The 279,353-nt window shown below is 46.3% G+C and overlaps 83 non-coding genes and 12 pseudogenes across 83 annotated transcripts; all 95 read left to right on the forward strand.

Annotated features, from left to right (window-relative positions):
- The first annotated feature begins 1,188 nt into the window (after positions 1-1,188).
- LOC141212670 (U2 spliceosomal RNA) lies at positions 1,189-1,379 on the forward strand. Its single transcript, XR_012282370.1, has one exon. It is a non-coding gene; the product is annotated as a U2 spliceosomal RNA (small nuclear RNA).
- Positions 1,380-2,494: 1,115 nt separating this feature from the next.
- On the forward strand, positions 2,495-2,685 carry LOC141212682 (U2 spliceosomal RNA). The gene has a single exon (XR_012282381.1). It is a non-coding gene; the product is annotated as a U2 spliceosomal RNA (small nuclear RNA).
- A 1,116-nt stretch (positions 2,686-3,801) lies between these two features.
- Positions 3,802-3,992, forward strand: LOC141212694 (U2 spliceosomal RNA). The gene has a single exon (XR_012282392.1). It is a non-coding gene; the product is annotated as a U2 spliceosomal RNA (small nuclear RNA).
- A 1,115-nt stretch (positions 3,993-5,107) lies between these two features.
- LOC141212606 (U2 spliceosomal RNA) lies at positions 5,108-5,298 on the forward strand. Its single transcript, XR_012282321.1, has one exon. It is a non-coding gene; the product is annotated as a U2 spliceosomal RNA (small nuclear RNA).
- A 1,115-nt stretch (positions 5,299-6,413) lies between these two features.
- On the forward strand, positions 6,414-6,604 carry LOC141212617 (U2 spliceosomal RNA). The gene has a single exon (XR_012282332.1). It is a non-coding gene; the product is annotated as a U2 spliceosomal RNA (small nuclear RNA).
- A 1,115-nt stretch (positions 6,605-7,719) lies between these two features.
- On the forward strand, positions 7,720-7,910 carry LOC141212629 (U2 spliceosomal RNA). The gene has a single exon (XR_012282343.1). It is a non-coding gene; the product is annotated as a U2 spliceosomal RNA (small nuclear RNA).
- Positions 7,911-9,025: 1,115 nt separating this feature from the next.
- Positions 9,026-9,216, forward strand: LOC141212623 (U2 spliceosomal RNA). Its single transcript, XR_012282338.1, has one exon. It is a non-coding gene; the product is annotated as a U2 spliceosomal RNA (small nuclear RNA).
- A 1,115-nt stretch (positions 9,217-10,331) lies between these two features.
- Positions 10,332-10,522, forward strand: LOC141212640 (U2 spliceosomal RNA). The gene has a single exon (XR_012282350.1). It is a non-coding gene; the product is annotated as a U2 spliceosomal RNA (small nuclear RNA).
- Positions 10,523-11,637: 1,115 nt separating this feature from the next.
- LOC141212621 (U2 spliceosomal RNA) lies at positions 11,638-11,828 on the forward strand. Its single transcript, XR_012282336.1, has one exon. It is a non-coding gene; the product is annotated as a U2 spliceosomal RNA (small nuclear RNA).
- A 1,115-nt stretch (positions 11,829-12,943) lies between these two features.
- Positions 12,944-13,134, forward strand: LOC141212652 (U2 spliceosomal RNA). The gene has a single exon (XR_012282353.1). It is a non-coding gene; the product is annotated as a U2 spliceosomal RNA (small nuclear RNA).
- A 1,115-nt stretch (positions 13,135-14,249) lies between these two features.
- LOC141212654 (U2 spliceosomal RNA) lies at positions 14,250-14,440 on the forward strand. Its single transcript, XR_012282354.1, has one exon. It is a non-coding gene; the product is annotated as a U2 spliceosomal RNA (small nuclear RNA).
- A 1,115-nt stretch (positions 14,441-15,555) lies between these two features.
- LOC141212655 (U2 spliceosomal RNA) lies at positions 15,556-15,746 on the forward strand. The gene has a single exon (XR_012282355.1). It is a non-coding gene; the product is annotated as a U2 spliceosomal RNA (small nuclear RNA).
- Positions 15,747-16,861: 1,115 nt separating this feature from the next.
- On the forward strand, positions 16,862-17,052 carry LOC141212615 (U2 spliceosomal RNA). Its single transcript, XR_012282330.1, has one exon. It is a non-coding gene; the product is annotated as a U2 spliceosomal RNA (small nuclear RNA).
- A 1,115-nt stretch (positions 17,053-18,167) lies between these two features.
- On the forward strand, positions 18,168-18,358 carry LOC141212656 (U2 spliceosomal RNA). The gene has a single exon (XR_012282356.1). It is a non-coding gene; the product is annotated as a U2 spliceosomal RNA (small nuclear RNA).
- Positions 18,359-19,473: 1,115 nt separating this feature from the next.
- LOC141212657 (U2 spliceosomal RNA) lies at positions 19,474-19,664 on the forward strand. Its single transcript, XR_012282357.1, has one exon. It is a non-coding gene; the product is annotated as a U2 spliceosomal RNA (small nuclear RNA).
- Positions 19,665-20,779: 1,115 nt separating this feature from the next.
- LOC141212616 (U2 spliceosomal RNA) lies at positions 20,780-20,970 on the forward strand. The gene has a single exon (XR_012282331.1). It is a non-coding gene; the product is annotated as a U2 spliceosomal RNA (small nuclear RNA).
- Positions 20,971-22,085: 1,115 nt separating this feature from the next.
- On the forward strand, positions 22,086-22,276 carry LOC141212658 (U2 spliceosomal RNA). Its single transcript, XR_012282358.1, has one exon. It is a non-coding gene; the product is annotated as a U2 spliceosomal RNA (small nuclear RNA).
- A 1,114-nt stretch (positions 22,277-23,390) lies between these two features.
- On the forward strand, positions 23,391-23,581 carry LOC141212610 (U2 spliceosomal RNA). Its single transcript, XR_012282325.1, has one exon. It is a non-coding gene; the product is annotated as a U2 spliceosomal RNA (small nuclear RNA).
- Positions 23,582-24,696: 1,115 nt separating this feature from the next.
- Positions 24,697-24,887, forward strand: LOC141212660 (U2 spliceosomal RNA). The gene has a single exon (XR_012282360.1). It is a non-coding gene; the product is annotated as a U2 spliceosomal RNA (small nuclear RNA).
- Positions 24,888-26,001: 1,114 nt separating this feature from the next.
- On the forward strand, positions 26,002-26,192 carry LOC141212611 (U2 spliceosomal RNA). Its single transcript, XR_012282326.1, has one exon. It is a non-coding gene; the product is annotated as a U2 spliceosomal RNA (small nuclear RNA).
- Positions 26,193-27,307: 1,115 nt separating this feature from the next.
- On the forward strand, positions 27,308-27,498 carry LOC141212661 (U2 spliceosomal RNA). The gene has a single exon (XR_012282361.1). It is a non-coding gene; the product is annotated as a U2 spliceosomal RNA (small nuclear RNA).
- A 1,114-nt stretch (positions 27,499-28,612) lies between these two features.
- LOC141212612 (U2 spliceosomal RNA) lies at positions 28,613-28,803 on the forward strand. The gene has a single exon (XR_012282327.1). It is a non-coding gene; the product is annotated as a U2 spliceosomal RNA (small nuclear RNA).
- Positions 28,804-29,918: 1,115 nt separating this feature from the next.
- Positions 29,919-30,109, forward strand: LOC141212662 (U2 spliceosomal RNA). Its single transcript, XR_012282362.1, has one exon. It is a non-coding gene; the product is annotated as a U2 spliceosomal RNA (small nuclear RNA).
- Positions 30,110-31,224: 1,115 nt separating this feature from the next.
- On the forward strand, positions 31,225-31,415 carry LOC141212663 (U2 spliceosomal RNA). Its single transcript, XR_012282363.1, has one exon. It is a non-coding gene; the product is annotated as a U2 spliceosomal RNA (small nuclear RNA).
- A 1,115-nt stretch (positions 31,416-32,530) lies between these two features.
- Positions 32,531-32,721, forward strand: LOC141212664 (U2 spliceosomal RNA). Its single transcript, XR_012282364.1, has one exon. It is a non-coding gene; the product is annotated as a U2 spliceosomal RNA (small nuclear RNA).
- A 1,115-nt stretch (positions 32,722-33,836) lies between these two features.
- Positions 33,837-34,027, forward strand: LOC141212665 (U2 spliceosomal RNA). The gene has a single exon (XR_012282365.1). It is a non-coding gene; the product is annotated as a U2 spliceosomal RNA (small nuclear RNA).
- A 1,115-nt stretch (positions 34,028-35,142) lies between these two features.
- LOC141212666 (U2 spliceosomal RNA) lies at positions 35,143-35,333 on the forward strand. The gene has a single exon (XR_012282366.1). It is a non-coding gene; the product is annotated as a U2 spliceosomal RNA (small nuclear RNA).
- Positions 35,334-36,448: 1,115 nt separating this feature from the next.
- Positions 36,449-36,639, forward strand: LOC141212667 (U2 spliceosomal RNA). The gene has a single exon (XR_012282367.1). It is a non-coding gene; the product is annotated as a U2 spliceosomal RNA (small nuclear RNA).
- A 1,109-nt stretch (positions 36,640-37,748) lies between these two features.
- On the forward strand, positions 37,749-37,939 carry LOC141212668 (U2 spliceosomal RNA). Its single transcript, XR_012282368.1, has one exon. It is a non-coding gene; the product is annotated as a U2 spliceosomal RNA (small nuclear RNA).
- Positions 37,940-39,051: 1,112 nt separating this feature from the next.
- On the forward strand, positions 39,052-39,242 carry LOC141212669 (U2 spliceosomal RNA). The gene has a single exon (XR_012282369.1). It is a non-coding gene; the product is annotated as a U2 spliceosomal RNA (small nuclear RNA).
- Positions 39,243-40,351: 1,109 nt separating this feature from the next.
- Positions 40,352-40,542, forward strand: LOC141212671 (U2 spliceosomal RNA). Its single transcript, XR_012282371.1, has one exon. It is a non-coding gene; the product is annotated as a U2 spliceosomal RNA (small nuclear RNA).
- Positions 40,543-41,651: 1,109 nt separating this feature from the next.
- Positions 41,652-41,842, forward strand: LOC141212672 (U2 spliceosomal RNA). The gene has a single exon (XR_012282372.1). It is a non-coding gene; the product is annotated as a U2 spliceosomal RNA (small nuclear RNA).
- Positions 41,843-42,957: 1,115 nt separating this feature from the next.
- Positions 42,958-43,148, forward strand: LOC141212673 (U2 spliceosomal RNA). Its single transcript, XR_012282373.1, has one exon. It is a non-coding gene; the product is annotated as a U2 spliceosomal RNA (small nuclear RNA).
- Positions 43,149-44,263: 1,115 nt separating this feature from the next.
- Positions 44,264-44,379, forward strand: LOC141212644 (U2 spliceosomal RNA; annotated as a pseudogene).
- Positions 44,380-44,903: 524 nt separating this feature from the next.
- Positions 44,904-45,085, forward strand: LOC141212626 (U2 spliceosomal RNA). The gene has a single exon (XR_012282340.1). It is a non-coding gene; the product is annotated as a U2 spliceosomal RNA (small nuclear RNA).
- Positions 45,086-46,200: 1,115 nt separating this feature from the next.
- LOC141212674 (U2 spliceosomal RNA) lies at positions 46,201-46,391 on the forward strand. Its single transcript, XR_012282374.1, has one exon. It is a non-coding gene; the product is annotated as a U2 spliceosomal RNA (small nuclear RNA).
- A 1,109-nt stretch (positions 46,392-47,500) lies between these two features.
- On the forward strand, positions 47,501-47,691 carry LOC141212675 (U2 spliceosomal RNA). Its single transcript, XR_012282375.1, has one exon. It is a non-coding gene; the product is annotated as a U2 spliceosomal RNA (small nuclear RNA).
- A 1,112-nt stretch (positions 47,692-48,803) lies between these two features.
- Positions 48,804-48,994, forward strand: LOC141212676 (U2 spliceosomal RNA). Its single transcript, XR_012282376.1, has one exon. It is a non-coding gene; the product is annotated as a U2 spliceosomal RNA (small nuclear RNA).
- Positions 48,995-50,109: 1,115 nt separating this feature from the next.
- LOC141212678 (U2 spliceosomal RNA) lies at positions 50,110-50,300 on the forward strand. Its single transcript, XR_012282377.1, has one exon. It is a non-coding gene; the product is annotated as a U2 spliceosomal RNA (small nuclear RNA).
- Positions 50,301-51,415: 1,115 nt separating this feature from the next.
- LOC141212679 (U2 spliceosomal RNA) lies at positions 51,416-51,606 on the forward strand. Its single transcript, XR_012282378.1, has one exon. It is a non-coding gene; the product is annotated as a U2 spliceosomal RNA (small nuclear RNA).
- A 1,115-nt stretch (positions 51,607-52,721) lies between these two features.
- On the forward strand, positions 52,722-52,837 carry LOC141212645 (U2 spliceosomal RNA; annotated as a pseudogene).
- A 524-nt stretch (positions 52,838-53,361) lies between these two features.
- LOC141212624 (U2 spliceosomal RNA) lies at positions 53,362-53,547 on the forward strand. Its single transcript, XR_012282339.1, has one exon. It is a non-coding gene; the product is annotated as a U2 spliceosomal RNA (small nuclear RNA).
- Positions 53,548-54,662: 1,115 nt separating this feature from the next.
- LOC141212648 (U2 spliceosomal RNA) lies at positions 54,663-54,754 on the forward strand (annotated as a pseudogene).
- A 791-nt stretch (positions 54,755-55,545) lies between these two features.
- LOC141212639 (U2 spliceosomal RNA) lies at positions 55,546-55,729 on the forward strand. The gene has a single exon (XR_012282349.1). It is a non-coding gene; the product is annotated as a U2 spliceosomal RNA (small nuclear RNA).
- Positions 55,730-56,844: 1,115 nt separating this feature from the next.
- LOC141212653 (U2 spliceosomal RNA) lies at positions 56,845-56,936 on the forward strand (annotated as a pseudogene).
- A 796-nt stretch (positions 56,937-57,732) lies between these two features.
- On the forward strand, positions 57,733-57,924 carry LOC141212641 (U2 spliceosomal RNA). Its single transcript, XR_012282351.1, has one exon. It is a non-coding gene; the product is annotated as a U2 spliceosomal RNA (small nuclear RNA).
- Positions 57,925-59,039: 1,115 nt separating this feature from the next.
- On the forward strand, positions 59,040-59,230 carry LOC141212680 (U2 spliceosomal RNA). Its single transcript, XR_012282379.1, has one exon. It is a non-coding gene; the product is annotated as a U2 spliceosomal RNA (small nuclear RNA).
- A 1,112-nt stretch (positions 59,231-60,342) lies between these two features.
- On the forward strand, positions 60,343-60,533 carry LOC141212681 (U2 spliceosomal RNA). Its single transcript, XR_012282380.1, has one exon. It is a non-coding gene; the product is annotated as a U2 spliceosomal RNA (small nuclear RNA).
- Positions 60,534-61,647: 1,114 nt separating this feature from the next.
- Positions 61,648-61,838, forward strand: LOC141212684 (U2 spliceosomal RNA). Its single transcript, XR_012282382.1, has one exon. It is a non-coding gene; the product is annotated as a U2 spliceosomal RNA (small nuclear RNA).
- Positions 61,839-62,953: 1,115 nt separating this feature from the next.
- Positions 62,954-63,144, forward strand: LOC141212685 (U2 spliceosomal RNA). Its single transcript, XR_012282383.1, has one exon. It is a non-coding gene; the product is annotated as a U2 spliceosomal RNA (small nuclear RNA).
- A 1,115-nt stretch (positions 63,145-64,259) lies between these two features.
- LOC141212613 (U2 spliceosomal RNA) lies at positions 64,260-64,450 on the forward strand. The gene has a single exon (XR_012282328.1). It is a non-coding gene; the product is annotated as a U2 spliceosomal RNA (small nuclear RNA).
- Positions 64,451-65,565: 1,115 nt separating this feature from the next.
- On the forward strand, positions 65,566-65,756 carry LOC141212686 (U2 spliceosomal RNA). Its single transcript, XR_012282384.1, has one exon. It is a non-coding gene; the product is annotated as a U2 spliceosomal RNA (small nuclear RNA).
- Positions 65,757-66,871: 1,115 nt separating this feature from the next.
- On the forward strand, positions 66,872-67,062 carry LOC141212618 (U2 spliceosomal RNA). Its single transcript, XR_012282333.1, has one exon. It is a non-coding gene; the product is annotated as a U2 spliceosomal RNA (small nuclear RNA).
- Positions 67,063-73,195: 6,133 nt separating this feature from the next.
- On the forward strand, positions 73,196-73,395 carry LOC141212642 (U2 spliceosomal RNA). Its single transcript, XR_012282352.1, has one exon. It is a non-coding gene; the product is annotated as a U2 spliceosomal RNA (small nuclear RNA).
- A 1,115-nt stretch (positions 73,396-74,510) lies between these two features.
- On the forward strand, positions 74,511-74,701 carry LOC141212687 (U2 spliceosomal RNA). Its single transcript, XR_012282385.1, has one exon. It is a non-coding gene; the product is annotated as a U2 spliceosomal RNA (small nuclear RNA).
- Positions 74,702-75,816: 1,115 nt separating this feature from the next.
- Positions 75,817-76,007, forward strand: LOC141212688 (U2 spliceosomal RNA). The gene has a single exon (XR_012282386.1). It is a non-coding gene; the product is annotated as a U2 spliceosomal RNA (small nuclear RNA).
- Positions 76,008-77,122: 1,115 nt separating this feature from the next.
- LOC141212619 (U2 spliceosomal RNA) lies at positions 77,123-77,313 on the forward strand. Its single transcript, XR_012282334.1, has one exon. It is a non-coding gene; the product is annotated as a U2 spliceosomal RNA (small nuclear RNA).
- Positions 77,314-78,428: 1,115 nt separating this feature from the next.
- Positions 78,429-78,619, forward strand: LOC141212689 (U2 spliceosomal RNA). Its single transcript, XR_012282387.1, has one exon. It is a non-coding gene; the product is annotated as a U2 spliceosomal RNA (small nuclear RNA).
- A 1,115-nt stretch (positions 78,620-79,734) lies between these two features.
- Positions 79,735-79,925, forward strand: LOC141212690 (U2 spliceosomal RNA). Its single transcript, XR_012282388.1, has one exon. It is a non-coding gene; the product is annotated as a U2 spliceosomal RNA (small nuclear RNA).
- A 1,115-nt stretch (positions 79,926-81,040) lies between these two features.
- Positions 81,041-81,231, forward strand: LOC141212691 (U2 spliceosomal RNA). The gene has a single exon (XR_012282389.1). It is a non-coding gene; the product is annotated as a U2 spliceosomal RNA (small nuclear RNA).
- A 1,115-nt stretch (positions 81,232-82,346) lies between these two features.
- LOC141212692 (U2 spliceosomal RNA) lies at positions 82,347-82,537 on the forward strand. Its single transcript, XR_012282390.1, has one exon. It is a non-coding gene; the product is annotated as a U2 spliceosomal RNA (small nuclear RNA).
- A 1,118-nt stretch (positions 82,538-83,655) lies between these two features.
- On the forward strand, positions 83,656-83,846 carry LOC141212693 (U2 spliceosomal RNA). The gene has a single exon (XR_012282391.1). It is a non-coding gene; the product is annotated as a U2 spliceosomal RNA (small nuclear RNA).
- A 1,115-nt stretch (positions 83,847-84,961) lies between these two features.
- On the forward strand, positions 84,962-85,152 carry LOC141212659 (U2 spliceosomal RNA). The gene has a single exon (XR_012282359.1). It is a non-coding gene; the product is annotated as a U2 spliceosomal RNA (small nuclear RNA).
- A 1,115-nt stretch (positions 85,153-86,267) lies between these two features.
- On the forward strand, positions 86,268-86,458 carry LOC141212695 (U2 spliceosomal RNA). Its single transcript, XR_012282393.1, has one exon. It is a non-coding gene; the product is annotated as a U2 spliceosomal RNA (small nuclear RNA).
- Positions 86,459-87,567: 1,109 nt separating this feature from the next.
- LOC141212622 (U2 spliceosomal RNA) lies at positions 87,568-87,758 on the forward strand. Its single transcript, XR_012282337.1, has one exon. It is a non-coding gene; the product is annotated as a U2 spliceosomal RNA (small nuclear RNA).
- A 1,115-nt stretch (positions 87,759-88,873) lies between these two features.
- Positions 88,874-88,965, forward strand: LOC141212649 (U2 spliceosomal RNA; annotated as a pseudogene).
- Positions 88,966-89,752: 787 nt separating this feature from the next.
- Positions 89,753-89,943, forward strand: LOC141212633 (U2 spliceosomal RNA). Its single transcript, XR_012282345.1, has one exon. It is a non-coding gene; the product is annotated as a U2 spliceosomal RNA (small nuclear RNA).
- Positions 89,944-96,118: 6,175 nt separating this feature from the next.
- Positions 96,119-96,308, forward strand: LOC141212627 (U2 spliceosomal RNA). Its single transcript, XR_012282341.1, has one exon. It is a non-coding gene; the product is annotated as a U2 spliceosomal RNA (small nuclear RNA).
- Positions 96,309-102,483: 6,175 nt separating this feature from the next.
- On the forward strand, positions 102,484-102,673 carry LOC141212628 (U2 spliceosomal RNA). The gene has a single exon (XR_012282342.1). It is a non-coding gene; the product is annotated as a U2 spliceosomal RNA (small nuclear RNA).
- Positions 102,674-103,788: 1,115 nt separating this feature from the next.
- Positions 103,789-103,880, forward strand: LOC141212650 (U2 spliceosomal RNA; annotated as a pseudogene).
- Positions 103,881-104,671: 791 nt separating this feature from the next.
- LOC141212631 (U2 spliceosomal RNA) lies at positions 104,672-104,857 on the forward strand. The gene has a single exon (XR_012282344.1). It is a non-coding gene; the product is annotated as a U2 spliceosomal RNA (small nuclear RNA).
- A 1,115-nt stretch (positions 104,858-105,972) lies between these two features.
- LOC141212614 (U2 spliceosomal RNA) lies at positions 105,973-106,163 on the forward strand. The gene has a single exon (XR_012282329.1). It is a non-coding gene; the product is annotated as a U2 spliceosomal RNA (small nuclear RNA).
- A 1,115-nt stretch (positions 106,164-107,278) lies between these two features.
- Positions 107,279-107,469, forward strand: LOC141212696 (U2 spliceosomal RNA). Its single transcript, XR_012282394.1, has one exon. It is a non-coding gene; the product is annotated as a U2 spliceosomal RNA (small nuclear RNA).
- A 1,115-nt stretch (positions 107,470-108,584) lies between these two features.
- LOC141212697 (U2 spliceosomal RNA) lies at positions 108,585-108,775 on the forward strand. The gene has a single exon (XR_012282395.1). It is a non-coding gene; the product is annotated as a U2 spliceosomal RNA (small nuclear RNA).
- Positions 108,776-109,890: 1,115 nt separating this feature from the next.
- Positions 109,891-110,081, forward strand: LOC141212698 (U2 spliceosomal RNA). The gene has a single exon (XR_012282396.1). It is a non-coding gene; the product is annotated as a U2 spliceosomal RNA (small nuclear RNA).
- A 1,115-nt stretch (positions 110,082-111,196) lies between these two features.
- On the forward strand, positions 111,197-111,387 carry LOC141212699 (U2 spliceosomal RNA). The gene has a single exon (XR_012282397.1). It is a non-coding gene; the product is annotated as a U2 spliceosomal RNA (small nuclear RNA).
- A 6,106-nt stretch (positions 111,388-117,493) lies between these two features.
- LOC141212632 (U2 spliceosomal RNA) lies at positions 117,494-117,698 on the forward strand (annotated as a pseudogene).
- Positions 117,699-123,801: 6,103 nt separating this feature from the next.
- On the forward strand, positions 123,802-123,990 carry LOC141212635 (U2 spliceosomal RNA). Its single transcript, XR_012282347.1, has one exon. It is a non-coding gene; the product is annotated as a U2 spliceosomal RNA (small nuclear RNA).
- A 1,115-nt stretch (positions 123,991-125,105) lies between these two features.
- On the forward strand, positions 125,106-125,296 carry LOC141212601 (U2 spliceosomal RNA). Its single transcript, XR_012282316.1, has one exon. It is a non-coding gene; the product is annotated as a U2 spliceosomal RNA (small nuclear RNA).
- A 1,115-nt stretch (positions 125,297-126,411) lies between these two features.
- Positions 126,412-126,602, forward strand: LOC141212602 (U2 spliceosomal RNA). The gene has a single exon (XR_012282317.1). It is a non-coding gene; the product is annotated as a U2 spliceosomal RNA (small nuclear RNA).
- Positions 126,603-127,717: 1,115 nt separating this feature from the next.
- On the forward strand, positions 127,718-127,908 carry LOC141212603 (U2 spliceosomal RNA). Its single transcript, XR_012282318.1, has one exon. It is a non-coding gene; the product is annotated as a U2 spliceosomal RNA (small nuclear RNA).
- Positions 127,909-129,023: 1,115 nt separating this feature from the next.
- Positions 129,024-129,214, forward strand: LOC141212604 (U2 spliceosomal RNA). The gene has a single exon (XR_012282319.1). It is a non-coding gene; the product is annotated as a U2 spliceosomal RNA (small nuclear RNA).
- Positions 129,215-130,329: 1,115 nt separating this feature from the next.
- LOC141212600 (U2 spliceosomal RNA) lies at positions 130,330-130,520 on the forward strand. The gene has a single exon (XR_012282315.1). It is a non-coding gene; the product is annotated as a U2 spliceosomal RNA (small nuclear RNA).
- Positions 130,521-131,635: 1,115 nt separating this feature from the next.
- LOC141212605 (U2 spliceosomal RNA) lies at positions 131,636-131,826 on the forward strand. Its single transcript, XR_012282320.1, has one exon. It is a non-coding gene; the product is annotated as a U2 spliceosomal RNA (small nuclear RNA).
- A 1,115-nt stretch (positions 131,827-132,941) lies between these two features.
- On the forward strand, positions 132,942-133,132 carry LOC141212607 (U2 spliceosomal RNA). Its single transcript, XR_012282322.1, has one exon. It is a non-coding gene; the product is annotated as a U2 spliceosomal RNA (small nuclear RNA).
- Positions 133,133-139,202: 6,070 nt separating this feature from the next.
- LOC141212636 (U2 spliceosomal RNA) lies at positions 139,203-139,398 on the forward strand. Its single transcript, XR_012282348.1, has one exon. It is a non-coding gene; the product is annotated as a U2 spliceosomal RNA (small nuclear RNA).
- A 1,115-nt stretch (positions 139,399-140,513) lies between these two features.
- LOC141212608 (U2 spliceosomal RNA) lies at positions 140,514-140,704 on the forward strand. The gene has a single exon (XR_012282323.1). It is a non-coding gene; the product is annotated as a U2 spliceosomal RNA (small nuclear RNA).
- Positions 140,705-141,819: 1,115 nt separating this feature from the next.
- Positions 141,820-142,010, forward strand: LOC141212609 (U2 spliceosomal RNA). The gene has a single exon (XR_012282324.1). It is a non-coding gene; the product is annotated as a U2 spliceosomal RNA (small nuclear RNA).
- A 6,798-nt stretch (positions 142,011-148,808) lies between these two features.
- On the forward strand, positions 148,809-148,981 carry LOC141212630 (U2 spliceosomal RNA; annotated as a pseudogene).
- Positions 148,982-150,096: 1,115 nt separating this feature from the next.
- Positions 150,097-150,287, forward strand: LOC141212620 (U2 spliceosomal RNA). The gene has a single exon (XR_012282335.1). It is a non-coding gene; the product is annotated as a U2 spliceosomal RNA (small nuclear RNA).
- A 1,115-nt stretch (positions 150,288-151,402) lies between these two features.
- LOC141212646 (U2 spliceosomal RNA) lies at positions 151,403-151,494 on the forward strand (annotated as a pseudogene).
- Positions 151,495-152,254: 760 nt separating this feature from the next.
- Positions 152,255-152,480, forward strand: LOC141212637 (U2 spliceosomal RNA; annotated as a pseudogene).
- A 1,115-nt stretch (positions 152,481-153,595) lies between these two features.
- LOC141212647 (U2 spliceosomal RNA) lies at positions 153,596-153,687 on the forward strand (annotated as a pseudogene).
- A 760-nt stretch (positions 153,688-154,447) lies between these two features.
- On the forward strand, positions 154,448-154,673 carry LOC141212638 (U2 spliceosomal RNA; annotated as a pseudogene).
- A 1,115-nt stretch (positions 154,674-155,788) lies between these two features.
- Positions 155,789-155,980, forward strand: LOC141212634 (U2 spliceosomal RNA). The gene has a single exon (XR_012282346.1). It is a non-coding gene; the product is annotated as a U2 spliceosomal RNA (small nuclear RNA).
- Positions 155,981-279,353: the final 123,373 nt, after the last annotated feature.

A 279,353-nucleotide genomic window follows, 5' to 3' on the forward strand; every position in this document is an offset into this window, starting at 1 on the left:
AAAAAGAGCTTGCTCTGTCCACTCCACGCATTGACCTGGTATTGCAGTATCTCCAGGACCGGTGCACCCCTTCTTTAATGCAGTTTCTAAAATCAGAAAGAATTGAATTCAATGTTTTTTGTTCATTTTGCTTGTTTGTCGGATTTTGGGATGGACTCTTTGGCTTTGCTTTTCTTCTCCTCATTGGATTTTTCATGTTCAAAGTTGCAGAAGCCAGATTACAAGCTCATTTTGGTTCAACTTCAGCAACTGTGCATTGCATTGCCATGTAATGTGATGCAATGCTATCTTTCTAGCTCTCCCTTTTTACTTCCTTTTGGATAAACAGACATATTAGGCAAGCATTTTGGAGCTTTCACCTAAATAACTACAGGTGGTGAGATAAGCTGCACAATATAATTGACCTTTCAGTATATTGTTGCACACACACCATCTATTTAGCAAATGCCCTTGTTATCAACAGCAGCCTTTTAAACTCACCTGAGCTAACAGGTATGTGCGCTGGTTACTCTGCTGCGCTTAAAATTTCTTTTTTGGTTTGCTACAATGCCTTTTCTGAAACGTTGTCTCCCTCTGCTGGAACACTGACTTCTTTCATTTAATGCCTGCAGACTATAAAAGAGAACCCAACCCAAAAAGTTTGGTTGATTAGTCTGTGGCATTCTGTTAAACTGTTGCTTATGGCGGTCTCTGTGAGCTTCTCAGCGACATTCAGCCAGCCAGGTATCCTGCCTGCAGTAGATGGAATGTGGCAATGGAACGCTGGCTGCGCGTGTCATAATAGGCTCTGAGCCTTTATATACCTGTGCACAGCAGCAGCCACCTTCAGTCTGCTGCTGGACAGCCAGCAGCAGCAGCAGCAGGAGAGGTATGTAATCAGGAGCCCTCCTGCTAAGGGTAGACAGCTGCTCGTTCCACCCCACCCCCCCGCCTTAATTGGTTCTCCTCCCTTCCAACGGTGTTGAGGCGGGTGGGAACAGCAGGGGGTGAAGGTGCTGTGTTTAAAGAGGTGGAGTTATGCAGATCTAAAACGCGTGGATTGCAGCAGCAGCAAGCCGAAAAGTGCAGGCATGTAAGGGATCTAGAGGTTGACAACATGTCTTCTTAACGGGAGTCCAGGAGCTCATCTCCACAAATGGACTTTTCAGGATCCTTGGGTGGCTCCGTAGTTTGAAACCAATTCTGGTTATCGCTTCTCGGCCTTTTGGCTAAGATCAAGTGTAGTATCTGTTCTTATCAGTTTAATATCTGATACGTCCCCTATCTGGGGACCATATATTAAATGGATTTTTAGAACAGGGAGATGGAAAAAGAGCTTGCTCTGTCCACTCCACGCATTGACCTGGTATTGCAGTATCTCCAGGACCGGTGCACCCCTTCTTTAATGCAGTTTCTAAAATCAGAAAGAATTGAATTCAATGTTTTTTGTTCATTTTGCTTGTTTGTCGGATTTTGGGATGGACTCTTTGGCTTTGCTTTTCTTCTCCTCATTGGATTTTTCATGTTCAAAGTTGCAGAAGCCAGATTACAAGCTCATTTTGGTTCAACTTCAGCAACTGTGCATTGCATTGCCATGTAATGTGATGCAATGCTATCTTTCTAGCTCTCCCTTTTTACTTCCTTTTGGATAAACAGACATATTAGGCAAGCATTTTGGAGCTTTCACCTAAATAACTACAGGTGGTGAGATAAGCTGCACAATATAATTGACCTTTCAGTATATTGTTGCACACACACCATCTATTTAGCAAATGCCCTTGTTATCAACAGCAGCCTTTTAAACTCACCTGAGCTAACAGGTATGTGCGCTGGTTACTCTGCTGCGCTTAAAATTTCTTTTTTGGTTTGCTACAATGCCTTTTCTGAAACGTTGTCTCCCTCTGCTGGAACACTGACTTCTTTCATTTAATGCCTGCAGACTATAAAAGAGAACCCAACCCAAAAAGTTTGGTTGATTAGTCTGTGGCATTCTGTTAAACTGTTGCTTATGGCGGTCTCTGTGAGCTTCTCAGCGACATTCAGCCAGCCAGGTATCCTGCCTGCAGTAGATGGAATGTGGCAATGGAACGCTGGCTGCGCGTGTCATAATAGGCTCTGAGCCTTTATATACCTGTGCACAGCAGCAGCCACCTTCAGTCTGCTGCTGGACAGCCAGCAGCAGCAGCAGCAGGAGAGGTATGTAATCAGGAGCCCTCCTGCTAAGGGTAGACAGCTGCTCGTTCCACCCCACCCCCCGCCTTAATTGGTTCTCCTCCCTTCCAACGGTGTTGAGGCGGGTGGGAACAGCAGGGGGTGAAGGTGCTGTGTTTAAAGAGGTGGAGTTATGCAGATCTAAAACGCGTGGATTGCAGCAGCAGCAAGCCGAAAAGTGCAGGCATGTAAGGGATCTAGAGGTTGACAACATGTCTTCTTAACGGGAGTCCAGGAGCTCATCTCCACAAATGAACTTTTCAGGATCCTTGGGTGGCTCCGTAGTTTGAAACCAATTCTGGTTATCGCTTCTCGGCCTTTTGGCTAAGATCAAGTGTAGTATCTGTTCTTATCAGTTTAATATCTGATACGTCCCCTATCTGGGGACCATATATTAAATGGATTTTTAGAACAGGGAGATGGAAAAAGAGCTTGCTCTGTCCACTCCACGCATTGACCTGGTATTGCAGTATCTCCAGGACCGGTGCACCCCTTCTTTAATGCAGTTTCTAAAATCAGAAAGAATTGAATTCAATGTTTTTTGTTCATTTTGCTTGTTTGTCGGATTTTGGGATGGACTCTTTGGCTTTGCTTTTCTTCTCCTCATTGGATTTTTCATGTTCAAAGTTGCAGAAGCCAGATTACAAGCTCATTTTGGTTCAACTTCAGCAACTGTGCATTGCATTGCCATGTAATGTGATGCAATGCTATCTTTCTAGCTCTCCCTTTTTACTTCCTTTTGGATAAACAGACATATTAGGCAAGCATTTTGGAGCTTTCACCTAAATAACTACAGGTGGTGAGATAAGCTGCACAATATAATTGACCTTTCAGTATATTGTTGCACACACACCATCTATTTAGCAAATGCCCTTGTTATCAACAGCAGCCTTTTAAACTCACCTGAGCTAACAGGTATGTGCGCTGGTTACTCTGCTGCGCTTAAAATTTCTTTTTTGGTTTGCTACAATGCCTTTTCTGAAACGTTGTCTCCCTCTGCTGGAACACTGACTTCTTTCATTTAATGCCTGCAGACTATAAAAGAGAACCCAACCCAAAAAGTTTGGTTGATTAGTCTGTGGCATTCTGTTAAACTGTTGCTTATGGCGGTCTCTGTGAGCTTCTCAGCGACATTCAGCCAGCCAGGTATCCTGCCTGCAGTAGATGGAATGTGGCAATGGAACGCTGGCTGCGCGTGTCATAATAGGCTCTGAGCCTTTATATACCTGTGCACAGCAGCAGCCACCTTCAGTCTGCTGCTGGACAGCCAGCAGCAGCAGCAGCAGGAGAGGTATGTAATCAGGAGCCCTCCTGCTAAGGGTAGACAGCTGCTCGTTCCACCCCACCCCCCCGCCTTAATTGGTTCTCCTCCCTTCCAACGGTGTTGAGGCGGGTGGGAACAGCAGGGGGTGAAGGTGCTGTGTTTAAAGAGGTGGAGTTATGCAGATCTAAAACGCGTGGATTGCAGCAGCAGCAAGCCGAAAAGTGCAGGCATGTAAGGGATCTAGAGGTTGACAACATGTCTTCTTAACGGGAGTCCAGGAGCTCATCTCCACAAATGGACTTTTCAGGATCCTTGGGTGGCTCCGTAGTTTGAAACCAATTCTGGTTATCGCTTCTCGGCCTTTTGGCTAAGATCAAGTGTAGTATCTGTTCTTATCAGTTTAATATCTGATACGTCCCCTATCTGGGGACCATATATTAAATGGATTTTTAGAACAGGGAGATGGAAAAAGAGCTTGCTCTGTCCACTCCACGCATTGACCTGGTATTGCAGTATCTCCAGGACCGGTGCACCCCTTCTTTAATGCAGTTTCTAAAATCAGAAAGAATTGAATTCAATGTTTTTTGTTCATTTTGCTTGTTTGTCGGATTTTGGGATGGACTCTTTGGCTTTGCTTTTCTTCTCCTCATTGGATTTTTCATGTTCAAAGTTGCAGAAGCCAGATTACAAGCTCATTTTGGTTCAACTTCAGCAACTGTGCATTGCATTGCCATGTAATGTGATGCAATGCTATCTTTCTAGCTCTCCCTTTTTACTTCCTTTTGGATAAACAGACATATTAGGCAAGCATTTTGGAGCTTTCACCTAAATAACTACAGGTGGTGAGATAAGCTGCACAATATAATTGACCTTTCAGTATATTGTTGCACACACACCATCTATTTAGCAAATGCCCTTGTTATCAACAGCAGCCTTTTAAACTCACCTGAGCTAACAGGTATGTGCGCTGGTTACTCTGCTGCGCTTAAAATTTCTTTTTTGGTTTGCTACAATGCCTTTTCTGAAACGTTGTCTCCCTCTGCTGGAACACTGACTTCTTTCATTTAATGCCTGCAGACTATAAAAGAGAACCCAACCCAAAAAGTTTGGTTGATTAGTCTGTGGCATTCTGTTAAACTGTTGCTTATGGCGGTCTCTGTGAGCTTCTCAGCGACATTCAGCCAGCCAGGTATCCTGCCTGCAGTAGATGGAATGTGGCAATGGAACGCTGGCTGCGCGTGTCATAATAGGCTCTGAGCCTTTATATACCTGTGCACAGCAGCAGCCACCTTCAGTCTGCTGCTGGACAGCCAGCAGCAGCAGCAGCAGGAGAGGTATGTAATCAGGAGCCCTCCTGCTAAGGGTAGACAGCTGCTCGTTCCACCCCACCCCCCGCCTTAATTGGTTCTCCTCCCTTCCAACGGTGTTGAGGCGGGTGGGAACAGCAGGGGGTGAAGGTGCTGTGTTTAAAGAGGTGGAGTTATGCAGATCTAAAACGCGTGGATTGCAGCAGCAGCAAGCCGAAAAGTGCAGGCATGTAAGGGATCTAGAGGTTGACAACATGTCTTCTTAACGGGAGTCCAGGAGCTCATCTCCACAAATGAACTTTTCAGGATCCTTGGGTGGCTCCGTAGTTTGAAACCAATTCTGGTTATCGCTTCTCGGCCTTTTGGCTAAGATCAAGTGTAGTATCTGTTCTTATCAGTTTAATATCTGATACGTCCCCTATCTGGGGACCATATATTAAATGGATTTTTAGAACAGGGAGATGGAAAAAGAGCTTGCTCTGTCCACTCCACGCATTGACCTGGTATTGCAGTATCTCCAGGACCGGTGCACCCCTTCTTTAATGCAGTTTCTAAAATCAGAAAGAATTGAATTCAATGTTTTTTGTTCATTTTGCTTGTTTGTCGGATTTTGGGATGGACTCTTTGGCTTTGCTTTTCTTCTCCTCATTGGATTTTTCATGTTCAAAGTTGCAGAAGCCAGATTACAAGCTCATTTTGGTTCAACTTCAGCAACTGTGCATTGCATTGCCATGTAATGTGATGCAATGCTATCTTTCTAGCTCTCCCTTTTTACTTCCTTTTGGATAAACAGACATATTAGGCAAGCATTTTGGAGCTTTCACCTAAATAACTACAGGTGGTGAGATAAGCTGCACAATATAATTGACCTTTCAGTATATTGTTGCACACACACCATCTATTTAGCAAATGCCCTTGTTATCAACAGCAGCCTTTTAAACTCACCTGAGCTAACAGGTATGTGCGCTGGTTACTCTGCTGCGCTTAAAATTTCTTTTTTGGTTTGCTACAATGCCTTTTCTGAAACGTTGTCTCCCTCTGCTGGAACACTGACTTCTTTCATTTAATGCCTGCAGACTATAAAAGAGAACCCAACCCAAAAAGTTTGGTTGATTAGTCTGTGGCATTCTGTTAAACTGTTGCTTATGGCGGTCTCTGTGAGCTTCTCAGCGACATTCAGCCAGCCAGGTATCCTGCCTGCAGTAGATGGAATGTGGCAATGGAACGCTGGCTGCGCGTGTCATAATAGGCTCTGAGCCTTTATATACCTGTGCACAGCAGCAGCCACCTTCAGTCTGCTGCTGGACAGCCAGCAGCAGCAGCAGCAGGAGAGGTATGTAATCAGGAGCCCTCCTGCTAAGGGTAGACAGCTGCTCGTTCCACCCCACCCCCCGCCTTAATTGGTTCTCCTCCCTTCCAACGGTGTTGAGGCGGGTGGGAACAGCAGGGGGTGAAGGTGCTGTGTTTAAAGAGGTGGAGTTATGCAGATCTAAAACGCGTGGATTGCAGCAGCAGCAAGCCGAAAAGTGCAGGCATGTAAGGGATCTAGAGGTTGACAACATGTCTTCTTAACGGGAGTCCAGGAGCTCATCTCCACAAATGGACTTTTCAGGATCCTTGGGTGGCTCCGTAGTTTGAAACCAATTCTGGTTATCGCTTCTCGGCCTTTTGGCTAAGATCAAGTGTAGTATCTGTTCTTATCAGTTTAATATCTGATACGTCCCCTATCTGGGGACCATATATTAAATGGATTTTTAGAACAGGGAGATGGAAAAAGAGCTTGCTCTGTCCACTCCACGCATTGACCTGGTATTGCAGTATCTCCAGGACCGGTGCACCCCTTCTTTAATGCAGTTTCTAAAATCAGAAAGAATTGAATTCAATGTTTTTTGTTCATTTTGCTTGTTTGTCGGATTTTGGGATGGACTCTTTGGCTTTGCTTTTCTTCTCCTCATTGGATTTTTCATGTTCAAAGTTGCAGAAGCCAGATTACAAGCTCATTTTGGTTCAACTTCAGCAACTGTGCATTGCATTGCCATGTAATGTGATGCAATGCTATCTTTCTAGCTCTCCCTTTTTACTTCCTTTTGGATAAACAGACATATTAGGCAAGCATTTTGGAGCTTTCACCTAAATAACTACAGGTGGTGAGATAAGCTGCACAATATAATTGACCTTTCAGTATATTGTTGCACACACACCATCTATTTAGCAAATGCCCTTGTTATCAACAGCAGCCTTTTAAACTCACCTGAGCTAACAGGTATGTGCGCTGGTTACTCTGCTGCGCTTAAAATTTCTTTTTTGGTTTGCTACAATGCCTTTTCTGAAACGTTGTCTCCCTCTGCTGGAACACTGACTTCTTTCATTTAATGCCTGCAGACTATAAAAGAGAACCCAACCCAAAAAGTTTGGTTGATTAGTCTGTGGCATTCTGTTAAACTGTTGCTTATGGCGGTCTCTGTGAGCTTCTCAGCGACATTCAGCCAGCCAGGTATCCTGCCTGCAGTAGATGGAATGTGGCAATGGAACGCTGGCTGCGCGTGTCATAATAGGCTCTGAGCCTTTATATACCTGTGCACAGCAGCAGCCACCTTCAGTCTGCTGCTGGACAGCCAGCAGCAGCAGCAGCAGGAGAGGTATGTAATCAGGAGCCCTCCTGCTAAGGGTAGACAGCTGCTCGTTCCACCCCACCCCCCGCCTTAATTGGTTCTCCTCCCTTCCAACGGTGTTGAGGCGGGTGGGAACAGCAGGGGGTGAAGGTGCTGTGTTTAAAGAGGTGGAGTTATGCAGATCTAAAATGCGTGGATTGCAGTAGCAGCAAGCCGAAAAGTGCAGGCATGTAAGGGATCTAGAGGTTGACAACATGTCTTCTTAACGGGAGTCCAGGAGCTCATCTCCACAAATGAACTTTTCAGGATCCTTGGGTGGCTCCGTAGTTTGAAACCAATTCTGGTTATCGCTTCTCGGCCTTTTGGCTAAGATCAAGTGTAGTATCTGTTCTTATCAGTTTAATATCTGATACGTCCCCTATCTGGGGACCATATATTAAATGGATTTTTAGAACAGGGAGATGGAAAAAGAGCTTGCTCTGTCCACTCCACGCATTGACCTGGTATTGCAGTATCTCCAGGACCGGTGCACCCCTTCTTTAATGCAGTTTCTAAAATCAGAAAGAATTGAATTCAATGTTTTTTGTTCATTTTGCTTGTTTGTCGGATTTTGGGATGGACTCTTTGGCTTTGCTTTTCTTCTCCTCATTGGATTTTTCATGTTCAAAGTTGCAGAAGCCAGATTACAAGCTCATTTTGGTTCAACTTCAGCAACTGTGCATTGCATTGCCATGTAATGTGATGCAATGCTATCTTTCTAGCTCTCCCTTTTTACTTCCTTTTGGATAAACAGACATATTAGGCAAGCATTTTGGAGCTTTCACCTAAATAACTACAGGTGGTGAGATAAGCTGCACAATATAATTGACCTTTCAGTATATTGTTGCACACACACCATCTATTTAGCAAATGCCCTTGTTATCAACAGCAGCCTTTTAAACTCACCTGAGCTAACAGGTATGTGCGCTGGTTACTCTGCTGCGCTTAAAATTTCTTTTTTGGTTTGCTACAATGCCTTTTCTGAAACGTTGTCTCCCTCTGCTGGAACACTGACTTCTTTCATTTAATGCCTGCAGACTATAAAAGAGAACCCAACCCAAAAAGTTTGGTTGATTAGTCTGTGGCATTCTGTTAAACTGTTGCTTATGGCGGTCTCTGTGAGCTTCTCAGCGACATTCAGCCAGCCAGGTATCCTGCCTGCAGTAGATGGAATGTGGCAATGGAACGCTGGCTGCGCGTGTCATAATAGGCTCTGAGCCTTTATATACCTGTGCACAGCAGCAGCCACCTTCAGTCTGCTGCTGGACAGCCAGCAGCAGCAGCAGCAGGAGAGGTATGTAATCAGGAGCCCTCCTGCTAAGGGTAGACAGCTGCTCGTTCCACCCCACCCCCCGCCTTAATTGGTTCTCCTCCCTTCCAACGGTGTTGAGGCGGGTGGGAACAGCAGGGGGTGAAGGTGCTGTGTTTAAAGAGGTGGAGTTATGCAGATCTAAAACGCGTGGATTGCAGCAGCAGCAAGCCGAAAAGTGCAGGCATGTAAGGGATCTAGAGGTTGACAACATGTCTTCTTAACGGGAGTCCAGAAGCTCATCTCCACAAATGAACTTTTCAGGATCCTTGGGTGGCTCCGTAGTTTGAAACCAATTCTGGTTATCGCTTCTCGGCCTTTTGGTTAAGATCAAGTGTAGTATCTGTTCTTATCAGTTTAATATCTGATACGTCCCCTATCTGGGGACCATATATTAAATGGATTTTTAGAACAGGGAGATGGAAAAAGAGCTTGCTCTGTCCACTCCACGCATTGACCTGGTATTGCAGTATCTCCAGGACCGGTGAACCCCTTCTTTAATGCAGTTTCTAAAATCAGAAAGAATTGAATTCAATGTTTTTTGTTCATTTTGCTTGTTTGTCGGATTTTGGGATGGACTCTTTGGCTTTGCTTTTCTTCTCCTCATTGGATTTTTCATGTTCAAAGTTGCAGAAGCCAGATTACAAGCTCATTTTGGTTCAACTTCAGCAACTGTGCATTGCATTGCCATGTAATGTGATGCAATGCTATCTTTCTAGCTCTCCCTTTTTACTTCCTTTTGGATAAACAGACATATTAGGCAAGCATTTTGGAGCTTTCACCTAAATAACTACAGGTGGTGAGATAAGCTGCACAATATAATTGACCTTTCAGTATATTGTTGCACACACACCATCTATTTAGCAAATGCCCTTGTTATCAACAGCAGCCTTTTAAACTCACCTGAGCTAACAGGTATGTGCGCTGGTTACTCTGCTGCGCTTAAAATTTCTTTTTTGGTTTGCTACAATGCCTTTTCTGAAACGTTGTCTCCCTCTGCTGGAACACTGACTTCTTTCATTTAATGCCTGCAGACTATAAAAGAGAACCCAACCCAAAAAGTTTGGTTGATTAGTCTGTGGCATTCTGTTAAACTGTTGCTTATGGCGGTCTCTGTGAGCTTCTCAGCGACATTCAGCCAGCCAGGTATCCTGCCTGCAGTAGATGGAATGTGGCAATGGAACGCTGGCTGCGCGTGTCATAATAGGCTCTGAGCCTTTATATACCTGTGCACAGCAGCAGCCACCTTCAGTCTGCTGCTGGACAGCCAGCAGCAGCAGCAGCAGGAGAGGTATGTAATCAGGAGCCCTCCTGCTAAGGGTAGACAGCTGCTCGTTCCACCCCACCCCCCGCCTTAATTGGTTCTCCTCCCTTCCAACGGTGTTGAGGCGGGTGGGAACAGCAGGGGGTGAAGTTGCTGTGTTTAAAGAGGTGGAGTTATGCAGATCTAAAACGCGTGGATTGCAGCAGCAGCAAGCCGAAAAGTGCAGGCATGTAAGGGATCTAGAGGTTGACAACATGTCTTCTTAACGGGAGTCCAGGAGCTCATCTCCACAAATGGACTTTTCAGGATCCTTGGGTGGCTCCGTAGTTTGAAACCAATTCTGGTTATCGCTTCTCGGCCTTTTGGCTAAGATCAAGTGTAGTATCTGTTCTTATCAGTTTAATATCTGATACGTCCCCTATCTGGGGACCATATATTAAATGGATTTTTAGAACAGGGAGATGGAAAAAGAGCTTGCTCTGTCCACTCCACGCATTGACCTGGTATTGCAGTATCTCCAGGACCGGTGCACCCCTTCTTTAATGCAGTTTCTAAAATCAGAAAGAATTGAATTCAATGTTTTTTGTTCATTTTGCTTGTTTGTCGGATTTTGGGATGGACTCTTTGGCTTTGCTTTTCTTCTCCTCATTGGATTTTTCATGTTCAAAGTTGCAGAAGCCAGATTACAAGCTCATTTTGGTTCAACTTCAGCAACTGTGCATTGCATTGCCATGTAATGTGATGCAATGCTATCTTTCTAGCTCTCCCTTTTTACTTCCTTTTGGATAAACAGACATATTAGGCAAGCATTTTGGAGCTTTCACCTAAATAACTACAGGTGGTGAGATAAGCTGCACAATATAATTGACCTTTCAGTATATTGTTGCACACACACCATCTATTTAGCAAATGCCCTTGTTATCAACAGCAGCCTTTTAAACTCACCTGAGCTAACAGGTATGTGCGCTGGTTACTCTGCTGCGCTTAAAATTTCTTTTTTGGTTTGCTACAATGCCTTTTCTGAAACGTTGTCTCCCTCTGCTGGAACACTGACTTCTTTCATTTAATGCCTGCAGACTATAAAAGAGAACCCAACCCAAAAAGTTTGGTTGATTAGTCTGTGGCATTCTGTTAAACTGTTGCTTATGGCGGTCTCTGTGAGCTTCTCAGCGACATTCAGCCAGCCAGGTATCCTGCCTGCAGTAGATGGAATGTGGCAATGGAACGCTGGCTGCGCGTGTCATAATAGGCTCTGAGCCTTTATATACCTGTGCACAGCAGCAGCCACCTTCAGTCTGCTGCTGGACAGCCAGCAGCAGCAGCAGCAGGAGAGGTATGTAATCAGGAGCCCTCCTGCTAAGGGTAGACAGCTGCTCGTTCCACCCCACCCCCCGCCTTAATTGGTTCTCCTCCCTTCCAACGGTGTTGAGGCGGGTGGGAACAGCAGGGGGTGAAGGTGCTGTGTTTAAAGAGGTGGAGTTATGCAGATCTAAAACGCGTGGATTGCAGCAGCAGCAAGCCGAAAAGTGCAGGCATGTAAGGGATCTAGAGGTTGACAACATGTCTTCTTAACGGGAGTCCAGAAGCTCATCTCCACAAATGAACTTTTCAGGATCCTTGGGTGGCTCCGTAGTTTGAAACCAATTCTGGTTATCGCTTCTCGGCCTTTTGGTTAAGATCAAGTGTAGTATCTGTTCTTATCAGTTTAATATCTGATACGTCCCCTATCTGGGGACCATATATTAAATGGATTTTTAGAACAGGGAGATGGAAAAAGAGCTTGCTCTGTCCACTCCACGCATTGACCTGGTATTGCAGTATCTCCAGGACCGGTGCACCCCTTCTTTAATGCAGTTTCTAAAATCAGAAAGAATTGAATTCAATGTTTTTTGTTCATTTTGCTTGTTTGTCGGATTTTGGGATGGACTCTTTGGCTTTGCTTTTCTTCTCCTCATTGGATTTTTCATGTTCAAAGTTGCAGAAGCCAGATTACAAGCTCATTTTGGTTCAACTTCAGCAACTGTGCATTGCATTGCCATGTAATGTGATGCAATGCTATCTTTCTAGCTCTCCCTTTTTACTTCCTTTTGGATAAACAGACATATTAGGCAAGCATTTTGGAGCTTTCACCTAAATAACTACAGGTGGTGAGATAAGCTGCACAATATAATTGACCTTTCAGTATATTGTTGCACACACACCATCTATTTAGCAAATGCCCTTGTTATCAACAGCAGCCTTTTAAACTCACCTGAGCTAACAGGTATGTGCGCTGGTTACTCTGCTGCGCTTAAAATTTCTTTTTTGGTTTGCTACAATGCCTTTTCTGAAACGCTGTCTCCCTCTGCTGGAACACTGACTTCTTTCATTTAATGCCTGCAGACTATAAAAGAGAACCCAACCCAAAAAGTTTGGTTGATTAGTCTGTGGCATTCTGTTAAACTGTTGCTTATGGCGGTCTCTGTGAGCTTCTCAGCGACATTCAGCCAGCCAGGTATCCTGCCTGCAGTAGATGGAATGTGGCAATGGAACGCTGGCTGCGCGTGTCATAATAGGCTCTGAGCCTTTATATACCTGTGCACAGCAGCAGCCACCTTCAGTCTGCTGCTGGACAGCCAGCAGCAGCAGCAGCAGGAGAGGTATGTAATCAGGAGCCCTCCTGCTAAGGGTAGACAGCTGCTCGTTCCACCCCACCCCCCGCCTTAATTGGTTCTCCTCCCTTCCAACGGTGTTGAGGCGGGTGGGAACAGCAGGGGGTGAAGTTGCTGTGTTTAAAGAGGTGGAGTTATGCAGATCTAAAACGCGTGGATTGCAGCAGCAGCAAGCCGAAAAGTGCAGGCATGTAAGGGATCTAGAGGTTGACAACATGTCTTCTTAACGGGAGTCCAGGAGCTCATCTCCACAAATGGACTTTTCAGGATCCTTGGGTGGCTCCGTAGTTTGAAACCAATTCTGGTTATCGCTTCTCGGCCTTTTGGCTAAGATCAAGTGTAGTATCTGTTCTTATCAGTTTAATATCTGATACGTCCCCTATCTGGGGACCATATATTAAATGGATTTTTAGAACAGGGAGATGGAAAAAGAGCTTGCTCTGTCCACTCCACGCATTGACCTGGTATTGCAGTATCTCCAGGACCGGTGCACCCCTTCTTTAATGCAGTTTCTAAAATCAGAAAGAATTGAATTCAATGTTTTTTGTTCATTTTGCTTGTTTGTCGGATTTTGGGATTGACTCTTTGGCTTTGCTTTTCTTCTCCTCATTGGATTTTTCATGTTCAAAGTTGCAGAAGCCAGATTACAAGCTCATTTTGGTTCAACTTCAGCAACTGTGCATTGCATTGCCATGTAATGTGATGCAATGCTATCTTTCTAGCTCTCCCTTTTTACTTCCTTTTGGATAAACAGACATATTAGGCAAGCATTTTGGAGCTTTCACCTAAATAACTACAGGTGGTGAGATAAGCTGCACAATATAATTGACCTTTCAGTATATTGTTGCACACACACCATCTATTTAGCAAATGCCCTTGTTATCAACAGCAGCCTTTTAAACTCACCTGAGCTAACAGGTATGTGCGCTGGTTACTCTGCTGCGCTTAAAATTTCTTTTTTGGTTTGCTACAATGCCTTTTCTGAAACGTTGTCTCCCTCTGCTGGAACACTGACTTCTTTCATTTAATGCCTGCAGACTATAAAAGAGAACCCAACCCAAAAAGTTTGGTTGATTAGTCTGTGGCATTCTGTTAAACTGTTGCTTATGGCGGTCTCTGTGAGCTTCTCAGCGACATTCAGCCAGCCAGGTATCCTGCCTGCAGTAGATGGAATGTGGCAATGGAACGCTGGCTGCGCGTGTCATAATAGGCTCTGAGCCTTTATATACCTGTGCACAGCAGCAGCCACCTTCAGTCTGCTGCTGGACAGCCAGCAGCAGCAGCAGCAGGAGAGGTATGTAATCAGGAGCCCTCCTGCTAAGGGTAGACAGCTGCTCGTTCCACCCCACCCCCCGCCTTAATTGGTTCTCCTCCCTTCCAACGGTGTTGAGGCGGGTGGGAACAGCAGGGGGTGAAGTTGCTGTGTTTAAAGAGGTGGAGTTATGCAGATCTAAAACGCGTGGATTGCAGCAGCAGCAAGCCGAAAAGTGCAGGCATGTAAGGGATCTAGAGGTTGACAACATGTCTTCTTAACGGGAGTCCAGGAGCTCATCTCCACAAATGGACTTTTCAGGATCCTTGGGTGGCTCCGTAGTTTGAAACCAATTCTGGTTATCGCTTCTCGGCCTTTTGGCTAAGATCAAGTGTAGTATCTGTTCTTATCAGTTTAATATCTGATACGTCCCCTATCTGGGGACCATATATTAAATGGATTTTTAGAACAGGGAGATGGAAAAAGAGCTTGCTCTGTCCACTCCACGCATTGACCTGGTATTGCAGTATCTCCAGGACCGGTGCACCCCTTCTTTAATGCAGTTTCTAAAATCAGAAAGAATTGAATTCAATGTTTTTTGTTCATTTTGCTTGTTTGTCGGATTTTGGGATTGACTCTTTGGCTTTGCTTTTCTTCTCCTCATTGGATTTTTCATGTTCAAAGTTGCAGAAGCCAGATTACAAGCTCATTTTGGTTCAACTTCAGCAACTGTGCATTGCATTGCCATGTAATGTGATGCAATGCTATCTTTCTAGCTCTCCCTTTTTACTTCCTTTTGGATAAACAGACATATTAGGCAAGCATTATGGAGCTTTCACCTAAATAACTACAGGTGGTGAGATAAGCTGCACAATATAATTGACCTTTCAGTATATTGTTGCACACACACCATCTATTTAGCAAATGCCCTTGTTATCAACAGCAGCCTTTTAAACTCACCTGAGCTAACAGGTATGTGCGCTGGTTACTCTGCTGCGCTTAAAATTTCTTTTTTGGTTTGCTACAATGCCTTTTCTGAAACGTTGTCTCCCTCTGCTGGAACACTGACTTCTTTCATTTAATGCCTGCAGACTATAAAAGAGAACCCAACCCAAAAAGTTTGGTTGATTAGTCTGTGGCATTCTGTTAAACTGTTGCTTATGGCGGTCTCTGTGAGCTTCTCAGCGACATTCAGCCAGCCAGGTATCCTGCCTGCAGTAGATGGAATGTGGCAATGGAACGCTGGCTGCGCGTGTCATAATAGGCTCTGAGCCTTTATATACCTGTGCACAGCAGCAGCCACCTTCAGTCTGCTGCTGGACAGCCAGCAGCAGCAACAGCAGGAGAGGTATGTAATCAGGAGCCCTCCTGCTAAGGGTAGACAGCTGCTCGTTCCACCCCACCCCCCGCCTTAATTGGTTCTCCTCCCTTCCAACGGTGTTGAGGCGGGTGGGAACAGCAGGGGGTGAAGGTGCTGTGTTTAAAGAGGTGGAGTTATGCAGATCTAAAATGCGTGGATTGCAGCAGCAGCAAGCCGAAAAGTGCAGGCATGTAAGGGATCTAGAGGTTGACAACATGTCTTCTTAACGGGAGTCCAGGAGCTCATCTCCACAAATGGACTTTTCAGGATCCTTGGGTGGCTCCGTAGTTTGAAACCAATTCTGGTTATCGCTTCTCGGCCTTTTGGCTAAGATCAAGTGTAGTATCTGTTCTTATCAGTTTAATATCTGATACGTCCCCTATCTGGGGACCATATATTAAATGGATTTTTAGAACAGGGAGATGGAAAAAGAGCTTGCTCTGTCCACTCCACGCATTGACCTGGTATTGCAGTATCTCCAGGACCGGTGCACCCCTTCTTTAATGCAGTTTCTAAAATCAGAAAGAATTGAATTCAATGTTTTTTGTTCATTTTGCTTGTTTGTCGGATTTTGGGATTGACTCTTTGGCTTTGCTTTTCTTCTCCTCATTGGATTTTTCATGTTCAAAGTTGCAGAAGCCAGATTACAAGCTCATTTTGGTTCAACTTCAGCAACTGTGCATTGCATTGCCATGTAATGTGATGCAATGCTATCTTTCTAGCTCTCCCTTTTTACTTCCTTTTGGATAAACAGACATATTAGGCAAGCATTTTGGAGCTTTCACCTAAATAACTACAGGTGGTGAGATAAGCTGCACAATATAATTGACCTTTCAGTATATTGTTGCACACACACCATCTATTTAGCAAATGCCCTTGTTATCAACAGCAGCCTTTTAAACTCACCTGAGCTAACAGGTATGTGCGCTGGTTACTCTGCTGCGCTTAAAATTTCTTTTTTGGTTTGCTACAATGCCTTTTCTGAAACGTTGTCTCCCTCTGCTGGAACACTGACTTCTTTCATTTAATGCCTGCAGACTATAAAAGAGAACCCAACCCAAAAAGTTTGGTTGATTAGTCTGTGGCATTCTGTTAAACTGTTGCTTATGGCGGTCTCTGTGAGCTTCTCAGCGACATTCAGCCAGCCAGGTATCCTGCCTGCAGTAGATGGAATGTGGCAATGGAACGCTGGCTGCGCGTGTCATAATAGGCTCTGAGCCTTTATATACCTGTGCACAGCAGCAGCCACCTTCAGTCTGCTGCTGGACAGCCAGCAGCAGCAGCAGCAGGAGAGGTATGTAATCAGGAGCTCTCCTGCTAAGGGTAGACAGCTGCTCGTTCCACCCCACCCCCCGCCTTAATTGGTTCTCCTCCCTTCCAACGGTGTTGAGGCGGGTGGGAACAGCAGGGGGTGAAGGTGCTGTGTTTAAAGAGGTGGAGTTATGCAGATCTAAAACGCGTGGATTGCAGCAGCAGCAAGCCGAAAAGTGCAGGCATGTAAGGGATCTAGAGGTTGACAACATGTCTTCTTAACGGGAGTCCAGGAGCTCATCTCCACAAATGGACTTTTCAGGATCCTTGGGTGGCTCCGTAGTTTGAAACCAATTCTGGTTATCGCTTCTCGGCCTTTTGGCTAAGATCAAGTGTAGTATCTGTTCTTATCAGTTTAATATCTGATACGTCCCCTATCTGGGGACCATATATTAAATGGATTTTTAGAACAGGGAGATGGAAAAAGAGCTTGCTCTGTCCACTCCACGCATTGACCTGGTATTGCAGTATCCCCAGGACCGGTGCACCCCTTCTTTAATGCAGTTTCTAAAATCAGAAAGAATTGAATTCAATGTTTTTTGTTCATTTTGCTTGTTTGTCGGATTTTGGGATGGACTCTTTGGCTTTGCTTTTCTTCTCCTCATTGGATTTTTCATGTTCAAAGTTGCAGAAGCCAGATTACAAGCTCATTTTGGTTCAACTTCAGCAACTGTGCATTGCATTGCCATGTAATGTGATGCAATGCTATCTTTCTAGCTCTCCCTTTTTACTTCCTTTTGGATAAACAGACATATTAGGCAAGCATTTTGGAGCTTTCACCTAAATAACTACAGGTGGTGAGATAAGCTGCACAATATAATTGACCTTTCAGTATATTGTTGCACACACACCATCTATTTAGCAAATGCCCTTGTTATCAACAGCAGCCTTTTAAACTCACCTGAGCTAACAGGTATGTGCGCTGGTTACTCTGCTGCGCTTAAAATTTCTTTTTTGGTTTGCTACAATGCCTTTTCTGAAACGTTGTCTCCTTCTGCTGGAACACTGACTTCTTTCATTTAATGCCTGCAGACTATAAAAGAGAACCCAACCCAAAAAGTTTGGTTGATTAGTCTGTGGCATTCTGTTAAACTGTTGCTTATGGCGGTCTCTGTGAGCTTCTCAGCGACATTCAGCCAGCCAGGTATCCTGCCTGCAGTAGATGGAATGTGGCAATGGAACGCTGGCTGCGCGTGTCATAATAGGCTCTGAGCCTTTATATACCTGTGCACAGCAGCAGCCACCTTCAGTCTGCTGCTGGACAGCCAGCAGCAGCAGCAGCAGGAGAGGTATGTAATCAGGAGCCCTCCTGCTAAGGGTAGACAGCTGCTCGTTCCACCCCACCCCCCGCCTTAATTGGTTCTCCTCCCTTCCAACGGTGTTGAGGCGGGTGGGAACAGCAGGGGGTGAAGGTGCTGTGTTTAAAGAGGTGGAGTTATGCAGATCTAAAACGCGTGGATTGCAGCAGCAGCAAGCCGAAAAGTGCAGGCATGTAAGGGATCTAGAGGTTGACAACATGTCTTCTTAACGGGAGTCCAGGAGCTCATCTCCACAAATGGACTTTTCAGGATCCTTGGGTGGCTCCGTAGTTTGAAACCAATTCTGGTTATCGCTTCTCGGCCTTTTGGCTAAGATCAAGTGTAGTATCTGTTCTTATCAGTTTAATATCTGATACGTCCCCTATCTGGGGACCATATATTAAATGGATTTTTAGAACAGGGAGATGGAAAAAGAGCTTGCTCTGTCCACTCCACGCATTGACCTGGTATTGCAGTATCTCCAGGACCGGTGCACCCCTTCTTTAATGCAGTTTCTAAAATCAGAAAGAATTGAATTCAATGTTTTTTGTTCATTTTGCTTGTTTGTCGGATTTTGGGATGGACTCTTTGGCTTTGCTTTTCTTCTCCTCATTGGATTTTTCATGTTCAAAGTTGCAGAAGCCAGATTACAAGCTCATTTTGGTTCAACTTCAGCAACTGTGCATTGCATTGCCATGTAATGTGATGCAATGCTATCTTTCTAGCTCTCCCTTTTTACTTCCTTTTGGATAAACAGACATATTAGGCAAGCATTTTGGAGCTTTCACCTAAATAACTACAGGTGGTGAGATAAGCTGCACAATATAATTGACCTTTCAGTATATTGTTGCACACACACCATCTATTTAGCAAATGCCCTTGTTATCAACAGCAGCCTTTTAAACTCACCTGAGCTAACAGCTATGTGCGCTGGTTACTCTGCTGCGCTTAAAATTTCTTTTTTGGTTTGCTACAATGCCTTTTCTGAAACGTTGTCTCCCTCTGCTGGAACACTGACTTCTTTCATTTAATGCCTGCAGACTATAAAAGAGAACCCAACCCAAAAAGTTTGGTTGATTAGTCTGTGGCATTCTGTTAAACTGTTGCTTATGGCGGTCTCTGTGAGCTTCTCAGCGACATTCAGCCAGCCAGGTATCCTGCCTGCAGTAGATGGAATGTGGCAATGGAACGCTGGCTGCGCGTGTCATAATAGGCTCTGAGCCTTTATATACCTGTGCACAGCAGCAGCCACCTTCAGTCTGCTGCTGGACAGCCAGCAGCAGCAGCAGCAGGAGAGGTATGTAATCAGGAGCCCTCCTGCTAAGGGTAGACAGCTGCTCGTTCCACCCCACCCCCCGCCTTAATTGGTTCTCCTCCCTTCCAACGGTGTTGAGGCGGGTGGGAACAGCAGGGGGTGAAGGTGCTGTGTTTAAAGAGGTGGAGTTATGCAGATCTAAAACGCGTGGATTGCAGCAGCAGCAAGCCGAAAAGTGCAGGCATGTAAGGGATCTAGAGGTTGACAACATGTCTTCTTAACGGGAGTCCAGGAGCTCACCTCCACAAATGAACTTTTCAGGATCCTTGGGTGGCTCCGTAGTTTGAAACCAATTCTGGTTATCGCTTCTCGGCCTTTTGGCTAAGATCAAGTGTAGTATCTGTTCTTATCAGTTTAATATCTGATACGTCCCCTATCTGGGGACCATATATTAAATGGATTTTTAGAACAGGGAGATGGAAAAAGAGCTTGCTCTGTCCACTCCACGCATTGACCTGGTATTGCAGTATCTCCAGGACCGGTGCACCCCTTCTTTAATGCAGTTTCTAAAATCAGAAAGAATTGAATTCAATGTTTTTTGTTCATTTTGCTTGTTTGTCGGATTTTGGGATGGACTCTTTGGCTTTGCTTTTCTTCTCCTCATTGGATTTTTCATGTTCAAAGTTGCAGAAGCCAGATTACAAGCTCATTTTGGTTCAACTTCAGCAACTGTGCATTGCATTGCCATGTAATGTGATGCAATGCTATCTTTCTAGCTCTCCCTTTTTACTTCCTTTTGGATAAACAGACATATTAGGCAAGCATTTTGGAGCTTTCACCTAAATAACTACAGGTGGTGAGATAAGCTGCACAATATAATTGACCTTTCAGTATATTGTTGCACACACACCATCTATTTAGCAAATGCCCTTGTTATCAACAGCAGCCTTTTAAACTCACCTGAGCTAACAGGTATGTGCGCTGGTTACTCTGCTGCGCTTAAAATTTCTTTTTTGGTTTGCTACAATGCCTTTTCTGAAACGTTGTCTCCCTCTGCTGGAACACTGACTTCTTTCATTTAATGCCTGCAGACTATAAAAGAGAACCCAACCCAAAAAGTTTGGTTGATTAGTCTGTGGCATTCTGTTAAACTGTTTCTTATGGCGGTCTCTGTGAGCTTCTCAGCGACATTCAGCCAGCCAGGTATCCTGCCTGCAGTAGATGGAATGTGGCAATGGAACGCTGGCTGCGCGTGTCATAATAGGCTCTGAGCCTTTATATACCTGTGCACAGCAGCAGCCACCTTCAGTCTGCTGCTGGACAGCCAGCAGCAGCAGCAGCAGGAGAGGTATGTAATCAGGAGCTCTCCTGCTAAGGGTAGACAGCTGCTCGTTCCACCCCACCCCCCGCCTTAATTGGTTCTCCTCCCTTCCAACGGTGTTGAGGCGGGTGGGAACAGCAGGGGGTGAAGGTGCTGTGTTTAAAGAGGTGGAGTTATGCAGATCTAAAACGCGTGGATTGCAGCAGCAGCAAGCCGAAAAGTGCAGGCATGTAAGGGATCTAGAGGTTGACAACATGTCTTCTTAACGGGAGTCCAGGAGCTCATCTCCACAAATGGACTTTTCAGGATCCTTGGGTGGCTCCGTAGTTTGAAACCAATTCTGGTTATCGCTTCTCGGCCTTTTGGCTAAGATCAAGTGTAGTATCTGTTCTTATCAGTTTAATATCTGATACGTCCCCTATCTGGGGACCATATATTAAATGGATTTTTAGAACAGGGAGATGGAAAAAGAGCTTGCTCTGTCCACTCCACGCATTGACCTGGTATTGCAGTATCCCCAGGACCGGTGCACCCCTTCTTTAATGCAGTTTCTAAAATCAGAAAGAATTGAATTCAATGTTTTTTGTTCATTTTGCTTGTTTGTCGGATTTTGGGATGGACTCTTTGGCTTTGCTTTTCTTCTCCTCATTGGATTTTTCATGTTCAAAGTTGCAGAAGCCAGATTACAAGCTCATTTTGGTTCAACTTCAGCAACTGTGCATTGCATTGCCATGTAATGTGATGCAATGCTATCTTTCTAGCTCTCCCTTTTTACTTCCTTTTGGATAAACAGACATATTAGGCAAGCATTTTGGAGCTTTCACCTAAATAACTACAGGTGGTGAGATAAGCTGCACAATATAATTGACCTTTCAGTATATTGTTGCACACACACCATCTATTTAGCAAATGCCCTTGTTATCAACAGCAGCCTTTTAAACTCACCTGAGCTAACAGGTATGTGCGCTGGTTACTCTGCTGCGCTTAAAATTTCTTTTTTGGTTTGCTACAATGCCTTTTCTGAAACGTTGTCTCCTTCTGCTGGAACACTGACTTCTTTCATTTAATGCCTGCAGACTATAAAAGAGAACCCAACCCAAAAAGTTTGGTTGATTAGCCTGTGGCATTCTGTTAAACTGTTGCTTATGGCGGTCTCTGTGAGCTTCTCAGCGACATTCAGCCAGCCAGGTATCCTGCCTGCAGTAGATGGAATGTGGCAATGGAACGCTGGCTGCGCGTGTCATAATAGGCTCTGAGCCTTTATATACCTGTGCACAGCAGCAGCCACCTTCAGTCTGCTGCTGGACAGCCAGCAGCAGCAGCAGCAGGAGAGGTATGTAATCAGGAGCCCTCCTGCTAAGGGTAGACAGCTGCTCGTTCCACCCCACCCCCCGCCTTAATTGGTTCTCCTCCCTTCCAACGGTGTTGAGGCGGGTGGGAACAGCAGGGGGTGAAGGTGCTGTGTTTAAAGAGGTGGAGTTATGCAGATCTAAAACGCGTGGATTGCAGCAGCAGCAAGCCGAAAAGTGCAGGCATGTAAGGGATCTAGAGGTTGACAACATGTCTTCTTAACGGGAGTCCAGGAGCTCATCTCCACAAATGGACTTTTCAGGATCCTTGGGTGGCTCCGTAGTTTGAAACCAATTCTGGTTATCGCTTCTCGGCCTTTTGGCTAAGATCAAGTGTAGTATCTGTTCTTATCAGTTTAATATCTGATACGTCCCCTATCTGGGGACCATATATTAAATGGATTTTTAGAACAGGGAGATGGAAAAAGAGCTTGCTCTGTCCACTCCACGCATTGACCTGGTATTGCAGTATCTCCAGGACCGGTGCACCCCTTCTTTAATGCAGTTTCTAAAATCAGAAAGAATTGAATTCAATGTTTTTTGTTCATTTTGCTTGTTTGTCGGATTTTGGGATGGACTCTTTGGCTTTGCTTTTCTTCTCCTCATTGGATTTTTCATGTTCAAAGTTGCAGAAGCCAGATTACAAGCTCATTTTGGTTCAACTTCAGCAACTGTGCATTGCATTGCCATGTAATGTGATGCAATGCTATCTTTCTAGCTCTCCCTTTTTACTTCCTTTTGGATAAACAGACATATTAGGCAAGCATTTTGGAGCTTTCACCTAAATAACTACAGGTGGTGAGATAAGCTGCACAATATAATTGACCTTTCAGTATATTGTTGCACACACACCATCTATTTAGCAAATGCCCTTGTTATCAACAGCAGCCTTTTAAACTCACCTGAGCTAACAGCTATGTGCGCTGGTTACTCTGCTGCGCTTAAAATTTCTTTTTTGGTTTGCTACAATGCCTTTTCTGAAACGTTGTCTCCCTCTGCTGGAACACTGACTTCTTTCATTTAATGCCTGCAGACTATAAAAGAGAACCCAACCCAAAAAGTTTGGTTGATTAGTCTGTGGCATTCTGTTAAACTGTTGCTTATGGCGGTCTCTGTGAGCTTCTCAGCGACATTCAGCCAGCCAGGTATCCTGCCTGCAGTAGATGGAATGTGGCAATGGAACGCTGGCTGCGCATGTCATAATAGGCTCTGAGCCTTTATATACCTGTGCACAGCAGCAGCCACCTTCAGTCTGCTGCTGGACAGCCAGCAGCAGCAGCAGCAGGAGAGGTATGTAATCAGGAGCCCTCCTGCTAAGGGTAGACAGCTGCTCGTTCCACCCCACCCCCCGCCTTAATTGGTTCTCCTCCCTTCCAACGGTGTTGAGGCGGGTGGGAACAGCAGGGGGTGAAGGTGCTGTGTTTAAAGAGGTGGAGTTATGCAGATCTAAAACGCGTGGATTGCAGCAGCAGCAAGCCGAAAAGTGCAGGCATGTAAGGGATCTAGAGGTTGACAACATGTCTTCTTAACGGGAGTCCAGAGCTCACCTCCACAAATGAACTTTTCAGGATCCTTGGGTGGCTCCGTAGTTTGAAACCAATTCTGGTTATCGCTTCTCGGCCTTTTGGCTAAGATCAAGTGTAGTATCTGTTCTTATCAGTTTAATATCTGATACGTCCTCTATCTGGGGACCATATATTAAATGGATTTTTAGAACAGGGAGATGGAAAAAGAGCTTGCTCTGTCCACTCCACGCATTGACCTGGTATTGCAGTATCTCCAGGACCGGTGCACCCCTTCTTTAATGCAGTTTCTAAAATCAGAAAGAATTGAATTCAATGTTTTTTGTTCATTTTGCTTGTTTGTCGGATTTTGGGATGGACTCTTTGGCTTTGCTTTTCTTCTCCTCATTGGATTTTTCATGTTCAAAGTTGCAGAAGCCAGATTACAAGCTCATTTTGGTTCAACTTCAGCAACTGTGCATTGCATTGCCATGTAATGTGATGCAATGCTATCTTTCTAGCTCTCCCTTTTTACTTCCTTTTGGATAAACAGACATATTAGGCAAGCATTTTGGAGCTTTCACCTAAATAACTACAGGTGGTGAGATAAGCTGCACAATATAATTGACCTTTCAGTATATTGTTGCACACACACCATCTATTTAGCAAATGCCCTTGTTATCAACAGCAGCCTTTTAAACTCACCTGAGCTAACAGGTATGTGCGCTGGTTACTCTGCTGCGCTTAAAATTTCTTTTTTGGTTTGCTACAATGCCTTTTCTGAAACGTTGTCTCCCTCTGCTGGAACACTGACTTCTTTCATTTAATGCCTGCAGACTATAAAAGAGAACCCAACCCAAAAAGTTTGGTTGATTAGTCTGTGGCATTCTGTTAAACTGTTGCTTATGGCGGTCTCTGTGAGCTTCTCAGCGACATTCAGCCAGCCAGGTATCCTGCCTGCAGTAGATGGAATGTGGCAATGGAACGCTGGCTGCGCGTGTCATAATAGGCTCTGAGCCTTTATATACCTGTGCACAGCAGCAGCCACCTTAAGTCTGCTGCTGGACAGCCAGCAGCAGCAGCAGCAGGAGAGGTATGTAATCAGGAGCCCTCCTGCTAAGGGTAGACAGCTGCTCGTTCCACCCCACCCCCCGCCTTAATTGGTTCTCCTCCCTTCCAACGGTGTTGAGGCGGGTGGGAACAGCAGGGGGTGAAGGTGCTGTGTTTAAAGAGGTGGAGTTATGCAGATCTAAAACGCGTGGATTGCAGCAGCAGCAAGCCGAAAAGTGCAGGCATGTAAGGGATCTAGAGGTTGACAACATGTCTTCTTAACGGGAGTCCAGGAGCTCATCTCCACAAATGGACTTTTCAGGATCCTTGGGTGGCTCCGTAGTTTGAAACCAATTCTGGTTATCGCTTCTCGGCCTTTTGGCTAAGATCAAGTGTAGTATCTGTTCTTATCAGTTTAATATCTGATACGTCCCCTATCTGGGGACCATATATTAAATGGATTTTTAGAACAGGGAGATGGAAAAAGAGCTTGCTCTGTCCACTCCACGCATTGACCTGGTATTGCAGTATCTCCAGGACCGGTGCACCCCTTCTTTAATGCAGTTTCTAAAATCAGAAAGAATTGAATTCAATGTTTTTTGTTCATTTTGCTTGTTTGTCGGATTTTGGGATGGACTCTTTGGCTTTGCTTTTCTTCTCCTCATTGGATTTTTCATGTTCAAAGTTGCAGAAGCCAGATTACAAGCTCATTTTGGTTCAACTTCAGCAACTGTGCATTGCATTGCCATGTAATGTGATGCAATGCTATCTTTCTAGCTCTCCCTTTTTACTTCCTTTTGGATAAACAGACATATTAGGCAAGCATTTTGGAGCTTTCACCTAAATAACTACAGGTGGTGAGATAAGCTGCACAATATAATTGACCTTTCAGTATATTGTTGCACACACACCATCTATTTAGCAAATGCCCTTGTTATCAACAGCAGCCTTTTAAACTCACCTGAGCTAACAGCTATGTGCGCTGGTTACTCTGCTGCGCTTAAAATTTCTTTTTTGGTTTGCTACAATGCCTTTTCTGAAACGTTGTCTCCCTCTGCTGGAACACTGACTTCTTTCATTTAATGCCTGCAGACTATAAAAGAGAACCCAACCCAAAAAGTTTGGTTGATTAGTCTGTGGCATTCTGTTAAACTGTTGCTTATGGCGGTCTCTGTGAGCTTCTCAGCGACATTCAGCCAGCCAGGTATCCTGCCTGCAGTAGATGGAATGTGGCAATGGAACGCTGGCTGCGCATGTCATAATAGGCTCTGAGCCTTTATATACCTGTGCACAGCAGCAGCCACCTTCAGTCTGCTGCTGGACAGCCAGCAGCAGCAGCAGCAGGAGAGGTATGTAATCAGGAGCCCTCCTGCTAAGGGTAGACAGCTGCTCGTTCCACCCCACCCCCCGCCTTAATTGGTTCTCCTCCCTTCCAACGGTGTTGAGGCGGGTGGGAACAGCAGGGGGTGAAGGTGCTGTGTTTAAAGAGGTGGAGTTATGCAGATCTAAAACGCGTGGATTGCAGCAGCAGCAAGCCGAAAAGTGCAGGCATGTAAGGGATCTAGAGGTTGACAACATGTCTTCTTAACGGGAGTCCAGAGCTCACCTCCACAAATGAACTTTTCAGGATCCTTGGGTGGCTCCGTAGTTTGAAACCAATTCTGGTTATCGCTTCTCGGCCTTTTGGCTAAGATCAAGTGTAGTATCTGTTCTTATCAGTTTAATATCTGATACGTCCTCTATCTGGGGACCATATATTAAATGGATTTTTAGAACAGGGAGATGGAAAAAGAGCTTGCTCTGTCCACTCCACGCATTGACCTGGTATTGCAGTATCTCCAGGACCGGTGCACCCCTTCTTTAATGCAGTTTCTAAAATCAGAAAGAATTGAATTCAATGTTTTTTGTTCATTTTGCTTGTTTGTCGGATTTTGGGATGGACTCTTTGGCTTTGCTTTTCTTCTCCTCATTGGATTTTTCATGTTCAAAGTTGCAGAAGCCAGATTACAAGCTCATTTTGGTTCAACTTCAGCAACTGTGCATTGCATTGCCATGTAATGTGATGCAATGCTATCTTTCTAGCTCTCCCTTTTTACTTCCTTTTGGATAAACAGACATATTAGGCAAGCATTTTGGAGCTTTCACCTAAATAACTACAGGTGGTGAGATAAGCTGCACAATATAATTGACCTTTCAGTATATTGTTGCACACACACCATCTATTTAGCAAATGCCCTTGTTATCAACAGCAGCCTTTTAAACTCACCTGAGCTAACAGGTATGTGCGCTGGTTACTCTGCTGCGCTTAAAATTTCTTTTTTGGTTTGCTACAATGCCTTTTCTGAAACGTTGTCTCCCTCTGCTGGAACACTGACTTCTTTCATTTAATGCCTGCAGACTATAAAAGAGAACCCAACCCAAAAAGTTTGGTTGATTAGTCTGTGGCATTCTGTTAAACTGTTGCTTATGGCGGTCTCTGTGAGCTTCTCAGCGACATTCAGCCAGCCAGGTATCCTGCCTGCAGTAGATGGAATGTGGCAATGGAACGCTGGCTGCGCGTGTCATAATAGGCTCTGAGCCTTTATATACCTGTGCACAGCAGCAGCCACCTTCAGTCTGCTGCTGGACAGCCAGCAGCAGCAGCAGCAGTAGAGGTATGTAATCAGGAGCCCTCCTGCTAAGGGTAGACAGCTGCTCGTTCCACCCCACCCCCCGCCTTAATTGGTTCTCCTCCTTTCCAACGGTGTTGAGGCGGGTGCGAACAGCAGGGGGTGAAGGTGCTGTGTTTAAAGAGGTGGAGTTATGCAGATCTAAAACGCGTGGATTGCAGCAGCAGCAAGCCGAAAAGTGCAGGCATGTAAGGGATCTAGAGGTTGACAACATGTCTTCTTAACGGGAGTCCAGGAGCTCATCTCCACAAATGGACTTTTCAGGATCCTTGGGTGGCTCCGTAGTTTGAAACCAATTCTGGTTATCGCTTCTCGGCCTTTTGGCTAAGATCAAGTGTAGTATCTGTTCTTATCAGTTTAATATCTGATACGTCCCCTATCTGGGGACCATATATTAAATGGATTTTTAGAACAGGGAGATGGAAAAAGAGCTTGCTCTGTCCACTCCACGCATTGACCTGGTATTGCAGTATCTCCAGGACCGGTGCACCCCTTCTTTAATGCAGTTTCTAAAATCAGAAAGAATTGAATTCAATGTTTTTTGTTCATTTTGCTTGTTTGTCGGATTTTGGGATGGACTCTTTGGCTTTGCTTTTCTTCTCCTCATTGGATTTTTCATGTTCAAAGTTGCAGAAGCCAGATTACAAGCTCATTTTGGTTCAACTTCAGCAACTGTGCATTGCATTGCCATGTAATGTGATGCAATGCTATCTTTCTAGCTCTCCCTTTTTACTTCCTTTTGGATAAACAGACATATTAGGCAAGCATTTTGGAGCTTTCACCTAAATAACTACAGGTGGTGAGATAAGCTGCACAATATAATTGACCTTTCAGTATATTGTTGCACACACACCATCTATTTAGCAAATGCCCTTGTTATCAACAGCAGCCTTTTAAACTCACCTGAGCTAACAGCTATGTGCGCTGGTTACTCTGCTGCGCTTAAAATTTCTTTTTTGGTTTGCTACAATGCCTTTTCTGAAACGTTGTCTCCCTCTGCTGGAACACTGACTTCTTTCATTTAATGCCTGCAGACTATAAAAGAGAACCCAACCCAAAAAGTTTGGTTGATTAGTCTGTGGCATTCTGTTAAACTGTTGCTTATGGCGGTCTCTGTGAGCTTCTCAGCGACATTCAGCCAGCCAGGTATCCTGCCTGCAGTAGATGGAATGTGGCAATGGAACGCTGGCTGCGCGTGTCATAATAGGCTCTGAGCCTTTATATACCTGTGCACAGCAGCAGCCACCTTCAGTCTGCTGCTGGACAGCCAGCAGCAGCAGCAGCAGGAGAGGTATGTAATCAGGAGCCCTCCTGCTAAGGGTAGACAGCTGCTCGTTCCACCCCACCCCCCGCCTTAATTGGTTCTCCTCCCTTCCAACGGTGTTGAGGCGGGTGGGAACAGCAGGGGGTGAAGGTGCTGTGTTTAAAGAGGTGGAGTTATGCAGATCTAAAACGCGTGGATTGCAGCAGCAGCAAGCCGAAAAGTGCAGGCATGTAAGGGATCTAGAGGTTGACAACATGTCTTCTTAACGGGAGTCCAGAGCTCACCTCCACAAATGAACTTTTCAGGATCCTTGGGTGGCTCCGTAGTTTGAAACCAATTCTGGTTATCGCTTCTCGGCCTTTTGGCTAAGATCAAGTGTAGTATCTGTTCTTATCAGTTTAATATCTGATACGTCCTCTATCTGGGGACCATATATTAAATGGATTTTTAGAACAGGGAGATGGAAAAAGAGCTTGCTCTGTCCACTCCACGCATTGACCTGGTATTGCAGTATCTCCAGGACCGGTGCACCCCTTCTTTAATGCAGTTTCTAAAATCAGAAAGAATTGAATTCAATGTTTTTTGTTCATTTTGCTTGTTTGTCGGATTTTGGGATGGACTCTTTGGCTTTGCTTTTCTTCTCCTCATTGGATTTTTCATGTTCAAAGTTGCAGAAGCCAGATTACAAGCTCATTTTGGTTCAACTTCAGCAACTGTGCATTGCATTGCCATGTAATGTGATGCAATGCTATCTTTCTAGCTCTCCCTTTTTACTTCCTTTTGGATAAACAGACATATTAGGCAAGCATTTTGGAGCTTTCACCTAAATAACTACAGGTGGTGAGATAAGCTGCACAATATAATTGACCTTTCAGTATATTGTTGCACACACACCATCTATTTAGCAAATGCCCTTGTTATCAACAGCAGCCTTTTAAACTCACCTGAGCTAACAGGTATGTGCGCTGGTTACTCTGCTGCGCTTAAAATTTCTTTTTTGGTTTGCTACAATGCCTTTTCTGAAACGTTGTCTCCCTCTGCTGGAACACTGACTTCTTTCATTTAATGCCTGCAGACTATAAAAGAGAACCCAACCCAAAAAGTTTGGTTGATTAGTCTGTGGCATTCTGTTAAACTGTTGCTTATGGCGGTCTCTGTGAGCTTCTCAGCGACATTCAGCCAGCCAGGTATCCTGCCTGCAGTAGATGGAATGTGGCAATGGAACGCTGGCTGCGCGTGTCATAATAGGCTCTGAGCCTTTATATACCTGTGCACAGCAGCAGCCACCTTCAGTCTGCTGCTGGACAGCCAGCAGCAGCAGCAGCAGTAGAGGTATGTAATCAGGAGCCCTCCTGCTAAGGGTAGACAGCTGCTCGTTCCACCCCACCCCCCGCCTTAATTGGTTCTCCTCCTTTCCAACGGTGTTGAGGCGGGTGCGAACAGCAGGGGGTGAAGGTGCTGTGTTTAAAGAGGTGGAGTTATGCAGATCTAAAACGCGTGGATTGCAGCAGCAGCAAGCCGAAAAGTGCAGGCATGTAAGGGATCTAGAGGTTGACAACATGTCTTCTTAACGGGAGTCCAGGAGCTCATCTCCACAAATGGACTTTTCAGGATCCTTGGGTGGCTCCGTAGTTTGAAACCAATTCTGGTTATCGCTTCTCGGCCTTTTGGCTAAGATCAAGTGTAGTATCTGTTCTTATCAGTTTAATATCTGATACGTCCCCTATCTGGGGACCATATATTAAATGGATTTTTAGAACAGGGAGATGGAAAAAGAGCTTGCTCTGTCCACTCCACGCATTGACCTGGTATTGCAGTATCTCCAGGACCGGTGCACCCCTTCTTTAATGCAGTTTCTAAAATCAGAAAGAATTGAATTCAATGTTTTTTGTTCATTTTGCTTGTTTGTCGGATTTTGGGATGGACTCTTTGGCTTTGCTTTTCTTCTCCTCATTGGATTTTTCATGTTCAAAGTTGCAGAAGCCAGATTACAAGCTCATTTTGGTTCAACTTCAGCAACTGTGCATTGCATTGCCATGTAATGTGATGCAATGCTATCTTTCTAGCTCTCCCTTTTTACTTCCTTTTGGATAAACAGACATACTAGGCAAGCATTTTGGAGCTTTCACCTAAATAACTACAGGTGGTGAGATAAGCTGCACAATATAATTGACCTTTCAGTATATTGTTGCACACACACCATCTATTTAGCAAATGCCCTTGTTATCAACAGCAGCCTTTTAAACTCACCTGAGCTAACAGGTATGTGCGCTGGTTACTCTGCTGCGCTTAAAATTTCTTTTTTGGTTTGCTACAATGCCTTTTCTGAAACGTTGTCTCCCTCTGCTGGAACACTGACTTCTTTCATTTAATGCCTGCAGACTATAAAAGAGAACCCAACCCAAAAAGTTTGGTTGATTAGTCTGTGGCATTCTGTTAAACTGTTGCTTATGGCGGTCTCTGTGAGCTTCTCAGCGACATTCAGCCAGCCAGGTATCCTGCCTGCAGTAGATGGAATGTGGCAATGGAACGCTGGCTGCGCGTGTCATAATAGGCTCTGAGCCTTTATATACCTGTGCACAGCAGCAGCCACCTTCAGTCTGCTGCTGGACAGCCAGCAGCAGCAGCAGCAGGAGAGGTATGTAATCAGGAGCCCTCCTGCTAAGGGTAGACAGCTGCTCGTTCCACCCCACCCCCCGCCTTAATTGGTTCTCCTCCCTTCCAACGGTGTTGAGGCGGGTGGGAACAGCAGGGGGTGAAGGTGCTGTGTTTAAAGAGGTGGAGTTATGCAGATCTAAAACGCGTGGATTGCAGCAGCAGCAAGCCGAAAAGTGCAGGCATGTAAGGGATCTAGAGGTTGACAACATGTCTTCTTAACGGGAGTCCAGGAGCTCATCTCCACAAATGGACTTTTCAGGATCCTTGGGTGGCTCCGTAGTTTGAAACCAATTCTGGTTATCGCTTCTCGGCCTTTTGGCTAAGATCAAGTGTAGTATCTGTTCTTATCAGTTTAATATCTGATACGTCCCCTATCTGGGGACCATATATTAAATGGATTTTTAGAACAGGGAGATGGAAAAAGAGCTTGCTCTGTCCACTCCACGCATTGACCTGGTATTGCAGTATCTCCAGGACCGGTGCACCCCTTCTTTAATGCAGTTTCTAAAATCAGAAAGAATTGAATTCAATGTTTTTTGTTCATTTTGCTTGTTTGTCGGATTTTGGGATGGACTCTTTGGCTTTGCTTTTCTTCTCCTCATTGGATTTTTCATGTTCAAAGTTGCAGAAGCCAGATTACAAGCTCATTTTGGTTCAACTTCAGCAACTGTGCATTGCATTGCCATGTAATGTGATGCAATGCTATCTTTCTAGCTCTCCCTTTTTACTTCCTTTTGGATAAACAGACATATTAGGCAAGCATTTTGGAGCTTTCACCTAAATAACTACAGGTGGTGAGATAAGCTGCACAATATAATTGACCTTTCAGTATATTGTTGCACACACACCATCTATTTAGCAAATGCCCTTGTTATCAACAGCAGCCTTTTAAACTCACCTGAGCTAACAGGTATGTGCGCTGGTTACTCTGCTGCGCTTAAAATTTCTTTTTTGGTTTGCTACAATGCCTTTCCTGAAACGTTGTCTCCCTCTGCTGGAACACTGACTTCTTTCATTTAATGCCTGCAGACTATAAAAGAGAACCCAACCCAAAAAGTTTGGTTGATTAGTCTGTGGCATTCTGTTAAACTGTTGCTTATGGCGGTCTCTGTGAGCTTCTCAGCGACATTCAGCCAGCCAGGTATCCTGCCTGCAGTAGATGGAATGTGGCAATGGAACGCTGGCTGCGCGTGTCATAATAGGCTCTGAGCCTTTATATACCTGTGCACAGCAGCAGCCACCTTCAGTCTGCTGCTGGACAGCCAGCAGCAGCAGCAGCAGGAGAGGTATGTAATCAGGAGCCCTCCTGCTAAGGGTAGACAGCTGCTCGTTCCACCCCACCCCCCGCCTTAATTGGTTCTCCTCCCTTCCAACGGTGTTGAGGCGGGTGGGAACAGCAGGGGGTGAAGGTGCTGTGTTTAAAGAGGTGGAGTTATGCAGATCTAAAACGCGTGGATTGCAGCAGCAGCAAGCCGAAAAGTGCAGGCATGTAAGGGATCTAGAGGTTGACAACATGTCTTCTTAACGGGAGTCCAGGAGCTCATCTCCACAAATGGACTTTTCAGGATCCTTGGGTGGCTCCGTAGTTTGAAACCAATTCTGGTTATCGCTTCTCGGCCTTTTGGCTAAGATCAAGTGTAGTATCTGTTCTTATCAGTTTAATATCTGATACGTCCCCTATCTGGGGACCATATATTAAATGGATTTTTAGAACAGGGAGATGGAAAAAGAGCTTGCTCTGTCCACTCCACGCATTGACCTGGTATTGCAGTATCTCCAGGACCGGTGCACCCCTTCTTTAATGCAGTTTCTAAAATCAGAAAGAATTGAATTCAATGTTTTTTGTTCATTTTGCTTGTTTGTCGGATTTTGGGATGGACTCTTTGGCTTTGCTTTTCTTCTCCTCATTGGATTTTTCATGTTCAAAGTTGCAGAAGCCAGATTACAAGCTCATTTTGGTTCAACTTCAGCAACTGTGCATTGCATTGCCATGTAATGTGATGCAATGCTATCTTTCTAGCTCTCCCTTTTTACTTCCTTTTGGATAAACAGACATATTAGGCAAACATTTTGGAGCTTTCACCTAAATAACTACAGGTGGTGAGATAAGCTGCACAATATAATTGACCTTTCAGTATATTGTTGCACACACACCATCTATTTAGCAAATGCCCTTGTTATCAACAGCAGCCTTTTAAACTCACCTGAGCTAACAGGTATGTGCGCTGGTTACTCTGCTGCGCTTAAAATTTCTTTTTTGGTTTGCTACAATGCCTTTTCTGAAACGTTGTCTCCCTCTGCTGGAACACTGACTTCTTTCATTTAATGCCTGCAGACTATAAAAGAGAACCCAACCCAAAAAGTTTGGTTGATTAGTCTGTGGCATTCTGTTAAACTGTTGCTTATGGCGGTCTCTGTGAGCTTCTCAGCGACATTCAGCCAGCCAGGTATCCTGCCTGCAGTAGATGGAATGTGGCAATGGAACGCTGGCTGCGCGTGTCATAATAGGCTCTGAGCCTTTATATACCTGTGCACAGCAGCAGCCACCTTCAGTCTGCTGCTGGACAGCCAGCAGCAGCAGCAGCAGGAGAGGTATGTAATCAGGAGCCCTCCTGCTAAGGGTAGACAGCTGCTCGTTCCACCCCACCCCCCGCCTTAATTGGTTCTCCTCCCTTCCAACGGTGTTGAGGCGGGTGGGAACAGCAGGGGGTGAAGGTGCTGTGTTTAAAGAGGTGGAGTTATGCAGATCTAAAACGCGTGGATTGCAGCAGCAGCAAGCCGAAAAGTGCAGGCATGTAAGGGATCTAGAGGTTGACAACATGTCTTCTTAACGGGAGTCCAGGAGCTCATCTCCACAAATGGACTTTTCAGGATCCTTGGGTGGCTCCGTAGTTTGAAACCAATTCTGGTTATCGCTTCTCGGCCTTTTGGCTAAGATCAAGTGTAGTATCTGTTCTTATCAGTTTAATATCTGATACGTCCCCTATCTGGGGACCATATATTAAATGGATTTTTAGAACAGGGAGATGGAAAAAGAGCTTGCTCTGTCCACTCCACGCATTGACCTGGTATTGCAGTATCTCCAGGACCGGTGCACCCCTTCTTTAATGCAGTTTCTAAAATCAGAAAGAATTGAATTCAATGTTTTTTGTTCATTTTGCTTGTTTGTCGGATTTTGGGATGGACTCTTTGGCTTTGCTTTTCTTCTCCTCATTGGATTTTTCATGTTCAAAGTTGCAGAAGCCAGATTACAAGCTCATTTTGGTTCAACTTCAGCAACTGTGCATTGCATTGCCATGTAATGTGATGCAATGCTATCTTTCTAGCTCTCCCTTTTTACTTCCTTTTGGATAAACAGACATATTAGGCAAGCATTTTGGAGCTTTCACCTAAATAACTACAGGTGGTGAGATAAGCTGCACAATATAATTGACCTTTCAGTATATTGTTGCACACACACCATCTATTTAGCAAATGCCCTTGTTATCAACAGCAGCCTTTTAAACTCACCTGAGCTAACAGGTATGTGCGCTGGTTACTCTGCTGCGCTTAAAATTTCTTTTTTGGTTTGCTACAATGCCTTTTCTGAAACGTTGTCTCCCTCTGCTGGAACACTGACTTCTTTCATTTAATGCCTGCAGACTATAAAAGAGAACCCAACCCAAAAAGTTTGGTTGATTAGTCTGTGGCATTCTGTTAAACTGTTGCTTATGGCGGTCTCTGTGAGCTTCTCAGCGACATTCAGCCAGCCAGGTATCCTGCCTGCAGTAGATGGAATGTGGCAATGGAACGCTGGCTGCGCGTGTCATAATAGGCTCTGAGCCTTTATATACCTGTGCACAGCAGCAGCCACCTTCAGTCTGCTGCTGGACAGCCAGCAGCAGCAGCAGCAGGAGAGGTATGTAATCAGGAGCCCTCCTGCTAAGGGTAGACAGCTGCTCGTTCCACCCCACCCCCCGCCTTAATTGGTTCTCCTCCCTTCCAACGGTGTTGAGGCGGGTGGGAACAGCAGGGGGTGAAGGTGCTGTGTTTAAAGAGGTGAAGTTATGCAGATCTAAAACGCGTGGATTGCAGCAGCAGCAAGCCGAAAAGTGCAGGCATGTAAGGGATCTAGAGGTTGACAACATGTCTTCTTAACGGGAGTCCAGGAGCTCATCTCCACAAATGGACTTTTCAGGATCCTTGGGTGGCTCCGTAGTTTGAAACCAATTCTGGTTATCGCTTCTCGGCCTTTTGGCTAAGATCAAGTGTAGTATCTGTTCTTATCAGTTTAATATCTGATACGTCCCCTATCTGGGGACCATATATTAAATGGATTTTTAGAACAGGGAGATGGAAAAAGAGCTTGCTCTGTCCACTCCACGCATTGACCTGGTATTGCAGTATCTCCAGGACCGGTGCACCCCTTCTTTAATGCAGTTTCTAAAATCAGAAAGAATTGAATTCAATGTTTTTTGTTCATTTTGCTTGTTTGTCGGATTTTGGGATGGACTCTTTGGCTTTGCTTTTCTTCTCCTCATTGGATTTTTCATGTTCAAAGTTGCAGAAGCCAGATTACAAGCTCATTTTGGTTCAACTTCAGCAACTGTGCATTGCATTGCCATGTAATGTGATGCAATGCTATCTTTCTAGCTCTCCCTTTTTACTTCCTTTTGGATAAACAGACATATTAGGCAAGCATTTTGGAGCTTTCACCTAAATAACTACAGGTGGTGAGATAAGCTGCACAATATAATTGACCTTTCAGTATATTGTTGCACACACACCATCTATTTAGCAAATGCCCTTGTTATCAACAGCAGCCTTTTAAACTCACCTGAGCTAACAGGTATGTGCGCTGGTTACTCTGCTGCGCTTAAAATTTCTTTTTTGGTTTGCTACAATGCCTTTTCTGAAACGTTGTCTCCCTCTGCTGGAACACTGACTTCTTTCATTTAATGCCTGCAGACTATAAAAGAGAACCCAACCCAAAAAGTTTGGTTGATTAGTCTGTGGCATTCTGTTAAACTGTTGCTTATGGCGGTCTCTGTGAGCTTCTCAGCGACATTCAGCCAGCCAGGTATCCTGCCTGCAGTAGATGGAATGTGGCAATGGAACGCTGGCTGCGCGTGTCATAATAGGCTCTAAGCCTTTATATACCTGTGCACAGCAGCAGCCACCTTCAGTCTGCTGCTGGACAGCCAGCAGCAGCAGCAGCAGGAGAGGTATGTAATCAGGAGCCCTCCTGCTAAGGGTAGACAGCTGCTCGTTCCACCCCACCCCCCGCCTTAATTGGTTCTCCTCCCTTCCAACGGTGTTGAGGCAGGTGGGAACAGCAGGGGGTGAAGGTGCTGTGTTTAAAGAGGTGGAGTTATGCAGATCTAAAACGCGTGGATTGCAGCAGCAGCAAGCCGAAAAGTGCAGGCATGTAAGGGATCTAGAGGTTGACAACATGTCTTCTTAACGGGAGTCCAGGAGCTCATCTCCACAAATGGACTTTTCAGGATCCTTGGGTGGCTCCGTAGTTTGAAACCAATTCTGGTTATCGCTTCTCGGCCTTTTGGCTAAGATCAAGTGTAGTATCTGTTCTTATCAGTTTAATATCTGATACGTCCCCTATCTGGGGACCATATATTAAATGGATTTTTAGAACAGGGAGATGGAAAAAGAGCTTGCTCTGTCCACTCCACGCATTGACCTGGTATTGCAGTATCTCCAGGACCGGTGCACCCCTTCTTTAATGCAGTTTCTAAAATCAGAAAGAATTGAATTCAATGTTTTTTGTTCATTTTGCTTGTTTGTCGGATTTTGGGATGGACTCTTTGGCTTTGCTTTTCTTCTCCTCATTGGATTTTTCATGTTCAAAGTTGCAGAAGCCAGATTACAAGCTCATTTTGGTTCAACTTCAGCAACTGTGCATTGCATTGCCATGTAATGTGATGCAATGCTATCTTTCTAGCTCTCCCTTTTTACTTCCTTTTGGATAAACAGACATATTAGGCAAGCATTTTGGAGCTTTCACCTAAATAACTACAGGTGGTGAGATAAGCTGCACAATATAATTGACCTTTCAGTATATTGTTGCACACACACCATCTATTTAGCAAATGCCCTTGTTATCAACAGCAGCCTTTTAAACTCACCTGAGCTAACAGGTATGTGCGCTGGTTACTCTGCTGCGCTTAAAATTTCTTTTTTGGTTTGCTACAATGCCTTTTCTGAAACGTTGTCTCCCTCTGCTGGAACACTGACTTCTTTCATTTAATGCCTGCAGACTATAAAAGAGAACCCAACCCAAAAAGTTTGGTTGATTAGTCTGTGGCATTCTGTTAAACTGTTGCTTATGGCGGTCTCTGTGAGCTTCTCAGCGACATTCAGCCAGCCAGGTATCCTGCCTGCAGTAGATGGAATGTGGCAATGGAACGCTGGCTGCGCGTGTCATAATAGGCTCTGAGCCTTTATATACCTGTGCACAGCAGCAGCCACCTTCAGTCTGCTGCTGGACAGCCAGCAGCAGCAGGAGAGGTATGTAATCAGGAGCCCTCCTGCTAAGGGTAGACAGCTGCTCGTTCCACCCCATCCCCCGCCTTAATTGGTTCTCCTCCCTTCCAACGGTGTTGAGGCGGGTGGGAACAGCAGGGGGTGAAGGTGCTGTGTTTAAAGAGGTGGAGTTATGCAGATCTAAAACGCGTGGATTGCAGCAGCAGCAAGCCGAAAAGTGCAGGCATGTAAGGGATCTAGAGGTTGACAACATGTCTTCTTAACGGGAGTCCAGGAGCTCATCTCCACAAATGGACTTTTCAGGATCCTTGGGTGGCTCCGTAGTTTGAAACCAATTCTGGTTATCGCTTCTCGGCCTTTTGGCTAAGATCAAGTGTAGTATCTGTTCTTATCAGTTTAATATCTGATACGTCCCCTATCTGGGGACCATATATTAAATGGATTTTTAGAACAGGGAGATGGAAAAAGAGCTTGCTCTGTCCACTCCACGCATTGACCTGGTATTGCAGTATCTCCAGGACCGGTGCACCCCTTCTTTAATGCAGTTTCTAAAATCAGAAAGAATTGAATTCAATGTTTTTTGTTCATTTTGCTTGTTTGTCGGATTTTGGGATGGACTCTTTGGCTTTGCTTTTCTTCTCCTCATTGGATTTTTCATGTTCAAAGTTGCAGAAGCCAGATTACAAGCTCATTTTGGTTCAACTTCAGCAACTGTGCATTGCATTGCCATGTAATGTGATGCAATGCTATCTTTCTAGCTCTCCCTTTTTACTTCCTTTTGGATAAACAGACATATTAGGCAAGCATTTTGGAGCTTTCACCTAAATAACTACAGGTGGTGAGATAAGCTGCACAATATAATTGACCTTTCAGTATATTGTTGCACACACACCATCTATTTAGCAAATGCCCTTGTTATCAACAGCAGCCTTTTAAACTCACCTGAGCTAACAGGTATGTGCGCTGGTTACTCTGCTGCGCTTAAAATTTCTTTTTTGGTTTGCTACAATGCCTTTTCTGAAACGTTGTCTCCTTCTGCTGGAACACTGACTTCTTTCATTTAATGCCTGCAGACTATAAAAGAGAACCCAACCCAAAAAGTTTGGTTGATTAGTCTGTGGCATTCTGTTAAACTGTTGCTTATGGCGGTCTCTGTGAGCTTCTCAGCGACATTCAGCCAGCCAGGTATCCTGCCTGCAGTAGATGGAATGTGGCAATGGAACGCTGGCTGCGCGTGTCATAATAGGCTCTGAGCCTTTATATACCTGTGCACAGCAGCAGCCACCTTCAGTCTGCTGCTGGACAGCCAGCAGCAGCAGCAGGAGAGGTATGTAATCAGGAGCCCTCCTGCTAAGGGTAGACAGCTGCTCGTTCCACCCCACCCCCCGCCTTAATTGGTTCTCCTCCCTTCCAACGGTGTTGAGGCGGGTGGGAACAGCAGGGGGTGAAGGTGCTGTGTTTAAAGAGGTGGAGTTATGCAGATCTAAAACGCGTGGATTGCAGCAGCAGCAAGCCGAAAAGTGCAGGCATGTAAGGGATCTAGAGGTTGACAACATGTCTTCTTAACGGGAGTCCAGGAGCTCATCTCCACAAATGGACTTTTCAGGATCCTTGGGTGGCTCCGTAGTTTGAAACCAATTCTGGTTATCGCTTCTCGGCCTTTTGGCTAAGATCAAGTGTAGTATCTGTTCTTATCAGTTTAATATCTGATACGTCCCCTATCTGGGGACCATATATTAAATGGATTTTTAGAACAGGGAGATGGAAAAAGAGCTTGCTCTGTCCACTCCACGCATTGACCTGGTATTGCAGTATCTCCAGGACCGGTGCACCCCTTCTTTAATGCAGTTTCTAAAATCAGAAAGAATTGAATTCAATGTTTTTTGTTCATTTTGCTTGTTTGTCGGATTTTGGGATGGACTCTTTGGCTTTGCTTTTCTTCTCCTCATTGGATTTTTCATGTTCAAAGTTGCAGAAGCCAGATTACAAGCTCATTTTGGTTCAACTTCAGCAACTGTGCATTGCATTGCCATGTAATGTGATGCAATGCTATCTTTCTAGCTCTCCCTTTTTACTTCCTTTTGGATAAACAGACATATTAGGCAAGCATTTTGGAGCTTTCACCTAAATAACTACAGGTGGTGAGATAAGCTGCACAATATAATTGACCTTTCAGTATATTGTTGCACACACACCATCTATTTAGCAAATGCCCTTGTTATCAACAGCAGCCTTTTAAACTCACCTGAGCTAACAGGTATGTGCGCTGGTTACTCTGCTGCGCTTAAAATTTCTTTTTTGGTTTGCTACAATGCCTTTTCTGAAACGTTGTCTCCCTCTGCTGGAACACTGACTTCTTTCATTTAATGCCTGCAGACTATAAAAGAGAACCCAACCCAAAAAGTTTGGTTGATTAGTCTGTGGCATTCTGTTAAACTGTTGCTTATGGCGGTCTCTGTGAGCTTCTCAGCGACATTCAGCCAGCCAGGTATCCTGCCTGCAGTAGATGGAATGTGGCAATGGAACGCTGGCTGCGCGTGTCATAATAGGCTCTGAGCCTTTATATACCTGTGCACAGCAGCAGCCACCTTCAGTCTGCTGCTGGACAGCCAGCAGCAGCAGGAGAGGTATGTAATCAGGAGCCCTCCTGCTAAGGGTAGACAGCTGCTCGTTCCACCCCACCCCCCGCCTTAATTGGTTCTCCTCCCTTCCAACGGTGTTGAGGCGGGTGGGAACAGCAGGGGGTGAAGGTGCTGTGTTTAAAGAGGTGGAGTTATGCAGATCTAAAACGCGTGGATTGCAGCAGCAGCAAGCCGAAAAGTGCAGGCATGTAAGGGATCTAGAGGTTGACAACATGTCTTCTTAACGGGAGTCCAGGAGCTCACCTCCACAAATGAACTTTTCAGGATCCTTGGGTGGCTCCGTAGTTTGAAACCAATTCTGGTTATCGCTTCTCGGCCTTTTGGCTAAGATCAAGTGTAGTATCTGTTCTTATCAGTTTAATATCTGATACGTCCCCTATCTGGGGACCATATATTAAATGGATTTTTAGAACAGGGAGATGGAAAAAGAGCTTGCTCTGTCCACTCCACGCATTGACCTGGTATTGCAGTATCTCCAGGACCGGTGCACCCCTTCTTTAATGCAGTTTCTAAAATCAGAAAGAATTGAATTCAATGTTTTTTGTTCATTTTGCTTGTTTGTCGGATTTTGGGATGGACTCTTTGGCTTTGCTTTTCTTCTCCTCATTGGATTTTTCATGTTCAAAGTTGCAGAAGCCAGATTACAAGCTCATTTTGGTTCAACTTCAGCAACTGTGCATTGCATTGCCATGTAATGTGATGCAATGCTATCTTTCTAGCTCTCCCTTTTTACTTCCTTTTGGATAAACAGACATATTAGGCAAGCATTTTGGAGCTTTCACCTAAATAACTACAGGTGGTGAGATAAGCTGCACAATATAATTGACCTTTCAGTATATTGTTGCACACACACCATCTATTTAGCAAATGCCCTTGTTATCAACAGCAGCCTTTTAAACTCACCTGAGCTAACAGGTATGTGCGCTGGTTACTCTGCTGCGCTTAAAATTTCTTTTTTGGTTTGCTACAATGCCTTTTCTGAAACGTTGTCTCCCTCTGCTGGAACACTGACTTCTTTCATTTAATGCCTGCAGACTATAAAAGAGAACCCAACCCAAAAAGTTTGGTTGATTAGTCTGTGGCATTCTGTTAAACTGTTGCTTATGGCGGTCTCTGTGAGCTTCTCAGCGACATTCAGCCAGCCAGGTATCCTGCCTGCAGTAGATGGAATGTGGCAATGGAACGCTGGCTGCGCGTGTCATAATAGGCTCTGAGCCTTTATATACCTGTGCACAGCAGCAGCCACCTTCAGTCTGCTGCTGGACAGCCAGCAGCAGCAGTAGAGGTATGTAATCAGGAGCCCTCCTGCTAAGGGTAGACAGCTGCTCGTTCCACCCCACCCCCCGCCTTAATTGGTTCTCCTCCTTTCCAACGGTGTTGAGGCGGGTGCGAACAGCAGGGGGTGAAGGTGCTGTGTTTAAAGAGGTGGAGTTATGCAGATCTAAAACGCGTGGATTGCAGCAGCAGCAAGCCGAAAAGTGCAGGCATGTAAGGGATCTAGAGGTTGACAACATGTCTTCTTAACGGGAGTCCAGGAGCTCATCTCCACAAATGGACTTTTCAGGATCCTTGGGTGGCTCCGTAGTTTGAAACCAATTCTGGTTATCGCTTCTCGGCCTTTTGGCTAAGATCAAGTGTAGTATCTGTTCTTATCAGTTTAATATCTGATACGTCCCCTATCTGGGGACCATATATTAAATGGATTTTTAGAACAGGGAGATGGAAAAAGAGCTTGCTCTGTCCACTCCACGCATTGACCTGGTATTGCAGTATCTCCAGGACCGGTGCACCCCTTCTTTAATGCAGTTTCTAAAATCAGAAAGAATTGAATTCAATGTTTTTTGTTCATTTTGCTTGTTTGTCGGATTTTGGGATGGACTCTTTGGCTTTGCTTTTCTTCTCCTCATTGGATTTTTCATGTTCAAAGTTGCAGAAGCCAGATTACAAGCTCATTTTGGTTCAACTTCAGCAACTGTGCATTGCATTGCCATGTAATGTGATGCAATGCTATCTTTCTAGCTCTCCCTTTTTACTTCCTTTTGGATAAACAGACATATTAGGCAAGCATTTTGGAGCTTTCACCTAAATAACTACAGGTGGTGAGATAAGCTGCACAATATAATTGACCTTTCAGTATATTGTTGCACACACACCATCTATTTAGCAAATGCCCTTGTTATCAACAGCAGCCTTTTAAACTCACCTGAGCTAACAGGTATGTGCGCTGGTTACTCTGCTGCGCTTAAAATTTCTTTTTTGGTTTGCTACAATGCCTTTTCTGAAACGTTGTCTCCCTCTGCTGGAACACTGACTTCTTTCATTTAATGCCTGCAGACTATAAAAGAGAACCCAACCCAAAAAGTTTGGTTGATTAGTCTGTGGCATTCTGTTAAACTGTTTCTTATGGCGGTCTCTGTGAGCTTCTCAGCGACATTCAGCCAGCCAGGTATCCTGCCTGCAGTAGATGGAATGTGGCAATGGAACGCTGGCTGCGCGTGTCATAATAGGCTCTGAGCCTTTATATACCTGTGCACAGCAGCAGCCACCTTCAGTCTGCTGCTGGACAGCCAGCAGCAGCAGCAGCAGGAGAGGTATGTAATCAGGAGCCCTCCTGCTAAGGGTAGACAGCTGCTCGTTCCACCCCACCCCCCGCCTTAATTGGTTCTCCTCCCTTCCAACGGTGTTGAGGCGGGTGGGAACAGCAGGGGGTGAAGGTGCTGTGTTTAAAGAGGTGGAGTTATGCAGATCTAAAACGCGTGGATTGCAGCAGCAGCAAGCCAAAAAGTGCAGGCATGTAAGGGATCTAGAGGTTGACAACATGTCTTCTTAACGGGAGTCCAGGAGCTCATCTCCACAAATGGACTTTTCAGGATCCTTGGGTGGCTCCGTAGTTTGAAACCAATTCTGGTTATCGCTTCTCGGCCTTTTGGCTAAGATCAAGTGTAGTATCTGTTCTTATCAGTTTAATATCTGATACGTCCCCTATCTGGGGACCATATATTAAATGGATTTTTAGAACAGGGAGATGGAAAAAGAGCTTGCTCTGTCCACTCCACGCATTGACCTGGTATTGCAGTATCTCCAGGACCGGTGCACCCCTTCTTTAATGCAGTTTCTAAAATCAGAAAGAATTGAATTCAATGTTTTTTGTTCATTTTGCTTGTTTGTCGGATTTTGGGATGGACTCTTTGGCTTTGCTTTTCTTCTCCTCATTGGATTTTTCATGTTCAAAGTTGCAGAAGCCAGATTACAAGCTCATTTTGGTTCAACTTCAGCAACTGTGCATTGCATTGCCATGTAATGTGATGCAATGCTATCTTTCTAGCTCTCCCTTTTTACTTCCTTTTGGATAAACAGACATATTAGGCAAGCATTTTGGAGCTTTCACCTAAATAACTACAGGTGGTGAGATAAGCTGCACAATATAATTGACCTTTCAGTATATTGTTGCACACACACCATCTATTTAGCAAATGCCCTTGTTATCAACAGCAGCCTTTTAAACTCACCTGAGCTAACAGGTATGTGCGCTGGTTACTCTGCTGCGCTTAAAATTTCTTTTTTGGTTTGCTACAATGCCTTTTCTGAAACGTTGTCTCCCTCTGCTGGAACACTGACTTCTTTCATTTAATGCCTGCAGACTATAAAAGAGAACCCAACCCAAAAAGTTTGGTTGATTAGTCTGTGGCATTCTGTTAAACTGTTGCTTATGGCGGTCTCTGTGAGCTTCTCAGCGACATTCAGCCAGCCAGGTATCCTGCCTGCAGTAGATGGAATGTGGCAATGGAACGCTGGCTGCGCGTGTCATAATAGGCTCTGAGCCTTTATATACCTGTGCACAGCAGCAGCCACCTTCAGTCTGCTGCTGGACAGCCAGCAGCAGCAGCAGCAGGAGAGGTATGTAATCAGGAGCCCTCCTGCAAAGGGTAGACAGCTGCTCGTTCCACCCCACCCCCCGCCTTAATTGGTTCTCCTCCCTTCCAACGGTGTTGAGGCGGGTGGGAACAGCAGGGGGTGAAGGTGCTGTGTTTAAAGAGGTGGAGTTATGCAGATCTAAAACGCGTGGATTGCAGCAGCAGCAAGCCGAAAAGTGCAGGCATGTAAGGGATCTAGAGGTTGACAACATGTCTTCTTAACGGGAGTCCAGGAGCTCATCTCCACAAATGGACTTTTCAGGATCCTTGGGTGGCTCCGTAGTTTGAAACCAATTCTGGTTATCGCTTCTCGGCCTTTTGGCTAAGATCAAGTGTAGTATCTTTTGAAAAGGCAGTTTTGTCCTTGGGCTGCCCTAGTAAATTGATGCATATTACACACTGGTTTGGTGCACTTGTTAGTACGCCAGGTGGCTCATAGAGTTATCTGATGGAAAACATGGCCCTCCAGGATCGAAGTCACTAGGCTGGGTAAGTGTGAGGGCTTTGGAGCAATGTGCCCCAGGAGTAGGCGCCCTGGTGGGAGTCCAAGCTTACTGGGACTGGGAACCCCGGAAAGACTTGGCTTCGTAGCACGCCGCACCTTTGCCAATCATACTTTCTGAGCAACCCCCCCTATTCCTGGCCTCCGGGCTAGGAAGGGGAATTTTTATAAACCCGGTCGGAGGTCCGGTCAGCTTTGGGCTGAGAAACCAACACAGGCTCCAGCTCCACTAGGGTGGCAGCCTAGATGGAAGCTGGGAGCACGAAAACGGCTCTTCTCCGGCTTCGGCTAGGGAGAGCATCGGAGATCCCTGACCCTCGCTGTGGCCTTCTGGCTCGGAGGGATGGGGATGGTTTATTGGGGACCCTCTCCTCCGGGAAGGGTCCACATGAATCCTCGCCTCGTGCGCTGTTTTGGTGTGACTTCGGTCACATTTTTCAGTGCCTTGGATGCAGCTTCAATCAAAAAATCTGTTCTTATCAGTTTAATATCTGATACGTCCCCTATCTGGGGACCATATATTAAATGGATTTTTAGAACAGGGAGATGGAAAAAGAGCTTGCTCTGTCCACTCCACGCATTGACCTGGTATTGCAGTATCTCCAGGACCGGTGCACCCCTTCTTTAATGCAGTTTCTAAAATCAGAAAGAATTGAATTCAATGTTTTTTGTTCATTTTGCTTGTTTGTCGGATTTTGGGATGGACTCTTTGGCTTTGCTTTTCTTCTCCTCATTGGATTTTTCATGTTCAAAGTTGCAGAAGCCAGATTACAAGCTCATTTTGGTTCAACTTCAGCAACTGTGCATTGCATTGCCATGTAATGTGATGCAATGCTATCTTTCTAGCTCTCCCTTTTTACTTCCTTTTGGATAAACAGACATGTTAGGCAAGTATTTTGGAGCTTTCACCTAAATAACTACAGGTGGTGAGATAAGCTGCACAATATAATTGACCTTTCAGTATATTGTTGCACACACACCATCTATTTAGCAAATGCCCTTGTTATCAACAGCAGCCTTTTAAACTCACCTGAGCTAACAGGTATGTGCGCTGGTTACTCTGCTGCGCTTAAAATTTCTTTTTTGGTTTGCTACAATGCCTTTTCTGAAACGTTGTCTCCCTCTGCTGGAACACTGACTTCTTTCATTTAATGCCTGCAGACTATAAAAGAGAACCCAACCCAAAAAGTTTGGTTGATTAGTCTGTGGCATTCTGTTAAACTGTTGCTTATGGCGGTCTCTGTGAGCTTCTCAGCGACATTCAGCCAGCCAGGTATCCTGCCTGCAGTAGATGGAATGTGGCAATGGAACGCTGGCTGCGCGTGTCATAATAGGCTCTGAGCCTTTATATACCTGTGCACAGCAGCAGCCACCTTCAGTCTGCTGCTGGACAGCCAGCAGCAGCAGCAGCAGGAGAGGTATGTAATCAGGAGCCCTCCTGCTAAGGGTAGACAGCTGCTCGTTCCACCCCACCCCCCGCCTTAATTGGTTCTCCTCCCTTCCAACGGTGTTGAGGCGGGTGGGAACAGCAGGGGGTGAAGGTGCTGTGTTTAAAGAGGTGGAGTTATGCAGATCTAAAACGCGTGGATTGCAGCAGCAGCAAGCCGAAAAGTGCAGGCATGTAAGGGATCTAGACGTTGACAACATGTCTTCTTAACGGGAGTCCAGGAGCTCATCTCCACAAATGGACTTTTCAGGATACTTGGGTGGCTCCGTAGTTTGAAACCAATTCTGGTTATCGCTTCTCGGCCTTTTGGCTAAGATCAAGTGTAGTATCTGTTCTTATCAGTTTAATATCTGATACGTCCCCTATCTGGGGACCATATATTAAATGGATTTTTAGAACAGGGAGATGGAAAAAGAGCTTGCTCTGTCCACTCCACGCATTGACCTGGTATTGCAGTATCTCCAGGACCGGTGCACCCCTTCTTTAATGCAGTTTCTAAAATCAGAAAGAATTGAATTCAATGTTTTTTGTTCATTTTGCTTGTTTGTCGGATTTTGGGATGGACTCTTTGGCTTTGCTTTTCTTCTCCTCATTGGATTTTTCATGTTCAAAGTTGCAGAAGCCAGATTACAAGCTCATTTTGGTTCAACTTCAGCAACTGTGCATTGCATTGCCATGTAATGTGATGCAATGCTATCTTTCTAGCTCTCCCTTTTTACTTCCTTTTGGATAAACAGACATATTAGGCAAGTATTTTGGAGCTTTCACCTAAATAACTACAGGTGGTGAGATAAGCTGCACAATATAATTGACCTTTCAGTATATTGTTGCACACACACCATCTATTTAGCAAATGCCCTTGTTATCAACAGCAGCCTTTTAAACTCACCTGAGCTAACAGGTATGTGCGCTGGTTACTCTGCTGCGCTTAAAATTTCTTTTTTGGTTTGCTACAATGCCTTTTCTGAAACGTTGTCTCCCTCTGCTGGAACACTGACTTCTTTCATTTAATGCCTGCAGACTATAAAAGAGAACCCAACCCAAAAAGTTTGGTTGATTAGTCTGTGGCATTCTGTTAAACTGTTGCTTATGGCGGTCTCTGTGAGCTTCTCAGCGACATTCAGCCAGCCAGGTATCCTGCCTGCAGTAGATGGAATGTGGCAATGGAACGCTGGCTGCGCGTGTCATAATAGGCTCTGAGCCTTTATATACCTGTGCACAGCAGCAGCCACCTTCAGTCTGCTGCTGGACAGCCAGCAGCAGCAGGAGAGGTATGTAATCAGGAGCCCTCCTGCTAAGGGTAGACAGCTGCTCGTTCCACCCCACCCCCCGCCTTAATTGGTTCTCCTCCCTTCCAACGGTGTTGAGGCGGGTGGGAACAGCAGGGGGTGAAGGTGCTGTGTTTAAAGAGGTGGAGTTATGCAGATCTAAAACGCGTGGATTGCAGCAGCAGCAAGCCGAAAAGTGCAGGCATGTAAGGGATCTAGAGGTTGACAACATGTCTTCTTAACGGGAGTCCAGGAGCTCATCTCCACAAATGGACTTTTCAGGATCCTTGGGTGGCTCCGTAGTTTGAAACCAATTCTGGTTATCGCTTCTCGGCCTTTTGGCTAAGATCAAGTGTAGTATCTGTTCTTATCAGTTTAATATCTGATACGTCCCCTATCTGGGGACCATATATTAAATGGATTTTTAGAACAGGGAGATGGAAAAAGAGCTTGCTCTGTCCACTCCACGCATTGACCTGGTATTGCAGTATCTCCAGGACCGGTGCACCCCTTCTTTAATGCAGTTTCTAAAATCAGAAAGAATTGAATTCAATGTTTTTTGTTCATTTTGCTTGTTTGTCGGATTTTGGGATGGACTCTTTGGCTTTGCTTTTCTTCTCCTCATTGGATTTTTCATGTTCAAAGTTGCAGAAGCCAGATTACAAGCTCATTTTGGTTCAACTTCAGCAACTGTGCATTGCATTGCCATGTAATGTGATGCAATGCTATCTTTCTAGCTCTCCCTTTTTACTTCCTTTTGGATAAACAGACATATTAGGCAAGCATTTTGGAGCTTTCACCTAAATAACTACAGGTGGTGAGATAAGCTGCACAATATAATTGACCTTTCAGTATATTGTTGCACACACACCATCTATTTAGCAAATGCCCTTGTTATCAACAGCAGCCTTTTAAACTCACCTGAGCTAACAGGTATGTGCGCTGGTTACTCTGCTGCGCTTAAAATTTCTTTTTTGGTTTGCTACAATGCCTTTTCTGAAACGTTGTCTCCCTCTGCTGGAACACTGACTTCTTTCATTTAATGCCTGCAGACTATAAAAGAGAACCCAACCCAAAAAGTTTGGTTGATTAGTCTGTGGCATTCTGTTAAACTGTTGCTTATGGCGGTCTCTGTGAGCTTCTCAGCGACATTCAGCCAGCCAGGTATCCTGCCTGCAGTAGATGGAATGTGGCAATGGAACGCTGGCTGCGCGTGTCATAATAGGCTCTGAGCCTTTATATACCTGTGCACAGCAGCAGCCACCTTCAGTCTGCTGCTGGACAGCCAGCAGCAGCAGCAGGAGAGGTATGTAATCAGGAGCCCTCCTGCTAAGGGTAGACAGCTGCTCGTTCCACCCCACCCCCCGCCTTAATTGGTTCTCCTCCCTTCCAACGGTGTTGAGGCGGGTGGGAACAGCAGGGGGTGAAGGTGCTGTGTTTAAAGAGGTGGAGTTATGCAGATCTAAAACGCGTGGATTGCAGCAGCAGCAAGCCGAAAAGTGCAGGCATGTAAGGGATCTAGAGGTTGACAACATGTCTTCTTAACGGGAGTCCAGGAGCTCATCTCCACAAATGGACTTTTCAGGATCCTTGGGTGGCTCCGTAGTTTGAAACCAATTCTGGTTATCGCTTCTCGGCCTTTTGGCTAAGATCAAGTGTAGTATCTGTTCTTATCAGTTTAATATCTGATACGTCCCCTATCTGGGGACCATATATTAAATGGATTTTTAGAACAGGGAGATGGAAAAAGAGCTTGCTCTGTCCACTCCACGCATTGACCTGGTATTGCAGTATCTCCAGGACCGGTGCACCCCTTCTTTAATGCAGTTTCTAAAATCAGAAAGAATTGAATTCAATGTTTTTTGTTCATTTTGCTTGTTTGTCGGATTTTGGGATGGACTCTTTGGCTTTGCTTTTCTTCTCCTCATTGGATTTTTCATGTTCAAAGTTGCAGAAGCCAGATTACAAGCTCATTTTGGTTCAACTTCAGCAACTGTGCATTGCATTGCCATGTAATGTGATGCAATGCTATCTTTCTAGCTCTCCCTTTTTACTTCCTTTTGGATAAACAGACATATTAGGCAAGCATTTTGGAGCTTTCACCTAAATAACTACAGGTGGTGAGATAAGCTGCACAATATAATTGACCTTTCAGTATATTGTTGCACACACACCATCTATTTAGCAAATGCCCTTGTTATCAACAGCAGCCTTTTAAACTCACCTGAGCTAACAGGTATGTGCGCTGGTTACTCTGCTGCGCTTAAAATTTCTTTTTTGGTTTGCTACAATGCCTTTTCTGAAACGTTGTCTCCTTCTGCTGGAACACTGACTTCTTTCATTTAATGCCTGCAGACTATAAAAGAGAACCCAACCCAAAAAGTTTGGTTGATTAGTCTGTGGCATTCTGTTAAACTGTTGCTTATGGCGGTCTCTGTGAGCTTCTCAGCGACATTCAGCCAGCCAGGTATCCTGCCTGCAGTAGATGGAATGTGGCAATGGAACGCTGGCTGCGCGTGTCATAATAGGCTCTGAGCCTTTATATACCTGTGCACAGCAGCAGCCACCTTCAGTCTGCTGCTGGACAGCCAGCAGCAGCAGCAGCAGGAGAGGTATGTAATCAGGAGCCCTCCTGCTAAGGGTAGACAGCTGCTCGTTCCACCCCACCCCCCGCCTTAATTGGTTCTCCTCCCTTCCAACGGTGTTGAGGCGGGTGGGAACAGCAGGGGGTGAAGGTGCTGTGTTTAAAGAGGTGGAGTTATGCAGATCTAAAACGCGTGGATTGCAGCAGCAGCAAGCCGAAAAGTGCAGGCATGTAAGGGATCTAGAGGTTGACAACATGTCTTCTTAACGGGAGTCCAGGAGCTCATCTCCACAAATGGACTTTTCAGGATCCTTGGGTGGCTCCGTAGTTTGAAACCAATTCTGGTTATCGCTTCTCGGCCTTTTGGCTAAGATCAAGTGTAGTATCTGTTCTTATCAGTTTAATATCTGATACGTCCCCTATCTGGGGACCATATATTAAATGGATTTTTAGAACAGGGAGATGGAAAAAGAGCTTGCTCTGTCCACTCCACGCATTGACCTGGTATTGCAGTATCTCCAGGACCGGTGCACCCCTTCTTTAATGCAGTTTCTAAAATCAGAAAGAATTGAATTCAATGTTTTTTGTTCATTTTGCTTGTTTGTCGGATTTTGGGATGGACTCTTTGGCTTTGCTTTTCTTCTCCTCATTGGATTTTTCATGTTCAAAGTTGCAGAAGCCAGATTACAAGCTCATTTTGGTTCAACTTCAGCAACTGTGCATTGCATTGCCATGTAATGTGATGCAATGCTATCTTTCTAGCTCTCCCTTTTTACTTCCTTTTGGATAAACAGACATATTAGGCAAGCATTTTGGAGCTTTCACCTAAATAACTACAGGTGGTGAGATAAGCTGCACAATATAATTGACCTTTCAGTATATTGTTGCACACACACCATCTATTTAGCAAATGCCCTTGTTATCAACAGCAGCCTTTTAAACTCACCTGAGCTAACAGGTATGTGCGCTGGTTACTCTGCTGCGCTTAAAATTTCTTTTTTGGTTTGCTACAATGCCTTTTCTGAAACGTTGTCTCCTTCTGCTGGAACACTGACTTCTTTCATTTAATGCCTGCAGACTATAAAAGAGAACCCAACCCAAAAAGTTTGGTTGATTAGTCTGTGGCATTCTGTTAAACTGTTGCTTATGGCGGTCTCTGTGAGCTTCTCAGCGACATTCAGCCAGCCAGGTATCCTGCCTGCAGTAGATGGAATGTGGCAATGGAACGCTGGCTGCGCGTGTCATAATAGGCTCTGAGCCTTTATATACCTGTGCACAGCAGCAGCCACCTTCAGTCTGCTGCTGGACAGCCAGCAGCAGCAGCAGCAGGAGAGGTATGTAATCAGGAGCCCTCCTGCTAAGGGTAGACAGCTGCTCGTTCCACCCCACCCCCCGCCTTAATTGGTTCTCCTCCCTTCCAACGGTGTTGAGGCGGGTGGGAACAGCAGGGGGTGAAGGTGCTGTGTTTAAAGAGGTGGAGTTATGCAGATCTAAAACGCGTGGATTGCAGCAGCAGCAAGCCGAAAAGTGCAGGCATGTAAGGGATCTAGAGGTTGACAACATGTCTTCTTAACGGGAGTCCAGGAGCTCATCTCCACAAATGGACTTTTCAGGATCCTTGGGTGGCTCCGTAGTTTGAAACCAATTCTGGTTATCGCTTCTCGGCCTTTTGGCTAAGATCAAGTGTAGTATCTGTTCTTATCAGTTTAATATCTGATACGTCCCCTATCTGGGGACCATATATTAAATGGATTTTTAGAACAGGGAGATGGAAAAAGAGCTTGCTCTGTCCACTCCACGCATTGACCTGGTATTGCAGTATCTCCAGGACCGGTGCACCCCTTCTTTAATGCAGTTTCTAAAATCAGAAAGAATTGAATTCAATGTTTTTTGTTCATTTTGCTTGTTTGTCGGATTTTGGGATGGACTCTTTGGCTTTGCTTTTCTTCTCCTCATTGGATTTTTCATGTTCAAAGTTGCAGAAGCCAGATTACAAGCTCATTTTGGTTCAACTTCAGCAACTGTGCATTGCATTGCCATGTAATGTGATGCAATGCTATCTTTCTAGCTCTCCCTTTTTACTTCCTTTTGGATAAACAGACATATTAGGCAAGCATTTTGGAGCTTTCACCTAAATAACTACAGGTGGTGAGATAAGCTGCACAATATAATTGACCTTTCAGTATATTGTTGCACACACACCATCTATTTAGCAAATGCCCTTGTTATCAACAGCAGCCTTTTAAACTCACCTGAGCTAACAGGTATGTGCGCTGGTTACTCTGCTGCGCTTAAAATTTCTTTTTTGGTTTGCTACAATGCCTTTTCTGAAACGTTGTCTCCTTCTGCTGGAACACTGACTTCTTTCATTTAATGCCTGCAGACTATAAAAGAGAACCCAACCCAAAAAGTTTGGTTGATTAGTCTGTGGCATTCTGTTAAACTGTTGCTTATGGCGGTCTCTGTGAGCTTCTCAGCGACATTCAGCCAGCCAGGTATCCTGCCTGCAGTAGATGGAATGTGGCAATGGAACGCTGGCTGCGCGTGTCATAATAGGCTCTGAGCCTTTATATACCTGTGCACAGCAGCAGCCACCTTCAGTCTGCTGCTGGACAGCCAGCAGCAGCAGCAGCAGGAGAGGTATGTAATCAGGAGCCCTCCTGCTAAGGGTAGACAGCTGCTCGTTCCACCCCACCCCCCGCCTTAATTGGTTCTCCTCCCTTCCAACGGTGTTGAGGCGGGTGGGAACAGCAGGGGGTGAAGGTGCTGTGTTTAAAGAGGTGGAGTTATGCAGATCTAAAACGCGTGGATTGCAGCAGCAGCAAGCCGAAAAGTGCAGGCATGTAAGGGATCTAGAGGTTGACAACATGTCTTCTTAACGGGAGTCCAGGAGCTCATCTCCACAAATGGACTTTTCAGGATCCTTGGGTGGCTCCGTAGTTTGAAACCAATTCTGGTTATCGCTTCTCGGCCTTTTGGCTAAGATCAAGTGTAGTATCTTTTGAAAAGGCAGTTTTGTCCTTGGGCTGCCCTAGTAAATTGATGCATATTACACACTGGTTTGGTGCACTTGTTAGTACGCCAGGTGGCTCATAGAGTTATCTGATGGAAAACATGGCCCTCCAGGATCGAAGTCACTAGGCTGGGTAAGTGTGAGGGCTTTGGAGCAATGTGCCCCAGGAGTAGGCGCCCTGGTGGGAGTCCAAGCTTACTGGGACTGGGAACCCCAGAAAGACTTGGCTTCGTTGCACGCCGCACCTTTGCCAATCATACTTTCTGAGCAACCCCCCCTATTCCTGGCCTCCGGGCTAGGAAGGGGAATTTTTATAAACCCGGTCGGAGGTCCGGTCAGCTTTGGGCTGAGAAACCAACACAGGCTACAGCTCCACTAGGGTGGCAGCCTAGATGGAAGCTGGGAGCACGAAAACGGCTCTTCTCCGGCTTCGGCTAGGGAGAGCATCGGAGATCCCTGACCCTCGCTGTGGCCTTCTGGCTCGGAGGGATGGGGATGGTTTATTGGGGACCCTCTCCTCCGGGAAGGGTCCACATGAATCCTCGCCTCGTGCGCTGTTTTGGTGTGACTTCGGTCACATTTTTCAGTGCCTTGGATGCAGCTTCAATCAAAAAAAAAATCTGTTCTTATCAGTTTAATATCTGATACGTCCCCTATCTGGGGACCATATATTAAATGGATTTTTAGAACAGGGAGATGGAAAAAGAGCTTGCTCTGTCCACTCCACGCATTGACCTGGTATTGCAGTATCTCCAGGACCGGTGCACCCCTTCTTTAATGCAGTTTCTAAAATCAGAAAGAATTGAATTCAATGTTTTTTGTTCATTTTGCTTGTTTGTCGGATTTTGGGATGGACTCTTTGGCTTTGCTTTTCTTCTCCTCATTGGATTTTTCATGTTCAAAGTTGCAGAAGCCAGATTACAAGCTCATTTTGGTTCAACTTCAGCAACTGTGCATTGCATTGCCATGTAATGTGATGCAATGCTATCTTTCTAGCTCTCCCTTTTTACTTCCTTTTGGATAAACAGACATATTAGGCAAGCATTTTGGAGCTTTCACCTAAATAACTACAGGTGGTGAGATAAGCTGCACAATATAATTGACCTTTCAGTATATTGTTGCACACACACCATCTATTTAGCAAATGCCCTTGTTATCAACAGCAGCCTTTTAAACTCACCTGAGCTAACAGGTATGTGCGCTGGTTACTCTGCTGCGCTTAAAATTTCTTTTTTGGTTTGCTACAATGCCTTTTCTGAAACGTTGTCTCCTTCTGCTGGAACACTGACTTCTTTCATTTAATGCCTGCAGACTATAAAAGAGAACCCAACCCAAAAAGTTTGGTTGATTAGTCTGTGGCATTCTGTTAAACTGTTGCTTATGGTGGTCTCTGTGAGCTTCTCAGCGACATTCAGCCAGCCAGGTATCCTGCCTGCAGTAGATGGAATGTGGCAATGGAACGCTGGCTGCGCGTGTCATAATAGGCTCTGAGCCTTTATATACCTGTGCACAGCAGCAGCCACCTTCAGTCTGCTGCTGGACAGCCAGCAGCAGCAGCAGCAGGAGAGGTATGTAATCAGGAGCCCTCCTGCTAAGGGTAGACAGCTGCTCGTTCCACCCCACCCCCCGCCTTAATTGGTTCTCCTCCCTTCCAACGGTGTTGAGGCGGGTGGGAACAGCAGGGGGTGAAGGTGCTGTGTTTAAAGAGGTGGAGTTATGCAGATCTAAAACGCGTGGATTGCAGCAGCAGCAAGCCGAAAAGTGCAGGCATGTAAGGGATCTAGAGGTTGACAACATGTCTTCTTAACGGGAGTCCAGGAGCTCATCTCCACAAATGGACTTTTCAGGATCCTTGGGTGGCTCCGTAGTTTGAAACCAATTCTGGTTATCGCTTCTCGGCCTTTTGGCTAAGATCAAGTGTAGTATCTTTCGAAAAGGCGGTTTTGGATGTTGGCCGCCCTAGTAGATTGATACATTATGCACACTGGGGTTTAGGCGCTTGTTAGTACGCCAGGTGGCTAATATAGTCATCTGGTGGAAAGCATGGCCTCCCAGGATCGACGCCATTGGGCCGGGGAAGATCGAAAGCCCGAAGTGTGAAGTGCCCCAGGAGTGGTGACCCTGGGGTGCCTTAACTCACTGGGATTGGGAACCCCACTTGAGTTTATGGCACATTTGCACTAGCACTTCAATATTTCTTTCTTCACACACACCCTTATTCCGGGCCTTCTGGCCTTAGGATGGGGAATTTTTCAATTCCCGGTCGAAGGTCCGGGCAGTATTATACTGTGAAACCTTCATTATTTATTTAATTTTTTTGTCACTGTGTGTCCACTTTTTCACGTGTGTCCACGTCCTTACTAGGATTTTGTCGGGATGCGGTTCCCTTACGGGTTCCTCTCTTGGCAGGTCTAGGGGGGGAGTGTGTGGCCATCAGGTTCCGCTCCCCCCTGAACCCCCCTGGCTCTCCTCTTTCGGGAGGAGAGCGTTGTTGGCTCCCCTCTTCCGGGAGGGGAGCACAGTCTTTGGCTCCAGTGCCTTGCTCGGGTGAGAACTCGGGCAGGTGCTGGGGGTAAGATTGGGTCGCCTCTGGCTTTGGCTGGAGGTGGCTATTTGTCCCTGTTCCTCGCTGTGGCCTTCTGGCTCGGAGGGACGGGGAATGGTTTGGGGGACCCTTCTCCTTTTGGAGAGGGTTTCAAGAAGACCAGCATCCTAGTGCACTTTTTTTGTGGCACTTGTCACTTTTTTTAAGCGCACTCGGGTTTTGTACACGAATTCGGGCTTTCGAAAAAAAAAAAAAATCTGTTCTTATCAGTTTAATATCTGATACGTCCCCTATCTGGGGACCATATATTAAATGGATTTTTAGAACAGGGAGATGGAAAAAGAGCTTGCTCTGTCCACTCCACGCATTGACCTGGTATTTCAGTATCTCCAGGACCGGTGCACCCCTTCTTTAATGCAGTTTCTAAAATCAGAAAGAATTGAATTCAATGTTTTTTGTTCATTTTGCTTGTTTGTCGGATTTTGGGATGGACTCTTTGGCTTTGCTTTTCTTCTCCTCATTGGATTTTTCATGTTCAAAGTTGCAGAAGCCAGATTACAAGCTCATTTTGGTTCAACTTCAGCAACTGTGCATTGCATTGCCATGTAATGTGATGCAATGCTATCTTTCTAGCTCTCCCTTTTTACTTCCTTTTGGATAAACAGACATATTAGGCAAGCATTTTGGAGCTTTCACCTAAATAACTACAGGTGGTGAGATAAGCTGCACAATATAATTGACCTTTCAGTATATTGTTGCACACACACCATCTATTTAGCAAATGCCCTTGTTATCAACAGCAGCCTTTTAAACTCACCTGAGCTAACAGGTATGTGCGCTGGTTACTCTGCTGCGCTTAAAATTTCTTTTTTGGTTTGCTACAATGCCTTTTCTGAAACGTTGTCTCCCTCTGCTGGAACACTGACTTCTTTCATTTAATGCCTGCAGACTATAAAAGAGAACCCAACCCAAAAAGTTTGGTTGATTAGTCTGTGGCATTCTGTTAAACTGTTGCTTATGGCGGTCTCTGTGAGCTTCTCAGCGACATTCAGCCAGCCAGGTATCCTGCCTGCAGTAGATGGAATGTGGCAATGGAACGCTGGCTGCGCGTGTCATAATAGGCTCTGAGCCTTTATATACCTGTGCACAGCAGCAGCCACCTTCAGTCTGCTGCTGGACAGCCAGCAGCAGCAGCAGCAGGAGAGGTATGTAATCAGGAGCCCTCCTGCTAAGGGTAGACAGCTGCTCGTTCCACCCCACCCCCCGCCTTAATTGGTTCTCCTCCCTTCCAACGGTGTTGAGGCGGGTGGGAACAGCAGGGGGTGAAGGTGCTGTGTTTAAAGAGGTGGAGTTATGCAGATCTAAAACGCGTGGATTGCAGCAGCAGCAAGCCGAAAAGTGCAGGCATGTAAGGGATCTAGAGGTTGACAACATGTCTTCTTAACGGGAGTCCAGGAGCTCATCTCCACAAATGGACTTTTCAGGATCCTTGGGTGGCTCCGTAGTTTGAAACCAATTCTGGTTATTGCTTCTCGGCCTTTTGGCTAAGATCAAGTGTAGTATCTTTCGAAAAGGTGGTTTTGGATGTTTGCCGCCCTAGTAGATTGATACATTATGCACACTGGGGTTTAGGCGCTTGTTAGTACGCCAGGTGGCTAATATAGTCATCTGGTGGAAAGCATGGCCCCCCAGGATCGACGCCATTGAGCCGGGGAAGATCGAAAGCCCGAAGTGTGAAGTGCCCCAGGAGTGGTGACCCTGGTGTGCCTTAACTCACTGGGATTGGGAACCCCACTTGAGTTTATGGCACATTTGCACTAGCACTTCAATATTTCTTTCTTCACACACACCCTTATTCCGGGCCTTCTGGCCTTAGGATGGGGAATTTTTCAATTCCCGGTCGAAGGTCCGGGCAGTATTATACTGTGAAACCTTCACTATTTATTTAATTTCTTTGTCACTGTGTGTCCACTTATTCACGTGTGTCACGTCCTGCTAGGATTTTGTCGGGATGCGGTTCCCTTACAGGTTCCTCTCTTGGCAGGTCTAGGGGGGGAGTGTGTGGCCATAAGGTTCCGCTCCCCCCTGAACACCCCTGGCTCTCCTCTTTCGGGAGGAGAGCGTTGTTGGCTCCCCTCTTCCGGGAGGGGAGCACAGTCTTTGGCTCCCAGTGCCTTGCTCGGGTGAGAACTCGGGCAGGTGCTGGGGGTAAGATTGGGTCGCCTCTGGCTCCGGCTGGAGGTGGCTATTTGTCCCTGTTCCTCGCTGTGGCCTTCTGGCTCGGAGGGACGGGGAATGGTTTGGGGGACCCTTCTCCTTTTGGAGAGGGTTTCAAGAAGACCAGCATCCTAGTGCACTTTTTTTGTGGCACTTGTCACTTTTTTAAGCGCACTCGGGTTTTGTACACGAATTCGGGCTTTCGAAAAAAAAAAGAAAGAAAAAAAAAAAAAATCTGTTCTTATCAGTTTAATATCTGATACGTCCCCTATCTGGGGACCATATATTAAATGGATTTTTAGAACAGGGAGATGGAAAAAGAGCTTGCTCTGTCCACTCCACGCATTGACCTGGTATTGCAGTATCTCCAGGACCGGTGCACCCTTTCTTTAATGCAGTTTCTAAAATCAGAAAGAATTGAATTCAATGTTTTTTGTTCATTTTGCTTGTTTGTCGGATTTTGGGATGGACTCTTTGGCTTTGCTTTTCTTCTCCTCATTGGATTTTTCATGTTCAAAGTTGCAGAAGCCAGATTACAAGCTCATTTTGGTTCAACTTCAGCAACTGTGCATTGCATTGCCATGTAATGTGATGCAATACTTTCTTTCTAGCTCTCCCTTTTTACTTCCTTTTGGATAAACAGACATATTAGGCAAGCATTTTGGAGCTTTCACCTAAATAACTACAGGTGGTGAGATAAGCTGCACAATATAATTGACCTTTCAGTATATTGTTGCACACACACCATCTATTTAGCAAATGCCCTTGTTATCAACAGCAGCCTTTTAAACTCACCTGAGCTAACAGGTATGTGCGCTGGTTACTCTGCTGCGCTTAAAATTTCTTTTTTGGTTTGCTACAATGCCTTTTCTGAAACGTTGTCTCCCTCTGCTGGAACACTGACTTCTTTCATTTAATGCCTGCAGACTATAAAAGAGAACCCAACCCAAAAAGTTTGGTTGATTAGTCTGTGGCATTCTGTTAAACTGTTGCTTATGGCGGTCTCTGTGAGCTTCTCAGCGACATTCAGCCAGCCAGGTATCCTGCCTGCAGTAGATGGAATGTGGCAATGGAACGCTGGCTGCACGTGTCATAATAGGCTCTGAGCCTTTATATACCTGTGCACAGCAGCAGCCACCTTCAGTCTGCTGCTGGACAGCCAGCAGCAGCAGCAGCAGGAGAGGTATGTAATCAGGAGCCCTCCTGCTAAGGGTAGACAGCTGCTCGTTCCACCCCACCCCCCGCCTTAATTGGTTCTCCTCCCTTCCAACGGTGTTGAGGCGGGTGGGAACAGCAGGGGGTGAAGGTGCTGTGTTTAAAGAGGTGGAGTTATGCAGATCTAAAACGCGTGGATTGCAGCAGCAGCAAGCCGAAAAGTGCAGGCATGTAAGGGATCTAGAGGTTGACAACATGTCTTCTTAACGGGAGTCCAGGAGCTCATCTCCACAAATGGACTTTTCAGGATCCTTGGGTGGCTCCGTAGTTTGAAACCAATTCTGGTTATCGCTTCTCGGCCTTTTGGCTAAGATCAAGTGTAGTATCTGTTCTTATCAGTTTAATATCTGATACGTCCCCTATCTGGGGACCATATATTAAATGGATTTTTAGAACAGGGAGATGGAAAAAGAGCTTGCTCTGTCCACTCCACGCATTGACCTGGTATTGCAGTATCTCCAGGACCGGTGCACCCCTTCTTTAATGCAGTTTCTATAATCAGAAAGAATTGAATTCAATGTTTTTTGTTCATTTTGCTTGTTTGTCGGATTTTGGGATGGACTCTTTGGCTTTGCTTTTCTTCTCCTCATTGGATTTTTCATGTTCAAAGTTGCAGAAGCCAGATTACAAGCTCATTTTGGTTCAACTTCAGCAACTGTGCATTGCATTGCCATGTAATGTGATGCAATGCTATCTTTCTAGCTCTCCCTTTTTACTTCCTTTTGGATAAACAGACATATTAGGCAAGCATTTTGGAGCTTTCACCTAAATAACTACAGGTGGTGAGATAAGCTGCACAATATAATTGACCTTTCAGTATATTGTTGCACACACACCATCTATTTAGCAAATGCCCTTGTTATCAACAGCAGCCTTTTAAACTCACCTGAGCTAACAGGTATGTGCGCTGGTTACTCTGCTGCGCTTAAAATTTCTTTTTTGGTTTGCTACAATGCCTTTTCTGAAACGTTGTCTCCTTCTGCTGGAACACTGACTTCTTTCATTTAATGCCTGCAGACTATAAAAGAGAACCCAACCCAAAAAGTTTGGTTGATTAGTCTGTGGCATTCTGTTAAACTGTTGCTTATGGCGGTCTCTGTGAGCTTCTCAGCGACATTCAGCCAGCCAGGTATCCTGCCTGCAGTAGATGGAATGTGGCAATGGAACGCTGGCTGCGCGTGTCATAATAGGCTCTGAGCCTTTATATACCTGTGCACAGCAGCAGCCACCTTCAGTCTGCTGCTGGACAGCCAGCAGCAGCAGCAGGAGAGGTATGTAATCAGGAGCCCTCCTGCTAAGGGTAGACAGCTGCTCGTTCCACCCCACCCCCCGCCTTAATTGGTTCTCCTCCCTTCCAACGGTGTTGAGGCGGGTGGGAACAGCAGGGGGTGAAGGTGCTGTGTTTAAAGAGGTGGAGTTATGCAGATCTAAAACGCGTGGATTGCAGCAGCAGCAAGCCGAAAAGTGCAGGCATGTAAGGGATCTAGAGGTTGACAACATGTCTTCTTAACGGGAGTCCAGGAGCTCATCTCCACAAATGGACTTTTCAGGATCCTTGGGTGGCTCCGTAGTTTGAAACCAATTCTGGTTATCGCTTCTCGGCCTTTTGGCTAAGATCAAGTGTAGTATCTGTTCTTATCAGTTTAATATCTGATACGTCCCCTATCTGGGGACCATATATTAAATGGATTTTTAGAACAGGGAGATGGAAAAAGAGCTTGCTCTGTCCACTCCACGCATTGACCTGGTATTGCAGTATCTCCAGGACCGGTGCACCCCTTCTTTAATGCAGTTTCTAAAATCAGAAAGAATTGAATTCAATGTTTTTTGTTCATTTTGCTTGTTTGTCGGATTTTGGGATGGACTCTTTGGCTTTGCTTTTCTTCTCCTCATTGGATTTTTCATGTTCAAAGTTGCAGAAGCCAGATTACAAGCTCATTTTGGTTCAACTTCAGCAACTGTGCATTGCATTGCCATGTAATGTGATGCAATGCTATCTTTCTAGCTCTCCCTTTTTACTTCCTTTTGGATAAACAGACATATTAGGCAAGCATTTTGGAGCTTTCACCTAAATAACTACAGGTGGTGAGATAAGCTGCACAATATAATTGACCTTTCAGTATATTGTTGCACACACACCATCTATTTAGCAAATGCCCTTGTTATCAACAGCAGCCTTTTAAACTCACCTGAGCTAACAGGTATGTGCGCTGGTTACTCTGCTGCGCTTAAAATTTCTTTTTTGGTTTGCTACAATGCCTTTTCTGAAACGTTGTCTCCCTCTGCTGGAACACTGACTTCTTTCATTTAATGCCTGCAGACTATAAAAGAGAACCCAACCCAAAAAGTTTGTTGATTAGTCTGTGGCATTCTGTTAAACTGTTGCTTATGGCGGTCTCTGTGAGCTTCTCAGCGACATTCAGCCAGCCAGGTATCCTGCCTGCAGTAGATGGAATGTGGCAATGGAACGCTGGCTGCGCGTGTCATAATAGGCTCTGAGCCTTTATATACCTGTGCACAGCAGCAGCCACCTTCAGTCTGCTGCTGGACAGCCAGCAGCAGCAGCAGCAGGAGAGGTATGTAATCAGGAGCCCTCCTGCTAAGGGTAGACAGCTGCTCGTTCCACCCCACCCCCCGCCTTAATTGGTTCTCCTCCCTTCCAACGGTGTTGAGGCGGGTGGGAACAGCAGGGGGTGAAGGTGCTGTGTTTAAAGAGGTGGAGTTATGCAGATCTAAAACGCGTGGATTGCAGCAGCAGCAAGCCGAAAAGTGCAGGCATGTAAGGGATCTAGAGGTTGACAACATGTCTTCTTAACGGGAGTCCAGGAGCTCATCTCCACAAATGGACTTTTCAGGATCCTTGGGTGGCTCCGTAGTTTGAAACCAATTCTGGTTATCGCTTCTCGGCCTTTTGGCTAAGATCAAGTGTAGTATCTGTTCTTATCAGTTTAATATCTGATACGTCCCCTATCTGGGGACCATATATTAAATGGATTTTTAGAACAGGGAGATGGAAAAAGAGCTTGCTCTGTCCACTCCACGCATTGACCTGGTATTGCAGTATCTCCAGGACCGGTGCACCCCTTCTTTAATGCAGTTTCTAAAATCAGAAAGAATTGAATTCAATGTTTTTTGTTCATTTTGCTTGTTTGTCGGATTTTGGGATGGACTCTTTGGCTTTGCTTTTCTTCTCCTCATTGGATTTTTCATGTTCAAAGTTGCAGAAGCCAGATTACAAGCTCATTTTGGTTCAACTTCAGCAACTGTGCATTGCATTGCCATGTAATGTGATGCAATGCTATCTTTCTAGCTCTCCCTTTTTACTTCCTTTTGGATAAACAGACATATTAGGCAAGCATTTTGGAGCTTTCACCTAAATAACTACAGGTGGTGAGATAAGCTGCACAATATAATTGACCTTTCAGTATATTGTTGCACACACACCATCTATTTAGCAAATGCCCTTGTTATCAACAGCAGCCTTTTAAACTCACCTGAGCTAACAGGTATGTGCGCTGGTTACTCTGCTGCGCTTAAAATTTCTTTTTTGGTTTGCTACAATGCCTTTTCTGAAACGTTGTCTCCCTCTGCTGGAACACTGACTTCTTTCATTTAATGCCTGCAGACTATAAAAGAGAACCCAACCCAAAAAGTTTGGTTGATTAGTCTGTGGCATTCTGTTAAACTGTTGCTTATGGCGGTCTCTGTGAGCTTCTCAGCGACATTCAGCCAGCCAGGTATCCTGCCTGCAGTAGATGGAATGTGGCAATGGAACGCTGGCTGCGCGTGTCATAATAGGCTCTGAGCCTTTATATACCTGTGCACAGCAGCAGCCACCTTCAGTCTGCTGCTGGACAGCCAGCAGCAGCAGCAGCAGGAGAGGTATGTAATCAGGAGCCCTCCTGCTAAGGGTAGACAGCTGCTCGTTCCACCCCACCCCCCGCCTTAATTGGTTCTCCTCCCTTCCAACGGTGTTGAGGCGGGTGGGAACAGCAGGGGGTGAAGGTGCTGTGTTTAAAGAGGTGGAGTTATGCAGATCTAAAACGCGTGGATTGCAGCAGCAGCAAGCCGAAAAGTGCAGGCATGTAAGGGATCTAGAGGTTGACAACATGTCTTCTTAACGGGAGTCCAGGAGCTCATCTCCACAAATGGACTTTTCAGGATCCTTGGGTGGCTCCGTAGTTTGAAACCAATTCTGGTTATCGCTTCTCGGCCTTTTGGCTAAGATCAAGTGTAGTATCTGTTCTTATCAGTTTAATATCTGATACGTCCCCTATCTGGGGACCATATATTAAATGGATTTTTAGAACAGGGAGATGGAAAAAGAGCTTGCTCTGTCCACTCCACGCATTGACCTGGTATTGCAGTATCTCCAGGACCGGTGCACCCCTTCTTTAATGCAGTTTCTAAAATCAGAAAGAATTGAATTCAATGTTTTTTGTTCATTTTGCTTGTTTGTCGGATTTTGGGATGGACTCTTTGGCTTTGCTTTTCTTCTCCTCATTGGATTTTTCATGTTCAAAGTTGCAGAAGCCAGATTACAAGCTCATTTTGGTTCAACTTCAGCAACTGTGCATTGCATTGCCATGTAATGTGATGCAATGCTATCTTTCTAGCTCTCCCTTTTTACTTCCTTTTGGATAAACAGACATATTAGGCAAGCATTTTGGAGCTTTCACCTAAATAACTACAGGTGGTGAGATAAGCTGCACAATATAATTGACCTTTCAGTATATTGTTGCACACACACCATCTATTTAGCAAATGCCCTTGTTATCAACAGCAGCCTTTTAAACTCACCTGAGCTAACAGGTATGTGCGCTGGTTACTCTGCTGCGCTTAAAATTTCTTTTTTGGTTTGCTACAATGCCTTTTCTGAAACGTTGTCTCCCTCTGCTGGAACACTGACTTCTTTCATTTAATGCCTGCAGACTATAAAAGAGAACCCAACCCAAAAAGTTTGGTTGATTAGTCTGTGGCATTCTGTTAAACTGTTGCTTATGGCGGTCTCTGTGAGCTTCTCAGCGACATTCAGCCAGCCAGGTATCCTGCCTGCAGTAGATGGAATGTGGCAATGGAACGCTGGCTGCGCGTGTCATAATAGGCTCTGAGCCTTTATATACCTGTGCACAGCAGCAGCCACCTTCAGTCTGCTGCTGGACAGCCAGCAGCAGCAGCAGCAGGAGAGGTATGTAATCAGGAGCCCTCCTGCTAAGGGTAGACAGCTGCTCGTTCCACCCCACCCCCCGCCTTAATTGGTTCTCCTCCCTTCCAACGGTGTTGAGGCGGGTGGGAACAGCAGGGGGTGAAGGTGCTGTGTTTAAAGAGGTGGAGTTATGCAGATCTAAAACGCGTGGATTGCAGCAGCAGCAAGCCGAAAAGTGCAGGCATGTAAGGGATCTAGAGGTTGACAACATGTCTTCTTAACGGGAGTCCAGGAGCTCATCTCCACAAATGGACTTTTCAGGATCCTTGGGTGGCTCCGTAGTTTGAAACCAATTCTGGTTATCGCTTCTCGGCCTTTTGGCTAAGATCAAGTGTAGTATCTGTTCTTATCAGTTTAATATCTGATACGTCCCCTATCTGGGGACCATATATTAAATGGATTTTTAGAACAGGGAGATGGAAAAAGAGCTTGCTCTGTCCACTCCATGCATTGACCTGGTATTGCAGTATCTCCAGGACTGGTGCACCCCTTCTTTAATGCAGTTTCTAAAATCAGAAAGAATTGAATTCAATGTTTTTTGTTCATTTTGCTTGTTTGTCGGATTTTGGGATGGACTCTTTGGCTTTGCTTTTCTTCTCCTCATTGGATTTTTCATGTTCAAAGTTGCAGAAGCCAGATTACAAGCTCATTTTGGTTCAACTTCAGCAACTGTGCATTGCATTGCCATGTAATGTGATGCAATGCTATCTTTCTAGCTCTCCCTTTTTACTTCCTTTTGGATAAACAGACATATTAGGCAAGCATTTTGGAGCTTTCACCTAAATAACTACAGGTGGTGAGATAAGCTGCACAATATAATTGACCTTTCAGTATATTGTTGCACACACACCATCTATTTAGCAAATGCCCTTGTTATCAACAGCAGCCTTTTAAACTCACCTGAGCTAACAGGTATGTGCGCTGGTTACTCTGCTGCGCTTAAAATTTCTTTTTTGGTTTGCTACAATGCCTTTTCTGAAACGTTGTCTCCTTCTGCTGGAACACTGACTTCTTTCATTTAATGCCTGCAGACTATAAAAGAGAACCCAACCCAAAAAGTTTGGTTGATTAGTCTGTGGCATTCTGTTAAACTGTTGCTTATGGCGGTCTCTGTGAGCTTCTCAGCGACATTCAGCCAGCCAGGTATCCTGCCTGCAGTAGATGGAATGTGGCAATGGAACGCTGGCTGCGCGTGTCATAATAGGCTCTGAGCCTTTATATACCTGTGCACAGCAGCAGCCACCTTCAGTCTGCTGCTGGACAGCCAGCAGCAGCAGCAGCAGGAGAGGTATGTAATCAGGAGCCCTCCTGCTAAGGGTAGACAGCTGCTCGTTCCACCCCACCCCCCGCCTTAATTGGTTCTCCTCCCTTCCAACGGTGTTGAGGCGGGTGGGAACAGCAGGGGGTGAAGGTGCTGTGTTTAAAGAGGTGGAGTTATGCAGATCTAAAACGCGTGGATTGCAGCAGCAGCAAGCCGAAAAGTGCAGGCATGTAAGGGATCTAGAGGTTGACAACATGTCTTTTTAACGGGAGTCCAGGAGCTCATCTCCACAAATGGACTTTTCAGGATCCTTGGGTGGCTCCGTAGTTTGAAACCAATTCTGGTTATCGCTTCTCGGCCTTTTGGCTAAGATCAAGTGTAGTATCTGTTCTTATCAGTTTAATATCTGATACGTCCCCTATCTGGGGACCATATATTAAATGGATTTTTAGAACAGGGAGATGGAAAAAGAGCTTGCTCTGTCCACTCCACGCATTGACCTGGTATTGCAGTATCTCCAGGACCGGTGCACCCCTTCTTTAATGCAGTTTCTAAAATCAGAAAGAATTGAATTCAATGTTTTTTGTTCATTTTGCTTGTTTGTCGGATTTTGGGATGGACTCTTTGGCTTTGCTTTTCTTCTCCTCATTGGATTTTTCATGTTCAAAGTTGCAGAAGCCAGATTACAAGCTCATTTTGGTTCAACTTCAGCAACTGTGCATTGCATTGCCATGTAATGTGATGCAATGCTATCTTTCTAGCTCTCCCTTTTTACTTCCTTTTGGATAAACAGACATATTAGGCAAGCATTTTGGAGCTTTCACCTAAATAACTACAGGTGGTGAGATAAGCTGCACAATATAATTGACCTTTCAGTATATTGTTGCACACACACCATCTATTTAGCAAATGCCCTTGTTATCAACAGCAGCCTTTTAAACTCACCTGAGCTAACAGGTATGTGCGCTGGTTACTCTGCTGCGCTTAAAATTTCTTTTTTGGTTTGCTACAATGCCTTTTCTGAAACGTTGTCTCCTTCTGCTGGAACACTGACTTCTTTCATTTAATGCCTGCAGACTATAAAAGAGAACCCAACCCAAAAAGTTTGGTTGATTAGTCTGTGGCATTCTGTTAAACTGTTGCTTATGGCGGTCTCTGTGAGCTTCTCAGCGACATTCAGCCAGCCAGGTATCCTGCCTGCAGTAGATGGAATGTGGCAATGGAACGCTGGCTGCGCGTGTCATAATAGGCTCTGAGCCTTTATATACCTGTGCACAGCAGCAGCCACCTTCAGTCTGCTGCTGGACAGCCAGCAGCAGCAGCAGCAGGAGAGGTATGTAATCAGGAGCCCTCCTGCTAAGGGTAGACAGCTGCTCGTTCCACCCCACCCCCCGCCTTAATTGGTTCTCCTCCCTTCCAACGGTGTTGAGGCGGGTGGGAACAGCAGGGGGTGAAGGTGCTGTGTTTAAAGAGGTGGAGTTATGCAGATCTAAAACGCGTGGATTGCAGCAGCAGCAAGCCGAAAAGTGCAGGCATGTAAGGGATCTAGAGGTTGACAACATGTCTTCTTAACGGGAGTCCAGGAGCTCATCTCCACAAATGGACTTTTCAGGATCCTTGGGTGGCTCCGTAGTTTGAAACCAATTCTGGTTATCGCTTCTCGGCCTTTTGGCTAAGATCAAGTGTAGTATCTGTTCTTATCAGTTTAATATCTGATACGTCCCCTATCTGGGGACCATATATTAAATGGATTTTTAGAACAGGGAGATGGAAAAAGAGCTTGCTCTGTCCACTCCACGCATTGACCTGGTATTGCAGTATCCCCAGGACCGGTGCACCCCTTCTTTAATGCAGTTTCTAAAATCAGAAAGAATTGAATTCAATGTTTTTTGTTCATTTTGCTTGTTTGTCGGATTTTGGGATGGACTCTTTGGCTTTGCTTTTCTTCTCCTCATTGGATTTTTCATGTTCAAAGTTGCAGAAGCCAGATTACAAGCTCATTTTGGTTCAACTTCAGCAACTGTGCATTGCATTGCCATGTAATGTGATGCAATGCTATCTTTCTAGCTCTCCCTTTTTACTTCCTTTTGGATAAACAGACATATTAGGCAAGCATTTTGGAGCTTTCACCTAAATAACTACAGGTGGTGAGATAAGCTGCACAATATAATTGACCTTTCAGTATATTGTTGCACACACACCATCTATTTAGCAAATGCCCTTGTTATCAACAGCAGCCTTTTAAACTCACCTGAGCTAACAGGTATGTGCGCTGGTTACTCTGCTGCGCTTAAAATTTCTTTTTTGGTTTGCTACAATGCCTTTTCTGAAACGTTGTCTCCTTCTGCTGGAACACTGACTTCTTTCATTTAATGCCTGCAGACTATAAAAGAGAACCCAACCCAAAAAGTTTGGTTGATTAGTCTGTGGCATTCTGTTAAACTGTTGCTTATGGCGGTCTCTGTGAGCTTCTCAGCGACATTCAGCCAGCCAGGTATCCTGCCTGCAGTAGATGGAATGTGGCAATGGAACGCTGGCTGCGCGTGTCATAATAGGCTCTGAGCCTTTATATACCTGTGCACAGCAGCAGCCACCTTCAGTCTGCTGCTGGACAGCCAGCAGCAGCAGCAGCAGGAGAGGTATGTAATCAGGAGCCCTCCTGCTAAGGGTAGACAGCTGCTCGTTCCACCCCACCCCCCGCCTTAATTGGTTCTCCTCCCTTCCAACGGTGTTGAGGCGGGTGGGAACAGCAGGGGGTGAAGGTGCTGTGTTTAAAGAGGTGGAGTTATGCAGATCTAAAACGCGTGGATTGCAGCAGCAGCAAGCCGAAAAGTGCAGGCATGTAAGGGATCTAGAGGTTGACAACATGTCTTCTTAACGGGAGTCCAGGAGCTCATCTCCACAAATGGACTTTTCAGGATCCTTGGGTGGCTCCGTAGTTTGAAACCAATTCTGGTTATCGCTTCTCGGCCTTTTGGCTAAGACCATTTGGTTGCAGCCTGATAGGTGCGAGTTCTCTGGAGGAATCCAGGCCTTTTTGCGAAAGGATTTGGCGATTTTCTGTGGTATTATACCGACAGGTTTTGAAGATGAACTTCGTGAAGAATACTATCCGAATTGGAGTGGATCCATCAGTTTCCGAGAGGAATAATGTGTCCTTCATCGTGGAGAAACTTTTGGAAGGAAAAGCTGGAGCAAAACGAGGCGACTTCTACAGCGTCAACGAGTTTCCTAAATCAGGTACATATGACGTGACTTTTGTAGAAGAAAATACCTGCCTTGATGTGTTTGAGTGGCTTCGGAGTCACACTGATGATCCTTTCTTGGAAGGGGTGTGGTTTGAACCCTTGTTTGGACTTCAAGAAAAGATTGTGTGGGTAACAGTTTATAACCCTTTTACTGAGCCAGCATTGCTTGAAGGCTTCCTTGCACGGTACTGTGATTATGTGCGTAAAGGGGAAAAGCAGTTTAATTCTTTAGGTATTTTCAACTGCAAATACAAGTTTCGGGTGAAACTGAAGAAGGATCCTGGAAGTGTGGGAGGCTTTAGACATCCTCCTGCGAATTTTTCTGTGGCGGGACATAGGGGCTTCCTTTACTATGTAGGGCAGCCTATGTATTGCAGGAAATGTTACTGCTTTGGACATGTGCAGGATGCATGTAAGAAAGGGCAATGTTGCCGTAACTGCAAAGAGGAGGGGCATGTGGCAAGTGCGTGCCCGAAGCCCAAGGCTTGTGACATGTGTGGAAGTGGTGAGCACATGTTTAAAGATTGCCCGCAGGGTGTGCCCAGGAAAACTGATAAGGAGAGGAAAAAGGAGGAGGAGGAGAGGAGGGTTTTGCAGCAGATAGAAAGAGAAACTGCTAGAATGGAGAGAGAGCAGAGGAGGCGGAGTGAAAGGTCTGCCCCTGAAACTGTGAGTCTGAGGCCTGCTTACCAGAAGGAGAAAAAGGCACCTAAAATGGAGAAGGAGCTTGTGAAAGAATTGAGGAGAATGGAGGGGCAGATGAATGCAGCGGGAGAAGGAAGGTGTCCGGATACGTTGGACTTTCAGGACGTTGTAGATGCTGCAGATTGTATGGAAACTGGGGAAGGGTCATCACACCCTTCAGATCCTGAGAATATTGAGGAGTACTTCTCCGATGAGGGTGGGGGGAGTAGAAAATGTCACAGGGAGGGTGGTGGGGCAAATGATGAAGAAGATATCAAGGCACCGCAGCGAAAAGTGGGTGCCAAGAAAGCAAGGTGGGGTGATGGTGATGCTGCTAGCGGCTCGGAAACGAGTTGCTCGGTTCAGATGGTGGAAGAAGATAGTGGGGGTGCTGGTTAAGGTTGCCTTGCAATATGCGTGATAATGCCTATTATAAGCTTTGACTTAAGTCAAAGGCTTTTTCTTGTGAGTGGAGTTTTTGTAGTGTTTTTGTAACTTTTCTGTTTTCGTTTTTTTTAGGAGGTTTAAAAAAGGAAAAAATGGGTTTTACTATAATTTCACAAAATGTGAGAGTGTTTAAAAATAAGGCCAGGAGGGCTGCAATTTTTGATTTTTTGGCTATGAAGAATGCATCGATTTTTTGTTTGCAAGAGTGTGGAGTGGTGGATGGGGTGAGAGGAGATGAATGGTCTCATGGAGCATCTGTGTGGTCGGGGAGTGCATGTAATAAAAATGATGGTGTGGGGATTTTAGTTAAAGGGAGGGAGGTGGTTTTGAGTGATTATGTGGTGATTGATGTGGGGAGGTGCATTTTAGCAAATTTTGAGTATAAAAATGTTAAATTTTGTGTTATTAATGTTTATGCGCCGGTGGAGAAAAATGACCGGAAAAAGTTATTTGAAAAAATTAAACTTTTTGTTCCGGGAAGAATGCCTGTGGTGATTGTGGGTGATATGAATTGTGATGTGGGGAGAGTGAATGTGGATGTGTCTGGGAAAACTTTGTTAGAGTTGGTTAGTGATTTTGATTTGCATGATATGCAAAGTGTATGTAAAGTGAGGCCTTTGTTAAATACCTTCTTTTCCGAAAGTGGAAGAATACAATCTAGATTGGATTACTGTTTTATTTCAAAAAATATGATTCCTGTTGACTATAAGCAGGAGAATGTTTTGTTTTCAGATCATGTGTGCATGTCGTGTGAGTTGGATGTGAATGTGAATGGGGTGTTTGGGAAAGGTTTGTGGAAGTTGAATGTTAAGTTATTGGAGTATGAGGAAGTAAGAAAGGAATATGCAAGACGGTATGAGGAGTGGTGTGAGTGTAAAAATGGTTTTGGGAATGTTTGTGGGTGGTGGGATTGGGTTAAAAAACAGACAAAAATTTTTTTCAAAAATTTGGGTTATAAGATGGCAGCAGTCAAGAGGAGACATTTTGTGAGTTTAAATGCACGTTTAAGTTTCTTGTATAAATTGAGGGAGGGAGGGATGGAGGTGGAGGAGGATATTTTACAAGTGAAAAAGGAGGTTCATGAGTTCTTGTTGGAAAAATGGAGGAGTATTGTCTTTAGAGCAAAAGTTGATAATTTGGAGTATGATGAAAAATGTTCACGTTTTTTTTTCAAGAAGGTTTTTGGGAAAAAGCAAAATATGTGTGTGTTGAATGGAGCAGATGGAAGCGAGGTGAGTGGAGAGGATATGTGTGAGGAAGTGGCAAAGTTTTATGAGGATTTGTATGCTGTAAAGTGGAGGGATGAGTGTTTGGAGAATGATGTTTTGAGTACGTTAGAGAGTAAATTGAATGAGGCGGAAAGAGAGAGGCTGATGGATGCTGTGACAAGTGATGAAGTATGGAAGGTTATGTGTAGTATGGCTTTGAATAAGACGCCGGGGGAGGATGGTCTTCCAGTAGAATCTTACCGCATGATGTGGGATGTGATTGGGAGTGATTTTGTGGATTTTTGTAAGTATATGTGGGAAAATATGGAGGTGGCAGGTAGTATGCGTGCAGGTATGGTTGTATTGATTCCGAAAAAGGGTGATTTGAAGAGTCTGAAAAACTGGAGGCCAATAACATTATTGAACTGTGATTATAAGATCTACGCAAAATTAATGGCAAATAGGATGCGTGATGTGATAGAGAGTGTGATTGGGGATGAGCAGTGTTGTGCAGTACCTGGGAGACGGATTCACGAGTGTGTGTGTATATTGAGAGATTGTCTATGGGATTGTATGAGCCGGAAGAAGAGTGTGTTTTTGTTGAGCCTGGATTTTGAAAAGGCGTATGATAGGTTGTCGCATGGTTTTTTGTTTAGAGTGTTGCTGAGAATGGGTTTTCCTGCTGATTTTGTTGGGAGAGTGAGAAGTCTATATACAGATATTTATAGTTGTGTTTTAATGAACGGTTATGTCGGTAGGAGAGTGAATGTGCATTCGGGCGTGAGGTAGGGGTGTCCGTTATCCCCTGTGGCTTTTATTTGTGCAATTGAACCTTTGTTGTGTATGTTGAGGAAGGATAAAGTGGTTCGAGGTGTGCAAGTGCCGGGAGGTGGAGGAAGAGAGTGGAAGGTGAGTGGTTATATGGATGACGTGTGTGTATTATGTGATTCTGAATGTTCGGTGAGGCGGGTGAAGTTGTTAGTGTCTATCTTTTGTGGTGCGTCTGCATTTAAAGTGAATTGGGAAAAGAGTGAGTGTAAGGTTTTTGGAAGTGGTATTTTGAGTAGAGATGTAGGTGTGAACGTAGTGAGTGGGCCCATTAAGGTTTTGGGAGTGAAGTTTTCAGAAAGATTGGATGTGAAAGAAAGTTGGGATGACGCGAAAGAGAAGGTTGAAAAGAAGTTATGTTTTTGGAAGTTGAGAAGCCTTACTTTCTTTGGAAAAATCTTAGTCATTAAAAGCGTGGTGTTGCCTATTTATTTATATGTTGCAGTTGTGTTTCCACCAGGTTATATGGTTTTGAGAGGATTGAATAGGATTTTGTTTGTTTTTTTGTGGAATTCTAAAATGGAGAGGGCGCGGAGGGAAGTGTTGGTGAAGCGTATGGAGAAAGGTGGTTTGGGTTTTCCAAATTTAGAAGTTTTTTTGGGTGTGAATATTGTGGTGTTTGTGCTGAAAGTGATTATGGGCGATGGAAAGTTTTCATGTATGTGTGGATATTTATTTGGGGCTTATTCTTTTCGTTTGAAGTGGAGAGAGAGGGATTTGCGGTGTCCGGTTGCTTTTGAGGTGCCCGTGTGGTATGTGTGGGTTTATAAGTTTTTGGTGAAGTATGAGTTGTGTGATGTGGATGTGAGGTTGTTGGGAAATAAGAAGGCTGTGTACAGGATGATTGAGTGTAGAGAAATGGAGAGTGGAATAAATTTGGTGAGAGGGTGTGATGTGCAAAAAGTATGGAAGAAGGTGCGGATGGGTGGTATGACAAATAAGCAGAGTGAGGTTGTGTGGCAGTCTTTGCATGGAGTGTTGCCAGTAAGAGAGTTTCAGAGGAATAGAGGTTTAGTGAGGAGTGAAACGTGTCCAAGAAAGGGCTGTGGTGGAAGGGAAAGTGTGTTGCATGTTTTTTGGAATTGCCAGTATGCTAGAGATGTGATTGGGAGAATGGGGCCTTTGTGTAAAGAATTGTGTGGTGTGAATTTGTTGTCCTTTGAGTTGTTTATGTTTGGTTTGGGAATATGTGATGGGACGAAGGAAAGAGTCTTGTGGTTGATGCTTGCGTGTATAAAGGAAGTGTTATGGGATGTGAGGAATGTGTATGTGTTTAAAAGGAAGGAAATTGCTGTAAAGGATAGTGTGAAGGTGATTATGGGGAAGATGTATGTGTGTTTCCTATGGGACAAAAAGAGGAGAGGGGAAGTGGATGCGGAGGGAATATGGAAAGTTAAAAAGTGGAGATATTTTGTAAATACTTCTTGATCTTGTTTTCTGTGTAAGGTTTAAAAAGAAGAAATAAAAATTTTCCGGTGATGATGGGAGCAGCATTTGTGTCGTTGAGATGATGCAGCTGTTTGGAAGGAAGTTCCTTTGGTCGTGACTATAGACCGTGGATTTCCCCATCTGAGGGAAAAAAAAAAAAAAAAAAAAAAAAAAAAAAAATCTGTTCTTATCAGTTTAATATCTGATACGTCCCCTATCTGGGGACCATATATTAAATGGATTTTTAGAACAGGGAGATGGAAAAAGAGCTTGCTCTGTCCACTCCAGGCATTGACCTGGTATTGCAGTATCTCCAGGACCGGTGCACCCCTTCTTTAATGCAGTTTCTAAAATCAGAAAGAATTGAATTCAATGTTTTTTGTTCATTTTGCTTGTTTGTCGGATTTTGGGATGGACTCTTTGGCTTTGCTTTTCTTCTCCTCATTGGATTTTTCATGTTCAAAGTTGCAGAAGCCAGATTACAAGCTCATTTTGGTTCAACTTCAGCAACTGTGCATTGCATTGCCATGTAATGTGATGCAATGCTATCTTTCTAGATCTCCCTTTTTACTTCCTTTTGGATAAACAGACATATTAGGCAAGCATTTTGGAGCTTTCACCTAAATAACTACAGGTGGTGAGATAAGCTGCACAATATAATTGACCTTTCAGTATATTGTTGCACACACACCATCTATTTAGCAAATGCCCTTGTTATCAACAGCAGCCTTTTAAACTCACCTGAGCTAACAGGTATGTGCGCTGGTTACTCTGCTGCGCTTAAAATTTCTTTTTTGGTTTGCTACAATGCCTTTTCTGAAACGTTGTCTCCTTCTGCTGGAACACTGACTTCTTTCATTTAATGCCTGCAGACTATAAAAGAGAACCCAACCCAAAAAGTTTGGTTGATTAGTCTGTGGCATTCTGTTAAACTGTTGCTTATGGCGGTCTCTGTGAGCTTCTCAGCGACATTCAGCCAGCCAGGTATCCTGCCTGCAGTAGATGGAATGTGGCAATGGAACGCTGGCTGCGCGTGTCATAATAGGCTCTGAGCCTTTATATACCTGTGCACAGCAGCAGCCACCTTCAGTCTGCTGCTGGACAGCCAGCAGCAGCAGCAGCAGGAGAGGTATGTAATCAGGAGCCCTCCTGCTAAGGGTAGACAGCTGCTCGTTCCACCCCACCCCCCGCCTTAATTGGTTCTCCTCCCTTCCAACGGTGTTGAGGCGGGTGGGAACAGCAGGGGGTGAAGGTGCTGTGTTTAAAGAGGTGGAGTTATGCAGATCTAAAACGCGTGGATTGCAGCAGCAGCAAGCCGAAAAGTGCAGGCATGTAAGGGATCTAGAGGTTGACAACATGTCTTCTTAACGGGAGTCCAGGAGCTCATCTCCACAAATGGACTTTTCAGGATCCTTGGGTGGCTCCGTAGTTTGAAACCAATTCTGGTTATCGCTTCTCGGCCTTTTGGCTAAGATCAAGTGTAGTATCTGTTCTTATCAGTTTAATATCTGATACGTCCCCTATCTGGGGACCATATATTAAATGGATTTTTAGAACAGGGAGATGGAAAAAGAGCTTGCTCTGTCCACTCCACGCATTGACCTGGTATTGCAGTATCTCCAGGACCGGTGCACCCCTTCTTTAATGCAGTTTCTAAAATCAGAAAGAATTGAATTCAATGTTTTTTGTTCATTTTGCTTGTTTGTCGGATTTTGGGATGGACTCTTTGGCTTTGCTTTTCTTCTCCTCATTGGATTTTTCATGTTCAAAGTTGCAGAAGCCAGATTACAAGCTCATTTTGGTTCAACTTCAGCAACTGTGCATTGCATTGCCATGTAATGTGATGCAATGCTATCTTTCTAGCTCTCCCTTTTTACTTCCTTTTGGATAAACAGACATATTAGGCAAGCATTTTGGAGCTTTCACCTAAATAACTACAGGTGGTGAGATAAGCTGCACAATATAATTGACCTTTCAGTATATTGTTGCACACACACCATCTATTTAGCAAATGCCCTTGTTATCAACAGCAGCCTTTTAAACTCACCTGAGCTAACAGGTATGTGCGCTGGTTACTCTGCTGCGCTTAAAATTTCTTTTTTGGTTTGCTACAATGCCTTTTCTGAAACGTTGTCTCCTTCTGCTGGAACACTGACTTCTTTCATTTAATGCCTGCAGACTATAAAAGAGAACCCAACCCAAAAAGTTTGGTTGATTAGTCTGTGGCATTCTGTTAAACTGTTGCTTATGGCGGTCTCTGTGAGCTTCTCAGCGACATTCAGCCAGCCAGGTATCCTGCCTGCAGTAGATGGAATGTGGCAATGGAACGCTGGCTGCGCGTGTCATAATAGGCTCTGAGCCTTTACATACCTGTGCACAGCAGCAGCCACCTTCAGTCTGCTGCTGGACAGCCAGCAGCAGCAGCAGCAGGAGAGGTATGTAATCAGGAGCCCTCCTGCTAAGGGTAGACAGCTGCTCGTTCCACCCCACCCCCCGCCTTAATTGGTTCTCCTCCCTTCCAACGGTGTTGAGGCGGGTGGGAACAGCAGGGGGTGAAGGTGCTGTGTTTAAAGAGGTGGAGTTATGCAGATCTAAAACGCGTGGATTGCAGCAGCAGCAAGCCGAAAAGTGCAGGCATGTAAGGGATCTAGAGGTTGACAACATGTCTTCTTAACGGGAGTCCAGGAGCTCATCTCCACAAATGGACTTTTCAGGATCCTTGGGTGGCTCCGTAGTTTGAAACCAATTCTGGTTATCGCTTCTCGGCCTTTTGGCTAAGATCAAGTGTAGTATCTGTTCTTATCAGTTTAATATCTGATACGTCCCCTATCTGGGGACCATATATTAAATGGATTTTTAGAACAGGGAGATGGAAAAAGAGCTTGCTCTGTCCACTCCACGCATTGACCTGGTATTGCAGTATCTCCAGGACCGGTGCACCCCTTCTTTAATGCAGTTTCTAAAATCAGAAAGAATTGAATTCAATGTTTTTTGTTCATTTTGCTTGTTTGTCGGATTTTGGGATGGACTCTTTGGCTTTGCTTTTCTTCTCCTCATTGGATTTTTCATGTTCAAAGTTGCAGAAGCCAGATTACAAGCTCATTTTGGTTCAACTTCAGCAACTGTGCATTGCATTGCCATGTAATGTGATGCAATGCTATCTTTCTAGCTCTCCCTTTTTACTTCCTTTTGGATAAACAGACATATTAGGCAAGCATTTTGGAGCTTTCACCTAAATAACTACAGGTGGTGAGATAAGCTGCACAATATAATTGACCTTTCAGTATATTGTTGCACACACACCATCTATTTAGCAAATGCCCTTGTTATCAACAGCAGCCTTTTAAACTCACCTGAGCTAACAGGTATGTGCGCTGGTTACTCTGCTGCGCTTAAAATTTCTTTTTTGGTTTGCTACAATGCCTTTTCTGAAACGTTGTCTCCTTCTGCTGGAACACTGACTTCTTTCATTTAATGCCTGCAGACTATAAAAGAGAACCCAACCCAAAAAGTTTGGTTGATTAGTCTGTGGCATTCTGTTAAACTGTTGCTTATGGCGGTCTCTGTGAGCTTCTCAGCGACATTCAGCCAGCCAGGTATCCTGCCTGCAGTAGATGGAATGTGGCAATGGAACGCTGGCTGCGCGTGTCATAATAGGCTCTGAGCCTTTACATACCTGTGCACAGCAGCAGCCACCTTCAGTCTGCTGCTGGACAGCCAGCAGCAGCAGCAGCAGGAGAGGTATGTAATCAGGAGCCCTCCTGCTAAGGGTAGACAGCTGCTCGTTCCACCCCACCCCCCGCCTTAATTGGTTCTCCTCCCTTCCAACGGTGTTGAGGCGGGTGGGAACAGCAGGGGGTGAAGGTGCTGTGTTTAAAGAGGTGGAGTTATGCAGATCTAAAACGCGTGGATTGCAGCAGCAGCAAGCCGAAAAGTGCAGGCATGTAAGGGATCTAGAGGTTGACAACATGTCTTCTTAACGGGAGTCCAGGAGCTCATCTCCACAAATGGACTTTTCAGGATCCTTGGGTGGCTCCGTAGTTTGAAACCAATTCTGGTTATCGCTTCTCGGCCTTTTGGCTAAGATCAAGTGTAGTATCTGTTCTTATCAGTTTAATATCTGATACGTCCCCTATCTGGGGACCATATATTAAATGGATTTTTAGAACAGGGAGATGGAAAAAGAGCTTGCTCTGTCCACTCCACGCATTGACCTGGTATTGCAGTATCCCCAGGACCGGTGCACCCCTTCTTTAATGCAGTTTCTAAAATCAGAAAGAATTGAATTCAATGTTTTTTGTTCATTTTGCTTGTTTGTCGGATTTTGGGATGGACTCTTTGGCTTTGCTTTTCTTCTCCTCATTGGATTTTTCATGTTCAAAGTTGCAGAAGCCAGATTACAAGCTCATTTTGGTTCAACTTCAGCAACTGTGCATTGCATGGCCATGTAATGTGATGCAATGCTATCTTTCTAGCTCTCCCTTTTTACTTCCTTTTGGATAAACAGACATATTAGGCAAGCATTTTGGAGCTTTCACCTAAATAACTACAGGTGGTGAGATAAGCTGCACAATATAATTGACCTTTCAGTATATTGTTGCACACACACCATCTATTTAGCAAATGCCCTTGTTATCAACAGCAGCCTTTTAAACTCACCTGAGCTAACAGGTATGTGCGCTGGTTACTCTGCTGCACTTAAAATTTCTTTTTTGGTTTGCTACAATGCCTTTTCTGAAACGTTGTCTCCTTCTGCTGGAACACTGACTTCTTTCATTTAATGCCTGCAGACTATAAAAGAGAACCCAACCCAAAAAGTTTGGTTGATTAGTCTGTGGCATTCTGTTAAACTGTTGCTTATGGCGGTCTCTGTGAGCTTCTCAGCGACATTCAGCCAGCCAGGTATCCTGCCTGCAGTAGATGGAATGTGGCAATGGAACGCTGGCTGCGCGTGTCATAATAGGCTCTGAGCCTTTATATACCTGTGCACAGCAGCAGCCACCTTCAGTCTGCTGCTGGACAGCCAGCAGCAGCAGCAGCAGGAGAGGTATGTAATCAGGAGCCCTCCTGCTAAGGGTAGACAGCTGCTCGTTCCACCCCACCCCCCGCCTTAATTGGTTCTCCTCCCTTCCAACGGTGTTGAGGCGGGTGGGAACAGCAGGGGGTGAAGGTGCTGTGTTTAAAGAGGTGGAGTTATGCAGATCTAAAACGCGTGGATTGCAGCAGCAGCAAGCCGAAAAGTGCAGGCATGTAAGGGATCTAGAGGTTGACAACATGTCTTCTTAACGGGAGTCCAGGAGCTCATCTCCACAAATGGACTTTTCAGGATCCTTGGGTGGCTCCGTAGTTTGAAACCAATTCTGGTTATCGCTTCTCGGCCTTTTGGCTAAGATCAAGTGTAGTATCTGTTCTTATCAGTTTAATATCTGATACGTCCCCTATCTGGGGACCATATATTAAATGGATTTTTAGAACAGGGAGATGGAAAAAGAGCTTGCTCTGTCCACTCCACGCATTGACCTGGTATTGCAGTATCTCCAGGACCGGTGCACCCCTTCTTTAATGCAGTTTCTAAAATCAGAAAGAATTGAATTCAATGTTTTTTGTTCATTTTGCTTGTTTGTCGGATTTTGGGATGGACTCTTTGGCTTTGCTTTTCTTCTCCTCATTGGATTTTTCATGTTCAAAGTTGCAGAAGCCAGATTACAAGCTCATTTTGGTTCAACTTCAGCAACTGTGCATTGCATTGCCATGTAATGTGATGCAATGCTATCTTTCTAGCTCTCCCTTTTTACTTCCTTTTGGATAAACAGACATATTAGGCAAGCATTTTGGAGCTTTCACCTAAATAACTACAGGTGGTGAGATAAGCTGCACAATATAATTGACCTTTCAGTATATTGTTGCACACACACCATCTATTTAGCAAATGCCCTTGTTATCAACAGCAGCCTTTTAAACTCACCTGAGCTAACAGGTATGTGCGCTGGTTACTCTGCTGCGCTTAAAATTTCTTTTTTGGTTTGCTACAATGCCTTTTCTGAAACGTTGTCTCCTTCTGCTGGAACACTGACTTCTTTCATTTAATGCCTGCAGACTATAAAAGAGAACCCAACCCAAAAAGTTTGGTTGATTAGTCTGTGGCATTCTGTTAAACTGTTGCTTATGGCGGTCTCTGTGAGCTTCTCAGCGACATTCAACCAGCCAGGTATCCTGCCTGCAGTAGATGGAATGTGGCAATGGAACGCTGGCTGCGCGTGTCATAATAGGCTCTGAGCCTTTATATACCTGTGCACAGCAGCAGCCACCTTCAGTCTGCTGCTGGACAGCCAGCAGCAGCAGCAGCAGGAGAGGTATGTAATCAGGAGCCCTCCTGCTAAGGGTAGACAGCTGCTCGTTCCACCCCACCCCCCGCCTTAATTGGTTCTCCTCCCTTCCAACGGTGTTGAGGCGGGTGGGAACAGCAGGGGGTGAAGGTGCTGTGTTTAAAGAGGTGGAGTTATGCAGATCTAAAACGCGTGGATTGCAGCAGCAGCAAGCCGAAAAGTGCAGGCATGTAAGGGATCTAGAGGTTGACAACATGTCTTCTTAACGGGAGTCCAGGAGCTCATCTCCACAAATGGACTTTTCAGGATCCTTGGGTGGCTCCGTAGTTTGAAACCAATTCTGGTTATCGCTTCTCGGCCTTTTGGCTAAGATCAAGTGTAGTATCTGTTCTTATCAGTTTAATATCTGATACGTCCCCTATCTGGGGACCATATATTAAATGGATTTTTAGAACAGGGAGATGGAAAAAGAGCTTGCTCTGTCCACTCCACGCATTGACCTGGTATTGCAGTATCTCCAGGACCGGTGCACCCCTTCTTTAATGCAGTTTCTAAAATCAGAAAGAATTGAATTCAATGTTTTTTGTTCATTTTGCTTGTTTGTCGGATTTTGGGATGGACTCTTTGGCTTTGCTTTTCTTCTCCTCATTGGATTTTTCATGTTCAAAGTTGCAGAAGCCAGATTACAAGCTCATTTTGGTTCAACTTCAGCAACTGTGCATTGCATTGCCATGTAATGTGATGCAATGCTATCTTTCTAGCTCTCCCTTTTTACTTCCTTTTGGATAAACAGACATATTAGGCAAGCATTTTGGAGCTTTCACCTAAATAACTACAGGTGGTGAGATAAGCTGCACAATATAATTGACCTTTCAGTATATTGTTGCACACACACCATCTATTTAGCAAATGCCCTTGTTATCAACAGCAGCCTTTTAAACTCACCTGAGCTAACAGGTATGTGCGCTGGTTACTCTGCTGCGCTTAAAATTTCTTTTTTGGTTTGCTACAATGCCTTTTCTGAAACGTTGTCTCCTTCTGCTGGAACACTGACTTCTTTCATTTAATGCCTGCAGACTATAAAAGAGAACCCAACCCAAAAAGTTTGGTTGATTAGTCTGTGGCATTCTGTTAAACTGTTGCTTATGGCGGTCTCTGTGAGCTTCTCAGCGACATTCAGCCAGCCAGGTATCCTGCCTGCAGTAGATGGAATGTGGCAATGGAACGCTGGCTGCGCGTGTCATAATAGGCTCTGAGCCTTTATATACCTGTGCACAGCAGCAGCCACCTTCAGTCTGCTGCTGGATAGCCAGCAGCAGCAGCAGCAGGAGAGGTATGTAATCAGGAGCCCTCCTGCTAAGGGTAGACAGCTGCTCGTTCCACCCCACCCCCCGCCTTAATTGGTTCTCCTCCCTTCCAACGGTGTTGAGGCGGGTGGGAACAGCAGGGGGTGAAGGTGCTGTGTTTAAAGAGGTGGAGTTATGCAGATCTAAAACGCGTGGATTGCAGCAGCAGCAAGCCGAAAAGTGCAGGCATGTAAGGGATCTAGAGGTTGACAACATGTCTTCTTAACGGGAGTCCAGGAGCTCATCTCCACAAATGGACTTTTCAGGATCCTTGGGTGGCTCCGTAGTTTGAAACCAATTCTGGTTATCGCTTCTCGGCCTTTTGGCTAAGATCAAGTGTAGTATCTGTTCTTATCAGTTTAATATCTGATACGTCCCCTATCTGGGGACCATATATTAAATGGATTTTTAGAACAGGGAGATGGAAAAAGAGCTTGCTCTGTCCACTCCACGCATTGACCTGGTATTGCAGTATCTCCAGGACCGGTGCACCCCTTCTTTAATGCAGTTTCTAAAATCAGAAAGAATTGAATTCAATGTTTTTTGTTCATTTTGCTTGTTTGTCGGATTTTGGGATGGACTCTTTGGCTTTGCTTTTCTTCTCCTCATTGGATTTTTCATGTTCAAAGTTGCAGAAGCCAGATTACAAGCTCATTTTGGTTCAACTTCAGCAACTGTGCATTGCATTGCCATGTAATGTGATGCAATGCTATCTTTCTAGCTCTCCCTTTTTACTTCCTTTTGGATAAACAGACATATTAGGCAAGCATTTTGGAGCTTTCACCTAAATAACTACAGGTGGTGAGATAAGCTGCACAATATAATTGACCTTTCAGTATATTGTTGCACACACACCATCTATTTAGCAAATGCCCTTGTTATCAACAGCAGCCTTTTAAACTCACCTGAGCTAACAGGTATGTGCGCTGGTTACTCTGCTGCGCTTAAAATTTCTTTTTTGGTTTGCTACAATGCCTTTTCTGAAACGTTGTCTCCTTCTGCTGGAACACTGACTTCTTTCATTTAATGCCTGCAGACTATAAAAGAGAACCCAACCCAAAAAGTTTGGTTGATTAGTCTGTGGCATTCTGTTAAACTGTTGCTTATGGCGGTCTCTGTGAGCTTCTCAGCGACATTCAGCCAGCCAGGTATCCTGCCTGCAGTAGATGGAATGTGGCAATGGAACGCTGGCTGCGCGTGTCATAATAGGCTCTGAGCCTTTATATACCTGTGCACAGCAGCAGCCACCTTCAGTCTGCTGCTGGACAGCCAGCAGCAGCAGCAGCAGGAGAGGTATGTAATCAGGAGCCCTCCTGCTAAGGGTAGACAGCTGCTCGTTCCACCCCACCCCCCGCCTTAATTGGTTCTCCTCCCTTCCAACGGTGTTGAGGCGGGTGGGAACAGCAGGGGGTGAAGGTGCTGTGTTTAAAGAGGTGGAGTTATGCAGATCTAAAACGCGTGGATTGCAGCAGCAGCAAGCCGAAAAGTGCAGGCATGTAAGGGATCTAGAGGTTGACAACATGTCTTCTTAACGGGAGTCCAGGAGCTCATCTCCACAAATGGACTTTTCAGGATCCTTGGGTGGCTCCGTAGTTTGAAACCAATTCTGGTTATCGCTTCTCGGCCTTTTGGCTAAGATCAAGTGTAGTATCTGTTCTTATCAGTTTAATATCTGATACGTCCCCTATCTGGGGACCATATATTAAATGGATTTTTAGAACAGGGAGATGGAAAAAGAGCTTGCTCTGTCCACTCCACGCATTGACCTGGTATTGCAGTATCTCCAGGACCGGTGCACCCCTTCTTTAATGCAGTTTCTAAAATCAGAAAGAATTGAATTCAATGTTTTTTGTTCATTTTGCTTGTTTGTCGGATTTTGGGATGGACTCTTTGGCTTTGCTTTTCTTCTCCTCATTGGATTTTTCATGTTCAAAGTTGCAGAAGCCAGATTACAAGCTCATTTTGGTTCAACTTCAGCAACTGTGCATTGCATTGCCATGTAATGTGATGCAATGCTATCTTTCTAGCTCTCCCTTTTTACTTCCTTTTGGATAAACAGACATATTAGGCAAGCATTTTGGAGCTTTCACCTAAATAACTACAGGTGGTGAGATAAGCTGCACAATATAATTGACCTTTCAGTATATTGTTGCACACACACCATCTATTTAGCAAATGCCCTTGTTATCAACAGCAGCCTTTTAAACTCACCTGAGCTAACAGGTATGTGCGCTGGTTACTCTGCTGCGCTTAAAATTTCTTTTTTGGTTTGCTACAATGCCTTTTCTGAAACGTTGTCTCCTTCTGCTGGAACACTGACTTCTTTCATTTAATGCCTGCAGACTATAAAAGAGAACCCAACCCAAAAAGTTTGGTTGATTAGTCTGTGGCATTCTGTTAAACTGTTGCTTATGGCGGTCTCTGTGAGCTTCTCAGCGACATTCAGCCAGCCAGGTATCCTGCCTGCAGTAGATGGAATGTGGCAATGGAACGCTGGCTGCGCGTGTCATAATAGGCTCTGAGCCTTTATATACCTGTGCACAGCAGCAGCCACCTTCAGTCTGCTGCTGGACAGCCAGCAGCAGCAGCAGCAGCAGGAGAGGTATGTAATCAGGAGCCCTCCTGCTAAGGGTAGACAGCTGCTCGTTCCACCCCACCCCCCGCCTTAATTGGTTCTCCTCCCTTCCAACGGTGTTGAGGCGGGTGGGAACAGCAGGGGGTGAAGGTGCTGTGTTTAAAGAGGTGGAGTTATGCAGATCTAAAACGCGTGGATTGCAGCAGCAGCAAGCCGAAAAGTGCAGGCATGTAAGGGATCTAGAGGTTGACAACATGTCTTCTTAACGGGAGTCCAGGAGCTCATCTCCACAAATGGACTTTTCAGGATCCTTGGGTGGCTCCGTAGTTTGAAACCAATTCTGGTTATCGCTTCTCGGCCTTTTGGCTAAGATCAAGTGTAGTATCTGTTCTTATCAGTTTAATATCTGATACGTCCCCTATCTGGGGACCATATATTAAATGGATTTTTAGAACAGGGAGATGGAAAAAGAGCTTGCTCTGTCCACTCCACGCATTGACCTGGTATTGCAGTATCTCCAGGACCGGTGCACCCCTTCTTTAATGCAGTTTCTAAAATCAGAAAGAATTGAATTCAATGTTTTTTGTTCATTTTGCTTGTTTGTCGGATTTTGGGATGGACTCTTTGGCTTTGCTTTTCTTCTCCTCATTGGATTTTTCATGTTCAAAGTTGCAGAAGCCAGATTACAAGCTCATTTTGGTTCAACTTCAGCAACTGTGCATTGCATTGCCATGTAATGTGATGCAATGCTATCTTTCTAGCTCTCCCTTTTTACTTCCTTTTGGATAAACAGACATATTAGGCAAGCATTTTGGAGCTTTCACCTAAATAACTACAGGTGGTGAGATAAGCTGCACAATATAATTGACCTTTCAGTATATTGTTGCACACACACCATCTATTTAGCAAATGCCCTTGTTATCAACAGCAGCCTTTTAAACTCACCTGAGCTAACAGGTATGTGCGCTGGTTACTCTGCTGCGCTTAAAATTTCTTTTTTGGTTTGCTACAATGCCTTTTCTGAAACGTTGTCTCCTTCTGCTGGAACACTGACTTCTTTCATTTAATGCCTGCAGACTATAAAAGAGAACCCAACCCAAAAAGTTTGGTTGATTAGTCTGTGGCATTCTGTTAAACTGTTGCTTATGGCGGTCTCTGTGAGCTTCTCAGCGACATTCAGCCAGCCAGGTATCCTGCCTGCAGTAGATGGAATGTGGCAATGGAACGCTGGCTGCGCGTGTCATAATAGGCTCTGAGCCTTTATATACCTGTGCACAGCAGCAGCCACCTTCAGTCTGCTGCTGGACAGCCAGCAGCAGCAGCAGCAGGAGAGGTATGTAATCAGGAGCCCTCCTGCTAAGGGTAGACAGCTGCTCGTTCCACCCCACCCCCCGCCTTAATTGGTTCTCCTCCCTTCCAACGGTGTTGAGGCGGGTGGGAACAGCAGGGGGTGAAGGTGCTGTGTTTAAAGAGGTGGAGTTATGCAGATCTAAAACGCGTGGATTGCAGCAGCAGCAAGCCGAAAAGTGCAGGCATGTAAGGGATCTAGAGGTTGACAACATGTCTTCTTAACGGGAGTCCAGGAGCTCATCTCCACAAATGGACTTTTCAGGATCCTTGGGTGGCTCCGTAGTTTGAAACCAATTCTGGTTATCGCTTCTCGGCCTTTTGGCTAAGATCAAGTGTAGTATCTGTTCTTATCAGTTTAATATCTGATACGTCCCCTATCTGGGGACCATATATTAAATGGATTTTTAGAACAGGGAGATGGAAAAAGAGCTTGCTCTGTCCACTCCACGCATTGACCTGGTATTGCAGTATCTCCAGGACCAGTGCACCCCTTCTTTAATGCAGTTTCTAAAATCAGAAAGAATTGAATTCAATGTTTTTTGTTCATTTTGCTTGTTTGTCGGATTTTGGGATGGACTCTTTGGCTTTGCTTTTCTTCTCCTCATTGGATTTTTCATGTTCAAAGTTGCAGAAGCCAGATTACAAGCTCATTTTGGTTCAACTTCAGCAACTGTGCATTGCATTGCCATGTAATGTGATGCAATGCTATCTTTCTAGCTCTCCCTTTTTACTTCCTTTTGGATAAACAGACATATTAGGCAAGCATTTTGAAGCTTTCACCTAAATAACTACAGGTGGTGAGATAAGCTGCACAATATAATTGACCTTTCAGTATATTGTTGCACACACACCATCTATTTAGCAAATGCCCTTGTTATCAACAGCAGCCTTTTAAACTCACCTGAGCTAACAGGTATGTGCGCTGGTTACTCTGCTGCGCTTAAAATTTCTTTTTTGGTTTGCTACAATGCCTTTTCTGAAACGTTGTCTCCTTCTGCTGGAACACTGACTTCTTTCATTTAATGCCTGCAGACTATAAAAGAGAACTCAACCCAAAAAGTTTGGTTGATTAGTCTGTGGCATTCTGTTAAACTGTTGCTTATGGCGGTCTCTGTGAGCTTCTCAGCGACATTCAGCCAGCCAGGTATCCTGCCTGCAGTAGATGGAATGTGGCAATGGAACGCTGGCTGCGCGTGTCATAATAGGCTCTGAGCCTTTATATACCTGTGCACAGCAGCAGCCACCTTCAGTCTGCTGCTGGACAGCCAGCAGCAGCAGCAGCAGGAGAGGTATGTAATCAGGAGCCCTCCTGCTAAGGGTAGACAGCTGCTCGTTCCACCCCACCCCCCGCCTTAATTGGTTCTCCTCCCTTCCAACGGTGTTGAGGCGGGTGGGAACAGCAGGGGGTGAAGGTGCTGTGTTTAAAGAGGTGGAGTTATGCAGATCTAAAACGCGTGGATTGCAGCAGCAGCAAGCCGAAAAGTGCAGGCATGTAAGGGATCTAGAGGTTGACAACATGTCTTCTTAACGGGAGTCCAGGAGCTCATCTCCACAAATGGACTTTTCAGGATCCTTGGGTGGCTCCGTAGTTTGAAACCAATTCTGGTTATCGCTTCTCGGCCTTTTGGCTAAGATCAAGTGTAGTATCTGTTCTTATCAGTTTAATATCTGATACGTCCCCTATCTGGGGACCATATATTAAATGGATTTTTAGAACAGGGAGATGGAAAAAGAGCTTGCTCTGTCCACTCCACGCATTGACCTGGTATTGCAGTATCTCCAGGACCGGTGCACCCCTTCTTTAATGCAGTTTCTAAAATCAGAAAGAATTGAATTCAATGTTTTTTGTTCATTTTGCTTGTTTGTCGGATTTTGGGATGGACTCTTTGGCTTTCCTTTTCTTCTCCTCATTGGATTTTTCATGTTCAAAGTTGCAGAAGCCAGATTACAAGCTCATTTTGGTTCAACTTCAGCAACTGTGCATTGCATTGCCATGTAATGTGATGCAATGCTATCTTTCTAGCTCTCCCTTTTTACTTCCTTTTGGATAAACAGACATATTAGGCAAGCATTTTGGAGCTTTCACCTAAATAACTACAGGTGGTGAGATAAGCTGCACAATATAATTGACCTTTCAGTATATTGTTGCACACACACCATCTATTTAGCAAATGCCCTTGTTATCAACAGCAGCCTTTTAAACTCACCTGAGCTAACAGGTATGTGCGCTGGTTACTCTGCTGCGCTTAAAATTTCTTTTTTGGTTTGCTACAATGCCTTTTCTGAAACGTTGTCTCCTTCTGCTGGAACACTGACTTCTTTCATTTAATGCCTGCAGACTATAAAAGAGAACCCAACCCAAAAAGTTTGGTTGATTAGTCTGTGGCATTCTGTTAAACTGTTGCTTATGGCGGTCTCTGTGAGCTTCTCAGCGACATTCAGCCAGCCAGGTATCCTGCCTGCAGTAGATGGAATGTGGCAATGGAACGCTGGCTGCGCGTGTCATAATAGGCTCTGAGCCTTTATATACCTGTGCACAGCAGCAGCCACCTTCAGTCTGCTGCTGGACAGCCAGCAGCAGCAGCAGGAGAGGTATGTAATCAGGAGCCCTCCTGCTAAGGGTAGACAGCTGCTCGTTCCACCCCACCCCCCGCCTTAATTGGTTCTCCTCCCTTCCAACGGTGTTGAGGCGGGTGGGAACAGCAGGGGGTGAAGGTGCTGTGTTTAAAGAGGTGGAGTTATGCAGATCTAAAACGCGTGGATTGCAGCAGCAGCAAGCCGAAAAGTGCAGGCATGTAAGGGATCTAGAGGTTGACATGTCTTCTTAACGGGAGTCCAGGAGCTCATCTCCACAAATGGACTTTTCAGGATCCTTGGGTGGCTCCGTAGTTTGAAACCAATTCTGGTTATCGCTTCTCGGCCTTTTGGCTAAGATCAAGTGTAGTATCTGTTCTTCTCAGTTTAATATCTGATACGTCCCCTATCTGGGGACCATATATTAAATGGATTTTTAGAACAGGGAGATGGAAAAAGAGCTTGCTCTGTCCACTCCACGCATTGACCTGGTATTGCAGTATCTCCAGGACCGGTGCACCCCTTCTTTAATGCAGTTTCTAAAATCAGAAAGAATTGAATTCAATGTTTTTTGTTCATTTTGCTTGTTTGTCGGATTTTGGGATGGACTCTTTGGCTTTGCTTTTCTTCTCCTCATTGGATTTTTCATGTTCAAAGTTGCAGAAGCCAGATTACAAGCTCATTTTGGTTCAACTTCAGCAACTGTGCATTGCATTGCCATGTAATGTGATGCAATGCTATCTTTCTAGCTCTCCCTTTTTACTTCCTTTTGGATAAACAGACATATTAGGCAAGCATTTTGGAGCTTTCACCTAAATAACTACAGGTGGTGAGATAAGCTGCACAATATAATTGACCTTTCAGTATATTGTTGCACACACACCATCTATTTAGCAAATGCCCTTGTTATCAACAGCAGCCTTTTAAACTCACCTGAGCTAACAGGTATGTGCGCTGGTTACTCTGCTGCGCTTAAAATTTCTATTTTGGTTTGCTACAATGCCTTTTCTGAAACGTTGTCTCCTTCTGCTGGAACACTGACTTCTTTCATTTAATGCCTGCAGACTATAAAAGAGAACCCAACCCAAAAGGTTTGGTTGATTAGTCTGTGGCATTCTGTTAAACTGTTGCTTATGGCGGTCTCTGTGAGCTTCTCAGCGACATTCAGCCAGCCAGGTATCCTGCCTGCAGTAGATGGAATGTGGCAATGGAACGCTGGCTGCGCGTGTCATAATAGGCTCTGAGCCTTTATATACCTGTGCACAGCAGCAGCCACCTTCAGTCTGCTGCTGGACAGCCAGCAGCAGCAGCAGCAGGAGAGGTATGTAATCAGGAGCCCTCCTGCTAAGGGTAGACAGCTGCTCGTTCCACCCCACCCCCCGCCTTAATTGGTTCTCCTCCCTTCCAACGGTGTTGAGGCGGGTGGGAACAGCAGGGGGTGAAGGTGCTGTGTTTAAAGAGGTGGAGTTATGCAGATCTAAAACGCGTGGATTGCAGCAGCAGCAAGCCGAAAAGTGCAGGCATGTAAGGGATCTAGAGGTTGACAACATGTCTTCTTAACGGGAGTCCAGGAGCTCATCTCCACAAATGGACTTTTCAGGATCCTTGGGTGGCTCCGTAGTTTGAAACCAATTCTGGTTATCGCTTCTCGGCCTTTTGGCTAAGATCAAGTGTAGTATCTTTCGAAAAGGCGGTTTTGGATGTTGGCCGCCCTAGTAGATTGATACATTATGCACACTGGGGTTTAGGCGCTTGTTAGTACGCCAGGTGGCTAATATAGTCATATGGTGGAAAGCATGGCCCCCCAGGATCGACGCCATTGGGCCGGGGAAGATCGAAAGCCCGAAGTGTGAAGTGCCCCAGGAGTGGTGACCCTGGGGTGCCTTAACTCACTGGGATTGGGAACCCCACTTGAGTTTATGGCACATTTGCACAAGCACTTCAAATTTTCTTTCTTCGCACACACCCTTATTCCGGGCCTTCTGGCCTTAGGATGGGGAATTTTTCAATTCCCGGTCGAAGGTCCGGGCAGTATTATACTGTGAAACCTTCACTATTTATTTAATTTCTTTGTCACTGTGTGTCCACTTATTCACGTGTGTCATGTCCTACTAGGATTTTGTCGGGATGCGGTTCCCTTACGGGTTCCTCTCTTGGCAGGTCTAGGGGGGGAGTGTGTGGCCATCAGGTTCCGCTCCCCCCTGAACCCCCCTGGCTCTCCTCTTTCGGGAGGAGAGCGTTGTTGGCTCCCCTCTTCCGGGAGGGGAGCACAGTCTTTGGCTCCCAGTGCCTTGCTCGGGTGAGAACTCGGGCAGGTGCTGGGGGTAAGATTGGGTCGCCTCTGGCTTCGGCTGGAGGTGGCTTTTTGTCCCTGTTCCTCGCTGTTGCCTTTTGGCTCGGAGGGACGGGGAATGGTTTGGGGGACCCTTCTCCTTTTGGAGAGGGTTTCAAGAAGACCAGCATCCTAGTGCACTTTTTTTGTGGCACTTGTCACTTTTTTAAGCGCACTCGGGTTTTGTACACGATTTCGGGCTTTCAAAAAAAAAAAAAAAAAAAATCTGTTCTTATCAGTTTAATATCTGATACGTCCCCTATCTGGGGACCATATATTAAATGGATTTTTAGAACAGGGAGATGGAAAAAGAGCTTGCTCTGTCCACTCCACGCATTGACCTGGTATTGCAGTATCTCCAGGACCGGTGCACCCCTTCTTTAATGCAGTTTCTAAAATCAGAAAGAATTGAATTCAATGTTTTTTGTTCATTTTGCTTGTTTGTCGGATTTTGGGATGGACTCTTTGGCTTTCCTTTTCTTCTCCTCATTGGATTTTTCATGTTCAAAGTTGCAGAAGCCAGATTACAAGCTCATTTTGGTTCAACTTCAGCAACTGTGCATTGCATTGCCATGTAATGTGATGCAATGCTATCTTTCTAGCTCTCCCTTTTTACTTCCTTTTGGATAAACAGACATATTAGGCAAGCATTTTGGAGCTTTCACCTAAATAACTACAGGTGGTGAGATAAGCTGCACAATATAATTGACCTTTCAGTATATTGTTGCACACACACCATCTATTTAGCAAATGCCCTTGTTATCAACAGCAGCCTTTTAAACTCACCTGAGCTAACAGGTATGTGCGCTGGTTACTCTGCTGCGCTTAAAATTTCTTTTTTGGTTTGCTATAATGCCTTTTCTGAAACGTTGTCTCCTTCTGCTGGAACACTGACTTCTTTCATTTAATGCCTGCAGACTATAAAAGAGAACCCAACCCAAAAAGTTTGGTTGATTAGTCTGTGGCATTCTGTTAAACTGTTGCTTATGGCGGTCTCTGTGAGCTTCTCAGCGACATTCAGCCAGCCAGGTATCCTGCCTGCAGTAGATGGAATGTGGCAATGGAACGCTGGCTGCGCGTGTCATAATAGGCTCTGAGCCTTTATATACCTGTGCACAGCAGCAGCCACCTTCAGTCTGCTGCTGGACAGCCAGCAGCAGCAGCAGCAGGAGAGGTATGTAATCAGGAGCCCTCCTGCTAAGGGTAGACAGCTGCTCGTTCCACCCCACCCCCCGCCTTAATTGGTTCTCCTCCCTTCCAACGGTGTTGAGGCGGGTGGGAACAGCAGGGGGTGAAGGTGCTGTGTTTAAAGAGGTGGAGTTATGCAGATCTAAAACGCGTGGATTGCAGCAGCAGCAAGCCGAAAAGTGCAGGCATGTAAGGGATCTAGAGGTTGACAACATGTCTTCTTAACGGGAGTCCAGGAGCTCATCTCCACAAATGGACTTTTCAGGATCCTTGGGTGGCTCCGTAGTTTGAAACCAATTCTGGTTATCGCTTCTCGGCCTTTTGGCACGATCTATCAGGTTTACCTGTGTGGTCTTGCCTGTGAGGTGCTCTTGGTACCCTTTCTCTCGGCCTGGGGGGATCGTTCCTCTTCGGAGGGACTTAACCCCCCTGCTGCTATTGGGAGGAAGGATTAGTCCGGGAGCAACGGGAAGGGATCCCATGAAGGCTTGCGCCTTTCAGAGAGAAGAGTCGGTACGTTCCTGAGTGAAGGATGCCGGCAACGCTCACATATTCATCGGGTGATGCCCGGATGCGGAACACCGTGAGGATTGAAGTTGGAGCAGCATCGAGGATGGAGAAGAATTTGGACTACATCTGCCATAGGATTCTTCTTGGAGTTCTGGAGTTTCGGCGGGAAGACATATTCTGCTTCCAGGACAACGAGTACAAGGGGACATACACCATCACCTTCAAGAGCCAGGGATGCTGTCAGCAACTCGTACAAAAGGTAAACGAGAAAAACTACTTAGATGAGTTGGATGGACTAACCTTTTGTCTCTTGTATGCTTATGACGAGATCCCCATCGTGGTGCATTTCCCGAACCCCTTTGTGGAAGCTGCAGACATCTCGACCTACCTTACCCGCTATTGTGATGATCTGAGATACCTGGGTACTGTGAAGAACGCGGTAGGCTTCTGGTGCGGCAAGAGAAGGTATATGGCCCGTCTAAAGAGGGACCTTAGTGGAGTGGGAGGAATGCTACACCCTCCCTCAACCTTCGTAATCGGTAAGAGCAGAGGCTACTTATTTTATCCTGGAATGCCAGTATGTTGCAGGAACTGTGGACAAATGGGTCATACCCAAACGTCCTGCACGGACAGGAAAGTAGACCGCTGCAATAATTGCAGCTGTTACGGACATTTAATGAAGGACTGTCCCGCTGGGAGGAAATGTAATCTCTGCGGTGAGGCGGGGCACATGTTCCGAGGATGCCCCAACAGGACCAGGACCAGGACCTACGCAGAAGCTGCATCTTCTGAAGCTGAGCCGATGCGCCCACCGGTCTTCACTGGCAGGCCGGCGTCGGAGGGCGGTTCGAAGGGCGAGAAGGCTGGGATGGAGCAGGGAGCCGGAGGCCCCTCTGGGGCGGCACCTGCATCGAAGTCCCTTAACGATGGGCGGACCTCGCATGGACCGGAGCGGGGGGGTCCTCCTTCTGGGAGGGTATCCTCCGTATCGATGGTTCCCGATACCGATCCTGTTGGGCTGGAGGGTGGTGCCCCTGTGCGGTTGGCTACAGGGGACCACGCAGCGATGGCCTCAGGATCTTCCAGGGCGATTAGCCAGCCACATGAGGGGGCTTTGCTTCTAGGTGGCGAACATCAGGAAATCTGTGTTGCTGATCTTGTCCTGATGGACCAGTCTCCCCCCCTGGAGGAGGTGGAGGAAGAGGAGGACTGCACCAGTGACCTAGTGGAGTCTGCCCCGAAAAAGAGACGGAATGTCGAATCCCCAGCGTCTCCTGGAATGTGGCTGGGAACCGTGACCTACGAGGGGGCAACCGCCGGCTCACAGAATATCGAGTCGTTTGGGTCTTCTAGCCCGGATGTCCTGGAGCAATTTGATATACAGGGCTTTGAGTCAGGTGTCCTCATGGAAGATCCACCACCCTGACCTATGAATGCCCACAATAAGACTTGTCTCACTGAATGTGAGGTCATTAAAGAGCCCAGTTCGTAGGGCTGCTCTATTCAAGTATTTAGAAACCACTGACTTTGACATATGTTTATTACAGGAATGCGGGATACAACATGCACTAAATTATAATGATATCAAGACAGATTGGAGACTGGGGCCCTCCATCTGGTCTGGCTCCAATGACAACAAGTCAGCGGGGGTGGGCTTCCTCTGTCGTGGGAGAAATATTACTGTAAATGCTGTCACAGAAATAGTACCAGGCAGAGTGGTTTTAGTGCATTTTAAATTTAATGGTTTTACCCTACGTGTAATGAATATTTATGCTCCCCCTGATAAGCAAGAGAGAATTAATTTATTTGGGATATTGCCATTGTACTGTACTGGGTCATCTCCCCTGGTCGTAGGGGGTGATTTTAATTGTCTTTGTGCTAGTGAACAACGAGCAGGGGGTGACCCTTTACGCAAATTGGATAAGTCATGTCATCTATTGAAAGATTTTATAACTGATTTTAAATTATGCGATGCGTGGAGGTCACTCCTGCCGACGGACCCTGGTTATACGTGGTCCGGAAGAGGGGTGTCCTCCAGGATCGATTTTATTTTCCTATCAGATGATTTTAACCCTGTAAAATGTGTTTTAACATCAAATATATTTTCTGACCATAAGGGCTTGGAGGTGCACCTAGAATACCGGGATGAACAGAGGGTCAACAGGGGCCTCTGGCGTCTAAGTACTTACCTGCTGGAGGACCCTCTGATTCGACAAGACTTTGTTAAAGCATATCAAGCCTGGCGGCGACAAAAACCTTCTGATGCCCCTATGGTAACCTGGTGGGAAAATTTGAAAAAAAAAGTCAGAATGTTTTTTATAAAAGCAGGGAGACGTAAAGCTAGAGAGAAAAAAAGATGTTTTAGTGATCTTAACACCAAACTACAAACACTTTTTAAATTCAAAGAGCTAGGGGTGGAGGTGGGAGATGATATTGCTAGCCTAAAAACTGAAATTCAGAACTGCATAGACACAAAGGGGAAAGAGATTATTTTTAACTCTAGAGTGCAGCACTTGGAGGAGGGGGAGAAGTGCTCTCGCTTCTTCTTCAAAAAAGTCATGGATAAAAGAGAAGTGATCACAAATCTAGAGGGTGAAACATCTATGCAGGGAATGTTGAATGCTACTTTTAACTTTTATAAGCATCTTTTTAGTAAAAAGTGTATAGATGAGTCCTTTTTATCTGATGCTCTTAATGATCTCGATTTTAAGTTAAATTTTACAGACCAGGAGTTTTTAGAACGCGATATTGTTTTAGAGGAATTATTTTATGTTTTTAAAAGTTTCTCTAAGGGCAAAGCACCTGGGTGTGATGGACTACCTGTAGAGTTTTATCTTACTTTTTGGGACATTTTAAAAGAGGACCTTTTTATGCTTTTTAAAGAAGTTTTTATTTCTGAACAGTTGCCATTTTCGTGGAGGAGAGGAGTGGTGTCTTTGATATATAAAAAAGGTGATCGCAGTGCTCTAGCGAATTGGAGACCCATAACTCTCCTAAACGTTGATTACAAGGTACTTGCTAAGGTGGTTGCAAACCGGCTCAGGAATGTCATTGCCAAACTAATCCAGCCTGAGCAGGTTTGTAGTGTACCAGGCAGAAGTATTTCAGAGGTTTTAAACGTATTAAGGGATGTAATTTGGTATTCCAGAGACCGGGGTCAAAATGTAGCCCTTTTAGCCCTAGATTTTGAAAAAGCTTTCGATAGAGTCTCTCATAGATTTCTTTTTAGAGTTTTAAAAAGAATGGGTATCCCTAATATGCTTTTAAATTGTATTAAGATTTTATATAAAAATTGTTTTAGTCAAATTTCTCTTAATGGCTTTTTAACAGATGGAGTTCCCCTTGAGTCCGGAGTGAAGCAGGGATGCCCCTTGTCGCCCATCCTGTTCATCTGCGCCATGGAGCCCCTGCTGAGCGCAATAAGAAAAGACAAAGTGATTAGAGGGGTTCCTGTTCCTGGCGGAGGTGGCAGTGATGTGAGAGTCTTTGGCTACATGGATGACGTGACGGTTGTGTGCGTGGACCCTGCTTCCCTCCGGAGGGCGGTGTTGCGCATTGATTTTTTTTCCCAGGCATCCGGTTTTAAACTTAATTTAAATAAATCTGAATGTCTGACTTTGGGATCCTGGGACACCGCCCAACTCCCGCAGCTCACTATAAAACGAGACAATGTAAAAATTCTTGGAGTTGTTTTTAACGAGGAGAATGTGGGAACTCAAAGCTGGGAGAATGTCATAGAAAAAATGTCAAAGAAAATATCATTTTGGGGTTTGAGGTCCCTAACAATGGAGGGGAAAATTTTAATTATAAAATCAGTGTTGTTACCCCTCATACTGTATATAGCTATGGTGTACCCCCCCTCTGATGTTTTAATTAAAAAAATGACTAGGATGATCTTTATGTTTTTATGGAACTCCAAAATGGAAAAATTAAGGCGAGAAATAATGAGGAAGAATAAAATGAACGGCGGAAGGGATGTCCCCGACTTACATATTTATTTGTATTTAAATTATTTCTGCTTTTGTTTCAAACATTTTAATGGTAATAGTGCGCTAAGTTATTTTTTAAAATATACTTGTGGGATGATTTTTAAAAGATGGTTTAAGTTGTCGTTGAATTCCCCTGTTTTACTATGCCCCCCCAAACACCAAGCAATCTTAGAAAAGACTGTTCGATTTTATAGCCTTGGTGATTTTAATATGGACATTTTTAAAGACCGCAAGAAGCTTTTATCTTTTCTGAGGAGGAATGAAGATGTGACCCCCATAGTAAATTTCTCAGAAGAGAGGTCGAAGCAAGTTTGGAAGAATGTCTTCGGGAAATTCTTAGCAAATGGACATAAGGATATCGCATGGATGGTGGTCCACCAGTGCCTCCCCACCAGAGAGTTTCAACACAGGAGAGGCCTGGTGGCCAGAGCAAAATGCCCCAGAGACTCATGTGTTTATGACGAAACCACCTTGCACCTTATGTGGAATTGCCCATTTGCACAGGAACTTTGGCACAAAGTTGGGATTCTTTTAAAATGGACTTGCGGTTTAAGAGATTTTAACCATGAATATGTTTTATATGGCCTTTTTAAATGTCCGACCCCTCAACAGTATTGTATATGTTGGTGTATGATTAACTGTTTTAAAGACGCCCTTTGGAAGGCACGCAATATTTTACTTTTTAAACGTGATGCTATTTCTGTGAAGGATTGTCTTAAAATTGCTTTTAGCCAGATGTATATTTATTACTTGAGGGATGTCAAATGTATTGGGAGAAGGGATGCCAATCGTATATGGGGTTTTTATGGGTGGAATTCTGTATTTTAATAATGTACTGTTTGTGTTGTTGTTTTTGATTGTAAACCATCTTTTACGCACTTAATAAAATATGTTGAAACCTGATCTGTTCTTATCAGTTTAATATCTGATACGTCCCCTATCTGGGGACCATATATTAAATGGATTTTTAGAACAGGGAGATGGAAAAAGAGCTTGCTCTGTCCACTCCACGCATTGACCTGGTATTGCAGTATCTCCAGGACCGGTGCACCCCTTCTTTAATGCAGTTTCTAAAATCAGAAAGAATTGAATTCAATGTTTTTTGTTCATTTTGCTTGTTTGTCGGATTTTGGGATGGACTCTTTGGCTTTGCTTTTCTTCTCCTCATTGGATTTTTCATGTTCAAAGTTGCAGAAGCCAGATTACAAGCTCATTTTGGTTCAACTTCAGCAACTGTGCATTGCATTGCCATGTAATGTGATGCAATGCTATCTTTCTAGCTCTCCCTTTTTACTTCCTTTTGGATAAACAGACATATTAGGCAAGCATTTTGGAGCTTTCACCTAAATAACTACAGGTGGTGAGATAAGCTGCACAATATAATTGACCTTTCAGTATATTGTTGCACACACACCATCTATTTAGCAAATGCCCTTGTTATCAACAGCAGCCTTTTAAACTCACCTGAGCTAACAGGTATGTGCGCTGGTTACTCTGCTGCGCTTAAAATTTCTTTTTTGGTTTGCTACAATGCCTTTTCTGAAACGTTGTCTCCTTCTGCTGGAACACTGACTTCTTTCATTTAATGCCTGCAGACTATAAAAGAGAACCCAACCCAAAAAGTTTGGTTGATTAGTCTGTGGCATTCTGTTAAACTGTTGCTTATGGCGGTATCTGTGAGCTTCTCAGCGACATTCAGCCAGCCAGGTATCCTGCCTGCAGTAGATGGAATGTGGCAATGGAACGCTGGCTGCGCGTGTCATAATAGGCTCTGAGCCTTTATATACCTGTGCACAGCAGCAGCCACCTTCAGTCTGCTGCTGGACAGCCAGCAGCAGCAGCAGCAGGAGAGGTATGTAATCAGGAGCCCTCCTGCTAAGGGTAGACAGCTGCTCGTTCCACCCCACCCCCCGCCTTAATTGGTTCTCCTCCCTTCCAACGGTGTTGAGGCGGGTGGGAACAGCAGGGGGTGAAGGTGCTGTGTTTAAAGAGGTGGAGTTATGCAGATCTAAAACGCGTGGATTGCAGCAGCAGCAAGCCGAAAAGTGCAGGCATGTAAGGGATCTAGAGGTTGACAACATGTCTTCTTAACGGGAGTCCAGGAGCTCATCTCCACAAATGGACTTTTCAGGATCCTTGGGTGGCTCCGTAGTTTGAAACCAATTCTGGTTATCGCTTCTCGGCCTTTTGGCACGATCTATCAGGTTTACCTGTGTGGTCTTGCCTGTGAGGTGCTCTTGGTACCCTTTCTCTCGGCCTGGGGGGATCGTTCCTCTTCGGAGGGACTTAACCCCCCTGCTGCTATTGGGAGGAAGGATTAGTCCGGGAGCAACGGGAAGGGATCCCATGAAGGCTTGCGCCTTTCAGAGAGAAGAGTCGGTACGTTCCTGAGTGAAGGATGCCGGCAACGCTCACATATTCATCGGGTGATGCCCGGATGCGGAACACCGTGAGGATTGAAGTTGGAGCAGCATCGAGGATGGAGAAGAATTTGGACTACATCTGCCATAGGATTCTTCTTGGAGTTCTGGAGTTTCGGCGGGAAGACATATTCTGCTTCCAGGACAACGAGTACAAGGGGACATACACCATCACCTTCAAGAGCCAGGGATGCTGTCAGCAACTCGTACAAAAGGTAAACGAGAAAAACTACTTAGATGAGTTGGATGGACTAACCTTTTGTCTCTTGTATGCTTATGACGAGATCCCCATCGTGGTGCATTTCCCGAACCCCTTTGTGGAAGCTGCAGACATCTCGACCTACCTTACCCGCTATTGTGATGATCTGAGATACCTGGGTACTGTGAAGAACGCGGTAGGCTTCTGGTGCGGCAAGAGAAGGTATATGGCCCGTCTAAAGAGGGACCTTAGTGGAGTGGGAGGAATGCTACACCCTCCCTCAACCTTCGTAATCGGTAAGAGCAGAGGCTACTTATTTTATCCTGGAATGCCAGTATGTTGCAGGAACTGTGGACAAATGGGTCATACCCAAACGTCCTGCACGGACAGGAAAGTAGACCGCTGCAATAATTGCAGCTGTTACGGACATTTAATGAAGGACTGTCCCGCTGGGAGGAAATGTAATCTCTGCGGTGAGGCGGGGCACATGTTCCGAGGATGCCCCAACAGGACCAGGACCAGGACCTACGCAGAAGCTGCATCTTCTGAAGCTGAGCCGATGCGCCCACCGGTCTTCACTGGCAGGCCGGCGTCGGAGGGCGGTTCGAAGGGCGAGAAGGCTGGGATGGAGCAGGGAGCCGGAGGCCCCTCTGGGGCGGCACCTGCATCGAAGTCCCTTAACGATGGGCGGACCTCGCATGGACCGGAGCGGGGGGGTCCTCCTTCTGGGAGGGTATCCTCCGTATCGATGGTTCCCGATACCGATCCTGTTGGGCTGGAGGGTGGTGCCCCTGTGCGGTTGGCTACAGGGGACCACGCAGCGATGGCCTCAGGATCTTCCAGGGCGATTAGCCAGCCACATGAGGGGGCTTTGCTTCTAGGTGGCGAACATCAGGAAATCTGTGTTGCTGATCTTGTCCTGATGGACCAGTCTCCCCCCCTGGAGGAGGTGGAGGAAGAGGAGGACTGCACCAGTGACCTAGTGGAGTCTGCCCCGAAAAAGAGACGGAATGTCGAATCCCCAGCGTCTCCTGGAATGTGGCTGGGAACCGTGACCTACGAGGGGGCAACCGCCGGCTCACAGAATATCGAGTCGTTTGGGTCTTCTAGCCCGGATGTCCTGGAGCAATTTGATATACAGGGCTTTGAGTCAGGTGTCCTCATGGAAGATCCACCACCCTGACCTATGAATGCCCACAATAAGACTTGTCTCACTGAATGTGAGGTCATTAAAGAGCCCAGTTCGTAGGGCTGCTCTATTCAAGTATTTAGAAACCACTGACTTTGACATATGTTTATTACAGGAATGCGGGATACAACATGCACTAAATTATAATGATATCAAGACAGATTGGAGACTGGGGCCCTCCATCTGGTCTGGCTCCAATGACAACAAGTCAGCGGGGGTGGGCTTCCTCTGTCGTGGGAGAAATATTACTGTAAATGCTGTCACAGAAATAGTACCAGGCAGAGTGGTTTTAGTGCATTTTAAATTTAATGGTTTTACCCTACGTGTAATGAATATTTATGCTCCCCCTGATAAGCAAGAGAGAATTAATTTATTTGGGATATTGCCATTGTACTGTACTGGGTCATCTCCCCTGGTCGTAGGGGGTGATTTTAATTGTCTTTGTGCTAGTGAACAACGAGCAGGGGGTGACCCTTTACGCAAATTGGATAAGTCATGTCATCTATTGAAAGATTTTATAACTGATTTTAAATTATGCGATGCGTGGAGGTCACTCCTGCCGACGGACCCTGGTTATACGTGGTCCGGAAGAGGGGTGTCCTCCAGGATCGATTTTATTTTCCTATCAGATGATTTTAACCCTGTAAAATGTGTTTTAACATCAAATATATTTTCTGACCATAAGGGCTTGGAGGTGCACCTAGAATACCGGGATGAACAGAGGGTCAACAGGGGCCTCTGGCGTCTAAGTACTTACCTGCTGGAGGACCCTCTGATTCGACAAGACTTTGTTAAAGCATATCAAGCCTGGCGGCGACAAAAACCTTCTGATGCCCCTATGGTAACCTGGTGGGAAAATTTGAAAAAAAAAGTCAGAATGTTTTTTATAAAAGCAGGGAGACGTAAAGCTAGAGAGAAAAAAAGATGTTTTAGTGATCTTAACACCAAACTACAAACACTTTTTAAATTCAAAGAGCTAGGGGTGGAGGTGGGAGATGATATTGCTGGCCTAAAAACTGAAATTCAGAACTGCATAGACACAAAGGGGAAAGAGATTATTTTTAACTCTAGAGTGCAGCACTTGGAGGAGGGGGAGAAGTGCTCTCGCTTCTTCTTCAAAAAAGTCATGGATAAAAGAGAAGTGATCACAAATCTAGAGGGTGAAACATCTATGCAGGGAATGTTGAATGCTACTTTTAACTTTTATAAGCATCTTTTTAGTAAAAAGTGTATAGATGAGTCCTTTTTATCTGATGCTCTTAATGATCTCGATTTTAAGTTAAATTTTACAGACCAGGAGTTTTTAGAACGCGATATTGTTTTAGAGGAATTATTTTATGTTTTTAAAAGTTTCTCTAAGGGCAAAGCACCTGGGTGTGATGGACTACCTGTAGAGTTTTATCTTACTTTTTGGGACATTTTAAAAGAGGACCTTTTTATGCTTTTTAAAGAAGTTTTTATTTCTGAACAGTTGCCATTTTCGTGGAGGAGAGGAGTGGTGTCTTTGATATATAAAAAAGGTGATCGCAGTGCTCTAGCGAATTGGAGACCCATAACTCTCCTAAACGTTGATTACAAGGTACTTGCTAAGGTGGTTGCAAACCGGCTCAGGAATGTCATTGCCAAACTAATCCAGCCTGAGCAGGTTTGTAGTGTACCAGGCAGAAGTATTTCAGAGGTTTTAAACGTATTAAGGGATGTAATTTGGTATTCCAGAGACCGGGGTCAAAATGTAGCCCTTTTAGCCCTAGATTTTGAAAAAGCTTTCGATAGAGTCTCTCATAGATTTCTTTTTAGAGTTTTAAAAAGAATGGGTATCCCTAATATGCTTTTAAATTGTATTAAGATTTTATATAAAAATTGTTTTAGTCAAATTTCTCTTAATGGCTTTTTAACAGATGGAGTTCCCCTTGAGTCCGGAGTGAAGCAGGGATGCCCCTTGTCGCCCATCCTGTTCATCTGCGCCATGGAGCCCCTGCTGAGCGCAATAAGAAAAGACAAAGTGATTAGAGGGGTTCCTGTTCCTGGCGGAGGTGGCAGTGATGTGAGAGTCTTTGGCTACATGGATGACGTGACGGTTGTGTGCGTGGACCCTGCTTCCCTCCGGAGGGCGGTGTTGCGCATTGATTTTTTTTCCCAGGCATCCGGTTTTAAACTTAATTTAAATAAATCTGAATGTCTGACTTTGGGATCCTGGGACACCGCCCAACTCCCGCAGCTCACTATAAAACGAGACAATGTAAAAATTCTTGGAGTTGTTTTTAACGAGGAGAATGTGGGAACTCAAAGCTGGGAGAATGTCATAGAAAAAATGTCAAAGAAAATATCATTTTGGGGTTTGAGGTCCCTAACAATGGAGGGGAAAATTTTAATTATAAAATCAGTGTTGTTACCCCTCATACTGTATATAGCTATGGTGTACCCCCCCTCTGATGTTTTAATTAAAAAAATGACTAGGATGATCTTTATGTTTTTATGGAACTCCAAAATGGAAAAATTAAGGCGAGAAATAATGAGGAAGAATAAAATGAACGGCGGAAGGGATGTCCCCGACTTACATATTTATTTGTATTTAAATTATTTCTGCTTTTGTTTCAAACATTTTAATGGTAATAGTGCGCTAAGTTATTTTTTAAAATATACTTGTGGGATGATTTTTAAAAGATGGTTTAAGTTGTCGTTGAATTCCCCTGTTTTACTATGCCCCCCCAAACACCAAGCAATCTTAGAAAAGACTGTTCGATTTTATAGCCTTGGTGATTTTAATATGGACATTTTTAAAGACCGCAAGAAGCTTTTATCTTTTCTGAGGAGGAATGAAGATGTGACCCCCATAGTAAATTTCTCAGAAGAGAGGTCGAAGCAAGTTTGGAAGAATGTCTTCGGGAAATTCTTAGCAAATGGACATAAGGATATCGCATGGATGGTGGTCCACCAGTGCCTCCCCACCAGAGAGTTTCAACACAGGAGAGGCCTGGTGGCCAGAGCAAAATGCCCCAGAGACTCATGTGTTTATGACGAAACCACCTTGCACCTTATGTGGAATTGCCCATTTGCACAGGAACTTTGGCACAAAGTTGGGATTCTTTTAAAATGGACTTGCGGTTTAAGAGATTTTAACCATGAATATGTTTTATATGGCCTTTTTAAATGTCCGACCCCTCAACAGTATTGTATATGTTGGTGTATGATTAACTGTTTTAAAGACGCCCTTTGGAAGGCACGCAATATTTTACTTTTTAAACGTGATGCTATTTCTGTGAAGGATTGTCTTAAAATTGCTTTTAGCCAGATGTATATTTATTACTTGAGGGATGTCAAATGTATTGGGAGAAGGGATGCCAATCGTATATGGGGTTTTTATGGGTGGAATTCTGTATTTTAATAATGTACTGTTTGTGTTGTTGTTTTTGATTGTAAACCATCTTTTACGCACTTAATAAAATATGTTGAAACCTGATCTGTTCTTATCAGTTTAATATCTGATACGTCCCCTATCTGGGGACCATATATTAAATGGATTTTTAGAACAGGGAGATGGAAAAAGAGCTTGCTCTGTCCACTCCACGCATTGACCTGGTATTGCAGTATCTCCAGGACCGGTGCACCCCTTCTTTAATGCAGTTTCTAAAATCAGAAAGAATTGAATTCAATGTTTTTTGTTCATTTTGCTTGTTTGTCGGATTTTGGGATGGACTCTTTGGCTTTGCTTTTCTTCTCCTCATTGGATTTTTCATGTTCAAAGTTGCAGAAGCCAGATTACAAGCTCATTTTGGTTCAACTTCAGCAACTGTGCATTGCATTGCCATGTAATGTGATGCAATGCTATCTTTCTAGCTCTCCCTTTTTACTTCCTTTTGGATAAACAGACATATTAGGCAAGCATTTTGGAGCTTTCACCTAAATAACTACAGGTGGTGAGATAAGCTGCACAATATAATTGACCTTTCAGTATATTGTTGCACACACACCATCTATTTAGCAAATGCCCTTGTTATCAACAGCAGCCTTTTAAACTCACCTGAGCTAACAGGTATGTGCGCTGGTTACTCTGCTGCGCTTAAAATTTCTTTTTTGGTTTGCTACAATGCCTTTTCTGAAACGTTGTCTCCTTCTGCTGGAACACTGACTTCTTTCATTTAATGCCTGCAGACTATAAAAGAGAACCCAACCCAAAAAGTTTGGTTGATTAGTCTGTGGCATTCTGTTAAACTGTTGCTTATGGCGGTATCTGTGAGCTTCTCAGCGACATTCAGCCAGCCAGGTATCCTGCCTGCAGTAGATGGAATGTGGCAATGGAACGCTGGCTGCGCGTGTCATAATAGGCTCTGAGCCTTTATATACCTGTGCACAGCAGCAGCCACCTTCAGTCTGCTGCTGGACAGCCAGCAGCAGCAGCAGCAGGAGAGGTATGTAATCAGGAGCCCTCCTGCTAAGGGTAGACAGCTGCTCGTTCCACCCCACCCCCCGCCTTAATTGGTTCTCCTCCCTTCCAACGGTGTTGAGGCGGGTGGGAACAGCAGGGGGTGAAGGTGCTGTGTTTAAAGAGGTGGAGTTATGCAGATCTAAAACGCGTGGATTGCAGCAGCAGCAAGCCGAAAAGTGCAGGCATGTAAGGGATCTAGAGGTTGACAACATGTCTTCTTAACGGGAGTCCAGGAGCTCATCTCCACAAATGGACTTTTCAGGATCCTTGGGTGGCTCCGTAGTTTGAAACCAATTCTGGTTATCGCTTCTCGGCCTTTTGGCTAAGATCAAGTGTAGTATCTTTCGAAAAGGCGGTTTTGGATGTTGGCCGCCCTAGTAGATTGATACATTATGCACACTGGGGTTTAGGCGCTTGTTAGTACGCCAGGTGGCTAATATAGTCATCTGGTGGAAAGCATGGCCCCCCAGGATCGACGCCATTGGGCCGGGGAAGATCGAAAGCCCGAAGTGTGAAGTGCCCCAGGAGTGGTGACCCTGGGGTGCCTCAACTCACTGGGATTGGGAACCCCACTTGAGTTTAAGGCACATTTGCACTAGCACTTCAATATTTCTTTCTTCACACACACCCTTATTCCGGGCCTTCTGGCCTTAGGATGGGGAATTTTTCAATTCCCGGTCGAAGGTCCGGGCAGTATTATACTGTGAAACCTTCACTATTTATTTAATTTTTTTGTCACTGTGTGTCCACTTTTTCACGTGTGTTAACGTCCTTACTAGGATTTTGTCGGGATGCGGTTCCCTTACGGGTTCCTCTCTTGGCAGGTCTAGGGGGGGAGTGTGTGGCCATCAGGTTCCGCTCCCCCCTGAACCCCCCTGGCTCTCCTCTTTCTGGAGGAGAGCGTTGTTGGCTCCCCTCTTCCGGGAGGGGAGCACAGTCTTTGGCTCCCAGTGCCTTGCTCGGGTGAGAACTCGGGCAGGTGCTGGGGGTAAGATTGGGTCGCCTCTGGCTCCGGCTGGAGGTGGCTATTTGTCCCTGTTCCTCGCTGTGGCCTTCTGGCTCGGAGGGACGGGGAATGGTTTGGGGGACCCTTCTCCTTTTGGAGAGGGTTTCAAGAAGACCAGCATCCTAGTGGACTTTTTTTGTGGCACTTGTCACTTTTTTAAGCGCACTCGGGTTTTGTACACGAATTCGGGCTTTCGATAAAAAAAAAAAAAATCTGTTCTTATCAGTTTAATATCTGATACGTCCCCTATCTGGGGACCATATATTAAATGGATTTTTAGAACAGGGAGATGGAAAAAGAGCTTGCTCTGTCCACTCCACGCATTGACCTGGTATTGCAGTATCTCCAGGACCGGTGCACCCCTTCTTTAATGCAGTTTCTAAAATCAGAAAGAATTGAATTCAATGTTTTTTGTTCATTTTGCTTGTTTGTCGGATTTTGGGATGGACTCTTTGGCTTTGCTTTTCTTCTCCTCATTGGATTTTTCATGTTCAAAGTTGCAGAAGCCAGATTACAAGCTCATTTTGGTTCAACTTCAGCAACTGTGCATTGCATTGCCATGTAATGTGATGCAATGCTATCTTTCTAGCTCTCCCTTTTTACTTCCTTTTGGATAAACAGACATATTAGGCAAGCATTTTGGAGCTTTCACCTAAATAACTACAGGTGGTGAGATAAGCTGCACAATATAATTGACCTTTCAGTATATTGTTGCACACACACCATCTATTTAGCAAATGCCCTTGTTATCAACAGCAGCCTTTTAAACTCACCTGAGCTAACAGGTATGTGCGCTGGTTACTCTGCTGCGCTTAAAATTTCTTTTTTGGTTTGCTACAATGCCTTTTCTGAAACGTTGTCTCCTTCTGCTGGAACACTGACTTCTTTCATTTAATGCCTGCAGACTATAAAAGAGAACCCAACCCAAAAAGTTTGGTTGATTAGTCTGTGGCATTCTGTTAAACTGTTGCTTATGGCGGTCTCTGTGAGCTTCTCAGCGACATTCAGCCAGCCAGGTATCCTGCCTGCAGTAGATGGAATGTGGCAATGGAACGCTGGCTGCGCGTGTCATAATAGGCTCTGAGCCTTTATATACCTGTGCACAGCAGCAGCCACCTTCAGTCTGCTGCTGGACAGCCAGCAGCAGCAGCAGCAGGAGAGGTATGTAATCAGGAGCCCTCCTGCTAAGGGTAGACAGCTGCTCGTTCCACCCCACCCCCCGCCTTAATTGGTTCTCCTCCCTTCCAACGGTGTTGAGGCGGGTGGGAACAGCAGGGGGTGAAGGTGCTGTGTTTAAAGAGGTGGAGTTATGCAGATCTAAAACGCGTGGATTGCAGCAGCAGCAAGCCGAAAAGTGCAGGCATGTAAGGGATCTAGAGGTTGACAACATGTCTTCTTAACGGGAGTCCAGGAGCTCATCTCCACAAATGGACTTTTCAGGATCCTTGGGTGGCTCCGTAGTTTGAAACCAATTCTGGTTATCGCTTCTCGGCCTTTTGGCTAAGATCAAGTGTAGTATCTGTTCTTATCAGTTTAATATCTGATACGTCCCCTATCTGGGGACCATATATTAAATGGATTTTTAGAACAGGGAGATGGAAAAAGAGCTTGCTTTGTCCACTCCACGCATTGACCTGGTATTGCAGTATCTCCAGGACCGGTGCACCCCTTCTTTAATGCAGTTTCTAAAATCAGAAAGAATTGAATTCAATGTTTTTTGTTCATTTTGCTTGTTTGTCGGATTTTGGGATGGACTCTTTGGCTTTGCTTTTCTTCTCCTCATTGGATTTTTCATGTTCAAAGTTGCAGAAGCCAGATTACAAGCTCATTTTGGTTCAACTTCAGCAACTGTGCATTGCATTGCCATGTAATGTGATGCAATGCTATCTTTCTAGCTCTCCCTTTTTACTTCCTTTTGGATAAACAGACATATTAGGCAAGCATTTTGGAGCTTTCACCTAAATAACTACAGGTGGTGAGATAAGCTGCACAATATAATTGACCTTTCAGTATATTGTTGCACACACACCATCTATTTAGCAAATGCCCTTGTTATCAACAGCAGCCTTTTAAACTCACCTGAGCTAACAGGTATGTGCGCTGGTTACTCTGCTGCGCTTAAAATTTCTTTTTTGGTTTGCTACAATGCCTTTTCTGAAACGTTGTCTCCTTCTGCTGGAACACTGACTTCTTTCATTTAATGCCTGCAGACTATAAAAGAGAACCCAACCCAAAAAGTTTGGTTGATTAGTCTGTGGCATTCTGTTAAACTGTTGCTTATGGCGGTCTCTGTGAGCTTCTCAGCGACATTCAGCCAGCCAGGTATCCTGCCTGCAGTAGATGGAATGTGGCAATGGAACGCTGGCTGCGCGTGTCATAATAGGCTCTGAGCCTTTATATACCTGTGCACAGCAGCAGCCACCTTCAGTCTGCTGCTGGACAGCCAGCAGCAGCAGCAGCAGGAGAGGTATGTAATCAGGAGCCCTCCTGCTAAGGGTAGACAGCTGCTCGTTCCACCCCACCCCCCGCCTTAATTGGTTCTCCTCCCTTCCAACGGTGTTGAGGCGGGTGGGAACAGCAGGGGGTGAAGGTGCTGTGTTTAAAGAGGTGGAGTTATGCAGATCTAAAACGCGTGGATTGCAGCAGCAGCAAGCCGAAAAGTGCAGGCATGTAAGGGATCTAGAGGTTGACAACATGTCTTCTTAACGGGAGTCCAGGAGCTCATCTCCACAAATGGACTTTTCAGGATCCTTGGGTGGCTCCGTAGTTTGAAACCAATTCTGGTTATCGCTTCTCGGCCTTTTGGCTAAGATCAAGTGTAGTATCTGTTCTTATCAGTTTAATATCTGATACGTCCCCTATCTGGGGACCATATATTAAATGGATTTTTAGAACAGGGAGATGGAAAAAGAGCTTGCTCTGTCCACTCCACGCATTGACCTGGTATTGCAGTATCTCCAGGACCGGTGCACCCCTTCTTTAATGCAGTTTCTAAAATCAGAAAGAATTGAATTCAATGTTTTTTGTTCATTTTGCTTGTTTGTCGGATTTTGGGATGGACTCTTTGGCTTTGCTTTTCTTCTCCTCATTGGATTTTTCATGTTCAAAGTTGCAGAAGCCAGATTACAAGCTCATTTTGGTTCAACTTCAGCAACTGTGCATTGCATTGCCATGTAATGTGATGCAATGCTATCTTTCTAGCTCTCCCTTTTTACTTCCTTTTGGATAAACAGACATATTAGGCAAGCATTTTGGAGCTTTCACCTAAATAACTACAGGTGGTGAGATAAGCTGCACAATATAATTGACCTTTCAGTATATTGTTGCACACACACCATCTATTTAGCAAATGCCCTTGTTATCAACAGCAGCCTTTTAAACTCACCTGAGCTAACAGGTATGTGCGCTGGTTACTCTGCTGCTCTTAAAATTTCTTTTTTGGTTTGCTACAATGCCTTTTCTGAAACGTTGTCTCCTTCTGCTGGAACACTGACTTCTTTCATTTAATGCCTGCAGACTATAAAAGAGAACCCAACCCAAAAAGTTTGGTTGATTAGTCTGTGGCATTCTGTTAAACTGTTGCTTATGGCGGTCTCTGTGAGCTTCTCAGCGACATTCAGCCAGCCAGGTATCCTGCCTGCAGTAGATGGAATGTGGCAATGGAACGCTGGCTGCGCGTGTCATAATAGGCTCTGAGCCTTTATATACCTGTGCACAGCAGCAGCCACCTTCAGTCTGCTGCTGGACAGCCAGCAGCAGCAGCAGCAGGAGAGGTATGTAATCAGGAGCCCTCCTGCTAAGGGTAGACAGCTGCTCGTTCCACCCCACCCCCCGCCTTAATTGGTTCTCCTCCCTTCCAACGGTGTTGAGGCGGGTGGGAACAGCAGGGGGTGAAGGTGCTGTGTTTAAAGAGGTGGAGTTATGCAGATCTAAAACGCGTGGATTGCAGCAGCAGCAAGCCGAAAAGTGCAGGCATGTAAGGGATCTAGAGGTTGACAACATGTCTTCTTAAAGGGAGTCCAGGAGCTCATCTCCACAAATGGACTTTTCAGGATCCTTGGGTGGCTCCGTAGTTTGAAACCAATTCTGGTTATCGCTTCTCGGCCTTTTGGCTAAGATCAAGTGTAGTATCTGTTCTTATCAGTTTAATATCTGATACGTCCCCTATCTGGGGACCATATATTAAATGGATTTTTAGAACAGGGAGATGGAAAAAGAGCTTGCTCTGTCCACTCCACGCATTGACCTGGTATTGCAGTATCTCCAGGACCGGTGCACCCCTTCTTTAATGCAGTTTCTAAAATCAGAAAGAATTGAATTCAATGTTTTTTGTTCATTTTGCTTGTTTGTCGGATTTTGGGATGGACTCTTTGGCTTTGCTTTTCTTCTCCTCATTGGATTTTTCATGTTCAAAGTTGCAGAAGCCAGATTACAAGCTCATTTTGGTTCAACTTCAGCAACTGTGCATTGCATTGCCATGTAATGTGATACAATGCTATCTTTCTAGCTCTCCCTTTTTACTTCCTTTTGGATAAACAGACATATTAGGCAAGCATTTTGGAGCTTTCACCTAAATAACTACAGGTGGTGAGATAAGCTGCACAATATAATTGACCTTTCAGTATATTGTTGCACACACACCATCTATTTAGCAAATGCCCTTGTTATCAACAGCAGCCTTTTAAACTCACCTGAGCTAACAGGTATGTGCGCTGGTTACTCTGCTGCGCTTAAAATTTCTTTTTTGGTTTAGTACAATGCCTTTTCTGAAACGTTGTCTCCTTCTGCTGGAACACTGACTTCTTTCATTTAATGCCTGCAGACTATAAAAGAGAACCCAACCCAAAAAGTTTGGTTGATTAGTCTGTGGCATTCTGTTAAACTGTTGCTTATGGCGGTCTCTGTGAGCTTCTCAGCGACATTCAGCCGGCCAGGTATCCTGCCTGCAGTAGATGGAATGTGGCAATGGAACGCTGGCTGCGCGTGTCATAATAGGCTCTGAGCCTTTATATACCTGTGCACAGCAGCAGCCACCTTCAGTCTGCTGCTGGACAGCCAGCAGCAGCAGCAGCAGGAGAGGTATGTAATCAGGAGCCCTCCTGCTAAGGGTAGACAGCTGCTCGTTCCACCCCACCCCCCACCTTAATTGGTTCTCCTCCCTTCCAACGGTGTTGAGGCGGGTGGGAAAAGCAGGGGGTGAAGGTGCTGTGTTTAAAGAGGTGGAGTTATGCAGATCTAAAACGCGTGGATTGCAGCAGCAGCAAGCCGAAAAGTGCAGGCATGTAAGGGATCTAGAGGTTGACAACATGTCTTCTTAACGGGAGTCCAGGAGCTCATCTCCACAAATGGACTTTTCAGGATCCTTGGGTGGCTCCGTAGTTTGAAACCAATTCTGGTTATCGCTTCTCGGCCTTTTGGCTAAGATCAAGTGTAGTATCTGTTCTTATCAGTTTAATATCTGATACGTCCCCTATCTGGGGACCATATATTAAATGGATTTTTAGAACAGGGAGATGGAAAAAGAGCTTGCTCTGTCCACTCCACGCATTGACCTGGTATTGCAGTATCTCCAGGACCGGTGCACCCCTTCTTTAATGCAGTTTCTAAAATCAGAAAGAATTGAATTCAATGTTTTTTGTTCATTTTGCTTGTTTGTCGGATTTTGGGATGGACTCTTTGGCTTTGCTTTTCTTCTCCTCATTGGATTTTTCATGTTCAAAGTTGCAGAAGCCAGATTACAAGCTCATTGTGGTTCAACTTCAGCAACTGTGCATTGCATTGCCATGTAATGTGATGCAATGCTGTCTTTCTAGCTCTCCCTTTTTACTTCCTTTTGGATAAACAGACATATTAGGCAAGCATTTTGGAGCTTTCACCTAAATAACTACAGGTGGTGAGATAAGCTGCACAATATAATTGACCTTTCAGTATATTGTTGCACACACACCATCTATTTAGCAAATGCCCTTGTTATCAACAGCAGCCTTTTAAACTCACCTGAGCTAACAGGTATGTGCGCTGGTTACTCTGCTGCGCTTAAAATTTCTTTTTTGGTTTGCTACAATGCCTTTTCTGAAACGTTGTCTCCTTCTGCTGGAACACTGACTTCTTTCATTTAATGCCTGCAGACTATAAAAGAGAACCCAACCCAAAAAGTTTGGTTGATTAGTCTGTGGCATTCTGTTAAACTGTTGCTTATGGCGGTCTCTGTGAGCTTCTCAGCGACATTCAGCCAGCCAGGTATCCTGCCTGCAGTAGATGGAATGTGGCAATGGAACGCTGGCTGCGCGTGTCATAATAGGCTCTGAGCCTTTATATACCTGTGCACAGCAGCAGCCACCTTCAGTCTGCTGCTGGACAGCCAGCAGCAGCAGCAGCAGGAGAGGTATGTAATCAGGAGCCCTCCTGCTAAGGGTAGACAGCTGCTCGTTCCACCCCACCCCCCGCCTTAATTGGTTCTCCTCCCTTCCAACGGTGTTGAGGCGGGTGGGAACAGCAGGGGGTGAAGGTGCTGTGTTTAAAGAGGTGGAGTTATGCAGATCTAAAACGCGTGGATTGCAGCAGCAGCAAGCCGAAAAGTGCAGGCATGTAAGGGATCTAGAGGTTGACAACATGTCTTCTTAACGGGAGTCCAGGAGCTCATCTCCACAAATGGACTTTTCAGGATCCTTGGGTGGCTCCGTAGTTTGAAACCAATTCTGGTTATCGCTTCTCGGCCTTTTGGCTAAGATCAAGTGTAGTATCTGTTCTTATCAGTTTAATATCTGATACGTCCCCTATCTGGGGACCATATATTAAATGGATTTTTAGAACAGGGAGATGGAAAAAGAGCTTGCTCTGTCCACTCCACGCATTGACCTGGTATTGCAGTATCTCCAGGACCGGTGCACCCCTTCTTTAATGCAGTTTCTAAAATCAGAAAGAATTGAATTCAATGTTTTTTGTTCATTTTGCTTGTTTGTCGGATTTTGGGATGGACTCTTTGGCTTTGCTTTTCTTCTCCTCATTGGATTTTTCATGTTCAAAGTTGCAGAAGCCAGATTACAAGCTCATTTTGGTTCAACTTCAGCAACTGTGCATTGCATTGCCATGTAATGTGATGCAATGCTATCTTTCTAGCTCTCCCTTTTTACTTCCTTTTGGATAAACAGACATATTAGGCAAGCATTTTGGAGCTTTCACCTAAATAACTACAGGTGGTGAGATAAGCTGCACAATATAATTGACCTTTCAGTATATTGTTGCACACACACCATCTATTTAGCAAATGCCCTTGTTATCAACAGCAGCCTTTTAAACTCACCTGAGCTAACAGGTATGTGCGCTGGTTACTCTGCTGCTCTTAAAATTTCTTTTTTGGTTTGCTACAATGCCTTTTCTGAAACGTTGTCTCCTTCTGCTGGAACACTGACTTCTTTCATTTAATGCCTGCAGACTATAAAAGAGAACCCAACCCAAAAAGTTTGGTTGATTAGTCTGTGGCATTCTGTTAAACTGTTGCTTATGGCGGTCTCTGTGAGCTTCTCAGCGACATTCAGCCAGCCAGGTATCCTGCCTGCAGTAGATGGAATGTGGCAATGGAACGCTGGCTGCGCGTGTCATAATAGGCTCTGAGCCTTTATATACCTGTGCACAGCAGCAGCCACCTTCAGTCTGCTGCTGGACAGCCAGCAGCAGCAGCAGCAGGAGAGGTATGTAATCAGGAGCCCTCCTGCTAAGGGTAGACAGCTGCTCGTTCCACCCCACCCCCCGCCTTAATTGGTTCTCCTCCCTTCCAACGGTGTTGAGGCGGGTGGGAACAGCAGGGGGTGAAGGTGCTGTGTTTAAAGAGGTGGAGTTATGCAGATCTAAAACGCGTGGATTGCAGCAGCAGCAAGCCGAAAAGTGCAGGCATGTAAGGGATCTAGAGGTTGACAACATGTCTTCTTAACGGGAGTCCAGGAGCTCATCTCCACAAATGGACTTTTCAGGATCCTTGGGTGGCTCCGTAGTTTGAAACCAATTCTGGTTATCGCTTCTCGGCCTTTTGGCTCAGACCTAGTGTTTGGACAAGAGGTTCCTTGTGTACTAGCCCTCGGCCTTCCAGCATCGCCACTTCGGTGGCTTAAGCTGGATGCTGCTATAGGGGGAGAGTGAGGAGGAAACGAGAAGGCGATTCCTGAAGCGACCATGGGTGTCAAGCTTCGCTTTGCTGGGACCGGGGATCCCCGGGTCAAGAATGCTTTCCGTATCGAGGTCTCTGAGGAGAAGAAGGACCATTTCTCGTTGTCATACCTGGTCAACGCCATTTTCTATGAAATCCTGAAGATCCAGAAGTCGGAGATCATCTGTTTGCAGGAGTTCAGAAGGGAGCATAGGTACGTCTTGGTGCTTTCTTCTATGGCGGCTTGCCAAAACCTTTTCAAAACTCTTCAAGTCCTTTCAGAGCACCCTCAGCTGGATGGACTTATCTTCACTGTACTCTACTCTAAGGGGGATATCCCGGTGGTAGTATTCATGCACAACCCCTTTATCTCCCGGGATGATATCACTGCATTCCTGAGAAGACACTGCATTTTTGTGCAATTCTCCCATAAAATCTTAAATGGAGAAGGGCTGTGGACTGGGAAGTATAAATACTTTGTGAGGTTTGGGATAGACCCTCATGGTCCTGGAGGTATTCACTATCCTCCCCTGAACTTTACAATTGGAAGAGACTCTGGATATCTGTTTTTTCCCGAGGCGCCATTGTTCTGCAGGAGATGCAACATGTTCGGGCATATCCAGGATTTCTGCAAACAATTGCCAAACTGTAGAAAGTGCAACAAGTACGGTCATCTGGCGAAGGATTGTTCCAACCCGGTGGTATGTGATGCCTGCGGGGAGGAAGGACATGTGATTCGGGATTGTAAGGCTAAAGTCAAGCCTAGGTCCTTCTCCGAAGTGACCAAAGGTAAGCCTACTGTCCCTGCTGTTACCCCACAGGTGACTACTGCAGAGATCAATGAGGAGACGGAGCCCCCTGAGGTTGAAGATCTGGTGGGTGAGGCCCAGACCCTGTTGGACCCTCCAGCCCCTGCTGGGCCAAGTATGGAGATCTCCGAGTTGGATGTGGACCTCCCTCATCAGTCCGAAATATGTGGTGAGGGTGACATGGATGTGTCTCTTGCTCGAACCCCTGCATTGTCCTGGGGTGCTACAGACGAAGAGGTGGCCAGGGATGGTGGCCAAGGAGACTTTACTTCTGGGAGGTCTTTTGATGATGATGATACTCCTGAACTGGCCAATAAAAAACCCAGACGAGAGTACTCACCTGCCAGCGGAGGGTGCGACAGTCCTGCAAGTGACCGCATTTACCCGCAGGATGTCTTCTCCCCTGATGCTCCTTACCTTGGCATCCCTGAGAGCATCAACACCTTTGGGGTGCTTTCCCAGTCTGATGATAATGGATGAGTATGGTGTGATCAACATTGAGTCATGTATTTCTTTTCTTTAATTAATGTCTTGCCAATCTGGTTGGGATGTAGTGTCCCTAAATGTAAGGCAGATCAGATCTAAAATCAGAAGAACAACTGTTCTGGACTACCTGAAACATTTAGGTGCTGATGTTTTTTGCCTTCAGGAGTGTGGGATTCAGGATGCTCCTTGTGACAAAGACTGGCCTTACGGACAGCATATCTGGTCAGGGTCTAATCATAATAAAAATGATGGGGTGGGGATATTAGTTGGGAATAAAGAAATCTCTATTGATAGTTATATTGTGGTGGAGGTGGGCCGATGTTTAATTGCATTTTTGAGTTATAGAGGGTGGCGGGTCAGAATTATTAATTTATATTGCCCTACAGGGAAGGAAGAGCGGCTTGCTCTTCTTGAAAAATTAAGTTTTTTTCTTCCAGGGAAATCTCCCACTATTTTTGTTGGGGACGTTAATTGTGTCACAGAAGGAAAGTGTGACATAACAGGAAAGAAATTGTCCCATTTAATTTGTGATTTTTCCTTTTTAGATGCAGCAGTTGTTGTTCTTGGCATGCCACCACCGCCGACATACCATGCTGACCGTGGTGAGATTCATTCCAGAATTGATTTAATGTTATTTTCTAAAAATATGGTATGTTTGGATTTTTCTCAACAAAAGGTACCTTTTTCGGACCATGAATGTTTGAGAGGCGTGTTTTGTGCGAATGGTGACCAAGTGTATGGCGGTGGGGTATGGAAGTTGAATGCAAGGCTGTTAGAGGATGATGAGGTGATGAATGAGTTTAATGTAAAGTATGAAAGATGGAGAATGCGTAAGAAGGATTTTGTGTGTGTTCTTGACTGGTGGGACTGGGTGAAAGTGCAATTTAAAACTTTCTTCAAAAAGTGGGGCTATAGAAAAGCTGCCAGATATAGGAATAGGTTTAATGACCTTAATAGACGGATTGACTGGTTGAGAAAGTGTGTTGCAAGTGGTTTGGAGATGTCTGATCAACTTACTGAGGCTAAGAATGAATTGAAGCGTGTGTTGGATGAGAAAGGAAAGGAAATTATATATCGTACTAAAATTGAGCACCTGGAGAAAAATGAGAAGTGTACGAGGTTCTTTTTTAAAAAAATGAATGGTAGGAAGACTGATATGAATGAAGTTGTGAATGAAAGTGGAACCAACTGTATGGGTGAGGATGTGCTGAAAGAAGTGAATAGGTTTTATAGCAAGTTGTATGATGAGAAATGGATTGACTCTGGGCTTGTGTCATATGTTCTGAATGGTGTGGAGAAAAAACTTGATTCTGAGGAGCGTGATCTGTTGTGTGAGGATGTAGTTCTGGATGAAGTGAAGAATGTGGTGTGGAGTGCTAAAAAGAGTAAGACTCCTGGAAAAGATGGTATACCTGTAGAGTTGTATGTGAAAGCATGGGAAGTTTTGGGAACAGATTTGACTGAGGTATGTAAGTATATGTGGGTGAATGGTAGGTTGTGTGAATCAATGAAAGAAGGAGTGGTTGTGCTTGTGTATAAAAAGGGTGAGAGGAAACGTTTGGAAAACTGGAGACCAATAACACTGCTGAATTCGGATTATAAGGTCTACAGTAAGTTACTGGCAAATCGTATGCGTGAAGTGATTGGTAGTGTTGTGGAGGAGGACCAAGTATGTGCAGTGCCTGGAAGAAGTATGAGTGATAACTTGTTATTGTTGAGAGATATGATTGGGGATTGCAAGGATAGAAAGCAGAAATGTATGACTTTAGCTATTGATTTTGAGAAGGCGTTTGACAGGGTTTCGCATGTGTTTTTGTTTAAAGTACTGGAAAGAATGGGGTTTCCTAGAGAATTTGTGAATTGTGTAAAATCATTGTATGATTGTGTGTCAAGTGAGTTCTTGGTTAATGGGTGGCTGTGTGACAAAGTGAAGATTAGGTCAGGAGTAAGGCAGGGGTGTCCTATGTCCCCCGTCTTATTTGTATGTGTAATAGAACCATTGTTATGTTTGATTAGACGGGATAAAATGATGAGAGGTTTGTTGGTGCCTGGTAGTGGTGGTAAGCATGTGAAAGTGTTAGGTTATATGGATGATGTTGTGGTTGTGAGTGAAAGTATGGCTTCTTTGAGTAGAATTAAATTGCTTTTGGATTTTTTTGTTGGTGCGTCTGGTTTTAGGGTAAATTGGAATAAATGTAGTTTTAAATGTTTTGGAGATAGTAGTATTCGTATGGATGGTGTAAAGTGTGAAGTGGGTGCAATCAAGATTTTGGGCGTATTATTTAATGATGACTTAAAAGGGAATGAAAGTTGGGAAGAGTGTGGTATGCGGGTTGAACGTAAATTGAATTTTTGGCGAATGAGAGAATTGACTCTGCGTGGTAAGGTATTAATTATCAAAGCAGTGATTCTCCCTATCCTGCTTTATGTGGCGACTGTTTTTCCTTCTCCTTACAGGAAAATTAAGAGAATAGAGAAGTTGGTATTCACATTCCTGTGGTGTAGTAAGATGGAGAAGTTGAAGCGGGAGAGCCTTTTTAAGGCTTGTCAGCATGGTGGGCTGGCCTTTCCCAATATTGAAGTTTTTTTAGGTCTTAATTATATTAAGACTGTGGTTATTTTGCTGGGTAAAGGCAATAAAGGTGCTTTTATGGCTAATTATTCTGCTGGATGGATGTTGTATGGGTTATGCTGGAGGAAGAGAGATGCGAGTGTGCCTGTGGCCTTTAAGTGTCCTGTTTGGTATGAGGTGATTGAGAAATTTGTGAGAAAGCATGATTTGTTGAGTGTGGGAATGAATGATTTTAGAATGACCATGAATGTGGTGAAAAGAATGAGTGCAAATGAGGTAGAGTGTAATATTGTTGGGCTGAGAGGGAATGAGGTTTCAGATGCATGGAATAAGTTAGATACGTTTGGGATGTCAAACAAACAGAAGGATGTGGTGTGGATGACTTTACATAATATTTTACCTGTGAGAGAAGTGCAGAAGAAAAGAGAGTTGATAAGAACAGATGTGTGTCCGAGAGTGGGATGTGGTGGTTGTGAGACTGTGAGGCATGTTATGTGGGATTGTGAGTACGCGTACAGTGTGTGGAAGTGTGTAGGTGGATTGTGTAAGGGTTTAGCAGGCGTGAATTTTGTGGATTGGCGTGTGGCGATGTTTGGAATTGGTGCGTGTAGTCGGTCTAAAGATAGAATTTTATGGTTGATAATGGCTTGTGTGATGGAGAGTTTGTGGGATGCAAGGAACCTTGGACTTTTCAAGAGGAAATCTTTATCAGTGAATGAATGTGTTAGACTTATTCTTTCAAGACTATACCTGATATATAAGTTGGACAGCAGAGGCGGTGGTGGCACAGATGCCGAAGGGATTTGGAAATTTAAAAAGTGGCATTACCTTATCAAATACCAGTGATTTTTTTCTTTGTGATTCCTTGAAGTTTCTGCATTTGTGTTACGTAAAGGATGTTCCCTTGTGATTATATTTCGTCTTATACTACTGCTGAATAAATAGAACCATGATGATGAGAAGTTTTAAGTAGCAAATTTTGGAGAAATTCATACTGTTTGCTAAAAAACTAAACTGAATGGTTTAAAAAAAAAAAAAAAAAATCTGTTCTTATCAGTTTAATATCTGATACGTCCCCTATCTGGGGACCATATATTAAATGGATTTTTAGAACAGGGAGATGGAAAAAGAGCTTGCTCTGTCCACTCCACGCATTGACCTGGTATTGCAGTATCTCCAGGACCGGTGCACCCCTTCTTTAATGCAGTTTCTAAAATCAGAAAGAATTGAATTCAATGTTTTTTGTTCATTTTGCTTGTTTGTCGGATTTTGGGATGGACTCTTTGGCTTTGCTTTTCTTCTCCTCATTGGATTTTTCATGTTCAAAGTTGCAGAAGCCAGATTACAAGCTCATTTTGGTTCAACTTCAGCAACTGTGCATTGCATTGCCATGTAATGTGATGCAATGCTATCTTTCTAGCTCTCCCTTTTTACTTCCTTTTGGATAAACAGACATATTAGGCAAGCATTTTGGAGCTTTCACCTAAATAACTACAGGTGGTGAGATAAGCTGCACAATATAATTGACCTTTCAGTATATTGTTGCACACACACCATCTATTTAGCAAATGCCCTTGTTATCAACAGCAGCCTTTTAAACTCACCTGAGCTAACAGGTATGTGCGCTGGTTACTCTGCTGCGCTTAAAATTTCTTTTTTGGTTTGCTACAATGCCTTTTCTGAAACGTTGTCTCCTTCTGCTGGAACACTGACTTCTTTCATTTAATGCCTGCAGACTATAAAAGAGAACCCAACCCAAAAAGTTTGGTTGATTAGTCTGTGGCATTCTGTTAAACTGTTGCTTATGGCGGTCTCTGTGAGCTTCTCAGCGACATTCAGCCAGCCAGGTATCCTGCCTGCAGTAGATGGAATGTGGCAATGGAACGCTGGCTGCGCGTGTCATAATAGGCTCTGAGCCTTTATATACCTGTGCACAGCAGCAGCCACCTTCAGTCTGCTGCTGGACAGCCAGCAGCAGCAGGAGAGGTATGTAATCAGGAGCCCTCCTGCTAAGGGTAGACAGCTGCTCGTTCCACCCCACCCCCCGCCTTAATTGGTTCTCCTCCCTTCCAACGGTGTTGAGGCGGGTGGGAACAGCAGGGGGTGAAGGTGCTGTGTTTAAAGAGGTGGAGTTATGCAGATCTAAAACGCGTGGATTGCAGCAGCAGCAAGCCGAAAAGTGCAGGCATGTAAGGGATCTAGAGGTTGACAACATGTCTTCTTAACGGGAGTCCAGGAGCTCATCTCCACAAATGGACTTTTCAGGATCCTTGGGTGGCTCCGTAGTTTGAAACCAATTCTGGTTATCGCTTCTCGGCCTTTTGGCTCAGATCAAGTGTCTGGACATCAGGTTCCTTGAGTGCTAGCCCTCGGCCTTCCAGCATCGCCACTCCGGTGGCTTAAGCTGGATGCTGCTATAGGGGGAGAGTGAGGAGGAAACGGGAAGGCGATTTCCGTGGCTGACTATGGGAGTCAAGCTGAAATTTGCTGGGACCGGGGACCCCCGGGTCAAGAATGGATTTCGCATTGAGATTTCCGAGGAGAAGAAGGGACATTTTTCCATGTCCTACCTGGTGAATGCCATCTTCTATGAAGCATTGAAGATTAAGAAGTCGGACATTCTTTGCCTGCAGGAATTTAGAAGTCATGGAAGGTATGTGCTGGTTCTTTCTACTATGGCTGCTTGCCAAAATCTTTATAGAACCTTGAAAGGCCATACTGAGAACTCCCTCCTAGATGGACTCACTTTTACTGTCCTCTATTCAAAGGGGGATGTTCCTGTTGTTGTGTTTATGCACAATCCCTTTATCCCCCAGGAGGACATTACTGTATTCTTGAGGAGGCATTGTACTTATGTGCATTTTTCCCACAAGATCTCGAATGAAGAAGGCTTGTGGACTGGCAAATACAAGTACTTTGTTCGTTTTGCTACAGACCCCGAGGGGCCAGGGGGCATACATTATCCTCCTATGAGTTTCTCTATTGGGAGAGACACTGGTTTCTTGTACTTTCCTGATGCTCCTTTTTTCTGCAGAAGATGTAACAAGTATGGTCATGTCCAGGAGTCCTGCAGGTATCCGCCAACCTGCAGGAGGTGTAACACGTCTGGTCATATGGCGAAAGACTGCAAGAACCAGGTAAAGTGTGATGCTTGTGGTGAGGAGGGGCATGTTCTTAGGCAGTGTCAAGCTGGAACCACTCCTAAGTCTTTTGCTCAAGTGGTCGCGGAGGGGCCTGCTGTTCCTTCGACTTCTACTAGGGTTCCACAAGGTCCCCTTCCGGATGTCGGGGAGGCAACTGCTCCCCAAGAGGAAGAGGATGGCACTCAGATGGACGACATATTTGAAGATGCCCAGCTTCAGCCTCCTGCGTCAGGAGGCTTTGACATGGTGATTCCAGAGGTGATGTCACCTTTCCCTCCCCAGTTTGGTGTCCGTGGTGAGGGGGAAATGGACTTGTCCAATTCTCCTGTCATATCTTGGTGCAATACTGCTTCAGAGGAGATCGGGGGCGGTGGCCAAGGGGACTTGTCTGCTGTCCGTTTCTCTGATGAGGAGGATCCTGATGTGGTCAAGAAGAAGCCAAGGACTGAGTGTTCATCCATTGCTGCCGTGTGTGATAGCCCGGTGGACTCTCGTGCTTACCCGTCAGATGTATTTTCTCCTGACATTGTTACATTTGGCATTCAGCCAGATGGTAATAGCTTTGCTTTGCTTGATGAAGGTTGAGTTGATGTTTTCTTTCTTTTTTTTTCAGGTTATGTGTGATCCCCTTTAGTTATGCCGCATCATTCTGGATGGGACATTGTGTCCCTTAATGTTAGGCAAATTAGATCTGTTACCCGAAGAACAACAGTTCTGGATTATCTAAAGGGTTTGAGTGCAGATGTCTATTGTCTACAAGAGTGTGGGATTACTGAATCTCCAGGAGATAAGGACTGGCCTTATGGCCAGTATGTTTGGTCGGGGTCCAGCTTTAACAAAAATGATGGTGTGGGGATTTTAGTTGGTAATAAGAATATTACTATTGATAGTTACACGGTTGTGGAGGTGGGTCGCTGCATTATTGTTTTTTTGAGTTATAGGGGGTGGAAGGTTAGAATGATTAATTTATATTGTCCTACTAAAAAAGAGGAGCGGCTTGCTCTTCTTGAGAAATTGAGTTTTTTTCTTCCTGGAAAAATTCCTACAGTTTTTGTTGGTGACTGTAATTGTGTCACAGAAGGTAATGTGGACATTACGGGAAAAAAGTTATCTCAACTTATTTCTGATTTTTCTTTCTTAGACGCTGCAATACTTGAGTATGGCATTCCACCACCGCCTACATATTATGCTGACCGTGGTAATATTTCATCGAGGATAGATAGGATGTTATTTTCCAAAAATATGGTTTGTTCAAGTTATGTTCAACATAAGGTACCTTTTTCTGATCATGAGTGTTTGCGTGGAGTTTTTAGTGCGAATGGGGACATGGTGTTTGGGGGTGGGGTTTGGAAATTGAATACGAGGTTGTTGGAGGATGAGGAGGTGATGAGTGAGTTGGAGAAAAGGTATGCAAGTTGGAGGTGGCGTAAGCGTGATTTTGGTAGTGTGCTTGAATGGTGGGATTGGGTGAAATTACAGTTAAAAACTTTCTTTAAAAAATGGGGCTACAAAAAAGCTGCCAGATATCGTAATAGATTTAATGACTTAAGTAGACGGATTGATTGGTTGCGTGGGTGTGTTAGGAAAGGAATGGATATGTCTGATCAGCTTGAGGTTGCTAAGAATGAGTTAAAATGTCTTCTGGATGAAAAAGGTAAAGAGATTATTTACCGTACCAAGTTAGAGCATTTGGAAAAGAATGAAAAGTGCACCAGGTACTTTTTTAAAAAAATGAATGGAAGGAAGTTGGATTTGAGTGAAGTGGTAGGTGAAGATGGATCTAGTGTGGTTGGGAAGAATGTGTTGAATGAGGTGAATGGCTTCTATAGTAAGTTGTATGATGAGAAATGGATTGATCCTGGACTTGTGTCGCATGTATTGAGTGGTATGGAGAAGAGACTTGGTTCGGATGAATGTGATGCTTTGTGTGAGGATGTTATTTTGGATGAGGTGAGGAATGTTGTTATGAGTGCTAAAAAGAATAAGACGCCTGGGAAGGATGGGTTGCCTGTGGAGCTGTATGTGAAAGCTTGGGAGTTTTTGGGTAAGGACTTGACTGAGGTTTGTAGGTATATGTGGATGAATGGTGTTTTGTGTGACAGTATGAAAGAGGGTATAGTGGTTCTTGTGTTTAAGAAGGGTGAGAAAAAGCATTTGGAGAACTGGAGACCCATATCATTGCTTAACGCTGATTATAAGGTCTACAGTAAATTGTTAGCAAATCGTATGCGTGAGGTGATTGGTAGGGTTGTGGAGGATGACCAAGTGTGTGCCGTGCCTGGTCGGAGTATAAGTGATAATTTGTTATTGTTAAGGGATATGCTTGGGGATTGTAAGACTAGAAAGCAGAAGTGTATGGTGTTAGCAATTGATTTCGAAAAGGCTTTTGATAGAGTTTCGCATGTGTTTCTGTTTAAAGTATTGGAGAGGATGGGTTTCCCTAGGGTTTTTCTGAATGGAGTTAAGTCTTTATATGATTATGTGTCAAGTGAGTTTTTAGTGAATGGATGGTTGTCTGACAAAGTGATGATTAGGTCTGGTGTAAGACAGGGGTGCCCTATGTCCCCTGTCTTGTTTGTATGTGTGATTGAGCCTTTGCTGTGTTTAGTGAGACGTGAGAAAATGATGAGAGGATTGTTAGTGCCTGGGAGTGGTGGTAAGCATGTGAAGGTGTTAGGTTACATGGATGATGTTGTGATGGTGAGTGAAAGTATGGCTTCAATGAGTAGGGTGAGGTTGCTTTTGGATTTTTTCTGTGGTGCATCAGGTTTTAGAGTTAACTGGACTAAGTGTAGTTTCAAATGCTTTGGAGATGACAGTATTCGTATGGAAGGTGTTAAGTATGAGGAGAGTGCAATTAAGGTTTTAGGGGTATTTTTCAATGATGATCTGAAAGGAAATGAGAGTTGGGACGAGTGTGGTATGCGTGTTGAGCGAAAATTGAATTTTTGGAGAATGAGAGATCTTTCTTTGCGGGGCAAAGTTCTAGTTATCAAAGCAGTGATCTTACCCATTCTGCTTTTTGTGGCCATAATTTTTCCATCCCCTTTTAGGAAAGTGAAGAGAGTTGAGAAAATGATTTTTTCCTTTTTCTGGTGCAGCAAGATGGAGAAGCTGAAGAGGGAAAGCCTTTATAAGGCCTGCCAGCATGGTGGTTTGGGATTTCCTAATGTTGAGGTTTTTTTAGGGCTCCATTATATTAAGACGATTGTGGTATTGTTGGGTAAAGGTAATAAGGGTGCATGTATGGCAAGTTATTCTGCAGGATGGATGTTGTATGGGTTAGGTTGGAGAAAGAGGGATGCGAGAGTGCCTGTGTCTTTTAAGTGTCCGGTGTGGTATGAGGTGATTGAGAAGTTTGTCAAGAAGTATGATTTGCTGAGTGTGCCGGTGGATGAGTTTAGAATGACTAAGAGGGTGTATAGGAAATTGTGTGCAAATGAGGTCGAGTCTAATATTGTTGGTTTGAGAGGGAATGAGGTTGCGGATGCTTGGAGAAAGTTGGGTATGTATGGGATGTCCAACAAACAGAAGGATGTAGTGTGGATGGCGTTTCACAATATTCTTCCAGTGAGAGACGTTCAAAAGAAGAGAGGTTTGATTAGGTCGGATGTTTGTCCAAGAGATGGATGTAATGGTTGTGAGACGGTTATGCATCTGATGTGGAATTGTGATTTTGCGCAAGACGTGTGGAAATGTGTAGGGGGGTTGTGTAGGAGTTTGGCAGGAGTGACTTTTGTGGATTGGCGTGTGGTTATGTTTGGTATTGGTGCAAGTGGACGTGTAAAGGAGAGAGTTTTGTGGTTAATTATGGCTTGTGTGTTAGAAAGTTTGTGGGATGTGAGGAATGTTTGTGTATTTAAAAGGAAATCAATTACAGTAAATGAATGTATTAGGATTATTCTTTCTAGGCTATTTTTGATTTACAAGATGGATAGTAGTAGCGGTGGTGGAACAGATGCCGAGGGAATATGGAAATTTAAAAAGTGGAGGCATATTGTAAAATTTCAGTGATCTTTTGGTTTATATTAATAAGATGTTCTTCTTTCTGTAATATTAGGTTACTTTATGCTTAATAAATATGGCCATGATGATGAGAAGTTTTTTTTGCAACAGTTTTGGTATATCCTACTGATTTGCTATAAAACTAACCTGAATGGTTTAAAAAAAAAAAAAAAAAAAAAAAAAAAAATCTGTTCTTATCAGTTTAATATCTGATACGTCCCCTATCTGGGGACCATATATTAAATGGATTTTTAGAACAGGGAGATGGAAAAAGAGCTTGCTCTGTCCACTCCACGCATTGACCTGGTATTGCAGTATCTCCAGGACCGGTGCACCCCTTCTTTAATGCAGTTTCTAAAATCAGAAAGAATTGAATTCAATGTTTTTTGTTCATTTTGCTTGTTTGTCGGATTTTGGGATGGACTCTTTGGCTTTGCTTTTCTTCTCCTCATTGGATTTTTCATGTTCAAAGTTGCAGAAGCCAGATTACAAGCTCATTTTGGTTCAACTTCAGCAACTGTGCATTGCATTGCCATGTAATGTGATGCAATGCTATCTTTCTAGCTCTCCCTTTTTACTTCCTTTTGGATAAACAGACATATTAGGCAAGCATTTTGGAGCTTTCACCTAAATAACTACAGGTGGTGAGATAAGCTGCACAATATAATTGACCTTTCAGTATATTGTTGCACACACACCATCTATTTAGCAAATGCCCTTGTTATCAACAGCAGCCTTTTAAACTCACCTGAGCTAACAGGTATGTGCGCTGGTTACTCTGCTGCGCTTAAAATTTCTTTTTTGGTTTGCTACAATGCCTTTTCTGAAACGTTGTCTCCTTCTGCTGGAACACTGACTTCTTTCATTTAATGCCTGCAGACTATAAAAGAGAACCCAACCCAAAAAGTTTGGTTGATTAGTCTGTGGCATTCTGTTAAACTGTTGCTTATGGCGGTCTCTGTGAGCTTCTCAGCGACATTCAGCCAGCCAGGTATCCTGCCTGCAGTAGATGGAATGTGGCAATGGAACGCTGGCTGCGCGTGTCATAATAGGCTCTGAGCCTTTATATACCTGTGCACAGCAGCAGCCACCTTCAGTCTGCTGCTGGACAGCCAGCAGCAGCAGCAGCAGGAGAGGTATGTAATCAGGAGCCCTCCTGCTAAGGGTAGACAGCTGCTCGTTCCACCCCACCCCCCGCCTTAATTGGTTCTCCTCCCTTCCAACGGTGTTGAGGCGGGTGGGAACAGCAGGGGGTGAAGGTGCTGTGTTTAAAGAGGTGGAGTTATGCAGATCTAAAACGCGTGGATTGCAGCAGCAGCAAGCCGAAAAGTGCAGGCATGTAAGGGATCTAGAGGTTGACAACATGTCTTCTTAACGGGAGTCCAGGAGCTCATCTCCACAAATGGACTTTTCAGGATCCTTGGGTGGCTCCGTAGTTTGAAACCAATTCTGGTTATCGCTTCTCGGCCTTTTGGCTAAGATCAAGTGTAGTATCTGTTCTTATCAGTTTAATATCTGATACGTCCCCTATCTGGGGACCATATATTAAATGGATTTTTAGAACAGGGAGATGGAAAAAGAGCTTGCTCTGTCCACTCCACGCATTGACCTGGTATTGCAGTATCTCCAGGACCGGTGCACCCCTTCTTTAATGCAGTTTCTAAAATCAGAAAGAATTGAATTCAATGTTTTTTGTTCATTTTGCTTGTTTGTCGGATTTTGGGATGGACTCTTTGGCTTTGCTTTTCTTCTCCTCATTGGATTTTTCATGTTCAAAGTTGCAGAAGCCAGATTACAAGCTCATTTTGGTTCAACTTCAGCAACTGTGCATTGCATTGCCATGTAATGTGATGCAATGCTATCTTTCTAGCTCTCCCTTTTTACTTCCTTTTGGATAAACAGACATATTAGGCAAGCATTTTGGAGCTTTCACCTAAATAACTACAGGTGGTGAGATAAGCTGCACAATATAATTGACCTTTCAGTATATTGTTGCACACACACCATCTATTTAGCAAATGCCCTTGTTATCAACAGCAGCCTTTTAAACTCACCTGAGCTAACAGGTATGTGCGCTGGTTACTCTGCTGCGCTTAAAATTTCTTTTTTGGTTTGCTACAATGCCTTTTCTGAAACGTTGTCTCCTTCTGCTGGAACACTGACTTCTTTCATTTAATGCCTGCAGACTATAAAAGAGAACCCAACCCAAAAAGTTTGGTTGATTAGTCTGTGGCATTCTGTTAAACTGTTGCTTATGGCGGTCTCTGTGAGCTTCTCAGCGACATTCAGCCAGCCAGGTATCCTGCCTGCAGTAGATGGAATGTGGCAATGGAACGCTGGCTGCGCGTGTCATAATAGGCTCTGAGCCTTTATATACCTGTGCACAGCAGCAGCCACCTTCAGTCTGCTGCTGGACAGCCAGCAGCAGCAGCAGCAGGAGAGGTATGTAATCAGGAGCCCTCCTGCTAAGGGTAGACAGCTGCTCGTTCCACCCCACCCCCCGCCTTAATTGGTTCTCCTCCCTTCCAACGGTGTTGAGGCGGGTGGGAACAGCAGGGGGTGAAGGTGCTGTGTTTAAAGAGGTGGAGTTATGCAGATCTAAAACGCGTGGATTGCAGCAGCAGCAAGCCGAAAAGTGCAGGCATGTAAGGGATCTAGAGGTTGACAACATGTCTTCTTAACGGGAGTCCAGGAGCTCATCTCCACAAATGGACTTTTCAGGATCCTTGGGTGGCTCCGTAGTTTGAAACCAATTCTGGTTATCGCTTCTCGGCCTTTTGGCTAAGATCAAGTGTAGTATCTGTTCTTATCAGTTTAATATCTGATACGTCCCCTATCTGGGGACCATATATTAAATGGATTTTTAGAACAGGGAGATGGAAAAAGAGCTTGCTCTGTCCACTCCACGCATTGACCTGGTATTGCAGTATCTCCAGGACCGGTGCACCCCTTCTTTAATGCAGTTTCTAAAATCAGAAAGAATTGAATTCAATGTTTTTTGTTCATTTTGCTTGTTTGTCGGATTTTGGGATGGACTCTTTGGCTTTGCTTTTCTTCTCCTCATTGGATTTTTCATGTTCAAAGTTGCAGAAGCCAGATTACAAGCTCATTTTGGTTCAACTTCAGCAACTGTGCATTGCATTGCCATGTAATGTGATGCAATGCTATCTTTCTAGCTCTCCCTTTTTACTTCCTTTTGGATAAACAGACATATTAGGCAAGCATTTTGGAGCTTTCACCTAAATAACTACAGGTGGTGAGATAAGCTGCACAATATAATTGACCTTTCAGTATATTGTTGCACACACACCATCTATTTAGCAAATGCCCTTGTTATCAACAGCAGCCTTTTAAACTCACCTGAGCTAACAGGTATGTGCGCTGGTTACTCTGCTGCGCTTAAAATTTCTTTTTTGGTTTGCTACAATGCCTTTTCTGAAACGTTGTCTCCTTCTGCTGGAACACTGACTTCTTTCATTTAATGCCTGCAGACTATAAAAGAGAACCCAACCCAAAAAGTTTGGTTGATTAGTCTGTGGCATTCTGTTAAACTGTTGCTTATGGCGGTCTCTGTGAGCTTCTCAGCGACATTCAGCCAGCCAGGTATCCTGCCTGCAGTAGATGGAATGTGGCAATGGAACGCTGGCTGCGCGTGTCATAATAGGCTCTGAGCCTTTATATACCTGTGCACAGCAGCAGCCACCTTCAGTCTGCTGCTGGACAGCCAGCAGCAGCAGCAGCAGGAGAGGTATGTAATCAGGAGCCCTCCTGCTAAGGGTAGACAGCTGCTCGTTCCACCCCACCCCCCGCCTTAATTGGTTCTCCTCCCTTCCAACGGTGTTGAGGCGGGTGGGAACAGCAGGGGGTGAAGGTGCTGTGTTTAAAGAGGTGGAGTTATGCAGATCTAAAACGCGTGGATTGCAGCAGCAGCAAGCCGAAAAGTGCAGGCATGTAAGGGATCTAGAGGTTGACAACATGTCTTCTTAACGGGAGTCCAGGAGCTCATCTCCACAAATGGACTTTTCAGGATCCTTGGGTGGCTCCGTAGTTTGAAACCAATTCTGGTTATCGCTTCTCGGCCTTTTGGCTAAGATCAAGTGTAGTATCTGTTCTTATCAGTTTAATATCTGATACGTCCCCTATCTGGGGACCATATATTAAATGGATTTTTAGAACAGGGAGATGGAAAAAGAGCTTGCTCTGTCCACTCCACGCATTGACCTGGTATTGCAGTATCTCCAGGACCGGTGCACCCCTTCTTTAATGCAGTTTCTAAAATCAGAAAGAATTGAATTCAATGTTTTTTGTTCATTTTGCTTGTTTGTCGGATTTTGGGATGGACTCTTTGGCTTTGCTTTTCTTCTCCTCATTGGATTTTTCATGTTCAAAGTTGCAGAAGCCAGATTACAAGCTCATTTTGGTTCAACTTCAGCAACTGTGCATTGCATTGCCATGTAATGTGATGCAATGCTATCTTTCTAGCTCTCCCTTTTTACTTCCTTTTGGATAAACAGACATATTAGGCAAGCATTTTGGAGCTTTCACCTAAATAACTACAGGTGGTGAGATAAGCTGCACAATATAATTGACCTTTCAGTATATTGTTGCACACACACCATCTATTTAGCAAATGCCCTTGTTATCAACAGCAGCCTTTTAAACTCACCTGAGCTAACAGGTATGTGCGCTGGTTACTCTGCTGCGCTTAAAATTTCTTTTTTGGTTTGCTACAATGCCTTTTCTGAAACGTTGTCTCCTTCTGCTGGAACACTGACTTCTTTCATTTAATGCCTGCAGACTATAAAAGAGAACCCAACCCAAAAAGTTTGGTTGATTAGTCTGTGGCATTCTGTTAAACTGTTGCTTATGGCGGTCTCTGTGAGCTTCTCAGCGACATTCAGCCAGCCAGGTATCCTGCCTGCAGTAGATGGAATGTGGCAATGGAACGCTGGCTGCGCGTGTCATAATAGGCTCTGAGCCTTTATATACCTGTGCACAGCAGCAGCCACCTTCAGTCTGCTGCTGGACAGCCAGCAGCAGCAGCAGCAGGAGAGGTATGTAATCAGGAGCCCTCCTGCTAAGGGTAGACAGCTGCTCGTTCCACCCCACCCCCCGCCTTAATTGGTTCTCCTCCCTTCCAACGGTGTTGAGGCGGGTGGGAACAGCAGGGGGTGAAGGTGCTGTGTTTAAAGAGGTGGAGTTATGCAGATCTAAAACGCGTGGATTGCAGCAGCAGCAAGCCGAAAAGTGCAGGCATGTAAGGGATCTAGAGGTTGACAACATGTCTTCTTAACGGGAGTCCAGGAGCTCATCTCCACAAATGGACTTTTCAGGATCCTTGGGTGGCTCCGTAGTTTGAAACCAATTCTGGTTATCGCTTCTCGGCCTTTTGGCTAAGATCAAGTGTAGTATCTGTTCTTATCAGTTTAATATCTGATACGTCCCCTATCTGGGGACCATATATTAAATGGATTTTTAGAACAGGGAGATGGAAAAAGAGCTTGCTCTGTCCACTCCACGCATTGACCTGGTATTGCAGTATCTCCAGGACCGGTGCACCCCTTCTTTAATGCAGTTTCTAAAATCAGAAAGAATTGAATTCAATGTTTTTTGTTCATTTTGCTTGTTTGTCGGATTTTGGGATGGACTCTTTGGCTTTGCTTTTCTTCTCCTCATTGGAATTTTCATGTTCAAAGTTGCAGAAGCCAGATTACAAGCTCATTTTGGTTCAACTTCAGCAACTGTGCATTGCATTGCCATGTAATGTGATGCAATGCTATCTTTCTAGCTCTCCCTTTTTACTTCCTTTTGGATAAACAGACATATTAGGCAAGCATTTTGGAGCTTTCACCTAAATAACTACAGGTGGTGAGATAAGCTGCACAATATAATTGACCTTTCAGTATATTGTTGCACACACACCATCTATTTAGCAAATGCCCTTGTTATCAACAGCAGCCTTTTAAACTCACCTGAGCTAACAGGTATGTGCGCTGGTTACTCTGCTGCGCTTAAAATTTCTTTTTTGGTTTGCTACAATGCCTTTTCTGAAACGTTGTCTCCTTCTGCTGGAACACTGACTTCTTTCATTTAATGCCTGCAGACTATAAAAGAGAACCCAACCCAAAAAGTTTGGTTGATTAGTCTGTGGCATTCTGTTAAACTGTTGCTTATGGCGGTCTCTGTGAGCTTCTCAGCGACATTCAGCCAGCCAGGTATCCTGCCTGCAGTAGATGGAATGTGGCAATGGAACGCTGGCTGCGCGTGTCATAATAGGCTCTGAGCCTTTATATACCTGTGCACAGCAGCAGCCACCTTCAGTCTGCTGCTGGACAGCCAGCAGCAGCAGCAGCAGGAGAGGTATGTAATCAGGAGCCCTCCTGCTAAGGGTAGACAGCTGCTCGTTCCACCCCACCCCCCGCCTTAATTGGTTCTCCTCCCTTCCAACGGTGTTGAGGCGGGTGGGAACAGCATGGGGTGAAGGTGCTGTGTTTAAAGAGGTGGAGTTATGCAGATCTAAAACGCGTGGATTGCAGCAGCAGCAAGCCGAAAAGTGCAGGCATGTAAGGGATCTAGAGGTTGACAACATGTCTTCTTAACGGGAGTCCAGGAGCTCATCTCCACAAATGGACTTTTCAGGATCCTTGGGTGGCTCCGTAGTTTGAAACCAATTCTGGTTATCGCTTCTCGGCCTTTTGGCTAAGATCAAGTGTAGTATCTGTTCTTATCAGTTTAATATCTGATACGTCCCCTATCTGGGGACTATATATTAAATGGATTTTTAGAACAGGGAGATGGAAAAAGAGCTTGCTCTGTCCACTCCACGCATTGACCTGGTATTGCATTATCTCCAGGATCGGTGCACCCCTTCTTTAATGCAGTTTCTAAAATCAGAAAGAATTGAATTCAATGTTTTTTGTTCATTTTGCTTGTTTGTCGGATTTTGGGATGGACTCTTTGGCTTTGCTTTTCTTCTCCTCATTGGATTTTTCATGTTCAAAGTTGCAGAAGCCAGATTACAAGCTCATTTTGGTTCAACTTCAGCAACTGTGCATTGCATTGCCATGTAATGTGATGCAATGCTATCTTTCTAGCTCTCCCTTTTTACTTCCTTTTGGATAAACAGACATATTAGGCAAGCATTTTGGAGCTTTCACCTAAATAACTACAGGTGGTGAGATAAGCTGCACAATATAATTGACCTTTCAGTATATTGTTGCACACACACCATCTATTTAGCAAATGCCCTTGTTATCAACAGCAGCCTTTTAAACTCACCTGAGCTAACAGGTATGTGCGCTGGTTACTCTGCTGCGCTTAAAATTTCTTTTTTGGTTTGCTACAATGCCTTTTCTGAAACGTTGTCTCCTTCTGCTGGAACACTGACTTCTTTCATTTAATGCCTGCAGACTATAAAAGAGAACCCAACCCAAAAAGTTTGGTTGATTAGTCTGTGGCATTCTGTTAAACTGTTGCTTATGGCGGTCTCTGTGAGCTTCTCAGCGACATTCAGCCAGCCAGGTATCCTGCCTGCAGTAGATGGAATGTGGCAATGGAACGCTGGCTGCGCGTGTCATAATAGGCTCTGAGCCTTTATATACCTGTGCACAGCAGCAGCCACCTTCAGTCTGCTGCTGGACAGCCAGCAGCAGCAGCAGCAGGAGAGGTATGTAATCAGGAGCCCTCCTGCTAAGGGTAGACAGCTGCTCGTTCCACCCCACCCCCCGCCTTAATTGGTTCTCCTCCCTTCCAACGGTGTTGAGGCGGGTGGGAACAGCAGGGGGTGAAGGTGCTGTGTTTAAAGAGGTGGAGTTATGCAGATCTAAAACGCGTGGATTGCAGCAGCAGCAAGCCGAAAAGTGCAGGCATGTAAGGGATCTAGAGGTTGACAACATGTCTTCTTAACGGGAGTCCAGGAGCTCATCTCCACAAATGGACTTTTCAGGATCCTTGGGTGGCTCCGTAGTTTGAAACCAATTCTGGTTATCGCTTCTCGGCCTTTTGGCTAAGATCAAGTGTAGTATCTGTTCTTATCAGTTTAATATCTGATACGTCCCCTATCTGGGGACCATATATTAAATGGATTTTTAGAACAGGGAGATGGAAAAAGAGCTTGCTCTGTCCACTCCACGCATTGACCTGGTATTGCAGTATCTCCAGGACCGGTGCACCCCTTCTTTAATGCAGTTTCTAAAATCAGAAAGAATTGAATTCAATGTTTTTTGTTCATTTTGCTTGTTTGTCGGATTTTGGGATGGACTCTTTGGCTTTGCTTTTCTTCTCCTCATTGGATTTTTCATGTTCAAAGTTGCAGAAGCCAGATTACAAGCTCATTTTGGTTCAACTTCAGCAACTGTGCATTGCATTGCCATGTAATGTGATGCAATGCTATCTTTCTAGCTCTCCCTTTTTACTTCCTTTTGGATAAACAGACATATTAGGCAAGCATTTTGGAGCTTTCACCTAAATAACTACAGGTGGTGAGATAAGCTGCACAATATAATTGACCTTTCAGTATATTGTTGCACACACACCATCTATTTAGCAAATGCCCTTGTTATCAACAGCAGCCTTTTAAACTCACCTGAGCTAACAGGTATGTGCGCTGGTTACTCTGCTGCGCTTAAAATTTCTTTTTTGGTTTGCTACAATGCCTTTTCTGAAACGTTGTCTCCTTCTGCTGGAACACTGACTTCTTTCATTTAATGCCTGCAGACTATAAAAGAGAACCCAACCCAAAAAGTTTGGTTGATTAGTCTGTGGCATTCTGTTAAACTGTTGCTTATGGCGGTCTCTGTGAGCTTCTCAGCGACATTCAGCCAGCCAGGTATCCTGCCTGCAGTAGATGGAATGTGGCAATGGAACGCTGGCTGCGCGTGTCATAATAGGCTCTGAGCCTTTATATACCTGTGCACAGCAGCAGCCACCTTCAGTCTGCTGCTGGACAGCCAGCAGCAGCAGCAGCAGGAGAGGTATGTAATCAGGAGCCCTCCTGCTAAGGGTAGACAGCTGCTCGTTCCACCCCACCCCCCGCCTTAATTGGTTCTCCTCCCTTCCAACGGTGTTGAGGCGGGTGGGAACAGCAGGGGGTGAAGGTGCTGTGTTTAAAGAGGTGGAGTTATGCAGATCTAAAACGCGTGGATTGCAGCAGCAGCAAGCCGAAAAGTGCAGGCATGTAAGGGATCTAGAGGTTGACAACATGTCTTCTTAACGGGAGTCCAGGAGCTCATCTCCACAAATGGACTTTTCAGGATCCTTGGGTGGCTCCGTAGTTTGAAACCAATTCTGGTTATCGCTTCTCGGCCTTTTGGCTAAGATCAAGTGTAGTATCTGTTCTTATCAGTTTAATATCTGATACGTCCCCTATCTGGGGACCATATATTAAATGGATTTTTAGAACAGGGAGATGGAAAAAGAGCTTGCTCTGTCCACTCCACGCATTGACCTGGTATTGCAGTATCTCCAGGACCGGTGCACCCCTTCTTTAATGCAGTTTCTAAAATCAGAAAGAATTGAATTCAATGTTTTTTGTTCATTTTGCTTGTTTGTCGGATTTTGGGATGGACTCTTTGGCTTTGCTTTTCTTCTCCTCATTGGATTTTTCATGTTCAAAGTTGCAGAAGCCAGATTACAAGCTCATTTTGGTTCAACTTCAGCAACTGTGCATTGCATTGCCATGTAATGTGATGCAATGCTATCTTTCTAGCTCTCCCTTTTTACTTCCTTTTGGATAAACAGACATATTAGGCAAGCATTTTGGAGCTTTCACCTAAATAACTACAGGTGGTGAGATAAGCTGCACAATATAATTGACCTTTCAGTATATTGTTGCACACACACCATCTATTTAGCAAATGCCCTTGTTATCAACAGCAGCCTTTTAAACTCACCTGAGCTAACAGGTATGTGCGCTGGTTACTCTGCTGCGCTTAAAATTTCTTTTTTGGTTTGCTACAATGCCTTTTCTGAAATGTTGTCTCCTTCTGCTGGAACACTGACTTCTTTCATTTAATGCCTGCAGACTATAAAAGAGAACCCAACCCAAAAAGTTTGGTTGATTAGTCTGTGGCATTCTGTTAAACTGTTGCTTATGGTGGTCTCTGTGAGCTTCTCAGCGACATTCAGCCAGCCAGGTATCCTGCCTGCAGTAGATGGAATGTGGCAATGGAACGCTGGCTGCGCGTGTCATAATAGGCTCTGAGCCTTTATATACCTGTGCACAGCAGCAGCCACCTTCAGTCTGCTGCTGGACAGCCAGCAGCAGCAGCAGCAGGAGAGGTATGTAATCAGGAGCCCTCCTGCTAAGGGTAGACAGCTGCTCGTTCCACCCCACCCCCCGCCTTAATTGGTTCTCCTCCCTTCCAACGGTGTTGAGGCGGGTGGGAACAGCAGGGGGTGAAGGTGCTGTGTTTAAAGAGGTGGAGTTATGCAGATCTAAAACGCGTGGATTGCAGCAGCAGCAAGCCGAAAAGTGCAGGCATGTAAGGGATCTAGAGGTTGACAACATGTCTTCTTAACGGGAGTCCAGGAGCTCATCTCCACAAATGGACTTTTCAGGATCCTTGGGTGGCTCCGTAGTTTGAAACCAATTCTGTTTATCGCTTCTCGGCCTTTTGGCAAGATCAGTGGTGGTTTTCTGCTGCTGGTGTTGTTTGGAGGGCAGTTGTGACTGGGGTTCCCCCTTGTGGGGCCCTAGTGTGCAATTGAGCGGCGATTGTGTTTATCTGCTGTAAAAATGGTGGAGAAAACACGTGGATTAGAGGACTCGGTCCGTCTGAAGGTGGCTGCAGGTCATGAAGGAGAAATCGGTTTGGACCAAGTTTGCGTTGATGTCTTGAAGAACATTAATGGCTTGAAGGTAACGGATGTATTGGCACTGCAGGATTTTCAGAAACAAGGAATTTATGATATCACTTTTGTTTCTTTGAGTATTTGCCAGAGAGTCTACATGGAGTTGGTACGAATGAAGGAAGAAAAGGAATTGAAATGCCTAGAGTTTATTGCACTGGAACCTCTGTTCCAGCAGACATATAAGTATGTGGTTGTGCACATGTATAACCCTAAAGTTCCGGATGAGACTGTTTCCAATTTTTTAGCTCGGTATTGTAGTGAGGTTAAATTTTTGGGAAGAATGAAGAACAAATACAATTATCTAAATGGCAAGAGGAGATATGTTGTAAAACTGAGACCGGATGATAGAGCTATTGGGGGTGCCAAGAGCATTCCTGCACAGTTTTCTATCGGAGGAGAAAGGGGATTTTGTTTTTATAATGGACAGATGGAATATTGTAGGAAGTGTCATGAGTTTGGACATGTTCAGAAGGATTGTCCAGTGCAAGGTGATGTTTGTAGAGGTTGTGGGAAATCTGGGCATGTTGCAAGTGGTTGCCCAATGAATAAGGTGTGTGATTTGTGTGGACATGCAGATCACCTTGCAAGGAAATGTAGATTGTGGGCTCAGATTCCTAGGTCACAGGTGGACGCTGAAGAGAGGCAGAAGAAGACTCGGCAGGAAAGTGGGGAGGAGGGCGAAGGCTCAGACTCAGAGGGGGAAAGCCAAAAACAAGATGGTGGTAAGGGAAGAGACCATGCGGTGCCCAAGATGGAGGAAAAGGGGCGGAGCCAGAAGAAAGTTGGTTTGAGGGAGGGGCTGGAAGTAATAAACAAAGTAGCTGATGTGCATGGCCCGGGTGATGGGATGGATTTGTCTAATATGGCGGAGTCAGTGAATCCTGTTTTGGGAAGAGATGGGGGTGAGGAAATGGAGGTTTTGGAGGAGGAGGATTCTGATTCGGATGGAACTATAACCCCTCAGCAGCGTGATAGGGTTAACAGTGATTGGAGTGAAAATGAGGAGGAAGATGATGGCAAGGAGGAGAGTTATGCCTCCGTGATTAAAAGAAGTAAGGTGGAGGGGTGTTGGTCTGGGGGGCAGGAAGATCCAGTCTCCCTAAGACCAGGTTATTCTAACAGGGACTCGAGTTCTGAGTCGCCTGATATACGTAGAAAAGTGGGTGGCAGGAGTGGGTTTTCTCCTGGTTCATGATGGATCGGGTATGGTGGAGATTTTTTCCTGTTGTTATGATGGCGTTGTGTGTTGCTTCTCTGAATGTACGAGGGATTGGTTCTGCTTGTAGGAGAGCAGGGATACTGGAGTACATTGAGAGTGTGAATGCAGATATTGTCTGTCTGCAGGAATGTGTAATTAAATCTGCCCCGCATGAGAGTGAGTGGAATAAGGGGCAATCTTTTTGGTCCCCATGCTCAGAAAACAGGAATGAAGGGGTGGGCATTTTACTGTGTAATTCCAGTCTAAAGGTTTTAGAGTTTAAAGTAATCATACCTGGGAGATGTTTGTTTTTATTAGTGGATTTTTTAGGTCAGCGGGTACGGGTTTTTAATGTTTATGCCCCTGCTGATAAACAAGCAAGAGTTGGGTTTTTGGAGTCTCTAAAGTTGTTTTTACCAGGCAGAGACTTCACTATAGTGGCTGGAGATTTTAATTGTGTCAGATCCGCAAAAGATCGTAAGAGCTCTACGGAAGGTAGGACTGATGTTACGTCTAATATTTTAAATCAGATTGTGCAGGATTTACGCTACACGGATGCTGGTCTGATGGTTGGGCCAAGTGATAAGTTCACATACATATCAGATAGTGGACGTAGTGTTTCCCGAATTGACTATGTTTTTATGTCTGAAGGGATTAAGGTGGCCAAGTGCAACCACGTGATGACGACTTTTTCTGACCACAAGATGATAGTGGTAGATCTGTGTATAGCTGAGTCCCTGGCTTTTGGAAAGGGACTCTGGAAGCTGAACGTAAGCCTGCTGGAAGAGGAGAGTGTTAAGGTTGGTTTTAATAAAGTGTTTTTGTCTTGTGTGTCTGAACAGCACCTTTTTAAAGATTTGCTAGAGTGGTGGGACTGGGCTAAGGAGAAATTTGCATGTTATTTTAAAGGGGTGTGTTTTAGGAGAGCGAAAGCCAAAAGGGATCATGATGCTGCTGTTATTTCAAAATTGGAAGTACTCCATAAGTTTAAGAGAGCGGGGATGGAGGTGGATAAAGAGATTGCAGATTTGAAGGACGAACTGAAGAAGATACTTATTGAAAAAGGGAAGACTATTATGTTTAAGGCAAAAATAAAGCACATGGAGGAAAATGAGCAATGTTCGAGATACTTTTTTAAAAAATGTTTTAAACCTAAAGGGGTTTTTAAGTCTGTTTTTTCTCCTGCAGGGGAGGTATCTGGGGATGAGATGATTGGCAGTATTCTTTCCTTTTATGAAACACTCTTCTCTAACGATAGTAGAGCCAGTGATGCGGAAATTAATGATTATTGCAAAGTATTAACTAATAATATTCCTGAGGAGAAAATTGGGTTTTTAAGTGAGGAGGTTGGGAAAGATGAAATTAGACGGGCAGTGGATGGCTTGGCGAAAGGCAAGACGCCAGGCTGTGATGGTCTTCCTGCTGAATTTTATGTTAGATTTTGGGATATTATAGGTGTGGAGTTTTCACGGGTGGTGCAATATGGTTTTACTCATGGGATTTTATCGGTTTCTATGCGTAGGGGGATTGTTACGCTGATTCATAAGAAAGGGGACATGAGGGATATTAAAAATTGGAGGCCCATAACATTGTTAAACAGTGATTACAAAATTATTTCTAAAATTGTGGCTGGTAGACTGGCAGATGTGATAGGTGATATGGTGGGGGAGTATCAGGCATGTGCAGTGCCTGGTAGGAAAATTTCAGATAATTTGCTGCTTCTAAGAGACTTAATTTATCAGGCTAATTTGAATAAGAATGCTCTTTTGTTACAGTCGGTGGACCTGGAGAAAGCCTTTGATAAAATATCACATAGATTTTTGTTCTCTGCTTTAAGTCACCTTGGTGTTCCGGATAAATTATTGATGGTCATTAAGAGTTTTTATTGTGGGGTCAGTAGCCAGATTTTAGTTAATGGGCATGTGAGTTCCAGTTTTAATATTTTATCGGGAGTTAGGCAGGGTTGTCCCCTGTCACCAATTCTTTTTATCTGTGTGGTGGAGGCCCTTTTAAAAAGTGTGCAAGTTGACAAGTGTGTGGCTGGTGTTTTTATTCCTGGGGGATCCGGGGGTCCAATCAAGTCTTTAAGTTATATGGATGATATTGTTTTTACTTGTGGTTCACAGGCGGATCTCAATAGAGTGAATTTGCACGTAAGGATTTTTTGTTGTGTGGCTGGTATGGCGGTGAATTGGGGAAAGTGCCAGCTTTGTAACTTTGGGAGGCAGGTTGAGGTTAACGTGGCAGGAGTGGAGAGTAGGGAGGAAATTGAGGTTCTTGGTGTCATCTTTGAGAAGGAACTGAAAGGGAAAAGCAGCCTGAAGATTCTAGAAGACAAAATGGATCAGAAGTTGAACTTTTGGAAACTAAGGAACCTGTCGCTGAGAGGGAAAGTGCTGGTAATCAAGTCTGTGATTCTCCCGCTTCTGCTGTACACTGCTTTGATTTTCCCACCTGCTGTGCTTTGGACAAAGAGAGTGACAAGGAAACTGTTTGTGTTTTTTTGGGGATCCAAAATGGAGAAACTAAGAAGAGGAATGGTTATGTGTTCTGTGGAAAATGGGGGTTGTGATTTTCCTAACATTGACTTATTTTTAAGAATGCATTATTTTTTGAACATTTCTAAATTATCCCAGTGCAATAACAGGACTGCGGACATGTGCAAATATTTAGCAGGACGGCTTTTCCAGAAATGGAGCTGGTGTGAGAAGGATTTAAGAAAACCAGTTTCGTTTGTGATACCGTTTTTTTATGTGGTGCTTAGGTCCTTCTATGATCAAAATGGGATAAGCTCCATGGTTAGACCGGACAAAAAACTGATTGTCTCAGGTATTAAGAAGAAGGAGATGTTATGTGATGTGCCGTTTTGTAATAATGCACAGTCTGGACAGGTGTGGAAGCTTTTTTTCATGCGTGGAATCAGCAACAGACAGAAGGATGTAACCTGGATGGCGTTGCATGGATGCTTGCCAACAAGGGCTTTTTTGAATGACCGGGGGATAAAGGTTCAAGAACTATGTCCTAGGGAAGGTTGCAATAAGGTGGAAACAATACAGCATATTTTTTGGGACTGTTTTTTTGCTAAAAAAGTTTTTACCTTGTTGTCACGTATGTTTGTTGCTTTAGTTGGTTTTCATTGTTTCGATTTTGAAAGGATTTTAATAGGTCAAGATTTTAAGTACTCGCAAAGGAAGCGGGCAAGCTGGATTATTTTTGTCATATATAAAGAGGTTTTATGGGACGTTCGGAATTTGGTGATTTTTAAAAAGATTGTTTTTTCCCCCATGGAATGCAGAAAGATTTTTCTTGCTAGACTGTTTTATGCCTATTTATTGGATAAAAAGAAGTATGGTGAGACAGCAGCAGAAGCACTCTGGAACTTTTCACATTGGACTTCTTACAGTAAGTAACAGTTAATTGCAGGGTTGTGTTTTTTGGGATTTTGTTTTTGTTTTTCCGAATGATGATTTGAGAACCCGTTATGTGAATATGCGCTATGATGCATAAATTAATGTGGGTCTTAATCTGAGGAAAAAAAAAAAAAAATCTGTTCTTATCAGTTTAATATCTGATACGTCCCCTATCTGGGGACCATATATTAAATGGATTTTTAGAACAGGGAGATGGAAAAAGAGCTTGCTCTGTCCACTCCACGCATTGACCTGGTATTGCAGTATCTCCAGGACCGGTGCACCCCTTCTTTAATGCAGTTTCTAAAATCAGAAAGAATTGAATTCAATGTTTTTTGTTCATTTTGCTTGTTTGTCGGATTTTGGGATGGACTCTTTGGCTTTGCTTTTCTTCTCCTCATTGGATTTTTCATGTTCAAAGTTGCAGAAGCCAGATTACAAGCTCATTTTGGTTCAACTTCAGCAACTGTGCATTGCATTGCCATGTAATGTGATGCAATGCTATCTTTCTAGCTCTCCCTTTTTACTTCCTTTTGGATAAACAGACATATTAGGCAAGCATTTTGGAGCTTTCACCTAAATAACTACAGGTGGTGAGATAAGCTGCACAATATAATTGACCTTTCAGTATATTGTTGCACACACACCATCTATTTAGCAAATGCCCTTGTTATCAACAGCAGCCTTTTAAACTCACCTGAGCTAACAGGTATGTGCGCTGGTTACTCTGCTGCGCTTAAAATTTCTTTTTTGGTTTGCTACAATGCCTTTTCTGAAACGTTGTCTCCTTCTGCTGGAACACTGACTTCTTTCATTTAATGCCTGCAGACTATAAAAGAGAACCCAACCCAAAAAGTTTGGTTGATTAGTCTGTGGCATTCTGTTAAACTGTTGCTTATGGCGGTCTCTGTGAGCTTCTCAGTGACATTCAGCCAGCCAGGTATCCTGCCTGCAGTAGATGGAATGTGGCAATGGAACGCTGGCTGCGCGTGTCATAATAGGCTCTGAGCCTTTATATACCTGTGCACAGCAGCAGCCACCTTCAGTCTGCTGCTGGACAGCCAGCAGCAGCAGCAGCAGGAGAGGTATGTAATCAGGAGCCCTCCTGCTAAGGGTAGACAGCTGCTCGTTCCACCCCACCCCCCGCCTTAATTGGTTCTCCTCCCTTCCAACGGTGTTGAGGCGGGTGGGAACAGCAGGGGGTGAAGGTGCTGTGTTTAAAGAGGTGGAGTTATGCAGATCTAAAACGCGTGGATTGCAGCAGCAGCAAGCCGAAAAGTGCAGGCATGTAAGGGATCTAGAGGTTGACAACATGTCTTCTTAACGGGAGTCCAGGAGCTCATCTCCACAAATGGACTTTTCAGGATCCTTGGGTGGCTCCGTAGTTTGAAACCAATTCTGGTTATCGCTTCTCGGCCTTTTGGCTAAGATCAAGTGTAGTATCTGTTCTTATCAGTTTAATATCTGATACGTCCCCTATCTGGGGACCATATATTAAATGGATTTTTAGAACAGGGAGATGGAAAAAGAGCTTGCTCTGTCCACTCCACGCATTGACCTGGTATTGCAGTATCTCCAGGACCGGTGCACCCCTTCTTTAATGCAGTTTCTAAAATCAGAAAGAATTGAATTCAATGTTTTTTGTTCATTTTGCTTGTTTGTCGGATTTTGGGATGGACTCTTTGGCTTTGCTTTTCTTCTCCTCATTGGATTTTTCATGTTCAAAGTTGCAGAAGCCAGATTACAAGCTCATTTTGGTTCAACTTCAGCAACTGTGCATTGCATTGCCATGTAATGTGATGCAATGCTATCTTTCTAGCTCTCCCTTTTTACTTCCTTTTGGATAAACAGACATATTAGGCAAGCATTTTGGAGCTTTCTCCTAAATAACTACAGGTGGTGAGATAAGCTGCACAATATAATTGACCTTTCAGTATATTGTTGCACACACACCATCTATTTAGCAAATGCCCTTGTTATCAACAGCAGCCTTTTAAACTCACCTGAGCTAACAGGTATGTGCGCTGGTTACTCTGCTGCGCTTAAAATTTCTTTTTTGGTTTGCTACAATGCCTTTTCTGAAACGTTGTCTCCTTCTGCTGGAACACTGACTTCTTTCATTTAATGCCTGCAGACTATAAAAGAGAACCCAACCCAAAAAGTTTGGTTGATTAGTCTGTGGCATTCTGTTAAACTGTTGCTTATGGCGGTCTCTGTGAGCTTCTCAGCGACATTCAGCCAGCCAGGTATCCTGCCTGCAGTAGATGGAATGTGGCAATGGAACGCTGGCTGCGCGTGTCATAATAGGCTCTGAGCCTTTATATACCTGTGCACAGCAGCAGCCACCTTCAGTCTGCTGCTGGACAGCCAGCAGCAGCAGCAGCAGGAGAGGTATGTAATCAGGAGCCCTCCTGCTAAGGGTAGACAGCTGCTCGTTCCACCCCACCCCCCGCCTTAATTGGTTCTCCTCCCTTCCAACGGTGTTGAGGCGGGTGGGAACAGCAGGGGGTGAAGGTGCTGTGTTTAAAGAGGTGGAGTTATGCAGATCTAAAACGCGTGGATTGCAGCAGCAGCAAGCCGAAAAGTGCAGGCATGTAAGGGATCTAGAGGTTGACAACATGTCTTCTTAACGGGAGTCCAGGAGCTCATCTCCACAAATGGACTTTTCAGGATCCTTGGGTGGCTCCGTAGTTTGAAACCAATTCTGGTTATCGCTTCTCGGCCTTTTGGCTAAGATCAAGTGTAGTATCTGTTCTTATCAGTTTAATATCTGATACGTCCCCTATCTGGGGACCATATATTAAATGGATTTTTAGAACAGGGAGATGGAAAAAGAGCTTGCTCTGTCCACTCCACGCATTGACCTGGTATTGCAGTATCTCCAGGACCGGTGCACCCCTTCTTTAATGCAGTTTCTAAAATCAGAAAGAATTGAATTCAATGTTTTTTGTTCATTTTGCTTGTTTGTCGGATTTTGGGATGGACTCTTTGGCTTTGCTTTTCTTCTCCTCATTGGATTTTTCATGTTCAAAGTTGCAGAAGCCAGATTACAAGCTCATTTTGGTTCAACTTCAGCAACTGTGCATTGCATTGCCATGTAATGTGATGCAATGCTATCTTTCTAGCTCTCCCTTTTTACTTCCTTTTGGATAAACAGACATATTAGGCAAGCATTTTGGAGCTTTCACCTAAATAACTACAGGTGGTGAGATAAGCTGCACAATATAATTGACCTTTCAGTATATTGTTGCACACACACCATCTATTTAGCAAATGCCCTTGTTATCAACAGCAGCCTTTTAAACTCACCTGAGCTAACAGGTATGTGCGCTGGTTACTCTGCTGCGCTTAAAATTTCTTTTTTGGTTTGCTACAATGCCTTTTCTGAAACGTTGTCTCCTTCTGCTGGAACACTGACTTCTTTCATTTATTGCCTGCAGACTATAAAAGAGAACCCAACCCAAAAAGTTTGGTTGATTAGTCTGTGGCATTCTGTTAAACTGTTGCTTATGGCGGTCTCTGTGAGCTTCTCAGCGACATTCAGCCAGCCAGGTATCCTGCCTGCAGTAGATGGAATGTGGCAATGGAACGCTGGCTGCGCGTGTCATAATAGGCTCTGAGCCTTTATATACCTGTGCACAGCAGCAGCCACCTTCAGTCTGCTGCTGGACAGCCAGCAGCAGCAGCAGGAGAGGTATGTAATCAGGAGCCCTCCTGCTAAGGGTAGACAGCTGCTCGTTCCACCCCACCAACCGCCTTAATTGGTTCTCCTCCCTTCCAACGGTGTTGAGGCGGGTGGGAACAGCAGGGGGTGAAGGTGCTGTGTTTAAAGAGGTGGAGTTATGCAGATCTAAAACGCGTGGATTGCAGCAGCAGCAAGCCGAAAAGTGCAGGCATGTAAGGGATCTAGAGGTTGACAACATGTCTTCTTAACGGGAGTCCAGGAGCTCATCTCCACAAATGGACTTTTCAGGATCCTTGGGTGGCTCCGTAGTTTGAAACCAATTCTGGTTATCGCTTCTCGGCCTTTTGGCTGAGATCAGGTGCAGTGATCTAACGGTTGCTGCCTTGGTCTTGGCTGAGAGGTGCCCGGGGTACCCGGCTCCTTGGCCTGGGGGGATCGTCTCACCTTTTGGTGGGACTTCACCCCCCTGCTGCTATTAGGGAGCTGGCTTAGTCCCCGGGCAACAAGTTGCGATCCCCAGGCGAAAGGCCGAGCCCGTGGTGACGGTAAGCCTTTGCCACTTTGGTGAGATGCCTTGTTCATTTCAATTTTCCACTGGCTCCGGCCAGATCAGGAACTCGGTGCGTATCGAGGTTCCAGCAAACCACGTCGGATATGACAACCCCCGTGAGTTCTATGTACAGATTTTGAGAGATCTGTTGAACGTGAAAGATCATGATGTTTACTGCCTGCAGGAGAAGGGGCAGAGTACATATATTCTCACGTTCTCGACCAAGGTTGCCTGCCAGCACTTTTACGAATGCGTTAAGGGCCACCGTAACAGCAAGCTGTTGGACGGAGTGATTTTTACGGGTCTCTATGGCGGAGTTGACGTTCCCCTTGTGGTATACATGTTTAACCCCCATGTGTCCACAGATGATATTGAGCTTTTTCTGAGCAGATATTGTACATCTGTCAGATTTACGGGGAACGTCAAAGGTCGGAGTGGTTTCTGGAATGGGAAACGACGCTTTATGGTACGCTTCAGACTTGACCCTGGGGGTGTAGAAGGCCTTATGCACCCCCCCTCCACAGTGGTGCTGGGAAGAGACCATGGCTACCTCTTCTATGATGGACAACCATTCAGGTGTCGTAGGTGTGGTGACCTTGGTCACATACAGAGCGATTGTAAGAACGAGCGGATGAGTCAGTGCCACAACTGTGGACAATGGGGTCATGCCTCAAAGGACTGTAAGAACAGTAAGACCTGCAGTGGGTGCGGAATGTCTACTCACCTGTTCAGTAATTGTCCGATGCGGACAAGGTCTCGTGGTGGCTCTCGGGCGCCTGCGGCTAGTTCCGCAGGAGTTCCTGCTGATGCCAGCAGGGTCAGCCCGGGTGACCCCAGAAAAAGCTTTGTGGACATTACTAAAGGTCAAAAACAGTCTGACTCAGTCGATGCTCTGTCGGTACCTTTGCGGAAAAACCCGGCCTCTGTAGCCGAGGTCACGCCTTTGCCTACTCCTGCAGGGGTCCAGGTTTCACCTGGTGGGGAGATGGCACCTTCTCAGAGCGGAAATGAGAGGGAACCAAAAAAGAGGCGAAAATCTGGAGCTGTTGGTACGAATCCAGATGTCCATCCAGATACCCCTGCTGATGCCAGCACAGATGTTGGACCAGATGTCTGCCCTGATGCCAGTCCAGACGGATGCCCTGATGCCAATCCAGACGGATGCCCTGATGCCAATCCAGATGGATGTCCTGATGCCAACCCAGATGGATGCCCTGATGCCAGTCCAGATGGATGTCCTGATGCCAGTCCAGATGGATGTCCTGGAACCATTCCTGATGGATGTCCTGTTGCCTGCCTGGATGATAGAGGTCGTGCAGTGGTTGGTGAACCTGTTGCTGGTCCTGATGGTCATCCTGCTCCGGAGATGATGTCCCTTGGTGCTCCTGGAGGGTCTGCGGGTATTCCACCTGCTGCAGTGCCTGGTGAGGATCGGGTGGATTCGGAGGATCGGATGGATCTCAGCGCCAGTGGTAAGAGAAGTCGTGAAGAGGCGCAGGAGGAGCATAACCTGCCTCAGATGTCCCGTAAAGTCTTTCTATCTAGTGCTGCAAAAATTCTCAGCCCAGAGGGGACTAACTTAATTGAGGATTTCACGGACTCAGATGAAACGGACAGTTTACGAACTGTGTCATCCCTTCCTTCACCTTCTCTGTCACAAATTATTGATTCAGATTCAGAGTATAATGAATCAATAAAAAACACCTAACATGGCAGAAATCCGTGTTGCCTCACTAAATGTGAGAAGCCTAAAGAGCCCTGTTAGACGGGCTGCTTTGTTTGCTTGGTTAATGACTCTGAACTTTGACATTTTTTTCCTGCAAGAATGCGGTATTGATCACGATTTGTCATACCCCAACTTAAAAATGGACTGGTCAGCAGGACCCTCTATTTGGTCAGGGTCCAATGAAAATAAAGCTGCCGGGGTTGGGATTTTATTCAAATGTCAAAATGTTAATGTTTTATCCATCACTGAAATAGTTCCAGGTCGTGCCTTATCAACTCATGTTATTTTAAATGGTTTTACCTGTCGTCTTATTAATGTTTATGCATCCCCAGAGAAAAATGAGCGTGCTTCCCTTTTTAATGTCATCCCTTTGTTTTTATCAGGTCCGTCCCCTGTGATAGTGGGAGGGGATTTTAACTGTGTCATGTTGGGGGAGGGGAGGAGTGGAGGTGATACTAATGGAAGAACAGACAAAACATCCAGTCTGTTAAAACATTTGACAACGGACCTCAAATTATTAGATGCTTGGAGAAAGTCCTACCCTACTGACCCTGGGCATACATGGAGGGGTAGAGGGATGTCATCTCGTATTGATTTTATTTTTTCCTCTTCTGATGTTTTTAAACCTAAGAATGCTGGTCTAATAGAAAATATTTTTTCTGATCATGTATTACTATACAATGTATTGCAAACTCCACAGGAAGCAAAAGTTGGAAAAGGTATGTGGAAATTGAATGTGCTCTTATTAGAAGACGAACTGGTAAGGGCGGAGTTTTATGCAAAGTATGAGAGTTGGAGAAGACGGAAACACCCAAATCAGAGTATGTTGGGGTGGTGGGAGTGTGTTAAAACCCGTATTAAAGAATTTTTTATTAAAATTGGTAAAAGGAAGGCACGTGAAAAAAGGAAATGTTTTAAAGATTTTAATGTCAGGATGCAAACTCTCCTTAAGCTTAAGGGGTGGGGAGTACCTGGTGTGGATGATGAGATTGCCAAGATCCAGACAGAAATCCAAAAATTCCTGGAACAAAAGGGTAAAGAAATTATATTTAATACCCGTGTGAAATATTTGGAAGAGGGTGAGACCTGCTCAAGGTTTTTCTTTAAAAAAATGAGTGACAAAAAACAAGTGATTACTGAGCTAGAAGGACAATTTTCCACTGAGGGCATTTTAGAGCATACTGCTAATTTTTATAGAGATCTTTTTAGTATTAAAAATGTTGATGAACCTGCTTTTACAGAGAATCTTAATGTTTTATCCCAGTTTTTAAATAAAGATGACCAGATTTTTTTAGCTAAAGAACTTTTACCCAGTGAAATTGAAGAGACCCTTAAGAGTTTTAATAAAGGTAAGGCTCCTGGATCAGATGGCCTTCCTATTGAATTTTATCTTTGCTTTTGGGATCTAATTAAGGAGGATTTTATACAAGTAGTTTGTGAAGCCTCTAAGGCTGATTTATTACCATATTCATGGCGTAAAAGTATGATTACATTAATTTTTAAGAAAGGTGATAAATCAAAGTTGGAGAATTGGAGGCCTATTTCACTATTAAATACAGACTACAAGATTTTAGCTAAAGTTGTTGCTGGTCGTCTTAAAGCAGTTATTAAAAATGTAATTCATCCAGATCAGGTGTGTGGTGTCCCCGGGAGATCAATCTGGGAGCATCTAAACCTAATTCGTGATCTTATCTGGTTTCAAAAAGATAGAAAACAGCCACTAGCTATTTTATCTTTGGATTTTATGAAAGCGTTTGATAGGGTCTCCCACTTTTATCTTTTTAAAGTTATGGGAAAGATGGGGTTCCCTGATTCTTTTATTCAGAAAATTGCGCTTTTATACAAACAGTCATCTGCCCGGATTTTAGTCAATGGTTTTTTAACTAGAGAGGTGGAGCTTCTTTCCGGTGTTAAACAAGGTTGCCCCATGTCCCCACTTTTATTTGTCTGCTCCATTGAGCCACTGTTGTGCCTGCTGCGTCGGGACAAGGTGGTTAGGGGCATTTTTATTCCGGGTGGGGGTGGACAACAAGTTAAAGCCATTGGATATATGGATGACATATCTGTATATGGCACTAGCTCAGCATCTATTAACAGAGCAATTCTAATTACTGAAATTTTTAGTGCTGGGTCTGGGTTTAAGTTGAATATAAATAAATGTGACTGTATGATTATGGGTCAATGGGAGTCAGATCCGCCTAGGGTTCCCACACAAACAGTAGGAATCAAGATCCTGGGTGTCTTGTTTAATCCTGCTAATGATGGTATTGAAAACTGGGATTTGGTTTTGAATAAATTAAATCAGAAGATCTCTTTATGGCAAACTCGAAAACTAACAATGGAGGGCAAGATTCTTGTAATTAAAATGGTTTTGCTTCCTATCATTTTGTATGCCGCTATGGTTTTTCCCCCTAATTCTCTGTATCTTAAAAGACTTATGAAGCCCATGTTTTATTTTCTGTGGGGATCCAAAATGGAGAAATTGAGGAGGGAGGTGGTATGTAAAAGCAAGAAAAATGGGGGTAAAGGGTTCCCTGATTTAAAATTGTTTTTATTTATCAAGTTTTTTGTATTTTGTTGCAAAAGCTTGAATAATGTTGGGGCTTTCTCTTGTTTTCTTAGATATACAACTGGGTTTCTTTTCCGAAAGTTGAACTTCAGTATGACTGTTAATTGTCCTTTTCTCTTATCTCCCCCTAAGCATTACAAGATCTTGGAGAAGGTCATTTCAGAATATGATCTGACCCAAGTTGATCGTCAGCTTTTATTTGATCAACGTAAGTTAACAGTTATTTGTAAGGGACATGAGGAGATGGAGGATGTGTCTAATTTTTCCATCTCCAGGTGCCGCCTGGTGTGGAACAACGTGGCCTGTCCTGCACTTAGCAACTCACAAAAGGATTTAGCTTGGCAGGTTGTTCACCAATGTCTCCCTACGAGAGCTTTTCAGCATCATAGGGGGCTGGTGGCTAGTGCTAGATGTCCCAGAGAAAGATGCGCCCCAAACGAGTCAGTGTTTCATTTACTGTGGGATTGCCCCTACGCACAAGAGCTATGACAGACGGTGGGCACCCTCCTAAAATGGATATGTGGTATACAAACCCTTAATTGTGACATTATAATATATGGGATAATTAAATGCCCAACCATGAAACAAGCACGAGTCGCATGGCTTATAATAAACTGTTTAAAAGAAGCTTTATGGAAAGTGCGCAATATATTATTGTTTAAACGTGAATTTATTCCTGTCAAAGATTGTATTGGGCTTGCTCTTTGTGAAATGTTTACATACTACCTGAGAGATTGTAAAAAGATGGGAATCAATGAAGCAAAAAAGCTATGGTGTTTGCAAATTTGGAATATGTATTTATTTATGTAAATTATATGCAAAACTGTGTTTTATGCTTTTTATGCTTTTAAGTGCATTTTAATTCTGACTCTGTATTAGTTTTATGTCATATTTTATTCCAGTATTTGTGATTTGTTTCAAATATTGTATCGGATATGTTCTTTGTGAAAAGTTTTCATACTACCTGATTGTAAAAAGATAAAGTTAAAAAGCTATGGTGTTTGCATTTGACATATGTATTTATTTATGCAAATTATATGCAAAACTGTGTTTTATGCTTTTTATGCTTTTATGCGCTTTTTAAATCTGACCTTGTATTTGTTTTATGTCATATTTTATTCAAGTCTTTGTGATTTGTTTGTAATTTATGATGTATGTCTGATTTAAATAAAGCTTGTTTGAAAACGGATCTGTTCTTATCAGTTTAATATCTGATACGTCCCCTATCTGGGGACCATATATTAAATGGATTTTTAGAACAGGGAGATGGAAAAAGAGCTTGCTCTGTCCACTCCACGCATTGACCTGGTATTGCAGTATCTCCAGGACCGGTGCACCCCTTCTTTAATGCAGTTTCTAAAATCAGAAAGAATTGAATTCAATGTTTTTTGTTCATTTTGCTTGTTTGTCGGATTTTGGGATGGACTCTTTGGCTTTGCTTTTCTTCTCCTCATTGGATTTTTCATGTTCAAAGTTGCAGAAGCCAGATTACAAGCTCATTTTGGTTCAACTTCAGCAACTGTGCATTGCATTGCCATGTAATGTGATGCAATGCTATCTTTCTAGCTCTCCCTTTTTACTTCCTTTTGGATAAACAGACATATTAGGCAAGCATTTTGGAGCTTTCACCTAAATAACTACAGGTGGTGAGATAAGCTGCACAATATAATTGACCTTTCAGTATATTGTTGCACACACACCATCTATTTAGCAAATGCCCTTGTTATCAACAGCAGCCTTTTAAACTCACCTGAGCTAACAGGTATGTGCGCTGGTTACTCTGCTGCGCTTAAAATTTCTTTTTTGGTTTGCTACAATGCCTTTTCTGAAACGTTGTCTCCTTCTGCTGGAACACTGACTTCTTTCATTTAATGCCTGCAGACTATAAAAGAGAACCCAACCCAAAAAGTTTGGTTGATTAGTCTGTGGCATTCTGTTAAACTGTTGCTTATGGCGGTCTCTGTGAGCTTCTCAGCGACATTCAGCCAGCCAGGTATCCTGCCTGCAGTAGATGGAATGTGGCAATGGAACGCTGGCTGCGCGTGTCATAATAGGCTCTGAGCCTTTATATACCTGTGCACAGCAGCAGCCACCTTCAGTCTGCTGCTGGACAGCCAGCAGCAGCAGCAGCAGGAGAGGTATGTAATCAGGAGCCCTCCTGCTAAGGGTAGACAGCTGCTCGTTCCACCCCACCCCCCGCCTTAATTGGTTCTCCTCCCTTCCAACGGTGTTGAGGCGGGTGGGAACAGCAGGGGGTGAAGGTGCTGTGTTTAAAGAGGTGGAGTTATGCAGATCTAAAACGCGTGGATTGCAGCAGCAGCAAGCCGAAAAGTGCAGGCATGTAAGGGATCTAGAGGTTGACAACATGTCTTCTTAACGGGAGTCCAGGAGCTCATCTCCACAAATGGACTTTTCAGGATCCTTGGGTGGCTCCGTAGTTTGAAACCAATTCTGGTTATCGCTTCTCGGCCTTTTGGCTAAGATCAAGTGTAGTATCTGTTCTTATCAGTTTAATATCTGATACATCCCCTATCTGGGGACCATATATTAAATGGATTTTTAGAACAGGGAGATGGAAAAAGAGCTTGCTCTGTCCACTCCACGCATTGACCTGGTATTGCAGTATCTCCAGGACCGGTGCACCCCTTCTTTAATGCAGTTTCTAAAATCAGAAAGAATTGAATTCAATGTTTTTTGTTCATTTTGCTTGTTTGTCGGATTTTGGGATGGACTCTTTGGCTTTGCTTTTCTTCTCCTCATTGGATTTTTCATGTTCAAAGTTGCAGAAGCCAGATTACAAGGTCATTTTGGTTCAACTTCAGCAACTGTGCATTGCATTGCCATGTAATGTGATGCAATGCTATCTTTCTAGCTCTCCCTTTTTACTTCCTTTTGGATAAACAGACATATTAGGCAAGCATTTTGGAGCTTTCACCTAAATAACTACAGGTGGTGAGATAAGCTGCACAATATAATTGACCTTTCAGTATATTGTTGCACACACACCATCTATTTAGCAAATGCCCTTGTTATCAACAGCAGCCTTTTAAACTCACCTGAGCTAACAGGTATGTGCGCTGGTTACTCTGCTGCGCTTAAAATTTCTTTTTTGGTTTGCTACAATGCCTTTTCTGAAACGTTGTCTCCTTCTGCTGGAACACTGACTTCTTTCATTTAATGCCTGCAGACTATAAAAGAGAACCCAACCCAAAAAGTTTGGTTGATTAGTCTGTGGCATTCTGTTAAACTGTTGCTTATGGCGGTCTCTGTGAGCTTCTCAGCGACATTCAGCCAGCCAGGTATCCTGCCTGCAGTAGATGGAATGTGGCAATGGAACGCTGGCTGCGCGTGTCATAATAGGCTCTGAGCCTTTATATACCTGTGCACAGCAGCAGCCACCTTCAGTCTGCTGCTGGACAGCCAGCAGCAGCAGCAGCAGGAGAGGTATGTAATCAGGAGCCCTCCTGCTAAGGGTAGACAGCTGCTCGTTCCACCCCACCCCCCGCCTTAATTGGTTCTCCTCCCTTCCAACGGTGTTGAGGCGGGTGGGAACAGCAGGGGGTGAAGGTGCTGTGTTTAAAGAGGTGGAGTTATGCAGATCTAAAATGCGTGGATTGCAGCAGCAGCAAGCCGAAAAGTGCAGGCATGTAAGGGATCTAGAGGTTGACAACATGTCTTCTTAACGGGAGTCCAGGAGCTCATCTCCACAAATGGACTTTTCAGGATCCTTGGGTGGCTCCGTAGTTTGAAACCAATTCTGGTTATCGCTTCTCGGCCTTTTGGCTAAGATCAAGTGTAGTATCTTTTGAAAAGGCGGTTTTGGATGTTGGCCGCCCTAGTAGATTGATACATTATGCACACTGGGGTTTAGGCGCTTGTTAGTACGCCAGGTGGCTAATATAGTCATCTGGTGGAAAGCATGGCCCCCCAGGATCGACGCCATTGGGCCGGGGAAGATCGAAAGCCCGAAGTGTGAAGTGCCCCAGGAGTGGTGACCCTGGGGTGCCTTAACTCACTGGGATTGGGAACCCCACTTGAGTTTATGGCACATTTGCACAAGCACTTCAAATTTTCTTTCTTCGCACACACCCTTATTCCGGGCCTTCTGGCCTTAGGATGGGGAATTTTTCAATTCCCGGTCGAAGGTCCGGGCAGTATTATACTGTGAAACCTTCACTATTTATTTAATTTCTTTGTCACTGTGTGTCCACTTATTCACGTGTGTCACGTCCTACTAGGATTTTGTCGGGATGCGGTTCCCTTACGGGTTCCTCTCTTGGCAGGTCTAGGGGGGGAGTGTGTGGCCATCAGGTTCCGCTCCCCCCTGAACCCCCCTGGCTCTCCTCTTTCGGGAGGAGAGCGTTGTTGGCTCCCCTCTTCCGGGAGGGGAGCACAGTCTTTGGCTCCCAGTGCCTTGCTCGGGTGAGAACTCGGGCAGGTGCTGGGGGTAAGATTGGGTCGCCTCTGGCTTCGGCTGGAGGTGGCTTTTTGTCCCTGTTCCTCGCTGTGGCCTTTTGGCTCGGAGGGACGGGGAATGGTTTGGGGGACCCTTCTCCTTTTGGAGAGGGTTTCAAGAAGACCAGCATCCTAGTGCAATTTTTTTGTGGCACTTGTCACTTTTTTAAGCGCACTCGGGTTTTGTACACGAATTCGGGCTAAAAAAAAAAAAAATAAAAAATAAAAAAAAATCTGTTCTTATCAGTTTAATATCTGATACGTCCCCTATCTGGGGACCATATATTAAATGGATTTTTAGAACAGGGAGATGGAAAAAGAGCTTGCTCTGTCCACTCCACGCATTGACCTGGTATTGCAGTATCTCCAGGACCGGTGCACCCCTTCTTTAATGCAGTTTCTAAAATCAGAAAGAATTGAATTCAATGTTTTTTGTTCATTTTGCTTGTTTGTCGGATTTTGGGATGGACTCTTTGGCTTTGCTTTTCTTCTCCTCATTGGATTTTTCATGTTCAAAGTTGCAGAAGCCAGATTACAAGCTCATTTTGGTTCAACTTCAGCAACTGTGCATTGCATTGCCATGTAATGTGATGCAATGCTATCTTTCTAGCTCTCCCTTTTTACTTCCTTTTGGATAAACAGACATATTAGGCAAGCATTTTGGAGCTTTCACCTAAATAACTACAGGTGGTGAGATAAGCTGCACAATATAATTGACCTTTCAGTATATTGTTGCACACACACCATCTATTTAGCAAATGCCCTTGTTATCAACAGCAGCCTTTTAAACTCACCTGAGCTAACAGGTATGTGCGCTGGTTACTCTGCTGCGCTTAAAATTTCTTTTTTGGTTTGCTACAATGCCTTTTCTGAAACGTTGTCTCCTTCTGCTGGAACACTGACTTCTTTCATTTAATGCCTGCAGACTATAAAAGAGAACCCAACCCAAAAAGTTTGGTTGATTAGTCTGTGGCATTCTGTTAAACTGTTGCTTATGGCGGTCTCTGTGAGCTTCTCAGCGACATTCAGCCAGCCAGGTATCCTGCCTGCAGTAGATGGAATGTGGCAATGGAACGCTGGCTGCGCGTGTCATAATAGGCTCTGAGCCTTTATATACCTGTGCACAGCAGCAGCCACCTTCAGTCTGCTGCTGGACAGCCAGCAGCAGCAGCAGCAGGAGAGGTATGTAATCAGGAGCCCTCCTGCTAAGGGTAGACAGCTGCTCGTTCCACCCCACCCCCCGCCTTAATTGGTTCTCCTCCCTTCCAACGGTGTTGAGGCGGGTGGGAACAGCAGGGGGTGAAGGTGCTGTGTTTAAAGAGGTGGAGTTATGCAGATCTAAAATGCGTGGATTGCAGCAGCAGCAAGCCGAAAAGTGCAGGCATGTAAGGGATCTAGAGGTTGACAACATGTCTTCTTAACGGGAGTCCAGGAGCTCATCTCCACAAATGGACTTTTCAGGATCCTTGGGTGGCTCCGTAGTTTGAAACCAATTCTGGTTATCGCTTCTCGGCCTTTTGGCTAAGATCAAGTGTAGTATCTTTTGAAAAGGCGGTTTTGGATGTTGGCCGCCCTAGTAGATTGATACATTATGCACACTGGGGTTTAGGCGCTTGTTAGTACGCCAGGTGGCTAATATAGTCATCTGGTGGAAAGCATGGCCCCCCAGGATCGACGCCATTGGGCCGGGGAAGATCGAAAGCCCGAAGTGTGAAGTGCCCCAGGAGTGGTGACCCTGGGGTGCCTTAACTCACTGGGATTGGGAACCCCACTTGAGTTTATGGCACATTTGCACAAGCACTTCAAATTTTCTTTCTTCGCACACACCCTTATTCCGGGCCTTCTGGCCTTAGGATGGGGAATTTTTCAATTCCCGGTCGAAGGTCCGGGCAGTATTATACTGTGAAACCTTCACTATTTATTTAATTTCTTTGTCACTGTGTGTCCACTTATTCACGTGTGTCACGTCCTACTAGGATTTTGTCGGGATGCGGTTCCCTTACGGGTTCCTCTCTTGGCAGGTCTAGGGGGGGAGTGTGTGGCCATCAGGTTCCGCTCCCCCCTGAACCCCCCTGGCTCTCCTCTTTCGGGAGGAGAGCGTTGTTGGCTCCCCTCTTCCAGGAGGGGAGCACAGTCTTTGGCTCCCAGTGCCTTGCTCGGGTGAGAACTCGGGCAGGTGCTGGGGGTAAGATTGGGTCGCCTCTGGCTTCGGCTGGAGGTGGCTTTTTGTCCCTGTTCCTCGCTGTGGCCTTTTGGCTCGGAGGGACGGGGAATGGTTTGGGGGACCCTTCTCCTTTTGGAGAGGGTTTCAAGAAGACCAGCATCCTAGTGCAATTTTTTTGTGGCACTTGTCACTTTTTTAAGCGCACTCGGGTTTTGTACACGAATTCGGGCTAAAAAAAAAAAAAATAAAAAATAAAAAAAAATCTGTTCTTATCAGTTTAATATCTGATACGTCCCCTATCTGGGGACCATATATTAAATGGATTTTTAGAACAGGGAGATGGAAAAAGAGCTTGCTCTGTCCACTCCACGCATTGACCTGGTATTGCAGTATCTCCAGGACCGGTGCACCCCTTCTTTAATGCAGTTTCTAAAATCAGAAAGAATTGAATTCAATGTTTTTTGTTCATTTTGCTTGTTTGTCGGATTTTGGGATGGACTCTTTGGCTTTGCTTTTCTTCTCCTCATTGGATTTTTCATGTTCAAAGTTGCAGAAGCCAGATTACAAGCTCATTTTGGTTCAACTTCAGCAACTGTGCATTGCATTGCCATGTAATGTGATGCAATGCTATCTTTCTAGCTCTCCCTTTTTACTTCCTTTTGGATAAACAGACATATTAGGCAAGCATTTTGGAGCTTTCACCTAAATAACTACAGGTGGTGAGATAAGCTGCACAATATAATTGACCTTTCAGTATATTGTTGCACACACACCATCTATTTAGCAAATGCCCTTGTTATCAACAGCAGCCTTTTAAACTCACCTGAGCTAACAGGTATGTGCGCTGGTTACTCTGCTGCGCTTAAAATTTCTTTTTTGGTTTGCTACAATGCCTTTTCTGAAACGTTGTCTCCTTCTGCTGGAACACTGACTTCTTTCATTTAATGCCTGCAGACTATAAAAGAGAACCCAACCCAAAAAGTTTGGTTGATTAGTCTGTGGCATTCTGTTAAACTGTTGCTTATGGCGGTCTCTGTGAGCTTCTCAGCGACATTCAGCCAGCCAGGTATCCTGCCTGCAGTAGATGGAATGTGGCAATGGAACGCTGGCTGCGCGTGTCATAATAGGCTCTGAGCCTTTATATACCTGTGCACAGCAGCAGCCACCTTCAGTCTGCTGCTGGACAGCCAGCAGCAGCAGCAGCAGGAGAGGTATGTAATCAGGAGCCCTCCTGCTAAGGGTAGACAGCTGCTCGTTCCACCCCACCCCCCGCCTTAATTGGTTCTCCTCCCTTCCAACGGTGTTGAGGCGGGTGGGAACAGCAGGGGGTGAAGGTGCTGTGTTTAAAGAGGTGGAGTTATGCAGATCTAAAACGCGTGGATTGCAGCAGCAGCAAGCCGAAAAGTGCAGGCATGTAAGGGATCTAGAGGTTGACAACATGTCTTCTTAACGGGAGTCCAGGAGCTCATCTCCACAAATGGACTTTTCAGGATCCTTGGGTGGCTCCGTAGTTTGAAACCAATTCTGGTTATCGCTTCTCGGCCTTTTGGCTAAGATCAAGTGTAGTATCTGTTCTTATCAGTTTAATATCTGATACGTCCCCTATCTGGGGACCATATATTAAATGATTGATGTATGATTGTTCAGAGCAAATTCGGCAAGTGGCAGAAACTCAGACCACCCCTCTTGATTGTCTGCCACAAAACAACGCAAGAACTGCTCAACATCCTGGTTTTTCCTTTCTGTCTGGCCATTAGATTCAGGATGATATCCGGACGAAAACGACAAATGAATTCCCAACCTGTCACAAAAGGCACGCCAAAAACGAGCCACGAACTGAGGACCCCTATCAGAAACAATGTCAGTAGGAACGCCATGAAGTCTGACAATTTCCTTGACAAAGGCCTTAGCGAGAGTTTTAGCGCAGGGCAGTTTGACGAAGGGAACCAAGTGACACATCTTGCTAAAACGGTCCACGACCACCCAGATGACAGTAAAACCCTCAGAGGGGGGAAGGTCAGTTATAAAGTCCATAGCCAAATGTGTCCAAGGAGCACTGGGGACCTCCAAAGGACAAAGTAACCCCGCAGCAGGAGTATGTGAGGACTTAGATCTAGCACATATAGTACATTGGCGCACCCACTTAATGACTTCCTTCTGCCATCCAGGCCACCAAAAACTGCGACCCACCAGTCTCTTGGTCTCAGAGATTCCGGGATGACCTGCCAACCGAGATTCGTGACACTCAACAAACAAATCTCTCCTAAAGGTCCCAGGCACAAACAACCTCCCATGAGGAGTGTTAGATGGGGCATTCTCCTGAGCTTTAAGAATCTCATCTTCCAAAACGGAGTCTAAAGCAGCTATCACAACACCTTCTTGTAAAATGTTTTCCTCTTTCTCAGCACCGACTATGGGAGAAAAACTGCGAGACAAGGCATCCGCCTTAACATTCTTAGTACCAGGGATGTAAGTAACGGAGAAATTAAACCGCGAGAAAAACAGTGCCCACCTAGCCTGACGGGCATTCAGGCGCTTGGCAGCATCAAGATATATCAGATTTTTATGATCCGTAAGAACCTGAACGGGAAATTCCGCACCTTCCAAGAAGTGGCGCCAGTGTTCAAATGCGAGTTTAATAGCCAATAATTCCCGATTACCAATATCGTAATTCAATTCAGTCTCCGAAAAAATTTTTTGAAAAAAAGGCACAGGGATGTAATCCATCCCCGTTATCCTGAGACAATACTGCGCCAACCCCCACAGAGGAAGCATCAACCTCAACCAAAAACGGCCTAGTAACATCAGGCTGCATAAGGATGGGAGCAGAGGTGAACCTCTCCTTGAGATACACAAAAGCTTCAATGGCCTCAGAAGACCACTGAACCGCATCAGCACCTTTCCTGGTGAGATCAGTCAGAGGTTTGACAATACTAGAAAAATTTTTTATGAATTTTCTATAGTAATTGGCGAAACCCAAAAACCTCTGTATCGATTTCAAACCAATAGGCCTAGGCCATTCCTGCACAGCCTGAACCTTAACCGGATCCATCTCAAAACCTTTGCTGGAGATAATGTAGCCCAAAAAACTAATTCTCTGTACAGCGAACTCACATTTCTCCAGCTTAGCAAAAAGCGAATTGTCCATTAATAACTGTAATACCTCACGCACGCTCCGCCAATGAGACTCCAGATCTGGCGAATAAATCAAAATGTCATCCAAATACACAACCACATTTTTACCGATCAAAGGTCTAAGGATGTCATTAATCAGATTCTGAAAAAATGCAGGAGCATTAGTAAGACCAAAAGGCATAACCAGATTCTCAAAATGACCCACAGGAGTGTTAAAAGCAGTCTTCCATTCATCACCCTCCTTCATGCGCAACAGATTGTATGCCCCCTTAAGGTCAATTTTAGAGAACCACTTGGCCCCCAATAACTGGTTAAACAGATCAGGAATCAATGGCAGTGGGTAAGGATTGCGTACCGTAATTTTGTTAATCTCACGAAAATCCAGACAAGGACGTAAACCGCCGTCCTTTTTTTTTACAAAAAAAAATCCAACCGCCACAGGAGACTTAGAGGGCCTAATGTGACCGGCGGCCAAACTTGTCTGTATGTATTCCTCCAAAGCCTTCCTCTCAGGAATAGTAAGGTTAAATAAACGACTTTTAGGAAGAATCGCTCCAGGGACAAATTCAATAGAACAATCATAGTCTCTATGGGGAGGCAAAACCTGCGATTCTTTCTCAGAAAAAACTCTCCAAAAATCCTGAATAGGAACAGGCAATTCTCCCCTATCCAAAGCTGCAATACGCCCGTTACAACACTTGTCATAACATTTATGGCTCCAGGATTTAATTTCACTGGTAGACCAATCCAGTACAGGATTGTGAAATTTTAACCAGGGCAAACCCAATATTACTGGAGAAGGCAAGTTATTCAACACTACCAAATCCAATTTCTCATGGTGAACACCATTAATAGTGAGAGGAAATTCACAGACCTTGAGAGTAATATTCTTCAAAGGGGAGCCATCCACAGAAACCACAGCAATGGGGGATGATAAAGGTTCAGGTTTTAAATTGAGTTTTTCCACGAATCCCCCATCAATTACATTCAGTGTAGACCCGCAATCAACAAACACCCGAAATTCCATTAATTTTTCCTGAGCAATCGTGGAAGCAGCTAAAAATATACCCTTGGAATTTAAACAGGCAATACGGGCGTGACTGACCATTTTTTTTTCTTTCTTCATACGAAGCTCACAGCCTTTAATCAAATGACCAGATTTTCCGCAATAGAAACACAAGCCTTCCGAAAAACGACGGTCTTTTTCTTGAGAGCGAGGTGCCACCGATCCAATCTCCATCGGTTCACCACTGTTAGTACACACATTATCATAACCAGAAACTGACATAGCAGAGGATTTGCTCTCATTAACCCTAGCACGCAGTCTTCTATCCACCCGTATAGCTAATTGCATAGCCTGTTGCAAATCCTCAGGTGTAGGATAAGCAATTAGCAGGTCTTTAACCCTTTCACTGAGCCCAGCAAGAAATAGACTTTTCAGAGCAGAATCGTTCCACCCTGTTTGAGTGGACCAACGACGAAAATGAGTACAATATTTTTCCACATTACCTGATCCTTGTTTTAAACGTCTCAACTCAGTCTCAGCTGATGCCACACGGTCAGGATCATCATATAATAATCCTAAAGCAGAAAAAAAACTATCCACTGATCTGAAGCATGTATCACTAGGTTGCAAAGAAAAGGCCCACTCCTGAGGCTCTTTGCGCAAAAGTGACATTATGAACCCTACGCGCTGGGATTCATCCCCAGAGGACTTGGGTCTCAAACGAAAATACAATAAGCAAGCATTTTTAAATGAAAAAAATTCTCGATGTTCACCAAAAAATAAATCCGGCAAACATACCTTAGGCTCCAAGAAATATGCTCCAGGACAGTTACTCACGTGCTGACGGAGTTCGGCCACTTCCAGAGAGAGTCCCTGCAGGTGTTTAGCCAAATCCTGAACCGACACCATGATGGAACAAAAAAAAAAAATCTTTCCTTAGAGAATTTGCAGGCTGGACTTACTGTTATGTTCTGCTACCAAAGCTAAGGAAAGAGAGGAGATCTGTCCCTACTATAGGACTCAGCTGAATCCCTACGATGTAACAGGGAACCTGATCCTGCGATCAGACCTGCTAAAGTCCTAATCTAGTCTGTACGGAGACCTATAGATGTGGGGAGGGAATCCCTACAAGTACTAAGGACTGGGAGGAATATGGGACACCTCCTAACAGAAATAGTAGCAGACAGACGAACAAACAAAATAGATAGAACATAGAGGTCCGTAGACCAAGCAAACTAACAGAGCTAGATACAGAGCACAGGCTAGCTAGAAAGTAGATATACAATGAAGTCCAGCAAAGCCAGAAGGGCGGAGCAGGATTAAATAGGCCAACAAGGTCATGTGACCAGCAAAGGAAAAAAAACCTAACAGCAAGGTTCTAACACTATCACCAGGTCAGCAGGTGCAAAGAGAGACAGTAACCAAGCTAGGCCTAGCTTCAGGCAGGTCAGAAGCTTAGAGAATAAAGCAACGGATCAGGAGGCCCTATACTCGCTCACTGGGGAGAGTCCAAAAGTGTGCCCTTCACCTGGAGTACCCTGGACCGTGCCTGCAACATCACCAGTAAAGGTACTGAAGCTTACCCCCTTGTGAGTGTCCGTCTTTCCTCCGAGACTGTCCTGCCGTCTCTCCCCTGCACCACCATCCATTACACCCCACGCTGCCCTGGAGCAAGCTCTACCTGTGGAGAGCCACACCATCCCTGCTGCCGTAACACCAGCTCCAGAGGACTGCTCCGCAGCGGCGGCTCCCTCTAGCCGCAATCCACAGGTGGCGTCACGAACACTTTCACAAATCCTCTATATCTCCCCCTTTGACTGACCGCCCTGGGTCACGGACCGGGCCAGCTACCATGATATACCCCAGCAACCAGAGGCCCGGCTGCCGAGTACCCCACGGCCCTGGGGGCGCGTCAGAACAAAGGGTAGTTATTAATGGAACACACTTAGACTGGGTCTCAGTTAACAGTGGGGTACCACAGGAGTAAGTATTGGGCCAGCTTCTTTTTAACATATTTATTAATGACCTTGTAGGGGGCATACAGAGTAGTATTTCAATATTTGCAGATGACACTAAACTCTGCAGGGTAATCAATACAGAGGAGGACAATTTTATATTACAGGAGGATCTATGTAAATTAGAAGCTTGGGCTGATAAATGGCAATTGAGCTTCAATGGGGATAAATGTAAGGTAATGCACTTGGGCAGAGGAAATAAAATGTATAATCATATGCTTAATTGTAAAACACTGGGCAAAACTGTAACTGAAAAAGACCTGGGTGTATTGGTGGACGACAAGTTCACGTTTGGTGGCCAGTGTCAGGCATCTGCTGCAAAGGCAAATAAAATAATGGGATGTATTAAAAGAGGCCTAGATGCTCATGAGGAGAACATAATTTTACCTCTATACAAGTCATTAGTGCGACCACACTTAGAATACTATGTACAGTTCTGGTCTCTGGTGAATAAGAAAGACATAGAGCGGGTGTAGAGAAGAGCGACCAAGGTTATTAGAGGACTGGGGGGTCTGCAATACCAAGACAGGTTATTACACTCGGGGTTATTTACTTTGGAAAAACAAAGGCTTAGGGGTGATCTTATTACTATGTACAAGCATATGAGGGGACAGTACAAAGACCTGTCTACTGATCCTTTTACTCTGAGGCCTGAGACAAGGGGACAAGGGGGCATCTTCTACGTCTGGAGGAAAGAAGGTTTAATCATAATCACAGACAGGGATTTTTTACTGTAAGAGCAGTGAGACTATGGAACTCTCTGCCGCATGATATTGTAATGAGTGATTCACTACTAAAATTTAAGAAGGGCATGGACGTCTTTCTTGAAAAATATAGTATTACAGGTTATATATACTAGATTCCTTGATAGGGCGTTGATCCAGGGAACTAGTCTGATTGTCATATGGAGTCAGGAAGGAATTTTTTTCCCCAATGTGGAGCTTAGTGTTTGCCACATGTGTTTTTTTGCCTTCCTCTGGATCAACATGTTAGGTTATGGGTTGAACTAGATGGACTTAGTCTTCCTTCAACCTTAAAAACTATGTTACTATGTACAGTACAGACAAAAAGTTAAAAAGATTTTTCTGTATGTTCATGACTATGAAAATTGTACATTCACACTGATGGCATCAAAACTATGAATTAACACATGTGGAATTATATACTTAACAAAAAAGTGTGAAACAACTGAAAATATGTCTTATATTCTAGGTTCTTCAAAGTAGCCACCTTTTGCTTTGATGACTGCTTTGCACACTCTTGGCATTCTCTTGATGAGCTTCAAGAGGTAGTCACCGGAAATGGTTTTCACTTCACAGGTGTGCCCTGTCAGGTTTAATAAGTGGGATTTCTTGCCTTATAAATGGGGTTGGGACCATCAGTTGTGTTGTGCAGAAGTCAGGTGGATACACAGCTGATAGTCCTACTGAATAAACTGTTAAAATTTGTATTATGGCAAGAAAAAAGCAGCTAAGTAAAGAAAAACGAGTGGCCATCATTACTTTAAGAAATGAAGGTCAGTCAGTCCGAAAAATTGGGCAAACTTTGAAAGTGTCCCCAAGTGCAGTTGCAAAAACCATCAAGCGCAACAAAGAAACTGGCTCACATGAGGACCGCCCCAGGAAAGGAAGACCAAGAGTCACCTCTGCTTCTGAGAATAACTTTATCCAAGTCACCAGCCTCAGAAATCGCAGGTTAACAGCAGCTCAGATTAGAGACCAGGTCAATGCCACACAGAGTTCTAGCAGCAGACACATCTCTACAACAACTGTTAAAAGGAGACTTTGTGCAGTAGGACTTCATGGTAAAATAGCTGCTAGGAAACCACTGCTAAGGACAGGCAACAAGCAGAAGAGACTTGTTTGGGCTAAAGAATGCAAGGAATGGACATTCGACCAGTGGAATCTGTGCTTTGGTCTGATGAATCCAAATTTGAGATCTTTGGTTCCAACCACCGTGTCTTTGTGCGACGCAGAAAAGGTGAACGGATGGACTCTACATGCCTGGTTCCCACCATGAAGCATGGAGGAGGAGGTGTGATGGTGTGGGGGTGCTTTGCTGGTGACACTGTTGGGGATTTATTCAAAATTGAAGGCATACTGAACCAGCATGGCAACCACCACATCTTGCAGCGGCATCCTATTCCATCCGGTTTGCGTTTATTTGGACCATCATTTATTTTTCAACAGGACAATGACCCCAAACACACCTCCAGGCTCTGTAAGGGCTATTTGACCAAGAAGGAGAGTGTTGGGGTGCTACGCCAGATGACCTGGCCTCCACAGTCACCAGACCTGAACCCAATCGAGATGGTTTGGGGTGAGCTGGACCGCAGAGTGAAGGCAAAAGGGCCAACAAGTGCTAAGCATCTCAGGGAAGTCCTTCAAGATTGTTGGAAGACCATTTCCGGTGACTACCTCTTGAAGCTCATCAAGAGAATGCCAAGAGTGTGCAAAGCAGTCATCAAAGCAAAAGGTGGCTACTTTGAAGAACCTAGAATATAAGACATATTTTCAGTTGTTTCACGCTTTTTTGCTAAGTATATAATTCCACATGTGTTAATTCATAGTTTTGATGCCTTCAGTGTGAATGTACAATTTTCATAGTCATGAAAATACAGAAAAATCTTGAAATGAGAAGGTGTGTCCAAACTTTTGGTCTGTACTGTAACTATGTATGGAATAATGGAGGACTCACTACTAGATATTGTGGTGTCTCTGCACAAACCACTTAGTGTAACTCCAGTCAAAGTACCTGTATCCCTGGCCTTACTAATGACTCGCTGTCAGGGTATGTGCACATGGCGTCTTTTAGACCTCAGTATATCTGCATTTTTCTTGTAGGAAAACGTTTGAATAAAGCTCTGATGGTGTTTTACCTGAAGTGTCTTTTGCGATGTCTTTGTGTTAGTTTTTTTGCAGCGGCTTCACTGCGAAATCAGTCTATATATAAAATAGTAGCAGCTTCCAAGCGGAAGCTTCTAGAAGAAAAGACCAATCACTTCTTTTAGCCACTTCATAACTTTTGAAGCCAAAAGCAGTTAAAAGAAGTGACAACAGACGGATCATATGCACAGCAAGTCCTTTTGACTTTTCAGTACATATGTTCATTCTTTTTGACGTTTGTACAACTTTTATTTTAGAATAGACATTTATCATCAATCCACCTGCTCTGTGCACAATGTTATGGAGTTCCCAGTATGCATACCATGCAAATAAGGTGAAAGCCACAGAATCAATATAATTGGTATAACATTCTTTAATGTGTATACATATATATATATATATATATATATATATATATATATATATATATATATATATATATATATATATATATAATGAACAAGGTCATGTGACCTAAACGTTGGCCCATTGCACACAGACGTTTGCTGATGATTGTTGTAATAAACTTCTAACTTTCGGCTTATATTGGAGAGCCTGGTTTCCTCTCTATCTCTACTTTCCAGAGCATCTTCAAAATCCCCTCACAGAAAAGAGAGAAGGGGGTTCATCCGAAAATCGTCATGTGCAGGAGCAGGTTTCTTCTTCAGAGTCTCAATAATATCACAGAAAGAAGACCGCTATTTCATTGATCCTCATCTGAGAACTCAGTACTGGTACGATGTTTCCCAAAGCTGATGGTAAACTAAAGAAAAGACAGAACAGAAGTAAAGGTGAATTATTTTTTTTAGCATTTGAAATGAATGCAGATGTAATCTATATGTTCTCTCTTACCTGGGCTGACGTACAAGATGGACTCTTCTAGTGTCACTGCCAAACTCTTAACTTCTTCCATGAAGATTTAAGATGTTCCACTGAATTTTAGAAGGAAGCAGTGTTTGCGACACAGGGGGCAGCGAAGGTTGGAGTTGAGCCAGGTAGAGATGCAACCCTGATGGAAACAATGATTGCATGGTAGCACTGTGACTTCCTCTCCGGTCTCATAATCCGTCATGCAGATGACACACGACTCCTCCTGAGATGTTACAGTTCTTGTTGGGAGGTTCCTAATTTGCTGAGCTCGCCAAGTCTGCTGCCTTTCCTGCAGATTATATTGTGCAGGTGGTGATGGTGGCCGCATCTGTGGCGGAGGCGTCATCACTCCCATTCCCTGCTGCTGAAAGATGATGTTGAACAGACGGTTTGCCTGCAGTAATTGTACAGGAGATCCACTTGCAGCTGGAGACTCCCTGAGTCTGCGGCTGGGCAGAACGGGAAATGGCCGTCTGAATTCAAACTCAGTGACGGTGTCTGAGGATCCACTGTCATCCCTTCTGCTCTCTGATGTTTCTCTGGAGGGCTCTGCAGGGACTGGTCTAAGTGGAGAGCGGCTTCTTTCCCTGCTCTCTTGTCCTCTTTGCCGGAGAGGAGTTCTGGCTTCTCTGCCTCTCGCAGTGACAGCAGTGGCGTCTGTTCTGTGTCCACCAGTAGTAATTAGTCTTCTCTGATCCCTTTGAGAAGATCTCAATTGATGGACAATCATAGCCTGACCTATAAAGAAATAAAATGTACTATAAATATGCAAAAGTTTATAAAAAACATTTTTGAACCAAAGAGAAATAACCTGCTGTTGCTTTGGGGTTTAGGGAGAGGAGCAAAAATTGATTAATGTTTGGGCTAAATAAACCTGCTCAGTGGATCCCCTCTCTACAGACATCACAGAGCAGGGGTGTAACCAGACTGCGACTAACACAGCCCCCAAGGACTATGAATGGGAAGGTGGAGGATGCACTGAGTGCACTGAAACCGCTTACCCCAGGGAAATCTCCTCCCAGAAAAGATCCTATAAGGTGGGAAAATTCTCTCACTTACCCTGATTTTCTGGTCGGCTCATCCAAGTATCGTTGTCAGCAATAAGCTGATGCAGCTCCCTGGAAGTCATGGTTCAGTTTCCCGGGGCTGAGATGGTAGAGTGATAGAAAATGAGAACTAAGTTCTCTGCTGGCACGGATGTTATGGTGCCAAAATATCAATAAGAAGCTGTAGAAGTAAAGCACTAGATGTATGAAACAAACTAGCTCGCACTTCCAAAACCAAGGTAGAGTCTCAGCGAAAACTTCAACTCTGAAAATGGCGCTGATGTCACCGAGTGCAGAGATTGTATAACCTCACAGCATTCTATGTCACTGTGACATCACATGTGAGACCAACAACGCGCTGTCATGACGGCCGACTGTCCAATCTGTTATATACATATTATAAAATGTTATATTATTATATATTATAATACACATTGTTAAAAAATATATATTATTACTAACCATCTAACACTCTTAAGGTGTGTATATGTGTCTAAAGCATAGGATATATATATATACATCTTATGAATATCAGATGCCTTGGAATAATAATCCTATACTCACCTTTCAGACCCCCAGTACTGCTGCTGTCAGTGTCCCCGCCGACCTCCGGGCTTCTCTTTCCCGCAGGGGCCATTGTGTGACCACTGCAGCTAATCAGTTAATACATATTTCCCATTCATATGTTTCATGTTGATGTAAATTAAACACTTTTAGAAAAGAAAACAGATAAATAAGATTTTCAGAATACGGCATGTACTAAGGTGGATACTCATGGTATGATATGCAGAGAGAGGAATACTGGGAGGACACAGAACATGTTAGTCCACCTGCTTAACCCTCAGGATAATTCTTATCAGGTCACATAGGGGTGTACATAGAAATCCACAGACCCCATAGCAAAGATCTGAAATGGGACCTCTTATTGGCCCCTGGCTGCCATTAAGCAACCCAGTGATGGTCACAGAGACCCCCTGTCTAGCTGCTTAGATACCATAGTTGCTGGTCACTATGGAATCTAAGGGGTTAAACTGATGTAATCAGAGCTAGCTTGAATTGCAGCAATTACGATTGGCTGTCTGCTGTGTAAAACAGCCGGCACCCACTGGATATGGAGTGGGCTGAGCATGTGAGTTTGCCCCTTATAAACCATCATAACTTATGCTGTATATATACGATATATGCAGGGGATGGGGCTATTCGGCACTAGGCTCCTCCTGTTCATGGGCTCCATAGCGGTCATGTGGCCTGCCAAAATTGGGTGTATGCTACTGAGGTCATACATATAATATGGAAAAAAATATCATACAAGGTAAATAATTGAAATTCATATCAGAAATAGTCCAGTTCTTTAGTGCCCATTCACATTAAAGGAAAATCATCTGAATTGACTGAATTTTGTGGGACAGGCCCATTATCCTCCCATGGAAAGCACATGCATGCTCGACTGAATCAGGCATACATGAGTATAGGAGCAGAGAGGGAGAGAAGAGAGGAAGGGAGAAGACGGTGATTGGTGAGTATCTTAATCTGCCTACATCACATAGATATTTAGGATAGATTAGGGAATCGTTAGCTTGGAGCGCTTCTTTCTCCAATAAGTTTTATTGATTTTTATAAACAAAGAAAAATATACAAACAATGAACAGAGAACGCAAAAGCGTAGGCAAATTATAGATGAAAGTTACCATAACATTGAGTGATGAAAATATCCAGCATGTGAAAAAGTGGAAATAATAGGAGGGGTATAGATGCGGAGAAGGTTGGGACTGCTTGCCTCCCATGTAGACAGATTTTGATAAGGCATATGGGGCTCTATTACCCTAATCGAGATCTCAAGTAGGGGAATGACACCTTTGCTCTCACCCAGGTTCACCTGTCATGGCAGGTGTTGGTGTAACACAGAGGGAAAAGGGAAAGGGAGCCCAGACACTAGGGAAAGGGGGAAGTGGAGACCTCATAGTCTGGTCTAGCGTCACCCTGTCTCAACTACCGTCCCTATAATGCCTCTTCAGCAATCGCCGCACGCGTGCCTTGCCCTACTTTCCCTGGCGTATGGCTATGGCTAGGGATGGAAGGAGATGAGCATTAGTGAACCTCCAGTAAACACTATAGACAACAAGGGAAGACAAAACAGGGGGAAATTGCTTAGCTTTAGATGACTCCAAATATGCCCACGGCCTCAAACTCCAGAGAGGACAAAGAACTGCTCCTGCTAAGCCTCACAAGTAGAAATGAATATAGCCAGCGACTCCCTCTCAGACACACCAGGTATATATACACCCAGGCCAGAGAGATAATTAGCAAGAGAGAGGTAGCCGCTCAGTTGTAAAGACAGCCTCTTATTTAAGAAGCTGTCTGCAATGCCAAACGTAGAGATCTCCTGCAACCCACTGCAGGGCGACAGTCTGTCACCTCTGACACACTCGTGACATCACCAGAGGGAAACAGTTGATAACATAATTGGGAGAATAGGGGAACAGGAGGTAGGATTGATGTACTCAGACTGAAGAGTCCACCTGGCGAAACCAAATTTAGCAAAAACATTTTCAAACTGCATCCATCTGTGAGATTAATTTGATAAGTATTGGATTACTGCTATGCAAGAGCTAGGTGTGAGAACCTGTCTAGTTCAGATTTATGCAAAAAAACACTGCACAGCTGTTTAAAGTGGTGCACAGATTTATGTGAATGATAAAAATGGTAGAAATGTTTCTTAAAGGGAACTGTCACCCCCTGCGAGATTTCAGACCTCTAATATGGGCATACAATCTATTCATACCTGTATGGCCCATAGTAGAGTTCTGAATGCAGAGAAATGTAGTATTATAAAATCTGTTTTCACATGCTTGGCGTCCCCCGGAAGGGAAGAAATCCCTGCCTATATCTTTAGTTAGCCCAGAAATCCCCGCCTATCTGCTTATTTAGCATGTTCCCCCATCCCCTGGGCGTCACAGGGCCCTGTGACGTGCACTGGTGTAACTCATTTCCCGCGCATGCGCAATGCGACGCTCACATCAGGAGCATTTTGTTTCTCCCGGCCCCGTTTGTCTCTGCACTATTCCATAGTGTTCTAAATATGGACACACAGACCAAATACTGATGTCACACTGATCCAAAATGCTGATGACACTGGAACTATTATTGTCCACTTAAACGTTTAAACATGGACTTGTGAATGAAAAATATCAGATAATATAGCTGAGAGTTTCTCATTAATCATATACCAAGAGATCTGTCCTTTTCACTTCCTAGAAATCAGGTACTGGTTTTCTCCAGGCTAAGGCATCTGTGTTGGTTAGTGATGAGCGAGCATACTCGCAAGTACTCGGTACTCGCCTGAGCATCTCAGTACTCGAGATGCTCGAAGCTCGCCGAGTACTTCCGGGATGCTCGGGCGGATGCTGGGGTCTCCTCCCTGCATGTTTGGCGCTCTTTAGAGTGCCATTCAACATGCAGGAATTGTCTGTCACACACTGTAATGCTGCAGCCATGTTAGTTGTGGCATTACATTGATTGGCTGGCCGCACAGCATCATCAGGTCTATACCAGACCTAGCGCCGCCGTGCTCATCAGTCTACTCTGCAATCAGATAGTGTAGGGAGAGGTGCTGCTGAGCTAGGGAGAGATTTGGCTGTTTATTAGTTAGTGTAGGTATTCCACAAGATTCTCTACACATATTCATCTGAACTAACAGTCCTTCTGAGGACTAATCCAGCTGCAGAGATACCAGTGCTAGGCAGGCAGGCAGGGTATATAGCAGACTGCAGTCCATATAGCAAGAGGATCCATTTCAGTTCTGTCTGCTGGTGCTTTTACAGATATTATATTTGTAGAAATAGCCCCACGTATCAGGGGCCAGGAATATTTTCTTTTTATCTTTATCTGATTGTTTGCTTAAGGCTGTGTGCCCACGATGCGTTTATTAAGTGTTTCCGCAGGGCAAAAATGCTGCAGAAATGCTTAAAAAACGCATGGTAGAAGGCCTGCCATGTTGCCTAATGATAATTTGCATGTGCTTTGCACATGCTGCGGAAATTTCAGCTGCGGATTATCATTGCGGAAAAAAAACGCAGCACTACCAATTATTTTGCGGAAGCTCTGCATTTTCGCTGCCATTGACTTGCATTGGAACACTTGGATTCCGCATCACTGGATCTGTACATGCGGAATCCAAGCGTTTCAATGTGCGGATGGTACCCGGGTCTGGATGAGAGGAGACTCTCCTCCGGACCCGGGTACCATACAAACTGTAAAAAAAAAGAATAAAATAAAAAATAAATATGATGCTTACCTTCTGATGGCCCCCGGTGTGCTTGTCTTCGCTTGCCGGCAGATAGCGGTGGACGGAAGGACCTGCGCTGACGTCATTTAGTCATGTGACGGCAGGTCCTTCAGTGTACCGCGAGCTGCCGACAAGCCAGGACGGAGCGAATAAAGACTGCGCGGGCCATCAGAAGGTAAGCATATATTTATTTTTTAATTTTTTACCATTCTTTAAGGTCACACTATATAAATCCATGACGTTTGCTTGGATTTATATAGTGTGACCAAGTTGTCAAGCACTTTCCAAGTGATGCTAAAATCGCTTGGAAAGCGCTTGTCTACCCGCATGCGGAAATGCATGTGAAGAACGCTTCACATCCGGTTGTCCCTGGCAGGAAAAACGCATGCACAATCCGCATGCTTTTTTTCTGCCAGGGAGATGCAGAAATGCTCAGGAAAAAATCCAGAGCATTTCTGTATCATGGGCACATAGCCTAAAAACCATGCCAGAGAACACAGTTTTTCTTCGCCATTTGCTTGTTGGAACTGCATAATACAGCCAGGTCCTTTCCATATTACAGCGCTAAAAATCCATCTATTGAAAACTGTGGTTTGCCCGTCACACGGATCACATATAATTGCCCTCAACAAAGCAGTTACTGGGAAAGTCCACCTAACCACGGACACGTGGACAAGTGCTTGTGGGCAGGGACGATACATCTCTCTGACGGCACACTGGGTTAACATAGTGGAAGTCGGGACCCAGTCGGACATTGGGACGGAACACATCCTGCCGATTCTGAGGATTGCGGGCCCTAGGTCAATCGGGGTTGCCCCCACAGTCTACAGCTCCTGCACCTCATCTTCCTCAGCCTCCTCCTCCTCTTCAGCCTCCATCTCCGAAATGACCACATCAGTCACAAGCTGGAAGCACTGCAGCACTGCCTCAGCCAAGCGGCAACAGGCTGTGCTGAAGCTAATATGCTTAGGTGACAAACCGCACAATGCTGAAGAGTTGTGGACAGCTCTGAAAGAACAGGCAGATCTGTGGCTGACACCGCTGAACCTACAGCCAGGCATGGTCGTGTGTAACAATGGCAGGAACCTGGTGGCGGCTCTGAGGCGAGGCGAGCTCACACATATACCATGCCTCGCCCATGTGCTTAACCTCATGGTTCAGCGGTTTCTCAAAACCTACCCGGAGTTGCCTCATCTGCTTGTCAAAGTACCCCGCCTGTGTGCCCATTTTAGAAAGTGAGCTACAGCTTCCGCCGCCCTAGCCGTGCTTCAGCATCATTTGCTGGTGTGTGATGTCCCCACGCATTGGAATTTTACACTGCAGATGTTGGGAAGGATTTGTGAGCAGAAGGGGGCAGTTGTTGACTACCACCATCAACAAGGCCATCGGTATTCAGTTCAGACTCCACACATAAGAAATCAGGAGTGGACATGGATGTCAGACATATGTACCATCCTCCAAAACTTTGAGGACACCTCCAAGATGGTGAGTGGTGATGATGCCATAATAAGCGTCACAATTCCGCTTCTCTGTCTTCTGAAACGCTCACTGCTAACAATCAAAGAGGATGCATTGCAGGAGGAGCTCGATGAGATGGAGCAAGAAACCATACAGAGTGATTCCTCACAGCCCAGCCTCATTTCATCCCAACGTGGATTGGTTGACAATGAGGAAGAGGAGGAGGAGGAGGAAGAACAGGAGCTAGTTTCATGCACTATAGACGGTACTACCTGCACAAATTTCATACCGTATGTTCATCATGGATGGCCTGAGAACAGGGAGGAGGAGGAGGAGAGAATGGTCAGTTGTCCTCTTGGTGAGGACACGGAAGTCTTGCCTGTTAGCAGCCTGGCACGCATGGCTGAGTTTATGTTACGCTGCCTTTCCCGTGACCCTTGCGTTCTCAAAATTTTGGGAGACAGTCATTACTGGTTGATGACACTTCTAGACCCACGCTACAAGGAGATCTTTCTATCTCTTATTCCTGAGGCGGACAGGTCTACAAAGATGGGGCAGTACCAAAAAGCCCTTGTTACGGAACTATTAAAAAAATTCCCATCTGAAAACGCTGGTGGCAGAGGTCACAGTTCGTTGGACAACCAAGGAGTACAGGAAAGAGGGACACAAATCCAATCCAGCAGAGGCAGGGGAACACTGTCAAACTTCTGGGAGAGTTTTCTCAGCCCCTCCCATCGCACAGGCCCTGAGGCACGGGGTACTCTCACAAGGAGTGCAAAGTTTGGGAAGATGCTGAGGGAGTACCTTTCCGACCATACCAACATCCTCCGTGATTCCTCTGTGCCTTATAATTATTGGGTATCCAAGCTGGAGACGTGGAATGAACTGTCTCTCTACACCTTGGAGGTCCTGGCCTGCCCTGCCGCTAGCGTTTTCTCAGGGCTGGATTGGGCCAGACTTCTCAATACCACTGAATGATAGCAGTGTAACATAAACTCAAATCCAGTTTCTTTTTTGTGAAGTGTATTCCCATGCACCTTTTGACACCCAGACATGGGTATATGCTTCCTGATTTTGGCTATTTGCTCTTGTCCTCCTCCTTCTCCTCATCCTCATCCTCCACCACCATATCACCAGGGTGACATGGTCTGTGATGCAACACCCACATATTTTTTTTAAAGGGTGTTTATGATGCTAGTAAAAAAAATGTTTTATACAGTATGTTCATGTATACCCCCAGGGGTAAATGTTTGTCAGCCCATACACTTAGTGCATGGGCGTTACAAGTATAGGAGACCCGCTCCTTTCTAATGGTAAACATTTTTTTATGAGGTCCTCCTCCACGTCTTTTCCAAGGTGCATTGGAATGCCTCCCAATTTTTGGCAACACTATGGGAGACCCACTTCCCAATAATGGGAACATTTTTTCATGAGGTCCTCTACGTCTCTTCCAAGGGGCTTTGGAGTGCCTCCCAAATTTTGGCAGGCCTTGCATTCACTACATAGGCCAACTCTATGGGAGACCCACTTCCCAATAATGGGAACATTTTTTCATGAGGCCCTCTACGTCTTTTCCAAGGGGCATTGGAGTGCCTCCAAATTTTTGGCAGCCCTTGCATTCACTACATAGGCCAACACTATGGGAGTCCCACTTACTAATAATGGGAACATTGTTTTCAGTAAGCCCTCTGACCTCCACGTCTCTTCCAAGGGGCATTGGAGTGCCTCCAGATTTTTGGCATCCCTTGCATTCACTTCATAGGCAAACACAATGGGAGACCCACTTCCTAATAATGGGACCATTTTTTTTACGGAGGCCCTCCTCTACGTCTCTTCCAAGGGGCATTGGAGTAGGTCCAAATTTTTGGTAGCCCTTGCATTTACTGCATATGCAACAACAGTATAGGAGACCCACTCTTTAGTAATGGAAACAACAAAGCATAGCCAGCCGCTGGCTCTTTAAGAATAGTAAAGGCCGCCTGATGGCCCTATAAAAATAGGCTTTGAGACTTTCAGAGTCCCTCCTTCATAAATGAAACATGATGTGTCTGATCATGTCTCACACACCACATGGCCAGATAAGGTTGTAAAATGTTAAAATGACATTTCCTGGTGAATGCATTTGTCACGGTTGAAAGCAATGCAAAAGTGCAAAAATGCATCAAAAACGCTACGTGTGAACATAGCCCAAGCTGTGGAGGAGTATTTTTGTTTTTGGTTATGTATTTTGCCTTATATACAAGTCATTACCCTGGAAAGGATGTTCCTTTACATATTTCTCAGGAAAATCCATTTTGGTTTCATTTTTGTATGTTTTATTGTGAGTCCGTAAAAGTGGCGTAATACCTCTGACAACATTGTTCACAGCAGTGACCTGGGAGTCAGAAATGCTTCCAGGGGTCTTCCCCATGCTGTTCCCATGTCATTTGAGCACTGTTCCCATTGATTTGGGCAATTTTTAAGCCCTGTGCAGACTGCCGGGGGGAGCCACCTGAATAATGATCGAGTTTCCCATAGACTTACATTGGGCTCGTTGCTCGGGTCGAGCACCTGAGTATTCCACTGTGCTCGACCCGAGCAACGAGCACCCGAGCATTTTAGTGCTTGCCCATCACTAGTGTTGATGTGTTGATGGACATGGGGGACATGGGAGACATAACTGGACTACTATCTAAGGTGTATAGGCACAAGGCAGTTTAGGAGTTAAGGTTAAAGATGTTACAAGATATTACATGAAATGTTACATTTTTTGCTGATCACTAATGGTTCACATAAACCTAAAATCTTCAGTCTTAACTTTTTCTTAAGACATTATTGTAAAGTCTATGAGAAGATATGATGGGTTCAAAGAACTTCTGGAATTTTAACAAATGCAGAAGACAATTTTTGAGATGGGGATGGATAAATAAATAACATATCACCAATTATAAGAAGAGATCCTACTTTTTGGGGGTCGTGTTTTACTATAATCAATTGTCTATTCCATCTGGAATGGAAGTTGTGCCTTGATTTTGTCAGAGATAATCTGGGGAGGCAAAACCATGGAGATCACACAAACCTCCACTTTTGGTACCCTGACTGCTGTTAGGTGCTGTGATTAAATCCTTGGAGCCATTGTCAGACAATACACCGGTGCAGTTGTCCTGGGTTTCTCCTGGTACAAGACAATATCCATCCTCATGTGATCAGACTGTGGAGACAGTTTCTGGATGAGGAAGACATTTATGCCTTTGACTGGCCCTCATGTTTCCCAGAGCTGAATCCTTTTGAGATCCGGTGGTTTGTTCTGTATCAGGCATCCAACAAAGTCAAGTAACATTACAAACTATGCAGGAGCTCACCAATGCCCTGATAACCCAGTATACCGCCCATTGTCTCATCAGGAGCATGCCCGACATTGTCAGGAGTGCTACAGACACGTGGGGTCATACTTTTATTTTTCACGTCACTGTAAATACTTCTATACCATCCTTTGTTATTATTCTGTACGTCAAAAGATATCATAAGCAGAGAATGGGAAGATAAACAGCAAAACAAATAATTATTAAAACAAATCCAATGGAAATATTTATTTTTTATTTATTTAATTTTTAGTTCTTCAAACTCGAATTGTCTTCTTTCTTTTCTCACTTTATGCAGAGAAGTTTTGCTACAAGAAGCAGACGTTCCACGGGTAAGTCCTTACTGATACAACGCTGTTACAATGCCTTATACCAATGTTCCCAGCCGGCAGCTCTCTGCTGGCGTCAGAACTGCAACTCCTAGAATGGCATAAATAGACATAGATTGGGCAAAACTGGCCGACACATCCACTGGTAAAGCTCCAGAATGGTAATTTACAGGACTGACCGGAATGAAACAAGGATACTGATAGATGATGATGAATGGGTGAAGCTGCAGAAGAGACGATGTAGGACGGGGCGTTGCTTTGCCCGCTGTCAAGTTCTTCAAAAGTTGAACCATTTCGTCTCCAGATATGTTACTCCAGTTCCTGTAGTCCTTGACTGGGGTAACACTTCTGAAGGGGCACACGTACACGCACACCACTCATCAGATATGCCAAGTTCATTAAGTGTTGTGCGCCTCTTAATGAAAAGCATTCATGAATAAGATTTCCCGATTTCTTTAAGACTGGGGCCTGAAAAAGCACTCACAAAATGATTAAAATCATTTTCCTAGTCATTTCTATGGATAGAATATTTATGCGCCTAAAGTGGCATAATTCTTGATGAATTTGCCCGTCAGGCTTCCACAAGCACAGTAGTGCCTTAGTTTTGCAACTTTTGGTGGATCCAGCCAGGAGTGGAGTAAAAATGCTAAAATTCGCAACATTTTTGTGCTACTTTGAATTGCGACCAAAATTTTGCAACGTTTCAAAGTGTTGAACACTAGAAAACTGTTGAAAACAACTTGATGAGTCGGGCCCTATATCTCCAGCAGTGGCAGTAAATAAATGGAGCAATGAATGGAGTAATGAAGCTTGTGCAAAACTATATCCCTCCATTCAAATGGAACAGAAAAAAACACAGAGGCGCTCTATGTGTGAACCAGCTTGGAGGTCCAGAAATCCAGCGTTCTGGAATTGCTCACCTGGGATACTTGTGCTAACCATGTGTGAAGCCCAGCTGTGCTTGGTATCACAAATCCTAGAAGGGTGTATTGATGGATTCCTCCTCAAGAGGCCCCCATAACCATTCACACATCTCCACCTTCCACCTCAGACCACGAGAGGGAGCCCGTTAGCGATATAAAAGGGAAGGTGGAGCTAGGCAGTAGTTAGTTGGAGTCAGAGTCTAGTTCAGTCTGGTTTAGCCGTGAGTCCAGTACAGCCTGAGAGGAGTTACCTCAGAGGACAAAAGCCTGTTCCAGCTCCTGCAATTGCTAGCCTGCAGTGGAGCTTATCCAGATCAAGACTCCATGTAGCTCAGAGAGGTGAGCTTCAGGTGTGCCAGCGCCATAAGATCGGTGAAGCGCGGCAAGCTGCCATTAGTGTGAGTAGCCTAGAGAGGGCCCGAGTAGGCCGAAAGAGAGTAGAGAGTTAGTTCATAGGGGGCAGAGGAGCTTAACTAGCTCACCCCGAAGAAGCAGTTACCGGACACCGGGTCCAAAGCTTACCGGGATCTCCATGACCCAGTAAGATAAACCGGAATCCCTGGAGAACTACAAGTCCCATGCTGATTCGTACCAGAGCCAGGAGACCCATAGGCCCCGTAGGTCGGGAGCGTGCACTCCAAGAGAAGGCCCTACCACAAGGACAGCCAGCGCAGGACAGAGACAAAGTTAGGCCTTGCTCCAGGCAGGTCAGAAACTTACTACGCAGAGTCAAGAAGCAGGAGGCCCAAAACCCGCTCATTGGGGAGGATCCGGACATACACCCTTCACCCTACAGTGCTCCGGGGAGTGCCTGAATTTCCATCAGTAAAAGGTACTGAAGTGACTATTGTGTCTGTCCCTGTTCTTGCTCCGACTCGGCTGAGTCTCCTTTTCCTGCATACCCCGTCCGTACCCTGCCCTGAGGCCTAGCTCCACCTGTGGGGAGCCATACCATCCAGCTGCCTTATCACTGGCCTCAGTGGACTGCGCAGCGCTGGTGAATATCATCAGAAACCATAGGTGGCGTCACGAACTTTTATAAACTTGATATCTATCAACGCCTTTTTAAAGAGAGACCCCAGAATACGGGCCCGGAAGCCGACCACCGCGACCTCCTTAAGGCTAAAGGCCCGGGTAACCGAGTCTTCCCCCATCCCCTGGGCTAGTCACATGCACAACACTGCATGAAATGTGAACTGAAAACACTCAAAGCTGCGGCACCGACCTCCTGTCCCAATTGCCAGAGAAGGAAGCAAAGGATAATCCAGGAAGGAGGAAGAAATGCAGTTTCTCCAGGCGCTGCCACACAGGATGACGAGACAGATGGTAAGTAAGATTTTTCTATTGTTTTGTAATGGTAACAAGACTACACATTTCTGGGATGATTCAATTCAAATGGGACACTCTAGAGCCCCAGGTTTTAAACTGTGGAGGTCCCAGTGTGGGATACCCAGTGGTCAGCAAGTATTTACTTTTTCGGTCGAAAGGTGATAACTTGCAACCTTTGTAGCATATCTTTAAATGATTATTCTCATTTCTTCTTCAGAAGCGCGCTGCTCCCCTGTCTTCCTACTTTCTGCTCGGCAGGGCAAAGTGCGCTCCGGACTGACTGACATTTTGGAGAAGCATCATAGATGCGCAATTGGCCCAAACTTAGTTCCCATGCCGCTATATGAAGCATCGGAGGATCACAGAAGTACTCAAGCTGGTTGGATTCACTCATCTGGCCAACTTCAGAGCAGCACTTGTAAGCTCTACAGCAAAGAGCTTGTAACTGTTGCGCTTCTCGCCTTGGAGAATGACCACCGAAATGAAATGGAAAAGACAGAAAATCATCTTTCCAGGTAATGCACTAATGTATGTTTTTCTTTATATTAAGCCATGTTTCCACATATTCAATATAATAAAATCTCATTCTCCCTCTATGAATGTTCATGTGCAGGAAAAAAACTGAGTAAAACTCTCTTCTTTATTAATTCCGGCATCTTTTTGACTTGCTACATATGAAAATAGTAGAAGATAAATATATAAGACTAATGCAGAAGACGACAGTCCAATGGGAACAGATATTGTGCCTTTATAGAAACAAATGTGGGGCCTTTGCAGTTGTCACCAAATTGATGCAATGTATCCTTATTAATAAAACAAAGATGTCTCTGCCGGGTTCTCAAAATACTATTTATTGATTTATATAGCTCTGTTTCTAACAATCCAAACAATACAATAACTGCAAATATACAGCGAGTATAATAAGTATTGAACGTTTCACCAATGTTCTACATAAATATGTTTTGAATGGTGCTATTGACATGAAATTCTCACCAGATTTCAGTAAAAACCCATCCAATCCACACAGGCAAAGAAATGAAACCATAAATGTCCATAAATGAAATCATGTGTAATAATGAAGATGACACAGGGAAAAAGTATTGAACAAGCTTCCTGAAATGTATTTAATACTTCATACAAAAGCCTTTGGTGGTGATGACAGCTTTAAGACGCCTCCCGTATGGAGAAACTAGTCGCATGCATTGCTCAGGAGTGATTTTGGCCAATTCTTCTACACAAGCACTCTTCAAATCCTGAAGGTTCGGTGGGCTCCTTCTATGAATTTTGAACTTTAGTTCCTTCTATAAATTATGCAATTTTTACCAAATGTGGCAATACACCATATGTGGTTGTACACTAGAGTTTGAGCACACGGCAGGGATCGGATGAGTAGAAGCGCCACTTGGGTTTTAGAATGCAGATTCTGTTTGAATAGATTGAGGGTGCCATTAGCCGAGCCCCTGAGGTGTAAGATCAGCAGAAACCCCCACAAGTGACCCCATATTGGAAACTTTACTGCTTAAGGAATTCATCAAGGGGTGTAGTGAGTATTTTGAACCTACAGATGCCTCACAGAATATTATAACATTGGAATGTGGAAATTTCACATTTTAGTTGTTAAAATGTAATTTTTTTTTATTAGCTACAAATGTGTCAGTTACATGAGGGTTAGTAGGTGAAACTGGACCCCAAAATTTATTCTGCAATTTCTCCCGAATATGGTGATGCTCTATATGTTGTCAGAAACTACTGTTTAGCCTCACGTCATGGCTGAGAAGGAAGGAGCGCTATTTGGATTTGAACCACAGATTTTGCTAGAACAATTTTCGGGAAACATTTGCAGAGCTGTTAAGGTGCCAGAACAGCAGAAAACCTCCAAAAGAGACCCCATTGCAGAATTTGGACCTCTCAATGAATTCATCTACGGCTCAAGTGACTATTTTGTAACATCCACGCCATAGTTTTTTGGGGGGAGAATTGCAACTATGCCAGCTCAGTGCCCACACATTGTGCCCAGTTGGTGTTTCTGGGGAAAACCCGTAAAATGTTAAGTGCGCTCTTCCAGCTACAATAATGCCAAAAATGTAGCCTCTTACTGTAGTTTAGGCACAGTGGGGCTCAGAAGGAGGCGGTATTTGGGAGCGTATATTTCACTGTATTTTATTTGAGGGGTGGGAGCCATGTTGCTTTTCCAGAGTCTTTCTTCTACCAGTAACATGGGAACCCTCTACATTTCCAGTGACAGATGGCAGATCTGAGTGGGGGCTGGTTTTGTGCAGGAAAAGTTAGGGTTTTTTTGGTAACATTTTGGAGTACAAAATATTTTTTGATCACTTTCAGTATGGTGGGATCACATTCTTGTGTTCTACGCTGAGCATTTATAACACGGTTTCTGAGTAAATCTCACAAAAATGCGATTCAAACGAAATCCCCAGAGGAACCATCCATCATAATGAGGCAGATGGAGACACTTTGGACTCTGTTTGCCGTCTATTCCGGTGGTATCCATCTTTTTTGGCGTGCACAAAACTGTGGTCGCCCACACTTGTGCGCTAAAAAGATGCATAAAATAATGTGACACCACTGTAACAGACACCAGAGTCCAAAGTGCCTCCATCTGCCTCTTTATAGTGAGTGGTTCCATTAGGAGTTTTGTCTGAATCGTGTTTTGTCTGAATCGCGTTTTCTCTGATTTACATAGAAACTCCAATGTAAGCGCTCAACAGAGAGCGCAGGATAAATGTGAATCGAGCCATATTCCAATTTTTGGGATGTAGAATGAACAAATAGACAGTAGTACAAGAACAGTTTTTATTTTTATTTTTGCGCTGCTCATTGTGCGGTATAAATTAATCTACGGGTCAGTGCAATTACAGCGATACCAGATTTATATAGTTTTTTATGTTTTGCTGCTGTCACGCAGTAAAAATGATTGTTTATAAAAAAAATTTTTTTTTTGTCGCCATATTGTGAGAGCTATAAATTCTTTATCTTTTGACGAACAGAGCTGTATGAGGGCTTATTTTTCACAACGAGTTGAAGATTTTTTTGGTACCATTTTGGTTTACATAACAATTTTTGATTGCTTTTTACTAAGATTTTTCAGACACAGAATGAATAAAAAACAGCAATTCAGCTATTGTTTTTATACTGGACATTCTTTTGCACCGTTCACCATGCGGTAAAAGTGATAAGACTGATTTATTCTTCTGGCCTGTATGACTGTATGATTACAGTGATATCAGATTCATATGACCCCCTGATTCATTTGCTGTTTTGGGGTAACTTTGTTTCTCCTATTTTCCCTTGTCCATCTCTTCTTAAGGGTATTATATAGACCTGTTTACCTATCAAAATATATTTGTTTAATTCACCTTATGGACATCTATGGCATACAGTATATGTTCCATATGCATTTCATGTCCCTTTTGATCAGGGATATTCACTCAGTATACATATTTTTGTACTGTTTGTACCTTTCTCTACGTGACCCCAGGTGTTCATGTCACTTATATTGATTGTCTATCATTATTGCTGGGGGATATTTTTAGCACACTTTTTATTGCTATATTTTTTAATAATTTGTGGAATATTTATTATCCCCCACACATTTTTTGGTACACCAGTGCACTTATTTTGCACGTATTCATTGTTAGTGCTTATGGCATTTATGTTCAATATTATTGCTATTATTATTGTAACAGGTTAACCCTTTTTATTATTCACTTTTTTATGTATCTCTTAGTACACTAGTGCACTTGCTCCGCACTTATTCACCCACAGTGCTTATGGTATTATGTCTAACATCATTGCTGTCATTAGTAATAGGTTATTTCATCCATCCTCTCTCTTGTAGCTTCTAATTCCATCTGACTTATATACCAGGTGCAAGCGTTTATTAGGATTACTATGTATTATGTATTACGTTTTCCACCTCCTTTACACACGATGTGATATGAGTCCTGTCCAATAGCGATCTGGGCTCCCCCATTTTTTGTACACCTAGCGGTATTTTCTTGCCGCACACTTTACTTACTTCCTTTCCTTGGGCTTGTGTGCATGCGCATTCATGGCACTCAGTGTCTTCCGGCCTTGCGCACTCGGAACAGTGTGCATGCCGCGTATGTGTTCCAAGCGCACAATCCTGAAGTCACCTTTTACATCTATGAGTTACTGAGGAATGCTTCATGTGCCGCCTTCCACCCATGGCAATAATTGGATATAAGGCTAAAAACTTTGATTAATGGCTGTATATATAAGGAACACTGTCCCCTCCCTAGTTAACGCCCCTTGGAAGATGCACTGGCGAAACGGCGTTGTCGGGGGTTCATCCACATGTAGATCTGACTACTAACAGTAAGTTCTAAGTGACAACTCCTTTCAAATCAGTACTACCGGGATTCAAAGCCTCCAAGCATTGCACTGTGCACTTTACGACGGGCTAGTCCCTATAATCTGTGTTTTATTTGATTCATGTTTACTGTTTTATGCCAATAGACTTCTCCATGGAAAACCTTGATTTATTAGGTTTCTTTTCTCCAGCACAATGCACCTTAGGCGTGGGGTTATATATCTGCATGGTTTAATTAGTGATCACATGGAGTCATAGCTTATTTTCAAATAGCATTAGGCTCTTCTATATGTGGATTGGTTAACGGTTTCCCTTCCCTGCTATGTTTATATGTTGTTTTATTGATTTTAGCATTATCAAATTAATAGAATAGAGTGTGTTCTTAAACCACTGGTAAAGATTACACCCAGCTACATTCAGGACACAACAGACCTACTGAATAAACTAGCAGCAATAGGTCCTCTACCAGAAGGAACCATCCTGGCCACCATGGATGAGGAATCTTTGTATTCTAACATCCCACATCAGGATGGATTAAATGCCTGCAAAATCTTCATAGAAAATACAGGAATTGTTGCTGATTCTGTGGTCAAACTTACAGAATTCATCCTCACCCACAATTACATTGAATTTGATAACAACATATATCTACAGGAAACTGGTACAGCGATGGGAAGTAAAATGGATCCACAGTACGCAAATCTTTTCATGGCCAAGCTTGAAAGTGACTTTTTGTCCTCATGCCCCATCAGGCCTCTGGCCTACTATCGTTTCATTGACGATATTTTAATCATCTGGACGGGGTCTGAGCAACAGCTGAAGACGTTCCATGAACACTTTAATCGATTTCATCCCACCATCAACCTAACACTCAACTACTCCTGTACTGAAATTAACTTTTTGGACACCATCATCAAGCTACAGAACAATGAAATAGAGACATCCTTGTACAGGAAACCAATCGACCGTCCTACATACCTTAAATTGTTTACAGACAAGCCGTCAGATACAATCGGATATGTTCCAACCCTATGGATAGAGACAAACACCTTCTTGGTCTCAGACCTTTTGAATCAGGGCCACCATCCAAGAACAATTGAGAACCAGATTACAAGAGCCACCAGAATACCAAGGAATCACCTCCTACATTACAAAACCAAACAAGAAAGCAACCGGGTGCCTCTAGTAGTCACCTACAATTCAAATCTGGAGGCGCTAAGGAGAGCTACACGGAAACTACAACCCTTACTACAAAAAGATGCCCGATTACAATCCATATTTCCAGACCCCCCACTTCTGTGTTTCAGGCAGCCCCCAAATCTAAGAAGCATCATTGTCAGAAGCTTTCTGTCATCTCCTCCAGCTACAGGTACCTTTCCTTGCAACCAGAAAAAATGTAAAACCTGTCCGTTTATAATGACCACAGACAAGATGATGATACCCAACTCACATCAGGACTATAAGATCCCAGGTACGTTCAGCTGTATCACATCTAACGTAGTGTACTTAATTATATGTACCAAATGTCCAGCTGGGGGTCTTTATGTAGGGGAGACAGGGCAAAAACTTAGGACAAGAATGAATCATCATCGCCACACAATAAAAGAAAAAAGAATAGATCTACCTGTAGCCAAGCATTTTTGTTCCCCTGATCATAGCATAAAAGACATGAAATTACTGGTATTAAAAGGTCATTTCAAATCTCAAAGAGAAAGAAGAATCTCAGAATATAAACTAATGGTGACCTTTAACACTTTCAGAGCAGGAATGAATGTGTCGCATGGATTTATGTCATTTTACATCAACTAAGGAATGTGCCCCTCAGACTTGTGAGGCCATCATAACACTAGACCTAGTCACAGGACAATAAAACCTTCACACTCCTTATCTATTAACTGCTAAAATATTTATAGCCAGAACTGTTTATTTCTCCCATAATAACTCTGCTTTCCGTCACCTGTTGCATCTATTGCATTATTTCTGTGTCTTATTGTGAATAAATATGTGACTCTTCAGATTTTGTGGTATACTAGCCTGATGAAGAGACCTGAGTAGTCTCAAAAGCTTGCAATTTGTTACTATCTTTTCAGTTAGCCATTAAAAGGAATCAACCACTGAGGACTCTCAAATCAAAGCATTATCAAATACATTTCTGATGTTTCATTTCTGCGCATATTTCTATTCTGTGTCTATAATTTGATTTTAATATTGCAGCTGTGGGATTATATTTATTGTTGAAGTGGTATGCAGTGACTTACCTGGGACACTTGTGTTAATTGCTATATTCTAACTGAGACAAAACCGTGTATGAATAAAGGATATTTATTACACACAAGTCTACAGTTCATATACTACTAATGACCACACTAACACAGTGCACACTAATAACAATAGCAGACAGTACTAATATACGATTAATTCCCAATTACCTAATTATACTTCCCACCCACTTGAGCTAAAAACATACATAGATTAATACTTATATCCCACCCGTCTATCACTACACTATCCCTATGGAGAAAAAGGGGTTACAAGCAGTGATCAGTAGACCCTCAGCCAGATATCCTCATCATGGTGTCCATCGAGTTTTACCTGAAGTGGCTTTTGTGATGTCTTTGTGTTAGTTTTTTGCTGCGTTTTCACTGCGAAATCAGTTTATATATAAAATAGTGGCGACTTCCAAGCAGAAGCTTCTAGAAGAAAAGACCAATCGCTTCTTTTAGCCGCTTCATAGATTTTGAAGCCTGAAGAAGTTAAAAGAAGTGACAACAACGGATCATATGCACAGCAAGTCCTTTTGACATTTCAGTACATCTGTTCATTCTTTTTGACGTTTGTACAGCTTTTTTTTTTTAGAATAGACATTTATCATCAATCCACCTGCTCTGAGCACAATGTTATGGAGTTCCCAGTATGCATACCATGCAAATAAGGTGAAAGCCACAGAATCAATATAATTGGTATAACATTTTTTAATGTATATACATATATATATATATATATATATATATATATATATTATGAACAAGGTCATGTGACCTAAACGTTGGCCCATTGCACACAGACGTTTGCTGATGATTGTTGTAATAAACTTCTAACTTTCGGCTTATATTGGAGAGCCTGGTTTCCTCTATCTCTACTTTCCAGAGCGTCCTCAAAATCCCCTCACAGAAAAGAGAGAAGGGGGTTCATCCGAAAATCGTCATGTGCAGGAGCAGGTTTCTTCTTCAGAGTCTCAATAATATCACAGAAAGAAGACCGCTATTTCATTGATCCTCATCTGAGAAGTCAGTACTGGTCCGATGTTTCCCAAAGCTGATGGTAAACTAAAGAAAAGACAGAACAGAAGTAAAGGTGAATTATTTTTTTTACCAATTGTAATGAATGCAGATGTAATCTATATGTTCTCTCTTACCTGGGCTGACGTACAAGATGGACTCTTCTAGTGTCACTGCCAAACTCTTAACTTCTTCCTTGAACATTTAAGATGTTCCACTGAATTTTAGAAGGAAGCAGTGTTTGCGACACAGGGGGCACCGAAGGTTGGAGTTGAGCCAGGTAGAGATGCAACCCTGATGGAAACAATGATTGCATGGTAGCACTGTGACTTCCTCTCCGGTCTCATAATCCGTCATGCAGATGACACACGACTCCTCCTGAGATGTTACAGCTCTTGTTGGGAGGTTCCTAATTTGCTGAGCTCGCCAAGTCTGCTGCCTTTCCTGCAGATTATATTGTGCAGGTGGTGATGGTGGCCGCATCTGTGGCGGAGGCGTCATCACTCCCATTCCCTGCTGCTGAAAGATGATGTTGAACAGACGGTTTGCCTGCAGTATTTGTACAGGAGATCCACTTGCAGCTGGAGACTCCCTGAGTCTGCGGCTGGGCAGAACGGGAAATGGCCGTCTGAATTCAAACTCAGTGACGGTGTCTGAGGATCCACTGTCATCCCTTCTGCTCTCTGATGTTTCTCTGGAGGGCTCTGCAGGGACTGGTCTAAGCGGAGAGCGGCTTCTTTCCCTGCTCTCTTGTACTCTTTGCCGGAGAAGAGTTCTGGCTTCTCTGCCTCTCGCAGTGACAGCAGTGGCGTCTGTTCTGTGTCCACCAGTAGTAATTGGTCTTCTCTGATCCCTTTGAGAAGATCTCAATTGATGGACAATCATAGCCTGACCTATAAAGAAATACAATTTACTATAAATATGCAAATGTTTATAAAAATACACTTTCGAGCCAAACGGAGTGAACCTGCTGTTGCTTTGGGGTTTAGGGAGAGGAGAAAAAATTGATTAATGTTTGGGCTAAATAAACCTGCTCAATGGATCCCCTCTCTGCAGACATCACAGAGCAGGGGTGGAACCAGACTGAAACTAGCACAGCCCCCAAGGACTATGAATGGGAAGGTGGAGGATGCACTGAGTGTACTGAAACCGCTTACCCCAGGGAAACCTCCTCCCAGAAAAGATCCTATAAGGTGGGAATATTCTCTCACTTACCCTGATTTTCTGGTCGGCTCATCCAAGTCTCGTTGTCAGCAATAAGCTGATGCAGCTCCCTGGAAGTCATGGTTCAGTTTCCCGGGGCTGAGATGGTAGAGTGATAGAAAATGAGAACTAAGTTCTCTGATGGCACGGATGTTATGGTGCCAAAATATCAATAAGAAGCTGTAGAAGTAAAGCACTAGATGTATGAAACAAACTAGCTCGCACTTCCAAAACCAAGGTAGAGTCTCAGCGAAAACTTCAACTCTGAAAATGGCGCTGATGTCACCGAGTGCAGAGATTGTATAACCTCACAGCATTCTATGTCACTGTGACATCACATGTGAGACCAACAACGCGCTGTCATGATGGCTGACTGTCCAATCTGTTATATACATATTATAAAATGTTATATTATTATAAATTATAATACACATTGTAAAAAAATATATATTATTACTAACCATCTAACACTCTTAAGGTGTGTATGTGTGTCTAAAGCATAGGATATATATACATCTTATGAATATCAGATGCCTTGGAATAATAATCCTATACTCACCTTTCAGACCCCCAGTACTGCTGCTGGCAGTTTCTCCCGCTAACCTCCTGGCTTCTCCTTCTCGCAGGGGCCATTGTGTGACCACTGCAGCTAATCAGTTAATACATATTTCCCATTCATATGTTTCATGTTGATGTAAAATAAACACTTTTAGAAAAGAAAACAGATAAATAAGATTTTCAAAATACGGCATGTACTAAGGTGGATACTCATGGTATGATATGCAGAGAGAGGAATACTGGGAGGACACAGAACATGTTAGTCCACCTGCTTAACCCTCAGGATAATTCTTATCAGGTCATATAGGGGTGTACATAGAAATCCACAGACCCCATAGCAAAGATCCGAAATGGGACCTCTTAATGGCCCCTGGCTGCCATTATGCAACCCAGTGGTAGTCACAGAGACCCCCTGTCTAGCTGCTTAGATACCATAGTTGCTGGTCACTATGGAAGCTAAGGGGTTAAACTGATGCAATCAGAGCTAACTTGAATGGGCTCCATAGCGGTCATGTGGCCTGCCAAAATTGGCTGTATGCTACTGAGGTCATACATATAATATGGAAAAAAAATCATACAAGGTAAAAAATTGAAATTAATATCAGAAATAGTCCAGTTCTTTAGTGCCCATTCACATTATAGGAAAATCATCTGAATTGATTGAATTTTGTGGGACAGGCCCATTATCCTCCCATGGAAAGCACATGCATGCTCGGCTGAATCAGGCATACATGAGTATAGGAGCAGTGAGGGAGAGAAGAGAGGAAGGGAGAAGACTTTGATTGGTGAGTATTTTAATCTGCCTCCATCACATAGATATTTAGGATGGATTAGGGAAACGTTAGCTTGGAGCGCTTCTTTCTCCAATAAGTTTTATTGATTTTTATAAACAAAGAAAAATATACAAACAATGAACAGAGAACGCAAAAGTGTAGACAAATTATAGATGAAAGTTACCATAAAAGTGAGTAATAAAAATGTTCAGCATGTGAAAAAGTGGAAATAATAGGAGTGGTAGAGATGCGGAGAAGGTTGGGACTGCTTGCCTCCCATCTAGACAGATTTTGATAAGGCATATGGGGCTCTATTACCCTAATCAAGATCTCAAGTAGGGGAATGACACATTTGCTCTCAAGGTTCACCTATCATGCCAGGTGTTGGTGTAACACAGAGGGAAAAGGGAAAGGGAGCCCAGACACTAGGGAAAGGGGGAAGTGGAGACCTCATAGTCTGGTCTAGCATCACCCTGTCTCAACTACCGTCCCTATAATGCCTCTTCAGCAATCGCCGCACGCGTGCCTTGCCCTACTTTCCCTGGCATATGGCTATGGCTAGGGATGGAAGGAGATGAGCATTAGTCAACCTCCACTAAACACTATAGACAACAAGGGAAGACAAAACAGGGGGAAATTGCTTAGCTTTAGATGACTCCAAATATGCACACGGCCTCAAACTCCAGAGAGGACAAAGAACTGCTCCTGCTAAGCCTCACAAGTAGAAATGAATATAGCCAGCGACTCCCTCTCAGACACACCAGGTATATATACACCCAGGCCAGAGAGATAATTAGCAAGAGAGAGGTAGCCGCTCAGTTGTAAAGACAGCCTCTTATTTAAGAAGCTGTCTGCAATGCCAAACGTAGAGATCTCCTGCAACCCACTGCAGGGCGACAGTCTGTCACCTCTGACATACTCGTGACATCACCAGAGGGAAACAGTTGATAACATAATTGGGAGAATAGAGGAACAGGAGGCAGGATTGATGTACTCAGACTGAAGAGTCCACCTGGCGAAACCAAATTTAGCAAAAACATTTTCAAACTGCATCCATCTGTGAGATTAATTTGATAAGGATTGGATTACTGCTATGCAAGAGCTAGGTGTGAGAACCTGTCCAGTTCAGATTTATGTGAATGATAAGAATGGTAGAAATGTTTCTTAAAGGGAACTGTCACCCCCTGCGAGATTTGAGACCTCTAATATGGGCATGCAATCTATTCATACCTGTATGGCCCATAGTAGAGTTCTGAATGCAGAGAAATGTAGTATTATAAAATCTGTTTTCACATGCTTGGCGTCCCCCGGAAGGGAAGAAATCCCCGCCTATATCTTTAGTTAGCCCAGAAATCCCCGCCTATCTGCTTATTTAGCATGTTCCCCCATCCCCTGCGCGTCACAGGGCCCTGTGACGTGCACTGGTGTAACTCATTTCCCGCGCATGCGCAATGCGACGCTCACATCAGGAGCATTTTGTTTCTCCCGGCCCCGTTTGTCTCTGCACTATTCCATAGTGTTCTAAATATGGACACACAGACCAAATACTGATGTCACACTGATCCAAAATGCTGATGACACTGGAACTATTATTGTCCACTTAAACGTTTAAACATGGACTTGTGAATGAAAAATATCAGATAATATAGCTGAGAGTTTCTCATTAATCATATACCAAGAGATCTGTCCTTTTCACTTCCTAGAAATCAGGTACTGGTTTTCTCCAGGCTAAGGCATCTGTGTTGATTAGTGATGAGCAAGCATACTCGCAAGTACTCGGTACTCGCCTGAGCATCTCAGTATTCGAGATGCTCGAAGCTCGCCGAGTACTTCCGGGATGCTCGGGCGGATGCTGGGGTCTCCTCCCTGCATGTTTGCCGCTCTTTAGAGCGCCATTCAACATGCAGGAATTGTCTGTCACACACTGTAATGCTGCAGCCATGTTAGTTGTGGCATTACAGTGATTGGCTGGCCGCACAGCATCATCAGGTCTATACCAGACCTAGCGCCGCCGTGCTCATCAGTCTACTCTGCAATCAGACAGTGTAGGGAGAGGTGCTGCTGAGCTAGGGAGAGATTTGGTTGTTTATTAGTTAGTGTAGGTGACGCGCCCCTGGGCCTGCTGTGTCGCGCAGCGTCTCGCGCACGGGGGCTTACCCGGAACCGGATCAGATGAGGGTTGTAGTCTCCGAGTGGCGGGGACCCGGTCCGTGCCCAGGGAGTCAAACTCAGTGTGTGGCAGTCTTGATAGATGTTATTTGAGTGTCGACTACGCCACCCGTTGATTTGCAGCTATAGAGCTGCCGCTGCAGGGCAGACCGCTGAGGCCGGTGTAGAATTGTGCAGCGTGATAGTATAACCCCCAACGGGAGGGGTATGGCCTCAGGGCAGCCGACGTGGAAGATGGGGGTAGCAGGAACCACTCAGAGACGGTGCGGTGTAATTCAGGGTCTTTACTGGTAACAACGATAGACCCTCCCGGAGTACTTGCTAGCGAACGGGGCCTGGTCAGTCCTTGAGCAGATGGGATCTCCCCTGGCCAGGCGGAGTTGTAGGCCTCCCAAACTGACTGTACTCTTCTGGCTACCTTGCTAGAAGCGGATATAAGTAGCCCACGTCCCTGAGTGTACCGTGTGGTGCTCACCCGTATGGCCGGTGACTCGGGGCCTTCTAATGGCTTCCGCTCCACGATGGCGGTGCTGGTCCCACGCGTGTGACCGTGCCTTCGGGTTTCTGGGCCTGAGTACCTGAAATCCCCTGCCGGTCGGCTTCTGCTGCTGGGTAAGAGTTAGTCCCCACAGCCTCGGACGCCGGGTCCGGTAAGAAAGCTTCTCAGTCAGGGCGAGCTCTGCAGCTGCCAGCCCCTGACTCGTAGTAGTATTGCTCCCACTGAGCTTCTGCTGTTTCTTCCTATGACTGTTTCTCGTCTCTACTTCTTCTCTACTCCTCACCCTGCCTCAGCCCCGGGTTTTTATAGGGGAAGTTCTTCCCCTCCCCAGACTGGGCAGGAGGTGTGGCATGCACAGGATCCCTGACCAAAGGACCTCCCACCTGCTCTCAGACATAACATTACATTACTGTGGAAACCAGACCCCTGGGGTGCCACATTCCCCCCTAGTGAAATTTAGTACTCCGGGACTAAACATATTTTAGAAAAACATAACAAGGTAAAAACAATAATAATACAATAAGAAAAACATATAAGGATGGTTACGGCATGTCCGTAACCGGGTGCAGTCTTTGAAGAAAAGCAAGGTGTCCATTTCACCAAAACAGGGAGACGTAACCAGGTAGGGGTTTGTCCTGCCCCGAGTCCTTAACAGTCTTTAGTCCGTCCTGGGTTACGCTCCAACTATGTACAAGGATTCCCGGTAAATCCACCAAGGACTCCTACAAAGAACTAGAAACACAAAATTATACACAAGCAACAATACACAGGTAAACATAAATAAAACAATTTATACACTTCAAATCCTCCAACGTGCGGGTAACTGGCCCCTAGTGGCCCTAGTGGACCTACGGAGCTGACTGTCTAGTCCTGAACTACAGGGTGTACGAGCTGTCAAGGGTAAACTGGGCAGCTGTCTACCGGCTCTTTGGCTCACTAGGGATATGGCAGGCCCACTGCAAGCAGAGGGTTGATCCTCCTGGTCTGCTGGTGTGGGGTCTTCTGCCTCCTGGACCGGCTGTTCTTCCAGCTCTACCTGTTGCTCCGTAGGTGCTTGGGATGCTGGTTGGAGGAAGGTGAGTACGGGTACCACAACTGCACCATTGACTTGAGTCCAAGACCGAGGGAAGTCCCCGAGCACAGTACTAACCATATCTTCCCTTTCCTCTACGGGTCGATGGTCTTCTTGTTCCTCTTCAGGGTTCCTCAGTTGTTCGGGACACTTCTTCAGGTGGTCCCGGGATACAATGGCTGTGGTTTCCCCTCCGTCTTTACTGATGGTACAAACCTTTGGGTTCTCGTGGCTTGAGGGCAGTACGGTGTACGGGTCCTTCTCCCACTGGTCGTCCAACTTGTGGAGCCGTCTCTTCCTCTTCAAGACCTGCTCTCCGGGTACCAGGGGAACAGCGGGAGCATACTGGTTGTAAGTTTTCTCTTGTCTTTCCCTAGCCTGACAGAGACTTCGCTCCACGCTCTCCTGTACTCTCCGGTACTGCTGCTGCCTCTCTGTGTCCCAGTCTGCTTCTGGTGAAGTGTCCTCGGGTGTCAGGACTCCCATTTCCAGGTCAACAGGTAACTTACCAGGTCTTGCCCTCATTAGGTAAGCCGGGGTACAGTTGGTGGAACCTACCGGGATGTGGTTGTATAGGTCCACCAGATCGGGCAACTTCTCAGGCCACAGACTGCGTTCTTCCAGGGGCAACGTTTTTAGAAGATCCATTACCACCTGGTTCATTTTCTCACAAAGTCCATTAGTTTGCGGATGGTAGGGTGTCGTCCTTATCTTCCGGCAGCCATACAGATTGCAGAATTCCTGGAAGACCTCCGCTTCAAAGGCAGGTCCCTGGTCCGTCAGCACTTGGTCCGGGTACCCGTGTGGACGGCAAAAGTGCTGCTGGAAGGCTCTAGCTGCTGTTTGAGCCGTTAAGTCCTTGACGGGGACGACAACCAAGAACCGGGAGTAATGATTCACGATGGTTAACGCGTAGACGTAGCCACTTCTGCTTGGGGTCAGTTTTACATGATCCAAGGCTACCAGTTCCAACGGTTGCCGGGTGACGATGGACTGCAGGGGAGTCTTCTGGCTGGCACGGTCCTTCCTTCTCAGGTTGCACGGGCCACAGTCTCTGCACCACTTCTCAATGGTTCCCCTCATGCCTACCCAGTGGAATCGCTCGCGCAGCAGGAACTCCAGCTTCTTCCACCCGAAGTGTCCAGCTCCGTCGTGGTATGCCTCCATCACCATGGCTGCGTCTCTTCGTGGCACCACCACTTGCCAGAGTAGTTCATGCGTCCGGGAGTTAACCATTCTGCGGCACAACTTCCCCTTGTAAAGGAACAGTCGACTCTTCTCTGCCCATAGTTGTTTGGCTTCCTCCGGAGCGTCTGGTTCAAGGCAAGCCTCCGGGCGAGTCAGCATCTCCTTCACCAGTCGGACGGCAGGGTCGCTGTCTTGCGTTTCCGCCCAGTTGTAGTGAGGTAAGGGGTTCAACGTAGCAGCCTGCTTACTCCTTACCCGGTGGGAATACTGGATAGTCCCATGACGGTGGAACGCAGGGAGTTCAACTTCTTCCAGTCCCTCCGGATCTTCTCCTTCGTCCGGCAGGTTGGGCATCCTGGACAGGGCGTCCGCGTTGGTATTGGAGCGTCCGGCCCGGTATTTGATTGTGAACTCGTAGTTGGACAGACGGGCCATCCACCTCTGCTCCAGGGCACCGAGTCTTGCCGTGTCCAGGTGTGTCAACGGGTTGTTATCCGTGTACACGGTGAACCGGGAAGAAGCGAGGTAATGCTTAAAGCGCTCGGTGACTGCCCATACTACGGCCAGGAACTCTAGCTTAAATGAGCTGTAATTCTCGGGGTTCCTTTCGGTGGGTCGCAGTTTTCGGCTGGCGTAGGCGATTACTCGTTCCTTCCCCTGCTGGATCTGGGACAGTACGGCTCCTAGCCCGATGTTACTGGCGTCGGTGTAGAGGATAAAGGGCTGGCTATAATCCGGGTACGCCAGGATTTCGTCCCCCGTGAGGGCCATCTTCAGCTGGCGGAAGGACTCTTCTTCCAGCTCCTCCCATTTGAAGGGCGGCTTCTGGTTCTTGGCCTTCCGGGACTGGCCTATCAGGAGGTCCTGCATAGGTGCTGCCTTTTTGGTGAAACCGGGAATAAACCTTCGGTAGTAGCCTACCAACCCGAGGAACTGCCGCACTTCTTTTACGCTGGAGGGGCTTGGCCATTCCTTAATTGCGGTGATCTTATCAGGGTCGGGAGCCACTCCGTCAGCGCTCACCACGTGTCCCAGGTACTGCACCTTTGGTTTCAGGAGGTGACACTTGGAGGGTTTCACCTTTAGGCCGTAACTCGCCAGAGCTTCGAACACTTCCGCCAGGTGTTTCAGGTGGTCCTCATACGTCTTGGAATATACGATGACATCGTCCAGGTACAACAGGACCGTCTCGAAGTTTCTGTGGCCCAGACAACACTCCATTAGTCGTTGGAAGGTTCCTGGTGCGTTGCAGAGTCCGAACGGCATGCAGGTGAACTCGCTAAGTCCCATCGGGGTGGTGAATGCGGTCTTCTCCCGGTCCGCCTCTGCTACAGGAACCTGCCAGTACCCGCTAGTGAGATCCAAGGTAGAGAAGAAGTTAGCAGATCTTAAAGCAGCCAATGACTCCTCTATCCTTGGTAAGGGGTACGCATCCTTGTGTGTGATACGGTTGATTTTCCGGTAATCTACACACATCCTCATGGTGTTGTCTTTTTTTCTGACTAAGACTAGTGGAGCTGCCCAGGGGCTACAGCTATCCCTGATCACCCCAGCCTCCTTCATGTCTCTAAGCATCCCCTTGGCGTGTTGGTAGTGGGCAGGGGGTACGGGTCGATACCTCTCTTTTATAGGAGGATGGTCTCCCGTGGGGATGTGGTGTTCTACCCCCTTGACTCGCCCGAAGTCTAACGGGTGTTTACTGAACACTCTCTCGTACTCTTGAACCACCCGATAGACTCCTTGTTTCTGGTGTGCGGGAGTGGAGTCAGTACCCAGATGTAGTTGCTGACACCAGTCCTCCATGTTTTTCTTAGAGCCGTTACCTTCCTCCGGGTGAGATGGAGGCAAGGGTTCCACAGATTGTATAGAATTTTGGTTAATGGTATATAATTTGGCTAGCGTGGCATACCGGGGCAGGTACACTTCCCTCTCCCCGATATTTATTATGCGAACGGGCACCCTCCCATGGCGTACATCAACCACCCCCCGTGCTGTCAAAATGGTGGGCCTACTGTCCGAGTAAACTGGTTCTACCATTGCCTGGTAATCCCTACCTCTCAGACCAATAGCTGCCCGGCACCAAATCATCATTTCACTTTTTGGGGGCATGGCAATAGGAAAAGGGTCACACATTCTTACGCTACCAATCTCACCGCCGGAGAGTTCCACCTGTTGCCGTCGCATCAGTGCCCGGATCTCTTTCTGGAGCACCCGTTGCTCGCCGGAGCTGGCGTTCTTGGCAACCTGTTGTAAAAGGAAAATCACCTCTGCAAGACAATTTTCAATTACATTAGTTCCTAGTGTTATCTTTGGGTGACTCTCGTGTTTGTCAATGTCTACAATAATCAGTCCCTGTGCTGCTAGTTCGACTCTACCAATTTTAATGGTCGCCTCTTTAAATCTGATCTGTGGCACGGGCTGACCATTGCTGGCGATGATACTCAAGTCGTCGTCAGGGTAGCGGGTTATATCCGAGTCATTCCAGTACTGCTTGAAGAGCACGTACGGGATGGTGGTGACCTGTGACCCGGTGTCTAGTAGGGCACTCATAGGGATGCCATCCAGTACCACAGGCAAGACTGGACGTCCTCCGACATATTTGTCGCGCCAGTTCGATGGGCCTGGTGATCTTTTTCCTGGGGGTTGGCCCTCTACCCCCAGGTTGTGCCAGTTTAAAGGACAGTACCTTGCCATATGTCCGGGTTGATTGCAGCGGCGGCAGATGGGTCGTCCGTCCTCGTTGTACCGGTCACTGGGTCTTCCTCTGGCCGGTGGGGTCCTCCTTGGTCGACGCCACGGGATGTTCTCCGGTCCGGATGCCAGTTGGATCTTCCCTGGAGTGGAAGCCAGTAAAGACTGCACAGTTCGGATTAACGCAGCAACGCTTTTAGCTAGCTCTTGGACCTGATGGTGCAGGTCTGGAACCGGGTCATTGTTCAAAGCCTGCGCATCAGCCCCTACAGGCCCTGCCGACAAGGGCGCCGCCTCCTGGTGGTAAGTGATAGCTGGGCGCCTGTGGGTCACAACGCCATCCGGTGCCGGTTCTCGGAGCACCCGGATGGCTCTGTCCTTGAACTGTGCAAATCCCAGATGAGGGTCCTGTAGGGCCATTGCCCGCAACTGGGTTCGGTGGGCATTGCAATATAAACCCTCTATAAATTGTTCAGTCAACAGCCTGTCCTCGTCTCCCACGCCGTCAGGGTCGGTCTGCTTAACGGCTCTCAGGGCCTCTTGTAGGTTCAGGGCATAGTCCCTTATACTCTCATGGGCCCGCTGTTTGCACCCGTAGAATCTAAGCTTGATCTCGGCTGAGGTGCGGGTATCAAAGGTGTCCCTCAGCCGGGTTAGTATCCCTGCGACAGTCCTCCCCCCAGGTGGCCAGGACTTTACCTCCCTTCGGGCTGCTCCGGTTAATTGGGCCACCAGGATGCTCACTTTTTGCTCCTCTGTGAGGGGGTACACCTGGAAGAGGCTATCCAGCCTTTCTCTAAAGTCCTGCAGGGTATGTGACTCCCCTGAGTACTGGGGTAGCCAGGCTGCCCCCGGGATATAGGGCATGGTGAAAGGCATGACCGCGACAGCGGTGGCGCTGGCGGGAGTTGAAGCGGTGAAGCTCTCCTCCGTATCCGACATCCTTCTCCCCCCTAGTGGACCGTGGCCTACCTTGCGATGATCCTCTTCCGTAGGCCGCGGCTCCGCAATGGATCGTCAGGGTTGAGGACCTTCCGTCGCGCTCCGGTGACGAAGGCGTCTGCTGGGCTCCTTCCAGGACCTTACGCAACGTCCGGCCGTGAGGCGGGGCTTCAGTTCTCGCGGGCTTTTCGGCGTCCACGCCCCTCTTCTTCCCGCGTGGCGTCCTCAAGATGGCGTCCAACGGCGGGAAAACTCCACGGATGGCGGGAAGAAGGCTGAAGATGGCGCCGGATGGCGGGAATCTTCACAGATGGCGGGAAGAAGGCTGAAAATGGCGCCGGATGGCGGGAATCTTCACCGATGGCGGGAAAACTTCACGGATGGTAAGTTTTAAAAGTCTCTTTTTCAGGCACGCAGTACCCGGTGGTTGCGGGCACGAAATCCTGCCCACTACGCCAAAGTTGACGCGCCCCTGGGCCTGCTGTGTCGCGCAGCGTCTCGCGCACGGGGGCTTACCCGGAACCGGATCAGATGAGGGTTGTAGTCTCCGAGTGGCGGGGACCCGGTCCGTGCCCAGGGAGTCAAACTCAGTGTGTGGCAGTCTTGATAGATGTTATTTGAGTGTCGACTACGCCACCCGTTGATTTGCAGCTATAGAGCTGCCGCTGCAGGGCAGACCGCTGAGGCCGGTGTAGAATTGTGCAGCGTGATAGTATAACCCCCAACGGGAGGGGTATGGCCTCAGGGCAGCCGACGTGGAAGATGGGGATAGCAGGAACCACTCAGAGACGGTGCGGTGTAATTCAGGGTTTTTACTGGTAACAACGATAGACCCTCCCGGAGTACTTGCTAGCGAACGGGGCCTGGTCAGTCCTTGAGCAGATGGGATCTCCCCTGGCCAGGCGGAGTTGTAGGCCTCCCAAACTGACTGTACTCTTCTGGCTACCTTGCTAGAAGCGGATATAAGTAGCCCACGTCCCTGAGTGTACCGTGTGGTGCTCACCCGTATGGCCGGTGACTCGGGGCCTTCTAATGGCTTCCGCTCCACGATGGCGGTGCTGGTCCCACGCGTGTGACCGTGCCTTCGGGTTTCTGGGTCTGAGTACCTGAAATCCCCTGCCGGTCGGCTTCTGCTGCTGGGTAAGAGTTAGTCCCCACAGCCTCGGACGCCGGGTCCGGTAAGAAAGCTTCTCAGTCAGGGCGAGCTCTGCAGCTGCCAGCCCCTGACTCGTAGTAGTATTGCTCCCACTGAGCTTCTGCTGTTTCTTCCTATGACTGTTTCTCGTCTCTACTTCTTCTCTACTCCTCACCCTGCCTCAGCCCCGGGTTTTTATAGGGGAAGTTCTTCCCCTCCCCAGACTGGGCAGGAGGTGTGGCATGCACAGGATCCCTGACCAAAGGACCTCCCACCTGCTCTCAGACATAACATTACATTACTGTGGAAACCAGACCCCTGGGGTGCCACATAGGTATTGCACAAGATTCTCTACACATATTCATCTGAACTAACAGTCCTTCTGAGGACTAATCCAGCTGCAGAGATACCAGTGCTAGGCAGGCAGGCAGGGTATATAGCAGACTGCAGTCCATATAGCAAGAGGATCCACTCCAGTTCTGTCTGCTGGTGCTTATACAGATATTATATTTGTAGAAATAGCCCCACGTATCGGGGGCCAGGAATATTTTCTTTTTATCTTTATCTGATTGTTTGCTTAAGGCTGTGTGCCCACGATGCGTTTATTAAGTGTTTCCGCAGGGCAAAAATGCTGCAGAAATGCTTAAAAAACGCATGGTAGAAGGCCTGCCATGTTGCCTAATGATAATCTGCATGTGCTGTGCACATGCTGCGGAAATTTCCGCTGCGGATTATCATTGCGGAAAAAGACGCAGCACTACCAATTATTTTGCGGAAGCTCTGCGTTTTCGCTGCCATTGACTGGCATTGGAACACTTGGATTCCGCATCACTGGATCTGTACATGCGGAATCCAAGCGTTTCAATGTGCGGATGGTACCCGGGTCTGGATGAGAGGAGACTCTCCTCCGGACCCGGGTACCATAGAAACTGTAAAAAAAAAAAGAATAAAATAAAAAATAAATATGATGCTTACCTTCTGATGGCCCCCGGTGTGCTTGTCTTCGCTTGCCGGCAGATCGCGGTGGACGGAAGGACCTGCGCTGACGTCATTTAGTCATGTGACGGCAGGTCCTTCAGTGTACTGCGAGCTGCCGACAAGCCAGGACGGAGCGAATAAAGACTGCGCGGGCCATCAGAAGGTAAGCATATATTTATTTTTTCATTTTTTACCATTCTTTAAGGTCACACTATATAAATCCATGACGTTTGCCTGGATTTATATAGTGTGACCAAGTTGTCAAGCACTTTCCAAGTGATGCTAAAATCGCTTGGAAAGCGCTTGTCTACCCGCATGCGGAAATGCATGTGAAGAACGCTTCACATCCGGTTGTCCCTGGTAGGAAAAACGCATGCACAATCCGCATGCTTTTTTTCTGCCAGGGAGATGCAGAAATGCTCAGGAAAAAATCCAGAGCATTTCTGCATCATGGGCACATAGCCTAAAAACCATGCCAGAGAACACAGCTTTTCTTCGCCATTTGCTTGTTGGCACTGCATAATACAGCCAGGTCCTTTCCATATTACAGCGCTAAAAATCCATCTATTGAAAACTGTGGTTTGCCCGTCACACGGATCACATATAATTGCCCTCAACAAAGCAGTTACTGGGAAAGTCCACCTAACCACGGACACGTGGACAAGTGCTTGTGGGCAGGGACGATACATCTCTCTGACGGCACACTGGGTTAACATAGTGGAAGTCGGGACCCAGTCGGACCTTGGGACGGAACACATCCTGCCAATTCTGAGGATTGCGGGCCCTAGGTCAATCGGGGTTGCCCCCACAGTCTACAGCTCCTGCACCTCATCTTCCTCAGCCTCCTCCTCCTCTTCAGCCTCCATCTCCGAAATGACCACATCAGTCACAAGCTGGAAGCACTGCAGCAATGCCTCAGCCAAGCGGCAACAGGCTGTGCTGAAGCTAATATGCTTAGGTGACAAACCGCACAATGCTGAAGAGTTGTGGACAGCTCTGAAAGAACAGGCAGATCTGTGGCTGACACCGCTGAACCTACAGCCAGGCATGGTCGTGTGTAACAATGGCAGGAACCTGGTGGCGGCTCTGAGGTGAGGCGAGCTCACACATATACCATGCCTCGCCCATGTGCTTAACCTCGTGGTTCAGCGGTTTCTCAAAACCTACCCGGAGTTGCCTCATCTGCTTGTCAAAGTACCCCGCCTGTGTGCCCATTTTAGAAAGTGAGCTACAGCTTCCGCCGCCCTAGCCGTGCTTCAGCATCATTTGCTGGTGTGTGATGTCCCCACGCATTGGAATTTTACACTGCAGATGTTGGGAAGGATTTGTGAGCAGAAGGGGGTAGTTGTTGACTACCACCATCAACAAGGCCATCGGTATTCAGTTCAGACTCCAAACATAAGAAATCAGGAGTGGACATGGATGTCAGACATATGTACCATCCTTCAAAACTTTGAGGACACCTCCAAGATGGTGAGTGGTGATGATGCCATAATAAGCGTCACAATTCCGCTTCTCTGTCTTCTGAAACGCTCACTGCTAACAATCAAAGAGGATGCATTGCAGGAAGAGCTCGATGAGATGGAGCAAGAAACCATACAGAGTGATTCCTCACAGCCCAGCCTCATTTCATCCCAACGTGGATTGGGTGACAATGAGGAAGAGGAGGAGGAGGAGGAAGAACAGGAGCTAGTTTCATGCACTATAGACGGTACTACCTGCACAAATGTCATACCGTATGTTCATCATGGATGGCCTGAGAACAGGGAGGAGGAGGAGGAGAGAATGGTCAGTTGTCCTCTTGGTGAGGACACGGAAGTCTTGCCTGTTAGCAGCCTGGCACGCATGGCTGAGTTTATGTTACGCTGCCTTTCCCGTGATCCTTGCGTTCTCAAAATTTTGGGAGACAGTCATTACTGGTTGATGACACTTCTAGACCCACGCTACAAGGAGAACTTTCTATCTCTTATTCCTGAGGCGGACAGGTCTACAAAGATGGGGCAGTACCAAAAAGCCCTTGTTACGGAACTATTAAAAAAATTCCCATCTGAAAACGCTGGTGGCAGAGGTCAAAGTTCGTTGGACAACCAAGGAGTACAGGCAAGAGGGACACAAATCCAATCCAGCAGAGGCAGGGGAACACTGTCAAACTTCTGGGAGAGTTTTCTCAGCCCCTCCCATCACACAGGCCCTGAGGCACGGGGTACTCTCACAAGGAGTGCAAAGTTTGGGAAGATGCTGAGGGAGTACCTTTCCGACCATACCAACATCCTCCGTGATTCCTCTGTGCCTTATAATTATTGGGTATCCAAGCTGGAGACGTGGAATGAACTGTCTCTCTACACCTTGGAGGTCCTGGCCTGCCCTGCCGCTAGCGTTTTGCCAGGGCTGGATTGGGCCAGACTTCTCAATACCACTGAATGATAGCAGTGTAACATAAACTCAAATCCAGTTTCTTTTTTGTGAAGTGTATTCCCATGCACCTTTTCACACCCACACATGGGTATATGTTTCCTGATTTTGGCTATTTGCTCTTGTCCTCCTCCTTCTCCTCATCCTCATCCTCCACCACCATATCACCAGGGTGACATGGTCTGTGATGCAACACCCACATATTTTTTTTAAAGGGTGTTTATGATGCTAGTAAAAAAAATGTTTTATACAGTATGTTCATGTATACCCCCAGGGGTAAATGTTTGTCAGCCCATACACTTAGTGCATGGGCGTTACAAGTATAGGAGACCCGCTCCTTTCTAATGGTAAACATTTTTTTATGAGGTCCTCCTCCACGTCTTTTCCAAGGTGCATTGGAATGCCTCCCAATTTTTGGCAACACTATGGGAGACCCACTTCCCAATAATGGGAACATTTTTTCATGAGGTCCTTTGTCTCTTCCAAGGGGCTTTGGAGTGCCTCCCAAATTTTGGCAGGCCTTGCATTCACTACATAGGCCAACTCTATGGGAGACCCACTTCCCAATAATGGGAACATTTTTTCATGAGGCCCTCTACGTCTTTTCCAAGGGGCATTGGAGTGCCTCCAAATTTTTGGCAGCCCTTGCATTCACTACATAGGCCAACACTATGGGAGTCCCACTTACTAATAATGGGAACATTGTTTTCAGGAAGCCCTCTGACCTCCACGTCTCTTCCAAGGGGCATTGGAGTGCCTCCAGATTTTTGGCATCCCTTGCATTCACTTCATAGGCAAACACAATGGGAGACCCACTTCCTAATAATGGGACCATTTTTTTTCCGGAGGCCCTCCTCTACGTCTCTTCCAAGGGGCATTGGAGTAGGTCCAAATTTTTGGTAGCCCTTGCATTTACTGCATACGCAACAACAGTATAGGAGACCCACTCTTTAGTAATGGAAACAACAAAGCATAGCCAGCCGCTGGCTCTTTAAGAATAGTAAACGCCGCCTGATGGCCCTATAAAAATAGGCTTTGAGACTTTCAGAGTCCCTCCTTCATAAATGAAACATGATGTGTCTGATCATGTCTCACACACCACATGGCCAGATAAGGTTGTAAAATGTTAAAATGACATTTCCTGGTGAATGCATTTGTCACGGTTGAAAGCAATGCAAAAGTGCAAAAATGCATCAAAAACGCTACGTGTGAACATAGCCCAAGCTGTGGAGGAGTATTTTTGTTTTTGGTTATGTATTTTGCCTTATATACAAGTCATTACCCTGGAAAGGATGTTCCTTTACATATTTCCCAGGAAAATCCATTTTGGTTTCATTTTTGTATGTTTTATTATGAGTCCGTAAAAGTGGTGTAATACCTCTGACAACATTGTTCACAGCAGTGACCTGGGAGTCAGAAATGCTTCCAGGGGTCTTCCCCATGCTGTTCCCATGTCATTTGAGCACTGTTCCCATTGATTTGGGCAATTTTTAAGCCCTGTGCAGACTGCCGGGGGGAGCCACCTGAATAATGATTGAGTTTCCCATAGACTTACATTGGGCTCGTTGCTCGGGTCGAGCACCTGAGTATTCCACTGTGCTCGACCCGAGCAACGAGCACCCGAGCATTTTAGTGCTCGCCCATCACTAGTGTTGATGTGTTGATGGACATGGGGGACATGGGAGACATAACTGGACAGCTGTCTAAGGTGTAAAGGCACAAGGCAGTTTAGGAGTTAAGGATAAAGATGTTACAAGATATTACATGAAATGTTACATTTTTTGCTGATCACTAATGGTTCACATGAACCTAAAATCTTCAGTCTTAACTTTTTCTTAAGGCATTATTGTAAAGTCTATGAGAACATATGATGGGTTCAAAGAACTTCTGGAATTTTAACAAATGCAGAAGACAATTTTTGAGATGGGGATGGATAAATAAATAACATATCACCAATTATAAGAAGAGATCCTACTTTTTGGAGGTCGTGTTTTACTATAATCAATTGTCTATTGCATCTCGAATGGAAGTTGTGCCTTGATTTTGTCAGAGATAATCTGGGGAGGCAAAACCATGGGGGGGTCACACAAACCTCCACTTTTGGTACCCTGACTGCTGTTAGGTGCTGTGATGAAATCCTTGGAGCCATTGTCAGACAATACACCGGTGCAGTTGTCCTGGGTTTCTCCTGGTACAAGACAATATCCATCCTCATGTGATCTGACTGTGGAGACAGTTTCTGGATGAGGAAGACATTTATGCCTTTGACTGGCCCTCATGTTTCCCAGAGCTGAATCCTTTTGAGAACCGGTGGTTTGTTCTGTATCAGGCATCCAACAAAGTCAAGTAACATTACAAACTATGCAGGAGCTCACCGATGCCCTGATAACCCAGAATACCGCCCATTGTCTCATCAGGAGCATGCCCAGACATTGTCAGGAGTGCTACAGACACGTGGGGTCATACTTTTATTTTTCAAGTCACTGTAAATACTTCTGTGGCACCCCAGGGGTCTGGTTTTCCACAGTAATGTAATGTTATGTCTGAGAGCAGGTGGGAGGTCCTTTGGTCAGGGATCCTGTGCATGCCACACCTCCTGCCCAGTCTTGGGAGGGGAAGAACTTCCCCTGTATAAACCCTGGGCTGAGGCAGGGTTAGTCAGTCAAGGAGAGTAGAGACAAGAAACAGTCACAGGAAGAAACAGCAGAAGCTCAGCAGAAGCAATACTACTACAAGTCAGGGGCTGGCAGCTGCAGAGCTCGCCCTGACTGAGAAGATTTCTTACCGGACCCGGCGTCCGAGGCTGTGGGGACTAACTCTTACCCAGCAGCAGAAGCCGACCGGCAGGGGATTTCAGGTCCTCAGGCCCAGAAACCCGAAGTCACGGTCACACGCGTGGGACCAGCACCGCCATCGTGGAGCGGAAGCCATTAGAAGGCCCCGAGTCACCGGCCATACGGGTGAGCACCACACGGTACACTCAGGGACGTGGGCTACTTATATCCGCTTCTAGCAAGGTAGCCAGAAGAGTACAGTCAGTTTGGGAGGCCTACAACTCCGCCTGGCCAGGGGAGATCCCATCTGCTCAAGGACTGACCAGGCCCCGTTCACTAGCAAGTACTCCGGGAGGGTCTATCGTTGTTACCAGTAAAGACCCTGAATTACACCGCACCGTCTCTGAGTGGTTCCTGCTACCCCCATCATCCACACCTGCTGCCCTGAGGCCATACCCCTCCCGTTGGGGGTTATACCATCTACGCTGCACCATCCATCCACCGGCCTCAGCGGACTGTCCTGCAGCGGCAGCTCCATAGCTGCATTCAACGGGTGGCGTAGTCGTCCTACATCTAGCGCTGTTACATCGCCGCTCAGTTTGACTCCCTGGGCACGGACCGGGTCACCGCCACGAGACTACAACCCTCAAGAGATCCGGCTCCGGGTAAGCTCCCGCGTGCGCAACGCAGCGCAACACAGGCCCAGGGGCGCGTCAACTTTGGCGTAGTCGGCAGGATTTCGTGCCCGCAACCACCGGGTACTGCGTGCCTGAAAAAGAGACTTTTCAAACTTACCTGTGGTGAAGATTCCCGCCATCCGGAGCCATCTTCAGCCTTCTTCCCGCCATCGGTGAAGTTTCCCGCCATCCGGCGCCATCTTCTGCCTTCTTCCCGCCATCCGTGGAGTTTTCCCGCCATTGGACGCCATCTTGAGGACGCCGCGCGGGAAGAAGAGGGGCGTGGACTCCGAAAGCGCGCGAGAACTGAAGCCCCGCCTCACGTCCGGACGTTGCGTAAGGTCCTGGAAGGAGCCCAGCAGACGCCGACGTCACAGGAGCGCGACGGAAGGTCCTCAACCCTGACGATCCACTGCGGAGCCGCGGCCTACGGAACAGGATCATCGCAAGGTAGGCCACGGTCCACTAGGGGGGAGGAAGATGTCGGATACGGAGGAGAGCTTCACTGCCTCAACCCCCGCCAGCGCTAGCGCTGCTGCAGTTATGCCCTTCACCATGCCCTATATCCCGGGAGCAGCTTGGCTACCCCAGTACTCAGGGGAGTCACATACCCTGCATGACTTTAGAGAAAAGCTGGATAGCCTCTTCCAGGTGTACCCCCTCACAGAAGAGCAAAAAGTGAGCATCCTGGTGGCCCAACTAACCGGGGCAGCCAAAAGGGAAGTAAAATCCTGGCCACCTGGGAGGAAGACTGTCGCAGGGATACTAACCCGGCTGAAGGACACCTTTGATACCCGCACCTCAGCCGAGATTAAGCTTAGATTCTACGGGTGCAAGCAGCGAGCGCATGAGAGTATAAGGGACTATGCACTAAACCTACAAGAGGCCCTGAGGGCCATTAAGCAGACCGACCCTGATGGAGTGGGAAACGAGGACAGGCTGTTGACCGAACAGTTTATAGAGGGACTGTATTGTAATACCCACCGAACCCAGTTGCGGGCAATGGCCTTACAGGATCCCCATCTGGGCTTTGCACAGTTCAAGGACAGAGCCATCCGGGTGCTCCGAGAACCGGCACCGGGTGGCATTGTGACCCACAGGCGCCCAGCTAGCACTTACCACCAGGAGGCGGCGCCCTTGTCGGCAGGGCCTGTGGGAGCTGATGCGCAGGCTTTGGACAATGACCCGGCTCCAGACCTACACCATCAGGTCCAAGAGCTAGCTAAGAGCGTTGCTGCGCTAACCCGAACTGTGCAGTCTTTACAGGTTTCCACCCCAGGGAAGATCCAGCTGGCATCCGGACCGGAGGACATCCCGTGGCGTCGACCAAGGAGGACCCCACCGGCCAGAGGAAGACCCAGTGACCGATACAGCGAGGACGGACGACCCATCTGCCGCCGCTGCAATCAACCTGGACATATGGCAAGGTACTGTTCTTTAAACGGGCACAACCTGGGGTAGAGGGCCAACCCCCAGGAAAAAGATCACCAGGCCCATCGAACTGGCGCGACAGATATGTGGGAGGACGTCCAGTCTTGCCTGTGGTACTGGATGGCATTCCCATGAGTGCCCTACTGGACACCGGGTCACAGGTCACCACCATCCCGTACGTGCTCTTTAAGCAGTACTGGAATGACTCGGATATTACCCGCTACCCTGACGACGACTTGAGTATCATCGCCAGCAATGGCCAGCCCGTGCCACAGATCGGATTTAAAGAGGTGATCATCAAAATCGGTAGAGTCGAACTGGCAGCACAGGGACTGATCATTGTAGATATTGACAAGCATGAGAGTCACCCAAAAATAACTCTAGGAACTAATGTAATTGAAAATTGTCTTGCAGAGGTGATTTTCCTTTTACAGCAGGTTGCCAAGAACGCCAGCTCCGGCGAGCAGCGGGTGCTCCAGAAAGAGATCCGGGCACTGATGCGACGGCAACAGGTGGAACTCTCCGGCGGTGAGATTGGTAGCGTAAGAATGTGTGACCCTTTTTCTATTGCCATGCCCCCAAAAAGTGAAATGATGATTTGGTGCCGGGCAGCTATTGGTCTGAGAGGTAGAGATTACCAGGCAATGGTAGAACCAGTTTACTCGGACAGTAGGCCCACCATTTTGACAGCACGGGGGGTGGTTGATGTACGCCATGGGAGGGTGCCCGTTCGCATAATAAATATCGGGGAGAGGGAAGTGTACCTGCCCCGGTATGCCACGCTAGCCAAATTATATACCATTAACCAAAATTCTATACAATCTGTGGAACCCTTGCCTCCATCTCACCCGGAGGAAGGTAACGGCTCTAAGAAAAACATGGAGGACTGGTGTCAGCAACTACATCTGGGTACTGACTCCACTCCCGCACACCAGAAACAAGGAGTCTATCGGGTGGTTCAGGAGTACGAGAGAGTGTTCAGTAAACACCCGTTAGACTTCGGGCGAGTCAAGGGGGTAGAACACCACATCCCCACGGGAGACCATCCTCCTATAAAAGAGAGGTATCGACCCGTACCCCCTGCACACTACCAACACGCCAAGGGGATGCTTAGAGACATGAAGGAGGCTGGGGTGATCAGGGATAGCTGTAGCCCCTGGGCAGCTCCACTAGTCTTAGTCCGAAAGAAAGACAACACCATGAGGATGTGTGTAGATTACCGGAAAATCAATCGTATCACACACAAGGATGCGTACCCCTTACCAAGGATAGAGGAGTCATTGGCTGCTTTAAGATCTGCTAACTTCTTCTCTACCTTGGATCTCACTAGCGGGTACTGGCAGGTTCCTGTAGCAGAGGCGGACCGGGAGAAGACCGCATTCACCACCCCGATGGGACTTAGCGAGTTCACCTGCATGCCGTTCGGACTCTGCAACGCACCGGGAACCTTCCAACGACTAATGGAGTGTTGTCTGGGCCACAGAAACTTCGAGACGGTCCTGTTGTACCTGGACGATGTCATCGTATATTCCAAGACGTATGAGGACCACCTGAAACACCTGGCGGAAGTGTTCGAAGCTCTGGCAAGTTACGGCCTAAAGGTGAAACCCTCCAAGTGTCACCTCCTGAAACCAAAGGTGCAGTACCTGGGACACGTGGTGAGCGCTGACGGAGTGGCTCCCGACCCTGATAAGATCACCGCAATTAAGGAATGGCCAAGCCCCTCCAGCGTAAAAGAAGTGCGGCAGTTCCTCGGGTTGGTAGGCTACTACCGAAGGTTTATTCCCGGTTTCACCAAAAAGGCAGCACCTATGCAGGACCTCCTGATAGGCCAGTCCCGGAAGGCCAAGAACCAGAAGCCGCCCTTCAAATGGGAGGAGCTGGAAGAAGAGTCCTTCCGCCAGCTGAAGATGGCCCTCACGGGGGACGAAATCCTGGCGTACCCGGATTATAGCCAGCCCTTTATCCTCTACACCGACGCCAGTAACATCGGGCTAGGAGCCGTACTGTCCCAGATCCAGCAGGGGAAGGAACGAGTAATCGCCTACGCCAGCCGAAAACTGCGACCCACCGAAAGGAACCCCGAGAATTACAGCTCATTTAAGTTAGAGTTCCTGGCCGTAGTATGGGCAGTCACCGAGCGCTTTAAGCATTACCTCGCTTCTTCCCGGTTCACCGTGTACACGGATAACAACCCGTTGACACACCTGGACACGGCAAGACTCGGTGCCCTGGAGCAGAGGTGGATGGCCCGTCTGTCCAACTACGAGTTCACAATCAAATACCGGGCAGGACGCTCCAATACCAACGCGGACGCCCTGTCCAGGATGCCCAACCTGCCGGACGGAGGAGAAGATCCGGAGGGACTGGAAGAAGTTGAACTCCCTGCGTTCCACCGTCATGGGACTATCCAGTATTCCCACCGGGTAAGGAGTAAGCAGGCTGCTACGTTGAACCCCTTACCCCACTACAACTGGGCGGAAACGCAAGACAGCGACCCTGCCGTCCGACTGGTGAAGGAGATGCTGACTCGGCCGGAGGCTCGCCTTGAACCAGACGCTCCGGAGGAAGCCAAACAACTATGGGCAGAGAAGAGTCGACTGTTCCTTTACAAAGGGAAGTTGTGCCGCAGAATGGTTAACTCCCGGACGCATGAATTACTCTGGCAAGTAGTGGTGCCACGAAGAGACGCAGCCATGGTGATGGAGGCATACCACGACGGAGCTGGACACTTCGGGTGGAAGAAGCTGGAGTTCCTGCTGCGCGAGCGGTTCCACTGGGTAGGCATGAGGGGAACCATCGAGAAGTGGTGCAGAGACTGTGGCCCGTGCAACCTGAGAAGGAAGGACCGTGCCAGCCAGAAGACTCCCCTGCAGTCCATCGTCACCCGGCAACCGTTGGAACTGGTAGCCTTGGATCATGTAAAACTGACCCCAAGCAGAAGTGGCTACGTCTACGCGTTAACCATCGTGGATCATTACTCCCGGTTTCTGGTTGTCGTCCCCGTCAAGGACTTAACGGCTCAAACAGCAGCTAGAGCCTTCCAGCAGCACTTTTGCCGTCCACACGGGTACCCGGACCAAGTGCTGACGGACCAGGGACCTGCCTTTGAAGCGGAGGTCTTCCAGGAATTCTGCAATCTGTATGGCTGCCGGAAGATAAGGACGACACCCTACCATCCGCAAACTAATGGACTTTGTGAGAAAATGAACCAGGTGGTAATGGATCTTCTAAAAACGTTGCCCCTGGAAGAACGCAGTCTGTGGCCTGAGAAGTTGCCCGATCTGGTGGACCTATACAACCACATCCCGGTAGGTTCCACCAACTGTACCCCGGCTTACCTAATGAGGGCAAGACCTGGTAAGTTACCTGTTGACCTGGAAATGGGAGTCCTGACACCCGAGGACACTTCACCAGAAACAGACTGGGACACAGAGAGGCAGCAGCAGTACCGGAGAGTACAGGAGAGCGTGGAGCGAAGTCTCTGTCAGGCTAGGGAAAGACAAGAGAAAACTTACAACCAGTATGCTCCCGCTGTTCCCCTGGTACCCGGAGAGCAGGTCTTGAAGAGGAAGAGACGGCTCCACAAGTTGGATGACCAGTGGGAGAAGGACCCGTACACCGTACTGCCCTCAAGCCACGAGAACCCGAAGGTTTGTACCATCAGTAAAGACGGAGGGGAAACCACAGCCATTGTATCCCGGGACCACCTGAAGAAGTGTCCCGAACAACTGAGGAACCCTGAAGAGGAACAAGAAGACCATCGACCCGTAGAGGAAAGGGAAGATATGGTTAGTACTGTGCTCGGGGACTTCCCTCGGTCTTGGACTCAAGTCAATGGTGCAGTTGTGGTACCCGTACTCACCTTCCTCCAACCAGCATCCCAAGCACCTACGGAGCAACAGGTAGAGCTGGAAGAACAGCCGGTCCAGGAGGCAGAAGACTCCACACAAGCAGAACAGGAGGATCAACCCTCTGCTTATAGTGAGCCTGCCGTACCCCTAGTGAGACAAAAAGCCAGTAGACAGCTGCCCAGTTTACCCTTGACAGCTCCTACACCCTGTAGTTCAGGGCTAGACAGTCAGCTCCGTAGGTCCACTAGGGCCACTAGAGGCCAGTTACCCGCACGCTGGAGGATTTGAAGAGTATAAATTGTTTTATTTATGTTTATCTGTGTATTGTTGCTTGTGTATAATTTTGTGTTTCCAGTTATTTTTAGGAATCCTTGGTGGATTTACCGGGAATCCTTGTACATAGTTGGAGCGTAACCCAGGATGGACTAGAGACTGTTAAGGACTCGGGGTAGGACAGACCCCTACCTGGTTACGTCTCCCTGTTTTGGTGAAATGGACACCTTGCTTTCTTCAAAGACTACACCCGGTTACGGACATGCCGTGACCACCTTTATGTGTTTCTTCTTATTGTACTATTATTGTTGTTATATCTTGTTATGTTTTTTCTAAAATATGTTTAGTCCCGGAGTACTAAATTTCACTAGGGGGGAATGTGGCACCCCAGGGGTCTGGTTTTCCACAGTAATGTAATGTTATGTCTGAGAGCAGGTGGGAGGTCCTTTGGTCAGGGATCCTGTGCATGCCACACCTCCTGCCCAGTCTTGGGAGGGGAAGAACTTCCCCTGTATAAACCCTGGGCTGAGGCAGGGTTAGTCAGTCAAGGAGAGTAGAGACAAGAAACAGTCACAGGAAGAAACAGCAGAAGCTCAGCAGAAGCAATACTACTACAAGTCAGGGGCTGGCAGCTGCAGAGCTCGCCCTGACTGAGAAGATTTCTTACCGGACCCGGCGTCCGAGGCTGTGGGGACTAACTCTTACCCAGCAGCAGAAGCCGACCGGCAGGGGATTTCAGGTCCTCAGGCCCAGAAACCCGAAGGCACGGTCACACGCGTGGGACCAGCACCGCCATCGTGGAGCGGAAGCCATTAGAAGGCCCCGAGTCACCGGCCATACGGGTGAGCACCACACGGTACACTCAGGGACGTGGGCTACTTATATCCGCTTCTAGCAAGGTAGCCAGAAGAGTACAGTCAGTTTGGGAGGCCTACAACTCCGCCTGGCCAGGGGAGATCCCATCTGCTCAAGGACTGACCAGGCCCCGTTCACTAGCAAGTACTCCGGGAGGGTCTATCGTTGTTACCAGTAAAGACCCTGAATTACACCGCACCGTCTCTGAGTGGTTCCTGCTACCCCCATCATCCACACCTGCTGCCCTGAGGCCATACCCCTCCCGTTGGGGGTTATACCATCTACGCTGCACCATCCATCCACCGGCCTCAGCGGACTGTCCTGCAGCGGCAGCTCCATAGCTGCATTCAACGGGTGGCGTAGTCGTCCTACATCTAGCGCTGTTACATCGCCGCTCAGTTTGACTCCCTGGGCACGGACCGGGTCACCGCCACGAGACTACAACCCTCAAGAGATCCGGCTCCGGGTAAGCTCCCGCGTGCGCAACGCAGCGCAACACAGGCCCAGGGGCGCGTCACTTCTATCCCATCCTTTGTTATTATTCTCGAAGTCAAAAGATATAAGCAGAGAATGGGAAGATAAACAGCAAAACAAATAATTATTAAAACAAATCCAATGGAAATATTTATTTTTTATTTATTTACTTTTTAGTTCTTCAAACTCGAATTGTCTTCTTTCTTTTCTCACTTTATGCAGAGAAGTTTTGCTACAAGAAGCAGACGTTCCACGGGTAAGTCCTTACTGATACAACGCTGTTACAATGCCTTATACCAATGTTCCCAGCCGGCAGCTCTCTGCTGGCGTCAGAACTGCAACTCCTAGAATGGCATAAATAGCCATAGATTGGGCAAAACTGCCCGACACATCCACTGGTAAAACTCCAGAATAGTAATTTACAGGACTGACCGGAATGAAACAAGGATACTGATAGATGATGATGAATGGGTGAAGCTGCAGAAGAGACGAGGTAGGACCGGGCGTTGCTTTGCCCGCTGTCAAGTTCTTCAAAAGTTGAACCATTTCGTCTCCAGATATGTTACTCCAGTTCCTGTAGTCCTTGACTGGAGTAACACTTCTGAAGGGGCACACGTAGACGCACACCACTCATCAGATATGCCAAGTTCATTAAGTGTTGTGCGCCTCTTAATGAAAAGCATTCATGAATAAGATTTGCCGATTTCTTTAAGACTGGGGCCTGAAAAAGCACTCACAAAATGATTAAAATCATTTTCCTAGTCATTTCTATGGATAGAATATTTATGCGCCTAAAGTGGCATAATTCTTGATGAATTTGCCCGTCAGGCTTCCACAAGCACAGTAGTGCCTTAGTTTTGCATCTTTTGGTGGATCCAGCCAGGAGTGGAGTAAAAATGCTAAAATTCGTAACATTTTTGTGCTACTTTGAATTGCGACCAAAATTTTGCAACGTTTCAAAGTGTTGAACACTAGAAAACTGTTGAAAACAACTTGATGAGTCAGGCCCTATATCTCCAGCAGTGGCAGTAAATAAATGGAGTAATGAAGCTTGTGCAAGACTATATCCCTCCATTCAAATGGAAGAGAAAAAAACACAGAGGCGCTCTATGTGTGAACCAGCTTGGAGGTCCAGAAATCCAGCGTTATGGAATTGCTCACCTGGGATACTTGTGCTAACCATGTGTGAAGCCCAGCTGTGCTTGGTATCACAAATCCTAGAAGGGTGTATTGATGGATTCCTCCTCAAGAGGCCCCCATAACCATTCACACATCTCCACCTTCCACCTCAGACCACCAGAGGGAGCCCGTTAGGGATATAAAAGGGAAGGTGGAGCCAGGCAGCAGTTAGTTGGAGTCAGAGTCAAGTTCAGTCTGGTTTAGCCGTGAGTCCAGTACAGCCTGAGAGGAGTTACCTCAGAGTATAAAAGCCTGTTCCAGCTCCTGCAATTGCTAGCCTGCAGTGGAGCTTATCCAGATCAAGACTCCATGTAGCTCAGAGAGGTGAGCTTCAGGTGTGCCGGCGCCATAAGATCGGTGAAGCGCGGCAAGCTGCCATTAGTGTGAGTAGCCTAGAGAGGGCCCGAGTAGGCCGAAGGAGAGTAGAGAGTTAGTTCATAGGGGGCAGAGGAGCTTAACTAGCTCACCCCGAAGAAGCAGTTACCGGACACCGGGTCCGAAGCTTACCGGGATCTCCATGACCCAGTAAGATAAACCGGAATCCCTGGAGAACTACAAGTCCCAGGATCGCTAAAGTGCTGATTCGTACCAGAGCCAGGAGACACATAGGCCCCGTAGGTCGGGAGCGTGCACTCCAAGAGAAGGCCCTACCACAAGGTCAGCCAGCGCAGGACAGAGACAAAGTTAGGCCTTGCTCCAGGCAGGTCAGAAACTTACTACGCAGAGTCAAGAAGCAGGAGGCCCAAAACCCGCTCATTGGGGAGGATCCGGACATACACCCTTCACCCTACAGTGCTCCGGGGAGTGCCTGAATTTCCATCAGTAAAAGGTACTGAAGTGACTATTGTGTCTGTCCCTGTTCTTGCTCCGACTCGGCTGAGTCTCCTTGTCCTGCATACCCCGTCCGTACCCTGCCCTGAGGCCTTGCTCCACCTGTGGGGAGCCATACCATCCAGCTGCCTTATCACTGGCCTCAGTGGACTGCGCAGCGCTGGTGAATATCATCAGAAACCATAGGTGGCGTCACGAACTTTTATAAACTTGATATCTATCAACGCCTTTTTAAAGAGAGACCCCAGAATACGGGCCCGGAAGCCGTCCACCGCGACCTCCTTAAGGCTAAAGGCCCGGGTAACCGAGTCATCCCCCATGCCCTGGGCTAGTCACATGCACAACACTGCAAGAAATGTGAACTGAAAACACTCAAAGCTGCAGCACCGACCTCCTGTCCCAATTGCCAGAGAAGGAAGCAAAGGATAATCCAGGAAGGAGGAAGAAATGCAGTTTCTCCAGGCGCTGCCACAAAGGATGACGAGCCAGATGGTAAGTAAGATTTTTCTATTGTTTTGTAATGGTAACAAGACTACACATTTCTGGGATGATTCAATTCAAATGGGACACTATAGAGCCCCAGGTTTTAAACTGTGGAGGTCCCAGTGTGGGATACCCAGTGGTCAGCAAGTATTTACTTTTTGGGTCGAAAGGTGATAACTTGCAACCTTTGTAGCATATCTTTAAATGATTATTCTAATTTCTTCTTCAGAAGCGCGCTGCTCCCCTGTCTTCCTACGTCCTGCTCGGCAGGGCAAAGTGCGCTCCGGACTGGCTGACATTTTGGAGAAGCATCATAGATGCGCAATTGACCCAAACTTAGTTCCCATGCCGCTATATGAAGCATCGGAGGATCACAGAAGTACTCAAGCTGGTTGGATTCACTCATCTGGCCAACTTCAGAGCAGCACTTGTAAGCTCTACAGCAAAGAGCTTGTAACTGTTGCGCTTCTCGCCTTGGAGAATGACCACCGAAATGAAATGGAAAAGACAGAAATCATCTTTCCAGGTAATGCACTAATGTATGTTTTTCTTTATATTGAGCCATGTTTCCACATATTCAATATAATAAAATCTCATTCTCCCTCTATGAATGTTCATGTGCAGGAAAAAAAACTGAGTAAAACTCTCTTCTTTATTAATTCCGGCATCTTTTTGACTTGCTACATATGAAAATAGTAGAAGATAAATATATAAGACTAATGCAGAAGACGACAGTCCAATGGGAACAGATATTGAGCCTTTATAGAAACAAATGTGCGGCCTTTGCAGTTGTCACCAAATTGATGCAATGTATCCTTATTCATAAAACAAAGATGTCTCTGCCGGGTTCTCAAAATACTATTTATTGATTTATATAGCTCTGTTTCTAACAATCCAAGCAATACAATAACTGCAAATATACAGCGAGTGAAATAAGTATTGAACGTTTCACCAATGTTCTACATAAATATGTTTTGAATGGTGCTATTGACATGAAATTGTCACCAGATTTCAGTAAAGGCCTCATCCAATCTACACAGGCATAGGCGGATTATAATGAGGGCAATCCGGGCGACCGCCCGGGGCCCTGAGCCTGCAGGGGGCCCGCGGCTCCGAGCGGGGTGTCTAATGCCGGATTGCCCTCATTATATGTGCGGGCCGCCGCGGCACATACCGGTAGCAGTGGCGGGAGGGGGGGCCCCGGACCGCTCCCCCAGCAGCGGCCGCCGCTACTTCTTCATCGGCCGGGCCAGCACTGCAGCAGTTAACTTCCCTGTGCTGGCCCGGCCGCGTCACTGCTAGGAGACACGGCCCTGTGCGCGGCCGTGTCTCCTAGTTGTGACGTCACGCAGTGCGCGCCCGGCCTGTACTGCTACATACCACCGGAGAGGAGAGAGAACAGGCAGGAGGAATGGAGCCGGAGGATGGTGAGTGTGTGTGTGTGGGCAGATGTGTGTGCGTGTGGGCAGATGTGTGTGCGTGTGGGCAGATGTGTGTGCGTGTGGGCAGATGTGTGTGTGTGTGTGTGTGTGTGGGCAGGTGTGTGTGTGTGGGCAGGTGTGTGTGTGTGGGCAGGTGTGTGTGTGTGGGTGTGTGGGCAGGTGTGTGTGTGTGTGTGTGTGTGTGTGTGTGGGCAGGTTAGAAAGTCTTGCCCTGTTGAACACTACACCTGACTTGAGGCCACCACCTCTTGGTTGTCCAATGTTCTTGCTTCTCTAGGGCTCTTCTCAGATATTCATTATACCAGCTCCCCAGAATACCAAAGCTAGGGTGGGTGACCGCGAGCCCTGGTGGTGGTCATAACTGCGGCCACCCAGGGGCAATACTCCATAACAACAATACCCTGAGGTGGTGTAGGATGTAAGGACCTATTCACACTACATCCAGCGCTGCATTCAGGTCTTTACACAAGGCTTACAACTGAATCCCTGAAATTCAGGATTGTGCTGTCTGAAATGAGACATCTGAAAGCAGAGCAAATGGAGCCTAAAGATTCATACTTTAGCCTCGGTTTGCCTTTGTTCAAATCAATGGCTATGTCAAGGCCCATCTGAATGCCATTTTTCAGGGATTTAGATAGAAGCCTGGAAAGAGGAGATGAATGCATTGCAAAATTCAGTGTGAATAGGCCCTTATATCTGGAGTCTTGATATTGATGCCACATGCATTTTACTTGTTTTTAACTTAAAAAAAAATACACACACACAAATTATACACACACACACACACACACAGATGTGTGTGTGTGTGATGTCTGTGTGTGTGTGTTTGTGTGTGTGTGTGGGCAGATGTCATTGTGTGATGTCTGTTTGTATGTATTTTTGTGTTTCAAATGTGTTTATGCGTGTCTATATATGTTTGCGTGTGTGCATGACTGCATGCGGCCTCCTGCTGTGTATAGTTGGCGCCGTGCGGCCTCCTGATGTCTCTGGGGGGGGCACCGTGCGGCCCCCCGCTGTGTATAGATGGCTACGTGCGGCCCCCCGCTGTGTATAGATGGCTACGTGCGGCCCCCCGCTGTGTATAGACGGTGCCGTGCGGCCCCCCGCTGTGTATAGATGGCTACGTGCGCCCCCCGCTGTGCATAGATGGCTACGTGCGGCCCCCCGCTGAGTATAGATGTCGCCGTGCGGCCTCCTGCTGTGTATAGATGGCTACGTGCGGCCTCCCGCTGAGTATAGATGGCGCTGTGCGGCCTCCTGCTGTCTCTGGGGGGAGCGCCGTGCGGCATCTATACTCAGCAGGAGGCCGCACGTAGCCATCTATACACGTATACTCAGTAGGAGGCCGCACATAGCCATCTATACGGTGCCATCTATACACAGCGGGAGGCCGCACGGTGCCATCTATACACAGCGGGAGGCCGCACGGCGCCATCTATACACAGTGGGAGTCTCAGTGCTTTGCAAGAGCAGTCAATAAATTCTGCTTGACTAATTCTGAGCACCATAAAGTCTGGTTCGCTTCTAACCTGCTGTCTTCATTGTCAGCTTGCTGAATTCTAGCTCATTTACTGTCATTCGAGACGATGCCTTTGCTGGTCTCTTTCACCTTGAATACCTGTAAGTGCTCCACTTAATGTCATATTTTTTATTCTGTTCTTCTTCATCTTTTGGCATGTGCAATTGCATGAGCAAGTATTCATATGAATTTATGACCTACTTAAACCTTCGAGGACCTTAAATTTTATTCAATCAAATTTTTTTCCAGTTTAAAACTATGGGACATATATGTGCCTTGGTCCTCAAAGGGTTGTTAAAGGGGCTGCAAACATAAATACGAAAAAAATAATTCAATTAGTGCTTTTTGTGTTCATTTAATTTTTATTTGAAGTCCATTTTTTTTATATACCTTGAAATTAAGCCCTACCCCATGGAATGAAGCCCTACCTACATGACATCTGAGAGCTACATGGATCCACCTTGTGAGGTGCCTGTCCGTCACTACTATTCAGTTTTAGGGTCCACTCACTAAGCCATATATTCTCTCATGCAAGAGAATAGGGCCAATTATGCTAATGACACTCGGCTCAAACTCTGTCAGAGCTTCAACTGAGTGTGATCCGATTCTCTCGCAGCACACATATGGAGAAGATGGAGAACTTAATTTCTCCATCTTCTCCATAGTCTCTGTGAGTGTTCATCGGACTGCACTTGGATGACATCCGAGTGCAGTCCAATGTTTTACGTGCACCCATAGACTTGTATGGGTGCACATGGTCCGAATATCGAATGAGATTATTTTCTCATGCCAATAATCGCAGATCTGCACTGTCCCATAGTATAACATAGGGCCGAGTCCTATCCGATAAAACATCACATAGCATTCGGCCGTGTTATACGACAGTGTGAGCGAGCCCTTAGAGTCAAGGAATATTTACATGCAGATGATGATATTACTCTCCAAGTGTATATTTTTTTAAGCGAGTTCATAGTAAATGCTTTGCCTTTTTGACATGTGATCAACTAAAGAACAAGAAAGATTTAGGACCTCCCCTATAGAGAAACGGAAAATAGTTTGGAGGACTTGCATGTCCTTTTTTATTTATTATGAGAAAATCATAAAAGATCCCGTTTTTTAACCATGCTGTGACTTTCTGCTGAGGGAGAGGAAGAGAGCTGCCCTATTCAGAATCTGCAATAAGACCTGCTGACAAAAGTGTTGAAGATACAGTCTAATGTGAATTAACAATGAAAAAAAGTTAATTTCACAAATGGCTTGTATTTTTTTAATACAAACTTTTTTTCTGTTTACAGCTCCTTTAAAGGGAATCAGTCATCAGGTTTTTGCCACCTAATCTGAGAGCAGCATAATGTAGGGTTAGAGGCACTGATTCCAGTAATGTGTCACTTACCGGGCTGCTTAGTGTTCTTTTGATAAAATCATTGATTTGTCAGAAGGTAATTATCACTAGATGACTAGTAAGTTCTGTAGGACCCCACCCCCATCACTGATCAGTAGATTTCTGTGTACACTGAGCATGGGCAGAAAGCTGCCAATAAGTGGTGAGGGTGGGGCTGTACAGAGCTCAGCATTTAGAGAGCTGCTAGATCTGCAGCAGATAAAACAGTGATTTTCTCAAAATGACAACAAGCAACTGAAAAAGTGACACATCGCTGGAATCAGGGTATCTGCCCCAATATTGTGCTGCTCTCAGATGGGGCAGCACAATTAATATTGTGCCAAATTAATTTCCCGTGAACTATCACATGATCTATCACAGGGGATCATGTGACATGTCACGTGATAAATCAGGTGGGGGGGGGCCCGCGCCTTCTAAACTGCCCGGGGCCCTTGCTACTCTTAATCCACCCCTGTACACAGGCAAAGAAATGAAACCATAAATGTCCATAAATGAAATCATGTGTAATAATGAAGATGACACAGGGAAAAAGTATTGAACAAGCTTCCTGAAATGTATTTAATACTTCATACAAAAGCCTTTGGTGGTGATGACAGCTTTAAGACGCCTCCCGTAAGGAGAAACTAGTCACATGCATTGCTCAGGAGTGATTTTGGCCAATTCTTCTACACAAGCACTCTTCAAATCCTGAAGGTTCGGTGGGCTCCTTCTATGAATTTTGAACTTTAGTTCCTTCTATAAATTATGCAATTTTTACCAAATGTGGCAATACACCATATGTGGTTGTACACTACAGTTTGAGCACACGGCAGGGATCAGTTGAGTAGAAGCGCCACTTGGGTTTTAGAATGCAGATTCTGTTTGAATAGATTGAGGGTGCCATTAGCCGAGCCCCTGAGGTGTCAGATCAGCAGAAACCCCCACAAGTGACCCCATATTGGAAACGATACTGCTTAAGGAATTCATCAAGGGGTGTAGTGAGTATTTTGAACCCACAGAATCTTATAACATTGGAATGTGGAAATTTCACATTTTAGTTGTTAAAATGTAATTTTTTTTATTAGCTACAAATGTGTCAGTTACATGAGGGTTAGTAGGTGAAACTGGACCCCAAAATTTATTCTGCAATTTCTCCCGAATATGGTGATGCTCTATATGTTGTTAGAAACTACTGTTTAGCCTCACGTCATGGCTGAGAAGGAAGGAGCGCTATTTGGATTTGAACCACAGATTTTGCTAGAATAATTTTCAGGCAACATTTGCAGAGCCGTTAAGGTGCCAGAACAGCAGAAAACCTCCAAAAGTGACCCCATTGCGGAATTTCGACCTCTCAATGTATTCATCTATGGCTCAAGTGACTATTTTGTAACATCCACGCCATAGTTTTTTGGGGGGAGAATTGCAAATATGCCAGCTCAGTGCCCACACATTGTGCCCAGTTAGTGTTTCTGGGGAAAACCTGTAAAATGTTAAGTGTGCTCTTCCCGCTACAATAATGCCAAAAATGTAGCCTCTTACTGTAGTTTAGGCACAGTGGGGCTCAGAAGGAGGGGGTATTTGGGAGCGTATATTTCACTGTATTTTATTTGAGGGGTGGGAGCCATGTTGCTTTTCCAGAGTCTTTGTTCTACCAGTAACATGGGAACCCTCTACATTTCCAGTGACAGATGGCAGATCTGAGTGGGGGCTGGTTTTGTGCGGGAAAATTTAGGGTTTTTTTGGTAACATTTTGGAGTAAAAAATATTTTTTGATCACTTTCAGTATGGTGGGATCACATTCTTGTGTTCTACGCTGAGCATTTATAACAGGGTTACTGAGTAAATCTCACAAAAATGCGATTCAAACGAAATCCCCAGAGGAACCATCCATCATAATGAGGCAGATGGAGACACTTTGGACTCTGTTTGCCGTCTATTCCGGTGGTATCCATCTTTTTTGGCGTGCACAAAACTGTGGTCGCCCACACTTGTGCGCTAAAAAGATTGCATAAAATAATGTGACACCACTGTAACAGACACCAGAGTCCAAAGTGCCTCCATCTGCCTCTTTATAGTGAGTGGTTCCATTGGGAGTTTTGTCTGAATCGTGTCTTGTCTGAATCATGTTTTCTCTGATTTACATAGAAACTCCAATGTAAGCGCTCAACAGAGAGCGCAGGATAAATGTGAATCGAGCTATATTCCAATTTTTGGGATGTAGAATGAACAAATAGACAGTAGTACAAGAAAAGTTTTTATTTTTATTTTTACGCCGCTCATCGTGCGGTATAAATTAATCTACGGGTCAGTGCTATTACATCGATACCAGATTTATTATGTTTTGCTGCTGTCACGCAGTAAAAATGATTGTTTATAAAAAAAATAGTTTTTTTTTTGTCGCCATATTGTGAGAGCTATAAATTCTTTATCTTTTGACGAACAGAGCTGTATGAGGGCTTATTTTTCACAACGAGTTGAAGATTTTTTTGATACCATTTTGGTTTACATAACAATTTTTGATTGCTTTTTACTAAGATTTTTCAGACACTCTGCATGATTGACCAGAGCAGGAGAACTACAGAAGCACAGATCTAAAGGCAATACAGCCTGGAGGCACCGCAGAGCTATGATAGAAGAAACCAGCTGAGAGACCCTGCACTCTGCATGATTGACCACAGCAGGAGAACTACAGAAGCACAGATCTAAATGCAATACAGCCTGGAGGCACCGCAGAGCTATGATAGAAGAAACCAGCTGAGAGACCCTGCACTCTACATGATGGACCAGAGCAGGAGAACTACAGAAGCACAGATCTAAATGCAATACAGCCTGGAGGCACCGCAGAGCTATGATAGAAGAAACCAGCTGAGAGACCCTGCACTCTGCATGATTGACCAGAGCAGGAGAACTACAGAAGCACAGATCTAAATGCAATACAGCCTGGAGGCACCGCAGAGCTATGATAGAAGAAACCAGCTGAGAGACCCTGCACTCTGCATGATTGACCACAGCAGGAGAACTAGAGAAGCACAGATCTAAATGCAATACAGCCTGGAGGCACCGCAGAGCTATGATAGAAGAAACCAGCTGAGAGACCCTGCACTCTGCATGATTGACCAGAGCAGGAGAACTACAGAAGCACAGATCTAAATGCAATACAGCCTGGAGGCACCGCAGAGCTATGATAGAAGAAACCAGCTGAGAGACCCTGCACTCTGCATGATTGACCAGAGCAGGAGAACTACAGAAGCACAGATCTAAATGCAATACAGCCTGGAGGCACCGCAGAGCTATGATAGAAGAAACCAGCTGAGAGACCCTGCACTCTGCATGATTGACCAGAGCAGGAGAACTACAGAAGCACAGATCTAAAGGCAATACAGCCTGCAGGCACCGCAGAGCTATGATAGAAGAAACCAGCTGAGAGACCCTGCACTCTGCATGATTGACCAGAGCAGGAGAACTACAGAAGCACAGATCTAAATGCAATACAGCCTGCAGGCACCGCAGAGCTATGATAGAAGAAAACCAGCTGAGAGACCCTGCACTCTGCATGATTGACCACAGCAGGAGAACTACAGAAGCACAGATCTAAATGAAATACAGCCTGGAGGCACCGCAGAGCTATGATAGAAGAAACCAGCTGAGAGACCCTGCACTCTGCATGACTGACCACAGCAGGAGAACTACAGAAGCACAGATCTCAATGCAATACAGCCTGCAGGCACTGCAGAGCTATGTATCTCAATGCAATACAGCCTGCAGGCACCGCAGAGCTATGATAGAAGAAAACCAGCTGAGAGACCCTGCACTCTGCATGATTGACCAGAGCAGGAGAACTACAGAAGCACAGATCTAAATGCAATACAGCCTGGAGGCACCGCAGAGCTATGATAGAAGAAAACCAGCTGAGAGACCCTGCACTCTGCATGATTGACCAGAGCAGGAGAACTACAGAAGCACAGATCTAAATGCAATACAGCCTGGAGGCACCGCAGAGCTATGATAGAAGAAACCAGCTGAGAGACCATGCACTCTGCATGATTGACCAGAGCAGGAGAACTACAGAAGCACAGATCTAAAGGCAATACAGCCTGCAGGCACCGCAGAGCTATGATAGAAGACACCAGCTGAGAGACCATGCACTCTGCATGATGGACCACAGCAGGAGAACTACAGAAGCACAGATCTAAAGGCAATACAGCCTGCAGGCACCGCAGAGCTATGATAGAAGACACCAGCTGAGAGACCCTGCACTCTGCATGATTGACCACAGCAGGAGAACTACAGAAGCACAGATCTAAAGGCAATACAGACTGGAGGCACCGCAGAGCTATGATAGAAGAAACCAGCTGAGAGACCCTGCACTCTGCATGATTGACCAGAGCAGGAGAACTACAGAAGCACAGATCTAAATGCAATACAGCCTGGAGGCACCGCAGAGCTATGATAGAAGGAACCAGCTGAGAGACCCTGCACTCTGCATGATTGACCACAGCAGGAGAACTACAGAAGCACAGATCTAAATGCAATACAGCCTGGAGGCACCGCAGAGCTATGATAGAAGAAACCAGCTGAGGGACCCTACACTCTGCATGATTGACCACAGCAGGAGAACTACAGAAGCACAGATCTAAATGCAATACAGCCTGGAGGCACCGCAGAGCTATGATAGAAGAAACCAGCTGAGAGACCCTGCACTCTGCATGATTGACCAGAGCAGGAGAACTACAGAAGCACAGATCTAAATGCAATACAGCCTGCAGGCACCGCAGAGCTATGATAGAAGAAACCAGCTGAGGGACCCTGCACTCTGCATGATTGACCAAAGCAGGAGAACTACAGAAGCTCAGATCTAAATGCAATACAGCCTGGAGGCACCACAGAGCTATGATAGAAGAAACCAGCTGAGAGACCCTGCACTCTGCATGATGGACCAGAGCAGGAGAACTACAGAAGCACAGATCTAAATGCAATACAGCCTGGAGGCACCGCAGAGCTATGATAGAAGAAACCAGCTGAGAGACCCTGCACTCTGCATGATTGACCACAGCAGGAGAACTACAGAAGCTCAGATGTAAAGGCAATACAGCCTGGAGGCACCGCAGAGCTATGATAGAAGAAACCAGCTGAGAGACCCTGCACTCTGCATGATTGACCAGAGCAGGAGAACTACAGAAGCAGAGATCTAAAGGCAATACAGCCTGGAGGCACCGCAGAGCTATGATAGAAGAAACCAGCTGAGAGACCCTGCACTCTGCATGATTGACCACAGCAGGAGAACTACAGAAGCTCAGATCTAAAGGCAATACAGCCTGGAGGCACCGCAGAGCTATGATAGAAGAAACCAGCTGAGGGACCCTGCACTCTGCATGATTGACCAGAGCAGGAGAACTACAGAAGCAGAGATCTAAAGGCAATACAGCCTGGAGGCACCGCAGAGCTATGATAGAAGAAACCAGCTGAGAGACCCTGCACTCTGCATGATTGACCACAGCAGGAGAACTACAGAAGCTCAGATCTAAAGGCAATACAGCCTGGAGGCACCGCAGAGCTATGATAGAAGAAACCAGCTGAGGGACCCTGCACTCTGCATGATTGACCAGAGCAGGAGAACTACAGAAGCAGAGATCTAAAGGCAATACAGCCTGGAGGCACCGCAGAGCTATGATAGAAGAAACCAGCTGAGAGACCCTGCACTCTGCATCATGGACCAGAGCAGGAGAACTACAGAAGCACAGATCTAAATGCAATACAGCCTGCAGGCACCGCAGAGCTATGATAGAAGAAACCAGCTGAGAGACCCTGCACTCTGCATGATTGACCACAGCAGGAGAACTACAGAAGCACAGATCTAAATGCAATACAGCCTGGAGGCACCACAGAGCTATGATAGAAGAAAAGCAGCTGAGGGACCCTGCACTCTGCATGATTGACCAGAGCAGGAGAACTACAGAAGCACAGATCTAAATGCAATACAGCCTGGAGGCACCGCAGAGCTATGATAGAAGAAAAGCAGCTGAGAGACCCTGCACTCTGCATGATTGACCAGAGCAGGAGAACTACAGAAGCACAGATCTAAAGGCAATACAGCCTGCAGGCACCGCAGAGCTATGATAGAAGAAAACCCGCTGAGAGACCCTGCACTCTGCATGACTGACCACAGAAGGAGAACTACAGAAGCACAGATCTAAATGCAATACAGCCTGGAGGCACCGCAGAGCTATGATAGAAGAAACCCAGCCGAGAGACCCTGCACTCTGCATGATTGACCACAGCAGGAGAACTACAGAAGCACAGATCTAAATGCAATACAGCCTGGAGGCACTGCAGAGCTATGATAGAAGAAACCAGCTGAGAGACCCTGCACTCTGCATGATTGACCAGAGCAGGAGAACTACAGAAGCACAGATCTAAATGCAATACAGCCTGGAGGCACCGCAGAGCTATGATAGAAGAAACCAGCTGAGAGACCCTGCACTCTGCATGATGGACCAGAGCAGGAGAACTACAGAAGCACAGATCTAAAGGCAATACAGCCTGGAGGCACCGCAGAGCTATGATAGAAGAAACCAGCTGAGAGACCCTGCACTCTGCATGATTGACCACAGCAGGAGAACTACAGAAGCACAGATCTAAAGGCAATACAGCCTGGAGGCACCGCAGAGCTATGATAGAAGAAACCAGCTGAGGGACCCTGCACTCTGCATGATTGACCAGAGCAGGAGAACTACAGAAGCACAGATCTAAATGCAATACAGCCTGGAGGCACCGCAGAGCTATGATAGAAGAAAACCAGCTGAGAGACCCTGCACTCTGCATGATTGACCAGAGCAGGAGAACTACAGAAGCACAGATCTAAATGCAATACAGCCTGGAGGCACCGCAGAGCTATGATAGAAGAAAACCAGCTGAGAGACCCTGCACTCTGCATGACTGACCACAGAAGGAGAACTACAGAAGCACAGATCTAAATGCAATACAGCCTGGAGGCACCGCAGAGCTATGATAGAAGAAACCCAGCCGAGAGACCCTGCACTCTGCATGATTGACCAGAGCAGGAGAACTACAGAAGCACAGATCTAAATGCAATACAGCCTGGAGGCACCGCAGAGCTATGATAGAAGAAAACCAGCTGAGAGACCCTGCACTCTGCATGACTGACCACAGAAGGAGAACTACAGAAGCACAGATCTAAAGGCAATACAGCCTGCAGGCACTGCAGAGCTATGATAGAAGAAACCAGCTGAGAGACCCTGCACTCTGCATGATTGACCAGAGCAGGAGAACTACAGAAGCACAGATCTAAATGCAATACAGCCTGGAGGCACCGCAGAGCTATGATAGAAGAAACCAGCTGAGAGACCCTGCACTCTGCATGATGGACCAGAGCAGGAGAACTACAGAAGCACAGATCTAAAGGCAATACAGCCTGCAGGCACCAGAGCTATGATAGAAGAAACCAGCTGAGAGACCCTGCACTCTGCATGATTGACCACAGCAGGAGAACTACAGAAGCACAGATCTAAAGGCAATACAGCCTGCAGGCACCGCAGAGCTATGATAGAAGAAAACCAGCTGAGAGACCCTGCACTCTGCATGATGGACCACAGCAGGAGAACTACAGAAGCACAGATCTAAATGCAATACAGCCTGGAGGCACCGCAGAGCTATGATAGAAGAAAACCAGCTGAGAGACCCTGCACTCTGCATGATTGACCAGAGCAGGAGAACTACAGAAGCACAGATCTAAATGCAATACAGCCTGGAGGCACCGCAGAGCTATGATAGAAGAAACCAGCTGAGAGACCCTGCACTCTGCATGATTGACCAGAGCAGGAGAACTACAGAAGCACAGATCTAAATGCAATACAGCCTGGAGGCACCGCAGAGCTATGATAGAAGAAACCAGCTGAGAGACCCTGCACTCTGCATGATGGACCAGAGCAGGAGAACTACAGAAGCACAGATCTAAAGGCAATACAGCCTGCAGGCACCAGAGCTATGATAGAAGAAACCAGCTGAGAGACCCTGCACTCTGCATGATTGACCACAGCAGGAGAACTACAGAAGCACAGATCTAAAGGCAATACAGCCTGCAGGCACCGCAGAGCTATGATAGAAGAAAACCAGCTGAGAGACCCTGCACTCTGCATGATGGACCAGAGCAGGAGAACTACAGAAGCACAGATCTAAAAGCAATACAGCCTGCAGGCACCGCAGAGCTATGATAGAAGAAAACCAGCTGAGAGACCCTGCACTCTGCATGATTGACCACAGCAGGAGAACTACAGAAGCACAGATCTAAATGCAATACAGCCTGGAGGCACCGCAGAGCTATGATAGAAGAAAACCAGCTGAGAGACCCTGCACTCTGCATGATTGACCAGAGCAGGAGAACTACAGAAGCACAGATCTAAATGCAATACAGCCTGGAGGCACCGCAGAGCTATGATAGAAGAAACCAGCTGAGAGACCATGCACTCTGCATGATTGACCAGAGCAGGAGAACTACAGAAGCATAGATCTAAAGGCAATACAGCCTGCAGGCACCGCAGAGCTATGATAGAAGACACCAGCTGAGAGACCATGCACTCTGCATGATGGACCACAGCAGGAGAACTACAGAAGCACAGATCTAAAGGCAATACAGCCTGCAGGCACCGCAGAGCTATGATAGAAGACACCAGCTGAGAGACCCTGCACTCTGCATGATTGACCACAGCAGGAGAACTACAGAAGCACAGATCTAAAGGCAATACAGACTGGAGGCACCGCAGAGCTATGATAGAAGAAAACCAGCTGAGAGACCCTGCACTCTGCATGATTGACCAGAGCAGGAGAACTACAGAAGCACAGATCTAAAGGCAATACAGACTGGAGGCACCGCAGAGCTATGATAGAAGAAAACCAGCTGAGAGACCCTGCACTCTGCATGATTGACCAGAGCAGGAGAACTACAGAAGCACAGATCTAAATGCAATACAGCCTGGAGGCACCGCAGAGCTATGATAGAAGAAACCAGCTGAGAGACCCTGCACTCTGCATGATTGACCAGAGCAGGAGAACTACAGAAGCACAGATCTAAATGCAATACAGCCTGGAGGCACCGCAGAGCTATGATAGAAGAAACCAGCTGAGGGACCCTACACTCTGCATGATTGACCACAGCAGGAGAACTACAGAAGCACAGATCTAAATGCAATACAGCCTGGAGGCACCGCAGAGCTATGATAGAAGAAACCAGCTGAGAGACCCTGCACTCTGCATGATTGACCAGAGCAGGAGAACTACAGAAGCACAGATCTAAATGCAATACAGCCTGCAGGCACCGCAGAGCTATGATAGAAGAAACCAGCTGAGGGACCCTGCACTCTGCATGATTGACCAAAGCAGGAGAACTACAGAAGCTCAGATCTAAACGCAATACAGCCTGGAGGCACCACAGAGCTATGATAGAAGAAACCAGCTGAGAGACCCTGCACTCTGCATGATGGACCAGAGCAGGAGAACTACAGAAGCACAGATCTAAATGCAATACAGCCTGGAGGCACCGAGAGCTATGATAGAAGAAACCAGCTGAGAGACCCTGCACTCTGCATGATGGACCACAGCAGGAGAACTACAGAAGCACAGATCTAAATGCAATACAGCCTGGAGGCACCGCAGAGCTATGATAGAAGAAACCAGCTGAGAGACCCTGCACTCTGCATGATTGACCAGAGCAGGAGAACTACAAAAGCACAGATCTAAATGCAATACAGCCTGGAGGCACCGCAGAGCTATGATAGAAGAAACCAGCTGAGAGACCCTGCACTCTGCATGATTGACCACAGCAGGAGAACTACAGAAGCACAGATCTAAATGCAATACAGCCTGCAGGCACCGCAGAGCTATGATAGAAGAAACCAGCTGAGAGACCCTGCACTCTGCATGATTGACCACAGCAGGAGAACTACAGAAGCTCAGATCTAAAGGCAATACAGCCTGGAGGCACCGCAGAGCTATGATAGAAGAAACCAGCTGAGGGACCCTGCACTCTGCATGATTGACCAGAGCAGGAGAACTACAGAAGCAGAGATCTAAAGGCAATACAGCCTGGAGGCACCGCAGAGCTATGATAGAAGAAACCAGCTGAGAGACCCTGCACTCTGCATCATGGACCAGAGCAGGAGAACTACAGAAGCACAGATCTAAATGCAATACAGCCTGCAGGCACCGCAGAGCTATGATAGAAGAAACCAGCTGAGAGACCCTGCACTCTGCATGATTGACCAGAGCAGGAGAACTACAGAAGCAGAGATCTAAAGGCAATACAGCCTGGAGGCACCGCAGAGCTATGATAGAAGAAACCAGCTGAGAGACCCTGCACTCTGCATGATGGACCAGAGCAGGAGAACTACAGAAGCACAGATCTAAAGGCAATACAGCCTGGAGGCACCGCAGAGCTATGATAGAAGAAACCAGCTGAGAGACCCTGCACTCTGCATGATTGACCACAGCAGGAGAACTACAGAAGCACAGATCTAAATGCAATACAGCCTGGAGGCACCGCAGAGCTATGATAGAAGAAAAGCAGCTGAGGGACCCTGCACTCTGCATGATTGACCACAGCAGGAGAACTACAGAAGCACAGATCTAAAGGCAATACAGCCTGCAGGCACCGCAGAGCTATGATAGAAGAAAACCAGCTGAGAGACCCTGCACTCTGCATGACTGACCACAGAAGGAGAACTACAGAAGCACAGATCTAAATGCAATACAGCCTGGAGGCACCGCAGAGCTATGATAGAAGAAACCAGCTGAGAGACCCTGCACTCTGCATGATTGACCAGAGCAGGAGAACTACAGAAGCACAGATCTAAATGCAATACAGCCTGGAGGCACCGCAGAGCTATGATAGAAGAAACCAGCTGAGAGACCCTGCACTCTGCATGATGGACCAGAGCAGGAGAACTACAGAAGCACAGATCTAAAGGCAATACAGCCTGGAGGCACCGCAGAGCTATGATAGAAGAAACCAGCTGAGAGACCCTGCACTCTGCATGATTGACCACAGCAGGAGAACTACAGAAGCACAGATCTAAAGGCAATACAGCCTGCATGCACCGCAGAGCTATGATAGAAGAAACCAGCTGAGAGACCCTGCACTCTGCATGATGGACCACAGCAGGAGAACTACAGAAGCACAGATCTAAAGGCAATACAGCCTGCAGGCACCACAGAGCTATGATAGAAGAAACCAGCTGAGAGACCTTGCACTCTGCATGATTGACCAGAGCAGGAGAACTACAGAAGCACAGATCTAAATGCAATACAGCCTGGAGGCACCGCAGAGCTATGATAGAAGAAAACCAGCTGAGAGACCCTGCACTCTGCATGATTGACCACAGCAGGAGAACTACAGAAGCACAGATCTAAAGGCAATACAGCCTGGAGGCACCACAGAGCTATGATAGAAGAAAAGCAGCTGAGGGACCCTGCACTCTGCATGATTGACCAGAGCAGGAGAACTACAGAAGCACAGATCTAAATGCAATACAGCCTGGAGGCACCGCAGAGCTATGATAGAAGAAAAGCAGCTGAGAGACCCTGCACTCTGCATGACTGACCACAGAAGGAGAACTACAGAAGCACAGATCTAAAGGCAATACAGCCTGGAGGCACCGCAGAGCTATGATAGAAGAAACCAGCTGAGAGACCCTGCACTCTGCATGATTGACCAGAGCAGGAGAACTACAGAAGCACAGATCTAAATGCAATACAGCCTGGAGGCACCGCAGAGCTATGATAGAAGAAACCAGCTGAGAGACCCTGCACTCTGCATGATGGACCACAGCAGGAGAACTACAGAAGCACAGATCTAAATGCAATACAGCCTGGAGGCACCGCAGAGCTATGATAGAAGAAACCAGCTGAGAGACCCTGCACTCTGCATGATTGACCAGAGCAGGAGAACTACAAAAGCACAGATCTAAATGCAATACAGACTGGAGGCACCGCAGAGCTATGATAGAAGAAACCAGCTGAGAGACCCTGCACTCTGCATGATTGACCACAGCAGGAGAACTACAGAAGCTCAGATCTAAAGGCAATACAGCCTGGAGGCACCGCAGAGCTATGATAGAAGAAACCAGCTGAGGGACCCTGCACTCTGCATGATTGACCAGAGCAGGAGAACTACAGAAGCAGAGATCTAAAGGCAATACAGCCTGGAGGCACCGCAGAGCTATGATAGAAGAAACCAGCTGAGAGACCCTGCACTCTGCATGATTGACCACAGCAGGAGAACTACAGAAGCACAGATCTAAATGCAATACAGCCTGCAGGCACCGCAGAGCTATGATAGAAGAAACCAGCTGAGAGACCCTGCACTCTGCATGATTGACCACAGCAGGAGAACTACAGAAGCTCAGATCTAAAGGCAATACAGCCTGGAGGCACCGCAGAGCTATGATAGAAGAAACCAGCTGAGAGACCCTGCACTCTGCATGATTGACCAGAGCAGGAGAACTACAGAAGCACAGATCTAAATGCAATACAGCCTGGAGGCACCGCAGAGCTATGATAGAAGAAACCAGCTGAGAGACCCTGCACTCTGCATGATGGACCACAGCAGGAGAACTACAGAAGCACAGATCTAAATGCAATACAGCCTGGAGGCACCGCAGAGCTATGATAGAAGAAACCAGCTGAGAGACCCTGCACTCTGCATGATGGACCACAGCAGGAGAACTACAGAAGCACAGATCTAAATGCAATACAGCCTGGAGGCACCGCAGAGCTATGATAGAAGAAACCAGCTGAGAGACCCTGCACTCTGCATGATGGACCACAGCAGGAGAACTACAGAAGCACAGATCTAAATGCAATACAGCCTGGAGGCACCGCAGAGCTATGATAGAAGAAACCAGCTGAGAGACCCTGCACTCTGCATGATTGACCAGAGCAGGAGAACTACAAAAGCACAGATCTAAATGCAATACAGCCTGGAGGCACCGCAGAGCTATGATAGAAGAAACCAGCTGAGAGACCCTGCACTCTGCATGATTGACCACAGCAGGAGAACTACAGAAGCTCAGATCTAAAGGCAATACAGCCTGGAGGCACCGCAGAGCTATGATAGAAGAAACCAGCTGAGGGACCCTGCACTCTGCATGATTGACCAGAGCAGGAGAACTACAGAAGCAGAGATCTAAAGGCAATACAGCCTGGAGGCACCGCAGAGCTATGATAGAAGAAACCAGCTGAGAGACCCTGCACTCTGCATGATTGACCACAGCAGGAGAACTACAGAAGCACAGATCTAAATGCAATACAGCCTGCAGGCACCGCAGAGCTATGATAGAAGAAACCAGCTGAGAGACCCTGCACTCTGCATGATTGACCACAGCAGGAGAACTACAGAAGCTCAGATCTAAAGGCAATACAGCCTGGAGGCACCGCAGAGCTATGATAGAAGAAACCAGCTGAGAGACCCTGCACTCTGCATGATTGACCAGAGCAGGAGAACTACAGAAGCAGAGATCTAAATGCAATACAGCCTGGAGGCACCGCAGAGCTATGATAGAAGAAAACAGCTGAGAGACCCTGCACTCTGCATGATTGACCAGAGCAGGAGAACTACAGAAGCACAGATCTAAAGGCAATACAGCCTGGAGGCACCGCAGAGCTATGATAGAAGAAACCAGCTGAGAGACCCTGCACTCTGCATGATTGACCACAGCAGGAGAACTACAGAAGCACAGATCTAAATGCAATACAGCCTGGAGGCACCGCAGAGCTATGATAGAAGAAACCAGCTGAGGGACCCTGCACTCTGCATGATTGACCAGAGCAGGAGAACTACAGAAGCAGAGATCTAAAGGCAATACAGCCTGGAGGCACCGCAGAGCTATGATAGAAGAAACCAGCTGAGAGACCCTGCACTCTGCATGATTGACCAGAGCAGGAGAACTACAGAAGCAGAGATCTAAATGCAATACAGCCTGGAGGCACCGCAGAGCTATGATAGAAGAAAACAGCTGAGAGACCCTGCACTCTGCATCATGGACCAGAGCAGGAGAACTACAGAAGCACAGATCTAAAGGCAATACAGCCTGGAGGCACCGCAGAGCTATGATAGAAGAAACCAGCTGAGAGACCCTGCACTCTGCATGATTGACCACAGCAGGAGAACTACAGAAGCACAGATCTAAATGCAATACAGCCTGGAGGCACCACAGAGCTATGATAGAAGAAAAGCAGCTGAGGGACCCTGCACTCTGCATGATTGACCAGAGCAGGAGAACTACAGAAGCACAGATCTAAATGCAATACAGCCTGCAGGCACCGCAGAGCTATGATAGAAGAAAACCAGCTGAGAGACCCTGCACTCTGCATGACTGACCACAGAAGGAGAACTACAGAAGCACAGATCTAAATGCAATACAGCCTGGAGGCACCGCAGAGCTATGATAGAAGAAACCAGCTGAGAGACCCTGCACTCTGCATGATTGACCAGAGCAGGAGAACTACAGAAGCACAGATCTATATGCAATACAGCCTGGAGGCACCGCAGAGCTATGATAGAAGAAACCAGCTGAGAGACCCTGCACTCTGCATGATGGACCAGAGCAGGAGAACTACAGAAGCACAGATCTAAATGCAATACAGCCTGGAGGCACTGCAGAGCTATGATAGAAGAAACCAGCTGAGAGACCCTGCACTCTGCATGATTGACCAGAGCAGGAGAACTACAGAAGCACAGATCTAAATGCAATACAGCCTGGAGGCACCGCAGAGCTATGATAGAAGAAACCAGCTGAGAGACCCTGCACTCTGCATGATGGACCAGAGCAGGAGAACTACAGAAGCACAGATCTAAAGGCAATACAGCCTGGAGGCACCGCAGAGCTATGATAGAAGAAACCAGCTGAGAGACCCTGCACTCTGCATGATTGACCACAGCAGGAGAACTACAGAAGCACAGATCTAAATGCAATACAGCCTGCAGGCACTGCAGAGCTATGATAGAAGAAAACCAGCTGAGAGACCCTGCACTCTGCATGATTGACCAGAGCAGGAGAACTACAGAAGCACAGATCTAAATGCAATACAGCCTGGAGGCACCGCAGAGCTATGATAGAAGAAACCAGCTGAGAGACCCTGCACTCTGCATGATTGACCAGAGCAGGAGAACTACAGAAGCACAGATCTAAATGCAATACAGCCTGCAGGCACCGCAGAGCTATGATAGAAGAAAACCAGCTGAGAGACCCTGCACTCTGCATGATTGACCACAGCAGGAGAACTACAGAAGCACAGATCTAAATGCAATACAGCCTGCAGGCACCGCAGAGCTATGATAGAAGAAACCAGCTGAGAGACCCTGCACTCTGCATGATTGACCACAGCAGGAGAACTACAGAAGCACAGATCTAAATGCAATACAGCCTGGAGGCACCGCAGAGCTATGATAGAAGAAACCAGCTGAGAGACCCTGCACTCTGCATGATTGACCGGAGCAGGAGAACTACAGAAGCACAGATCTAAATGCAATACAGCCTGCAGGCACCGCAGAGCTATGATAGAAGAAACCAGCTGAGAGACCCTGCACTCTGCATCATGGACCAGAGCAGGAGAACTACAGAAGCACAGATCTAAATGCAATACAGCCTGGAGGCACCGCAGAGCTATGATAGAAGAAACCAGCTGAGAGACCCTGCACTCTGCATGATTGACCACAGCAGGAGAACTACAGAAGCACAGATCTAAATGCAATACAGCCTGGAGGCACCACAGAGCTATGATAGAAGAAACCAGCTGAGAGACCCTGCACTCTGCATGATTGACCAGAGCAGGAGAACTACAGAAGCACAGATCTAAATGCAATACAGCCTGGAGGCACCGCAGAGCTATGATAGAAGAAAAGCAGCTGAGAGACCCTGCACTCTGCATGATTGACCAGAGCAGGAGAACTACAGAAGCACAGATCTAAAGGCAATACAGCCTGCAGGCACCGCAGAGCTATGATAGAAGAAAACCCGCTGAGAGACCCTGCACTCTGCATGACTGACCACAGAAGGAGAACTACAGAAGCACAGATCTAAATGCAATACAGCCTGGAGGCACCGCAGAGCTATGATAGAAGAAACCCAGCCGAGAGACCCTGCACTCTGCATGATTGACCACAGCAGGAGAACTACAGAAGCACAGATCTAAATGCAATACAGCCTGGAGGCACTGCAGAGCTATGATAGAAGAAACCAGCTGAGAGACCCTGCACTCTGCATGATTGACCAGAGCAGGAGAACTACAGAAGCACAGATCTAAATGCAATACAGCCTGGAGGCACCGCAGAGCTATGATAGAAGAAACCAGCTGAGAGACCCTGCACTCTGCATGATGGACCAGAGCAGGAGAACTACAGAAGCACAGATCTAAAGGCAATACAGCCTGGAGGCACCGCAGAGCTATGATAGAAGAAACCAGCTGAGAGACCCTGCACTCTGCATGATTGACCACAGCAGGAGAACTACAGAAGCACAGATCTAAAGGCAATACAGCCTGCAGGCACCGCAGAGCTATGATAGAAGAAACCAGCTGAGAGACCCTGCACTCTGCATGATGGACCACAGCAGGAGAACTACAGAAGCACAGATCTAAAGGCAATACAGCCTGCAGGCACCACAGAGCTATGATAGAAGAAAACCAGCTGAGAGACCCTGCACTCTGCATGATTGACCAGAGCAGGAGAACTACAGAAGCACAGATCTAAATGCAATACAGCCTGGAGGCACCGCAGAGCTATGATAGAAGAAACCCAGCCGAGAGACCCTGCACTCTGCATGATTGACCAGAGCAGGAGAACTACAGAAGCACAGATCTAAATGCAATACAGCCTGGAGGCACCGCAGAGCTATGATAGAAGAAAACCAGCTGAGAGACCCTGCACTCTGCATGACTGACCACAGAAGGAGAACTACAGAAGCACAGATCTAAAGGCAATACAGCCTGCAGGCACTGCAGAGCTATGATAGAAGAAACCAGCTGAGAGACCCTGCACTCTGCATGATTGACCAGAGCAGGAGAACTACAGAAGCACAGATCTAAATGCAATACAGCCTGGAGGCACCGCAGAGCTATGATAGAAGAAACCAGCTGAGAGACCCTGCACTCTGCATGATGGACCAGAGCAGGAGAACTACAGAAGCACAGATCTAAATGCAATACAGCCTGGAGGCACCGCAGAGCTATGATAGAAGAAACCAGCTGAGAGACCCTGCACTCTGCATGATTGACCACAGCAGGAGAACTACAGAAGCACAGATCTAAAGGCAATACAGCCTGCAGGCACCGCAGAGCTATGATAGAAGAAACCAGCTGAGAGACCCTGCACTCTGCATGATGGACCACAGCAGGAGAACTACAGAAGCACAGATCTAAAGGCAATACAGCCTGGAGGCACCGCAGAGCTATGATAGAAGAAACCAGCTGAGAGACCCTGCACTCTGCATGATGGACCAGAGCAGGAGAACTACAGAAGCACAGATCTAAAAGCAATACAGCCTGCAGGCACCGCAGAGCTATGATAGAAGAAAACCAGCTGAGAGACCCTGCACTCTGCATGATTGACCACAGCAGGAGAACTACAGAAGCACAGATCTAAATGCAATACAGCCTGGAGGCACCGCAGAGCTATGATAGAAGAAAACCAGCTGAGAGACCCTGCACTCTGCATGATTGACCAGAGCAGGAGAACTACAGAAGCACAGATCTAAATGCAATACAGCCTGGAGGCACCGCAGAGCTATGATAGAAGAAACCAGCTGAGAGACCATGCACTCTGCATGATTGACCAGAGCAGGAGAACTACAGAAGCATAGATCTAAAGGCAATACAGCCTGCAGGCACCGCAGAGCTATGATAGAAGACACCAGCTGAGAGACCATGCACTCTGCATGATGGACCACAGCAGGAGAACTACAGAAGCACAGATCTAAAGGCAATACAGCCTGCAGGCACCGCAGAGCTATGATAGAAGACACCAGCTGAGAGACCCTGCACTCTGCATGATTGACCAGAGCAGGAGAACTACAGAAGCACAGATCTAAAGGCAATACAGACTGGAGGCACCGCAGAGCTATGATAGAAGAAACCAGCTGAGAGACCCTGCACTCTGCATGATTGACCACAGCAGGAGAACTACAGAAGCACAGATCTAAAGGCAATACAGCCTGGAGGCACCGCAGAGCTATGATAGAAGAAACCAGCTGAGAGACCCTGCACTCTGCATGATTGACCAGAGCAGGAGAACTACAGAAGCACAGATCTAAATGCAATACAGCCTGCAGGCACCGCAGAGCTATGATAGAAGAAACCAGCTGAGAGACCCTGCACTCTGCATGATGGACCACAGCAGGAGAACTACAGAAGCACAGATCTAAAGGCAATACAGCCTGCAGGCACCACAGAGCTATGATAGAAGAAACCAGCTGAGAGACCTTGCACTCTGCATGATTGACCAGAGCAGGAGAACTACAGAAGCACAGATCTAAATGCAATACAGCCTGGAGGCACCGCAGAGCTATGATAGAAGAAAACCAGCTGAGAGACCCTGCACTCTGCATGATTGACCACAGCAGGAGAACTACAGAAGCACAGATCTAAAGGCAATACAGCCTGGAGGCACCACAGAGCTATGATAGAAGAAAAGCAGCTGAGGGACCCTGCACTCTGCATGATTGACCAGAGCAGGAGAACTACAGAAGCACAGATCTAAATGCAATACAGCCTGGAGGCACTGCAGAGCTATGATAGAAGAAACCAGCTGAGAGACCCTGCACTCTGCATGATGGACCACAGCAGGAGAACTACAGAAGCACAGATCTAAAGGCAATACAGCCTGCAGGCACCACAGAGCTATGATAGAAGAAACCAGCTGAGAGACCTTGCACTCTGCATGATTGACCAGAGCAGGAGAACTACAGAAGCACAGATCTAAATGCAATACAGCCTGGAGGCACCGCAGAGCTATGATAGAAGAAAACCAGCTGAGAGACCCTGCACTCTGCATGATTGACCACAGCAGGAGAACTACAGAAGCACAGATCTAAATGCAATACAGCCTGGAGGCACCGCAGAGCTATGATAGAAGAAACCAGCTGAGAGACCCTGCACTCTGCATGATTGACCACAGCAGGAGAACTACAGAAGCACAGATCTAAAGGCAATACAGCCTGCAGGCACCACAGAGCTATGATAGAAGAAACCAGCTGAGAGACCCTGCACTCTGCATGACTGACCACAGAAGGAGAACTACAGAAGCACAGAACTAAATGCAATACAGCCTGGAGGCACCGCAGAGCTATGATAGAAGAAAACCAGCTGAGAGACCCTGCACTCTGCATGACTGACCACAGAAGGAGAACTACAGAAGCACAGAACTAAATGCAATACAGCCTGGAGGCACCGCAGAGCTATGATAGAAGAAACCCAGCCGAGAGACCCTGCACTCTGCATGATTGACCAGAGCAGGAGAACTACAGAAGCACAGATCTAAAGGCAATACAGCCTGGAGGCACCGCAGAGCTATGATAGAAGAAACCAGCTGAGAGACCCTGCACTCTGCATGATTGACCAGAGCAGGAGAACTACAGAAGCACAGATCTAAATGCAATACAGCCTGGAGGCACCGCAGAGCTATGATAGAAGAAACCAGCTGAGAGACCCTGCACTCTGCATGATGGACCAGAGCAGGAGAACTACAGAAGCACAGATCTAAAGGCAATACAGCCTGCAGGCACCAGAGCTATGATAGAAGAAACCAGCTGAGAGACCCTGCACTCTGCATGATTGACCACAGCAGGAGAACTACAGAAGCACAGATCTAAAGGCAATACAGCCTGCAGGCACCGCAGAGCTATGATAGAAGAAACCAGCTGAGAGACCCTGCACTCTGCATGATGGACCACAGCAGGAGAACTACAGAAGCACAGATCTAAAGGCAATACAGCCTGGAGGCACCGCAGAGCTATGATAGAAGAAACCAGCTGAGAGACCCTGCACTCTGCATGATGGACCAGAGCAGGAGAACTACAGAAGCACAGATCTAAATGCAATACAGCCTGCAGGCACCGCAGAGCTATGATAGAAGAAAACCAGCTGAGAGACCCTGCACTCTGCATGATTGACCACAGCAGGAGAACTACAGAAGCACAGATCTAAATGCAATACAGCCTGGAGGCACCGCAGAGCTATGATAGAAGAAAACCAGCTGAGAGACCCTGCACTCTGCATGATTGACCAGAGCAGGAGAACTACAGAAGCACAGATCTAAATGCAATACAGCCTGGAGGCACCGCAGAGCTATGATAGAAGAAACCAGCTGAGAGACCCTGCACTCTGCATGATTGACCACAGCAGGAGAACTACAGAAGCACAGATCTAAAGGCAATACAGACTGGAGGCACCGCAGAGCTATGATAGAAGAAACCAGCTGAGAGACCCTGCACTCTGCATGATGGACCACAGCAGGAGAACTACAGAAGCACAGATCTAAAGGCAATACAGCCTGGAGGCACCGCAGAGCTATGATAGAAGAAACCAGCTGAGAGACCATGCACTCTGCATCATGGACCAGAGCAGGAGAACTACAGAAGCACAGATCTAAATGCAATACAGCCTGCAGGCACCGCAGAGCTATGATAGAAGAAACCAGCTGAGAGACCCTGCACTCTGCATGATTGACCACAGCAGGAGAACTACAGAAGCTCAGATCTAAAGGCAATATAGCCTGGAGGCACCGCAGAGCTATGATAGAAGAAACCAGCTGAGGGACCCTGCACTCTGCATGATTGACCAGAGCAGGAGAACTACAGAAGCAGAGATCTAAAGGCAATACAGCCTGGAGGCACCGCAGAGCTATGATAGAAGAAACCAGCTGAGAGACCCTGCACTCTGCATCATGGACCAGAGCAGGAGAACTACAGAAGCACAGATCTAAAGGCAATACAGCCTGGAGGCACCGCAGAGCTATGATAGAAGAAACCAGCTGAGAGACCCTGCACTCTGCATGATTGACCACAGCAGGAGAACTACAGAAGCACAGATCTAAATGCAATACAGCCTGGAGGCACCACAGAGCTATGATAGAAGAAAAGCAGCTGAGGGACCCTGCACTCTGCATGATTGACCAGAGCAGGAGAACTACAGAAGCACAGATCTAAATGCAATACAGCCTGGAGGCACCGCAGAGCTATGATAGAAGAAAAGCAGCTGAGAGACCCTGCACTCTGCATGATTGACCAGAGCAGGAGAACTACAGAAGCACAGATCTAAATGCAATACAGCCTGGAGGCACCGCAGAGCTATGATAGAAGAAACCAGCTGAGAGACCCTGCACTCTGCATGATTGACCAGAGCAGGAGAACTACAGAAGCACAGATCTAAATGCAATACAGCCTGGAGGCACCGCAGAGCTATGATAGAAGAAACCAGCTGAGAGACCCTGCACTCTGCATGATGGACCAGAGCAGGAGAACTACAGAAGCACAGATCTAAATGCAATACAGCCTGGAGGCACTGCAGAGCTATGATAGAAGAAACCAGCTGAGAGACCCTGCACTGTGCATGATTGACCAGAGCAGGAGAACTACAGAAGCACAGATCTAAATGCAATACAGCCTGGAGGCACCGCAGAGCTATGATAGAAGAAACCAGCTGAGAGACCCTGCACTCTGCATGATGGACCAGAGCAGGAGAACTACAGAAGCACAGATCTAAAGGCAATACAGCCTGGAGGCACCGCAGAGCTATGATAGAAGAAACCAGCTGAGAGACCCTGCACTCTGCATGATGGACCACAGCAGGAGAACTACAGAAGCACAGATCTAAAGGCAATACAGCCTGCAGGCACCACAGAGCTATGATAGAAGAAACCAGCTGAGAGACCTTGCACTCTGCATGATTGACCAGAGCAGGAGAACTACAGAAGCACAGATCTAAATGCAATACAGCCTGGAGGCACCGCAGAGCTATGATAGAAGAAAACCAGCTGAGAGACCCTGCACTCTGCATGATTGACCAGAGCAGGAGAACTACAGAAGCACAGATCTAAAGGCAATACAGCCTGGAGGCACCACAGAGCTATGATAGAAGAAAAGCAGCTGAGGGACCCTGCACTCTGCATGATTGACCATAGCAGGAGAACTACAGAAGCACAGATCTAAATGCAATACAGCCTGGAGGCACCGCAGAGCTATGATAGAAGAAAAGCAGCTGAGAGACCCAGCACTGTGCATGATTGACCAGAGCAGGAGAACTACAGAAGCACAGATCTAAAGGCAATACAGCCTGCAGGCACCGCAGAGCTATGATAGAAGAAAACCAGCTGAGAGACCCTGCACTCTGCATGACTGACCACAGAAGGAGAACTACAGAAGCACAGATCTAAATGCAATACAGCCTGGAGGCACCGCAGAGCTATGATAGAAGAAACCCAGCCGAGAGACCCTGCACTCTGCATGATTGACCAGAGCAGGAGAACTACAGAAGCACAGATCTAAAGGCAATACAGCCTGCAGGCACTGCAGAGCTATGATAGAAGAAACCAGCTGAGAGACCCTGCACTCTGCATGATTGACCAGAGCAGGAGAACTACAGAAGCACAGATCTAAAGGCAATACAGCCTGGAGGCACCGCAGAGCTATGATAGAAGAAACCAGCTGAGAGACCCTGCACTCTGCATGATGGACCAGAGCAGGAGAACTACAGAAGCACAGATCTAAAGGCAATACAGCCTGCAGGCACCAGAGCTATGATAGAAGAAACCAGCTGAGAGACCCTGCACTCTGCATGATTGACCACAGCAGGAGAACTACAGAAGCACAGATCTAAAGGCAATACAGCCTGCAGGCACCGCAGAGCTATGATAGAAGAAACCAGCTGAGAGACCCTGCACTCTGCATGATGGACCACAGCAGGAGAACTACAGAAGCACAGATCTAAAGGCAATACAGCCTGCAGGCACCACAGAGCTATGATAGAAGAAAACCAGCTGAGAGACCCTGCACTCTGCATGATGGACCAGAGCAGGAGAACTACAGAAGCACAGATCTAAAAGCAATACAGCCTGCAGGCACCGCAGAGCTATGATAGAAGAAAACCAGCTGAGAGACCCTGCACTCTGCATGATTGACCACAGCAGGAGAACTACAGAAGCACAGATCTAAATGCAATACAGCCTGGAGGCACCGCAGAGCTATGATAGAAGAAAACCAGCTGAGAGACCCTGCACTCTGCATGATTGACCAGAGCAGGAGAACTACAGAAGCACAGATCTAAATGCAATACAGCCTGGAGGCACCACAGAGCTATGATAGAAGAAACCAGCTGAGAGACCATGCACTCTGCATGATTGACCAGAGCAGGAGAACTACAGAAGCATAGATCTAAAGGCAATACAGCCTGCAGGCACCGCAGAGCTATGATAGAAGACACCAGCTGAGAGACCATGCACTCTGCATGATGGACCACAGCAGGAGAACTACAGAAGCACAGATCTAAAGGCAATACAGCCTGCAGGCACCGCAGAGCTATGATAGAAGACACCAGCTGAGAGACCCTGCACTCTGCATGATTGACCACAGCAGGAGAACTACAGAAGCACAGATCTAAAGGCAATACAGACTGGAGGCACCGCAGAGCTATAATAGAAGAAACCAGCTGAGAGACCCTGCACTCTGCATGATGGACCACAGCAGGAGAACTACAGAAGCACAGATCTAAAGGCAATACAGCCTGGAGGCACCGCAGAGCTATGATAGAAGAAACCAGCTGAGAGACCATGCACTCTGCATGATTGACCAGAGCAGGAGAACTACAGAAGCATAGATCTAAAGGCAATACAGCCTGCAGGCACCGCAGAGCTATGATAGAAGACACCAGCTGAGAGACCATGCACTCTGCATGATTGACCACAGCAGGAGAACTACAGAAGCACAGATCTAAAGGCAATACAGACTGGAGGCACCGCAGAGCTATGATAGAAGAAACCAGCTGAGAGACCCTGCACTCTGCATGACTGACCAGAGCAGGAGAACTACAGAAGCACAGATCTAAAGGCAATACAGACTGGAGGCACCGCAGAGCTATGATAGAAGAAACCAGCTGAGAGACCCTGCACTCTGCATGATTGACCAGAGCAGGAGAACTACAGAAGCACAGATCTAAATGCAATACAGCCTGGAGGCACCGCAGAGCTATGATAGAAGAAACCAGCTGAGAGACCCTGCACTCTGCATGATTGACCAGAGCAGGAGAACTACAGAAGCACAGATCTAAATGCAATACAGCCTGGAGGCACCGCAGAGCTATGATAGAAGAAACCAGCTGAGAGACCCTGCACTCTGCATGATTGACCACAGCAGGAGAACTACAGAAGCACAGATCTAAATGCAATACAGCCTGCAGGCACCGCAGAGCTATGATAGAAGAAACCAGCTGAGAGACCCTGCACTCTGCATGATTGACCACAGCAGGAGAACTACAGAAGCTCAGATCTAAAGGCAATACAGCCTGGAGGCACCGCAGAGCTATGATAGAAGAAACCAGCTGAGGGACCCTGCACTCTGCATGATTGACCAGAGCAGGAGAACTACAGAAGCAGAGATCTAAAGGCAATACAGCCTGGAGGCACCGCAGAGCTATGATAGAAGAAACCAGCTGAGAGACCCTGCACTCTGCATGATTGACCACAGCAGGAGAACTACAGAAGCTCAGATCTAAAGGCAATACAGCCTGGAGGCACCGCAGAGCTATGATAGAAGAAACCAGCTGAGGGACCCTGCACTCTGCATGATTGACCAGAGCAGGAGAACTACAGAAGCAGAGATCTAAAGGCAATACAGACTGGAGGCACCGCAGAGCTATGATAGAAGAAACCAGCTGAGAGACCCTGCACTCTGCATGATTGACCAGAGCAGGAGAACTACAGAAGCACAGATCTAAAGGCAATACAGCCTGGAGGCACCGCAGAGCTATGATAGAAGAAACCAGCTGAGAGACCCTGCACTCTGCATGATGGACCACAGCAGGAGAACTACAGAAGCACAGATCTAAATGCAATACAGCCTGCAGGCACCGCAGAGCTATGATAGAAGAAACCAGCTGAGAGACCCTGCACTCTGCATGATGGACCAGAGCAGGAGAACTACAGAAGCACAGATCTAAATGCAATACAGCCTGGAGGCACCGCAGAGCTATGATAGAAGAAATCAGCTGAGAGACCCTGCACTCTGCATGATGGACCAGAGCAGGAGAACTACAGAAGCACAGATCTAAATGCAATACAGCCTGGAGGCACCGCAGAGCTAAGATAGAAGAAACCAGCTGAGAGACCCTGCACTCTGCATGATTGACCACAGCAGGAGAACTACAGAAGCACAGATCTAAAGGCAATACAGCCTGGAGGCAAAGCAGAGCTATGATAGAAGAAACCAGCTGAGAGACCCTGCACTCTGCATGATGGACCAGAGCAGGAGAACTACAGAAGCACAGATCTAAATGCAATACAGCCTGGAGGCACCGCAGAGCTATGATAGAAGAAACCAGCTGAGAGACCCTGCACTCTGCATGATGGACCACAGCAGGAGAACTACAGAAGCACAGATCTAAAGGCAATACAGCCTGCAGGCACCGCAGAGCTATGACAGAAGAAACCAGCTGAGAGACCCTGCACTCTGCATGATTGACCACAGCAGGAGAACTACAGAAGCACAGATCTAAAGGCAATACAGCCTGGAGGCACCGCAGAGCTATGATAGAAGAAACCAGCTGAGAGACCCTGCACTCTGCATGATGGACCACAGAAGGAGAACTACAGAAGCACAGATCTAAAGGCAATACAGCCTGGAGGCACCGCAGAGCTATGATAGAAGAAACCAGCTGAGAGGCCCTGCACTCTGCATGATTGACCACAGCAGGAGAACTACAGAAGCACAGATCTAAAGGCAATACAGCCTGGAGGCACCGCAGAGCTATGATAGAAGAAACCAGCTGAGAGACCCTGCACTCTGCATGATGGACCAGAGCAGGAGAACTACAGAAGCACAGATCTAAAGGCAATACAGCCTGGAGGCACCGCAGAGCTATGATAGAAGAAACCAGCTGAGAGACCCTGCACTCTGCATGATTGACCACAGCAGGAGAACTACAGAAGCACAGATCTAAAGGCAATACAGCCTGCAGGCACCGCAGAGTTATGATAGAAGAAACCAGCTGAGAGACCCTGCACTCTGCATGATTGACCACAGCAGGAGAACTACAGAAGCACAGATCTAAAGGCAATACAGCCTGCAGGCACCGCAGAGTTATGATAGAAGAAACCAGCTGAGGGACCCTGCACTCTGCATGATGGACCAGAGCAGGAGAACTACACAAGCACAGATCTAAAGGCAATACAGCCTGGAGGCACCGCAGAGCTATGATAGAAGAAACCAGTCGAGAGACCCTGCACTCTGCATGATTGACCACAGCAGGAGAACTACACAAGCACAGATCTAAAGGCAATACAGCCTGCAGGCACCGCAGAGCTATGATAGAAGAAACCAGCTGAGAGACCCTGCACTCTGCATGATTGACCACAGCAGGGGAACTACAGAAGCACAGATCTAAATGCAATACAGCCTGCAGGCACCGCAGAGCTATGATAGAAGAAACCAGCTGAGAGACCCTGCACTCTGCATCATTGACCAGAGCAGGAGAACTACAGAAGCACAGATCTAAATGCAATACAGCCTGCAGGCACCGCAGAGCTATGATAGAAGGAAACCAGATGAGAGACCCTGCACTCTGCATGATTGACCACAGCAGGAGAACTACAGAAGCACAGATCTAAATGCAATACAGCCTGCAGGCACCGCAGAGCTATGATAGAAGAAACCAGCTGAGGGACCCTGCACTCTGCATGATGGACCACAGCAGGAGAACTACAGAAGCACAGATCTAAATGCAATACAGCCTGCAGGCACCGCAGAGCTATGATAGAAGAAACCAGCTGAGGGACCCTGCACTCTGCATGATTGACCAAAGCAGGAGAACTACAGAAGCTCAGATCTAAATGCAATACAGCCTGGAGGCACCACAGAGCTATGATAGAAGAAACCAGCTGAGAGACCCTGCACTCTGCATGATGGACCAGAGCAGGAGAACTACAGAAGCACAGATCTAAATGCAATACAGCCTGGAGGCACCGCAGAGCTATGATAGAAGAAACCAGATGAGAGACCCTGCACTCTGCATGATTGACCACAGCAGGAGAACTACAGAAGCACAGATCTAAATGCAATACAGCCTGCAGGCATCGCAGAGCTATGATAGAAGAAAACCAGCTGAGAGACCCTGCACTCTGCATGATGGACCACAGCAGGAGAACTACAGAAGCACAGATCTAAATGCAATACAGCCTGCAGGCACCGCAGAGCTATGATAGAAGAAACCAGCTGAGGGACCCTGCACTCTGCATGATGGACCACAGCAGGAGAACTACAGAAGCACAGATCTAAATGCAATACAGCCTGCAGGCACCGCAGAGCTATGATAGAAGAAACCAGCTGAGGGACCCTGCACTCTGCATGATTGACCAAAGCAGGAGAACTACAGAAGCTCAGATCTAAATGCAATACAGCCTGGAGGCACCACAGAGCTATGATAGAAGAAACCAGCTGAGAGACCCTGCACTCTGCATGATGGACCAGAGCAGGAGAACTACAGAAGCACAGATCTAAATGCAATACAGCCTGGAGGCACCGCAGAGCTATGATAGAAGAAACCAGCTGAGAGATCCTGCACTCTGCATGATGGACCACAGCAGGAGAACTACAGAAGCACAGATCTAAATGCAATACAGCCTGCAGGCACCGCAGAGCTATGATAGAAGAAACCAGCTGAGGGACCCTGCACTCTGCATGATTGACCAAAGCAGGAGAACTACAGAAGCTCAGATCTAAATGCAATACAGCCTGGAGGCACCACAGAGCTATGATAGAAGAAACCAGCTGAGAGACCCTGCACTCTGCATGATGGACCACAGCAGGAGAACTACAGAAGCACAGATCTAAATGCAATACAGCCTGGAGGCACCGCAGAGCTATGATAGAAGAAACCAGCTGAGGGACCCTGCACTCTGCATGATTGACCAAAGCAGGAGAACTACAGAAGCTCAGATCTAAATGCAATACAGCCTGGAGGCACCACAGAGCTATGATAGAAGAAACCAGCTGAGAGACCCTGCACTCTGCATGATGGACCAGAGCAGGAGAACTACAGAAGCACAGATCTAAATGCAATACAGCCTGGAGGCACCGCAGAGCTATGATAGAAGAAACCAGATGAGAGACCCTGCACTCTGCATGATTGACCACAGCAGGAGAACTACAGAAGCACAGATCTAAATGCAATACAGCCTGCAGGCACCGCAGAGCTATGATAGAAGAAAACCAGCTGAGAGACCCTGCACTCTGCATGATGGACCACAGCAGGAGAACTACAGAAGCACAGATCTAAATGCAATACAGCCTGCAGGCACCGCAGAGCTATGATAGAAGAAACCAGCTGAGGGACCCTGCACTCTGCATGATGGACCACAGCAGGAGAACTACAGAAGCACAGATCTAAATGCAATACAGCCTGCAGGCACCGCAGAGCTATGATAGAAGAAACCAGCTGAGGGACCCTGCACTCTGCATGATTGACCAAAGCAGGAGAACTACAGAAGCTCAGATCTAAATGCAATACAGCCTGGAGGCACCACAGAGCTATGATAGAAGAAACCAGCTGAGAGACCCTGCACTCTGCATGATGGACCAGAGCAGGAGAACTACAGAAGCACAGATCTAAATGCAATACAGCCTGGAGGCACCGCAGAGCTATGATAGAAGAAACCAGCTGAGGGACCCTGCACTCTGCATGATGGACCAGAGCAGGAGAAATACAGAAGCACAGATCTAAATGCAATACAGCCTGGAGGCACCGCAGAGCTATGATAGAAGAAAGCAGCTGAGAGACCCTGCACTCTACATGATGGACCACAGCAGGAGAACTACAGAAGCACAGATCTAAAGGCAATACAGCCTGGAGGCACCGCAGAGCTATGATAGAAGAAACCAGCTGAGAGACCCTGCACTCTGCATGATTGACCACAGCAGGACAACTACAGAAGCACAGATATAAATGCAATACAGCCTGGAGGCACCGCAGAGCTATGATAGAAGAAAACCAGCTGAGAGACCCTGCACTCTGCATGATTGACCACAGCAGGAGAACTACAGAAGCACAGATCTAAATGCAATACAGCCTGGAGGCACCGCAGAGCTATGATAGAAGAAACCAGCTGAGAGACCCTGCACTCTGCATGATTGACCAGAGCAGGAGAACTACAGAAGCACAGATCTAAAGGCAATACAGCCTGGAGGCACCGCAGAGCTATGATAGAAGAAACCAGCTGAGAGACCCTGCACTCTGCATGATTGACCACAGCAGGAGAACTACAGAAGCACAGATCTAAAGGCAATACAGCCTGGAGGCACCGCAGAGCTATGATAGAGGAAACCAGCTGAGAGACCCTGCACTCTGCATGATTGACCACAGCAGGAGAACTACAGAAGCACAGATCTAAAGGCAATACAGCCTGCAGGCACCGCAGAGCTATGATAGAAGAAAACCAGCTGAGAGACCCTGCACTCTGCATGACTGACCAGAGCAGGAGAACTACGGAAGCACAGATCTAAAGGCAATACAGCCTGCAGGCACCGCAGAGCTATGATAGAAGAAACCAGCTGAGAGACCCTGCACTCTGCATGATTGACCAGAGCAGGAGAACTACAGAAGCACAGATCTAAAGGCAATACAGCCTGCAGGCACCGCAGAGCTATGATAGAAGAAAACCAGCTGAGAGACCCTGCACTCTGCATGATTGACCAGAGCAGGAGAACTACAGAAGCACAGATCTAAATGCAATACAGCCTGCAGGTACCGCAGAGCTATGATAGAAGAAACCAGCTGAGAGACCCTGCACTCTGCATGATTGACCACAGCAGGAGAACTACAGAAGCACAGATCTAAATGCAATACAGCCTGCAGGCACCGCAGAGCTATGATAGAAGAAACCAGCTGAGAGACCCTGCACTCTACATGATGGACCAGAGCAGGAGAACTACAGAAGCACAGATCTAAATGCAATACAGCCTGCAGGCACCGCAGGGCTATGATAGAAGAAAACCAGCTGAGAGACCCTGCACTCTGCATGATTGACCACAGCAGGAGAACTACAGAAGCACAGATCTAAAGGCAATACAGCCTGCAGGCACCGCAGAGCTATGATAGAAGAAACCAGCTGAGGGACCCTGCACTCTGCATGATGGACCAGAGCAGGAGAACTACAGAAGCACAGATCTAAATGCAATACAGCCTGCAGGCACCGCAGAGCTATGATAGAAGAAACCAGCTGAGAGACGCTGCACTCTGCATGATGGACCAGAGCAGGAGAACTACAGAAGCACAGATCTAAAGGCAATACAGCCTGCAGGCACCGCAGAGCTATGATAGAAGAAACCAGCTGAGGGACCCTGCACTCTGCATGATGGACCAGAGCAGGAGAACTACAGAAGCACAGATCTAAAGGCAATACAGCCTGCAGGCACCGCAGAGCTGTGATAGAAGAAACCAGCTGAGGGACCCTGCACTCTGCATGATTGACCACAGCAGGAGAACTACAGAAGCACAGATCTAAATGCAATACAGCCTGCAGGCACCGCAGAGCTATGATAGAAGAAACCAGCTGAGGGACCCTGCACTCTGCATGATGGGCCAGAGCAGGAGAACTACAGAAGCACAGATCTAAAGGCAATACAGCCTGCAGGCACCGCAGAGCTATGATAGAAGAAACCAGCTGAGAGACGCTGCACTCTGCATGATGGACCAGAGCAGGAGAACTACAGAAGCACAGATCTAAAGGCAATACAGCCTGCAGGCACCGCAGAGCTATGATAGAAGAAACCAGCTGAGAGACCCTGCACTCTGCATGATTGACCACAGCAGGAGAACTACAGAAGCACAGATCTAAATGCAATACAGCCTGCAGGCACCGCAGAGCTATGATAGAAGAAACCAGCTGAGAGACCCTGCACTCTGCATGATTGACCACAGCAGAACTACAGAAGCACAGATCTAAATGCAATACAGCCTGCAGGCACCGCAGAGCTATGATAGAAGAAAACCATCTGAGAGACCCTGCACTTTGCATGATTGACCACAGCAGGAGAACTACAGAAGCACAGATCTAAATGCAATACAGCCTGCAGGCACCACAGAGCTATGATAGAAGAAACCAGCTGAGGGACCCTGCACTCTGCATGATTGACCAGAGCAGGAGAACTACAGAAGCACAGATCTAAATGCAATACAACCTGCAGGCACCGCAGAGCTATGATAGAAGAAACCAGCTGAGAGACCCTGCACTCTGCATGATTGACCACAGCAGCAGAACTACAGAAGCACAGATCTAAATGCAATACAGCCTGCAGGCACCGCAGAGCTATGATAGAAGAAAACCAGCTGAGAGACCCTGCACTCTGCATGATTGACCACAGCAGGAGAACTACAGAAGCACAGATCTAAATGCAATACAACCTGCAGGCACCACAGAGCTATGATAGAAGAAACCAGCTGAGGGACCCTGCACTCTGCATGATTGACCACAGCAGGAGAACTACAGAAGCACAGATCTAAATGCAATACAACCTGCAGGCACCGCAGAGCTATGATAGAAGAAACCAGCTGAGAGACCCTGCACTCTGCATGATTGACCACAGCAGCAGAACTACAGAAGCACAGATCTAAATGCAATACAGGCTGCAGGCACCGCAGAGCTATGATAGAAGAAAACCAGCTGAGAGACCCTGCACTCTGCATGATTGACCACAGCAGGAGAACTACAGAAGCACAGATCTAAATGCAATACAGCCTGCAGACACCGCAGAGCTATGATAGAAGAAACCAGCTGAGAGACCCTGCACTCTGCATGACTGACCACAGCAGGAGAACTACAGAAGCACAGATCTAAATGCAATACAGCCTGCAGACACCGCAGAGCTATGATAGAAGAAACCAGCTGAGAGACCCTGCACTCTGCATGATTGACCACAGCAGGAGAACTACAGAAGCACAGATCTAAATGCAATACAGCCTGCAGACACCGCAGAGCTATGATAGAAGAAACCAGCTGAGAGACCCTGCACTCTGCATGATTGACCACAGCAGGAGAACTACAGAAGCACAGATCTAAATGCAATACAGCCTGCAGGCACCGCAGAGCTATGATAGGAGCTATGATAGAAGAAACCAGCTGAGGGACCCTGCACTCTGCATGATGGGCCAGAGCAGGAGAACTACAGAAGCACAGATCTAAAGGCAATACAGCCTGCAGGCACCGCAGAGCTATGATAGAAGAAACCAGCTGAGAGACGCTGCACTCTGCATGATGGACCAGAGCAGGAGAACTACAGAAGCACAGATCTAAAGGCAATACAGCCTGCAGGCACCGCAGAGCTATGATAGAAGAAACCAGCTAAGAGACCCTGCACTCTGCATGACTGACCACAGCAGGAGAACTACAGAAGCACAGATCTAAATGCAATACAGCCTGGAGGCACCGCAGAGCTATGATAGAAGAAACCAGCTGAGAGACCCTGCACTCTGCATGATTCACCACAGCAGGAGAACTACAGAAGAACAGATCTAAATGCAATACAGCCTGCAGGCACCGCAGAGCTATGATAGAAGAAACCAGCTGAGAGACCCTGCACTCTGCATGATTGACCACAGCAGAACTACAGAAGCACAGATCTAAATGCAATACAGCCTGCAGGCACCGCAGAGCTATGATAGAAGAAAACCATCTGAGAGACCCTGCACTCTGCATGATTGACCACAGCAGGAGAACTACAGAAGCACAGATCTAAATGCAATACAGCCTGCAGGCACCACAGAGCTATGATAGAAGAAACCAGCTGAGGGACCCTGCACTCTGCATGATTGACCAGAGCAGGAGAACTACAGAAGCACAGATCTAAATGCAATACAACCTGCAGGCACCGCAGAGCTATGATAGAAGAAACCAGCTGAGAGACCCTGCACTCTGCATGATTGACCACAGCAGCAGAACTACAGAAGCACAGATCTAAATGCAATACAGCCTGCAGGCACCGCAGAGCTATGATAGAAGAAAACCAGCTGAGAGACCCTGCACTCTGCATGATTGACCACAGCAGGAGAACTACAGAAGCACAGATCTAAATGCAATACAACCTGCAGGCACCACAGAGCTATGATAGAAGAAACCAGCTGAGGGACCCTGCACTCTGCATGATTGACCAGAGCAGGAGAACTACAGAAGCACAGATCTAAATGCAATACAACCTGCAGGCACCGCAGAGCTATGATAGAAGAAACCAGCTGAGAGACCCTGCACTCTGCATGATTGACCACAGCAGCAGAACTACAGAAGCACAGATCTAAATGCAATACAGCCTGGAGGCACCGCAGAGCTATGATAGAAGAAACCAGCTGAGGGACCCTGCACTCTGCATGATTGACCACAGCAGCAGAACTACAGAAGCACAGATCTAAACGCAATACAGCCTGGCCGCACCGCAGAGCTATGATAGAAGAAACCAGCTGAGAGACCCTGCACTCTGCATGATGGACCAGAGCAGAACTACAGAAGCACAGATCTAAATGCAATACAGCCTGCAGGCACCGCAGAGCTATGATAGAAGAAAACCAGCTGAGAGACCCTGCACTCTGCATGATGGACCAGAGCAGGAGAACTACAGAAGCACAGATCTAAATGCAATACAGCCTGGAGGCACCGCAGAGCTATAATAGAAGAAACCAGCTGAGAGACCCTGCACTCTGCATGATGGACCAGAGCAGGAGAACTACAGAAGCACAGATCTAAATGCAATACAGCCTGGAGACACCGCAGAGCTATGATAGAAGAAACCAGCTGAGAGACCCTGCACTCTGCATGATGGACCAGAGCAGGAGAACTACAGAAGCACAGATCTAAATGCAATACAGCCTGCAGGCACCGCAGAGCTATGATAGAAGAAACCAGCTGAGAGACCCTGCACTCTGCATGATTGACCACAGCAGGAGAACTACAGAAGCACAGATCTAAATGCAATACAGCCTGCAGGCACCGCAGAGCTATGATAGAAGAAAACCAGCTGAGGGACCCTGCACTCTGCATGATTGACCACAGCAGGAGAACTACAGAAGCACAGATCTAAATGCAATACAGCCTGCAGGCACCGCAGAGCTATGATAGAAGAAACCAGCTGAGGGACCCTGCACTCTGCATGATGGACCAGAGCAGGAGAACTACAGAAGCACAGATCTAAATGCAATACAACCTGGAGGCACCGCAGAGCTATGATAGAAGAAAACCAGCTGAGAGACCCTGCACTCTGCATGATGGACCACAGCAGGAGAACTACAGAAGCACAGATCTAAAGGCAATACAGCCTGGAGGCACCGCAGAGCTATGATAGAAGAAACCAGCTGAGGGACCCTGCACTCTGCATGACTGACCACAGCAGGAGAACTACAGAAGCTCAGATCTAAATGCAATACAGCCTGGAGGCACCGCAGAGCTATGATAGAAGAAACCAGCTGAGAGACCCTGCACTCTGCATGATTGACCACAGCAGGAGAACTACAGAAGCACAGATCTAAAGGCAATACAGCCTGCAGGCACCGCAGAGCTATGATAGAAGAAAAACAGCTGAGGGATCCTGCACTCTGCATGATTGACCACAGCAGGAGAACTACAGAAGCACAGATCTAAATGCAATACAGCCTGCAGGCACCGCAGAGCTATGATAGAAGAAACCAGCTGAGAGACCCTGCACTCTGCATGATTGACCAGAGCAGGAGAACTACAGAAGCACAGATCTAAAGGCAATACAGCCTGGAGGCACCGCAGAGCTATGATAGAAGAAACCAGCTGAGAGACCCTGCACTCTGCATGATTGACCACAGCAGGATAACTACAGAAGCACAGATCTAAATGCAATACAGCCTGCAGGCACCGCAGAGCTATGATAGAAGAAACCAGCTGAGAGACCCTGCACTCTGCATGATTGACCACAGCAGGAGAACTACAGAAGCACAGATCTAAAGGCAATACAGCCTGGAGGCACCGCAGAGCTATGATAGAAGAAAACCAGCTGAAAGACCCTGCACTCTGCATGATTGACCACAGCAGGAGAACTACAGAAGCACAGATCCAAATGCAATACAGCCTGGAGGCACCGCAGAGCTATGATAGAAGAAAACCAGCTGAAAGACCCTGCACTCTGCATGATTGAACACAGCAGGAGAACTACAGAAGCACAGATCTAAATGCAATACAGCCTGCAGGCACCGCAGAGCTATGATAGAAGAAACCAGCTGAGAGACCCTGCACTCTGCATGATTGACCACAGCAGGAGAACTACAGAAGCACAGATCTAAATGCAATACAGCCTGGAGGCACCGCAGAGCTATGATAGAAGAAAACCAGGTGAGAGACCCTGCACTCTGCATGATTGACCACAGCAGGAGAACTACAGAAGCACAGATCTAAAGGCAATACAGCCTGCAGGCACCGCAGAGCTATGATAGAAGAAACCAGCTGAGAGACCCTGCACTTTGCATGATGGACCAGAGCAGGAGAACTACAGAAGCACAGATCTAAAGCAATACAGCCTGCAGGCACCGCAGAGCTATGATAGAAGAAAACCAGCTGAGAGACCCTGCACTCTGCATGATGGACCAGAGCAGGAGAACTACAGAAGCACAGATCTAAATGCAATACAGCCTGCAGGCACCGCAGAGCTATGATAGAAGAAACCAGCTGAGGGACCCTGCACTCTGCATGATTGACCAGAGCAGGAGAACTACAGAAGCACAGATCTAAAGGCAATACAGCCTGCAGGCACCGCAGAGCTATGATAGAAGAAACCAGCTGAGAGACCCTGCACTCTGCATGATTGACCACAGCAGGAGAACTACAGAAGCACAGATCTAAAGGCAATACAGCCTGGAGGCACCGCAGAGCTATGATAGAAGAAACCAGCTGAGGGACCGTGCACTCTGCATGATGGACCAGAGCAGGAGAACTACAGAAGCACAGATCTAAAGGCAATACAGCCTGGAGGCACCGCAGAGCTATGATAGAAGAAACCAGCTGAGAGACCCTGCACTCTGCATGATGGACCAGAGCAGGAGAACTACAGAAGCACAGATCTAAATGCAATACAGCCTGGAGGCACCGCAGAGCTATAATAGAAGAAACCAGCTGAGGGACCCTGCACTCTGCATGATTGACCACAGCAGGAGAACTACAGAAGCACAGATCTAAAGGCAATACAGCCTGGAGGCACCGCAGAGCTATGATAGAAGAAACCAGCTGAGGGACCGTGCACTCTGCATGATGGACCAGAGCAGGAGAACTACAGAAGCACAGATCTAAAGGCAATACAGCCTGCAGGCACCGCAGAGCTATGATAGAAGAAACCAGCTGAGGGACCCTGCACTCTGCATGATTGACCAGAGCAGGAGAACTACAGAAGCACAGATCTAAAGGCAATACAGCCTGCAGGCACCGCAGAGCTATGATAGAAGAAACCAGCTGAGAGACCCTGCACTCTGCATGATTGACCACAGCAGGAGAACTACAGAAGCATAGATCTAAAGGCAATACAGCCTGGAGGCACCGCAGAGCTATGATAGAAGAAAACCAGCTGAGAGACCCTGCACTCTGCATGATTGACCAGAGCAGGAGAACTACAGAAGCACAGATCTAAATGCAATACAGCCTGCAGGCACCGCAGAGCTATGATAGAAGAAAACCAGCTGAGAGACCCTGCACTCTGCATGATTGACCACAGCAGAACTACAGAAGCACAGATCTAAATGCAATACAGCCTGCAGGCACCGCAGAGCTATGATAGAAGAAACCAGCTGAGAGACCCTGCACTCTGCATGATTGACCACAGCAGGAGAACTACAGAAGCACAGATCTAAATGCAATACAGCCTGGAGGCACCGCAGAGCTATGATAGAAGAAACCAGCTGAGAGACCCTGCACTCTGCATGATTGACCACAGCAGGAGAACTACAGAAGCACAGATCTAAAGGCAATACAGCCTGGAGGCACCGCAGAGCTATGATAGAAGAAAACCAGCTGAGAGACCCTGCACTCTGCATGATTGACCACAGCAGGAGAACTACAGAAGCATAGATCTAAAGGCAATACAGCCTGGAGGCACCGCAGAGCTATGATAGAAGAAACCCAGCTGAGAGACCCTGCACTCTGCATGATTGACCACAGCAGAACTACAGAAGCACAGATCTAAAGGCAATACAGCCTGCAGGCACCGCAGAGCTATGATAGAAGAAACCAGCTGAGAGACCCTGCACTCTGCATGATTGACCACAGCAGGAGAACTACAGAAGCACAGATCTAAAGGCAATACAGCCTGCAGGCACCGCAGAGCTATGATAGAAGAAACCAGCTGAGAGACCCTGCACTCTGCATGATTGACCACAGCAGGAGAACTACAGAAGCACAGATCTAAATGCAATACAGCCTGGAGGCACCGCAGAGCTATGATAGAAGAAACCAGCTGAGAGACCCTGCACTCTGCATGATTGACCACAGCAGGAGAACTACAGAAGCACAGATCTAAATGCAATACAGCCTGGAGGCACCGCAGAGCTATGATAGAAGAAAACCAGCTGAGAGACCCTGCACTCTGCATAATGGACCACAGCAGGAGAACTACAGAAGCACAGATCTAAATGCAATACAGCCTGGAGGCACCGCAGAGCTATGATAGAAGAAACCAGCTGAGAGACCCTGCACTCTGCATGATGGACCAGAGCAGGAGAACTACAGAAGCACAGATCTAAAGGCAATACAGCCTGCAGGCACCGCAGAGCTATGATAGAAGAAAACCAGCTGAGAGACCCTGCACTCTGCATAATGGACCACAGCAGGAGAACTACAGAAGCACAGATCTAAATGCAATACAACCTGGAGGCACCGCAGAGCTATGACAGAAGAAACCAGCTGAGAGACCCTGCACTCTGCATGATTGACCACAGCAGGAGAACTACAGAAGCACAGATCTAAAGGCAATACAGCCTGGAGGCACCGCAGAGCTATGATAGAAGAAACCAGCTGAGAGACCCTGCACTCTGCATGATGGACCACAGCAGGAGAACTACAGAAGCACAGATCTAAAGGCAATACAGCCTGCAGCCACCGCAGAGCTATGACAGAAGAAACCAGCTGAGAGACCCTGCACTCTGCATGATTGACCACAGCAGGAGAACTACAGAAGCACAGATCTAAATGCAATACAGCCTGGAGGCACCGCAGAGCTATGATAGAAGAAAACCAGCTGAGAGACCCTGCACTCTGCATGATTGACCACAGCAGGAGAACTACAGAACCACAGATCTAAATGCAATACAGCCTGGAGGCACCGCAGAGCTATGATAGAAGAAACCAGCTGAGAGACCCTGCACTCTGCATGATGGACCAGAGCAGGAGAACTACAGAAGCACAGATCTAAATGCAATACAGCCTGGAGGCACCGCAGAGCTATGATAGAAGAAACCAGCTGAGAGACCCTGCACTCTGCATGACTGACCACAGCAGGAGAACTACAGAAGCACAGATCTAAATGCAATACAGCCTGGAGGCACCGCAGAGCTATGATAGAAGAAAACCAGCTGAGAGACCCTGCACTCTGCATGATTGACCATAGCAGGAGAACTACAGAAGCACAGATCTAAAGGCAATACAGCCTGGAGGCACCGCAGAGCTATGATAGAAGAAAACCAGCTGAGAGACCCTGCACTCTGCATGACTGACCACAGCAGGAGAACTACAGAAGCACAGATCTAAATGCAATACAGCCTGGAGGCACCTCAGAGCTATGATAGAAGAAACCAGCTGAGAGACCCTGCACTCTGCATGATTGACCAGAGCAGGAGAACTACAGAAACACAGATCTAAAGGCAATACAGCCTGCAGGCACCGCAGAGCTATGATAGAAGAAACCAGCTGAGAGACGCTGCACTCTGCATGATTGACCACAGCAGGAGAACTACAGAAGCACAGATCTAAATGCAATACAGCCTGCAGGCACCGCAGAGCTATGATAGAAGAAGACCAGCTGAGAGACCCTGCACTCTGCATGACTGACCAGAGCAGGAGAACTACAGAAGCACAAATCTAAATGCAATACAGCCTGCAGGCACCGCAGAGCTATGATAGAAGAAAACCAGGTGAGAGACCCTGCACTCTGCATGATTGACCAGAGCAGGAGAACTACAGAAGCACAGATCTAAATGCAATACAGCCTGGAGGCACCGCAGAGCTATGATAGAAGAAACCAGTCGAGAGACCCTGCACTCTGCATGATTGACCACAGCAGGAGAACTACACAAGCACAGATCTAAAGGCAATACAGCCTGCAGGCACCGCAGAGCTATGATAGAAGAAACCAGCTGAGAGACCCTGCACTCTGCATGATTGACCACAGCAGGAGAACTACAGAAGCACAGATCTAAATGCAATACAGCCTGCAGGCACCGCAGAGCTATGATAGAAGAAACCAGCTGAGAGACCCTGCACTCTGCATCATTGACCAGAGCAGGAGAACTACAGAAGCACAGATCTAAATGCAATACAGCCTGGAGGCACCGCAGAGCTATGATAGAAGGAAACCAGATGAGAGACCCTGCACTCTGCATGATTGACCACAGCAGGAGAACTACAGAAGCACAGATCTAAATGCAATACAGCCTGCAGGCACCGCAGAGCTATGATAGAAGAAAACCAGCTGAGAGACCCTGCACTCTGCATGATGGACCACAGCAGGAGAACTACAGAAGCACAGATCTAAATGCAATACAGCCTGCAGGCACCGCAGAGCTATGATAGAAGAAACCAGCTGAGGGACCCTGCACTCTGCATGATTGACCAAAGCAGGAGAACTACAGAAGCTCAGATCTAAATGCAATACAGCCTGCAGGCACCGCAGAGCTATGATAGAAGAAACCAGCTGAGGGACCCTGCACTCTGCATGATTGACCAAAGCAGGAGAACTACAGAAGCTCAGATCTAAATGCAATACAGCCTGGAGGCACCACAGAGCTATGATAGAAGAAACCAGCTGAGAGACCCTGCACTCTGCATGATGGACCAGAGCAGGAGAACTACAGAAGCACAGATCTAAATGCAATACAGCCTGGAGGCACCGCAGAGCTATGATAGAAGAAACCAGCTGAGAGACCCTGCACTCTGCATGATGGACCACAGCAGGAGAACTACAGAAGCACAGATCTAAATGCAATACAGCCTGGAGGCACCGCAGAGCTATGATAGAAGAAACCAGCTGAGGGACCCTGCACTCTACATGATGGACCACAGCAGGAGAACTACAGAAGCACAGATCTAAATGCAATACAGCCTGGAGGCACCGCAGAGCTATGATAGAAGAAACCAGCTGAGAGACCCTGCACTCTGCATGATTGACCACAGCAGGAGAACTACAGAAGCACAGATCTAAATGCAATACAGCCTGCAGGCACCGCAGAGCTATGATAGAAGAAAACCAGCTGAGAGACCCTGCACTCTGCATGATTGACCAGAGCAGGAGAACTACAGAAGCACAGATCTAAAGGCAATACAGCCTGGAGGCACCGCAGAGCTATGATAGAAGAAACCAGCTGAGAGACCCTGCACTCTGCATGATTGACCACAGCAGGAGGAGTACAGAAGCACAGATCTAAAGGCAATACAGCCTGCAGGCACCGCAGAGCTATGATAGAAGAAACCAGCTGAGAGACCCTGCACTCTGCATGACTGACCAGAGCAGGAGAACTACAGAAGCACAGATCTAAAGGCAATACAGCCTGGAGGCACCGCAGAGCTATGATAGAAGAAACCAGCTGAGAGACCCTGCACTCTGCATGATTGACCACAGCAGGAGAACTACAGAAGCACAGATCTAAATGCAATACAGCCTGCAGGCACCGCAGAGCTATGATAGAAGAAAACCAGCTGAGAGACCCTGCACTCTGCATGATTGACCAGAGCAGGAGAACCACAGAAGCACAGATCTAAATGCAATACAGCCTGCAGGCACCGCAGAGCTATGATAGAAGAAACCAGCTGAGAGACCCTGCACTCCGCATGACTGACCACAGCAGGAGAACTACAGAAGCACAGATCTAAAGGCAATAAAGCCTGCAGGCACCGCAGAGCTATGATAGAAGAAACCAGCTGAGAGACCCTGCACTCTGCATGACTGACCACAGCAGGAGAACTACAGAAGCACAGATCTAAAGGCAATACAGCCTGGAGGCACCGCAGAGCTATGATAGAAGAAACCAGCTGAGAGACCCTGCACTCTGCATGATTGACCAGAGCAGGAGAACTACAGAAGCACAGATCTAAAGGCAATACAGCCTGCAGGCACCGCAGAGCTATGATAGAAGAAACCAGCTGAGAGACCCTGCACTCTGCATGATTGACCAGAGCAGGAGAACTACAGAAGCACAGATCTAAATGCAATACAGCCTGGAGGCACCGCAGAGCTATGATAGAAGAAACCAGCTGAGAGACCCTGCACTCTGCATGATGGACCACAGCAGGAGAACTACAGAAGCACAGATCTAAATGCAATACAGCCTGGAGGCACCGCAGAGCTATGATAGAAGAAACCAGCTGAGAGACCCTGCACTCTGCATGATGGACCACAGCAGGAGAACTACAGAAGCACAGATCTAAATGCAATACAGCCTGGAGGCACCGCAGAGCTATGATAGAAGAAAACCAGCTGAGAGACCCTGCACTCTGCATGATTGACCACAGCAGGAGAACTACAGAAGCACAGATCTAAATGCAATACAGCCTGCAGGCACCGCAGAGCTATGATAGAAGAAACCAGCTGAGAGACCCTGCACTCTGCATGATTGACCAGAGCAGGAGAACTACAGAAGCACAGATCTAAAGGCAATACAGCCTGGAGGCACCGCAGAGCTATGATAGAAGAAACCAGCTGAGAGACCCTGCACTCTGCATGATTGACCAGAGCAGGAGAACTACAGAAGCACAGATCTAAAGGCAATACAGCCTGCAGGCACCGCAGAGCTATGATAGAAGAAAACCAGCTGAGAGACCCTGCACTCTGCATGATTGACCACAGCAGGAGAACTACAGAAGCACAGATCTAAATGCAATACAGCCTGCAGGCACCGCAGGGCTATGATAGAAGAAAACCAGCTGAGAGACCCTGCACTCTGCATGATTGACCACAGCAGGAGAACTACAGAAGCACAGATCTAAAGGCAATACAGCCTGGAGGCACCGCAGAGCTATGATAGAAGAAACCAGCTGAGAGACCCTGCACTCTGCATGATTGACCAGAGCAGGAGAACTACAGAAGCACAGATCTAAAGGCAATACAGCCTGCAGGCACCGCAGAGCTATGATAGAAGAAAACCAGCTGAGAGACCCTGCACTCTGCATGATTGACCACAGCAGGAGAACTACAGAAGCTCAGATCTAAATGCAATACAGCCTGGAGGCACCGCAGAGCTATGATAGAAGAAACCAGCTGAGAGACGCTGCACTCTGCATGATGGACCAGAGCAGGAGAACTACAGAAGCACAGATCTAAAGGCAATACAGCCTGCAGGCACCGCAGAGCTATGATAGAAGAAACCAGCTGAGAGACCCTGCACTCTGCATGATTGACCACAGCAGGAGAACTACAGAAGCACAGATCTAAATGCAATACAGCCTGGAGGCACCGCAGAGCTATGATAGAAGAAACCAGCTGAGAGACCCTGCACTCTGCATGATTGACCACAGCAGAACTACAGAAGCACAGATCTAAATGCAATACAGCCTGGAGGCACCGCAGAGCTATGATAGAAGAAAACCATCTGAGAGACCCTGCACTCTGCATGATTGACCACAGCAGGAGAACTACAGAAGCACAGATCTAAATGCAATACAGCCTGCAGGCACCACAGAGCTATGATAGAAGAAACCAGCTGAGGGACCCTGCACTCTGCATGATTGACCAGAGCAGGAGAACTACAGAAGCACAGATCTAAATGCAATACAACCTGCAGGCACCGCAGAGCTATGATAGAAGAAACCAGCTGAGAGACCCTGCACTCTGCATGATTGACCACAGCAGCAGAACTACAGAAGCACAGATCTAAAGGCAATACAGCCTGCAGGCACAGCAGAGCTATGATAGAAGAAACCAGCTGAGAGACCCTGCACTCTGCATGATTGACCAGAGCAGGAGAACTACAGAAGCACAGATCTAAATGCAATACAGCCTGCAGGCACCGCAGAGCTATGATAGAAGAAAACCAGCTGAGAGACCCTGCACTCTGCATGATTGACCACAGCAGGAGAACTACAGAAGCACAGATCTAAATGCAATACAGCCTGCAGGCACCGCAGAGCTATGATAGAAGAAACCAGCTGAGAGACCCTGCACTCTGCATGATTGACCAGAGCAGGAGAACTACAGAAGCACAGATCTAAACGCAATACAGCCTGGCCGCACCGCAGAGCTATGATAGAAGAAACCAGCTGAGGGACCCTGCACTCTGCATGATTGACCACAGCAGAACTACAGAAGCACAGATCTAAATGCAATACAGCCTGCAGGCACCGCAGAGCTATGATAGAAGAAACCAGCTGAGAGACCCTGCACTCTGCATGATGGACCAGAGCAGGAGAACTACAGAAGCACAGATCTAAATGCAATACAGCCTGGAGGCACCGCAGAGCTATAATAGAAGAAACCAGCTGAGAGACCCTGCACTCTGCATGATTGACCACAGGAGGAGAACTACAGAAGCACAGATCTAAATGCAATACAGCCTGCAGGCACCGCAGAGCTATGATAGAAGAAACCAGCTGAGAGACCCTGCACTCTGCATGATGGACCAGAGCAGGAGAACTACAGAAGCACAGATCTAAATGCAATACAGCCTGGAGACACCGCAGAGCTATGATAGAAGAAACCAGCTGAGAGACCCTGCACTCTGCATGATTGACCAGAGCAGGAGAACTACAGAAGCACAGATCTAAATGCAATACAGCCTGCAGGCACCGCAGAGCTATGATAGAAGAAACCAGCTGAGGGACCCTGCACTCTGCATGATGGACCAGAGCAGGAGAACTACAGAAGCACAGATCTAAATGCAATACAGCCTGGAGGCACCGCAGAGCTATGATAGAAGAAACCAGCTGAGAGACCCTGCACTCTGCATGATGGACCACAGCAGGAGAACTACAGAAGCACAGATCTAAAGGCAATACAGCCTGCAGGCACCGCAGAGCTATGATAGAAGAAACCAGCTGAGAGACCCTGCACTCTGCATGATTGACCAGAGCAGGAGAACTACAGAAGCTCAGATCTAAAGGCAATACAGCCTGGAGGCACCGCAGAGCTATGATAGAAGAAACCAGCTGAGAGACCCTGCACTCTGCATGATTGACCACAGCAGGAGAACTACAGAAGCACAGATCTAAAGGCAATACAGCCTGCAGGCACCGCAGAGCTATGATAGAAGAAACCAGCTGAGAGACCCTGCACTCTGCATGATTGACCACAGCAGGATAACTACATAAGCACAGATCTAAATGCAATACAGCCTGCAGGCACCGCAGAGCTATGATAGAAGAAACCAGCTGAGAGACCCTGCACTCTGCATGATTGACCACAGCAGGATAACTACAGAAGCACAGATCTAAATGCAATACAGCCTGCAGGCACCGCAGAGCTATGATAGAAGAAATCCAGCTGAGAGACCCTGCACTCTGCATGACTGACCAGAGCAGGAGAACTACAGAAGCACAGATCTAAAGGCAATACAGCCTGGAGGCACCGCAGAGCTATGATAGAAGAAAACCAGCTGAGAGACCCTGCACTCTGCATGATTGACCAGAGCAGGAGAACTACAGAAGCACAGATCTAAAGGCAATACAGCCTGGAGGCACCGCAGAGCTACGATAGAAGAATCCAGCTGAGAGACCCTGCACTCTGCATGATTGACCACAGCAGGAGAACTACAGAAGCACAGATCTAAAGGCAATACAGCCTGCAGGCACCGCAGAGCTATGATAGAAGAAACCAGCTGAGAGACCCTGCACTCTACATGATTGACCACAGCAGGAGAACTACAGAAGCACAGATCTAAAGGCAATACAGCCTGCAGGCACCGCAGAGCTATGATAGAAGAAAACCAGCTGAGAGACCCTGCACTCTGCATGATTGACCACAGCAGGAGAACTACAGAAGCACAGATCTAAAGGCAATACAGCCTGGAGGCACCGCAGAGCTATGATAGAAGAAAACCAGCTGAGAGACCCTGCACTCTGCATGATTGACCAGAGCAGGAGAACTACAGAAGCACAGATCTAAAGCCAATACAGCCTGCAGGCACCGCAGAGCTATGATAGAAGAAACCAGCTGAGAGACCCTGCACTCTGCATGATTGACCACAGCAGGAGAACTACAGAAGCACAGATCTAAAGGCAATACAGCCTGGAGGCACCGCAGAGCTATGATAGAAGAAAACCAGCTGAGAGACCCTGCACTCTGCATGATTGACCAGAGCAGGAGAACTACAGAAGCACAGATCTAAATGCAATACAGCCTGCAGGCACCGCAGAGCTATGATAGAAGAAAACCAGCTGAGAGACCCTGCACTCTGCATAATTGACCACAGCAGAACTACAGAAGCACAGATCTAAAGGCAATACAGCCTGGAGGCACCGCAGAGCTATGATAGAAGAAACCCAGCTGAGAGACCCTGCACTCTGCATGATTGACCACAGCAGAACTACAGAAGCACAGATCTAAAGGCAATACAGCCTGCAGGCACCACAGAGCTATGATAGAAGAAACCAGCTGAGAGACCCTGCACTCTGCATGATTGACCACAGCAGGAGAACTACAGAAGCACAGATCTAAATGCAACACAGCCTGGAGGCACCGCAGAGCTATGATAGAAGAAAACCAGCTGAGAGACCCTGCACTCTGCATGATTGACCACAGCAGGAGAACTACAGAAGCACAGATCTAAATGCAATACAGCCTGCAGGCACCGCAGAGCTATGATAGAAGAAACCAGCTGAGAGACCCTGCACTCTGCATGATGGACCAGAGCAGGAGAACTACAGAAGCACAGATCTAAAGGCAATACAGCCTGGAGGCACCGCAGAGCTATGATAGAAGAAACCAGCTGAGAGACCCTGCACTCTGCATGATTGACCACAGCAGGAGAACTACAGAAGCACAGATCTAAAGGCAATACAGCCTGGAGGCACCGCAGAGCTATGATAGAAGAAAACCAGCTGAGGGACCCTGCACTCTGCATGATTGACCAGAGCAGGAGAACTACAGAAGGACAGATCTAAAGGCAATACAGCCTGGAGGCACCGCAGAGCTATGATAGAAGAAATCAGCTGAGAGACCCTGCACTCTGCATGATTGACCACAGCAGGAGAACTACAGAAGCATAGATCTAAAGGCAATACAGCCTGGAGGCACCGCAGAGCTATGATAGAAGAAACCCAGCTGAGAGACTCTGTACTCTGCATGATTGACCACAGCAGAACTACAGAAGCACAGATCTAAAGGCAATACAGCCTGCAGGCACCACAGAGCTATGATAGAAGAAACCAGCTGAGAGACCCTGCACTCTGCATGATTGACCACAGCAGGAGAACTACAGAAGCACAGATCTAAATGCAACACAGCCTGCAGGCACCGCAGAGCTATGATAGAAGAAACCAGCTGAGAGACCCTGCACTCTGCATGATGGACCACAGCAGGAGAACTACAGAAGCACAGATCTAAAGGCAATACAGCCTGGAGGCACCGCAGAGCTATGATAGAAGAAAACCAGCTGAGGGACCCTGCACTCTGCATGATTGACCAGAGCAGGAGAACTACAGAAGCACAGATCTAAATGCAATACAGCCTGGAGGCACCGCAGAGCTATGATAGAAGAAAACCAGCTGAGAGACCCTGCACTCTGCATGATTGACCAGAGCAGGAGAACTACAGAAGCACAGATCTAAAGGCAATACAGCCTGGAGGCACCGCAGAGCTATGATAGAAGAAAACCAGCTGAGAGACCCTGCACTCTGCATGATGGACCACAGCAGGAGAACTACAGAAGCACAGATCTAAATGCAATACAACCTGGAGGCACCGCAGACCTATGATAGAAGAAACCAGCTGAGGGACCCTGCACTCTGCATGATTGACCACAGCAGGAGAACTACAGAAGCACAGATCTAAATGCAATACAGCCTGCAGGCACCGCAGAGCTATGATAGAAGAAACCAGCTGAGAGACCCTGCACTCTGCATCATTGACCAGAGCAGGAGAACTACAGAAGCACAGATCTAAAGGCAATACAGCCTGCAGGCACCGCAGAGCTATGATAGAAGAAAACCAGCTGAGAGACCCTGCACTCTGCATGATTGACCAGAGCAGGAGAACTACAGAAGCACAGATCTAAATGCAATACAGCCTGCAGGCACCGCAGAGCTATGATAGAAGAAACCAGCTGAGAGACCCTGCACTCTGCATGACTGACCACAGCAGGAGAACTACAGAAGCACAGATCTAAATGCAATACAGCCTGCAAGCACCGCAGAGCTATGATAGAAGAAAACCAGCTGAGGGACCCTGCACTCTGTATGATTGACCACAGCAGGAGAACTACAGAAGCACAGACCTAAAGGCAATACAGCCTTTAGGCACCGCATAGCTATGATAGAGGAAACCAGCTGAGAGACCGTGCACTCTGCATGATTGACCACAGCAGGAGAACTACAGAAGCACAGATCTAAAGGCAATACAGCCTGGAGGCACCGCATAGCTATGATAGAAGAAACCAGCTGAGAGACCCTGCACTCTGCATGATTGACCAGAGCAGGAGAACTACAGAAGCACAGATCTAAATGCAATACAGCCTGGAGGCACCGCAGAGCTATGATAGAAGAAACCAGCTGAGAGACCCTGCACTCTGCATGATGGACCACAGCAGGAGAACTACAGAAGCACAGATCTAAAGGCAATACAGCCTGCAGGCACCGCAGAGCTATGATAGAAGAAACCAGCTGAGAGACCCTGCACTCTGCATGATTGACCAGAGCAGGAGAACTACAGAAGCACAGATCTAAAGGCAATACAGCCTGCAGGCACCGCAGAGCTATGATAGAAGAAACCAGCTGAGGGACCCTGCACTCTGCATGATTGACCACAGCAGGAGAACTACAGAAGCTCAGATCTAAATGCAATACAGCCTGGAGGTACCGCAGAGCTATGATAGAAGAAACCAGCTGAGAGACCCTGCACTCTGCATGATTGACCAGAGCAGGAGAACTACAGAAGCACAGATCTAAAGGCAATACAGCCTGGAGGCACCGCAGAGCTATGATAGAAGAAACCAGCTGAGGGACCCTGCACTCTGCATGATTGACCACAGCAGGAGAACTACAGAAGCACAGATCTAAAGGCAATACAGCCTGGAGGCACCGCAGAGCTATGATAGAAGAAACCAGCTGAGAGACCCTGCACTCTGCATGATTGACCAGAGCAGGAGAACTACAGAAGCTCAGATCTAAATGCAATACAGCCTGGAGGCACCGCAGAGCTATGATAGAAGAAACCAGCTGAGAGACCCTGCACTCTGCATGATTGACCACAGCAGGAGAACTACAGAAGCACAGATCTAAAGGCAATACAGCCTGCAGGCACCGCAGAGCTATGATAGAAGAAACCAGCTGAGAGACCCTGCACTCTGCATGATTGACCAGAGCAGGAGAACTACAGAAGCATAGATCTAAATGCAATACAGCCTGGAGGCACCGCAGAGCTATGATAGAAGAAACCAGCTGAGAGACCCTGAACTCTGCATGATTGACCACAGCAGGAGAACTACAGAAGCACAGATCTAAAGGCAATACAGCCTGCAGGCACCGCAGAGCTATGATAGAAGAAACCAGATGAGAGACCCTGCACTCTGCATGATTGACCACAGCAGGAGAACTACAGAAGCACAGATCTAAATGCAATACAGCCTGGAGGCACCGCAGAGCTATGATAGAAGAAACCAGCTGAGAGACCCTGCACTCTGCATGATTGACCAGAGCAGGAGAACTACAGAAGCATAGATCTAAATGCAATACAGCCTGCAGGCACCGCAGAGCTATGATAGAAGAAACCAGCTGAGAGACCCTGCACTCTGCATGATTGACCACAGCAGAACTACAGAAGCTCAGATCTAAATGCAATACAGCCTGGAGGCACCGCAGAGCTATGATAGAAGAAACCAGCTGAGAGACCCTGCACTCTGCATGATTGACCACAGCAGGAGAACTACAGAAGCACAGATCTAAATGCAATACAGCCTGCAGGCACCACAGAGCTATGATAGAAGAAACCAGCTGAGGGACCCTGCACTCTGCATGATTGACCAGAGCAGGAGAACTACAGAAGCACAGATCTAAATGCAATACAACCTGCAGGCACCGCAGAACTATGATGGAAGAAACCAGCTGAGAGACCCTGCACTCTGCATGATTGACCACAGCAGGAGAACTACAGAAGCACAGATCTAAAGGCAATACAGCCTGGAGGCACCGCAGAGCTATGATAGAAGAAACCAGCTGAGAGACCCTGCACTCTGCATGATTGACCACAGCAGGAGAACTACAGAAGCATAGATCTAAAGGCAATACAGCCTGGAGGCACCGCAGAGCTATGATAGAAGAAACCCAGCTGAGAGACCCTGCACTCTGCATGATTGACCACAGCAGAACTACAGAAGCACAGATCTAAATGCAATACAGCCTGCAGGCACCGCAGAGCTATGATAGAAGAAACCAGCTGAGAGACCCTGCACTCTGCATGATTGACCACAGCAGGAGAACTACAGAAGCATAGATCTAAAGGCAATACAGCCTGCAGGCACCGCAGAGCTATGATAGAAGAAACCAGCTGAGAGACCCTGCACTCTGCATGATTGACCAGAGCAGGAGAACTACAGAAGGACAGATCTAAAGGCAATACAGCCTGGAGGCACCGCAGAGCTATGATAGAAGAAAACCAGCTGAGAGACCCTGCACTCTGCATGATGGACCAGAGCAGGAGAACTACAGAAGGACAGATCTAAAGGCAATACAGCCTGCAGGCACCGCAGAGCTATGATAGAAGAAACCAGCTGAGAGACCCTGCACTCTGCATGATTGACCAGAGCAGGAGAACTACAGAAGCACAGATCTAAAGGCAATACAGCCTGCAGGCACCGCAGAGCTATGATAGAAGAAAACCAGCTGAGGGACCCTGCACTCTACATGATTGACCAGAGCAGGAGAACTACAGAAGGACAGATCTAAAGGCAATACAGCCTGGAGGCACCGCAGAGCTATGATAGAAGAAACCAGCTGAGAGACCCTGCACTCTGCATGATTGACCACAGCAGGAGAACTACAGAAGCACAGATCTAAAGGCAAAACAGCCTGGAGGCACCGCAGAGCTATGATAGAAGAAACCCAGCTGAGAGACCCTGCACTCTGCATGATTGACCAGAGCAGGAGAACTACAGAAGCACAGATCTAAATGCAATACAGCCTGGAGGCACCGCAGAGCTATGATAGAAGAAACCAGCTGAGAGACCCTGCACTCTGCATGATGGACCAGAGCAGGAGAACTACAGAAGCATAGATCTAAATGCAATACAGCCTGCAGGCACCGCAGTGCTATGATAGAAGAAACCAGCTGAGAGACCCTGCACTCTGCATGACTGACCACAGCAGGAGAACTACAGAAGCATAGATCTAAATGCAATACAACCTGGAGGCACCGCAGACCTATGATAGAAGAAACCAGCTGAGGGACCCTGCACTCTGCATGATTGACCAGAGCAGGAGAACTACAGAAGCACAGATCTAAATGCAATACAACCTGGAGGCACCGCAGAGCTATGATAGAAGAAAACAGCTGAGAGACCCTGCACTCTGCATGACTGACCACAGCAGGAGAACTACAGAAGCACAGATCTAAATGCAATACAGCCTGCAGGCACCGCAGAGCTATGATAGAAGAAAACCAGCTGAGGGACCCTGCACTCTGTATGATTGACCACAGCAGGAGAACTACAGAAGCACAGATCTAAAGGCAATACAGCCTGCAGGCACCGCATAGCTATGATAGAGGAAACCAGCTGAGAGACCGTGCACTCTGCATGATTGACCACAGCAGGAGAACTACAGAAGCACAGATCTAAAGGCAATACAGCCTGGAGGCACCGCATAGCTATGATAGAAGAAACCAGCTGAGAGACCCTGCACTCTGCATGATGGACCAGAGCAGGAGAACTACAGAAGCACAGATCTAAAGGCAGTACAGCCTGCAGGCACCGCAGAGCTATGATAGAAGAAACCAGCTGAGGGACCCTGCACTCTGCATGATTGACCACAGCAGGAGAACTACAATAGCACAGATCTAAAGGCAATATAGCCTGGAGGCACCGCAGAGCTATGATAGAAGAAACCAGCTGAGAGACCCTGCACTCTGCATGATTGACCAGAGCAGGAGAACTACAGAAGCATAGATCTAAATGCAATACAGCCTGGAGGCACCGCAGAGCTATGATAGAAGAAACTAGCTGAGAGACCCTGAACTCTGCATGATTGACCACAGCAGGAGAACTACAGAAGCACAGATCTAAAGGCAATACAGCCTGCAGGCACCGCAGAGCTATGATAGAAGAAACCAGCTGAGAGACCCTGCACTCTGCATGATTGACCAGAGCAGGAGAACTACAGAAGCATAGATCTAAATGCAATACAGCCTGCAGGCACCGCAGAGCTATGATAGAAGAAACCTGCTGAGGGACCCTGCACTCTGCATGATTGACCACAGCAGGAGAACTACAGAAGCACAGATCTAAAGGCAATACAGCCTGCAGGCACCGCAGAGCTATGATAGAAGAAACCAGCTGAGAGACCCTGCACTCTGCATGATTGACCAGAGCAGAAGAACTACAGAAGCATAGATCTAAATGCAATACAGCCTGCAGGCACCGCAGAGCTATGATAGAAGAAACCTGCTGAGGGACCCTGCACTCTGCATGATTGACCACAGCAGGAGAACTACAGAAGCACAGATCTAAAGGCAATACAGCCTGGAGGCACCGCAGAGCTATGATAGAAGAAAACCAGCTGAGAGACCCTGCACTCTGCATGATTGACCACAGCAGGAGAACTACAGAAGCTCAGATCTAAATGCAATACAGCCTGGAGGCACCGCAGAGCTATGATAGAAGAAACCAGCTGAGAGACCCTGCACTCTGCATGATTGAACAGAGCAGGAGAACTACAGAAGCACAGATCTAAATGCAATACAGCCTGCAGGCACCGCAGAGCTATGATAGAAGAAAACCAGCTGAGAGACCCTGCACTCTGCATGATGGACCAGAGCAGGAGAACTACAGAAGCACAGATCTAAACGCAATACAGCCTGGAGGCACCGCAGAGCTATGATAGAAGAAACCAGCTGAGAGACCCTGCACTCTGCATGATTGACCACAGCAGGAGAACTACAGAAGCACAGATCTAAATGCAATACAGCCTGGAGGCACCGCAGAGCTATGATAGAAGAAACCAGCTGAGGGACCCTGCACTCTGCATGATTGACCACAGCAGAACTACAGAAGCTCAGATCTAAATGCAATACAGCCTGCAGGCACCGCAGAGCTATGATAGAAGAAAACCATCTGAGAGACCCTGCACTCTGCATGATTGACCACAGCAGGAGAACTACAGAAGCACAGATCTAAATGCAATACAGCCTGCAGGCACCACAGAGCTATGATAGAAGAAACCAGCTGAGGGACCCTGCACTCTGCATGATTGACCAGAGCAGGAGAACTACAGAAGCACAGATCTAAATGCAATACAACCTGCAGGCACCGCAGAGCTATGATAGAAGAAACCAGCTGAGAGACCCTGCACTCTGCATGATTGACCACAGCAGGAGAACTACAGAAGCTCAGATCTAAAGGCAATACAGCCTGCAGGCACCGCAGAGCTATGATAGAAGAAACCAGCTGAGAGACCCTGCACTCTGCATGATTGACCAGAGCAGGAGAACTACAGAAGCACAGATCTAAATGCAATACAGCCTGCAGACACCGCAGAGCTATGATAGAAGAAAACGATCTGAGAGACCCTCCACTCTGCATGATTGACCACAGCAGGAGAACTACAGAAGCACAGATCTAAATGCAATACAGCCTGCAGGCACCACAGAGCTATGATAGAAGAAACCAGCTGAGGGACCCTGCACTCTGCATGATTGACCAGAGCAGGAGAACTACAGAAGCACAGATCTAAATGCAATACAACCTGCAGGCACCGCAGAGCTATGATAGAAGAAACCAGCTGAGAGACCCTGCACTCTGCATGATTGACCACAGCAGGAGAACTACAGAAGCTCAGATCTAAAGGCAATACAGCCTGCAGGCACCGCAGAGCTATGATAGAAGAAAAACAGATGAGGGACCCTGCACTCTGCATGATTGACCAGAGCAGGAGAACTACAGAAGCACAGATCTAAATGCAATACAGCCTGTAGGCACCGCAGAGCTATGATAGAAGAAACCAGCTGAGAGACCCTGCACTTTGCATGATTGACCACAGCAGGAGAACTACAGAAGCACAGATCTAAATGCAATACAGCCTGGAGGCACCGCAGAGCTATGATAGAAGAAACCAGCTGAGAGACCCTGCACTCTGCATGATTGACCAGAGCAGGAGAACTACAGAAGCACAGATCTAAAGGCAATACAGCCTGCAGGCACCGCAGAGCTATGATAGAAGAAACCAGCTGAGGGACCCTGCACTCTGCATGATTGACCACAGCAGGAGAACTACAATAGCACAGATCTAAAGGCAATATAGCCTGGAGGCACCGCAGAGCTATGATAGAAGAAACCAGCTGAGAGACCCTGCACTCTGCATGATTGACCAGAGCAGGAGAACTACAGAAGCATAGATCTAAATGCAATACAGCCTGGAGGCACCGCAGAGCTATGATAGAAGAAACCAGCTGAGAGACCCTGAACTCTGCATGATTGACCACAGCAGGAGAACTACAGAAGCACAGATCTAAAGGCAATACAGCCTGCAGGCATCGCTATGATAGAAGAAACCAGCTGAGAGACCCTGCACTCTGCATGATTGACCAGAGCAGGAGAACTACAGAAGCATAGATCTAAATGCAATACAGCCTGCAGGCACCGCAGAGCTATGATAGAAGAAACCTGCTGAGGGACCCTGCACTCTGCATGATTGACCACAGCAGGAGAACTACAGAAGCACAGATCTAAAGGCAATACAGCCTGGAGGCACCGCAGAGCTATGATAGAAGAAAACCAGCTGAGAGACCCTGCACTCTGCATGATTGACCACAGCAGGAGAACTACAGAAGCACAGATCTAAATGCAATACAGCCTGGAGGCACCGCAGAGCTATGATAGAAGAAAACCAGCTGAGAGACCCTGCACTCTGCATGATGGACCAGAGCAGGAGAACTACAGAAGCACAGATCTAAACGCAATACAGCCTGGAGGCACCGCAGAGCTATGATAGAAGAAACCAGCTGAGAGACCCTGCACTCTGCATGATTGACCACAGCAGAACTACAGAAGCACAGATCTAAATGCAATACAGCCTGGAGGCACCGCAGAGCTATGATAGAAGAAACCAGCTGAGGGACCCTGCACTCTGCATGATTGACCACAGCAGAACTACAGAAGCTCAGATCTAAATGCAATACAGCCTGCAGGCACCGCAGAGCTATGATAGAAGAAAACCATCTGAGAGACCCTGCACTCTGCATGATTGACCACAGCAGGAGAACTACAGAAGCACAGATCTAAATGCAATACAGCCTGCAGGCACCACAGAGCTATGATAGAAGAAACCAGCTGAGAGACCCTGCACTCTGCATGATTGACCACAGCAGGAGAACTACAGAAGCACAGATCTAAATGCAATACAACCTGCAGGCACCGCAGAGCTATGATAGAAGAAAACCAGCTGAGAGACCCTGCACTCTGCATGATTGACCACAGCAGGAGAACTACAGAAGCACAGATCTAAATGCAATACAGCCTGCAGGCACCGCAGAGCTATGATAGAAGAAACCAGCTGAGAGACCCTGCACTCTGCATGATTGACCAGAGCAGGAGAACTACAGAAGCACAGATCTAAACGCAATACAGCCTGGAGGCACCGCAGAGCTATGATAGAAGAAACCAGCTGAGAGACCCTGCACTCTGCATGATTGACCAGAGCAGGAGAACTACAGAAGCACAGATCTAAATGCAATACAACCTGGAGGCACCGCAGAGCTATGATAGAAGAAAACCAGCTGAGAGACCCTGCACTCTGCATGATGGACCAGAGCAGGAGAACTACAGAAGCACAGATCTAAATGCAATACAACCTGGAGGCACCGCAGAGCTATGATAGAAGAAACCAGCTGAGAGACCCTGCACTCTGCATGATTGACCAGAGCAGGAGAACTACAGAAGCTCAGATCTAAAGGCAATACAGCCTGGAGACACCGCAGAGCTATGATAGAAGAAACCAGCTGAGAGACCCTGCACTCTGCATGATTGACCACTGCAGGAGAACTACAGAAGCACAGATCTAAAGGCAATACAGCCTGGAGGCACCGCAGAGCTATGATAGAAGAAACCAGCTGAGAGACCCTGCACTCTGCATGATTGACCACAGCAGGAGAACTACAGAAGCACAGATCTAAAGGCAATACAGCCTGCAGGCACCGCAGAGCTATGATAGAAGAAAAACAGCTGAGGGACCCTGCACTCTGCATGATTGACCAGAGCAGGAGAACTACAGAAGCACAGATCTAAATGCAATACAGCCTGTAGGCATCGCAGAGCTATGATAGAAGAAACCAGCTGAGAGACCCTGCACTCTGCATGATTGACCACAGCAGGAGAACTACAGAAGCACAGATCTAAATGCAATACAGCCTGGAGGCACCGCAGAGCTATGATAGAAGAAACCAGCTGAGAGACCCTGCACTCTGCATGATTGACCAGAGCAGGAGAACCACAGAAGCACAGATCTAAATGCAATACAGCCTGGAGGCACCGCAGAGCTATGATAGAAGAATCCAGCTGAGAGACCCTGCACTCTGCATGATTGACCAGAGCAGGAGAACTACAGAAGCACAGATCTAAATGCAATACAGCCTGGAGGCACCGCAGAGCTATGATAGAAGAAACCCAGCTGAGAGACCCTGCACTCTGCATGATTGACCACAGCAGAACTACAGAAGCACAGATCTAAAGGCAATACAGCCTGCAGGCACCGCAGAGCTATGATAGAAGAAACCAGCTGAGAGACCCTGCACTCTGCATGATTGACCACAGCAGGAGAACTACAGAAGCATAGATCTAAAGACAATACAGCCTGGAGGCACCGCAGAGCTATGATAGAAGAAACCAGCTGAGAGACCCTGCACTCTGCATGATGGACCAGAGCAGGAGAACTACAGAAGCACAGATCTAAAGGCAATACAGCCTGCAGGCACCGCAGAACTATGATAGAAGAAACCAGCTGAGAGACCCTGCACTCTGCATGATTGACCAGAGCAGGAGAACTACAGAAGCACAGATCTAAAGGCAATACAGCCTGCAGGCACCGCAGAGCTATGATAGAAGAAACCAGTTGAGAGACCCTGCACTCTGCATGATTGACCAGAGCAGGAGAACTACAGAAGCACAGATCTAAAGGCAATACAGCCTGCAGGCACCGCAGAGCTATGATAGAAGAAACCAGCTGAGAGACCCTGCACTCTGCATGATTGACCAGAGCAGGAGAACTACAGAAGCACAGATCTAAAGGCAATACAGCCTGCAGGCACCGCAGAGCTATGATAGAAGAATCCAGCTGAGAGACCCTGCACTCTGCATGATTGACCACAGCAGGAGAACTAGAGAAGCACAGATCTAAATGCAATACAGCCTGCAGGCACCGCAGAGCTATGATAGAAGAAACCAGGTGAGAGACCCTGCACTCTGCATGATTGACCACAGCAGGAGAACTAGAGAAGCACAGATCTAAATGCAATACAGCCTGCAGGCACCGCAGAGCTATGATAGAAGAAACCAGCTGAGAGACCCTGCACTCTGCATGATTGACCAGAGCAGGAGAACTACAGAAGCACAGATCTAAAGGCAATACAGCCTGCAGGCACCGCAGAGCTATGATAGAAGAATCCAGCTGAGAGACCCTGCACTCTGCATGATTGACCACAGCAGGAGAACTAGAGAAGCACAGATCTAAATGCAATACAGCCTGCAGGCACCGCAGAGCTATGATAGAAGAATCCAGCTGAGAGACCCTGCACTCTGCATGATTGACCACAGCAGGAGAACTAGAGAAGCACAGATCTAAATGCAATACAGCCTGCAGGCACCGCAGAGCTATGATAGAAGAATCCAGCTGAGAGACCCTGCACTCTGCATGATTGACCACAGCAGGAGAACTAGAGAAGCACAGATCTAAAGGCCATACAGCCTGCAGGCACTGCAGAGCTATGATAGAAGAATCCAGCTGAGAGACCCTGCACTCTGCATGATTGACCACAGCAGGAGAACTAGAGAAGCACAGATCTAAATGCAATACAGCCTGCAGGCACCGCAGAGCTATGATAGAAGAAACCAGCTGAGAGACCCTGCACTCTGCATGATTGACCACAGCAGGAGAACTACAGAAGCACAGATCTAAAGGCAATACAGCCTGCAGGCACCGCAGAGCTATGATAGAAGAAACCAGCTGAGAGACCCTGCACTCTGCATGATTGACCACAGCAGGAGAACTACAGAAGCTCAGATCTAAATGCAATACAGCCTGGAGGCACCGCAGAGCTATGATAGAAGAAACCAGCTGAGAGACCCTGCACTCTGCATGATTGACCAGAGCAGGAGAACTACAGAAGCACAGATCTAAATGCAATACAGCCTGGAGGCACCGCAGAGCTATGATAGAAGAAACCAGCTGAGAGACCCTGCACTCTGCATGATGGACCAGAGCAGGAGAACTACAGAAGCACAGATCTAAAGGCAATACAGCCTGGAGGCACCGCAGAGCTATGATAGAAGAAACCAGCTGAGGGACCCTGCACTCTGCATGATTGACCACAGCAGGAGAACTACAGAAGCACAGATCTAAAGGCAATACAGCCTGGAGGCAACGCATAGCTATGATAGAAGAAACCAGCTGAGAGACCCTGCACTCTGCATGATTGACCAGAGCATCAGAACTACAGAAGCACAGATCTAAATGCAATACAGCCTGCAGGCACCGCAGAGCTATGACAGAAGAAACCAGCCGAGAGACCCTGCACTCTGCATGATTGACCAGAGCAGGAGAACTACAGAAGCACAGATCTAAATGCAATACAGCCTGGAGGCACCGCAGAGCTATGATAGAAGAAACCAGCTGAGAGACCCTGCACTCTGCATGATTGACCACAGCAGGAGAACTACAGAAGCACAGATCTAAATGCAATACAGCCTGGAGGCACCGCAGGGCTATGATAGAAGAAACCAGCTGAGAGACCCTGCACTCTGCATGATTGACCAGAGCAGGAGAACTACAGAAGCACAGATCTAAAGGCAATACAGCCTGCAGGCACCGCAGAGCTATGATAGAAGAAACCAGCTGAGGGACCCTGCACTCTGCATGATTGACCACAGCAGGAGAACTACAGAAGCACAGATCTTAAGGCAATACAGCCTGGAGGCACCGCAGAGCTATGATAGAGGAAACCAGCTGAGAGACCCTGCACTCTGCATGATTGACCACAGCAGGAGAACTACAGAAGCACAGATCTAAATGCAATACAGCCTGCAGGCACCGCAGAGCTATGATAGAAGAAACCAGCTGAGAGACCCTGCACTCTGCATGATTGACCAGAGCAGGAGAACTACAGAAGCACAGATCTAAATGCAATACAGCCTGCAGGCACCGCAGAGCTATGATAGAGGAAACCAGCTGAGAGACCCTGCACTCTGCATGATTGACCAGAGCAGGAGAACTACAGAAGCATAGATCTAAATGCAATACAGCCTGCAGGCACCGCAGAGCTATGATAGAAGAAACCTGCTGGGGGACCCTGCACTCTGCATGATTGACCACAGCAGGAGAACTACAGAAGCACAGATCTAAAGGCAATACAGCCTGGAGGCACCGCAGAGCTATGATAGAAGAAACCAGCTGAGAGACCCTGCACTCTGCATGATTGACCACAGCAGGAGAACTACAGAAGCACAGATCTAAAGGCAATACAGCCTGGAGGCACCGCAGAGCTATGATAGAGGAAACCAGCTGAGAGACCCTGCACTCTGCATGATTGACCACAGCAGGAGAACTACAGAAGCACAGATCTAAATGCAATACAGCCTGCAGGCACCGCAGAGCTATGATAGAGGAAACCAGCTGAGAGACCCTGCACTCTGCATGATTGACCAGAGCAGGAGAACTACAGAAGCATAGATCTAAATGCAATACAGCCTGCAGGCACCGCAGAGCTATGATAGAAGAAACCTGCTGGGGGACCCTGCACTCTGCATGATTGACCACAGCAGGAGAACTACAGAAGCACAGATCTAAAGGCAATACAGCCTGGAGGCACCGCAGAGCTATGATAGAAGAAACCAGCTGAGAGACCCTGCACTCTGCATGATTGACCACAGCAGGAGAACTACAGAAGCTTAGATCTAAATGCAATACAGCCTGGAGGCACCGCAGAGCTATGATAGAAGAAACCAGCTGAGAGACCCTGCACTCTGCATGATTGAGCACAGCAGGAGAACTACAGAAGCACAGATCTAAATGCAATACAGCCTGCAGGCACCGCAGAGCTATGATAGAAGAAAACCAGCTGAGAGACCCTGCACTCTGCATGATGGACCAGAGCAGGAGAACTACAGAAGCACAGATCTAAATGCAATATAGCAAGCAGGCACCGCAGAGCTATGATAGAAGAAACCAGCTGAGAGACCCTGCACTCTGCATGATTGACCACAGCAGGAGAACTACAGAAGCACAGATCTAAATGCAATACAGCCTGCAGGCACCGCAGAGCTATGATAGAAGAAAACCAGCTGAGAGACCCTGCACTCTGCATGATGGACCAGAGCAGGAGAACTACAGAAGCACAGATCTAAATGCAATATAGCAAGCAGGCACCGCAGAGCTATGATAGAAGAAACCAGCTGAGAGACCCTGCACTCTGCATGATTGACCACAGCAGGAGAACTACAGAAGCACAGATCTAAAGGCAATACAGCCTGGAGGCACCGCAGAGCTATGATAGAAGAAAACCAGCTGAGAGACCCTGCACTCTGCATGATTGACCACAGCAGGAGAACTACAGAAGCACAGATCTAAAGGCAATACAGCCTGCAGGCACCGCAGAGCTATGATAGAAGAAACCAGCTGAGGGACCCTGCACTCTGCATGATTGACCACAGCAGGAGAACTACAGAAGCACAGATCTAAAGGCAATACCGCCTGCAGGCACCGCAGAGCTATGATAGAAGAAAACCAGCTGAGAGACCCTGCACTCTGCATGATGGACCAGAGCAGGAGAACTACAGAAGCACAGATCTAAATGCAATATAGCAAGCAGGCACCGCAGAGCTATGATAGAAGAAACCAGCTGAGAGACCCTGCACTCTGCATGATTGACCACAGCAGGAGAACTACAGAAGCACAGATCTAAATGCAATACAGCCTGCAGGCACCGCAGAGCTATGATAGAAGAAAACCAGCTGAGAGACCCTGCACTCTGCATGATTGGCCACAGCAGGAGAACTACAGAAGCACAGATCTAAATGCAATACAGCCTGGAGGCACCGCAGAGCTATGATAGAAGAAACCCAGCTGAGAGACCCTGCACTCTGCATGATGGACCAGAGCAGGAGAACTACAGAAGAACAGATCTAAATGCAATACAGCCTGCAGGCACCGCAGAGCTATGATAGAAGAAAACCAGCTGAGAGACCCTGCACTCTGCATGATTGACCAGAGCAGGAGAACTACAGAAGCACAGATCTAAAGGCAATACAGCCGGGAGGCACCGCAGAGCTATGATAGAAGAAACTAGCTGAGGGACCCTGCACTCTGCATGATTGACCACAGCAGGAGAACTACAGAAGCTCAGATCTAAATGCAATACAGCCTGGAGGCACCGCAGAGCTATGATAGAAGAAACCAGCTGAGAGACCCTGCACTCTGCATGATTGACCAGAGCAGGAGAACTACAGAAGCACAGATCTAAATGCAATACAGCCTGCAGGCACCGCAGAGCTATGATAGAAGAAACCAGCTGAGAAACCCTGCACTCTGCATGATTGACCACAGCAGGAGAACTACAGAAGCACAGATCTAAAGGCAATACAGCCTGCAGGCACCGCAGAGCTATGATAGAAGAAACCAGCTGAGAGACCCTGCACTCTGCATGATGGACCACAGCAGGAGAACTACAGAAGCACAGATCTAAATGCAATACAGCCTGCAGGCACCGCAGAGCTATGATAGAAGAAACCAGCTGAGAAACCCTGCACTCTGCATGATTGACCACAGCAGGAGAACTACAGAAGCACAGATCTAAATGCAATACAGCCTGGAGGCACCGCAGAGCTATGATAGAAGAAACCCAGCTGAGGGACCCTGCACTCTGCATGATTGGCCACAGCAGGAGAACTACAGAAGCACAGATCTAAATGCAATACAGCCTGCAGGCACCGCAGAGCTATGATAGAAGAAAACCAGCTGAGAGACC

This window comes from Phyllobates terribilis, unplaced genomic scaffold (assembly GCF_046119375.1).
Source record: "Phyllobates terribilis strain yellow unplaced genomic scaffold, ASM4611937v1 Scaffold_180__1_contigs__length_3869351, whole genome shotgun sequence".
NCBI lineage: Eukaryota > Metazoa > Chordata > Amphibia > Anura > Dendrobatidae > Phyllobates > Phyllobates terribilis.